The sequence below is a fragment of the Tachypleus tridentatus genome, chromosome 12 (assembly GCF_004210375.1).
Source record: "Tachypleus tridentatus isolate NWPU-2018 chromosome 12, ASM421037v1, whole genome shotgun sequence".
Lineage (NCBI taxonomy): Eukaryota > Metazoa > Arthropoda > Merostomata > Xiphosura > Limulidae > Tachypleus > Tachypleus tridentatus.
In genome coordinates, this window is record NC_134836.1 from 109784558 (window position 1) to 110072915 (window position 288358).

The 288358-nt window shown below is 32.4% G+C and overlaps 4 protein-coding genes and 1 pseudogene across 22 annotated transcripts in view; 3 read left to right on the forward strand and 2 right to left on the reverse strand.

The window, feature by feature from the left end:
* Positions 1-16004: 16004 nt before the first annotated feature.
* LOC143235289 (wings apart-like protein homolog) lies at positions 16005-100558 on the reverse strand. Of its 16 annotated transcripts, none has more exons than XR_013019003.1 (20): positions 97488-97717; positions 93261-94554; positions 83174-83236; positions 78397-78543; positions 78122-78258; positions 76424-76535; positions 72965-73240; positions 72514-72625; positions 71713-71822; positions 70628-70704; positions 68594-68757; positions 68207-68322; positions 63728-63862; positions 59707-59890; positions 55438-55526; positions 54201-54296; positions 49456-49584; positions 29530-29701; positions 21095-23485; positions 16005-17428 (listed from the first exon to the last, which is right to left on the reverse strand). XR_013019003.1 is itself a non-coding variant. In XM_076473276.1 (18 exons), exons 3-18 carry the CDS (start codon positions 94542-94544, stop codon positions 52826-52828), a joined length of 3168 nt encoding a protein of 1055 aa, XP_076329391.1. In that variant the 5' UTR covers positions 94545-94554; positions 95470-95559; positions 100409-100558; the 3' UTR covers positions 50337-52825. The 16 variants fall into 16 exon arrangements, 12 of the variants coding, with proteins under 12 accessions (XP_076329388.1, XP_076329399.1, XP_076329391.1 ...); XR_013019002.1 differs by having other exon boundaries at positions 16005-17911; XR_013019004.1 differs by lacking the exons at positions 16005-17428; positions 21095-23485 and adding an exon at positions 26168-27071.
* Positions 100559-103869: 3311 nt separating this feature from the next.
* On the forward strand, positions 103870-197988 carry LOC143235287 (cadherin-23-like). Of its 3 annotated transcripts, none has more exons than XM_076473270.1 (34): positions 103870-104010; positions 104173-104255; positions 109463-109537; positions 110331-110479; positions 113739-113804; positions 121204-121290; positions 126186-126275; positions 128077-128205; positions 132608-132745; positions 137469-137541; positions 142050-142180; positions 146715-146909; positions 148017-148184; positions 152554-152724; positions 155251-155327; positions 156722-157080; positions 158333-158655; positions 160176-160292; positions 161488-161671; positions 162395-162603; positions 170705-170908; positions 171986-172120; positions 172462-172579; positions 173292-173581; positions 176547-176777; positions 178204-178295; positions 179021-179110; positions 182448-182516; positions 187527-187596; positions 189868-189995; positions 191448-191488; positions 191884-191956; positions 194460-194516; positions 195250-197988. In XM_076473270.1, the coding sequence occupies exons 2-34, from the start codon at positions 104186-104188 to the stop codon at positions 195608-195610; spliced, it is 4770 nt and encodes a 1589-aa protein (XP_076329385.1). In that variant the 5' UTR covers positions 103870-104010; positions 104173-104185; the 3' UTR covers positions 195611-197988. The 3 variants fall into 3 exon arrangements, with proteins under 3 accessions (XP_076329385.1, XP_076329386.1, XP_076329384.1); XM_076473271.1 differs by having other exon boundaries at positions 103880-104010; positions 104159-104255; XM_076473269.1 differs by lacking the exon at positions 103870-104010 and having other exon boundaries at positions 104017-104255.
* Positions 197989-206418: 8430 nt separating this feature from the next.
* Positions 206419-209571, reverse strand: LOC143235303 (uncharacterized). Its single transcript, XM_076473334.1, has 2 exons — positions 208929-209571; positions 206419-208473 (listed from the first exon to the last, which is right to left on the reverse strand). Exons 1-2 carry the CDS (start codon positions 209049-209051, stop codon positions 208177-208179), a joined length of 420 nt encoding a protein of 139 aa, XP_076329449.1. The 5' UTR covers positions 209052-209571; the 3' UTR covers positions 206419-208176.
* Positions 209572-211122: 1551 nt separating this feature from the next.
* Positions 211123-250944, forward strand: LOC143235718 (uncharacterized). Its single transcript, XM_076473929.1, has 10 exons — positions 211123-211380; positions 213248-213400; positions 217574-217683; positions 222426-222603; positions 223899-225639; positions 226003-226058; positions 231329-231463; positions 237104-237216; positions 245470-245647; positions 246524-250944. Exons 2-10 carry the CDS (start codon positions 213307-213309, stop codon positions 249217-249219), a joined length of 5301 nt encoding a protein of 1766 aa, XP_076330044.1. The 5' UTR covers positions 211123-211380; positions 213248-213306; the 3' UTR covers positions 249220-250944.
* Positions 250945-260399: 9455 nt separating this feature from the next.
* The window catches only part of LOC143235719 (uncharacterized), a 44592-nt pseudogene continuing 16633 nt past the window's right edge, over positions 260400-288358 (forward strand). The window contains exons 1-5 of the transcript XR_013019361.1: positions 260400-260580; positions 262878-263004; positions 266155-266267; positions 273857-274037; positions 275036-276877. The product of XR_013019361.1 is annotated as an uncharacterized LOC143235719 (transcript). The remainder of the gene's footprint in view (positions 260581-262877; positions 263005-266154; positions 266268-273856; positions 274038-275035; positions 276878-288358) is intronic.

The window sequence follows — 288358 nt, forward strand, 5'->3', positions numbered from 1 at the left end:
GCGGCCCGCGGCCCGGCATGGCCAGGTGGTTAAGACACTCGACTCGAAATTCCGAGAATCGCGAGTTCGAATCCCCGTCACACAAAACATGCTCGCCCTTTCAGCCGTGTGGGCGTTATAATGTTATGGTCAATCCCACTATTTGTTGGTAAACGAGTAGCCCAAGAAATGGCGGTGGGTGATGATGGCTAGCTGCCTTTCTTCTAGTCTTACACTGCTAAATTAGGGACGGCTAGCGCAGATAGCCCTTGTGTAGGTTTGCGCGAAATTCAAAACAAACAAAACCAGAACAACTGCACGTGGATAGCTGTTTACCACAGATTTTTCTAAGAACGAGTTCCACTCACATTGGATACCACTTTATGACACATATTCTGAGTGCGAGCTTCATATTAGAGACGTACGTATAAACTATAACAGATGCTGAGAGGTCGTCATAGTGATTTATGCTACAGTCATGTCAAAGTCAAAGATGAATTCATCATTTAATACGCGAGGTTTGTTTACGGAAGAAGGTAACTAGTGCGAGCCCTAATACCATCAATAGGTAGTTCAGTGAGGAAAGAAACATCCTCACGGAAAAGCCAACTCCATCTGACATTTGTTTTGAAGCAAAGAAAAGTAGGCAAATATTTCAGAAGATTTGTTTAGATTTGGAGCAGCCTTTGTATCTTTCGACGTGTAATGTTACACCAAGATAAGATTATTACGACCATCAACTGATTAGAAAGTCCATAAAATATGCGGAAAATAACGATCCACAAACCGCAAATGTCGATGAGTCTTTACAAATGGTCCAATGTTACTATGAAAAGTATAAAAAAAAGTGCTTCAGGTACGTCAATATTTTACTGTATCCTGAGCAGGGTGCAACTGTTAAGATGCCAGAAATTATTAATGAGATTGCTTCTGGAGTTCATACCGTAATTTCGAGTATTCGTGATGCTGTGTCAACTGACCACTCAGCATCGACTCAGTTCCTCAGACGAAAAAATATCTCCATCATGTTCTTCAAGATTGTGTCTACAGTGAATTTAACATTGGTGATTAAAAATGACTTATACTCCCCATAAACAATAATATGTTGTTTTCTTTTTTGTAAGTCATTAGTTTGGTTTTTGTCTTTTGTGATCTTTATCGGAATAGAGGTCTAGAAACTTGGGGGGGTCAGGTACATTTGACTTCTTCAATTTGGCTTGTTTTGAATTTCGTGCAAAGCTACATGAGGTATGTTTGCGCTGTCCGTCCCTAACTGAACAGTGTAAGACTAAAGGAGAAGCAGCTAATCATCTCCACCCACCGCCAACTCTTGGGTCACTCTTTTACCAATGAATAGTGGGACTGATCGTCACATTATAATGCCCCAATGGCTGAAAGAGCAAGCATGTTTGATAGGAAGGGAATTCGAATTTACGACCTTCAAATTGCTGGTCTAGCGCCCTAACCATCTGACCATGTCGAGCCCGTCATTGGTTTAAACAATATAAAATTTCATATGAAGATAATATATCACTTTGATTAAGGAATTTGTTTAATTATCAAGAACGCATAGAATGAGAAATTAATAAGTTAGTGTTTGTTTGCTAGTTACATGCCCATCTTTACAATTACCGATCAATAACTCATACTGTTATTAACAGTGACCACTGACTGACTCGACTATTATCTAGATGTCTTAAAACCCTGAAAAATTAGTTTAGTAAAAGTGCATTTGGATTAACGAGGCTTCACTTCTGTAAAATACGAGAAGGAAAATACTAAACATATATTAACCTTAAAAAATGCGAAGTTTGTGTGTTCAAGATTTTAATGTTTAAACACTATGACATTGAATTACGACAGTCACTACATTGGTCAGCTCACTATCTACTATAAATATCAACCCTTATATTGTGACTTCGCATGTTATCGTTTATATAGTGTCAGGCACAATCAACATGTCTTGACCTAACAACATCAAAAGACAACAGGAATTTAAAAAGGTAACCAATTAACTGTCGATGAATGGATATGAACTATAGTCATTTCGTATAGAAGATCTTATATCAGCCAAAGTTGTTTCAGCTATAACTTTTTCTCTATGTGTGGCTTAAGCAAAGCAACACCAGTACTGTCTGCACTAGCCGTCCTTAGTTCTGAACCGATGGCCTAGAGAGAAGGAAACTAATAAACAGCATTCATCATCAACTTTATCCTACTCTGATTGAATAGTTGAATATGGTTGCTACTCTTTTTAAAGAAGCCACGGCTCCCCAAGATCTTATCGTGATTCTGTGGCACTGGCCCGCGAAATGTGAACCTTCACGTTAACAGTTTCGATCGCTAACTACTAGGACATGTTCGGTCATGAATAGTGGAAGCTTAGTTTAAGTTTGTTTTTTAATTTCGTGCAAAGCTACACGAAGGCTATCTGCGTTAGCCGTCCCTAATTTAGCAGTGTAAGACTACAGGGAAGGCAGCTAGTCATCACCACTCATCGCCAACTCTTGGGCTACTTTTTTACGAAACGAATAGTGGGATTGATCGAAACATTATAACGCTCCCACGGCTGAAAGAGCAAGCATGTTTGGTGTGACGGGGATTCGAATCCGCTACCCTCAGATTACGATTCGAGCGCCTTAACCACCTGGCCATGCCAGGCCCTTAGTTCAAGTAAAACGTCAGTTTGTGACTAGAGAAAAATCACATTGGGATTATCTGCTGTGTCTGTCGCGGGGATTCGAACTCTAGATTTTAGCATTGTAAGTTTGTAGACTTGCCACTATCCCACCAGGGAACTAAGATTTTCAAATTAGGATAGAATATAAGTATTCTTTTGTGGAATTTAGTGATGACGAGAAACCCACTTGAAGTACAAATGTATTCTAAAGATGTCTTTCTGATAAGGAATAAGGTATTCTTACTGTTAAATCTGCAAGCAGATGCTGAAATTAATCCATTCTGATCTGTCAGAATCTTCATTTGATCTCTTTATAGACTTTTTTTTTGACGAGATTGCTAGATTTTCCGGTAATATTTTCATTACTGCACCGAATGTTATGTATCAGTATCTCATTAAACTATTGTTTGAAACACACAATTACCGGACGGAATGCAGTCAATGAAAAATTATATGATCAACATGATTTAATAAAGAACAACAAAAAAACGTGAGTTGAAAGAGCTTACTTGAATTCTTCCATTGATGCATATTAAGGATAAACAAATAAAAACATTACCTCAAACCCATCGAATAGTCCACAGAAGTCAAAATCCATTTAACTGAATTTTTATCAAAATGTTAGTTTCACTGAGTAATACAAAAGCATAAGATGAGTTTTGATCCAAGTGAAACTTCCTGAAATAAAACAACTTTTTTAAAAATAATTATCTGGTGTCTAAATATCGTTTTATTTCTAACATTTTTAATCACAATATCCATTCTCTTTTTTTAGGTGTTTAAACATGTCGTCACAATGAAAACTCATCTTGATATTTTTTGTTTTGCATTTCGCGCAAAACTTGTTTTGTTTTTGTTTTTATTTAATCTCGCGCAAAGCTACACGAGGGCTACCTGCGCTAGCCGTCCCTAATTTAGCAGTGTAAGACTAGAGAGAAAGTAGCTAGTCATCACCACCTACCACTAACTTTTGAGCTACTCCTTTACCAACAAATAGTGAGATTGACCTTCACATTATAACGCCCCCACTGCTGAAAGGGCGAGCATGTTTGGTGCGACGGGGATTCGAATCCGCGACCCTCAGATTACGAGTCGAACGCCTTAACCCATCTGGCCATGCCTAACTCAGCCTGAACACGGACAATATCTGAAGAACAATAAATCACAAATTATTCGGGAACAACCTAATTTAGGCCGGGCATATAAAACGCGGCGATCTCCACTTTATTATCATAACCCAGATTGACAAACAAAACTGCTTTCAGGTATTTGTCATTATAAATTAAATAAACAACTAAACTACCTATAGTACGCACAAAATGGTGTGAGACATAACCTTTTCGAAATCCAACTTAAAAACTTACGCATGCTCATTACATTTTAAGAGCATGGACCTTCGAAAACTCATTTATTCAAAGTGAGTATTAATTTCAGACACAGTCCTCCTGTGAAACAACAGTGCTTTTACGGAGTTACAACACTAGAATCCAGAGTTCGATTCTTCGCAGTAGACACACCAGATAGCCCAATGTAGCTTTGCTCCAAGAAAAATAAATTTCAAACATATATTCAAGAAGAAATGTTTTTTAGAAAATTCTGTTTGAAAATAAGAAACATTAAAATAATTTTCTGAATACATTTACTTATTAAAATTATTATTTATGTATTTAATAACAAGCAAATAACTTCACAAACTCAATTAATTCCAGTTTTTTTAGGTTATTGAAAAGCACGTTATCAGAATTGCCAGTTGAACCACACAGCAGACTAAAGGGTGGTACTGATAAATAAACCTGATAATCAAAGCTCAGATAAAGTCACAGTGTTTCCATAATAATTTTTGTAATGTAATGCCATCTAAAGGACGAAACAAAAGTTAACGATTAGCAAAAAAAGTTTTATTATTAAATGAGTAATAAGATCGAAAATGTAATTTCACGTTTTAAGTTTTCGTCATCGAATACTTAAATGATAACTATTATTATTCAACTGTGAAACAGGAAGAATAGGACGTGTTACTAATTTATTCATGACTTTTGACAAATATCTACTAACATACAGTTTTTTTTTGCACTAAATGTTTATTTTATTTACATTACGTAATTTTGACCGAAAAGAGTCACGCTGGAATTAAGTTAATGTTGATTAATCTCAGATTTGTTAAAAACTCTTACTGCTTTCGACAGATGGCCCTGTCTTCTTCTTTACCACTGAAAAAGGCAATTTCACCTAGCGTTAGGATTTTATTTTGTTTTTTAGTATTGTTTTCCAAAATATTTGGTTCGGCGTTTTTCTGTTTTGTTTCTTTCCTTGTCGTCTGATATTGTGAAAATTTTCTCTGCTTTGCATTCTTTAATATCTTTGACTGTTTGAAGTTAAGCACAAAGCTACACGATGGTCTATCTGTGCTCTACCCACCACGAGTATCGAAACTCGGTTTTTAGCGTTGTAAGTCCGTAAACACACTGCTGTGCCACTGGGAGCTGCATTTTTTAAACCGTAATTTATTATTGACAACACCTTAGCTCAATTTGCACTGATATAGAAAAGCAATGTTTCTTAAGCATAAAAACTTCTACAATGCTTTATGTATGAAGGAAATGAGACGGGACATAGCACAATGATTAGACAATCAGGTCGTGAGTAAAAAAATTCAAGAGGTTATTGTCCTGAATCACAGAGGTTTCTGACCTGATTATTTAGTTCTCATATCTATAAGGAGCGTTCCGGTTAAAAATTCCTAAAATCAGGGATGAACTTTCCAAAAATGAAAAGTAAAGGTAGTCAGCTGGATGAAGTGGACCTGTTCTGGAGAGGAGAAACATATTATGCTACTTACATTACGTGTTACGATTTCAAAAGCCGGAACTTTTAACTTAGCAGTTAATTGAATGCCAGTATGTATTAAATTTGTTACATTTTCCAACAAGATTGATACACACAATTTTCTTTCTTTATACAAATATATTTTAGTTTATAAACGGCAATACAATTTATAATAACAGTTATTACAAATAGTGATTTATATACAAGAGTTTTACAAACTATACTGAGTCTTCTATTTGGTCTAGAACTGAATATTTTTCCGACGGTCGAGGTCCACAACGAGCAAATTAATTCTGAGTTGTCATTGTTACATTTTGCTTAAGCTAGCTAGCTTGGTCGGCCGCACGAAGCTTATAAGCTGACATTTTACCGATGAAGATATTTAACGTCCTCGTAGTATTTCTACGAGGAAATTAAATATCTTAAGTTGAACTGCTCAAAATGTTCGAAATCTATTAACTTTCCTGGTGAAATAAGCATTTATCACAATATTAGCTTCCGAGGTTTATGGTATACTGATTGTTGCTTACCAACAATATTTTATTACTGTGTCTTGGCTAGCTTTTATATTACTTAGGCGAGATTCTCGAACGTTCAACAATATTCGAAGAAACACTAGTGTTTTCGTAAAACGTATATTGTTGATTCTTGCTCTCGAGAGTATCCTACAAACTTAGAGAACAGAACATCCAGCAATATACGTAAATGCATAAAACTGAAACAAATGCAGATTTTAAAGTAAATGTATAACGGTAAGTCCGTTACCATGTGTAAAAATAGAAAAAAATAACAAAACAACTGATATAAGTTCCGGTAGTACTACCACCTTAAAAATAATTTCTGTATTCAGTACCGGTGAGCACTAGCAGAATTTTACCCTTGCTGAAAATTAGCATTTGCAAAAGGGAAAACAAAAGAGACAGAGAACAAATTTTTAATTGACTAGTAGATTAATCGACATGCTTCTTGAACAAACAAGACGGCTTTAAAGGGCTGTATAAGTTCTAGAAATGTAACCTCTTTCTTTGGTTTGAAAAAGAGAACATTACAAGACGATAAGTCATGGTAAATTCCTAGGAACTAAAAGTTAGATAATTAAATTGTTTAGATTACTTCAAAAAACATAGTTTTTTCGCGACCACCTTGTTTCAGTAAGGTTACTTTTAAGGAGTGAATGAGAATTCTCGCTTTTACATTTTTTCTAATGGAGAGGGGGTATCGTTAGAAATAATCAATAATCAATTTGTAATCAGATTATGTTATGGTTAGCTATTAACTTTAAGTTAAGTAAATTTTTTGAAGGATGTTTACTGCATTGTATATGTGATATATTAGGCTTAGTTACTCATGAAGAACAACCTAGTTTGCTAGTCCTTCCAATTTTATTTCGTTTATTACCTCAATCGTCGGATGTAGACCGTGGTTATATTTCCACCTCTGCGTACGTATTTGTTGTGTGTATTTCTCAAAAAAAAAATTCTAATATGACTGAGTGGATTTGGACGAAAGTTGAAATACATTTGGACTATGATCCAACTTAGAAGTGGTTAGTTGTTGAGCATTAAGGTCACGAAAATAGATAAATTTCTATCTGTTAACATGGGGACCAATTTTTCACACTATTTTTACTCTATAGCTCAGTCAAAAATGATCAAAGTTCAATGTATCATGGTGGAAATATAGAGAATATTATTCCTCATGCTTCTGCTAAAAACGACGAGTGTCCGTTGATAACAATGGATATATCGTATTTTTTTCAAAGTCGAATACTGTTAACGTTTCATGGCTCTACTGAGTACCCCTACTAGTTGTTGTTTATTTTTTAATTTCGCGCAAAGCTACACGCGGGATATCTGCGCTAACCGTTCCTAATTTAGCAGTGTAAGGATAGAAGGAAGACAGCAAATCATCACTACTCACCGCCAACTCTTGGGCTACTCTTTTACCATCGTATAGTGAAATTGACTATTTCTAAACTGAGGTTGTACACCACTATTCTAATAGCATTCACAATCTAGTCTTACTTTCGCATATATTTATGATACATACTTTTCTTTGTGAAGTTTCTGTCTTTGGTATTGGTTTGAGTTGTAACCGATACGTTGAAGAGCCGTATATCAAAGGCACGAATTTTGTGAACCTGGGATACATGACCACGCTGAAGACGTCTATAGGATCTATCCATAAATGCCTATACGTTTGATGTTTCGTTTGTTTGGATTTCGCGCAAAGCTACATGAGGGATATTTCCGCTAGCCGTCTCTAATTTATCAGTCTAAGAATAGAGGGAAGGCAGCTAGTCATCACCACCCACCACCAACTCTTGGGCTACTCTTTTACCAACGAATAGTAGGATTGACTGATACATTATAATGCTCCCACGGCTGAAAGGGCGAGCATGTTTGGTGTGACGGGATTCGAACCCGCGACCCTCAGATTACGAATCGAGCACCCTAACCACCTGGCTGTGCTGGCCTGTTCGTAAGTTTGAATGTTATCCAAAAGGAAGGCGGATATCCAGCCATATGAATTTAGTGTGTTATTGTTTGACACAACAAGGGAAATAACTATTACTTTTATCACACACCCACAGCTAAAATTACAGAGTCTGTTTAGTGATATTATATTTAGCCACGATAAGCAGCCCGATACAAAGTGACAAAGAATATCAATCAGAATAAGTTCATTGACGACTAATGCACAGCAAGACCAGGTGGTTAGGACGTTTGATTCGTAAACTGATAGTCGCGGCTTCGAATCTCCGTCACAATAAACATGCTAGCCATTTCATCCGTGGAGGCGTGATAATGTTATGTTCAATCCCACTATTCGTTAGTAAGAGAGACGGCTAGCGTAGATAGACAGCTCTCGCGTAGCTTTGCGTGAAATTAAAAAAAAACAAACAGACGAGTAACATTCGTGTGGACTTTTTTCTTTTTTTTGTATCACACATTAACTGTGCATTTTTGTTCCTTTTAAGATTTAGCTAAATTAATGTTATTTTTGTGGAGGTTATTAATTGATAGGTGAGTAGTTTGGATTAAAACTATGACGCAGAAAGAGACATTTTCAATGACCAGTTACATAAGTCAAAAATGTTATTGTGTAAGTGAATTCCTTCTAGATTCAAATGTGAGCAGTGAAATAATAATTTGATGTCGTGTCGTTTATAGAAATCATGAAAACGAACCGGTTCAAAGCATTAAATTAAAAAGGAGAAGCAAATTTTATGAATTATTACGTAATTAAGGAGCAGACGAAGGGAAACGTAAACTCAATTATACAGAAAAATATTTATGTTTGAGTTATAATTTCAAATACGGTAAACAAGTTTAGAAAATTTGTTATTCAAAACTCATATCTTTATAATCATGAAATGGCAAAGAGATAAGAAATATATAAATTCGCATTTGTTTAATCCATGTCGAAGACAAAATAATGAACCTGGAATTTCTCTCCAGCTGCAATAGTTTAATGAGAGCCTGCAGGGCTTAAAAACGTCTGCTATCTTGATAACCTCGAGTAATGTTGAGAATATAAACATTAAACTATCTGAGCTGCGTTTTTCCTCGTTAATGTTGTCAACATATTCCAAAATGGACGGGAATGGTTGACATATCTGTGCAATTGGCTATTTATAATCTGTAATTTGCTATTTTATCGATCACGCGTTCTTTCTTAAGCAGTGTCACGTGGCCGTTAATAGCCAAGATTTTGAAATACCTGAAAAAATATATAATATATGACTTGCGTGCGTAACAAAGAGGCTACTTAATAAAAGGAACAGGTTTTCAGTCTAGTTATTAGCATATTTCAATGACAATTATTGCGTTTTGAAGTTTTAAGTTCAAGAAAATGTTACTGTAAATAAATCAAATTCTTAGCAGATGATGACAGATTATTTCTTCTTATTTTCCTTTGTCTTGTTTCAGACGACACATTAGTACGAACTTCTATGCTCGATAGATGGCTATTTCTTAGAAAAGGTTTAACTCTCATTGAAACTTGTTTTACGGACCCAGAAATGTTCCCTTCATAGAAGAAGGATAGATAAGAGCGAAACAGTTACCTTATATACATTACAACTGTTTATGTTCATTTTTAAACATAAAGTTACACAATAGATTATCAATGCTCTACCTACCGCATGTATCGAAACCTGATTTCTAGCGTTATTAGCCCTAAGACTTACGGCTGAGTAACCAGAAAGAAATTGTTTATCTAAAAACGGATACACTGCTTTTATGTATTTAAAAACCTATATATATGCTTTTATTTATTTAATGATCGATATATATATATATATTAGTTTTATTTATTTAAATTACAGATATATTTATTTGTTTAATAATTGTTTGTTTATCTGTTTAGAATTAAGAACAAAGCTATACAATGGGCTATCTGTCCTCTAAAAACAGGTCCTCGTATAGTTTTGCGTGAAATTTAATAACAGTTTTTTTTTGTTTTGTTTTTTTAATTTCACGCCAAGCTACACGAGGGCTACCTGCGTTTTCGTCCTTAACTTAGCATGGTAAGATTAGAGGAAAGGCAGCTCATCATCACCACCTCCTGCCGTCTTTTGGGATACTCTTTTACAAACGAATAGTGGGATTGACCGTCACTTTAAAACGCCCCCACAACTGAAAGGGCGAGCATGTTTTGTTTGGCGGGGTTTCGAACCTGCGACTCTCAGATTACGAATCGAGCGCCCTAACCACCTGGCCATGCCGGATCGTTTTAATAATAGATATATTGGTTTTGTTTAGTTAATAACAGGTATATTGTCCTTTTTTATTTAACAACAGATATATTGGTTTTGTTCATTTAATAGTTTCCAGTCTTATAATCTGTAATTTTTGCAATGGTTCGTCTTTTTTGTTAACGCAAGTTTGTATACAGTATTTCTCAATGATAATCAAATCTAGTAAAATATTTAACGCCCAGCAAATCATATTTTAAATATATTGAAAACGCGTACTTATAGAAGCGATGATCGAGTGATGGCGCTATCACTTGGTGTGACAAGGATCAGAGGCCGCGTCCATCAGATTACGAGTCGAGCGTCCTGATCACCTGGCCATGCCGGGCCGTATACTCAAAAAGTGAACTCATACAAACCACAGATGACTATTTCCCCTGCCAGGTTCAAATCACCTGTGGCTTCTAATATTTATCTATTTTTTGTTTGTTTTATAACAATATAAATCTTTTTTATTAAAGAGTGTCGCTAAATATATTTGATGAATAAAGTGCTATCCATACCTCATATTAGAAATTGGCAACAAATTGACTGCGGTACATGCGAACCCATACAAATAAGACATGTGCCTAAGGGTGTGATTTGCACCCAACTGATTCGGAATGAAGGCTCTAAGACACGATGTATTCATAAAAACAACAACAACTGTACATAGGAAGTACAAGATTGTCTTTGATTTAAGTGACTTGGCAACTACCATATAAGCAGAGAAATGGGATAGATATTAAACAGCTGACTTTAATCTGACCTGTTTTCCGAGAAAGCCGTTTACAGAATATAGTAAATTACTGAATATTATTGAACCCGATGACAAGAAGTCTACTTAGAGATAGTTACCCTCAACAATATTAATATGGTGAAATAAAACGGATTCGAAACACTATAGATATTACATATATTTCACCATTATAAGAAGCCTAATACCATTTCTTTGGTTTTCTGACCCAGTCTGGGCTGATCTGGGGTGAAACTGCAGTCCACAGGAGTGGGTACGGCCAATCAAAACATGTATTAAGGTCGCTAGGTAACTTTTTTTTATCAATTTCAACGCCGGCGTAAAAGAAATGTTTAACATATATATATATATATATACATACAATATCACAAGGCGTGTTAAAAATAGCCACGACAATATTCAAGAAATTCGATTAAAGAAAGCCATAACAATACCAAGAAATCTGTTTAAAGATAGTTATTGAAAACAATACCAAGAAATCTAATTAAACAAAGCATGCCAAGGTGGAAAGCAATTTGAAATATAATCATTAAACAGTTAGTCCACTGTATAATACCGAATAATAAATCAGGCGTATTGGCATAATACTATTCCTAAACTTAATCGTCTGTTTAAAGACGATTTAACACTATAAAAATATTTTTTAATGGAAAAATATATTTAAAAATACTTAAAATGATATCAAGGAATCCACTAAAGATGTCTACTATCGTTCTAAAGGATCTGATTAAAGATGTTTATATCAGTGTATAATATTCATTTGTTTGAAGATGGTTATAGCTATTTTAAAGAATCTGTTTGAAGACGACAACTTTTGTTCACAGCTGTCTCGCTAGTGTGCCCAGCTTAGAAATGCGAGGACTCATGGTTCGTGACCTCTTGCTGCAAAAAACGTGTTCTTCATTTTGGACTCACGGGCTAGTTATAAGAGTAACAGTCCATTCAATTATTCGATCTACAAGGTGTCCTAAAAGTTTTTTGTTGTTTATTAGCTGCTTTATATCTAGTCTATCACCTCAAAATTACGGACGACTGTGTGCAGACGTCCTCCGATGGGACAGTGTTAAGTTTATGGACTTACAACGCCAAAATCTGGAGTTCCATTTCCCGCGGTGGATACATCAGATAGGCCATTGTAACTTTGATCGAAATCAAACAAACAAATTGTGTGCAGATAACACTTGTGTAGCTCTGCGCGGAATTCTGAAACAAGCATAGACAAAATAAGATAAAACAACAATGAACATGGAACTGTCACCCTTGTTTTTGTACTTACGTCTTATTTCATTAAATGGGCAATAGAGTTATTACATAAAAACGTGAAACTGATAACCATAAGGCCTTTCTGTTTTCACGTAATTACTAAGGAACATCAATAACAAAATAAATTATCAATATTCTGAAGCCACATTAAAATTATTATATACACGTTCAAAAACTCATAAATAAGATTAGCAAATTAACTAAGTATTACGTTCCAGAACTGTTCGTTGTTAAGCGCAAATCTATAAATGAACCAGCTATCTCTGCTGCGTTTACTACGAATATGAAAACCCAGTTTTTTAGAGTTATAAGCTACCAGATGCTGCAGTGACGTACATAAGTTACTTACCAGTAAATAACGTTATTTACAGAAACTTCTGTGTTTTCGATATCAAGAAGAATGAGACGTTAAGGATTAAGAAATATAATAATAAAAAATAAAAAAGAATATTACGTTCAGATAGGCCTGAGTGTTTATGTTTTCTTATAGCAAAGCCACATCGGGCTATTTGCTGAGTCTACCATGAGACATCGAACTCCTGATTTTAGCGTTTCAAATCTGAGAAAAAAAAACATGCTAAATCAAAATTATGATAATATTATGCATACGTAATTTATAGAGAATTACATCCACCCTCGAAGATTGTTTTCAGTTAGAAATTAAAAACGTGACTTGGCGAGAGTGACTGCGGATAGAGAAATGTATTTATCGCAACTTGATTAAGGACCTACCCCTGCGAAATAGCGTGATTTCATGGAGGCCATTACGTGTACTCCTATCTATCTTTTGAATGGCTTAGAAACGTTCTTCAAAAAAGTGGGTAATAACATTGACAAGAAAAATGGGTTGTGTGGCCTTGGAAGATGGATATTTATTTTTACAGTGAGACATGTACGAGTTTTATGAGCGTTGTAACATGTCTTATACGTAAACATTTCTCTTGGCCTACTTTACTGAACAGAGCAAACATGTCTTTTACTACAAATTAAAATAAAGTTGAAAGATTTAATACATAAAAAATAACGGCATAGTTAAGTTTTTGTAGGTTATTTAGAAGCTGTTATTTGATGTTTAGTGAGTGAAACGTGAACGGACTATTTTCTTTCTTTGTTTCGGATACTTACGCAAAGCAACTCAAGGGCAATATCTACGTTGGTCGTCTCTAATTTTGGATTGATAAACTGGAGCGAGGGCAGCTAGCCAGTATCATTCACTGCAATTCTTGGTTCTTGTGTCATAGTTCCAACGTGCAAAAGACGAATTTTGTGTAATAACAGGACGCGAAACCTGGACTCTCGGATCCACAGTCCGATGTGCTGAACACCAGCTCACGCCTGTCCGTTTTACAAAATAGGTAGAAGAGACAAACTTATTTTAACAGAGTCACGTGATAAAAGTACAGTCTACTTACATATACATACAACTGAATAATAAATGAAGTTTATGCCTTACACATAACAATACATTTAAGTATTTCAGAGAAAATTTGGTACAGCGGTAAACTTGTAGAAAAGGCATTTCGAGGTTAACTTCTGCAACCTCTAATAGAACGTTGACACAGTTTACGACACGCTAACTTTCGTTAACTTAATTGCTAAGGTTTTATAGTGCCTAGCAAACCCAAACAAATTTTATTAGTCCAAATAAACAGTTTATAACGCTGAAATTTAAGGTTCGATTCTGATATTGGTACCGCACAGACAGCTTATCGTGCAACTTTGGGTTTAACAAACAAACAAATATTACAAACACTTATAAGTTTAATTCTGTCGTTTCTGAAGTAAACTGCCAATGGGGGGGGGGGGGGCAGAAGGATCGAATGGGAATATCTAAAGTCGCTCTTTATATATATTTTGTTCCCTAAAATAATAGTATTTTTTCTGAAAAGGAAGAAACTTTAACATTTAAAACAAAATATAAAAAACGTGTTTTTATCGCTCTTTTTTTTGACTGTAATAAATATTTTAAAATGATGATAAGTTTTGAATAAACAAGAGGGAAGCCGTAACTGAGACTATTAACCAAGTCTCATGCTGATTGATTACTCTCACACTTTATAAAAAAATAACAAAAAAACCCGTCGCCAATTTTACACAAGTGCCAACCATTTGTTGGTTCTGATGAATGACAGAACACTCTTGAGCTAAAGGGATCGTTTTTCTTACGCGATGTGTCACCTCTTTACTTGTTAACTAACCTCAAGATTATAGGCATGTTGTTAGATCTGTGTTATTTATTAGTCCAAACATAAGAAATACTTAAATATAGCTTATTTTCAGTTATCAAGTATCCACTTTGTTTCCTCAACGAGTAAAGCAAGGTTGTTTCATCACCGTCAATTACAAGTCGCATTTATCTTCATATTTTAACTAAGCCTTGTCCCTATACTTATCTCTTCTGTTGGGTCACCCGTCTGTCCTCGCAATGTCAATGATATGTTCATAATTTGCCCCCAGAAAGTGTTCGTTAAATAAACTAATAATTTAGGTCTGTTGATTTATTTAATCAACAGAGTTAAAACTTCACAATATGCTAAACAAAATCATTTAGTTATTTCCACAAAAAGTCATCGTTTGTACTAAATAATTTTAACACAAAAAACAAACTATAAAAAATGAAAATAAATTAGCTGTCTTTACAGTATTAATTCCTTACTTTATGAGAATGAGTACATTCACTATACTTGGTTAAGCGTGGCCTATTCGTTATTGTGTCAGGTTGCGAATCCGAGGATCTGGGGACTTGAGGCATGATTCCACTAAATTCCGGCCCTTATTCAATTTCCTTTAAACAATGGCCCGACATGGCCAAGTGGGTTAAGGTGCTCGACTCGTAATCCGAGGGTCGCGGGTTCGACTCCCGGTCGCACCAAACATGCACTATTCGTTGGTAAAAGAGTAGCCCAGGAGTTGGTGGTGGTGATGACTAGCTACCTTCCCTCTTGTCTTAAACTGCTAAATATGGACCCTTTCAACCTTTATGGTGGGGGCGTCAGTAGTTAAAAATTAGGGATGACGTTTGTTTCATATCCCAGGCCTGTCTGCGCTAGCCGTCCCTATTCGTCATGGCTACTCTTTACCAAAAGAGTAGCTGAAAATGTTTGGTGCAACTGGAATTCGAACTTGCGACCCTCAGCTTACAAGTTGAACGATTTAACCCACCTCGCGATGCCGGGCTCAGTATGACTGTAATCAGTGATCTAACTGTTAAACCCTCCCGTCCTGGTTAAAATTTCCAATATCATTTGCTATAAATCATGTAACGTTCATAACATGAATAGATTTAGTATTTCGTCAAATGTATTTAATTGTCTTAGTACTACCGTTGTTAAATTTATAGCTAAGTTAGGCTTATTTGGTAACTTGTATATAATTGAATTTCTTCCGTAAATTGAGAAGCTAACGTTTGGAACTTTTTCTGAATTAGAAATACATATTGTTTCTGAGGTCGTCCGTGGTGATATGAATTCTTCATAATATTTTCGTGTTCTGTTAGGATCTATTGCTTTTATGTCTGAGTTGATTATATCTGTCTATTACACTTGATTCGTTAATTTAACGAGATTGGTCAGAACGCCTTTCCCTTAGGGCACAATATAACTCATTACATTAAGTTCAGAAAACTTCATTTATTTCAATTAACTTTATTTTGAAGTACCGACAAGAACAGCAAAATATGCCTTTAACAAGCCCGCTAGGCGATGATAGATATTATGTATTTGAGGATAGTTGTTAGGCGTAAAAAAAGAAACACCGACATATTTAAGGAAAAATATGTCAGAATTTATTATAGCCTTATTATTATCTAGTTCACACTATAACATTTGTTTCAGTAAATACACAATGTCTCAACCATACTTTATCTGTTATATCATAGCCGAAGAGTCCTATTCTGAATAACAGGGATCGTCAAACCGGTTGGGATCCTTTATTTTCGCTCATAAATTATGAACATTTTGTAATACAACGGATTATTTTCTACGTTAACAATCTGTTATCATATTAAATAGTAATAAACTATATACCAATGTTATATTCATACGCTTCATTTTTCGAAACTCTATCGATTATTATTACATTTTTAGGGTCTAAAATATTTTTAAGCCAAAACAAGACACATTAAAAATATACAAAGTACACTCCATTTTTTTAAAAAAAATTATCCTAAGGCACAAGCTACAACGAGGGATTATATAATGTTTCATTGGATTTGGAGGTGACTTTGTTTTATTATGGTCACAGTTCTATCTTTATATGCAGTATATATTTAGGACAAAATAAAACATTAGATTTCAGGCTACTTTCGAAGAACAATGAAGGTAAACCACAGGTGAAACATTAACACTCTATTAATATTCATATTTAGTAAAACAGAGACTCAGTGGAGGTGACTGAGTTCAGAAAACAGTTAAGTGTGTCCCCATTTTACTTTAATAACTGCATTGTTGCAACATATTTAATCAATGTGTCATTTGGGATTTTACTCCAAATGTCTCTGATATGCTCCTATAATGTTTATTTAGAAGTAACGTTTGATTCGTCAAGTTTTTTGATCTATCAAATCTCAGATTTGCTCAACTGGGTTGATTCGGGGCTGTGAGGGCCATTACATCATTTTAATGACTCCTGCAACTTCTTTCTTAGCTAAGTAATTTCTGCATAGGTTAGAAAAGTGTTTGGGTCATTATCTTCTTGGCAGTAGAGTCCTTTACCAATAGTATGCAAATCACTGGTATACCAGGACGGATCAGTTTCTGATGGAACTCGCGCTGCTCCATTATTTTATCTATTTTACAAATAGCACCTGTCGTCGCATCAGCAGCAAAACACCTCCAAACCATCACATTGCCTTCCCCATGCTTCTTGGTAGGTAAGTATCTTTCACCTTTCTTTCACTGGATGTACAATCTACGCTTTGAACCAAATATTTCAGACTTGAATTCATCCATCCATAACATCTTTTTCAATCATCAACAGTCCAGTTTTTGTACATTTTAGTAAATTTCAGTCTATTGAAAAAATATGGATATCGAAATAAAGTTTTTAACTGCTACATGACCAAGTATTCCATTCTAGTTGAGTCATCTTGACACTGTAGATCTGGACGTTTTTCTGTCATTTAGCACATGGTTGTTCATCTCATGCTTGAGATCAGTGGCAGTCTTCCTTCTGTTCTGAAGGCTGCCTAAACAAAGATACTGAACATTAGCATTATTAAGTTTAGACCTTCTGCCTTTTCCTTTCCTATTTGCAATTTTTTTCTGTCTCGGTCTCACAATCTAGGTTGTACTTGAAAGTGTTTGAGGAGCACTTCTAGTCTGCAACAATTTGTCAGAGAGTCCAACCAGCGTCACGTAATGCGAACACTCTGCTCTACTGATAATTCTCTATACTGTTTTGGCCGTCACATGACAGCTAAACTTAATATATAGTTTTAAACGCGATTTTTATCAAGACTTATTACATGGAGTGCTAGTAAATTGATTTCTTTTAGCACATACCGGTACCATATGATAGTTCCTTCTTTACATATAGTTAAGACAGCATTGGGTACCACAACAGTTATTTCAGACCCAAAATGTCAACAGCAAGTATTCCCACGTGACCTGTCTCATTTAGTTATCAACAGGGATCAGTGAGGCATTACCACAGTGTCGACATCTACAATCTGTAACGAAATGAAAAAAATTAGCCCTATAAAATGGAAATAATGACAAACTCTTCTCTTGTTCTAACACTTTCTAGCACAGTACCATACACCAAAACGAAGTACGGAAACATAAACTACCCTCATTGCACCTTAGATTGTTTAAACCCACCAGTGGCAGAGCGGAATGTCTGTGGACTTTTACTGCTACAAACTGGATCTCGATACCAGTGGTGGGAAGAGCACAGATATCTCTTCTTGAGGTTTACCCCCCATTGGCATAACGGTATGTCTGCAGACTTACAACGCTAGAAACCGGGTTTGTTTGTTTTTGCCCGTGGTGAGCAGAGCACAGATAGCCCATTGTTAGATTTGTGCTTAACTTCAAAACAATCAAACAAAAACAAACAGATCGTTTAAACATAAAACCTTAAATTTGACTGAGGCGTTTAAAGACTTTAAAAATAAAGTGTTCTAAGATTTGTAATCTATATGGAGTCAGGTGTACGGGTTACGGATCGAAAAGCAATAGGTTTGATTATATGGTTCTGTAATTTCAATTATAAGAGTGTAAAAGTATTATAGTTAATTCTACTATTCGGTTACGAATATCGGTATGGATGTCTAGTACTGATAACTCTGCCTCATTTCTAGACAGTAATTCCAAATTAATGATGATTATACTTCAACGTTGGGTTCTCTAACCTGGTTGTGTAACAATTTAAAATATGATAAATAATAATTATGGGATATGACTGTGAATGTATATAGTGCAAACATCTCAGTTAATAAACACTTGGATACAATCTAGTTATTAAGCCGAACGCTGTAGTTATCTGTATTAAACGCTGGAACATATCTCTGATGTTCTGAACCCTAAAAGTAGCGTTTTTAAAATCTAAGTAATCGGTAATTGTATGTTGGTATTATGAAAGATCCATGATATATAAAGTTAGAGCCATTTTATGCAACTTTTACGTGGTGCTAAAATTTTAACAAAATTAAAGTTAATCAATCACTAGCAAGTGTTATGCATGTTCTGAAACACTGGTATGAGAGAGAAATAAATTAAATAATTCTCTCGCACCAGTTCAGTTCAGGTGAGCTTCACCCTGAAATAGGAGTAGACTAATCTAACGATTACAATAAAACAAATAACAATCGAAAAAAAATACTTCAAGTTCCAAGAACCTAAATACCTCAGTCTGAAATTAAAATAGCATCTTAAATCAAATCTAATTTCTCGATACAGGAAATATCCTGGATTCTATAATAGTCCCAACAAACGGAATCAAGTCGCTCAGGGCTCACACATATCACTCTAGTTGCACAAGACCTAAGGTAATTTACGCAACTCGCCGACAGAGAAGACAGCTGTCTATTTTTGGATGTAATAAGTTTAGTTATAGTTATATTACCTGCACGAAAACATGCTTAATGACCAATAAACGACCCTGGATCAGTATATTATTTGATTTCGCTTGATTCACTTTCTATGTCCAAACCAAAACCTGAAGCGAAAAGAAATTTCGAAAAAAATATCAGATTAGCTACGAGGACGAAAAACAACAACATATGGTACCTTTCTTTATCACATCTATTTTCTCCCATTTAAATTCAGGCTCACCAAGTCATCCATATTTTCAAAAAATTCAAAATCAATCAAATTTTAATTTTGCACTTGTCAGTAAGTTGAAATAAATAATCCTTGCCCCCAGGAAAAACACTTATTTAACAAAACAATTAAATAACACAGTGAAACACAACTTTAAAAAAATAAAAATAAAACAAAAGAAAATTAAATACGGAAAAAATAAATAAAACCTTCTAATAACAACAATCACCTACTCCCCCTTGTGAACGATATAGGTAACATCAATTCAATAGAACAACAGGTATTTTAACAAGGAAATACAAATAAAAGCAAACTATTTAGCAAGAAGCCCGGCATGGCTTAGCGCGTTAAGGCGTGCGCTTCGTAATCTGAGGGTCGCGGGTTCGCGCCCGAGTCGCGCCAAACATGCTCGACCTCCCAGCCGTGGGGGCGTTATAATGTGACAGTCAATCCCACTATTCGTTTGTAAAAGAGTAGCTCAAGAGTTGGCGGTGGGTGGTAATGATTAGCTGCCTTCCCTCTAGTCTTCCCGTCCCTACTAAATTAGGGACGGCACGGTGCAGTTAGGCTAATAACCTAATCACTCAAATAACTGTTCATGTAATCCCAAGTGATTGCGGCCCTGTGTTTCGTGACGGAATCGAGTGGTAAATGAATGATGAATGAATGAATTTAGCAAGAAACAAATGTGACTTGAAAAACTACCTGATACAATGAAATACACGAAATCAAAACGTATTATGAAACTAACTCCAATAAAATTAAAACATAAGATAAACAATTCATTTAAGCAGACATATTTAAACAATATACACTCTTTATGATAACATAACATTTCAATAAAGAGACAAAATATCCTTCAAGGAAAAGCAACAAAAATAACAATGGTCCTTCCTACTAACCCAGAAAGTGCTCAAAATTTGACAAAAATAAACATAGATTTTATTCACTAAAAACCCCTTAAACACGAACAACGATAAAAATAGGGATATTCTGCACACAAGACGGCTCGGCCTGGCCAAGCGTGTTAAGATGTTCGACTCGTAATCCGAGGGTTGCGGGTTCGAGTGCCGGTCGCACCAAACATGCTCGCCTTTCAGCCGTGGGGGCGTTATAATGTGACGGTAATATTCGTTGGTAAAAGAGTATCCCAAGAGTTGGCGGTGGGTGGTGATGACTAGCTGCCTTCCCTCTAGTCTGACACTGGTAAATTAGGGACGGCTCGAGTAGCTTTGCGCGAAATTCAAAACAAACAAACGAACTGTACACAAGACAAGACTCTTTATATCAATAAAGAATACAATTTATGAATAAACACAAAAACCTATTCGACCCAGACACTTGTATATTTCTAGTTTTCCACAAGCTTTTACACATATGTATTACAAATTACAAACCCACATATCGATCATACAAAATATCGGCACATAACAAGGAAATACCATTTAACTAATTGCAAAAACATAAACACTATATTAAAATAGATATAGCTACTCATTAAATGAGCTATATAAACAAAATAATTAACTGAATGAATATAGATTATAACACATATTTCGTAAAATTGCAATGAAGTTGGAACTACTTACCTATAAGTGCTCTAACAGCAGGTCCTCCAGTGAATCTCTGAGTTCATGGGAAATCCTCCCAAAATGGCACACATCTTTTTCCATCTGTTTTGGAAGCTCTTGATGCTTTTGCATACAGTCTTATGTGGTGGCCAGGCTTCCATCCAGCTGGTTCCTTACTAATTTGGCGATGGTTGTTAGAGCCATTGTAGCGGCGGTACTTGGTTGATATCTTTTATTTATTTTTGTACACTTCAATGGGGGAAAAGTTTAGTTCGTTCTATAAATGTGGTGTTACCATCAGAGGTTTTATGTTTATTGGATTTCTTTGGCACTTGTCAACGAAGCACCTTTCGACAGTAACACGCAAAGCTTTTCACTCAGTGCTTTGATTTCAAATTGGTCTTTGATTTGGACTTTAGCTTTGAGACTCAGGTGTTGGGATCACTGGTTGGATGGCTGGTATACTGGGTCTAGTCTGGCTCCTTGGTTCCCTCGAAGTTGATAATATTATTGCTAACTTTAGTGGCTCTGGGTTCTTGAGACAAAGGTCATTGGCAACCATGTTTTATCCTGAGTCTAGCAGCACATCCTCATACATAAGCTTTACCAAGGTGAAGTCAAGGCTGGAACATCACTAAAATCTCAAGTATGAAATTCAATAATATTGTTTTCCATTATCTCACAGGTAAGTTTTTTTCAGTTTTTTGCAGCATAGAGAATAACAGATTACAACTGAATTATTAACTGCACATGTAGCTAGAATAGTCCAAGATTTGATCTTAAATAAAATGGGCAAAGGCTGAAAATGTAGAGTTAAACAAACTCAAATTCATAAAAAAACTTGACCAAAAATATTGTCTAAAGTTTTAATAGGCCAATTACAGAAGCTCATTTCACTACAATGTATTTTAAAACCAGAATTACTAGTTACTACTGATGCTGCTTTCAGTTTCTAACTTCCTTTTATGTGAGGCCCGGCATGGCCTGGGGGTTAGAGCGCTTGAATGTGAGAGTCACGGGTTCGAATACCTGCTCGCCTTTTCAGTTGTGGGGGCGTTATAATGTGATGGCCAATCCCACTATTTGTTGGTAAAAGAATAGCTCAATAGTGGGCGGTGGGTGGTAATGACTAACTGCCTTCCCTCTATCCTTACACTGCTACGTTAGAGACGGCTAGCACATATAACCCTCGTGTAGCTTTGCACATTATTCAAAACAAACAAACCCTTTACGTGTTTCAAGTTAACATTTTGGACCTCGTTGATACGTATACTGCCTCTGCCTCACTAATTATGTGTCACTTATGTTAGTGAGAATACGTTTGTGTTAAAACATTTCAATGTATTTTCAGAGTTTTCTATTGTTTTTAATAATGTGTTGTTTTATACGATTAGATAAGTACTCCTTGGTATAGTCAGGATACGTTTGCAGAAGGCAAACACCACTTATTCGTAAGGATGATACTTTAACATAAGATAAATTATTAAATCTTAAAATCCATAGGCTTTGCTCAATACAGAAACCAAATTTTTTCTTGCGGTCGTGCATACGAGAAAAACTAATATAACTGATATTTTAAAGATTTTTTCAACGTAAGGACCTCCCAGGTGATTAGTTTATTCCGCATTTGTTTCATATTACTGCCACTAAAACAACACCGTTCAATGCATTAAGTTTTAAACATTTATTTTTAAACGACTTATTTCTTCATGCAACAGAAGACAACTATTTGTAATCTTGTAAACATGATTCACCTAAGCTTTCAATAAGTGGACATTAAATGCTCTGTAAACAAAACTAAGAGAATGAGGATATAGTTCGGCTTATTACATTCACCAGTTTCAAAACATCTTTCTGTTTTCATGCTCAACTACAGATCTTATACTCTAGTATATTTACTTTTGAAACACAGAAGAAATTCATTAATATCATGGACGGATCCAGGGTGTGAGGTCCTGGGGTTCCCGACACCCCATCTCATCAGAATTTCAAAATTCAAATACTTGTTTCGATTCCAATTGTAGTAGAAATTATGGGAAAATAACTGTTGGTTTTTAATACACCTGTGATAGTGGACCCCCCTTCTTAAATTCCTGGATTCCCACCTGGATATTTACTAGAGATTTCAATATCTTGCCAAAAATGGAGACACTCAGAGACTGTTTTTTCTGCTAAATAACGTTTGTGACACTCCTTTGCAGTAAGCTTATTGTGTTCTTAGGGCACTTGACTCGCAATCCCAAAACCGAACACCGTGAAAATGTTATAACATGGAGAACAGTCATACTGTTCGGTTAGAGTAACCCAAGAGTTGGCAGCGGATGTTGTTAATTAACTTCCTTCCCTCTGGTCTACCACTTCGAAATTAGGGACGACTAGCACAGGTAGTCCTGGAGAAGCTTTGCGTGACTGTAACGAAAAAAACCCAAACAAAACAGCTACAATATTTACCACTGAATGAAGAAATGTATATTGAATATGGAACTGTTTTTCAACTTTATACATTTTTAAAAATCAAAATCTAATTAAATTAATCATTAATTAGAAACAATTGCCCCTTGAACTCGCTATGATTCTGTCTGTAATTAAAAATGATACATGCACAACCGAAAAAACCATTGCCTTAGCCTGAGTAAAACATGGAAATTTTATGCATGTCTGTATTGCTTTCATTAATACTATCGCTAGAAAACCACCTTAACCCCACGCACACACGTGATTATAGTCCTACTAATACATTGTTGCTTCCTGTCGTATAATCCCTTGGAGGAGCAGGGGTACGTTTACCCACTTTACATGCAAAAAATCCGGGATTCGATTTCCCTAATGGATACAGCAGAGAGTACAATGTGTCTCCACTCTAAAACAAACAAACCTGTTTTATAAAAATAAACAAAAACAACAATAAAACGAAAAATTATTTCAAAAACTAATAAAGAACAATTCGTTTTACGTAGCTTCAGTTACAAAATAAAATGTGCTTAATTTATCATTATTAATTTATAACGTTATTTCAATGAATGTTTTAACTTGATTGTGTATGTCGTGTTTAGATTCATATGAACGAAAACTGAGGTTTCAATTAACCATAAATTAAGAGCAAGTCAAGTTCTAAACAATATGAGTTAATGTCTACTTTAGAGTAAGTATTCCTTGTGTCACTTTTGTACCATAGTAAGTATTCCTTGTGTCACTTTGGTACCATAGTAAGTATTCCTTGTATCACCTTTGTACCATAGTAAGTATTCTTGTGTCACTTTGGTACCATAGTAAGTATTCCTTGTATCACCTTTGTACTATAGTAAGTATTCCTTGTATCACCATTGTACTATAGTAAGTATTCCTTGTATCACCTTTGTACTATAGTAAGTATTCCTTGTATCACTTTTGTACCATAGTAAGTATTCCTTGTGTCACTTTTGTACTATAGTAAGTATTCCTTGTGTCACTTTGGTACCATAGTAAGTATTCCTTGTATCACCTTTGTACTATAGTAAGTATTCCTTGTATCACCTTTGTACCATAGTAAGTATTCCTTGTGTCACTTTGGTACTATAGTAAGTATTTCTTGTGTCACTTTGGTACTATAGTAAGTATTCCTTGTGTCACTTTGGTACTATAGTAAGTATTCCTTGTGTCACTTTGGTACTATAGTAAGTATTCCTTGTGTCACTTTGGTACTATAAATTTTTAAAACTGATTTTTACATACTGTTTCATTTAATATTTTTGGGAATCAAAGGTCAGTATTGCCTCACTTTGATTGAATAATTTAATCTAATAACAAAGATTGTATCTGAATATTATTTGTAATCAGTAGTGAGATAATTCTTCAAATGTATAATACTGAAATACTACATTGTTTTTGTTTTGTGTTAATCACTTTAAGAACAGAAGTGTAGAAGATAAAATAATTTCAACTTCACTCGGAATATGAACCATGAATTCTAGAAATTGTCCAAGTTCTCGGATTAAGTAGCATGTAACTAGAAACGTTTTTTAATGAAAATCATCAAGAGCACGTTCCAGTGTATACATGTTAAACATTTCGTTTCAGCTTTCTACCAATGCACTTTAGGCTCTCTGACTTGTTTGTGAACACTAAAGAAAGCGCATGTATAGGTTAAAAACGCCTACTGCGCCCTGGAAAGAAGCCGCGAGAACTAACGTTTTTATAGTGTTATAATTCAAATGGATTATAAAATAAATCACATTAATGTGTCGCGAATGGCATTACTACATATTAGACGCGTTCAACGCGGCATGATAATGCGGTTTTTGTGTGTTATAATTTACCTTTCGCAGTCTGTTCTCATCAAAATTTAATGGCCAGTCACTGGCAATTTACTGGCACCATTCTTTACTAGATCTGGCTCCAACTGAAGAGGCTTGTCACGCTGTTCGGCAAATTATCCACGTGACTCTTCGGTCAGCACTCGGCAAGCCATATAGCAACACAAATACACCGACCAATCACGGTGTAATACAGGGGGTGGAGTAAGCTATTTTAAAGCAATTTGGAAATCTCGCCACGTCGTTACCTTTCATGTCAAAATGTCCGGTCGTGCTATGTTTGACGACTGTGTATTTTAACAATAGCCCTGCAGTTCAATTTCCATTATGAAAGACCTCGTTGTAAGTCTGTCATGTTCAAAGCACACCACCCTTTCCTGCTGGATTTCATAAATATGTTTAGTGTACGAGGATGAAGGTTTACTAGCACATATTTCAACAGAGAAATCCAAAGGCAAGGGCGTTATAACGTAACGGTCAATCGTATTATTCGTTGGTAAAACAGTAACCCAAAAGTTCAAGAAGGACGGTGATAACTAGCTGTATTCTATTTAATCCTTTACTCCAAAAGTAGGGACGATTAATTATGATTGTCCTCGTTTAGATTTGCACGAAATTTAAAACAAACAAAAAGGAGGTATGACTAGAAGCCTTATCTTGGTGGACCCATATCTGTTTGTAGATTGAAATCCTTCTTGATTATGTTGTATACCGTTGTCCGGGGTACGTGGACTAATTTTGCACTGAACTTTGTGTTCGTAGATTTTCATTTGTTACAACACTCCGACTTTTTTTTTTTTTTTACCATGGCTAGAATACGACTTATTGTGAGTATTTTTTTTTTATGTTCCTGGTACCCTAAATAGATTCATATTCTTTTCTTTTCCATCAGTGGCAGATTTAAGGTAGTGTGAGCCCTACATCACCCGTAATTTTACATACAATAAAATTATCAATGGCCCCCATTAAGACCATGGGCCCTGGAGCTGAACCCTCTCTATCTCCTACCTGAGTACGCCACTGTTTTACATTACTATTAAGTACAAGTAATGTAATCGCTTTGGAAGTTCTTAATCCATGGGCTGAATAAATCTTATTTTGTTAGTGTAAGAGTATTTGGTGTCGGAAAGGATTGCTATGTAATTATCCCAAAAATAAATAATTTTAGGTAGCATAACGTTACCTACAAAACATCAAACAAAGTCAAATTATAGTAATGATACATTATGTTCTACCGCGATTTTATATTAGCTGTGTTTATCATATGATTTGTTGATTTGCATGCTCAAAATTCTTTTAAAAACACGTACGCAACCCTGTTTATGTGCCACAAAACTATATAAAAACAGACAACGAAATGCAACGGTCAGGGTATTTTATTCAGCGTCCTGACCATGAAAGTAATTTATCTCGAGATACACTCTCCTCACCCCTAAAAACACATACAGCAAAATTGGGTCCTGTAATCCATACCATGAAAAGATGCCTTCACGCCTAAAACCATTTAAAATTAAAACACAGTTAGAATCATGTTAACACCAATGTCTAAGCAATTCTTAATTAATCCAGGGAGTCGTTACTTCATCACATCCTTTGTCTTCGTCGTCTTCCAAAGACCAACTAGCCGTCCTCACAACTACCACCACCTTCGATCAGCCAGTTATCCTGCTCTACTTTCCAGTTTCACAGCTTTCCTCCATCCGCTTTAAATGTTAATTTAGACCCATTTTAAGTAATTCAGTATTTATCATACCCTCCAAGTTATACCACTATTCTTTCCAATAGAACCTAACCTTACTTTCGCGAGCCGGGGCTGAAAAGAAACGAACGTTTCTGAGCGCAAGCCACTTCGGGGGTGACTTGTGAGATATAAAACCAAATGCACTGACAAGCTATATTGACTGACTGCAACAGTTTTTCGGTTAACGTTGTGTACAACGTGTGTGAAATTAGATGATGTTATATTTTTGACACAGCTAGTTAATTTAACTAGCATAAATAATTCCGAACAAATTAAATGTTTTGTACCCAATAATCATGTTATAGACTCAGCTTCAAATTATGATTCTGTCAAATCTAAAGGTTCTTTATTTAGGGATTAAAACTCGATGTCATAGCAAAACAATACAACAGTTATTCATTTCTCACTTTAGGCATTTTAATCTTACGACCAGTGCTGGATGTCAAGAAAAATAAATTACTCAAACATATTAAACTCAACTTGTAATGTATTTCTTTAAGGTAAACATGTTTTTTTTTTCTTCTCGAGCAACAAAACATTCTTATAATATTAAATTTAAATTGTAATGCATTTCGTTAAGCTAAACCTATTATTTGTATTCAGGCAACAAAGCATTCTTAATGACTAAACCTATCGGTAAGTAATAATTTTTTCTCTTTTACTTCTATGGTAAAGATCGTGTTTGAATTACAAATGTTAGAAAAAATGTATAAATAAATGTCAGAAGAAATAGTTTGGTTTGTTTTGAATTTCGCGCAAAGCTGCACGAGGGCTGTCTGCGCTACTCGTGCGCAAAGCTGCACACAGGGCTGTCTGCGCTACCCGTCCATAATTTAGTAGTGGAAAACTATAGGGAAAGCAGCTAGTCATCACCACTCATCGCCAACTCTTGAGCTACACTTTTACCAACGAATAGTAGGATTGATCGTCACATTATAATGACCCCACGGCTGAAAGGGCGAGCATGTCTGGTGTAATAGAGATACGAACCCACGACCCTTGGATTACGAGTCGAATGCCTTAATCACCTGGCCATGCCGGGCCGCTTCCTGCTTTATCTAGTTGTTGTTGCTGTTTTTAAAAGTTACATTTAGTTGTTGGTTGGGAATTTAGTTTTATATAAAATTAATATATTGTATAAGATTATCCCACAAGATATGTCGTTTTCTGGGATGCATTTTTCTTGACTAAATGAAGTTATTCTGAAAGTCATGTACGTTATATGGGATGACTTGGTAGCATTAAGTGTAAGCCAGTTCGTTTCTTTACTAGTTTTTGTTTTATTTATTTTAGAAACCTCAATTATCATGAAGGTGTCAGAGGAGCACATAAGACATATAATGTTTTACGAGTCCAGAAAAGGGAAAAGTGAAGCATTCAAGAGTATACAGCAATGACATTCTGAATGTGAGGAAGTGTCAAAGATGGTTCAATACGTTTAGAATTAGTGACTGCAGTTTGACAGATGCAGCTCACACTGGGTACCCTGTTGAGTTTGATAATGACCTGCTTCTAGCAACACTTGAGGAGGATTGTAACTGTTGAATAATTAGCCCAGAAGCTTAATGTATTTCTTTCCACTGTCCATCGACATTTGCAACAACTTGGTAGAGTTTCAAATTTCGGAAAATAGGTGCCACATGAGTTGTCAGCTGATAATACTATGTAACAAAATTTTTACTTTTTCTTGTTTCTGGGCAGAAAGTGTTATTTCCCAATTGCTTATGCCTAAAGTAAATGGAAAAGACCTATTTTTCTCTTCAAACTTATAACGGAAACAAGATGGGAAACTATATTTGGGGACTGATACGTGAAAGTGATTTACATTACAGTCGCAATTCTCGAAACACTACTCACTTCCAAACATTTTTGTTTATACTTATGTAACTTTAGTATAAATACATGTAAATCTTGATTTATATGTTGGTTTATTCAGACTTTATGTAAATGAAAATGTTCAAATTTGCTCGTTTTAACAAAAAAAGAGGTTAATTTCTAAATTTCATTATCCAGGTCACAAAAGCAAAGTTTGAAAGGAATAATGGTCATTTTGTGTTCTTTTACAACATCCAGGAATAAAATTTGTGTTACATAGTGTAATCTAAGAGAATGAGTAGACGTCTACACATCTCTTCACTCTCGTGAACTTCAAGCTTCGTTTTTGAACCGCCTAGTGACTGGAGATAAAATTTGGATACTCTGTCAAAGTGTTAAAAGCCGCCAACAGTGGGATAGTGCATGAGAACCAGCTACATCGTAACCAAAAGCGAACATTCTAGGATGGTTTTGCTTAGTGTTTGGTGGTATAAAAGTGGTGTAATACAGTTTGAGTTATTATAGCCAAATCAAACAACTACTACTGAGAGATACTGTCAGCAACTTGATCGACCGAACACTGCACTAAAGAAAAAGAGACCTACTTTGGTGAATAGGAAAGGAGTTGTTTTCCACCATGACAATGCACGTCCTCACACTGCTAAGATCACTTTCAGAAAAACTGAAGAGCTTGATTAGAAGAAACTTCCCCATCCCCCTTAATCTCGTGATCTTGCTCCTTCAAATTATCATCCTTCCAGAAGCTTGCAACATCATCTGAATAAAAAACAATTTACTTCTATGGATGAATTAAAAACACCACTCAAAACCACCCGATTTTTTATCAGCCTGGTTTAAAAATCTTTTGAGACGTTGATAGACTGTTATTAAAAATGATAGAAAATACATAATTGATTAAAATTGTTATTTGAGTTGTTATTTTTTCATTTTAAATATTAGTGTTACAAACGACATTTCTTACGGGATGACCTGATAGTTTTCTAACACTAAATTTGGATAATATTAACTTTTAATTACAGAATGTAATTAAATTAATGTTGGTTAATTAATAGTTTCAGTTAGTTTTTATTAGTACAGATATTACTCAGCATAACGACCATGACTGGGCAATAAGCACAGTCGTAAGGCTGAAAAGTCGTTAAAACGAATTATAACCTAAAATTACACCATTTGCATCAGCCCTTCCAACACCGATATTCATAGGAAGTAATTCAACTATTAAATCTACAATTATTTCAACATTAATACACACTTGTATTAGGAAAACCATAATATAATAATATGCCTGAAAAATGTGAACAGAGAGGACCGACTTCTTAAAACAGTGAAATATTTTAGTACAACGTCGGCGCATTTGTTTCGGCGATGTTAACCGACCTAATAATTTTTATTATGATTTTTAACAACAATAAATCTTTGTCAGTTTAAATGCTGATATTTATTTGTATTTTACGTTTAAGATGTGGGCAGAGAATTAGAGCCGAATCGCCCAGCGAATGAAAAAGTGAAAAACTTGTTTACAGTAACCAGGCAACCTTAATAAGCTTAATGTTTACAGTAACCAGGCAATCTTAATAAGCTTAATGTTTACAGTAACCAGGCAACCTTAATAAGCTTAATGTTTACAGTAACCAGGCAACCTTAATAAGCTTAATGTTTACAGTAACCAGGTAACCTTAATAAGCTTAATATTTACAGTAACCAGGTAACCTTAATAAGCTTAAATTATTTTTCTATTGATATTTTATGCTGTTGTTGCTTTCTTATAGCAAAGCCACATTGGACTATCTTCTGAGTCCACCGAGGGAAAGCTGTTTTGTGAAAGTTTATGTGTGAATATATATGATTTATTGTTCTTGAGACAACATAGACTAATACGTTTTAGTGAATTTGTTCCAGAAGTGTCCCTGCTGGTACAGTGATAAGTCCACTGATTTACAACGTTAAAATCAGGCGTTCGATTTCCCTATCTGGACTCACCAAATAGCCCAGTGTGGTTTGCTGTAACAGAAACACTTGTTCCAGAATGTCAGACTAGTGATTGATGTACTTGTGTAGATATACATTTCCCAGCAGTTTTTTGTTAATAAGTACACAAACGTGATTTTTATCAACCTAAAGCAGCGACTTCTGAATTATATTCCACTTCAACTTGGTTTTACAGATGCCTGTTGAACGAAACACCAAAATTTGAATGGAGTGAAGGCCTACCAAAGAGGGCAGAATAGAGATATTGAACTTAGAGTGGAATGTCATTCAACGAATGAATGAAGATTTTACTTCTTTTTCTTATCATCAAGAGTGGTTCAACCTAATCTTTGTGTTATGGAATGGAAGAAGTGGGAATTCATCTCTTGTCATTCCCAGTTACAACTGAGAATTATTTTTCGTCATCAAATATAATTCTTTATTTTGAATGAAGTCGTCTGCTGCCTGTTGATGTGAATGAACTGATGAGGAAATAAGTTGAAGGACTGGAAGTGCCGTACACGGGAGCGGCCACAAAATGTTAACTTACTGCATTCGGGAAGTTCATTTACACAGTTGTATAAAATTACAAGATTAAAACGTGAAGCTCTAGATGTAGTGCTTCATAAAAGGCTTGAGTAGCCAACTTTAACACGTGTGATGGATTTTTAAAAGAATGAATTAAATCTAATAAAATAGTCGGGAAACATTTCTCAGTTCATACTAGGATGGCATATAGTCAATATTTACATTACGATCTAGTCTCTTGGTCCTCAAATTTGGACATAACTCACTAATTTCAGTTTCTGTGTGTGTAGCATATTCTAATTTACTTTTTCCCTTGGTTTATAGAGACACTTATTTAGTTCAATTTACGTTGTTTGTTTCGCATGGATTTTTTCTTGTAATACCAGATGAATTATAGTTGCTCACGGAATGATGAAAGAGACAATTACGACAACGACAATAGTACTAGCAGTGAAAGGGCATGAAGGACAGATATTTCACTTGTTCTTACACCTGTATTCCGTGATGTTTCACATTAGTGATAATAATAGACTGGCAGTCATTCTGCTTAACTACCACATGAAAGAATAGGCTGGTTGCTGCAGTCATTAAGCATCATCAGCTGTCCTAACTTCCGTAAAATTGAAGATGTTTTGAGGCTCTAGTTCTGTGTTTAATTACAACATCTAGAGTCAAAAGTGCCCAATGGCTTGAACACAGTTAGGGTGAAAATGGTAGAAAGATATGAGTATTGCAGAATTGGTCCTCTCATATATACGTCTATATAAGTAAAACACTACTGTCTGTTGTATGTCCATGCAACTATTTCGAGGGTATGGATGGATCTTCACTAAATTTAGAATGCAAGATCATTGGGTTAATGCAGGGGTACATACAAATTTTCAGTTTTGTATTTTGGTTTGGTTTGTTTGGACTTTCGCGCAAAGATACACAAGAGCTATCTGCTCTAGACAGCCCAATTTACCAGTGTAAGTCTAGAGGGAAGGCAGCTAGTCATCACCATCCACTGCGAACTATTGAACTACTCTTACACCAACGAATAGTGGTTGGCCATCATATTATAACGCCCCCACACTGCTGAAAGAATGTTTGGTGTGATGGAGATTTGAACTCGCGACCCTCAGATTGTGTCGAGCGCCCTAACCACTTGGCCATGTCGATCGTAAGAGCAAAGTAAAGACCAAATTTACCTGTAGTGTTTGAAGTTAATACTTGGAACAGGAAGAAACAATTCGACTGCAACTGTACACACGTGTTTCCATTGAGGCTTACTTACGCACTACCTACACGTAGGTTTGGTTTGTTTTGAATTTCGCGCAAAGATACAAGAGGGTTATCTGCGCTAGCCGTCCCTAATTTATCAGTGTAAGACTAGAGGGAAGGTGCCTAGTCATCATCACTCATCGTCAACTCTTGGGCTACTCTTTTAGCAAGGTATAGTGGGATTGACCACAACATTATAACGCTCCCACACTGCTGAAAGGGAAAGCATATTTGGTGTGACGGGGATTCGAACCCGCGACTTTCGGATTACGAATCGATTGCCTTAACCACCTGGCCATGCTGGGCCCCTACAGGTAGGAAATACCACCTTTAAGATGTGTAAATCAGACAAGTTCAAAGGTCACAGTATTTAATTATAGAGACGCTGTGCTTCTTTTTCTAGTACTAAAGCTATAAGTTTACGTGTCTCACTTTCTCTTATATTAGTGTCAGGATCTAATTAATGAAGTATAATAGAATGTTCTAATTACATAAGTACGTTAAACTTGAAGAACATAACTTTTTGAATAAAGAAATGAGCTTACTATATTAGAATAGTAACCTAAACCAAATAACGTCTTTCCATTAAATCTTGTGTAATTGTTTGTTGCAAAGTAATATTTTCTATGAATAAGCATTACTGCTGACTTCGTCAATATTTAATAACTTTTTGTTTGTTTGTTGTTAAGAGCTGAGCTACACAATGGTCTATCTGTCTTCTGCCCGCCACGAGTATTGAAACCCCACTTTTAATATTGTATTCTCTGCATTACGAGTCAGCAGGGGACTATTTAATCACACGTAGGTATTTTGTGTATATATATATATATGTGTGTGTGTGTGTGTGTATGTTTTCTTTTATGTTAATAACTGAATTATAATTTTCGATTAGTGGTAAGCAACCAATTATGCCTTTACCTGGCTCCGCTAGCTTTTATAAACCTCACTATTACTACTCAGCTGTATAAACAAAACTATAAACAAAAGAAGGAAATGGGGTATTAATTTATACCTTTAAAACCCTATTTTTCAAGGACAACAAAATATACATATAGAAGATTTATAATGCTTAGATCAAGTTGTGCATATATTTTTAGTTAAGTAGCAACATCATTATATGTAGCTATCAAAGCGTTAAAAAAAAAGACATGTATGTATGTTTGTGAGTCCGATCTGGCCAAGCGTTGCAAGGTCTGTTGTTTGTGTTCACATACTTGTTTATTCCGGCAGTGTATAAAGAGCATTAATTTTGTGTATGTACTTATCTACTAGATTGCATGATTAAACATTTTGTTTATTTAATATGAGTATATCTCAAAAAGAAGACGCAGTAGAATTATACTCACTAAAAGATTCTGATTTGCAAAACAGCTGCTGACAGTTTTATTTCAAAGAAACATCTAATATTTTCTTGTAAAAAATTCCAAATTCTCAAAATATAGACAGACTACACATATTCAAAGCCGCCGTGCGATTTTCTTTATAAAATGTATATTCAATACGTTATCATTGTACAAGTGTCGGGATGATGGTTTCAACCCATAGCGACATGTTCTCACTTTTAAACTTCGTGTTGTACGTGATGAAACAAGGGCCCATAACGAGGCCTAACCACTGAACTCACCAATAAAAATAAGAGTATAAACCTAGGTTAACGATACTAGCGTATTCGTTCTTCAATTACATTAAGAAACCTGTGATTAGGTAACAAGATATACAAGAGTTATAAATTATATCACCTACTGTGCGGTTGTCTGCGTAAGTTGATATATGGTATCATTATATACTCTATAAATAAGTATACAGAAGGAAATCGTGTTAAATTTCGGGTCACCCCTTGAAAAAGCATGGTCATAAATCTCTATGTTTAAACTGAGCTTGACAGTTGAAACGAACCGCCACTGAACGAACAGAGATAAAACGTGGTAATGTGAGACAAAAAAATTATTTCAATTGCTTCACCGAGAGGTAAGGAGTTCACCTTACTTAAGCTAATGTCGCACATATCCAGATTTTCTTAGAATTCCGTAGTCGTGTAGCGCAAAATGAACTTGTTATTATTTTAAGATAAAGATCTATCTATTCAAGCTTAAAGACTTGCTGGAAATCGACTCAGATCGAAACAACAATTCTAAGAACCCAAGAGTTGGAAAGTAAAAAAGAATGTATACTACCAATCACCAAATTCAGTTTATTACTACAGATCTATGACACTGATTGGGAGATATACGTTTCAACATCCACGAATCAAAGCCAGAAAACAAAGAATGAAACGAGTCCAAATATACATTGGATTTGCATTTCATTAAAAAACATTTAATGGAAGTTTTACAATTCTTTTAGAAAGTAGAAGGCCTGGCATGGCCAGGTGGGTTAAGACGTTCGACTCGTAATGTGAGGGTCGTGGATTCGAATCCTCGTCGCATCAAACATGCTCGCCCTTTCAGCTGTGGGAGCGTTATAATGTGATGGTCAATCTCACTATTCCTTGGTAAAAGAGTAGCCCAAGAGTTGGCGGCGGGTGGCGATGACGAGCTGCCTTCTCTCTAGTTTTACACTGTTAAATTATAGACGGATAGCGCAGATAGCCCTTGAGTAGCGAAATTCAAAACAAACCAAGAAAGCAGAAAAAAAAGAGAGTATATCGTACACAAATCATACCGATGTAAGTGAAAGAAGTGATTATTAAATCTTTTTTTATATATAATCAAATTCACAAATATTTTCAACAGTAACACAATGTTTATTACAAAGTTTCACTCGTACAGGTTATATTGTTTTGAGAAAACATTCTACTTCGATTTCTATTACTTCCCCTGAAATATCTTGGTGGGACAGCGATAAATTTATGGTTATAACGCTGAAATACGGAGGTTAATTCCCTACGGTGCGGTAGGCACAACGGATAATCCAATGTGGCTTTGCTCTAGAATAAACAGTTTCCCTGACACAAATGCCAAAGGAAGGAAGATGTTGCGAAAACATAAGGTTTACGGAAATGGTTTGTTTGTTTGTTTTTTAATTTCGCGCAAAGCTACTTGAGGGCTATCTGTGCTAGCCGTCCCTAATTTAGCAGTGTAAGACTAGAATGAAGGCAGCTAGTCATCACCACCCACCACCAACTCTTGGGCTACTCTTTTACCAACAAATAGTGGGATTGACCGTACCATTATAACGCTCCCACACTGCTGAAAGAGCGAGCATGTTTGGTGCAACAGGAATTCGAACCCTCAGATTGTGAGTCGAATGCCTTAATCACCTGGTCATGTTGGGTCTGTTTTCGGAAATAAGGTCGAAAGTGGCTCAATGGTTATCGTATTGGGCAATGGGCCTGCAGATCCGTCATTTGCATCTCGCTGCTACAAATTATAATTATAAGGCTAACGTTTAACTAACACATACAGTCACACAAGCTTAGCCTTCGAGATGGTGATGAGTGGGTTATAATTATCTATCTCTCTTCCCTCTTTAGCACATCAGTTTATAATTATGGACAACTAGCGCATATAACGTTCGAGTAATTTTGAACAGATATTCGAATACAAGCAAAACAATTTACAGACATATGCATATGAAGTGTAACCATCTCTTCATTTATTATTAATTTATCACCCATGTTATCTGCCAACATATTTTTTTCGTTACGATTCTTCAGAGGGATCATCCATTTTTTTAATTTTTGAAAGCCCCTCAAATAAAAGTTTGATATTCTTAAGAATTTTTATATCCAAAGGTCTTTCATTTTAAGTGGTAAATGTCTGTAAGAAATGTAGCCAAAACATAGTATCCAACTCTTTAATAATATATTTACGAAACGTGTTTTTTGTTGTTTTTTTTTTTTGGGGGGGAAAGAGTAATAGAAGTTAAGGTTGTGATATTTGGAGTTTTACCTTAGATGAGTTCAGTCGACGTTTTTCGTGTATAAAACAAATTTTTATTGTAAATACCGAGCTAAAATACGAACCAAGGAATCTATGAATTAATAGCTTAATTTTTGTTTGAAGAACTCAGACAAAACAACCTTTCTTTTAAAGACTGTGGAAACTGCCTTCAACAAATTTAAAGTTAGTAAAAGGAAATATTTTTATTACTCTCATTTGCGATCAGTTTCGAGAAATATTGGATATGATTACAAAAACATCGATATAAAATATAGGCCCTTGTAACTGAATCTGTGTAACTATAAATTATGTTTTGACGAAATAACAACAACCAGATTCTGAAGTTTTATATACTGCAGAATTAGAATTAGTCTTTTTTTATCCAAGGTTTTAAATCATTATTTTTGTATGTTACTGAGTAAAGTTATAGCGATAAAAACCCACCAGGAAGCACTATCTCAATAAACTAAATTATGGCTGATTTATATTTGTGACGCAATAAATATTCATTATATGGTTAAAAATCGAGTTTTGTAGATTTATTTTAGACAATAAGTAGCGGTTAGATGAAGAGAACGGAAACTTGTCATGCTGTTGATTCATATTTTAAACCCCACAACAACAACAAAAAACACGCACAAAAACCGAGACGACGTGATGTATAAACATGGTCGTTTCATACCAGTGTCTGACAGTCATTTCTTTTGTCTTGTCTATATTGTGTCTTAGCTTGTTTGAAGATATTCGTTCAGCAGCAACAGATTACCTGTGATTATTGGTACAATATTCAAAAGATAAAAACGCTATTGTGTTTTAACACGTCACGAAAAGCAATTATTATAACAAATCTTTTTCTAATCAAGATAAATGTTCACCGAACCCTGGATAACATTTGGTGTAATTCTTCTTCACGATACCAGACGTACTCTTGTAAGGCCATATTATTAACTTTATCACAAGCCTGACAGGAAAAATACTATAATTACAGCATTTATAACAGCCAATCGCCTCTCATTTCTCCCCTTTATTTCCCAGTTAATCCAACCGTACATAATAACTTTATTGTGTCTTTACATTTCTTGACAATATTCTATTTCTGACTCTGGACGTTGAATAGAAAATGTGATTATTTGAACCTCGAAGCACGACATCCTCTATACCGTATCTGTGAATAAGTTTGCTGATAAATAAATTGTCAAGACTGAGGGCTTACAACGTTAAATATTACGGCTCAATCTCTGCTTTGCGTTTAGCAACAACGACCAGAGCCGAGGTTGGGGGGTAGTGGATCTGGCTTCCTTGAACAAAATTCTATGATATTGTTTGTTTGAAATTAAGCACAAAACTATACGTTGGGTTTAGCTACCACGGGTATCAAAACTCGGTTTCTCGCAGTGTGAAATTTCCACTGCTCTGCCACTGGTTCACCTAGAGATATTGCGCACAATTTTCAGTTTTCATTTGTAACAAACTCGTTTTGTATCATTTAATTAAAAAATAAAACTTCTATAAACACTATTATATTTGATTTATTTTAATGACCATTTTATTAAATTTTAGATCAATTTTCAGTTTTTCAATATATTAGATCCCCAATAAACAACCAAAAGAGTAAAACGATGTTAGAATAACCATTAGCCGTTGTCAAGCCTTAGTAAGTTTAATGTATTAAGTATTTTTTTATTTCTTGTATTGTGCACCGTGCTTGTTGTTGTATCTCATGAGGACGGTTGGTATGAGTATTAACATTTTTTACTAATAAAGCAGAAAACAACGTTTCGACCTTCTTAAGTCATTTTCAGGTTAACTTGAACACCTTTGTTAAGCTAAACACGACCTAAGAAGGTCCAAACGTTATTCTCTGCTTTATAAGTAAAAATGTTAATACCCACACCAGCCGTCCTGAGATACATTTTTTATTTCAAATGTTTCTCGTCACCACAAAACTCTTCCTGTTACTTCTTTACAAATAGAAGGGCAGATCTCTTCACATCCTTACACAGTGTACTTTTCATCTACATGAGAATACGAATTTCTTAAAAAGAAAGAAATATTCATTGAGTCTCAGCATAATCTTTGTTTTGTTTGTTTGTTTTGGAATTTCGCACAAATCTACTCGAGGGCTATCTGTGCTAGCCGTCCCTAATTTAGCAGTGTAAGACTAGAGGGAAGGCAGCTAGTCATCACCACCCACCACCAACTCTTGGGCTACTCTTTTACCAACGAATAGTGGGATTGACCGTCACATTATAACGCCCCCACGGCTGAAAGGGCGAGCATGTTTGGCGCGACGGGGATGCGAACCCGCGCCCCTCAAATTACTAGTTGCACGCCTTAACACGCTTGGCCATGCCGGGCCATCTCAGCATAATCTTGAACTTAAAAATATAAAAGCGATTTGCTATTGACTCATTACGATGCTTTTGAATATAAAATGATTAATGCGGAAAGCCCACTTCAAGTTTTTATTTTTACCATAAATCCTGTTTTACGACGTGACTTCTTTGTACACCCAAACAGTTACAACATACACTCTTAAACACTCCCCCCAACACGTTATTTTCTACCTCATTTATTTCACTCGACGTTCCAACCTAAAAGCAAAGGTACTGAGTTGAACTGATGATATATTTAACCAATTGACAACAACCAGGTGGGTTAAGGCTTTCGACTGGTAATCTGAGGGTCGCGGTTTCGAATTCCCGTCGTACCAAACAGCCATGGGGGCTTTATAAGGTGACGGTCAATCCCAGTATTTGTTGGTAAAAGAGTAGCTCAAGAGTTGGCGGTGGGTGGTGATGACTAGTTGCCCTCCCTCTAGTCTTACACTGCTAAATTAGGGATGGCTAGAGCAGATGGCCCTCGCGTGGCTTTGCGCGAAATTCCAAAACAAACAAACAATTGACAACAAAGAACTCTCAAAAAAAAATATTTACAATACTAAATTACAGAAATTGTGAAACTGAAGCTGTACCACCAGCCATTTCTGTGGTAGTTTTCAGACGTTGTTTGCTTCTGCTGATAATTCTTCAACGTGATAAACAAAGTTATTGATTTCTTCCACGTCAGCTACATATTTTCCTGAATTTCAAGTCATGTGGGACAGAATCAGATTTAATAGTGTGTATACTTGATTACTCAGTAAATTACGACAACTGAAGATACGTATTGGGTTATATGTAGTTATTCAAGCTACTTCCAAAATGTTCTTGAAATGTTCAGAATATTTTCAGTTTGGAGTTCTAGAATGTTCTGGATATTTCAAAATGTTCTAGAAAAGGAGTACCATAAGTTTCCTGCACGTGCCATGGATCTAATAAAAGATGAGGTGCAAACGTAACCTAAGTGATTTGGGCTATCTGTGCTCTGCCCACCACGGTATCGAAACCAGATTTTTAGCGTCGTAGCCCTGTAAACTTATCGGTGAGTCACTGAGGGGAGCGGAACCCCAGGTGATGTGAATAAGTAAACAAAGTAAACTCTCGTAACAGAAAATAAAGATTTACGGTTACTAAGAGTTATATTCATCGAAGGAATTCGTGTTTCACAGACTTTCTGCCTTAGCTTTTGCTGAGTAATATAGAGTTGAAGAGTGATGTATGTGAATCTAATCTATGTTCTACAACAGAGTTGAAACTCTGCACAAATACAGCATTGTAAAACGTTATGGACACGGCAAGTGAAAGTAATAAAAGACCAAATATTATCGGAATGCTACTCTTTCATCCGATTCAAAACGAGCTTTACCAGATTACAGGCACGAGCTAACAGTTAACACTATGATTATCTGTCATCCAACTAAACAGGAAAAACCACACCAGTACAAAGTTATAAAAGCGCAAAGAGTAACATCCAGTAATAACTATTGTGACTGAAGTGCTGTGTGAGAAAAGAACAAAGTTAATTGTGATCAAGGAAACTCGCCGTTTCAGTGGGATATGTAATACAATACGATTAGTTCGTGAATTTCGTTCAAAGCTATAAAAGGGCTATCTGCGCTTGCTGTCCGTGATTTGGCAGTGAAAGACAAGAGAAAAGACAACTAGTCATTACCACCCACTGCCAACATTTGAGCTATTCTTTTACCAATATTTAGAGGGACTGACAGTCAGGTTATAAATCCCACACACACACGAGCATGTTTGGTGGAAAGGGCATTCGAGCCCGCTACCCGCAGATTGCGAGTCAAGCGACCTAAACCACCTGGCCATGTCGGGCCGTCTGAAGAAGTAAGTGAAAGGGGTCGATGTAGAAACTCTTCAATAGCGATGTCAAATATATTGTGTTCTTCATGAGAAGAGAACAGTTTTGTTAACATCCTTGCTGTAATTACGAAAATGATTCAGATTCACTGAAAAGCTTGTAAAACGTATGTTCAAGGTTGTCAAACGAAGAATAATGCAAACATGAACGGTAAAAGACAAAACAACAACAACAACTAGTAAACACGAGGGCAGTTTATAACAAAAAAAGTATTTATTTTTGCACACAAAAAATGGTTTGTTACATAACTGATGGGGTTTATTTTTTTCTTTTCGTCTGGTTGCTGAGGTTGATAAGAGCAACCTGAAAGTTAGCATAACTTCTCCTAATTTAATACTGATAAGTACATAAATGGCAGCAATAAACAGCATTCGCCGCCAACATGGCTTTTCTTAACTGCATAATGGGACTGAATCTCACTTTTATGACGTGACTAAATGCGCAGTGTTGAAGAACAAATCGCGTGTCATGACTTGTAAATATCTTACAGCTCTACACGCTTGCTGTTAGGCTACGCCCAACCCAATATCTCAAATATAAAAATAGACTGTAAATTGTCGCTAAAATTTGTGGGCAACTACAAATTTTGTTCTTCCTGTATTTTCCACTGTGTATTTGTAATTATTACCACTTTTGGGTTAGTAAAGGTGCTCATTGTTTCAAAACTCCTTTCAACATGAATAAAGATATTGAATCTAAGTAAAATAAATTAGGATATACTAGATCATTACTCTCAACTTAGATTAGATCATGTAAGTAAAATATAACTGATAACTTCGTCGTCCCCTTAGGGCAGAATAAGGAGCGATCGTCTAATGTCCTTCTTGATACAGATTGTCTAATGTGTTGGCTTAGGTACAAGAAAGTGGTATATTCAAACCTGGGTAAGGAAGAATATTATGCTAATATGATAACAACCTGGAAAACATTGATTTGCAAGCACAATGAAGTGTATATTTAGAGAAACGACATATTACATGGCTCGAAAGAACAAAAAGACAAACCAATGTTCTGTCGAAACATACAGTATCTTCTCTCCAAAATAAATCACTTTATTATACTTGTAAATCGTTGTGTGCCACGTTATTAATGGTATATTAATTCTGTTGCTAAGTGTCGATCCAGGGTAAATAAACCTCCCATTTGATAGAATAATATCGTCTAATCTAGGGTCTGTTATCCAACCTTATCTGCCATTTCCAGCGTTTTCGGATTACTTGAGCTCTAAACCGGTGTTTTAAGGTATTAGATTAACCATAAGTAGCTGGGGCGCTATAACCTCGGTTGTTTTTTCGGCTCCCTACATTCTCTCTCTTACAGCTCGAGCGCGACCTAAGTTTGACCTCAGTTACCATGAGGTATACTGATACAGAGTTAGCCATTAAGTTACATGGTAGTTTTTCTTCACGTAGAAATATTTCTTTGGATATACGTTACTCACCTTAGGATATTTTGTGGAATATTTTGGAATATCCGGAACATTCTAGAACTCCAACGCGGAAGTATTTTGAAAATTTAAAGAACATCCAAAAAGAAATTTAAAAAACTATATTATGTATATATAATTATTACATAGCCAGATGGTTAAGGCACTCGACTCGTCATCAGAGAGTCAATCCCCGTCATACCAAATATGCTTGCCATTTTAGCCGGGCAGAGCGTTAAAATGTGACGATCAATTCTAATATTCGTTGGCAAAAGAGTAGCCCAAGAGTTGGTGGTGGGTGGTGATGACTAGCTGCCTTCCCTCTAGTCTTACACTGCTAAATTAGGGACGGCTAGCACAGATAGCCTTCTTGTAGCTTTGCGCAAAATTCAAAAACAAACAAAATATATATATAAGTTAATAACATTATACGTTGTTAGACATATCTTGCGACAGACTTCAGAAGAATAACATTACAAACACTTTTGTAATTTAACTAATACTGTAATATCAAACAATTATGTTTTCTAACCCTGAAGAAACTGCAAAAACAAAATGTTTGTTTAAAAAAAATGTATGCTTTTATATTTATCTGAAGTGTAATGGCCAACTTATTTTATCTTTTTTATCTTGAAACACATATAATTTTATATATCTTGATAGCACTATAGTTTCAGAACACCAGATTTAACAATAAAACGTGAAGTACAGCAAGTAACCCAAGCATACGATAATTTCTAGTAGCTCGGCATCTTATACGATAGGTACGACACAGTTACATACATCCCTAATTTAGACGGCCCGGCATGGCCAAGCGTGTTAAGGCGTGCGACTCGTAATCTGAGGGTCGCGGGTTTGCATCCCCTTCGCGTCAAACATGCTCGCCCTTTCAGCCGTGGGGGTGTTATAATGTGACAGTCAATCCCACTATTCGTTGGTAAAAGAGTAGCTCAAGAGTTGGCGGTGGGTGGTGATGACTAGCTGCCTTCCCTCTAGTCTTATACTGCTAAATTAGGGACGGCTAGCACAGATAGCTCTCGAGTAGCTTTGTGCGAAACAAAAAAAAACCCTAATTTAGAAATCTGTCAGCAACAACCGACGCCTACACGTAAACTGTTGACCAAACAGCAGGATTACCTAACTCTCATGATGGTATTTATGATGACACGAAACTATTTGAAGTAAAAATGTATTCTCAAGACGGCTGAAATGGGGATTAAAACTTTAATCAAAGTGAAGTATAGAATAACATTTCGACCTTTTTAGGTCATCTTCATCTTGACAGGTTTGTTTGTTGTTTATTTTGAGCTACACGAGGGTTATCTGTGCTAGCCGTCCCTAATTTAGCAGTGTAAGACCAAAGGGAAGGCAGCTAGTCATCACCATCCACCGCCAACTCTTGGGCCACTATTTTACCAACGAATAATGGGATTGACCGTAACATTATAACGCACCCACAGATAAAAGGGTGAGCATGTTTGGTGCAACATGGATTCGAACCCACAACCCTCGGATTACGAGTCGAGTGCCTAACCACCTGGACATGCCAGGCCGGTTTGTTTGTTTCGTTGTGAACTTGAAGATGACCTAAGAAGATCGAAACGTTTTTTCGTACTTTGTTTTGTTGTTGATTTTTGAATTAAACACAAAGCTACACAATGGGCTATCTGTGCTCTGCCCACCACGAGTATCGAAACCCGAATTTTAGCGTTGTAAGTCCGCAGATATACCGCTGAGCCACTGGGGAGCACTTTGTTTCGATTAAAGTTTTAATACCAATACCAGCCATCTTGAAAATACGTTCTCATAATAATAGCGCCTCTACAGTTGAATGTATGATGCGTGTTTAACACTAATCGCAGCTCGAAACTCGGATATTTCTAAGCAGGCGTTGGTATTCGTCCGAACCTTTTATTTTTATGATGTGAAGATAATTATGCTTATAAAGTATAGTGCAGCAGCTCATAACATTTAACGTTTTATATATAGTCTAACTTCTTCCGATGCAGCATTAGCTCATTTTTTTGGGTTTGAAATAGTCTCATGCAATGACATAGGTTGACACTTTGTGATCCCGATGTCGTATTGTTACTCTAATAAACCATACATATTTGTGCTACTTTAAGTCTAGCTCCCCACACTGTACTGTCACAAGAGAATTATGACTCTATGTAGCACGAATTTTGTTACTGGATAATATGTGTTATTTCTTAATTGCTTATGTTGTAAAAGTACAGAAAATGGCCATTATTCTTTTCAAGCTTTGCTTTTGTGACCTGGATAATGAAATTCAGAAATTAACCTATTTTCTATGTAAAAACGGGAAAATTTGCACATTTTCATTTACATAAGGTCTGAATAAAACAACATGCACTGCTGACCAAAATCTCAAGGCTAATGAACATGAAGAAATAAATATGCATTTTGCGTAGTTAGTTGCACGGCCGTCATTGCGAATAACTTCAAAAATTCGTTTTGTCATGGCCGATATAAGCGTTTGCAGAAGGCTGGCTGGAATGGTATTCCAAGTGGAGAAGATGGCTTCACGAAGATCATGCACTGTTTGGGATTGACGTACATTTCTATAGACTTCCCTTGCCATCCACTCCCAAATATTTTCAATGGGGTCAGTTCGGGCGAACACGCTGGATGGCCCAAAATAATCACGTTATTCGCCATGAAAGAGTTCTTTGTCCTGCGGGCATTGTGGATTGCAGCGTTCTCCTGTTGAAAGATCCAGTCATTTCCACACAAACGAGAGCCTTCAGTTAATAAGGATGCTCTCTCCAACATGCCAATGTAGCCAGCTGCTGCTTAACGCCCCTGTATAACCTGAAGTTCCATTGTTCCATGGAAGGATAAAGCAACCCAGATCATGATGGAACCTTCTCTACTGTGTCGCGTAGAAAATGTCTGCAGTGGGATATCCTGATCATGCCAGTAACGTTGAAAACCATCTGGATCATCGAGGTTAAATTTTTTTCTCATCAGAGAAGAAAGCCTTCTTCCACTTTTTTACATCCCGTGTTTGGTGCTTCTCAGCAAAGTTTAACCGAGCTGCTTCGTGGTGTGAAAGGAGGCGTGGTCTTTGAAGACGTTTACGGTCTTTACTGAGGCGTGGCCTTTGAAGACATTTCCGGTTTTTAAAGCCTTTCTCTCGTAGATGCCGTCTTATTATTCTTGAGCTGCATTCTGCGTCCGTAAGGGCCTTAATCTGGTTCGACGATCGGTTGATGTCTTGCCGGACAATCAGTCAAATCATCCTGCTCAACGACGGCGAAGTTTTCTAGGGCCGACCACTTGAAATTCTCGTTTCGTATCCCTCAGGGTCTTTTAAGAAATTTGCAACAGCAGTTTTACTACGCCCAATCTCACCAGCGATGGCACGTTGAGAGAGAGAGACCTTGCTTTTGCAGTTCGACAATTCTGCCACGTTCAAACTCTGTCAACCTTTTAGCCTTTGCCATGTTTTTACCCAATGTAATACAGGAGATGTCAGTGGGAAATGTTGACAACACTAATGCTTGAACACAAATGACTAAATTTCGTTACGTGTTTACTGATCAACGCTTCGTTTCAGTATGGTCTTAAACTTTTGACCAGCCAGTATTTAGGCTAATTTCATAGTGTTCACATTTTCCCTATTAAATGCTAAAAAAGTTATTTATTTTTATTTTCCCTTTTCTTATTTTCATCTTTCGAAGCTCTACTCAACTAACTACGCAAAATGCATATTTTGGCCAGCAGTGTATGAATAAAGATTTACGTGTATTTATACTAAAGTTATGTAAATATGAACAAAACTGTTTAGAAGTGAGTAGTGTTTCGAGAATTGCGACTGTAATGTAAATCACTTTCACGTATAAGCCCCAAATATTGTCTCCCATCATGTTTTTGTTATACGCTCCTTGGTATAGGTGTTCAAAGTCTAGTATATCTTGGTGGAAGCACTCGCCTTGCTCCTCTGAGTATGCTCCCATGTTCTCCTTGAATTTATCAAGATGAACGTCAAGGATATGGAGTTTCAAGGACATCGTGCAACCCATTTTTCCGTAGTTCTTCACCAGAGCCTCAACCAGTTCCACATAATTTTCGGGCTTGTGATTGCCCAAGAAGCCCCAAACCACTGCGACAAAGCTAACCAATATTTTTTTCTCTTTCTACTGAGTTTCTTGGGGATTTTTGTGCACTCCAGGATCTTCTTTATTTGTGGTCCAACAAAGTATCAGTTTTGAACTTTGCCTTAGACAGCTTAGGGAAGAAGTCTCGAAGGTACTTGAAGGCTGCGGACTCCTTATCAAGAGCTGTGACAGATTGTTTCATAAGACCCAATTTTATGTAAAATGGTAGGAACAACACCTACTGGAGGTTCACTACTGGCTCACGCATGACATTGTGCCTCCTCACAGAGAACTTGAACCGCTGTGACCAGTGTTTCCTGCTGTAGTGCGCTGAGGTATTCCTGCTGTCCTAAAGGCAAAGATAACAGGGAAACGTGGTAAAATCTGTGTGTTCACTTAGGCAGCTAGAAATGGTGAGTGGTGAGCCCTTGTATATATACTACTATGGAAAGTTCTAGAAAATTCTAAAAAGTTCTTGAAAATTCTCGTAAGTTCTACAACATTCTAGAAAATTCTTGTAAGTTCGAGAAAATTCTCTGTCAGCTATTCGGCACTGAATCTACCTGGAATGTTCTGGAAAATAGGTGAAGTTGAAAATTTCATTACCCAGGTCACAAAAGCAAAGCTTGAAGAGAAAAATAGGTCTTTTCCATTTACTTTAGGCATAAACAATTGGGAAATAGCAATTTCTGTCCAGGAACAAGAAAAAGTAAAGCTTTTGTTATATAGTGTGATTTTTCTTTGGATGTTTATGGTTTTTATGTGAGCAGCCATGCAATTGTTTAAGCTATATTTCAGCCTAATATGTGTTGGTTTTTTGTCTCATAAATTAGAACCTCTCTTTCAAACATTCTGTATATGGACCAAATAATGTAATCTTTTTATTCATGATACTTAAAGGATTTTTGATGAATATTTAATAAGATTTTTGCCCGTTTTGTTTGGAATATTAGCGCAGCCACTCAGTGGCTAACTTCCTGCTCGTTTATAATTTTATAATTGAATTAATATATTAAAAGTAGGGCAACTGCTAAATAACAACCACTATCAAATCTTGAATTAACTGCGCTATAATAGTAGAATTTTAATGTCACTCTTGTCAAGTATTCACTGCCACAAAGCGCAAATTGCGGGGTTTTTTTTTCTTTCGTAGCAGCAACTTGTAAAGGGTTTATTTTTTCGGTTTGCGATTAAAAAGTATCCTTCTACTTTAATACACTCATTTATTCATAGCTAAAGATTTTATCATAAAAATGTTAACACTTTATGTGTTGTAAATATCATGTGCCAAGGTTGTATTAAAACACGTTCATAATTTATCGAGATGTTTGGTTTTCATTTAACATCACCTTTCATTCCCTTTTAGGAACAGATTGTTGTTATTTTGCTGTGTCGAGTGGTAATCGTCCATGAGAAACAAGTGAACAGCTTGAAGTGAATGGGTCATTAATAAATTGTATAACTTATAATATCTTTTACGTGGCTGTGAATAAATAAAATTCCATAGCATTAAGCCTATTGTAAGTACAAAATAAACAGAAAATTGGGAATTTAAAAAAAAAACCTGCAAATGTGGATTGTAAAATAAAGTACGGGAACAAGGCTGGTGATAATGTAGACATTATTTTCTTAAACTACACATCCTTATTTTGACTCAAATGTAATTTTAAACAGCCATCTTAAATTTAGTAAGGAGTATGCATAGTCAATACCTTATTTACCTTAGCTACTGGCAGATGAAAAAGTATTAAATTACCTAACTGAGGAGGAAAAAGTTGTACGTAGCCCCATTTAAAAAAGTAGTGGAAAAACATGTAACAAAAATACAAGTTTTACATCCTTACGGAAAAGTAACGATATTACACTTAACTGAGAAGTATAAATTACGAAGTAAGTGAAAATAAGGCACTATACGTAACTCAAAGCCGAATAATATATATATATATATATATAGAAATTGTAGTGATCTTGGCGTTATTTGTATTACAGCAGACTTGGTAAGCCTTAATTAGACGAAAGGCCTCGTTAAAAATGGCGTGTTCAGGTAGGAGTTAAAAGGGGCTCAGCCCCAGGACCCATGATCTTAATTAATGGGTGACCATTGATAATTTTATTCTATTTAAAATTATATGGTATGTTGGACCCACAATAGTTATTAGCTCCTTGGCCCTCACAACTTTAAATCTGCCATATCCAGTACCAATGAGCAGTGGCGGAACTTATGAATAGACTATATTCTTCTAATTTTCTATTTCTTATCTTTAATATTTTGCATTTTTAGTTCCCAAGTCACTTTTGAAATTATCTTTTATTCATTAAGTTTATTTTTTAAAGTAATTTCCAAATTTTCCTTAACCAACCCTGTCGCATATTCTTCACACCAGAAATCACCGTCAGGTCAAAAACATTCCTTTTCGAAACCGGACGAAACATTTCTTGGTTGTCATGACAGGCTGACATAGACAAACTTGCCATCACTGAAAACGAGTACGCAAATGTTTCTGCTTCATACTCTGAGGTCATTATCAGCTCATCCATTTAAAAAGAATGCCTACCTTCCAAAATCTTTAATGCCCTAATATTGTGATTTTTTCTGCTGTTTTACTTAAGTGTGATAAATTGCTACAAATAAAACACCCAGTACACTTACATAAAATATTAAGTTATTACTCCAAGACATACTTTAGTTTCGTTTGATAGAAAGTCTACATGAATTTTAAACAAAAATTAGTTTTTAATCCGAAAGGCACCTCACTTATGCGTACATGTTGGCTTTGAGTTTTGTTTGTCTATTTGAAGGTAAGCAGAGATATACACGGTGTTTCTAACATTGTCAGTCCATAGACATGACGCTGTGCCAATGGAGGGGAGTGGGCTTAATGACTTTAAGGATTCAGGTATAGCCGGTCTTGATTATTGAAATAATGGCATCATTCCATTTTATCTGAAATCTCCGATAAAAAGGGCTTTTACAATAATTGATCCACTCATCATGGCCTTTGATCAGTATACCATTACGTGTGTTATATGGAAGTAGATAATCTTTTATATACTCCTTACCAAACTGCACAATACTCTGGTCTTCACTCATCTTGCTTCAAGAAGTCTATAAATTATATTATGGGTTCATACAGAAGTGAATAAGTTGGTGAAATGGCATCTTCCCTCCATCTAGATGTTACAGCCCACCTGGAAACCAAAATTTCAACTTATAAGAAGTGTAGAAACTAGTAATAAACAATATTATTCTAAAGTTGTTGGAATGTAGAGATGGAAAAAGATCAGAAATTAGAAATCGTTTGGGATAAAAAATTAAAATCTGCACTCCACCACTCAAAACACTGCATTCACACGGTGGATGTACACATACGTTAGGTAGTAAATATTTGTTTTGAATTTCGTGCAAAGCTACATGAGGACTACCTGCATTAGTCGTCCTAATTTAGCAGTGTAAGACTAGAGGGAAGGCAGCTAGTCATCACCACTCACCAACTCTTGGGATACTCTTTTACCAACGAATAGTAAGATTGATCATCACATTACAACGCCCCCACAAATAAAAGAGCGAGAATATTTGGTGTAACGGGGAGGTAGTGAATGTATAAATGGGTAATGTAGTTTTTCCTCCCATCCCAAAAGCTCATCTAGTTTCCGTTTCTATTCTATCCCTACATTCTAACAATAAATTACGTTACAAATGAAAAAATAAGGTAAAATGTCTTACCACCAGTGATGCATAAAAAAATCTTCTTTAATGTCATGAACCTCCTTCCTCATTACATCTCAATTCAATTTGCTGTCTATGGCAATTACAGACTTTTATGTAACTCGTATAAAATTCTATCCACATACCAATTTGGTGGGAAAGTGCCCATAAATAGCAGAGCAGATTAAATATACATATAATGAAATGGATTGAACAAGTAATAGCAGATCAAGGAATCTATAAACATTTTATTCAGTTCATCTTTTGCACAACTGAGTCTGTATATATATATATATATTTGGAATATGGAAAACAAGTAATTTCCTTTTATGAGTATGATTGACAGAACAATGATGTTATCTACAAAATGTATATTTTTTCCGTGATCAAGGAACCATATTTTCACAGTGTTGAAGAGAAATTCTCCACCCAATTTATCACACATTTTAAACAGTAAAAGGAAATTAAACCATTTTAAATATAGCTTGAGAAGTCACCACTACAAAGTACATGATCATTAAACTTAGTCAATTCCTTAAGATCAGATAATCTCATGTTAACAGATTCTTATATAAAAAGATATATTTCTTAAAACCTAAAATAAGAAAGATCACAATTTAGATATCTAGTAAATTAACGTGATTAAAAGTGTTTTTCAGAAAACACAGATTTTCAGTTCCGTGATATTAATTCTTAAAGGACAAGACAGAAAAGGCATTCTTTTTTAAGCTGATATTAAAAATGAGCATTGTACAACAGTATCAAATATTATATGTTTGACATCTTATTTATAAATACAATAAACTGAAGTTGAGCATATTTTCAGAAAGAAAAAACAAAGGTGTTGTTCTGCTAACCTTTGCCATGTTTTATCAACAAAATTCATTATTAATTGTATAATAAGATTTACTATGTACTAAATCAATTTCAAATTGTATTTACCCACAAAGAAACTTGTAGTGTATTTAATTAACTCGCTATTTCAAGTCTTCATCAACATATGGAAGCAAAATGCCATAGTTTTGTAATTTAAGTACAAAAATAATCAGTAGTTTAAATAAACACTAATTATTTAAAAAAAATGAACAGTGATAGTTCATAACACTGATTTTGATAAAGGTAAATAACAAGTTTTTAGTTTTCCCACCACACACAAGAAACAGCAAATGTTAAAAATAGAAACTCTTTAATAATACAGATGAAGACAATTAACAGACAAAACACTGTTTCTTACAGAAGCTTCGATGTTTTGGAATTCACTTACTATTTCATCTTCAGTGAACTCTGGAAATAAAATCATTTATCAACTAGTGCTATATGATTATATTATTATTCTCAGGTTTTACTGTAGATGGAAAAAGCACATTTTAAAACATTTTAAGCTTCTATAAACGAGAAATGTTTTACTCTTGTGAACTGTCTCCACTTTTAACAACAGACTTCATTTTCCCCATCATGAATCCAATACCAGGAATCCTTCAAACTAAGATTGGGAAATAAAGATATCACTAAACAAAGTTAACACTTTAACCTCCTTTTGATCTCAATGTACTTGCAACTAAAGATGGTAAAAAACAAAAATTACATAAATATTTTCCTTTAATCATGTTGTATATACCCAAGATGCACTAAAAATAAGGTCAACCAAAACAACAACATGAAAACAGAAATGGTGAGTGACAACACAATACCTATTCAAATAAAACTTCAGAGATTTAATTTTAAATTTTTGCAAATATATTTATACTGTTTTATTTGAAAATTAAGAATCTAAGTTGGTTTCTTGGGTATTACAGTTGCAATTCATTAGATTTCAAAACAACCAATTCTAAGTGTAATTCCTAAAGTGATATATACCAACTCTCATCAAGCTATTTCTTTAGACTATCAAATAAGCATTATTCATTAAAAGTGCACTATAAATACAGTGAAAGTCTCAAAGTTAAATATCTTAAATAAAAAAAATCACATTACTGAAATGAATATTCCAGCTACATTCTATACCTAACACAGCTTGTTTTAATGAACACTCACACCATTACCTTCATTTACACAGATGAAACTGTTCCCATATATCAAACATTGTAAAATGTTTCATAATATTAAACTTTAGTATTTAGAAAATTTACAATTTTTTCATGAGAGTGAATTCTGTAAAAACACTTAAGTCATCTGACAGTATACTAAATTAAAGTAATTATTCTGTTTAATAAATTTATTTGCAACATTGAAGAAAACAAAAATTCAAGTTGGATCTTATGAATTGAAATGAAAAAACTACAAATATTTTCTGAGTAGCAGAGAAATTACATTATACATAAAAGAACTACATACTAAAAGAGCTCATAAACCAAACAAAATCATCCTCAACAAGCAAATGAACAACTGCCAGAAATATGAGTACAGACAATCACTTGCTGATGTGTCCATGTCAGGATCTTAATTTCAGACAATATGAAATGTGAAAAATGTAAACAAATGACTGCTCAAACAGCATTGTTCCTTGTGGCTGTCTAACTCTGACAGAAGACAGGGATGAGGTATGGAAATGCAATAGTGAACAATTGTTTGAAGAAGAGGCACAACATTAAGCCATGCAATAAAAAAATGTATCAAGAATGTCTAAAGATAACAGCAAGGCTCTCTGGTAAATCATACACGATTTCATGATAGCACTCTGACAGATCTCCTATTCATCTTGTCAGTTTATTAAACTTTCACCAGTCAGCTTCTTTCTAGTACACTGATCACTCGTTGTATAGATTTGATACCTGTATTTCCAACCACCCCCTGGAAAAATAAGTAGCAAATTACAATATTAGCACTATTAAGAGTAACCATACATGACTGTTTACATTCTGACCTACTTGTGCCAATTAAACCATGTTTAACACCAGATGTTATGTACCACCTCATTATGGGAGTGATTTCACTTTTAACCTAAGCATTACTGTTTGAATAAGTGTTTTTTAACCTCTTTGTTGTTAAAAGCATATTATTACACAATTCAAAAGATAAATCTCTTTCAATTCCATAATTTTTTTTTAATACTTCATGATTTCACAACCCTTTAAAACTAAGTTTGCAGTGATACAGTAGAAGTTTCACTCTATAACATCTCATGTTATCAATCACTTCAGATCAACATCTATGAATTACATGCTATACCTTGTGAGGCACAGAAACACTAATATAACAGGTTGATCAGTTTAAAGTGAACCTTTAATACTGTTTTTAATTTCTGAATTCATTTCACAGACTAAACTTTCATTTTTATAAGAAATATCCAGTTTTAAGAATTGGAAGTCTCAGGTTGGCTGTCATTCATATTACTTTTAAATAATATTATAAATAACTTAAACTAAGTGGCAGTGTAGTTTATAAGTTTGTTAAATTTACTTATTGATAAAACTGTTTACTTCATTTTCCCAAGATAATTTATCATTCACAGAAGGCATCAATGGATAAAAACACAAAAACTCTCCCATGAGGTAAATACCGAATCACTGTGTAAAACACAAAGTCCTGAATCAGTATGAAACATGTAACAATAGAGTGAAGTCAATCATGTTAATACTGAATCACTGTGCAACATGTAACAATATACTAACCTCATTCACATTAACACTGAATCACCGTGCAATGTGGAACAAAATACTGACACAAGTAATGAAGTCAGTCTTATCATGATAATAGTGAAATATACTGTGACAGCATGTAATAAATTACTATCTCATTATGGTAATACTAAGATATATTGTCATAGAAAGTAATATAATACTGTCCCATTGCAGTAATACTGAATCATAGTGTCATAACAAGTAATAAATTACTGTTCCTTTATGATAACAGTGGAATACACTGTAACGTAAGCACAATTTAAAACACTGTGTGGTAAAGGAGAACTAAAATATATTGCCCAATATTGCAAACACTACTCAAACACATAGTTTTGTAAATACAAACAAAATATACCATTCTGATCTCTGTATTGTCCCAAATAACACATAAATAATTACATATTCTAATTTTGCTGCTTCTGTTGTAGATAACACAATCCCATCTCATAATTACTAAGAAAATCAACAAAAACACTTACAGTCAAGTTTACAAAATTATAGAATTTCTTGAGAACCTCTACCATAACAGTGAAGTTTTCTTGTGGCATGTGGCTTTTCAGAATACTGGTAAAGTCCTGAAACATGAAACAGATATTCAGAATAAGAAATAAATGTGATTAAAAAAAAAAAAGCAGTTTACAAACTGTTGTTAAACTAAGTATGAAGTTCAGGTAGCAGGGAAAGCTTTCATGTAATAAGATTAGTGACTGAAATTAAAAAAGTTATTAAAGTATCAGCATCTCGTTTAGCATGTTACAATAAAATGTGTATTATAATAGTAAGTGTTATTGTTCTATGGAAGGCTGATTTCATGCTTATGTGGATTCTTGTTGTTTTACTTAACTACAATACAAAAAACTTTAAGTTATGTAGAGATAATCATTTCTCCACAGTGGCAGTTATAATGGTTATTTAAATAGGATATAAGCAGATTTAGACAATATAAAAACTAATCATATCTCTATACTGCCAGTTATTTTGGTTGTTTAGAATATATATATAGAGAAAAACATATTTATGCAATGATCAGTCCTCCAGTTGTCATTGACTTCTCAGTAATCTAATAATGTTTTTGTGAAGTCACTTAAGGTTTTCAATTCTGATTTTGTGCATTATGATGGGCACTCTAAAGCAAACTAAGTACCTAAAATTAAAAACTTTAAAAACAGACTCATCTTACGTAAACTTTTATATTCATACGTAGTTTTATTCAAAAAAATGATGTATCTAATGATTTTCAAATGTAATACATTTGTATCATTATGCCTATTGCAATAATATACTTTTTTTGCTGAAGCAGTTATACACATATACACAAAGAATTGGAAAAAAAAAAGCTGTAGTTAATATGATTTTCGTCATAAATGTTTGACCACTTGGTAATAAATTTAAGTTAAATACTAAAAGCTTCCCAAATAGTAGGATTAAACATCACTTATAATACCCCCATGGACAAAAGGGTGAGACTGGAATTTGAGCATGCGACCCTCAGATTATGAGTCCAGTGCCCTAACCATCTGGTCATGCCAGGCAGCCCACAGACAATATTAATTATACGAACATTAAAATTCATTATTAAAAAAAGCAGCATTAATATACTGCTTTCTGACAATACCAAATATTTTTTGGAGACAGTTTTAGACCACAAGCTTACCAAAAGAATTCCACAAACTAATAAAGAAATGTCAGGACTTCTTATGATAAAACAAGACGTACCTCATTATTTTGGATGGTACAGCCAAGCAGAATGGCAATGTAGGCTCCAATGATACTGTGTTCCATGTTCTTTCCAGCTTTCTGAAGAGCTACAAGTATAAGTAAAATAGGCAAAAACTAAACCAATTGAAAAGTATTTTCTGTCATTTTCATCAGTTTCAAAAAGGAGTGAAACTTGAAAGCAGTTGCCTTAATTCCTGTAAACATAGTTCTTAATGTTATTTTTTTCTTCTGATCAAATGTTACTTCAAGTACTCTTGCTTTTCTATAATTCAGCCTATTTTGAAGGCTGAAGAATTGGCAAATAAGAAATACAACTGTTGTGTTAGGTAATTCAAATGCTTAAGTTTTTACTTTACCTTAGTACATATTTCTGCAATATGTTGAGGAATCTAACACCAAGAAGCACAACTTTTCATGCTAAAAATATCAATTTACTGGATAACCTCCAATACCAGTTACATGCAGAGTACACTCATAAAATAAACATTTTTCACAAGGCAAGATTCTTTTAAAATTTAATCTCTGAGGATGGGTGTTAGAGGAGACTATGGGAACAGTGGGTTGCCATGAAAGCAAACAAATATTTTTTCATACCTAATAAATTGGTCTTATCAACACTTGATAGCATATCACAATGATTTCTTTACTATAAAGACCTACAATATCCTGTGTATCATTTATTTTAATGCTGAATTTCTTTTTTTTTCTAATACCTCACAGCAACCAAAGTGTGGAATGAGATGTAGTTGTTAAGAGTGTTTATGATATGGGAAAGAAAGTCACTTTAGAGCATAAGAACAGGAACTTGAGTCCATCTGATAAGAAACTGAGTAAAAATGATATTTTGATGACCTCCAATTATGAGCAACAGAATCCATAATGTGAACATTAACCGGAACAATACAACTGTTCATGTAACATTAACCGGAACAATACAACTGTTCATGTAACAGTACAAGATTGTGTATTTAACTTTCATGGGAAAAGAATAAGTAAACCACTCAACTGAAAACATAAGAAACCAATATTAATAAATAGAAAAGAACACACAGCTAATAGAGAGAAGATTATGTAACTACATATAATAGTAAACAAGAATAGAAAGATATACATTTGTGTACAGGGTTAGTTCATTGGTCTGATTTTATACTGGAAAATTATTATGAACTACAGTTCAGAATCTACTACGTGAATCTTCATGAAATTTGACAAACCTTTAGTAAGATTACTATTCTGTCGCACACAAAAACCAGTTTTTTAGTAATGTGTTTTTACTAATGATTTGACACTGTACTTACAGTCAGTCTGAGCAGATGGTAAATCTCATGTTAAGAATATTTTTTTTATCTTAGTTTTCATAACCACTAAAACTTCCTAAATGTTTATCAAAAGTTTGCTCCAGCAAAACTCATACCTTATTTCTTGTTATTTTTTTCTAACTCAACATCTGTATATAAAACTTGAAAATATAAAATCGAAAGTACATTTTTTCAAGAATGATTGCACACCATAACAATTATAATTATTTATCTTAATAGCTTCAGACTTTTAACCTTTGCCCAAATGGTTTCATTTAATCTGTTACAGATTTATTATCCTATATCTAACACCAATGTTTAAGTTAAAATTATATTTAGAAATGTAAATACTTTTATTGTTAACTCTGTATTGTGAAATTCCTGCTTATTTACTATAAGCTGTAGAAGATTCTTGACTGCAGAAATAAACAACATATGTATGTAAACAATAGCATATTGTGTGTATTGTTGTACATCCCAGTACTTCTAAAAACTTTCCTCACACCAATAGATACAGCTAAAATAATGCACCACGAAACAGTATACTATTATTTGTTTGCTACATACAGGTGATATACCATAAATCTCTGAAGCTATAACTGTGATTAATGCTTATTAATCAGGAATTTAAGACACTTAACCAGGAACATTTGTACATTTCAAACATTACTGACCATTTAACTTCAGCAGATTGACACTGGATGTTTGTATTTTCACAAAGACATTATTTGACTTTAAGACAAAACAATTCATGCATGATAAGCAAAAAACAAAGAACACAGAGCTAGCTTGTACCCTGTTAAATTAATTATAGCCACATCAACTCAAAATTAACTTGCTCATCATGAGTCTTTGATATTGTTTTTAAAACTTTCATACACAGATCATTATTTGTAATAAATTTTATTGTAAATTGTATTATTGTTTATGCATTAAAATATGTTTGTATATAAATCTTATTGAAGTCATAAAATGGAAACAGACATTTATTTAGCTCCAAAATCTAGATTACATTTAACTAAGTTTAAGGCTATTTGATATTGTAATACATAACAAATCTTATTGTTTTAATGTTATTTGAACCCCGTCTAACTACTAAATTAGTATAACATTGGAAGCAAAAGCCTTGAGACATGCATAAATAAGTTATGAAGAAAGACAGCCATGTACATTCATTACATACAAAAATATTTCAATTAAGTTTCCTTATCTAACCTAGTCCATTTCTACTTTTCCTATTTTAGTTACTTTTATAACAATAAATAAATAAAATATTCATAAAAATAAGTAATTTAGTACTTATACCTAAAATAGTCTTTTATTCAAGTTTCTGTAACCTTAAATACAAAGTTCCCAAAGCACACTGAACTTTCTTTTTTGTTTGTAATTCTTTAAAATTCTAACATACAATTTAGAATACAAAAAAAAGTCAAACACAAAATTAAAAGCTTCTCTTCATACTGTTTATAAATAATCCAGCAGTAGATATCACAGAGAATTACTGAAATATTTTTTGAAAGAGAAAAAGTGAAGGGGGTGTGTGGCATGTCAGTTGCACTTTATTCTACATACCACAGTAAAGCAGTAAGTTAGAAATTTACATTTTATCATGGTGTTATCTACAATATGAGTATGTAATTTAGAGAAAACTTAAAAGATTATACTGAGATAGAGAGAAAACCTAAAATAGCAATTTGAAGAAATGAAGTATTACATGATGCAGAAAAAAGAAAACTGATAATATATTTCAACACTTCCTTCTGAAACAAAAAAAAACATAGCAACTGAATTATAAACAGCATTTGTATGTCAAATTTATTAACATTCATTATTAATAAAGTTGTTTAGTTAAAGTTTGAATGTAACTCTAAAATGCATACTTTGACATCACTCATGCATAAAGCATCCTGAATAAAAGTTTATCATAAGCTTGTTTAGCTAATACAGTTTAATCAAGAAATATCAGTAACATGATACTCTGAAAACAGTGAATGAAAAGAAAACTGCAGAAGAGTATTTCACTACAGTAATGAAGCACCCTTGGACAAAAGAGCACAAGACTCTGATGCAAAAACATGACAAAAAGAGATAAAAGAAACAGAAAGCTGATAAAGGTAAAAAAGATCAGTCAGTTAAATCAAGTTAAGTCCAGAGTAAAAAAACAGAGGATTCTGTCATACTAGCAGAATGCAGAGGAAGCCTTAGCCAACATGCAAACATGTCATGGTCCTATTGGTTAAAATTCCAACAGGAGGGAGCAGAAGACTTGTGGTATGTGTAAAGAAAAAAGTCTGAGTATAGAGTGAAGCACTGATAAGAATAGCTAATCTTGTAAGTGGAAGTATGAACTCACAATGGAAGCTAACTTCAGAGTGCTAGGTATCATATAGGCAACAGAATTGAATTTAAGATCCTAGTTTCAAACTTACATCTTTAAAATTTAATTTTTCCATGTTGCGATTTCCTCGTTTTGTACAGCTAACATATTTTTTTTTGTTTCCAAGTACCTCGTACATTTTGTCTATACAGATTATTGTAACCTTAAACAACTGATCATCCCTGTCAACATTAAGTATATGTAACTCTTACCAAAAGCAAATCTACTTGGTACAGCTTTTGAGCAACAAACACACAATTTTATTTGTTTAATTCAAACATTGTTATGTTATTTACTTCATCCTTATAACAGATTTAGTCTCTTTCATATGATAATCTTCTTACAAATCTCATACATCTTACATATTTCAATACTCTAAATGAATCAAATACTTTTTTTTTTCTGTGTAAAATAAGCATATATTGTCTTGTGTACATTCACTACCTTCTTCACATATCTCCTATATAATCTATCCTATGTTTATGGAGTAAAAAAATGTAGTCATGCATGCTTTGTTGCATTTTGTCTTTTGTTTTTGTTAAAGTGTACATACACTACACTGGTAAATTCAGAACCTAAGTTTTCACCTACCTTTCATCAGAGTGTCTTCGAGGTCATCTGTTTGCACTGACTGAGGTGTTGTAGTTCCCATGTCCTGATTTTTTTCCTGTGTATTTTGTTTCTCAGCTTGCTGCTGTTTCTCTTCAGGTGTGCTGAGTAGAGCATCTGCCTGTTCCTCAGATTGCCGTGCAGCTTCAACACGATCCATAAAAACCTGCAGGATAATCATTAATTTATGCTCTAAATTATGAAGGACTTTGAAAAGTAAATAATGACACTATGACTTTAAACCCATGCAAAGGTACAGAAAGAGAATATGAAAATATACAGGTGGAGGATGCTACCTACCAATTTTGAAGAATAAAGCTATAGGATGCTAAGAATTAATATGAAAATTAAAATACTTTTCAGAAATCATCCTCAGGGCAGAAAACAACAATATTATGTCAAATGCTTAACTCCTTAGACCTTTGACACTTTAGCAAATGAAGTGACCCTAACATCAAGTGAACACTCCACGCTTTCACAAACCAACTATAAATGAGGCCCTTGTTCAAGAGTTTTAGTGGCTATGACAAAACATTTTTTTTAGTTTAATGTCCTAAACTAGTCTTTATTAACTGGTCATAAAATCCACTAACAAGCATACAGTAAAAAAGTAAAAGTTCACAAGTATTAAATTCAGTATGTTTATGTAACTGCATTGCTGCTACAATACATTTTATTTGAGTGGACTGTTAACACAGCCAAATAAACGTTCATTATTGGTTCTGCTAGTAATAAATGCTCTTATCAAGACAACACAAACACAGCATTATACGTTCTATGTCTTGTTGGATTTTGGTGATTAAAAAAAAATTCTCTTACTGGATTAACTATTTTTCTGATTTTGCTCAACATAGGCTCAGCAACAAGCTACAACATTTGGTGGTCTGATTTATGAAAAAAGAAAGTATTCAAATGAGAAGATAATAAGATAATGAATATAAATGCATAAGTTACAAATCAGATTACTGTATTTACAAATATTTACAAGGTGTGAAACACTTGAAAATAAGATGTCCCTGAATTTGACCATGTGCACCTTGGAAAAATGCCAAGTTGGCTTAAACTTGAGTTTAACCCTTTCACAACAGGTCAGGGTTCAAAGGCTTATATACATGACCCCATTCAACTCTTTTCATTTTTGATATTGTCCCTTATACATACACTTACTTTAATATATGGCATATGAATAACAATCAACAGCTTAGAATGTCCCCAGAATGGTGTTCCCTGCCATTTTAATCTTTAAAAATTCTTCAATGTTCTTTCAGTCTAAGATTTCAATGAGGTAAGTGTTTTCTTTAGTCTGCTTGAAGTTTCATAGTTTTTGAAATCTAAATAAATCTTAGTTACTAACCTTAATAAATTACAGTGAAATTCTATTATATCAGGTGTAGTTATTTAGGATTTTTTTGGTTATTCAACTGCATATATAAAACCTAAAAAAATTGTTTTTAATATCCTCCACGTGCAAAATGTTAAAAGGCTTAGCAACCTAATACCAGCAGTAACAAAGTACAAAAGTTGTAGGGAGAAGAAATAATTGTTTGCTTTACTTCTTGATTTATTGTGCTATATTTTAAGAAAAATAAGTTTAATAATTTATTTCTAAATGATAATAATCTATATACATATATATGTATAATAACTGAAATGTGACTATATATACAAAATACTGGTTCACTAAAACACAGTCATGATAGAGAAGACTAAAGGTCAGTTTTATAATACTGGATACAGTAACATGAAAGCACATGCACAACATTAATGTAGGCTATGTAATGTTAGTTAGGTATGACTAGAAGGTCAATATAATGAAAAATAATAAACATATATGTTCATGTATAGCTTTATGAGACTTAAACTGCTTAGACTAAACATTTCCATTTTTATGATATAATATGTAGTCATTGCAACACAAAAAAAGCATAATTTAAATATATTTCTTATGATGGATAAAAGGGTTGTTCAAGTGACAAACACCACACAGATATAGAAAATAACATGAAATATAAAGTTTTACTGAAAACAAACATTTAAAATTTAGGAGGTTTTAGAATTTACACAAATATTATCTGAGATTTCTGGGAAGAATAGTTTTTTAATCATAACACAAAATCACTTTGCACTCACACTAGTAATAAAATACTCTATTTTCACAAATAAATGTTTTGTAAAATATTTCATTAAAAATCTAATTTTTTATATGCAAAACACTCATAATCTTTACTAAAAAATCTACCAAATTTTGTGAAGATACGCATGTTATATCAAAAGTTACAGTGCAAATACTTAACATGTATAAATGTGTTGACGAATTTGTGCTTATTATACCGACCCCATAGCAAAAGGGTTAAGTAAAAGATAAATTTTGTTCAAAGGTAAGGAAATAGATCTAAGTAAAATACAATGCACTATGCCAACCAAACTAGTTTTTTGGGGTTTTTTCCCTAATTATTGTTCACTGAAATGATGAACAAGTCCTTTATGTTTTCTTTTGGAACAACACTGGGGCTGCAAATAAGTACAGGTGAGTAATTCTTAAGTAAATTCAAGTAAAACCAATATATGTAATTTCTATGATCAAATATACATGTAAGAGCACAAATGATTGGGATGCTGTGAGAGAAAAACAGCAGGAGAAGGATAATATGCAAAATATTCTTTAAATAATGTATATTACAAGCAAAGCTTGGTATAAAACATATTTTCATTCAGCAAAAACAAGCAGTAGAATGCATGCAGGTGTTTTTTTAGGTTATATTGATTATAACCATAAATTTCTAAGCCATAAACAGAGCACATTAAAATTACATAACATATGCTGCATATTTTTAAAAAGGTCCTTGGGTACAAACTACCATGTGGAATTGTAAAATGTATCCTAGGTTTTGGAGGTGACTGAAAAGTAGGACCCACATTGCAGTGGGGATACACCATCTATCAGTCTTGACATCCAATCTGCTAGTCTCACATAAGAAGAGTAGAAATACAGAAATTAAGTGAGCAAGATGTGAGTGCTCAAGCCCACAATGTCCCATATCTATATTACCCTTCACTGCCTGCAGACAGTTGTGGGAAGATGACTGTTCTCCCAAGTTAAAATAAGAACAAGATAAACGTAAGATGAAAAATAAAATAAAAATAAGGAAAATAAGGTACTATCATTTTGGGTAAGAAAGATAAAACTTACCTCTTGAAGTTAGCACTCCTGCCCCCAATATAGTAGAGGCACTAATTAACATGGCATCAGTACAGTGATAGTTTACTATGACTGTTTTTTTGTTTTTTTTGTGTGTGTGTGTAAAAATTTTGAACGCAAGTCAACAAGTGTAGTATGATAAATTATATCAGTCTTGATATAAAATTTTTTAATGTACAAGATTAGAAAATATTCTATGTTAAAAACAGAAAAACAATTTGTTAAGCCATTAGTTAATTTAATATTACTTGTTTTTATGATGGCACAGTCACACTGAGTCACTTGTGAAGCTACTATTTATAATGTGCAAGATTGGCTTAGTTTTTGTTTGTGTACTATAACATGCAAATTATGAATAAATAATAAATTTATTCAACTGAACTGTGAACGTATTTCTTGTAAATACTACCTGTATGTGAAACTTAGAAATGTTTAGTGTAAAAAATATATGAATTATCTTTCAAGCTATACAAGATAAGGAACGTACTAACTAGCAGTTGGGACAAACTACAAGTATTGTTGGAGAACACACTAAATACATCTTTTGTAAATAAACTGAATTAATTTCAGTTAAAATAATACCAGTAATTAAATAATAACAAAGAATTACATCCAACTGAAACAATGGCTTCACATGAAACACTGAAAATTTTGATCTTGTTAATCTAGGTCTCAAAGAGGTTCCAACTGTTACTTTATTCATCACTACAGGAATAATAATGTATTCAAATATAATAAGAAACATTCTGCTCCTCTAGATTTAATTACTAATGGTTGTAAAAGTACCATAAACCTATGTCATACCTCAACAAACGCCTCAACTGCTGATACTTCTTCACAGTCATTCTGGGAATCAAATGATCTGACCGTTTGAGCAAAGATAAATTTTTCTCTGTTGTCCTTACAATTTTCCATCAGGTTGATCAATAAGCCTAGAGACTACAAAACAAAAACTTTCAATAAAGACCAGAGAAAGCATCCTTTACCATTCAAAAAGAGATGAAAAAAAATCATCTATTGGCTCTTTTCAATGGTCAGATCATGCATGCTCCTGTGTTTATCTCTACTGTTTAACACACATACACAAAGCCATCAAAAGTACAACCAGCACAAGAACATGAAACTTGTAAAATAAAATTATTCAAAATTTAATAGAATCAAATATTTATCAAAATAAACAAACTGATGATAATGGATGTATCAGACTTTTCAAGATATTAGAGTGGCAGTTTGACCTCCCTCTCTCAACTCCTCTTGGCTACATCCCTCTGGTAATAGTAAAACAAAATATTATCAAACAGTAAATTTATTTTTAAAATTGTAAAAAGTTGTCAGTGAATAATATGAGGTCAAAACATTGTAATATTTAATCCATTTCCTAATATCTTAAATCAATTTAAAGAATAATCGACTGCACAAGAGTTTGTTATAAGTAAAAATCCACTTTTACAAAATTACACATTATTTTGGGCAGACAAAGTATTAATTTCCAAATTTCTGGTAATATCTCTTACATTTTGTTCTTCTCATAGTAAAACTGTTAAACCAAGTTGCATACAATTTAATAAAACTTGCTAAATAGAATCTAGCTTTGGTTTCTCAAAAAAAATTATATTACTTTATTTAAATTTTCTATAATTTTTTTACTTTATAAAATTTCCAAAATTTTCATGAGACACTTGTTTGAAAAATATGAAAGTTCTTTCATTTTAAAATTTAACTGTCTGTGAGTGTGTGTGCTATTGTTGATCTGAAAGTTTCATTTTATACATCCAGTCTGTTTCAACTTCACTGATATTTGTTACTATATTTCCTTTAATAGACTGTTTTGCTGAATTCAGTAGTCACTACTGACAACGAATCATAAAAAATCATATAGCGACATCTGACAAATATTTATCAGTGACTAATGACCAGATCTTTCACAATGGCATCACCATAATTTCTGTGATAAAACAGTGAAATTGATGCTGCAGCAGCTCAAATAGGGTCTAATGATAGCAATGACAATTATCAGCCAGAGAAATATGTGGCATGCATATACGATCATGAATGGTATGTGGGACACATAAAAGATAAATCAGATGAACATTCCAATGTGTTGGTGTCATTTATGAAGATATCAAGAAATGAACTGTTCTCATGGCCTGCAAGGTCACGTAAAGATGAAAGCTGGATTCCTTTCCAACATATTCTTTGTCTGATAAGTGCACCGACTGTGCAAGGCAGTAGTGCTCGCCACTATGTTCTAAGTCAAAGTGATCTCAACATAATCAAACTCGAATTTCAGAAATTTATTCAAGCTGTCTGAACAAAGCAATGTTTATTTGATGTTGTTAAAGATAATTTATCACCAAAGCAGTTTTTGAAACATTTCATTGTCACAATTATTTCAGTTTGGTGTGACTATAATCTTTCTCAGTTATCCCCAGTTGTAGCACTGTGCTCTTTGTGTCTGATTTACCTTTGTATTTATTATATTATGAATCTTCAACTCAGCCATATCTGAATAACTGTAATACATACACAATATATATTTGCATTGCCATGTGATCTAACTAGTTATGCCAAGAACTTGTTCAGAAATGAATTAATTCTTTCTTGTTTCTTACAACTTCATTATTTAACATTGTGAAAGGATGGTTAGAATATTTCAGTGGGATTCATTAAATTCTGACAGGTATTTTTCAAAATTGTATGGATATATTTGCACACAGTAACACACCTGAACTGAATTTTTTAAAAATAAAAAAGTATGGTCACAGGATACTTTAAAAATTTATAACTCAAAAAGTAGGTTGAACACCATCCTGATTTTTTTGTCGATCATATTCAGAGATGTAAGAATATATGGTAAGTATCTGAAAAGGCTGAATAACTGGTGACATGGTCAGACTGTGGCCTGAAGTAGGGCTATTTTTAGCTAAATCATAAAAAGTTACATGCAACTAAAGTTTTTTACAGGAGATCTAATAGACTTTTAAATAAAACAATTGCTGATTTATCAACTCATATGTTATAGGAAATTGGAAAACAAAATTCAGCTTTATATCATTTTAAGTATTAGAGCTGTGGCTTATTAAATAAACCAGTTTTTTTTTGGGTTTTCAGGTGATTTTACTGCCTCATTATGCAAATCCTAAGAGTGATAAACTTGGTTTGAGACCATTTTTGAATTCTGTGAGATTAACTCAGTCAGTATAGCAAATTTCAGCCTTCTACCACCATTACTCTTGCAGCTTTAAGCAGCCAGTTGTCCGAAAATGAATTTACCAAAAATAGAAAAAAATTAATTAAATTTTACAGGGCTGTAAATCAGAAACTATTAGAGATATTGATCTCATCTTTAGCAATTTTCATTATATGGGTAGATGAGCACATGTGAATTTTTCAAGGCATTCTGTGGGGGTCACCTGGAAAATTTTCCAAAATCTAAATGATTTGACATGGAATGAACCAGCATTGTTCTGCAACTCAGTACTCTAACAAAACCAGGAAGAAAGCATAAAGAAGACTCCCAAAATTCACTGTCTTTACCATAACAATTAATAATTTGCAAGGTAATACAGTTGAACATGTAGTAATATGTCTTTAAGATCCATTTTTTGCATGTTTCAATCTATATGGAATTATCAAGAAGAAAAATTTGAATATAACTTAAAAACACACAGAAGTTAAAGTGTAATCAAGCAATAAAATAATGGAGATGATCATATATCTAAAAAAAATGTTTTTGTGAAATAGAACAGTCACTCTTCATATTATGTTGTTACTATATTAATTTTTTACAAAACATTTACTTAGATATAATTTTGAGAATAAAAATCAATCCTTTATTTCTGATCACACGACATAAATTCAGCTTGTCTTGAATAAATATAGATTTAATTTAGTTAAACATTCTAATATCATCTACTGTACTTGCTAAACCTAACTTAGCTTATATAATACCTTTACATGGAATAAAAGTTTCAAATGATACAATTTAAGATGAAAACATTTTCAGGAATGAAAATATTGTCTGATCAAACTGTGAAAATAGTCCCAGATCGGTGGTTCATTTCAAAATCTAAAAATTCCCATTAGATACTTTTGTTCACTTCTTCAGGAGATTCAACTTGTCACTTTCCTCTACAATGATAAATTACTGTTCATACCATTTTATTTACTCTACAACAAGATAAATAGCTTCAAACATGATCTATCTAACAGTACTTAGACATTGCCTACAGCTACTTTCAAAACTAAACTCTTCACTAATGAGTGTTCAAACCACAATCTTGAAAGTAGTAAAAGATGGTAACAAGGGCTATAATAATAAAAACTCAAACAGAAAAAAAAATATCATGTGAGAAACAAGACAATGATAACTGTATTCTCAAGAGATGATAGTTTCTTTATAAATATCATGTGAGAAACAAGACAATGATAACTGTATTCTCAAGAGATGATAGTTTCTTTATAAATATCATGTGAGAAACAAGACAATAACTGTATTCTCAAGAGATGATAGTTTCTTTATAAATATCATGTGAAAAACAAGACAATAACTGTATTCTCAAGAGACGATAGTTTCTTTATAAATATCATGTGAGAAACAAGACAATGATAACTGTATTCTCAAGAGACGATAGTTTCTTTATAAATACCATGTGAGAAACAAGACAATAACTGTATTATCAAGAGATTATAGTTTCTTTATAAATACCATGTGAGAAACAAGACAATAACTGTATTCTCAAGAGATTATAGTTTCTTTATAAATATCATGTGAGCAACAAGACAATGATAACTGTTCTCAAGAGATGATAATTTCTTTATAAATATTTACTTATACTCTTAGATGGGCTGAAAAATTGAAAAATAAAAAAAAAAGATTAATTTGTCATTTATAAGTGAGGCTCCTTGGAATTAGACAAAAAAGTTAGACTTTAATTTTTTTCAATTTTCTTTGCACATTACACTAAGTTAGTGTTACAAAATGACAAGTTATTAACTCCAAAGTGTTTTTGAGTTAAAATTGTTGTAGTAAAGTTAGAACTATCACTTCTATTTAAATTTTGTAATCTGACATGGAGACATCTAATCAACATTTGAAAAGGTATTCACTTGCCACAGTGAGGCTAGAAATTAAACAAACAAAAAACAAAATTTAGTAACAAATATTAATACAAGTTGTTCAAAGTCATGCCAAGGCACAGAAAATATCAGTATGAAAACAGACTTCTAAATATGAGATCCACAAATGAAAAAAAAGGTTTAAATCTAATAATTGTTTCCTACCAGCACTAGCAGATCAAATCTTTGTTCCAGGGGCATATACTGAGGCATCTGAAGAATGCACAGTAAAGCACAGTCCAACAAACCAGGGTGAGAACCTACTAGCTGACAACCTAAAGCTAAAAAAATAAAATAAAAGAGGGACAACACAATTACACTTTCATGTTCTAACTTCTACTCAATGTTTCTATAAATATGATACCATTTAGTAACATTAATAAGAGCTCTGGCCTAGTAGTAGTAGTAATAGTTCACACTTTACCATACTTAACTTTACATATTATTTTAAAATTCTGGACTGATAAAGCATGAAACCTGGTATAATCTAATACTCTTAATTAATTTCTTAACATAAGAATTTCCCAAGAAATAAACCTCGTACATACTTACAACTTTCATGAGTTAAATTTAGAAGAACTTTCAAAAGTGATAACAAACAAGACAAAAGAGCAGCTCCAACTCCTTCAAGGTTGCTAAGAGGGATTGCTTGATTCCTAGCTGGTGTACACAAGAGTGGATGGTGAGGAATGCTTACTCTGCATGCTCTTAGCATTCTAAAAAACACAAAAAAATTAAATTTACATAATATTCTCATTATCAATACAAACCATTATAAGATTGATGTAAGTGCATTTAAACAAAGAACTAATCATCATCTATTTTAATTTTATTAGCATTGTGGCTGCATCACTGATAAAATGGGATAATTTAACATTTGTTACTGAATGCTAACATAATTATAATCTGATTTAAAAGACTGCATTTTATACTTTTAAATGTTTGTGTAAAAAAGTTATACAAAACTATGCAAAGCCTATCTGCACTAGTCATCCTTAATTTTGAAATTACAGACTAGAAAGAAACCAACAGTAATGTCAACTTCTGAGTTACTCTAATCAGATGGCAGGATATGATGTCACTCTTTCATGAAATAAACTATGGTGCACAGAATTTGCAATGATGAGATTTAAACTGTGAACCTTGAATTCACAGGTTAGGTGCTAACTTCTAGGTCATGTTAGGCTCAACATTGTTATGTGTAATATTTCTTCAGATTAAAGAATATCCTTAAGTCCAAGACAATAAACACAACATGTTAAACCTGTGTTTTAACTGGTCTATTCTTTATTTTACATCTTTAGACTTATATGAAAACCTTAAAGCTTAATCAAAAATTTTAATCTTACTTCAAGAATTAATTATGAATCAATAATTTAGAAACTGTATAATTTTCATAATGTAACATCACAATGTGTTCATACCAATAAATGCATAAAGTACACATCTGCTTAGCTTCAGCAACAATTTGATTAAAATGCAGGCAAAGGTTCCTATGGTATTTGTAAACTACGACTAAATGAATTAGCATGTTTTAATGTGATGGACAAACTGTTGTCTGCAAACCTCTGCAGCTCCTCATCTGCAAGTAATTAAATCTTATGCAGTATAGCAAATTGTTTATAATTAACCCTAAACAAATCATCATCTTTTCACTATGCTGGAAAAAAAATATTGTTTTCAAAGTTCTGTTATAACATCATTTATACACTGCAAAACCCTTAACTGAGCAACATTGATACTATTTGTTGCCCAGTCTTAGAGGCAACATTGAAAAAATTATTCATACCATGCAATGAGCTTTCAGTCAAACATAGCAAAGAATTTTTGCTGCAGAGTACAATAACTGATATTACTTGCTCAATGAGTTTCAGCATTTATATCTTAGGTGAAGCTTGATAATTTTAATAAGAAGTGATAAACTTTTCCTTACTTTTAACTTTGTGCTAAATCAATTGAAGAAACTTGAAGTTTGGATAATATAAATAACAACAATTACTTAATGCTATAGTGCAAAAGTTTAAATTCACAAAATATATTTAAGGGTTTGTTTTAAAACATGACTGGTTATAATGGTACATTTGTTTAACCTCAAATATTTACAATTCATATAAAAAATGTATATATCATATCATATATTATATTATAAGCCACTTAACAATAGCATGCCTAACATATCTGACACATGATGATACCAAAGCGAATTAATGATAATAAAGTATGACTTAAAAACATGACCCAACCAGAGATAATTAGTGACAGTACAGCTTTATTAATCCGAGTGAAACAAGGCTCCCAGACCTAGTTAGCGACAGTACCGCTTTATTAATCCGAGTGATACAAGACTCAGAGTCCTGGTTAGTAAAAGTACTGTTTTATTAATCTGAGTGATACATGAGAATTAAAGAGGTAGTTAATTTCTATACCTTTTGGCTAACTAGCTCTTATGTGTCAAGTAAATGACCATACTGTTTGACCTAGTAGAAACATGACCCAACCAGAGCTGGTCAATGACAAAACTGTTTTACTATTTTGAGTTACACACGAGAACAACAAATCTGGTTATGATGATAATGTTTGCCTTACCTTACACATGATAAGACCAAAGTTGATTCCTTATAGCTAAGGAGATAAGCTTGGTTATCACCATTCATATACGTCACCTGATAAAATACAAGATCTCTAAAGTAAAGTGACCTATCTTTCAGTGCAAAAGTACAAGGATATCTATATATTTCCATAATCATAACAGATAAGCAGAAAAAATTACATTGAGAGAACTGGTGAATAGCCTAAACTATTTAACCAATTTATTACTTGTTATTAGTCACAAGTTTATTTTAAACTTGCTTCAAGGATGTTAATAGTAATTAAATAAATAATTTGGTAGATCAGTATTTAAGAAAGGTTGAAGTACCAAATAATTTTATAAGTGTAAGCTTTTCTTGACAAATTCTCTTGACACACAGAATGCAAATATATCACATAAAAACCTGTGAAATATACATTTTTCATAAGATAAATACAGTAAACGTATAAGATTAGAAACTGAGAAAAACAGGCATGCCAAGTTTCTCTGACAAAGTACAACATACCGAATGGTTGCCACTGTAAATAATCACTGTTGTAAAACACTGCTATTTTCTTTTTAAAACCAAAAAAATATATATATTAAAATAGATATTGTGTGCCAAACTTAATAACAAGGATTCTAGTTTTTAGCAAATAAAAGTTTTGAGGAGGTTGCTTGGGTTATGAAAAATATTAGTATAAACGTAGGACACGTTGAGAACAGTTTACACCTGAAAAAGTTATAAAATCTTGTTGAAACATTGTACATTTATAATATAAAGTTTTTTATTACCTAGTCAGACAGTCTTAAAATTTTTATATAAAGGTGTTGCATGACTCAAAATTATCATGAACACATAATACACCAGATTAAAAATCATCAATGCAATATTAGAATATTTTAAAGCAAATGAAAACATTTATTATTAAGAAGAATGTTAAGCCTTGTTTGCATTTTCTTTGGAATTATGTTAATTTGAAAGTGTTTAATTTTTAAAGATTCTGTCAAGATTAAATATCCGGTTATTTTTACATGAGCTTTATTTACAAAGAAAAAAATATAAAAAAATATTATCATTAGAATGATTTCAAGAACTTACATTCTCTAAAACTCGAAGACATTGATCTATCTTTCGTATCCTATCCAACTGAGCATCTTCTCTATGTTGCAATGGTTCTTGTGGATCAAAATACGTAACACACATTTTAACTGGAAATAAAAAAAGAAAATAAAGAAATGTTTATCAATTAACAATTATTTAAATATCCACATTCTAATACAAAAAATAATATATTCTGCTTTTTGTTTCTTCTCTTCTTCACATCAGTTTGAGTACGTATAAAGTGATTATGGTTAATATTTTGCTGTTCTACAATAACAAAAGAATCTCAAGAATCTTATTACAACTGAAAAATGCAATCATTTGTTGATGTTTTCTAGAACAGGTCATGAAATTACAAATTTATCAAAATAAAAAAGATGCTTCCAGTCCATAATTTTGAACTTGTATAAATTAGAATCAGGAATTCAACACTATCTTCAACCAGCTCTCAGATTACTCTTTAACAATGAAGAGTGGGATTGACCATCACATGATTATGCCCTTACAGATGAAAGAATAACTACACTTGGTGATAGCTTTCAATCTTACAACTATCAGACTGAGTCTACTGCCCTAACAACTAGGTAATACCAGGCAGCAGGATATAATGACTTATATATTTTAAATTAGTTGTAAGTACGTCTTGTTATCAGTTTAAATGTATATATAATTGACTACTTCCATTGAAATGGAACACTAACAATTTATGGAGCAATTGACCATCACTGTATTTTCACAACCACCCTTTCCACTTGTGAAAGAAAAAATATTTGCAGTGAACAATATCACTTATCACACCTGTGTCCACTATATGATCAAGGCCTCCAAGAGTTCGAATGTCCTCTTTAAACCATTCACCAGCTTTTCGAGAAGACAAACTCAAGAGTGTTTCCATAGCTAAATTACCAGTCTATAAAATGATAAGTCAAAAAACAAAACACTTAGCTGTTAAAAATCTTTAAAATATATTAACGTATGTTCAAGGAATTAAATTTAAATTTTGGTAAAACAATTAACTTTTTTTAAAATATTATCAAAGTAATTGTCAAACACACTACTATGCTAAATTGTACCCAATCAAACAGCTAAATTATATTTTTTTCTCATGAAATTTGTCATTATTTTTCTATATTTATTGAATAAAGTCTGTAAATGACTCTAGTAAAAAACACTATTTTTTCCACTTTTCACTGAAAGACAATTCCTCATTTAAAATATTTACTCTTTTCATTCAATAAAAATATCTTACATTAATTTTGTCTAAACTCAGATGTTTTGCATGTCCATTGAGCTTCATTTGTTCACAAAGCTGTATAACTTTCTCTCTGTTTTTAGACACTTGCACTCTGCTAGAAAGAGCATCTCCATCTTCAGAGGAGCTCTGTGACATTACTTCAAGATCAACATCTTCAGGGTCAGTTTCCAGAAGTTGTAGCATCAATGAAAGCGATCTAGCATCAAGATCTATGGTAAGTCGGTCTTGGCTGAGAATAAATAGGAGCAGGGCTGTGCAAAGTGCAAGGTTCTATGGGTAAAAATTATATAATACCTGCTTGAATAACTATTAATACATTTATTACAATTACAATCATCTATTTCATAGCAGAAACTAACAAATTATAATGATTACACAGTTTATCATAGCAAATAATGACATGGTCTTTTTGTACAAAATTCATTCATTACAATCCATACCCTAATTTTGTTAATCCCAGTTTGAATCACACAATATAATAAAGACCACTTACACCATCAAAAAAGTATATGTGAATTGTTTGTGTGTACACATTATGTTCCATAGCTCAATATAAGTTTTGTTTGATGTTACTGGTAATAAAAATAGAAATTAACTCACAAAATTAAGTACTCTTTAGAAATTATCCTAGATACCATCAAATATTATCAACCCAATTATACAACAAAAATATATGCAACTCACAACCAGAAGCAGATAAATCATAGAAATCAGTATCAACAAAAACTAGAATTCTGCAATAACTAGAGAATCAAGGGCTCAGTATATGGATTGACAGGTGTAGTCCACAAGTGGAATAAAATAGACGAGAAAACAGTAAAACAGTCAATTGTATGGATGAAAGACATTTGTTCAAGTAAAAGAGAAATAAACAATTGAACTCTATTCTAACAGATGGCTAGTATGGGTACTAAAACTTTAATTAAAATAAAATACAGAACAATGTTTTTAGGTCACTTTCAAGTTAACAAAGAGAGATTGCAACTGACCATTAATGGGCACAAGAAATTAGAATACTATTGGGATTCTCGTCATTATGAAACAAGTGAACTGTATTTAACGAACAAAAATTAAAATAAACTTTGCCTTGAAAGAGACTGAAATAGTTTGACTGACTAGATGGTCAAAAGAGATGCAATAAGATTTATAAAACAAGTTTCACAAAGGCAGTTAAAAACAGGAATGAGACATCACAGACAAGTCTTGGCTCTTACAAAGTCAGAAAATGTTTAACAGCATCAAAACTGCATTTACATTTAGCTGACCAAACAGAAGAGTGAATCATAAGAAACAAGATATATTTCTTCTTCATGTGACATGCAATGGAGACCTAATAACACAAGACAGAACAGGACATTGCAACAATGATTCCAATGTGTGTACAGCAAGTTCCCCCAGTATGAGGGTGCAAAACTGCTGAAAGGGGTGTGTGGTGTATCTTAAAACAGTCTTGAAATTCTACTGTGTTGAAATATGCAAACTGTTTTTATAAAATGTGATTCACCCAATTAAGTATGCTTTCATGTATATCAGAAAATTGCATTTATATTTATACAACAGAACTATACAAAATTAACATGTCAATATTTGCTATTGTAGTATAATGATTCCGTCTGTATTTTGCCATCTAAAGCAACAAAAACTGTTAAGAGACACAATTCTAAACAATCAGTTGTCCATGTATTGTTGAAACTTAGTAACCAATCTGGAGAACATACTATTTGTGTGTAACTAAAGTATGAAGCATGGTATCACCAATAACATAAAAAATAACAGAAATAACATTATCAGATGATGGTAAAAGAACAAAATATCTAAATCATGTATATGAAAAACAAATCAGAAATAAACACACAAAATGAGACGTCCATTTACAAGAAATAACTCTTTCTGTAATTTCTCGTACATTCAATAAAACTGGAAATATGTTCAACAACCTACATTTCATATTTAATTTTGAAATGCAGTTGTACTGGATTATATAACTGTACAGTAGTGTCAAAATACTTTTAAATCTTAAACCGATGCTTTAATAAAAAAAACAAAAAACTACAAATTCTCTGTTATGAAGTATATACCCCAGAAGCATAAAAAGCAAAAAATTGTTTGATAAAAAGAATTACTCAGATAAGGTGTTTATATAATACGTCACTCAGATAAGGTGTTTATATAATACATCACTCAGATAAGGTGTTTATATAATACGTTACTCAGATAAGGTGTTTATATAATACGTTACTCAGATAAGGTGTTTATATAATATGTTATATTACACACACAGATAAAAGTAAAGAAAAATAAGATGAACAACTTTCTTTTTGTTTCTAATAAACAAAAATTAAAGGCATCATTTTTAACAATATTGTTCTGTCATAGTATATTTTTAGGTTCAGTTCTGAAAAAACATAACTAGCTTCTTTATCTGCCGTTACAACGTAAATGAAAATATGAGTTTTATCAAACAGCATGAATAAGCTTTGCTCATGCTGAAACTAATGCTAACCATTTCATTATTTTTGTTAAAATTATAGTTGTAATATATTACTTGTTGTTAAACAAGAAACCACACGCTGAAGAATTGCAAATAGTTAGCATTATACAGGGTGTTCAGAAAGTCACTGTGCACTTATGTATTTATTAACAGACATGTTTCAATATAGAATACAGGAGGTAAATATTATGACAATTATAAACAATGTTGAAAGTGACCCCCGTTGACATCAATACAGGTCTGGATCCTTACACGTTCTTCAGTTGTTAAAACCATATTGGGATCAAAATTTGAAATATAATAAAATATGATTACAAAACTGCACAGTGACTTTTTGAACACCCTGTATAATGAATTATTCTGCAATTACTAATATGATCTTCAATATTCTTTGTTTCTGATCATACTGACGACTCAGTTGACAAGCCAAAAGCCTGAAAAAATACTGTTTTATACATGATTATCATGTAAAGCACAAATAATTATTTTATGTACCAAAAATTTAATTTGAAGATTAATTACAAACCAGCTAAATTTAAATATACCATTAACACATGCACAAATATTACATAAAAGTTAGGTAGATAGCTTTTCACTAAGCAGCTAATACTTGTTTTAAAGTTAAGGAGTACTCATAATCTGGTTTTGGCATGGTTATGAAATTACTCTTTATATAAAATAAAGTTATCTTTACAACCACAGTTATGAGTCCCTTCAACAAATATTCTATTGTCAAACACTAGGATAAAAATTAAATTTGAGGTGTATCTGTCATTTTTAGTTACCAATTTTGTATTACCTTACTATTACTTCCTCTTATGCTTTATGTACATTATGCATCTGGCTAACTCTCATGTATTATTATCATTATTTAGCATAGTGTTTCAGTTATGTATGCTCAAGTTATTTTTGAAACAGGATATCCTTATCTGACAGTTTTAAATGCACGCAGATGAACTTACTGGCTCTGTGGGAGCATCCATTAAGGCACTGAAGATCTTGGGAGCAGTTCCGTGGGCACGGATATAAATTCTAAAGGAGGGAGCCATACACTTAGTGGCAAGGCTGAGAACACTGAAATATAGAAGAAAAAAGTTTTAGTTGAAATTGTTGATCAGTAAAATAATTATATCAAAATTCCTTTTTCCCATATCATCTTTAAGAATTGTTTCCTAACTACACCCAATCTATTTGCTGACAAAAAATTCCTTTACAAAATATAGGCTATCATATACTGCTGTATACCATATATTCCCGACATCAGCAAACAAATAACCAACATTTGGCAAAAACTAGTAACAAAATATGACATTCCAGTTAATACCAAATTTATTCAAAAACCAGGCACAAAACTGAGGTCTATACTATGTAAAAATACACTGACAAATACCACACCAACATTATTTACAAAATACAATGTGATAACTGCCACGACTTCTATATTGGAGAAACAAGTAGAAAAATGGAAACCAGATTCAAAGAACATAAAAAGTCACGTTCACACGTTTTTGAACACTGCAAGTCAAATAAACACAACATAACACTCAAAATACTAAATAAAGAAACAAACATAAACAAACGCAAAATTAAAGAAGCCTTACTTATACAACAACTTAAACCCAAAATAAACCAATATAAAGGAACACCTTTATACCTATATTAATATAATAAAATAAATAAAATTATATATTCAAACATCTAATACTGCCCTCTACATTCCGACACTCAGTTACACAACCCCTTTCAAACATGTGGTCAGCTTCCGGTCAGTTACCTCTTTCTTTGTGAACCTAACAATGACTGAAGAAGGTCGAAACATTGTTCGTTCTTCTATGTAAAATATTTTCTCAACTCAAACGAGCCATTTTTGCATATAAAAAGGAAACCAAGTTCTTTTGCTACAGTATGCAGAAAAATAACTTTTCTTGGAAGTAGTTTTGTGGAAAAGTTTAACTACTTCACAGTATTTCATTAAGTATACTTGGGTATGTCACACAGGTATAACAAATAAGTATTTTTTGTTCATGTAAAAAGTATAAATAATATAATAAGAAAAGAGTTAATTTTTTGTCAGAGATATCTTCACATTTCCATTGCTATATGAACAGGAGAATAGTAAACTGCATATTTGTTTGTTATAGAAAGCAATTACTTTGTAATAATGAGTAAGTAAACTTTTATGTTTGTACAAGACTGATTTAGTTTTTAACACTTTGTCATCCAAAAAAATTATTTGTCAAATTATCATAATTTTCAGATTCGACAATTTCTAGATAATAGTACCAATTTACATCTTAAATGTCCTAATTTTTTAATGATAGTACATTACTGTAAGTTGTTGGAACATTTTCAAGCATCTAAAGACAACAAGCAAATCTCCACATTTCATTATCTCAGAAGTCCAGCCAAGTGCTCTCCTTACACTCCAATAAAGAGAAAACTGAGTTTGAGGCACTTGTTAAGCAATTGCCTAGTTTTCTAAAGCACCTAAATATCATGTCTGATTAAAGGTTTGAATGTTGCCCAGTTTCAAATTTCACTTCTGATATGTCCACTTTATCAATAGAGTTCATAATTGATATTTTTAAATTAAATAAATGTAGCTTGGTCATAATATTATTCTTACAAATTTAATAGTTTAACATAACTTTTAATTTTACCTTAAACATCTTGTTCCAGTTTTATTAACAAACTGAATACCCTCTAAGAGGTATTCTACATCATCACTGAATTCCTGGGTTTCACCAAATTCATGGCATTGATGGGCTTTCTTCACATTCTTGACTACAGTATATAGCTGAAAGAGTAATCAAGAACTATTTGTGTTAATGATTTTTTTTTTTAAATGTGTAAATTTAAGTGTTACCACATATTAAAATACACACAAAAGCTAACTAAGACATATTGATAGAATGTAACAACGGTTGAATCTTACCTCTTTAACTTTCCGTGGACATTTGTAAGAAGTGACAGGATCATGCCATGGTCTGGCTGGATGACGTATCAATTTTGTTAAGACTGTCTGTGTCTCTGGTACTTCCTCAAACTCTTCTGCTAGTTGTGATGTCTTCAAAGTTGCGTCCTAATGAATAAAAAGATTATTTTGTTAAAGAAGACATAAGAAGGAATGTTACCTAGGGATATGTGAAGTAGACTGACTTTTTAATTTTTAAATTTGAAAGAATCCAACAGTAAAACCTACAATAATTTGTTTATGTGCTTACCTACACAGAGAAAAATCAACACAATTTTAGTAATGCACTGTCAAATACAAAACTGCAAAATACCCTCAAGCCTTTTCTTTTAATTACCATTTAGAGTATAAAAAACACAAAAAGTAAAAGACAAAAATTAGAGAGTGCATGTTCTAATACAAACTTAAATATACCTTTATGTAATACTTCACTTTTACACAAAAGAAATAAATTCATGTACAATTTTGTTAAAATTATTGAATAAGTAAGTTAGATGTATATAGTTGAAATGTAAATCACTTTTACATGCTAATTCAGTGACTGCTTCTCATATCTACTTATCAATGGGATAAAACATAGCCTTTAATTTTTATTCACATGAATGATATTTTTGTCTGTATGTGTTATTTTTTTCAGCAATACTTGAAACTATAACTACTGAATTTCATTAGAAAAATTACAGTGGCATGTATGTCAACTTACAATGTTGTTACATAATATATACAAATATAAACAGTTTCTGGTTTACTCTGTCTCATTTTATACACACACACACACACACACACACACACACACACACACACACACACACACACACACACTATTTTATTAATCATATATCAACCGAGACATTTAATTTTCAATGTTCTAATAAGCCTCGTTTAAACTTCAACTACTACTTTAAAATTTACAAAATATAAAAATTAGAAGCAAAATAAGATAGCATGTGAATTCTTTATTAGAATTATGTACTCAAACAGTAATTGTGCTGTACCCTGTTCAACATAATTTATTTCTCCACAGATTTTTCATTGCACTTTATTTAGGCACTGAAACAAATACCACAGAAGAAAATGTTCACCAGTCTATAAAAAACCCAACGTAAAAGAAAATGTGACTTTGATATTTTATGCAGGAGAAAGAACTAGAACTATATTTCTTTATTTGTTCAGTTTTTCTCCTCCTCTTTTTTTTTAAGTTCTCTTTCATTTCCTGCATTTGTTCATTGTTCAATAATCCTAAACATTTTCAGCTAGTTTTAAATTTTTGTTGTACATATTTGTCCTGGATATTTTAGATTTCTGGTTATGTGTTTTGTCATCCTGCCTCTACCCACTTGGCTTTTTTTTGTTTTAACTTTTAAGTTAGTTATTTTTAATTAATGTACACAAAACTTACTAAAACATTTTTACCAATGAAGAAACCGAAAGTACACCAACTAATCCACTCTTAAGTGCAAACCCAAATACAGTTGGCCTAAACATTTTGTCTTGGTTGATTATCCTCATATACCCTACCAATATGGTTTGGGCGAGATCTTCCCAGCTTTTAAACAAGAAAGTACTCACAAGAGTAATGATATTGTAAATTTCATTTATGTAAATGTATTGTTATAAAATTTATCCTATTAGTAAATGTTATATGACTTTTGTACACTAAATATCATTTGTTTTTACTAAGGTTTAGGATTCCTAAAGCAATGTTTTTATCATTTTTTTCTTTTTAAACTTTGACAATTCAAAATACAAAGTAATTTTGATTTTAAGATTAATAATACTTTTATACATTTGAAATTTTTGAAATTTCACATGTGAAATCTTTAAAACCTACAGATAATTATCAAACAATTTTTTTTATTAAACAATTTTTATTTTAGCTATTATTTTCACAACTATATCTCTGAAGTGGTTGGGTCAACTAAATTTAAATTATGCTTTTTTCGGTCTAGAATAACTACAAATTATATCAAAAACACTGAAATCACTGCACAACAAAGTTTTTGCTTCTTGAACACTGTTGGGTGTTCCTTATAGAATTTTGGCTGCTGATCATGAAAATCACATCCACATTTGCCCATCACATATTGTTTCATCGAAATCTTGGTTTCACCAGGACATTTCTACAATGGAAAAACAATATAAGGGCATCTGGAATCTGTCAATGCTTGCTGACTACTGTTGGACACTGCAACGTGAGGCACTGGAGATTGAATACAAATGAAAATCAGGAGCAATACACTATTAATTATATTAAACTTAGTAGCGTATTAGAAACATAAACGCAATTAAATACATTACTGCTGGTAAACAGTTAACTGTCTATTTGTCAGAGTTCCTACATGATGAAGCAAAACCAAAACTATATTTGTGCATACCCACCAGGTACCTGTCACAATCAGCAAAAACTTTTCAGGAAGCAAAACTTTTCAAAACAATTGTTGTGCAGTGTGTTTAGTCTAAACAGTTTAAATTTCATAACATTGTATATTTATCATTTTTATTTTTCTTACCTTCCAAACAGACCTAGATAATATTATACAAGTTACATTGATGCAGTGCATGTGCATCAAAAGTATAAAACTGACCTTTACCTGTTTTGATTGTGTTTTAGTGGACTAGTACTTTGTAAAATACAAAGATCTCAGTCACAATAAGTCATATATGTATATACATTATTACTATTCACAGATAAGTTCTTAAAACTTAATTTTCTCAAAACAGACCGTAAATAAAGCATAACAAACAATTATCTCTTCTAATTATGAACTTTGTACTCATTTAGGTTGCTAAGCCTTGTCAAATTTTGCATATGGAGGATGTGAAACAAAATACCATTCAAGTTTAGTAAGTAAGCTATATTTGGGTGTAAACTAACTATCAAGCTTACTAAAGTCTTACTGTACCACTCTGAATCTAGCATGAAAAGAAAGAGCTGACCACCTGGATACTTCAAAAATGCTGAGAAAGCCACTGGTCAGTAAGTACGACTCTCTTAAGATAACCAAATGCCTCATCATCTAATTAGTGACATGCATGAATGGATTATAGATATTCCCACTAACCCTATCTAGCAAAACCAAAGCCAATGGAATAGGCTTAGAGAAATCAGTGGGGAAAAAATCTAGGAAAATATTCTGTGCCTTTTGATTGGTTATTCACATTAAGACAGTACACAATGTTTCCAAAAAAATGGAAAGAGGTTGATGGGGCCACTGTTTGAGTCAATAATTGTAGTGATATACCAGCAAAGAGAAAATACAGAAGGTAATTTTTGTAATATGGAGTTCCTCATACATAAGCTGCAGACTTTGTATTTGGACATCACAAATATCTAATGCAACATTCAACATACCACTTGGCACACAAACATTGATATTTAGGACTTAATTTAAAATTAAATATTAAAATATTAGAAATCAACTAATAGATAATAATAAAATGTAAATCATACTTTAAGATCATACTTACTGACATACATTCATTAAATAGCAGTTCAATAAAATTTTGGATGTCAGTCAACAAATGCAATGGCATTGTCTGACACATGACCAATGTTGATAAGATTAAAGAGCTAACAACTTACACTTTGTATATGTAACTTACAAAACTTTACAACAAATCAATGAAAGTACTTCTGGACATCATCCACATTATAGTAGTAAAAGGTATGCTTCAGACACAAACAAAATAAAAATGGTACAAACAATTTATTACTTATCTCAAAAAAAAATTTCAGTTTCTCCTAAACTTTATCATGCATATGCTGTATCATACATTTAAGTGGAATTAAATGAATCTTCAAATGTTTTAAGTAGTATTACTTCAACACAAAAAAACATCATACTGATGGGTGTGATGTGACAAAATAAAAAACTGTTCTTTAATGAAAAGTGCAGTAGGAAAAATATAAATCTAGTGAAATTTGAGGCCTGTTACTCAATTAAGTATTTGGAGTTAAGTCTGCTGCTGTTTGTTGTGAAGTAATATTATTAATAATGTAAAAATAATTTATTGTATATTTGTAACAGATGTGAGATGTAGGAATAAATTATTTCAGTGTATAGTATAACAAAGCTTTTGCAACTAAATTTTAATGAATATACTAATGAAGAATTACAATTAATCATTTTCATTGAATGAAATCCATAAAAATTATCTGTTTTAAGAAGTTTTTTTATCATCAAAAAGCATTAAAACTTGGCATAGCTTTTTGAACAAATTTGACTATTTATGGGCCAGAATAATAGCTAAAATACACATCACTTATGTAATTGGTTTGTCTCCAAAATTATCATGCACAATAACACACTAGGAAATTAGGATACTTTGATATTTCTTTTATAAGTTAAGTCTGTATGCTATTGGAAACTAGATCTTTACATCATTAATGTTACTCGAGGCACCAGATTAAATAAGGTTGGTAACATGATAGCTCTTGTATGTATATGAAAGAGAGAGCATGCATATTTAACTTTAGCTGCTTCTGTTTTTAATTTAAAATCTAAAAAGAACAAACTTTGATGTATAAACTTGTGTATATGTAAATAAAACCTTTATGAAAAAAAAGAGAGAACAGAGAAATATAAAATTACTTTAATTAAAGAGAAAAGCACCCTAAATCATTCCAGTCTTGACAGTTTAGTTTCTAAAAGTTAATATAATTTTGCTTGTTTTCAGAAAGTATCATGCATCTACACCACTTTAAAACTTCAATTTACTGAACTTATCTTATGGTTACCTCTGTGATTTCCTGCATTTCCTTAGTTGACTGCCAATACCTATGGTTGTACACAGCTTTGTTCTAAAGATGAGATACACAAATGAGTATGTTTATGTACAAACACACATAACTGTAATGCATATTTCTGTATAAAAGACATTTCAATTCCAGTAATAAATGACATTGTAATATTAAATTTGATATTTATTCCTTAACCAGTGTTTTGCTCTACACCTTCTTCATTAATGTTCTACAAAAACATAAAGCACTAATTGATTTACATAATAAGCATACAGATTAAAAGTTAATGTTTTTAACCTCTACTGAAAATATATTTCCAATAATTCTTATCTCCACTCATACTATAGCTTTATCCTGATAAAAGTTTATGTTATCTGTTCATCTAAACACTGGTATGAATCTTACCTTGCTTGCATCAGCCTTTATACCCAAGCATAATGTCCAAAGAAAGTTAAACTTCATTATTATCTCCTCCTACAACAACAAGCCTCATATTCCAGATCTGTATATAAGCTCCCTATTATTACTTCCTCTACACTTTTCAAGAATGTACAAATTAGTAGGTCCAAAACTGGTCATTTCATGGGAGGAAACGTTTGAGAGGAGGTAAGAATTATCATGTTAACTTTAGAAACACACTCAGCTTCCTTTACACTATAGCTATAATACCACATTGGTAAGATGGAGGAGTTAGAAAAGGCAAAATCCCTACAGCAAATGTCTGCATAGAAAAAAGATGCGTGTGAAAATAAGATATAGTAAGAGCACACTAGTGGGGTCTCCACTACTTCCAGAATAGGTACAATCTTCTTGTGGACAACATAAAATCCAATTCCTGGGCAGGAAAGGCTTACCAGCTGTAAGGCAAAATCCTAACAATGTTAGAACAACAACTATTTGCCCAGGCTCAAACCAGGCAAACAGAGCCTCTCATCTTGTCATTGGAGTTATAGGGCTGTGGAACCAAATCTAGATCCAAGGCTTAGTGTCTAGGGCATGAGAGCTACTGTTGATTTTATTTTGTTTAGTAAAGTGGTACAATTAGAGCTCAACCTAAAAGTATATTGAGACACCACAATTACAAAAACAAAGCAAGCAAAACAAAAAGTGGACAAACCTTTGCTCCAACCTGAACAAACACATAATGCAACAAACCAAATTAATAATTTCAATATCTTTCATGCTTCACTCAAAGAAACATAGATGGTCTAGGATCGTGAACTGAAATCTTAATTCCCAAACCTGAGAGGCAAGGCAATATTTACTGTACCCATAAGTACAAGGAGAATGTTGAACAACCAATGGCTTACGAAGTGGCACTCTGTGTGCAGAATTATGACCTTCTTCCATGATCATTAAATAAAAAAACAATACAAAAAAGACCATATTCAACTCATCTGAATAGTGAAAAGTCATCTCTGAACCAGAATTATGAGGAGGCTCCCTTATATTTGGAAATACTATGCATTATTGGCAGGAGGATAGACAGCTTTGCCTCTTCTCTGCAAGTAGAATAATGAGTTCATGCATCATTTACGAGGAGTAAACATCTTTCTACCACTCCAGCAACTGGAACTAGGAGTGTTAGGGACTCTCATGATCCACTAGGGAAAAAGGGAGGGGGGATACTTGCATTGGAGAATCCCAAGGAATGATGCTCCAGAGACAGTGCAATAGGTGAACCAAATTCTCTATTTTGAAAATTAAACTAACCCCAATTTGTTCAATTTAGGGGCTAGATGAGATTGGGAAAATTCCCTTAAGTTCTACTTGTGATAGTCCACAAGTTGCTGTCCAGTAAAATATTTGTATTTATAATTATTTACCACTCAGAAAGCACACAAGGTGATCTTGTGGAATACATCACTTGAGTTTCTTGCTACCAGGAAATATTTTTAATTGATTGACTGGTAGCTAATATGGATTTATAAAAAATTACACCTGCCACTAAGTGGAATCCAAATGAAAATGATGGGAAGAGTAAAAATAAACACAAACACAGTTAAGACACTCATAGACATGGATTATAGACATGGGGGAAGTGAAAGACCTCCTGAGGAAGCAACCAGCAAATTATGTAAAGAAGATATAAGTATATGAAGCAATGTCCACATACAAGCCTGTACAACTGAGCCACTATGGACCCAAGGGATATGGTGAATCAGATAAAGGAAGGCCCAAAGAAGTCTCTGCTTTTCCAAGAAATCCCAGAATAAGCAATAAGGACAAAAATTAACCAACCCGTTAAAGTGACAGGAAATAAGTTACATGACACAGAATGTAGAAGCAACTTGAGACATGAGCCCCAAACCCCTTTAGAATGCACAACATAACATCAGACAGACCCAAACAGGCATAAAAGACAATATGGACCTAAGGAGTCATAAAATAGAGAAAAGGAGGAAAGATGAGTAGTAAAGAAAGCCATATCCCTTCTCCAGCCACTGAAGTTGTGTATAAAGGACCTATTGGGATACAACAGAACTTAAGATGAATGGTCAAAAGTCTTGAGAACACAAATCACAAACACATCTGAGTGTCAACATCTGCTAGCCAACAACAAAAGAAAATAAGGCTTTAGAGAAGCATGATGTCAGAGGCTAAAAAATGGTGGGCACAAGAAGGCATGAATAACCACTATGATATCCCAATTAGGAATCTGGAAAGGACATCAAGGCCAGATAACTGGAAAAATTTCAGAAGCAAAGACAAAACCAAGGAATCAAAAACAGTAACCTCCAAAAGAAACAAAAGTAACTGACAAAGTTGCCATATACAAAGAAATAAACAAAGGTGGCAAACCTTTATTGAAAAACCATATCACAAATAAAGAAAACATGCAGCACAGTAGAATGAAAAGATTAAAACCATATATGAAAGACCACATAAAATCCAGGCTCAAGACCAGAGAATGGTGATTGCTGGATAAAAAAGCTGACATAAAACAGGTGGTCAGAAGTTAAAGAACAAGTAGACACTCTTTAAAATGTTAAAGGAGTGGAAACCAAAGATAACCCACCCAGCTAATGCTTTGGAACCACCAGCAGAACTCAACAGAATGAGGAGTGAATAAGTACAAGAAATCTAGATAATACACAAAATAGAGGAAATGTGTCAATATAATCTAATCCTGACTGAGAATATCTATGCCCAAAGTCAGAGATTTAGATATAGGAGAAAAGAAAGACAGGAGCTGGGCATTCTATTGTGTGGTAAAATATTCAATCTAAGGCATCCAAAGATAAGAGCAGACTGACAAAAAAACAATGTGTGGATAAAGCATTCAATCTGTGGGAAGAACTTTGTTGGGACAAAATAACTGAGCATCCACTAAATTAATTTCATCCAAGACATGATAAGAAAGGAAAACAATCTGATGATTATGGGACCAAAAGAGAAGATTCAATGTCTGAAAACAAAGAGACCCAAAGTAAGTACTCCCCATGCTTAGAAATGTAGAAGACCACAGAGAAATTATTCAAGTAAAGCAACACAACCTTCCCTCACAACAATGCAACAAACAAGAAACAGTGAACTGCTAGAAGCTCTAAAAGATTTAAGTGGAAAAAAAAGAAAATATTCCTGACCTGTCCAGAGAACCTTAAATTCCATATTTTCTGTAAAAATCTACCATCCCTGGAGAGCAGTACCTATGAAATCAAGCATCTGGATACTGTGGCAGGAGAATGACACATACTGTCTTATTGTCTTTGTTTAACCACCAAATCAGGATTGAGCAGATTGGAAGCTGATAGGATCACCTAACAATTCAGTGCATCTGTGTAAATGTTCCATTGGTCTTGTAATAAACACTTAAGGGAATGCATGTGGAACCAACATGAAGGAATGAGTAATTCAAAGAATGCCCATGTCCTCAAAAGAGATAGAATTACACAAGCCGATAAAGAAGGAGACAACTGTATCTGATGAACAGCCTGTTCCATGGCCTGAAGATGTAGAGGAGATGGTTGGGCCAGACCAAGATGGGTATTGAGAAACACCACTAAAGGAAAAAAACATAATGTGTGGGAGTAACAACACACTACTCCTTTGTGGTGAAAAACTCAGGTCTCACAGGTTCGGATAAAAGGGCTCAAGTTGAGCTAAGTGGCATGAAGGAGAAATAAGAAACCAGTCATCATATAAAATTGAGTGTAAATGTTACAGGAGTGAAGACTGAATTGAAAAGGATCTACCTATCCATAAAAGATGAATGGGGCAGATGTGAGCCCAATGAGAGAATGCCAAAGTGAAAAATCTGTCTCTTGCACAAAATGGAGATAGCAATGTGAAGACTCTTCAATGAAATTATGATGATAGGCAATGGCATCCACAGACTGGTAGCAAAGTGGCAATGCCAGGAAAGAAATGACACCATAATAAACCAAGGAGACTGTAAGAAACAACTGTTACGACAAATGTCAATGACAGGTGCCAATTCCCAATCTGTTTTGACACAAAAAACAAACAGAAAATGCAGGAAGCTGTCCTGTAGAAAACCAGGAATATCAGGAGGCCAGTATCAAGGAGATTGAAAATGGGCCACATACATTTTAAATTCCATGTAATCTAGAATATCTGAGAAAAAAAGTTTCTATGAGAACTCTAAGTGTCAAATAAGGAAGTCAAACTTCCTCAAGCAAAAACATTTCTTACCAAAAATCTCAACAATAAATCAGCTAAGATACCAAGGAGAGAAGAAGGCAACAACCTTACCAAAACAGGAGTCAATAACTGACAAAAATCCTCTAAAAACTTAATGGAAGACTGTGATAAGCCTAAAGCACTTTAAAAAATGCAAAAACTATTGAAAGGGTAAGACAAATTTGGAAAACTCGAGTTTTATCAACATGAACATCAGCATTAGGCTTAAAACCCCCAAAAGGAAAAAGAGGATCTAACCTCTAAAAAGTGAAATATGTATTTTCCTAGCAATAGAAGACTAAACAATGCTGATTTAATAAAAGGGATGGACAAGGCATAGCAGCACGCTCTCAAAATAGATCAGCAAATTATCTAGGAAGAACAACAATGTCTAGTGAAGATGGAAAGATAAAATAATCAGTTGAATGACTGTCCACCCAAACGAAGGAGGAGGAGTCATAAGCTACAGATGAAAGGCTCAAAACATTACAAACTTGATGTAATAGTTGCAAAAATGATACAGGAAGTACAATGACCATCCTAGACGTGTAATTAGCTGACTGGGCTAAGAAAGAGCTGGAAAAAGGGTCCAAATTCTCACCAGTCCACCCTGACCCTCTGCAAGCTCAGTCTCTGAGTTAACAGAAAAAAAAAAGACTTCATGTAAAGTTCCACCTCTCTGTGAGTGAGGAGTTGGGTCATCTTCTGTAGAAAGAGGACCCACCCACAATGCCTAGGTAATGTTTAACCCCAGAGATGGCAGAGTAGGAACACTAGGTAACTCCTTCTAAGATATGTGAAATTTTGAATTCATATCTAAAAATGTTTCAAAGATTTTTTGAGGAAAAATGAAGAAAATAGACAACAAACCCAAGAAGACAGGTCTAAAGACAAATGGAATTATCTAAAACATAGGTATTAAACATTGAAGAGAGACTTTCAACAAGTATGTAAAACTACAATTGTCACATTCTGCTGTTGAGAAAAATGAATAAGAAGTAATAGGGAATTTATATACAAATTTTGAATAGGGGAGGCACAAAAGGTAGGTGAAGAGAATCACAAGATTTAACTTGCTTTGGAAAATATAATGGGGTACAAAGACTGAAGCAAATAAGATTTTTAAAGATGTATAGATATCAGAGAAGAAAAACTTTCATTGAGATAAAGTTATTGAGGAAGAAAAGGTGTGTTTCAGAAGAAGCAGAGCTGCACATAATTTCTCAACTAATAATGGACAAATAACACTGATGTGAATCCATTAATCTCTGTATAAATCATTACCAATGCCATCAAGTATACTGACAGATAATTTAAATAAACTCTTCTTATTGAAAAACTATGGCCACTAATGAATAGAAAACAAGGACAGAGCTTATAATTATTTCTTTTATTGTTTAAATCTGCAACTCAGAACTTTTGTTTACTATAGCTTGCAATTTATTATTTCAACAACAAGGTTTATTATTGAAGATTTAAATGCATGTTGTAAAAATACAGGTTGCAGATTTGAATATATGACTGAAGCCAACTGAAGCTCTTCAAAGTCAGTTACAGATTGCGATTTTATGGAACACTCCTAAAGAAGTGGTGGAGCAGAACATTGAATGTCCATTAAAAAACAAACATGTGATGTTAAAATACTTAACATTTTTATTCAGGTAACAATACATGTACTTTCTTATTTCTCATCACATTTTGAAAAGTATAAGCATTTCAAGTTAATATGCAATTAGCTTTTAAACTCATGAAACAGCTGAATTTATGGTATTGAATTGAATGTCTTAAACTTTTTCTTTTAACACTGTTACTAAGGGACATGAAATAAAATGATTAAGTTGAAATAGTTACAAACTGGATAAAACAATTACTGCATGTAGTTTTGACAAACAACATGAAATATTTAAACAGTTTTTGTATAAATTCAAATTATATTATCCAAGAGTCATAACATGCATCATAGTACCAATAAAATAAATTGCTACAAATCTGTTTAATAAGCTTGTAATTGCTATACTGGAGCTATATACAAAAAAAACTGAAAATGGTTGCAGTATAACAGACAGTATTGCAAATATAAAGTAAAATTAAAATAAAACTGACCTGTATATACTTATTTTGCTGATATAAAGAATCATATTTTCCTTTAAGTAGTTTCATGTTAGCCCTACTAATTTTACTAAACTGATTCTGCATTAACTCTTCCCAAATTGGAGTAAAACCAGCTTAACAGTTGGTGTTACAAGACTTGTAAAAGATTGTTTGTTTTGTTTGAATTTCATACAAAGCTACATGAGGACTATCTGCACTAGCTGTCTCTAATTAAGCAGTGTAAGACTAGAGGGGAGGCAGCTGGTCATCACTACCCACTGCCAACTCTTGGGCTACTATTTTACCAATGAATAGTGGGATTAACCATCACCTTACAATGCCCCCACAGCTAAAAGGGCAAGCATATTTAGTATGACAGAGATTCAAACCTGCGACCTTATATTACGAGTTGAGAGCCCTAACCACCTGACCATGGCAGGCAGACAATTAAGTAAAGTTATATTTTGAGAATTTTGTTGTACATACAAATTGTTACAGAAGAATTCTTTGTTTTGGATTTCTTACTAATCCACATGAGAGCTACCTGTGCTAGCCATCTCTAATTTAGCAGTGTAAGACCATAGAGATGGCAGCTAGTTATCACTACCCACTGCCAACTCTTGGGCTACTCTTTTACCAACAAATAGTGGGATTGACCATCACAATAGAATGCCCCCACAGCTGAAATGGCAAACATATTTGGTGCAATGGGGATTCAAATCTGCGACCCTCAGATGACAAATCAAATGCCTTAACCAACCTGCCCATGCTGGGCACTTTTAAAAAGATTTTCCTTCTTCTCATTCTGTTAATTATGACAAAATGTCTTATATTTGAAAGTAAAAAATACATCTTAAATTTTAGAAATCAGAAAAAAAATCTCCAAACTTCAAACCCAAGTAAAAACTTTCTTTCCAAAATGGCTGTGGGCTGTAAAATCCAAGTATGTATGGCATCATCTTTTCATACTTTGAATAACACTAATATTTTATTTTTAAAAGTATTATATAGGTAGATACTTTTTATTAAGTTTCTAAATGTACACATTTCTAACTGCAGTTTCATTGTAAATAATAGAGTAATATAGCTGTGCAAATAGCATCAAATACCAATAAACAGTAAAAGCATCAACCAGTAAAAATACAATATATAGTCATATACTAGGCTTACATTTATGCAGGCAATATTTTTCCAACATCTTTGGTCAAGCTCATATTCTCACTAATAATTATATAGGTTTTTATACTAATACAATGTTTTTCTATCATCTCAGTAATTTACTCTCACAAAGCTTCTGGCTTACTGTAGTCACTATCCCTAAGTATTATTATTCCTCCTTACAAAAGAATATTCCTACAAGTTTTAAAACAGACATAAGAAAATTATCAAGAATGAAATATTCTCAAAAGAAACTAAAAAACACCATAGGTGTAGGATGAGGATCATACTGTTGGTAAGTGAACAATAATCCAAGACCTAGCCACAAGGAACCATCATCAAAGAGTGGGTAGAGTGATGGATCACAACTGAAATAGTAAATTGCATTTGTCATTGGTCACTGCAATTAAAACATAGCAGAGGACATCTTGTTATCTAAATGTGCATAACACCACTGCCCCACTTTTAAATTAATGGTTTTACCATTAATTATTACATTCAGGAGAATACCTCCATGGCCCATCATCCTTGTGGCTTGGAATTGGAAAGTGAAAAAGGCTTCCATTCTACACTGGAAGAAAGGGGGAGAAGGAATTGCACTACAGAGTTCAGAGGAAAGCATCTGTGAAGATATGCAAATCTAGAGAAAGCAGAACACTCACTAACATGTGAGCCTTGTCCATCCACAACTACAGATTTTGTAAAGGATAAGAGGAAGGGAAATAAAAGCCTCCAATAAATCCTGTGCAAGATTCCACTGGTCTTGCAGAGTCCACTAAAGAGACTGCATATGTGCTTTACCCAAGGATACAAGAGCTTCCAATACTAAGGGTATGTTTACTAAAAAGGATACCACATAATCACTAGTAATGTAGGTGATACATCCACCTGCATCAATTAAAACAATGAAATGAAGAACCTCCAGAGGGAGGAACTAGTAAAGACTAAGGAGAAGCTTGACAAGAAACAATAATAGAGGCATGTCTACAAAAACATACTGCTGAAGAAAAGAGGCAATTACACAAGTCCCAGAGATATGGAGGCAGTGAAAACCTAAAATCCTAAACATGACTGCATCCCTTCCCAGGATGTGCAAGGAACAGAGAATCCACATGTACAGCTAGAGCTGAAGACAATAAATGTGACAACATAAAGGTTATGAGTGAAAGACAATCCCTCAAAAAAATTCTAAGGATCTCTGTGGATTGCCTCAAAAAGGAGAAGAGTAGATAAGAGTTAATAGTGTAAGATGAAAGTGAGAAAATTAGGTGCAAGATAAACAAACAGAATGATCAAGATTCACCCATACAAGCAAAAATTGATTCTAACTGTTCAGAGTTGAGAAAAACCATTCAGCCTGATGATAGGCCAAGGCAAACTGATTTGAAGCCCATGGAGAATGTGACATGCTGGCAACTTCAATTATGTTAGAAAGAAAATGCTCAGCATGAACCCTAATACACAAGGACGGAGGAAAAAAAACTAAGAGGAAGAGGTATCATGTAACAAAAAAGGATGGAAATCACATGAAATTGGGGCAATGGATATAACAGACCATGCCTGTGAAATCATGTTAAAAAAAAAAAAAAAGTCATTAACCCTAGTTGATTCCACAACATTAACATATGAAGAACAAACAGAGAAAGCCACAGATGTCAGGAAGGTATGTTACACTCTTAGCGGTGGAGGGTTGTCACATGATTATTTGCATGCAAGATGCATTTCAATCAGAAAATTAAGTACATAGAAGTTCAAGGCTTGTGCTATGTGAAAAATAAATTTGCATATAGATGGCAACACAGAATGAGAATAACTATTCATGAGTGGAGGTAATAGACCATGAGGAAAATAAAGAATTTTTGTACAGGGTAATGATTCATTACATTTCATAGTCTGCTCATGCTAAATACTAACTACATGTATTTCATCAATAAGGTTGATGTATTATTTTATTTTCATCCATCATATGCTGGAAATATTAAGAATGAAAAACAGACTTATGATAAATATAAAAACAACTGATAGACAAGTCACTTAATGCTTTTTTTTCTGGAATATTGTAAAAAAAATTACAAAAGAAACCTTTGTAAATGAACTATTAAAACTATACATATAGATTGAATTCAGAATTTTACAATATTATATAATAGCATTTTATGTATTTCTTAAAATTAAAAATATCTGTTAAGACCTTTTTTGAGTTGCTGAAAATTTTCTTCGAACACTTAGCTGGTTGATTAACTTTCAATTGCATAGATTCTTTTGAAATATTTTGGTCAAAACTGTGCAACTCAGATGTATCTTCTGAAACACTCTGGCCAAAGGTGTCTTGCACAGTAGTATCTTGAATATTATTGGAAACACCCTGACTAAAAGTTAAAAGCTTGGTTTTATCTCGAAAATTCTCAGAGGTATCTCTTACAAGAAATTCTTCTTGAGGTAAAGTACTTGCAACAGTTTCAGATTCATTGCTACTCTTGGTTATATCATTTCCACAGTAATCTGATGAAGACTTCAATTCAACAGAATGATGCGGTTCACAAGTTATTATTACTGGTTTTACATATTTGTGAGAATAAGTATGAATAACTGTGGGCACTTGTTTTGACTTTGAATTCACAGAAGGTTCATTACATGTAAACATAATCATCTGGTTCTCTTGAGAATCAAAAGTTAAAGGAGATGCATCACTCTTCTGGTCAAAAATATCACTCAAGTAATTTCTGCCCATTCTCACTGGTTTTCTCTTTATAACCAAATCCTCTTTAAGAAAGTTGTCAAAATTATCATTTTCAGAAATGTTTTCACACATATTAAAAGAAGCACTGTCACATGACATGCTCGTGGTGAGATCTGGCTGAATATTTTCTGCTGTTGCATTTTGATGCATTAATATATTGTTATCATCAAAGTTCTTAACAGAGATTATTGTTTTGGTAGCATTTCCATGGGAAAGTGCATCAAGTTCTAAATTTCCACCTTCTAAATTACACTGGGGTTTTAGGGTTAAAAACTCATTTGTTTTCAATAAAGATCCATAGATTTTCAAACCATGATCACTACTCTTAAAAAATTTTTTTGGTCTTGTTTTATTACTTTCTAATTCAGTCACATTAGAATTTATACAAGATAAGTTACGTGTTGCTGAGTGTAATGCAATCTTGGAACTAAAAACAGATGATGAAAAATGTTGTTTATTACTGAAGCTAAAAGGATCAATTTTTCCACTTGTTCCAGTTGATTCTATTCTAGGTTTTTTTAGTATATTAAAATCTTCAATGGGACTATTAGAATGTCCATGTAATCGAGACTTCCTGAGCGAGGTAAATGATGTCATTCCCCAACGTCTTACTGATGTCATTGATACTTTTGCCATTGAAGGTTTATTACAACTATCAGATAAAAGTTGATCAAATTTTATGCTGGATTTACAGTCCTGTTTTTGGTTATATGTTTTAGTACCCAGTCTTGACATCTTTAAAAACCTGAAATTTATAAATCATCCTGTAAAACATTGTCAACAGTTCATTCTAATGCAATTAAATAAAGTGAGTTTAAAATAAAAAATACAACAATATATCAAAATTACAGACATAGCTTGGTCAGAAATCAAAGATTCTTTGTAATACAGTAACAGAGAGAAATTCTCTATGCTTAATGTAAACTAATTACACTTTTCAGTATAAGAACGTCACGGTACAAGAAAACATGGAGATTTCAAAACAAAACCTAAATTATCTATGATACATAAATAACTGTGCAATTACTGCATAATCATTAATATGCAGATATGCAGAAGTAAAAGGTAGAAGGCTAATGACAAATATTAAAAATTTCCACCTATTAGTACATTCAAGAAAAGCTACTTTGTGAGTAGAGGTAAGATATCAGAATTAGTTTAAGTGGTAAAATTATCATTTCATGAAAATATAGAAACTTTATTTAGAAAGTTTTTTTTTTAGATGATTAGAATTAAATGATTAAAGACTAAAGAGTAAAATAAAAACAATAATAAATTATCCATTATACTGATAAGCATAAACAGTTGCAGGTTACTCTTACAAGTTATACAATGTATTAAAATAAATATGCAGCAAAAATATTATTCATAGCATTTGTTAAAAAACTTTTACAATCAAGATTACACAAATAAATATGGAATCTATATAAACTGGTAAAAGATGAATTACTGCTAGGAACATTACATGTTGCAACAAATTTTATACTACGAAGGAAAAGACAAATTATTTAACCATAGCAATTTTCTAAGTACAATTCATGACTTTCATGAAAAAAAACAAAGTAATAATAAATTTAAAGTTAAATAAAAGGTTATCATAATAAATAAGTTTAATAAATTATATAAAAAATAATACACAGTATGGAATAAAAGTAGTTACCTTAATTAAGATGACAGTTCAAGTTTATTTAAGAACTACTGAGCAATATGAATGTCCAGATGTAGAAATGTTCCCAAACTGAAACCCAACCTATTAATAAAACATAAAAGAGAGTTAGAAATAACCAAACAAGCGAAAGTTTCCTGAATAAAATATATTTTATTTAGTAGAAAACTAACATTAATTCAACTATCCTATATAAATTATTAAAATTATGACAGGAGTTAGTGTCTCATTAGTTTCAACCTACTGAGTTATAAACATTTGAACATATTAATGTCACAATGATAATAATTTAGCAAATGCAGCATTACTTATAAAAAGTATGGTTGTTTATTTAACATTATCCATTTTATTTTCAGAATTGGATCCCATCAGCAATAGATACTTATTATTGTATGTATATTCTTCACATTACAACACGTAACAAAAATATCTGTCCTTTTAACATGACAAAGTACAGCAACTTTGTTTGTAGGGATAACCATTGAAATTCCAAAACTATCAGTAATTAAGCTACACATTTTAATGCAAAAACTTTCTGCAGTATCAGTCTATTAAATACTTTCCTGATAAAAGTAATAGTGTGGCTATGGCAATATATTAGGTGGTAATGTAGTAGAAAAATACTTAACTGAAATACCTGAATAATGAAGTACAGAATGGAATCATCCCAGACTTGCATCCTAACTATTTCAAATGGTCTTCTTTTAATATAAACTTGTACTGATAAGAACATGAACTCCTCACATTGCTCTCTTTGTGCTTGGTACTGGGGAAGTAAAGGCCCCACCAGTTACTATGTTAGATGAAAAAACAGGGAAATTCCCACCATACAGCAGAGTGCCAGAAAAGGTCTCAGACCAGAAAAAATCTCAGAAAAAATCATATGTACACAGGGTCCCTGAACTGAAACTATACAACAAGTTACTGGAAGAAAAACAATAGATGCTAACCAAGTATGAGGGCAGGTACACACCTGATGCTGTTGTTTTTTTAAACTCAAATAAGGCCTGGAAGAATATATAAAGTCTTCTGAAAAACCTTATCTCAATAATGGGCATGCAAGGAAAAAGCTCACAAGATATGATATACTGACAACCAAATGTGGTATTCATGAATTCAATAATGAAAATATAATATAAAGCAAAGAAAACAAGGGTCCTGTGATGATTATTTCCTTGTTGGTGGATGAAAGAAATAACAAAAAAAGTGTCTGATTGGAACAGAATAAGACCAGACAGATCAGTCAGAAGCTAGTTAAACAGTCCACACACAAAAAATATTGGTAAAAGAGACTTCCGAAATGAACAGGTATGAAATAAAAATTATAACGAGGCAATGATTTGAGCAGTTCAGAAAAATAAATTAATAAAAGAAACAGAATTTTCTAAGATGCCAACTGAGAATTAATTATTAATCTTACTAATCTTGATTGTATAATCTGCAATAAACTCTACTATTCACACTGACATACAAGTGTATTACAAAATTAAGACAGAAACTGAAGAGTATTTTTTTTTTACAAAAGATGTTTTTGTTTAAAAAATAAAAGTACAGTTTTATATTTCAAATCCAAAATAATGGCCATTTTCTACTCACATTCACAATGAGTCAACGAATTTCACTTATTCCATAATTATTACCAGCACAACATAATAATAGCATTAATTCTTCAACTTTTATTAACGTTAACAGTTAAGTGTACTTTGTAAGATTTCCAAATAACACAGTTACGGATGTACTTCTACATAATAGTGTTATAAAAACACCAGACACTTCTACTAATACTTAACCTTAACCTCGCTTAACCAGTATTACTATTAGCAGTATGTCAGTAGCTTTATTAACAGTACAACTATTAGTATGTAACACTGAAGAATAACAAATAATAAAATCTCCACTGTAGTAGTATAAGCGTACTCTAATATTAATAAAGTACGATACACTACAGGAATTACAAACTTAAAAAATATATAATAATATTAATTTTAGTATACTTAGAAGTTAGGACTTACCAAAGCAACCACACCGCAAACAGCATAACCAGTGAATCGTAAAATTTCATTATATATTCGGTAAATTAGTTACATTTAATCCCATATACAAAATCATTAACACAACAAAATTCTACACTTCTGCACGGCACCAACACACTATCAATTAAATTTTTAAAATAGTTATCCCATTCTTAGAGTACCATAGTAACCTTAACACCGTTGTCTAGATCATTAGTTAGTTATTTAAAATCAAGGTGGCAGGCATCACCATACATTGGACAAATATTTATTTTCGTATTTTAGAATTTATCTTTGTGAATAAAGAAAATTGTCTAAATATTAAAAAGGAAGTTAATTATTCTGTGCTTGAAACTATATTTTGAACGCAATAGTTTTATTAGTTTCTTGTTACCATGATTTGCGAAATATTAAGAAGAGAAAATCAAAAATGTAAGTCGTTATTGTTGTTTTGAAATAAGCACAAAGCTACACAATGGGCTATCTGTACTCTGCCCATCATGGGTATCGAAACCCGGTTTGTAGCGACATAAGTCCGCAGACATGTCGCTGAGCCACTGGGGAACCAAGTGTAAGTCACATGAAGTAAAATGATTATCTGTAAACACTATACTTAAAAACATATCAAACATAAAAATATTATTCTGTTTTGTGAAGCTCTGATAACATGTCATCACATCTGCCTAAAGAACAGCCACCATTTTTCGTTATCTTAAGTTTATTTAACTTTTGTTTAATCCATTCAGATTATATCCGAAAAATCAATATAAGTAATCAGACCCATACGCAAAATGTTTGAACGAGGGGTTATATTTTGCGAGACAAAAATCAACACTTATTTTGAAAAGTACAATCTGAAATTAAATATATTGCATACTAACTGTAGAATACATTTAGAATTAAATTTATAAATTTAATCATGGTTTAATTGATTAATTAAGTCAGACCCTTTCCACTTTTTGTACTATTTCTATGAAAGTCTGTTTGTCTGTTTTTTAAATTTCGCGCAAAGCTACACGAGGGATATCTGGGCTAGCCGTCCCTAATTTTACGGTGTAACACTACAGGAGAGGCAGCTAGTTATCACCACTCACCGCCAACTCTTGGGCGACTCTTTTACCAACGAATAGTGGAATTGACCGTAACATTATAACGCCCCCACGGCTGAAAGGGCTAGTATGTTTGGTGCGATAGGGATTCGAACCTGCGATCCTCGGATTACAAGCCGAACGCCTTAACCCACATGGCCATGCCAGGCCTAAAAGGTCGAACTTGTTTGGTGAGACGGGAATTCTAACCCGCAACCCTCAGATTATGAGTCGAACGCCTTAACCCATCTGGCCATGCCTGGCCCAATAATGAAAGTCATATCCGAAAAAAATTATGAAGCAGAATCTCTCAAAATATTCTTACTCGTAGTCACTTAAACATGCATTCATGATCAATTGGCTTGGCATGGCCAGGTGGGTTAAGGTGTTCGACTCGTAATTCGAGGGTCGCGTGTTCGAATCCCCGTCACACCAAACATGCTCACCCTTTCAGTCATGGCGGCGTTATAATGTTACGGTCAATCCCATTATTCGTTGGTAAAAGAGGAGCTCAAGAATTGGCGGTGATGACTAGCTGCCTTCCCTTTAGTCTCACACTGCTAAATTAGGGATGGCTAGCGCAGATAGCCCTCAAGTAGCTTTGCGCGAAATTCAAAAAACAAAAAACAAACATGATAAATTAGTGTTTGTATTTTTCAAAATACAAACCACCATGTAATCCACCAAGGAATTCAATAGGAAAACAAATATAAATGAAGTAAGGTTGTTTCCAAGACAGTACAAATACAGTAGAAAAAATAATTCTAGGTCTCGGGCTTAAGAGTAATGACATGTAAATATTTATAAACTTGTCTGCTAGATAACCCTAACAGAACTTAAAACTAACATTTAAAGGACTTCTATTGATTTGGGATTTCTATTACAAATATTAAGCCTATCTTATAAGTACGCTCAGTAACAAGCGAATAATATACAATATAATGTACAGACAACAAGAAATTATTTGGTTCTTCAATGACGTCGGTACATACCCAACTTTGGGGAAAGTAAAATATTTTCGTTTTGTGGAAATATCAATGTTGGACAAGTTACATTAAAAAAAAGCCAAAAAACAAAACAAACTCATTGCTCATTTATTTTTCGTACCTTGTCATCCATAACAACTGTTGTGCCTATTAGTTACTTTTTATTACACGTCTGAAAATTAATAATCCTATGGCTTTTTATTCGTTACGCGCTGTGGGATCGTTGACCGTAACATCATTTACTGGCCAAATTAATTAGATATGTATATCATAACCAAACAATGCTATGAAAGAAAGAGCAAACATTATAAGAAGACGCTGTCGACTAGGCAACGAAACTGGGCTTATCTCTTGAATTCAATTGAGCTTCCTTGATTCAGATCTTCTAGTGAAATTGACGTAGAAAAAAACCAAAATCATCCTGTTTTGAAGCTGAGAAGAGCAGTTCTGAGAGAATAAAAATTGTGAGACTAAAAATCATATAGTAGATAACAGACTATGATTCTATCTGTGCAAATACGCATTTGGAATTTTGTTTCACAATAAATATTGTTTTTGTTCCATTAGTTCACAAACAAAAACTCAGTCAGGTTTTCAAATACAGACTATTCGGCATATTGTGTAGTCGACCCTCTGTTATTAGAAGCTCTGTCTATCTCATACTTGTGTGAAAATTAGTTCACATTTGAACCACATTCAAGTAAAACTAACTTACTCTTAGAGTAATGAATAGTTCCACTTAACAACAGGAGATCTAGTCAAGATACCTCTTAAAAGATAATGTTATATCCCTAAGTAAATGAACTGTGATAATTAATGAAATAAATAAAGGACTAAATTAAAATACCTGGCACAAGCACAATGTCTGTTTGTTTGGTTACATGTGACAACAACTTTAACTGAACCTTCTAGCTTCATCCGACAAGGTTGAATCCATTTACCATACTATCAAAATCCAGCAATCCTTACTTTATAAGAAACTCTGCATTTACCCAGAGTACTAAGCCCTACCCAAGTGCATAGTCACTTTCATTCAAACACAACTGAAGATACTTCCTCGAGATATCACCTGAATAACAACTAAGAACTCTGTTGAAAACGTTCTTGCACAATTTTCAGCATTACAGTACAATCACGGACAGAACAAATATTATCTACATAAAAATAACAAAGGAACAATTCAATGAGGATATCCTTGTGGTTTCGTAAAACCATTGTAAGGTATTAAACGTATATTAACACGAAAGGAATATTCGGAAACTGTCAAGAGTAAATAAGTCTTAGCGTCCTAATAAATTTCAATTCAGCAAAACAAAACACGAAATAATTTCTTTCTATAATTATATGAAAGGTATTATTACATGCCATAAAGAAGATTTGTACAAGATATCTCGTCTCTCTTACACGTCGTCTGTCTTAACTCGCATTCTAAGAAATATGGATTTGAATGCCTGTCCTTTCAGTTGCGAGGGCATTATAAGAACGTATTTGAAGGGTTTCATCAGTTTCGTTAGAACTCAAAAGTGTTTCGTGGCCATTAAGTTTGGACAGCTGTGATTTAGAGTTTCGAAACTATTATTCATGGAGCAAAATAAGCAAAAAATAATTCGCTATACGTAAAACCACAATTCAAGTGAACCAGTATCTGATTAGGTTATTAGGGAGCTCGATTCTCAATCTGAGGATCGCAGATTCAAAAACCCATTCCACTAAATATGCTCATCCATTCAACCGAGCTAGCGTTATTATATGACGGTCAATCCCACTATTCGTTGGTAAAAAGAGTAGCTAAAGAGCTGGCCGCAGGTGGTGATAACTAGCTGCCTTTCCTCTTGTCTTTCACTAGTAAATTAGTGAAAGCAGGTAGCTTTGGGGACCTATTTTCTTCTTTTTTGTTCTGGCTACTCCTCTGCTAACATCTGTCTTCAATTAAAATTTGAAATCTATTGTCACAGTAAGGTCTATCTACAATTTACACTTACAGTTTATTCTGACATTAAGATCTACCTAAAAATTTAAATGCTTTTCTGTCATTAAGGCCTATCTAAACGTTTAAATTATCATAGTTTAACTTCAACGCTTACTTCACCTTTTATATTTTATTCTCCTCACAGAAGATATACCGGAAATGCTTGGTTAATTCTGGTATGACTGCACACTAAGATCTAAAGATAAAGATAAATGAAAAAAGTTCCAAGGTTTGCTTACATTATTGAAAAAATTCTGGCTCTTCGAGGTTATGTTATACCAAACTTTAATATACTATTTGCAAAAATTACGAAGGCCCTACATGGTCATGTGGTTAAGACGCTTAACTCATAATCCAGGGTTAGGGCTTCGAACCCCCCCCCCGGCATGGCCAAGCGTGTTAAGGCGTGCGACTCGTAATCTGAGGGTCGCAGGTTCGCATCCCGGTCGCGCCAAACATGCTCGCCCTTTCAGCCGTGGGGGCGTTATTAAGTTACGATCAATCCCACTATTTGTTGATAAAATAGTAGCCTAAAAACTGTCTGTTGACGGTGACGATTAACCTCCTTCCATCTAATCTTACACTGTTAAATTAGGGACGGCTAGCGCAGATAGTTCTCGTGTAGCTTTGCGCGAAATTCAGAAAAGGAACAAACAATTGTTTGTTTTGGAATTTCGCACAAAGCTACTCGAGGGCTATCTGTGCTAGCCGTCCCTAATTTAGCAGTGTAAGACTAAAGGAAAGAGTCATCACCACCCACCGCCAACTCTTGGGCTACTCTTTTACCAACGAATAGTGGGATTGACCGTAATATTATAACGCCGCCATGGCTGAAAGGGCGAGCATGTTTGGCGCGACCGGGATGCGAACCTGCGACCCTCAGATTACGAGTCGCACGCCTTAACACGCTTGGCCATGCCGGGCCCAGGAACAAACAAGAATTACGGATATCGTTGCATTATTACAAACGGATTAGAGCCTATCTTGAGTAAAAATTATTTGTAGCACGAATGATAACATAACATACGTTTGAGGTAACAAATAATTATTCAGTCTCCGAAGTTATTTTCGTAACAATTTTAATTTCTATTTGTCATGACGTTTGTGTCAGAGTTTTCTATTATTTTTATGTTTTTGGTTATGATAATAACTATTTTTTTAAAAGCGTTTAAAACGAGCTAAGCTATGTTAGGTGTGTTGTTGTCATGTGAAGTGTGTTCATGACACTTTTTCACTAATTTTAATAATTCAACTGCCACTTGCTTCTCTCCCAAACTCATGCATAGTTGTTTGACATTCACGGTATCTACAATACGAATAACTCACTAAGCAGTTCTGCGTTTCACAGAATATAAACAAAAATTGAGAAACAACTTCGTATTAATAAACAACTTATAGAAGCTAAAAGAACAGATCTGAGTATCTTTGTCTGACTTTTTATTTCAACTCTTAGATCAAAGCTACGTCATATTTTGAACTTTTGAGATGTAATTAGAGTTTTGGTCTAAGGAAGTCAAATCATTTCGTTTGATCTATATGATTATGCCCAAAGTTTCATAGATTAATTTACTCTAATCCTCACCAAAGCATTTTCTAGTGTTGCGGCTATTGCGAATTCCCTCTTGTTTAAATGTGACATGTAGGATTGTGTTGGGTTTATACAACGACTTATGTCAATCTAAAACGTGAATCTACTACTACAGAAAATCTCCCTACTTCTAAGACAGTTAAAGTTTTCTGATTTAATGATCTTCATAAAATTTTAAAATTAATTTGATATCTTACGGGCATTGAAAATGAGCTATATCATTTTTGCATTGTCTTCGCTTTCCATGAACCAACGAGCTCCCACGTGACAGTAGATTATAATAATATCACTTCCATGAGACACAGCAGGTGCTCTTATTTCTTAACATAGTTTATAATTTTGTTCATGGCCAACTTATATTTGATATAATTTATCTAACTTTGCTCCTCCTTAAAAAAAAAAAAAAAAAAATTACTAGTACCCCGCTAGTACAGCGGTATGTCTCCGGATTAAAACGCTAAAATCACGGGTTCGATTCCCATCGTTGGGCTGAGCAGATAGCCTTTGTGGCTTTGCTAAAAGAAAAACAAACCAACCTTAAAAAATCACCCTGCTAATCAGCAACGTTTATCGAAATGTAATTTTTTATAACGAGCAAGTGCATTTAGTAACAAAGCTTGTGACAATTTATCATACACAATTTTATCTGTATTTATTTATCCGTTAATTTAACTAACCCTCTGTATCACTATGGTTTATAAGTGTTTACTTTCAGTACGTAATACACATTCGTTGCTTGGTGACAATATCTAACATATTTTCTCTGAACGCTTTCCTTATCACAAAAACATCTACTGAAAGGAGTGTCGCGCAGCTCGTTCTCTCGTAAACGTTTTCAGTTAGCTCTGACTACGTAACTTTCTTGTTTGTGAAACCTTAATAAATATACTAGGTTAGTTTGAAATTATGGATATTTTTTTTTCTCGGTTTAATGAGGTAGTATCTATTTGGTATAAAGTTGAATAGTGTGATTATTTCAATTAATCCAAACTTCTGGTTTACAACTTATTTCGTGATCGACGTTTATCAAGTATTTCTAGTTTGTTTTTTTCAGAGTTGTGTGGAACATGAAAACGATGATCTGGAAAAGGAAGTTTATGTTCTATATTTTCCTGGTCCTAATGCTTCAGTCACACAGTAAGTTGTTTTGTATGACTTCGGCATTCTCAGGCAAACTTTTCAAAATTAACCAAATAATATTGAGCTACTTTTTACCTTAAACTACCTCATATTTACACAGGCTTGAAAATATTAAGTTGCAAGAAAATCTAAAATGCGTTTCGTCATGTGTGCGTTACACAAGTGACTGTCAAATTCCACTATTCAATCAAACAAGAGTAATCCAAGGTATGGCGATGAATATTGTTAACCAAATTCAGTCTCCCTGTGAAACAGCTGTGAAACTACGGGTCTACAACGCTAAAAATAAACAAAAAGCCGGATGTCCTCCCTTTATTTTTTCAGTCAAATATTAGGGTTGATTTTTGTTATGTAGCTTTGTGTGTTTGTTTGTTTTTTAATTTCGCGCAAAGCTACACGAGGACTATCTGCGCTACCCGTCCCTAATTTATTAGTTAAAGTCTAGAGGGAAGGCGGCTAGTCATCACCACCAACCGCCAACTCTTAGGCTATTCGTTGGTAAAAGAGTAAAAGACGGGGATTCGAATCTGCGACCCTCAGATTACAAGTTGAACGGCTTAACCCACCTGGCCATGCTGGGCCCATTCTTTGTGTGAAACTGAATAAAACGAATGTCGTCCACTGGCAGTGCTTTAATAGTCGACTGTAATTGGTCATAATGACTAAGACGTGCAGTCTGAGGGTCGTGGGCTCGAATCTTAACATCTTCGCCCTTTTAGTCGTGGGGGCATAAAATATGACAATGAATCTCAGCATTCGCTGGTGAAAAGAGTAGCCCAAGAGTTGGCGGTGATGACTAGCTGCCTTTTCTCTAGTCTTTAACTGCTAAATTAGGGACAGCTAGCGCAGATAGCCCTCGTGTAGCTTTGCGCGAAATTCAAAACAAACTATAATACACATTTTGTTTATAACAATATTTCCAGACCTATTATCAGCTAGCTTGTTTAACCATACTTTACAAATTAACCACTTCATTCTGATGTACTTCTGAAATTCAAGTGTTCGCTTACACAACAATATACTTCAAAATTTGTTTTTCGTTTTCCTTGCGTGCATTTTAGGACAAATAATCAAATAAAAAATTATCCTTAACTCAGGGGCGTCGTTAGAAACTGGCACATGAGACCTGTATCACGAATTATAAGTTGGTGTCTTAAAAATCAGATTGGAAAACAGAGACCGTTAGCATACTGAAACAACGAAAGTTGCCGCGTCTATGGATCAAGTTTCCGAATCTATTAAGCACCAAGCGACGATAAAATTTATTTCTGAAAGTAATTTTAGATGAATCTCGTTCCAAAACTAAGGGAAATGCCATAATCTGGAACTGTTCTGAGTAATTACTTTATTTTGAAATGTCGACATTCACACAGACATCACTACATTTTAGCCAGAAGATATCACTATTCGTATTATTATTTTCATATATTTTTCTCTATTCTACAAAACTGAATTCAATTATTCAACTGAACAACTTTTGCTTGTTCTGAAAATGCGTGCACTTTATTTGAACAATTTTAAACAAAAGGCGAATACAAACATACTTTAGTATGCATTTTGTACAACAATAATAAAAGCTTCAGGTGTATGTGTTTTTCTGTTGTTTTTTTTTCTTTTAGATTTAACGTTAGATCTTGGAATAACATTATAAGTTTATTTATTGATAATAATACAGTAAAGTTTAGCCCTAACTAAACTAACAAAAAAAAACACGAAAAAGCGCATAAAACTCTTTGCTGATTTATCTCTTTATCTTTACAGTCTAAAAGCGCATAAAACTCTTTGCTGATTTATCTCTTTATCTTTACAGTCTAAATTAATGCTAGGTCTAAGAAAAGTAGAGAGATTTTAGTGGTTTGTTTGGAATTTAGCGCAGAGCTACACTAGAGCTATTTGCGTTACCCGTCCCTTATTTAGCATTGTAAGACTTGAGGGAAGGAAACTAGTCATCACTACCCACCGCTAACTCTTGGGCTACTCTTTTACCAACGAATAGTGAGATTGACCGTCACATTATACGCCCCAACAACTAAAAGGGCGAGCATGTTTGGTCTGACTGGAATTCGAACGCGCGACCGTCAGATGACGAATCGAGTGCCTTTACCACCTGGCCATGCTGGGCCAGACATTTCAATGTCTGCAATTAAAACTATTTTGTATCATTGTAGAACTTCGTGTTTAAAGACTAACTACTACAATAAAAATATTAATTTGACCATAAATATTTCGTAGATTTCTGCTAGTATTATAATACTTCCGCCACGCTGTATCTGCTATATTCGATGTCGACGAGGCCTTTCGTTTTACTATGGTTCATCTTCCTGGCCAGGATACGACAAACATAATAGGGGTATAGGCTGCTACGCACTATATTTATCATTAATTTTCATGAAAAACTGCTGTAAGATATATTTATAGTTGTTTATTTACAAAATATTGTCGAAAATTGTAAACAACAAATCAGCGGCTATGTTATCTGCTGAACAAATGTCTTTCATTTTTACATAAGTATTGGTATCACTATAAACATAAATCACGTCTTAAGTAAACGAATTAATTTCTTTTTTCAAAGTGAAATATGGTAAAGCAAAAAAAGAGATAACGTATCATAAATGTGCTGCTGCATATCTTGGTACTAAACTTAAAAAATAGACGGTAATAGCTTATCATTAGGCAAATACTGGTTACATAACTTATATATTAGTATTACATGACTTTCTACTTTGAGAACGTTAATTTTACATAGCTTGTCAGCTCCCCCCACCCTGACCCAAGTGGTAAGTCTGAAGATTCACAGCGCTAAGATCCAGGTTTTGGTTATTTGTGGAGGATACAACGCAGATAGCTCATAAAATGTAGCTTTGTGCCTGACAACAAACAAACATTTCTTTGAAAAAAATAGTCGTTTTTACTGGGTTTGTTATCCCCGCAAAACACAATGTTATTAATCAGGTTACAATTACTATAATACATTTTTCAACTGAACGGTGTCAGTAACACAATGTTATATTTGTGGACTTAGAACGCTAGAAATCGGGTTTCGATACCCGTGATAGGGAAGCACAGATAGCCCATTATGTAGTTTTATGCTTACCTACAAATAAACAAATTCTCTTAAAAGGCACCTAATGTATAAAAATAGTCCAAGTGAACATAATAGAACTGCTATGGTTCATATAGCCGCTTTTAATTTTTAATTGTGGACCAGAGAGAAGGCAATCAGTAATTATTAACCTTCACCCAAGACTAAAAAGAACAGTGGCATTTACTGTTACTATTATAAAGCATCCACAGAAGAAACTGTGAGGCGTGTTTTATAACACCATGCTTCGAACCTCAGATTCTCGTGCTCCTAGCATGATAAGCCAACCATCTCGATATGCTCCAGATATTATCATAGATAACTGAATTACTCATTTGATAATAATTTGTTGTTGTGTTTTTAGTTTCACGTAAAGTTACACGGTGCCGTGAATGAGTTATAAGAGTAATGATTTAAATCTCACTATTCAGTCATACAGAAGTAGCTCCTCATCTATTCTAATAATTCAAAATTATGGGTAGGCATTCCCTGAATAATTTCTTGTAAATATCCGAAAATAAATAATTCATTTAAAAAAAATATTTTCTGAATTTCAACCATCAGGATTTTATGATTGTGTTATTTATTTATAAAAAAATGATATTGATTTTAAAAGCTTAGTTTTGAGGCCCATGTCAAATATCATAATTTTTATTTAGAACGATTTAATGACAGTTTCCAAAAGATGATTTTCTGTCCAGCTGCAGACGTCATTAAAGTATAACATGCATTTTACATACTAGTAGACGGACTTACAACGCTAAAATCAGGGGTTTGATTCCCATTCGGTAGACTCAGCAGACAGCCCAGTGTGGCTTTTCTATTAAAAAACACATACACCCTCATACTTTTCATATTTAAATAGTTACAAGTTTATATTTCGCTTATTTTAATGTGGCTTTCTGTGTTTTTGTTCAAGTGTGTTCATTTCATTTTTCTGTGGGCTTATATTTCATTATCTGACAATGAATTTTAAAAATACAAAAATAAAATTTGATTTCAATAAATCTTAAAACAGTTTTAGTTGCCATAAATTAGATCTTTCGATTAAGTATCAGTAAGGAATTATTTTCCTACAACAAGCTACTGTAGTATAAATAGCTCTTAAAATTACATACTTCATGTTATCCAATGACAACAATAATATTGCATAAACACATTTGTTTTGACAGTAACAACATTACTTTTACGTTGTTTTTTTGTTGTTATTTTGACTTGGCGTTCTTGGTGTTCAGGACTCAAGTTTCATCACCGTAAATAGCATCACCCTTCTTTTAGGACCATGAGTGCATATAAATAATGATCTGTTTCTATTTTACTCTTAGAATATTCTGAGTTAGCGGAAAGTTCTATTAAATAACTATCTTCCTTCTCGTCTATTAGTTCAAAATTATGAATAGCAAGCGCAAGTTATTCCTATGTAACTTTATACGAATATCAGAAAGAAATTAACAATACATTACAGTAACTTACAAAGTAGAAACTTTAATATCAATTTTTCGCATCGATCCGGCATGACTGGGTAGTTAGAACGCTCATCTTTCCCAATCTGAGAGTTATGGATTTGAATCCTTGTGACACCAAACATACTCGTCCTTTTAAGCCGTGAGAGCGTTATAACGTGTCAGTCAATCTCACTATTTGTTGGCAAAAGAATAACCTAAATGTTGGCGATGGGTTGTGATGACCAGCTGTCTTCCCTCTTGTCTTACATTACTAAATTAGGGATGGCTAGAGCTGATATCCTCGTGTAGTTTTGCGTGAAATTCAAATCAAATCTTTCGTAACAAGATTAATTAATAATTTATCTGTGGTCACATCATTGTTTAAAATTGTTTCTCCGATAACAATATTCCTTTATCTAACAAGAATAATAATAAAAACACTTTATTCAAATATCATGACAAAAAACATCTTTCTGCTAAAAATATAATTTAAAAACCCTGTAATTGTTTTTCTTTTCTTCGTGAAAAATGAATAGTAATCTATATGTATTTATCGTGGGAAATCGTAAAGTTCGTAAACTTACTTCTGACCCACCACATGACGCAAAAGTGAAGAAAAACACACCATAAATATCAAATACGTTTCATTTGAAGTGTCATTATTTTTATTATCATAGGTACAAGACAAGAATGTTTAGACTGGTGTTCAGAAAGAAAAGTGGGTATAAAGATATGGGATGATCACAAACTTGGTAAGCCTGCCTAAATTAATTGAGATAAGTTTACTTTCTGCAAATTTAATGAAATTGCATAATTATTTAGGACAACCATAGTCTCTCTAATTGTATCGACATAAATCTCAAATTTTGAATAGTAAAAAAGTTACTGACTTTAATGATAAAATTCTTTCATTCATCATTTGGAACACGCAATTTTTTAAAGCTCTCATAACTTAAACGCAGTAAAGTAATAAAAATAATATTCAATTGCAGTGATGACAACCACATTCGTTACTTTTACTGACAACAACTTAACTTGAGATTAATATCAGTAACTTTACTAAAATTAAAATTAATTTTTAAGATATTCTTGGTATGACAGGTTTACTGAAGGTGAATGCACATTTAAAATTATAAAAATCCCAGTAAGTTAACTAAATTCAATTGCATATCTTTTATAACTAGAATCTTAATGATTTAATTACGTAATTACATGTCAAATGTATTCCTTCTGCAAAATAAACATCGGGTTGGTGACTTCATTTAAGTTAGTTCATTATTCATGGCGACAATAATTTTTTGTTAGAATAAGTATAACTTTAAAAATTTATATATCTATTTACACGTGGGGTACATAGAACCTACAAATAATACTGAAATAATATGTTTGTTTGAAAATACAATACGTTTCAAAGCTTACTGAAATCACATTGCAAATTGAAGTGATCGTGAGTTCAGTTTGCTTAAATGAACGTTTTTTATGGTCAAATTTTATTTTATTTATTTTTTTCATTTATTAATTTGTATATTTAAATGTAAAACACAGACATACCTGTTGAAACAATAACAATCCCAGAAACAGTAGAGATCAGTAATGTGGATGTGGAAATAAGAGAGGGCAAATCGATACTGGAAAGCAACATAGAAAATAAAAAAGTAATGCTTATGCTGATTGACAACGAACTTCACAAAAAGGTAGGTTACTTTTATTTACTCCCCTATTGATAATTTCAAGCAGTAAACAAATCTTATTGTATGCATTAATATGTAAAGCCCTAATAAGGTACTCTACAAATATTATATAATATCTTAGTTACTTTTTACTATTTACAAAGAAATGAGTGAAATCGCTAAAATTTACTCTGTTTTATTATGAATTTCTCTCAAAGATACACGAGGGCTATCTACACTAGTTATCCCTAACTTTGGAGTGATAAATTAGGATTAATGTTTTACCGTCAAACTATACGCCCTCAGGGTTAAAAAGGCGGTGCAATTTCGGTGATAAAGATTCAAACCTGTGGCCCTTTGACTGCAAGTTGAACGTCCTAGCCGCTAGGCTGTGTTCAGCAAACAAATCACTTGAAGATCAATACAGTGTTTGGGGTTTCACAGAAGTTTGATGGACACGACAATTTTTTGTTCTGAGATTGAAAAATATCTCTCTAAAAAAATTATACTTCTATGATTTGTGCTGAGTTTTTTTATACATATAAGTCTTATTCGTTGAAAACTGTTTGGGAAAATGCAGTTATCTAAGTGTATTTGCTCCTCTTCTAAAGACCGGGAAAGAGCTATCTTTAATAACGATTTACCACTTCTTCCAGTACTAGGAAGGAAATATCCATATTTTAAAGATAACATTTCTTTTTTCAGGAGATAGGGGAGAATCAGACTGTTACTGACACTTTATTCAGTTGTACTGAAAATCAAAATAAACTATTTTTGGTGATTTTGTTTCAACTTCATGAAGAACGAAATATAAAATGGATTGTTAATTATTGAACAAATAGTTATGAAATCAATAATTTTTCATTAGTTTGTTAGGCCCGGCATGGCCTAGCGCGTAAAGGCGTGCGCTTCGTAATCTGAGGGTCGCGGGTTCGCGCCCGAGTAGCGCCAAACATGCTCGCCCCTCCCAGCCGTGGGGGCGTTATAATATGACGGTCAACCCCATTATTCGTTGGTAAAAGAGTAGTCCAAAAGTTGGCGGTGGGTGGTGATGACTAGCTGCCTTCCCTCTAGTCTTACACTAGTAAATTAGGGACGGCTAGCACACATAGCCCTCGAGTAGCTTTGTGCGAAATTCCAAAACAACAACATCATTAGTTTGTTAAAAATTAGTGCAAAATAACCGTTTCCTGTCTTTTTGTTTCAACTTCTTTCAGAAACAAGTATGAAATAAACAATCTTTTCTGGTTTGTTCTAACTTCTTGAGAATACAAGTGGTAAATTGGCTATTTTTGGTGAATGGTTATATCCTTTGAAAAAAAGCAATGGGAAATAGACTGCTTTTCTTATTTTGTTTCATCTATTTTAGGAATGAATAGGCTTAGGAAACGATGGCTTATTAATTTTTAAAGAAAAGTGCATTTCAATTTGTTTTTGTTCTTTGTTCCATTTCTTGAATAGCGAGAAATAAACTGCTTTAGGTGATTTTATCCAACTAGTCAAAATGTCCTATTTTTTATGAAGTGTTCTAATTTCTTGGAGAATGTGTGTGTGATTTTCTTATCAGTAAAGCCACATCGGGCTATCTGCTGAGCCCACTGAGGGGATCGAACCCCTGAGTTTAGCGTTGTAAATCCACAGACATACCGCTGTATTAGCGGGGCGGTGTTCTTGGAGAAATAACAAAAAAATACACCGTATATAAAACACACGAAAAACAATAGTCGGGTAATTATTACATAAATTCGTATTTGATGGACGTCTTTTCTCGCCCCCCGCTAGTATAGCGATATGTCTCCGGATTTACAACGCTACAATCAGGCGTTCGATTCCCCCCCGTGGACTCACCAGATAGCCCGATTTGGCTTTGTTATAAGAAAAAAACATACACACGTCTTCTGTTGTTATTACTCTTAAAGGTGCAAATTTAAATTCTTTTTTTTTAGTTTTCTAACTGTATTATTTCGTTGAGGATCTATGATCCATCATGTTTTGAGACTACTGTTAGCTTCTGACAGGATCTCTATGATCATTGCTTTAGCCTGCTTATATAGGAATGAAGTTAAACTTAAAGATTTTCTTACTTTTCTCTGGGTGTTTATTGAGTTAATAATAATATTGTTTGTGTGTCATGCGGAATGCTTTTATTATTGTAATAGCTTCACATTAGAAACACAGAAAAACTATACAATAATTATGAAAAGCTTTGTGAGATGAGAGGCTCCCTAAAACTTGAGCGTAAATGTATTCTGCATTAAATATTTCGAAAGTATATATATATATTAAACGCGTTAGTATTAGCATTACAAAACGTATCATGTACCAATAAGTTAAAATTTGTAGATATCATTTTTTGTTATGTGATTAAGCAGAAAATGCTAGCATCAGAAGTTAGATATCGTTTCTGAAGAAACTTCACCTTTGAATTGCCATACAATTGTATGTCGTTCTGCTTATAGAGACTAATATTTCCCTTCAATGTAAAATCAATTATCAACAAAATTTAACGCCTGCTGTCATTCTTACCACGATTATGCATGTCTCTGTGCTGTTTCGTACAATGACGAAAAAACATATTGCATTATTTATAGAACTTGCGTGTGTTTGTGCCATTTGTTGCAATGTCGACAGAAAAAAAAAAGTCAATTGTACTTCTGGTCGTACGTGTCTGTGTGTTTCTGACTGTCCTAATTAATTCTGTAATTTCGACAGGCCCACGTTTTTCATTCCGGCGGTTGTATTTCTATCTTTCTGTGTAAAATAACCAAAGAAGTTTTGTCCTAATTTTGCAAAATTGTTGACTGCCCCCAAGGAGTAACTGATTAACCTTTGATAATTGTACATCAAAGGTCAAATTCACATTGAAGGTCAACAACTTTCGTTACGGGAACAAATTGAGATACGAAAAATCTTAGCGCTTCTTAAAGTGAATAACTTCTTAGCGTGTGTTTTGCGTTCATTACTATAAATCACCAATTTTTTTATGAGCGTTGGCAATACTGATTTAGTGTATGTCTTTTTGGCTTGTGTTTAATCGTAATACAATAACGCAACTACTGTTTGATCTATTTTATCGTTAGTGTTAAATATTATTCTTTAAAACTTCTAAACACTGAATTTAATTCAGTACGTTTGAGTTACATTTTTTGTATTTTGTATTTATATATTCGTTGAATGTTTTCATGGCAAATTTTAATTATGGATTGTTTAATTTACACTATTCGATAAAGGTAATAAAATTTATATAAGTTGTACAAGCTCAATTTTGCTTTTTTTTTTTCAGGATATAAAACTCTACTTACATTCCGTAACAATTACTGGAATGAAGTCCAACAACAATTGTAAACAGGTAAACTTATTGATATTCCGTTGTTACGTTTTGTCATTTATTTCGGACGACTCTCCGATTTATTATGTTACATATGTTACGTATTATTATTTCAAATAACCGGAAATTTTAATTTTAATTTGGAAAGAAATTAAATGTTAATATATATTTAATTTATTATATTTGCCAACAAGATTGGTACACATTTTTTTTATTAAGGCAAATATATTTTAATATACAAAAATAAAAATACAATTTATAATAATGGTTATTAATTATAGATATTACAACTAGTGGTTTATATATAAGAGTTTTACAAACTTATGAACCATACTGAGTCTTCTATCTGGTCTAGAACTAAATATTTTATCGATGGTCCAGGTCCACGACGAGTAAATTAATTCTCAGTTGATTTTATTACACCCCGTCTGAACTAAGGCTGTTTTTTCTTAACTGGCCTAACACCGGTTACAAGCTCACTTCTTATCGACCAGTAGATTCAATGTTTTCGTATGTCTCGTATAAATAATAAAGTTCGAAGTAATCCGTTGAAATTGAACGGTTTGCAATGTTTGAAATCTATATACGTTCCCAGGCAAATTATGTAGTTTTCCGATTAATAGGCGTTATTTACAATTATAGCTACCGAGGCCTGTAACACAATGACTGTAGCTGACAAATAATAATCTTCTAACTCTTAAAGCGTCGATTTATATACCTTTTTTTAGAAGACGTTCTCGAAAGTTCACTTGGCAACAATACTGCCAATCATGAGTATTACATACACACCCAGTACAGGTTGATTCTTACGCTCGAGAATCTTTTGTAAATTTAAAAAACAGGTTGAACTTGCACAATGCACAGCAACAATGTACATCACACGCAAAAAAGAAACCTATATTGAAACAAGCATGAATGTTAAAATAAACGTATAACGGTAAATCCGTTGCAATGTTTAGTTTGAAATTTTAAGTTTAGTTTCTTGTTACTATTAAGTATGTGTGCTCGAAATGTGCTATGTTTAGGAATAGAAAGAACTGTCAATTTGCTCAAAGTTAAAACTTTCGAGGAACAAGCTAATATTCGTAGATTTCAAATTTTTATAGGAAAATTCCTTTTATTTTTATTTTTGACCTTAATATAAATAATAATGCATTTATGGCACAAAATTGTTTATGGGTTCATAATTGTTTGTTACAATGTCTCTAGTAGCACGTGTACAAACTACAAACAAAACTTTCGAAAATAACAATAAAAAGGCACTTTTATCTTGTAATTAATCCTACTAACTACTTATGTGGGTCTCCTCTGCATATTACATGTAAATACTAATTTCGTTCATTGTTTCTGATATATATAAAAAACAAACAGCATAGAATTAGTAAACATGACACAAGTCGTGAACCCTTATGTTTATGAACAGTATAGAAAGATGGTAATTTGAAGATTAATTAATCATTTAACACTAATGTGAGTAGCTCCGATATGAATTTTAACAGATAGCATATTATCATCATTCTAAAGAGTTCAATTCATAATTCAACCGAATAGTTCATGAATCCTGTTTTAATTGTGCCCGATATTGTTTAATAATAAGCATGCCAGATCGAGTATCTAAAGATCCATGGGTTAGATCCCTTTTGCCACAAATTTGTGATTTGCTCTTTGAGGATATCTGTATAAAAATGATGGATCAATCTCAATTTTCAAGTAAAGTCGTTCAAGAATTACAAATTGACAATGGGTGGTGTCTATTAGTTGTCTTCTCTTTGGCTACTATTCCACATTAGTCATGCCAAACAAAAGCAGCTTTTGGGTAGTTTATGTGAACATCCAAAACAAATTGGTTCAAGCTATTTAACACATAAATAATATAGACAAATATGCTTGAACATTCAATGGGTTTCATATGAATATCGTTAATAATTAAAGGGTTAAACTCAAGGTAGCCATTAAATTTGAGAAGAACTTATTTTATGATGGCAGTATTCTATCAATAAAAGCTGAGGGTAATTAATATTTTAATGGCAATACATCTGTTTATGAAAGTTGATTAGGAGTCGTATCATGGTGATAATACACCGATTATTCAAGATTAGTAAGAATCACGTTGTGATGGAAACATACTCTCTGTTAAATATAAGATAAGTTGGAGTGAGGTCAATTTTGAGCAACCTTTACACACATTCCATTAAAGTTATGGTTAGATCTATCCAGAGATAGTGATGCAACTTCCGTTTAAAGTTGGATTAGGGCTCATTTAGAGCATCCTTGATGCATAGTCCATGAAAGATATAGCTGGATCCATTTAGAGATGATGATGCAACTTCTGTTAAAGTTGGAATAGGGGTCATTATGAACGTTTATACATAGTCTACTAATGCTATGTTATCTGTGTTATATCGTATACTGAATCTGAGGTAGAATCCTTTCAGCATGATAATGCTTTATCTACTCATGTAAACTTTTTTTAACAAAAGCAATACATTGTTTAATAAAGTTGGGTAGCAATAATACACTCTTTATTAAGGTTTGGGTATGGTTGATTCAAGAACGTCATTAAACCACTGATAAATTTGAAATTAAAAGTTTTCACTGACCCCAAATGTATTGTGATACTTTCAGGTAAATCCGAGTTAACTTCAATGGGACAAATTCGCATAATAACATGAACTAATGAAATATTCATTGTGGAGTAATTCTGACATTGACTGAGTTTAAGAAGAAAAAAAGAGTATATACAAATTCAGTAAATCAGAAGGAAATAATCTTTATTTAAATTAACAAACACAATCAAAATAACGTGTGTGCTCAGGATATCAGTCAACACCTTTTCTTTATAGTTATCTATCCAATACTCTTACAAATTAAACTTAGGAGAGTACTACGATTTATAAATAAAGAATTTAAGTTTCATATTCTTGAGCTTGAAAGTGAGAAATAACTGGCTAATATATTACAATACTGTATACTAAAAATCTGTAACACTGTATGGCATGCACATCTATGTCACTGTTGGACAATCCCATTGAAATATAAGGGAAAATTTAACCTCGATATATTATTTGATCTACCATTGGAGGAAACTGTTTTAAATATTCCTGTACAAGATATAGCATTACAAACATAAACATCATGGACAGAGCAGGTGTTAACTCTAGAAAAAGAAAGACAGATAGAACGAAATTAATTTAACGTCTTTCTTGACCACGTGTTGTGTGAAAACGTCAACAATCAGAAATAACTAAGACATTTTAACTATATATCATATTAACAGGAGAAGGTAAAAAACATGTAGCACATTTATGTATCGCAATACTATATATCAAAGTTGAGATAGAATCTATTAAGAGGTAGATATAGAGAGTTTATTATTGAAAGTCGAGATAAGTTAAACATTAAGTAACAGTGATAAAGTGTTTACCTTTCTTAGTATAATGATTCACAAACTTACCATAGAACTGTCTGTGATAGCTATTTTTAATTGGTTTGTTGAGTTACACACAAAGCTCCTCAACGACTATCCACACTAACCATCCTCATGATGTTAGGCAAACACGCGGAGTTAATGAATCAACTTAACTCTAAAAATACGATAGCCTGTAATTACATAAACCAGTGCTTTCGAAAGGTGACTTTTCTTCTTCAAAGGCAAACTAGGAATCACCATGTACACTATCCATCCCTAAGTTTTACATTATAAACAAGAGGGAAAGCAGACAGTCAAAAACACCTGCTTATAACTACTGGGCTTCTCTTCACAAATGAATAATAAACTGTCACATTATAATACTCCCACATATTTGGTAACAGGATTTGACTCTGCAGCCTCCAAACTGTGAGTCGACTGTCTTTACAAATTGGCCATGTGCTAACCCTGCACTTTTTGTTAATTCAAGGTAGGACCTATTTAAAGGTATCAATGCTGTATAATAAGGTTGAGGTAAAGTTATCAGTGACATGCCCTCTATTAAAGATTAGATATATTTAGATTTAATCAAACGTTGCCTATCAAACATGAAGTAGAACTTGTTCAGTAACGGTAATATAATATCTAATAAAACTGAAATGCTTTTGTTTTTAGTGATTTCGATAAATCATATGTTGAAAATTGTTGATTACCGTACGGTATCTGTTGATTAGAGTGAGGGCCTTTCTAAAATTTCGATATATCTTTTAATACAGATGAGGAAAACTGCATTCAAAAATATTGATACAATATATGCTTAATTTGTCATAGGGACCAATTCAACAACAGCTAACTACTATTTACTAAAGTTGAGGCTCAACCCATTAAGTTGAACTGATACAAGCCATATAAGTTTGAGGAATGAAAAATTTAATTAATTTGATAATGTTGAGTAGGACTCACTCAACAGTGATGATATATCTTCCACTGAGGTTCTTTCAGATTAATATGCAATAAATAAGTTTGTTCATTTCATTAATAAAAAAAAAAAAGAACATGAGTGAAAGGGTAATTTTATGTAGTATCCTGTGGTTCAAGAATGTACTCCAGAGCAGGTAGTTAGGCCCACCAACAGGAATTACTAAGATACCAAGTATTGAAGGCTGTTTTGTCCCATTCTTCAATCAGGTATATTACACAAAGAAAATATTAAAGTGTTTGTTTTAAATTTCGCGTCTGCTGTCCCTGGTTTAGCAGTGTAAAACTGGGCCAGAGTAAAAGTATAACAGCAGCTCAGGTCATCAGTGCCCACCGCAAAGTCTTAAGCTTTTATTTTCATATATAACAAACAGTGGGAATTCTCCTTTTCTCGATTGAGAGAAGTACATTATAACACAAACTTCACACAGTTGAAAGAGTGAATATGTTAGATGTGACGCAGATTCAAACCCGCAATCTTCAGATTACAAGACTAGCCCTAACCTGGCCTAGTAACAAACAGAGATACGATACACATCTCGGACCTTAAATAATAAACAGAGGTACAATACACATGCTGGGCTTAATAACTAACAGAGATACAATGCACATGCCAGACCAAATAACAAACGGAGATACAATGTACAGAATTTTGTATACATGCTGGGCCTAATAACAAACACTGATGCAACACACAAATGTCTAATTGACAAACAAAATACATTCAGTGCTGAAAGAATACAAATGTCAAACTGTCGTTTCTTTGAAAATCTAGATTGGTAGCTCTAATTCAACATAAGTAGTCCCACACTGGGACAGAAGTAGCAGTCTATGGATTGACAACATTAAAACCAGGAGTTTTGGTGGATCTTTTTCAGCTTATTCAGTCTGCTGAATACTATGACTTGGGTTTTGGAATATTAACTTTGATTCTGTATTTCTGGCAGTATTCTTCGATGTTATTTAGGACTGGTTGTAGGTTCGTTGCTGCTATTGACGGAGTGGGGCACTTTTCCAGACTGCTACATCGTCAGCGAACTGTGATGCATAACCTAAATTTAGGTCCGACAGAGGCATATTACTCACGTACATGATAAATAATATAGGGCTAACAACCCCTCCTGCGGGACTCCTGCTTCGGGTGAAAGGACCTGAGTGGGCCCCATTTACATTTACTTTACACATTCTGTTATCCAGGAAGTTGGACAGCCAGCGAATAATTTCCTGGGGTAATGCCATTTCAAGCAATCTATGTCTTAAGCCGTTATGCCACACTGTGTCAAATGCTTTCTCAATGTCGAGAAAGCAAGCTACAGTGCATTCTTTTTTGTTGAAGCTGTCGGTAATTGATTCTGTAAGTCGAATCAGGTGGTCTGTAGTTTGGCGGTTTTTTCGAAATCCGTTTTGAATTTCTGGTAATTTTGAATTTTCTTCTAAGTAAACTGACAGACGATTACTAATTATCCTCTCTAATACTTTGCCAATACAACTGGTTAAGCTAATCAAAGAAAATATTAAAGTGTTTGTTTTAAATTTCGCGCCAGCTGTCCCTGGTTTAGCAGTGTAAAACTCGAGAGAAAGCAGCTAGTCATCAGTGCCCACCGCAAAGTCTTGAGCTTCTCTTTTACTAACAAACAGTGGGAATTATCAGTACATTATAACGGCTTCACAGTTGAAAGAGTGAATATGTTAGATGTGACGCAGATTCAAACCCGCAATCTTCAGATTACAAGACTAGCCCTAACCTGGCCTAGTAACAAACAGAGATACGATACACATCTCGGACCTAATAAACAGAGGTACAATACACATGCTGGGCTTAATAACTAACAGAGATACAATGCACATGCCAGACCAAATAACAAACGGAGATACAATGCACATGCTGGGCCTAATAACAAACACTGATGCAACACACAAATGTCTAATTGACAAACAAAATACATTCAGTGCAAAAGAATACAAATGTCAAACTGTCGTTTCTTTGAAAATCCAGATTACTCTCTAATTCAACATAAAGTAGTCCCACACTGGGACAGCGGTAAGTCTATGGATTGACAACATTAAAACCAGGGGTTCGACTCCCATCGGTATATACAGCAGATAGGCCGACGTGGCGTTGCTATAAGTAAAACACACACACACAGAGGTCCAGCGTGGCCAGGTGTTTAAGGCACTCAACTCGTAATCTGAGGGTCGCGGATTTGAATCCCCGTCACACCAAACATACTCGCCCTGTAAGTCGTGGGAGCGTTATAATATGATGATCAATTCACTATTCGTTGGTAAAAGAGTAACCCTGAGTTATCGATGGGTGATGATGACTAGTTGTCTTCCTTCTAGTCTTATACTACTAAATTAGGGACGGCTAGCGTAGATAGCCCTCGTGTAGCTTTGGGCGAAATTCAAACCAAACCAAACCTTTACTTTCAACACGGAGTTGAAGGCCTTAAAGTTCTCATACCTACTATTTCTAGTCTGCTTATAACTCCATTGAAACAATACTTGTTTTACCTTTCTACTGAAATACAAAGTCTCATATAATAATTTGTACTAATTCTGCCAAAAAGAATTTTAATTTATGGATAGATTAATAGAGATCCTGATGAGTAATAAAATCGAATCTGGTATATTCGCTCTTCATGCTTGGTGTTGGTGGCGTATAGGTTTATATTTATAAAATAAAGAAATTGAAAAAAAATCTTAAGTGAACTAATTTGGCCTAAACTAAAAAAAAATTGTAATACATGAGCATAAGTTAAATGACTTAGGAAATAGTTTGAACTAATTCTTCAAAAATCCTGTGTAAACTGGTGCTTACAATTTAACCTTTATAAGCCACCTGAACAAGAGCATCGGGATGCTTAATATTCATTGTGGACTTCAGTGATTTAAAAATGACATATTATTATTTTATTGCATCTTGCATAAATATAATGTTTTCGCTTTGTTAGAGTTATAAGTGTTCTGAACAAAAATTATCAACTATAGAACTTCTAACACTGAACGAAAACACTTGTTTTAAATTTTCAGAGTTGCTATGTGACCGTTAAAGTCGATCCAGCCAATCATTATCCACCATACTTTGTTTTTCACAAAAATAAATTTCTCGTGCCTGAGGTATGTATGTACATTACCTTGTTATTGTTTATGTGTTGTGCGTGAAACGTTTTATTCAACATGTAGTCTTTTTTTTTTCTTTGTAAAAAGAATGCAAAATTAAGAACTTTTACTTCATTTAAAGTGAAAGAAAAGTTTAGTGTAACATTGTATTTCAAAGTTAAAGAATATATTTTAGTTCCATTTGTGAGTCAATTTTAAGTAACAACTGGATGAAAAATTTAAAATGCTTTATCAATCATAAAGATAAAATTATAATTTTTAATCTTTCATTTTTCCAATTTAGCTTTTGTCTGTTTAATATATACATACAATATGAAATCTCATAGATGACACATATACAGGAGTCATAAATAGTAATAAGTTGCAAATGGTGAATTTATTATTACATGTATTATAATACCCTAGTATTTTGTATTGACTTTAAATAAAACAGTGCACCTTATTTTTTGGCAGCCATAAGTTTATCAGTGTTGTATGATTGTGAATGTTGTTTCAAATGACTGATATTACTCCATGTTTTTCAGCCAAGTTGTTTGATAGACATTTGAGTGTCAGTTTCAATATAAGCCTATATAAATTTAACAGTGTTAATATTGACACTAAAGATGTCTTGTTTTTGAGTGGATGACATGATACATTGTTTTGCAAACACTTTCCAGTGATGTTAAGGGCCTATCTCAACTTTTATGTCTTTTCTTGACATGGTTCCTCAAGTATCTTATGTTCTCTCACTGTCTCCTATTTCTTATGATTCTTCACTTTCTCTCCTCCCTCATTTGGTCTCTTCTTCAGGACATTGTTCTTCCTCCTTCTTCTGATATCCAGAGTCTATTCTGAAAATTTTTTGTCTGAATTCGCTCTGGTATCAGAATTCATCTTTGACTGATTGACACTTATCTTGACATATAATTGGATTGAAGTCTCTTTTTTTTTTGGACTACAAAACTTCTTTTGGAAGTAATCCATTGTTCTGCTGGGAGGTTTTTCAAAATATGCTCATTCCTGGAAGTGGGATTCCCTAATTGTCTGGTATCTTATTGGTGTAGGACCAGCCAGTGTAAATTCTCCCTCATTTGCAAGACAAATGTTACTTTCCTGTTCTGACTTACTGGGCTTGAATTGAAGATGATTGGGAACCTTCTTGTATCACAGTCTGGTAGTCATATTTCACTGTGTATGAGCTAACAAACTCTAGCCATAGTCAGCATATAAAGTTTCTGAACATGTATTATTGGTGCCAACAGTGCTTGTATCTTCTTTATGTTCTTGCAACAGTTCCCTTTCTTGCAAGTGAAGAGTGTAGCCTGGTGCAGATAAAGTGTCATTTCTCACAACCTTCTGTAGTGTTACAGTCCAGGAGTTTGTTTCAGGTGCTTCATGAAGGGGGATCATGTGGGTAAAGTTTTGCACCTATCTCTTCATGACTTCAGTGTGGGATAATAGCTAGATGCTAGAAGAGGTGATGCACCATATTGGAAGTTAACATTTTTCTGCCCTGAGACTTCCCATTCTTCCTTTTCACTTCTGTTGCATCTTACTAATCTCAAAGTGATGACTGAACAATCATTACAGAGGGAGTCAGCTGGATTGTTAATTGTAGATGATGGGCACATGCTCATTTGCATGTAACAATGCAGCATTATCAAATGAAAACATGTGAGACTAGGTGGAACCTCAAGACTAGTGGAGAGCAAAAACATTTACATATAGGGGGCAGAACTGATTCGGGAAAGCTTCATATAAGAAGAGGTGAGTGTCACAAGTACCTTTTCAGTGCAGAAAAATATTAACTTAAATATATTTTGAAGAGCTTTTATAAGTACTACATTTTACAGTTCTTAACAAGTCCAGGGAACATGCCTACTTACAGGTTATATTTTTGTTGTCTGTGACTTTCAAGTGTAGTAGTTTTCATTCTGGATTATCACTAACTATACAGAAACTCTGTATTTAATATCAAAATCTATGAACATTTCTAGTGTACTTTGACATTGGCATATTCATATTTTTCTTCTAGATGGGATCTTTATTGAACTTTCCTCTTGTTTAAAACTCCAAAATTCTGATTTATTTAATTTGTTGATTTATTCTACATTAGCACTGTAAGTTCTTAAGACTGAAGGTGCTTGAATGTAACTATATGTGTATTATCATACATTTACATTTTGGCTTGTTTAATACAGTGTTATAATGTTAGCACATTATTATAATAGCACATCTTATTTAGAAGCACGAAGATCTGTTCCAAAGTTTATACATTTCAGTGTCTAAATATTTTTCTCTTAATCAGAGTTCTGTGTGACCTGCTTTTTTCAAAAGCTTTTGTGGACCAGTTTCTGTGTCAGTATTTGTTCTTACTGTAATATAAGCCTGACCATTTTACAAAACAACCTATCAATATTATTGTATTGGGTTGAGGAATAATTCTTGAGTGTTTTTTCAAGTTAAAAAAATATATTCATAAATGAAACGCTTTCGCAAAATATTTCATGTCATTTGGTAGATAATTTTTTGCTCTAATAGATGGTGTGTTTGATTTTTATATGTCTTTAATTTTTGCTTTCATTTTCAGCTAATTAAATGGAATGTCAAGTGGACAAAATCGAGCATTTTCGACACCATCTGCTTTTCACATTTAATTTCTTGCAATTTCGTTTAAAACAATGCATACTATATACCTAGGTATTACATGAAATAAAGTATCATAATAAATGTTTTGGGTGTAATGTGTTCATGCATTGAAGTATTGTATCGTCTTGCATGTAATGCTTGAATAAAATTATTTAAAAACACTCACGAATTATTCCTCAACCTAATACATGTTTCTTTCAATTTATCCTATCAATTAATAAAAATATTAAAGAGTTTCTTGCAGAAATGCTGCTGTAACACTGTATTATATTTGATTGAAAGAATATTTTTTTCAAAATACAAAATTTAAACCAATTGCCATATTTTCGATCAGTGATGTTTTTATCAGGTCATTCCTCAAGTAATGTCTGATTTTAGGTTCAGAAAAAGAGAAAGGATTTCAAATGCTCTTAATGCTATTTAACCAATAATGTATGTTCCATTATTATCAATTGCTTCCTGTTGACAAATCACAAGCTTTGAGTGCCAGTTCTATAAAATTCTTGAGGTTTGAAGAAAAAGAATGTAGAGAAGGTAGTTTTGACATCTTCATGTGTTCTAAGCTCTTTTCCATCAAGATGCTTTTGCAAATTTCAGAATAGATGATAATCAGATGGGGCAAGGTCTGGAGAATAAGGAGGATGTGGAAGTTTTTCTTAGTCTAGCTCTTCAATCTTTGCAGATGTGATTTTTGCTGTATGGGGCTGTGCATTATCCTGATGTAACACAACACCTTGCTGTATGGGGCTGTGCATTATCCTGATGTAACACAACACCTTTATGATTGATCAAAGCAAGCCTATTTTCTTTCAGTGCAACAATCAAGTGTTCTAACTGTTGACAATAAAACTCTGATGTAATCATTACATTGAGTGGCAACAACTCAAAGTGGATCACATCAACAATATCCTACCAAACACTTAAGACTTTCCTAGGGTGGAGATTCATTTTGGGCTGTGCTTTAGCCTTTTTAACCTGCACTAAGCCATTGCCTGCAGCACTTAACATTTTTATAAAATATCCATTTTTCATCTCCAATCATTAACCTGTCCGAAAAAGGTGAGCTACATTCACGAGAATGCAGAGAAGTACAAAGGTCCCCTGTTGTTCTGAGGTTGGCTTCTGTTAAATCGTGGGGTCCCATTTTCCAAGTTTTGACACCTTTCCAAACTGTTGCAGGTGACAGTGAACTATTGAATGGATTAAATTAAGCTTCTGTGCTAGTTCTTCAACTCTTATGGCACAATCTTCATCAAGTGCAGCCAGCAACAAGTCATCATTAAACTCAGCAGGACAACCTGAACTTGGCACATTACTTAAGCTGTAGTCACCTGATCTGAACGTTTGAAACCACCTTCGACATTTTCTTTCATTGAATGTTTCATGTAGTTTCTGCTGCACTATTGTCTCTTTTTTAAACTCATAAAGCATTATATGCCTAATTTGCTCTTCAGACACATCCATCTTCATAAGGGTTTATTTGGTTGATGATCTGGAAAAGAAGAGTTGTGTTACTTTCTTTTATAAATACATAAAATCTGCTAGAAACTTGTGGAAATAATATGTTTCTGGTTAGAATTCTTTGTGAACACCTGTTCCTAATCATATTTACTTTGTAGGATTTTCTTCTGCAGTTAACATAAATCCTACCAAGATAAATTATCTTAAGGTTGTGAAGTTTTAATTTATTCAACAATACTTCAAATGCCAGAGTATTTAGCTGAAGCATTTGGAAATGTACTTTAGATCATTATCATTTATTATCTTTGCCACCAAAGTGAACAGAGGCTATATTTCAACAGTTTGTCAGCTAGAAATTGTTATACATTTGGAATATGACACAAGTAAATTTAAGGTTATGTGAAAATAATCTGTTTATGAGTATTGCATGTTTTTGCTCCAGTTTTGATTTTAATTTTTCTAATTTTTAAAATAACACTTTTAAAACATTAATTTAGAAATAAGATATAAAATGTATGCTGAGAGAACATATCAATTTATAAACCTGAGTGTGGCAGTTACGTTTTATGAAATAATTTTATTCATATTTTATTACAATAATAGTGGAATACATATATGTTACTTTCATTAACAATAACCCTAATCATTCACTAAAATGAAAAGTTGTTGAGAACTATAGTTTAAAAGTAGAATGCAATACTAAAATACAGAATTAAAAATACAGATATAAAACCAAATACTCTTTAACCATACATAAATGTTTTTATTTAAAAGTCATTATTCATACTATTTTATTGCAGAATGAAAACAATTTTGGTGAAATTGTGAAGTTAGAAGCAAAAGATGATGATAAAGAACCAATCAACAAGATTACAAATATCTATATAAAAGTAAGTAATTGTTGAAGAAAAAGGATGTTTAAAATTTACTTTAATTTCTTAGTGAGTCACTTCCCTTGGAGCTCCAGTCAGTAATATTTAGAATGCTAACTTCCCATTCACAATTACTTTATGAAAAGGATATTGGACACTCATTGTTTGGTTTAGGATTTGTCCAAAAGTTGGTGAGATTATGAAGAACCAGTAAGGGTTGAAAAATGGTGGAGGTTATGATTATTTATATTTCTTAGATTATAAACATAACAGTAATTGATTCATGACAGTAATATTATCCTCAGATAAACCTATTCTTATGTATTTACCCATTTTTCATGAAAGTTATCAAATTTATTTAAATATTCATACAAAATCTGTACATTATTTGTCAGAAAATTTTGAAATTACTTTTAAATTACATTTACTCTGCTATAACATTCACATGTAATTCCAAATAACAATATGAATATATTTTATTCAGATGTTTTTTTTTGGGAAATGTACATGTAGTAAAATTATAAAATCAATTAGGAATATTTTGCTAGACTTCCTTTGCTAAAAGTTGTCTCTGTTATGGATTTAGATCTGCAGCTTAAACTGACAAACAAGCAGATATGATAGCTAGTGATTAAATTATCCATTTATAGGAACCCAAAAGTATTTAGCATACATATATTATCATAAAATATTTTGTGCAACGTAAATGATAGACAAAGTTTTTCATACACTTTAATGTTATTATGTGGTATTTTGAATGTTATCTAAAAATCATTAGTGGTGATATTTATTTGCATTAACGTTTTTTATGATAGTTGGTTATTTTAAGTAATATATTACTTATATGGCAAAAGCAGACTACATTAATTGCTTTTTGATAATATTTTTTCTAGTAGTGAATTAAAATAGATGTGAAACTTGATATTAGATTATTATAACAAATTAGAATATTAAGAAATTTTATAATGGTCAGTTCTTTACACATTTTCTTCACCAGTTTCAAAGAAAACACTTGTCCTGACTAGCCCTTTCTATCTGAATTGGATCTTGCAGAAAGTTTTAGTTTGGATTTATGTTCCAAAATGACCAATCACAGTAATCAGAAAAAAAAAAAAAAGCATTTTTTTTTTTTTACCAAGACCTTTTCACAAATTTGTACTTTTCTTTGTTATACTACTTCATAAAACAGAGTTGATATTCCAAATAAACAACTGCTTACCTAATTCTTTGTAATGTAATACATTTTAAAGGAAACAGTTGCAAATGGAAAAAGCCATTATGGGGCAGAGGTGCAAAAATGGAATTTAAGAGTGCTGAAACACACAACAGAATTATGACTTACTAAGCACAGTAATGAATGCAACTTCTTCTGTAGGATTGAAAGGGGTAGTTCTGGTCCACTTCCAAATATAGAAACAATTGGGCCCAGCATATACTTATGTTACATGTGAATAAATAGTTTGCCTTTGAACAGCAATAAAAGAAATATACTTTTATCACCATTATTGCTAACTCAGAATAATATAAAACCGTTATCTGAAATGTCTTTCAATATAGAATTTTTATCAAGTTCAAAATCATCAATTTCAATTTACCATTGTTTGATATGCAAAATCTTTTAAGAATATATTCAAAATCATGTTGTGCTTTTATAATAAATAAATGTCTCAAGTAATAATGAGTGGGATAATTTTCACATAGTTCATAAAAAAATGTTGTCCATCATTGTTTGCTTTTTTTCTTTTTCGAATAAAGACTTCTTTGCCCATTTTTCCTTTCATTTTCAAAAAGTACTTATCAGAATCCCTATTATTTCCAGGATGATAATTCACTGGATGACAAGTTTAAACTTCAATGGGAAAAAGGCTCCAGTGTTGCATCATTGGTTCTTAATAATCCTCTGGATTATGAGACAAAACAGTTCTACCGAATTGAAGTTGTTGCAGAGGTGATGATATTTTGTGTTCAATTTTTTTCTTTTCTTTTGTATATTGTAGGTTTTAAATTAAATGTAATTTCTGTTTGTTACTTATAACATTTTTAATGTAAAATAGCTGAGTGATAAAATTATCAATGTTTAAAATCAAATCCCTCCTTTCTAATGATGTTAAAAGACAATTCTGATCATGCACTTACTTTTAGACTTTACTTAAAATATATTGAGTTTAAAAACTTTATTAGATTTTTCTAGGCATGGGTGTATCACACATTAACTTGCAATGTATTATTTGTGTGGATCAGGGTTGACTCTAGGCACACACCAGGATGGACATAGTAGTTTATTATCAGTTTTAAAAAGCGTATAATTTTACATCTTGTTAAGATAAGTCCAGAAAAGCTCCACAGCCCCTCCCTTCTCCAAGGAGAGGGTCTGGAGTTGAGCTTGGGGATGATTATGGTTAATTTATGCTACATATATTGAAAAGATGCTTTATTATAGATGTATGATCATCTAGAGCACAGTATACTTTGTTGTGTAATAACTAACAAAACTGTGATACCATTCAGAACATCACAGTACTGAAGCTATCTAGTAGTCTGTGAAAGTGTGATGTCTCAAGTATAACTGTACAGGAATCATGTGGTAGTACGTGGAAGTGTGCTACTATCTAAAGGGTTACCATACCTCACTTATATTGCAAGTCTGTAAAAGTATAGTATTATTTGAGGATTTATCATGCTTTAGTTATGTAGCAGTCTATAAATGTGTGGTATTATCTCAAATATGACCATACATGTAATAGTCTGTGGAAATGTGATATTATCTAGAGTTGCCATGTTTTAGTAATGTTGCAGTTCTGTGGAAGAATTTTCCTACTTTAGCAATGTGTGGTATTATTTAGAGTATTTCCATTCTGTGGAAGAGTGATACTGTATAGGGTATTATTAAAATGAAACAATGTAACAGTCTGTGGAATTATTTCCATACTGTTGTTCACAAACTTCCTCCAGTAGTCCAGTGAGAGGTTACTTAATTGTGGAAAGGAAGTGTTTATGTGTGCCATAGTAACTCTAATACTTGAAACCTTAAAACATTATGTGTTAAAGTATAAATTAAGATAAAATGTCTAAAAAACAACAATATAAAATTGTTAAAAATTGTTAATTTAAAAAGGGGGAATGGGGGTTTAAAAAACAACAACACAGAAACAAGATAGGTAGTTTAAAGCAAAAATGCTATCACCAAAATAGTAAACAAAAGCTTAAGGTTTCAGGCATAGTGCTAACATTATTTTCTAAAAATAACAAGTCCCTATTTTGACTCTGTCTGAAAGCTGTAATATTTAGGAGGGTCAAAACAAGGATCTGTAGCTTGAGGAAATAATGGCAACACTATGCCTCAAACTTTAAGCATGTCTGCTTACTATCTTAACAGTAGCATTTTTGCTTTAAGCTGCCTGTCCTGTTTCTATGTTGTTGTTGTTTTTAAATATCCTTATTTTGCTTTTCTAAGTTAGCAGTTTTTATTAATGTTTCTTTAGGTTTTTTATCTCCATTATGGGAATAAGTCTGTATAAAAGTAATACTGACCTGTTTGAAACAGTTTAGCTTAATGAAATACATAGTTGGCATACAATGCTTTCTTGGAAAACAGTGACAACCTTTGGATTGGTTTTATGAAGCCTGGATGGCTGTTGTTCCTGTTATCATTGTTATTATAACATTATGATCATTGTGATTATGCATGCATGGGGAATCAACATATGTTATTTATTTGGTTCTAAAATGTATATAGCCACTATATTTAAACTCTGTAGATATATAGGGAGTTTGTATATACTGGATTGAAGGAACTGCTGAGCTATACTGGAGTGGTCCACAGAATGGATTTTGTAATCATGCAAGTTTTATTTATACCTGCAATACATTTTGGTTAGTATTTATATCTATCTGTAGATATACATGTGCAAGCTTTATAGTTGTTTTTAAGTTGTAATGCTGCACTGATAGATAGACATGTAAATTTTTCAAGGTGTGTAGATGCATGCATGTATATTCAATGCACATATAAGACAATGTGCCACAATATAATACCATATGTATACAAAAAAACATGTTTAATATTTCTTATCTTTGTTACATTTCTCTCTTCTTCTTCTTCTCTGCTGGCCAAAGTAAAGTTGGTTAGAATTTTGTTGCATATAACAAAACTTCCTCTTTAACTGACACAGTAGACCCAACAATGCCAAACATGTTAATTAACAGTTATGAATTCATTATAGTAATATACCTCCCCCCATCCATTTATGATGGAGTTTGGGTTGTGTCACTTCTTTAACTATCTTCCACTGTGTTGGGTCATCACTGTTGCACACTTTATATGAAACTAAATAATTTATCATTAAAATATGCAACCACAAAATGTTTGCCTCATTTTTGTCTAGAATTTGCCAATAATTTTCACCATTTCCTGCTTTTGTGATTCTTGTCACACCTTATAAGCAGCCTCAATGATGGCTGCTAAACTGTAGTTTCTATAAAATCCTCAATCACAGTGTTGGTTCATAATAAATGCTGATCCAATGCTTGAAACTTAACTTGGAGATTTTTTTTAAACTACAGCATAAGGATTTTTCTTGTGAGAGACAGTATAGTATTTGGTGTAACATTTAAGATGTTTGTGTAAAATGGCTAAAATTGGTTATGCAGTGGTAAAACAACTGTTATCCTGTCTGCAGTGTCATATTCTAAAGGGTAGGAACCCAGTACATACACAAGTGATGTGCACCATTTAAATAGTTGTAACACTAAGGTAATAATCACTATGATACGTGGATCATGCTTGCCACTTAAACATTAAATTGAATCCATGGCCTATGGTGGCTGTATACGCATGCAACTCTGTATAAATTACAGACTAAATTAAAATGATTGGGTGTCAACACTTATAAAGATGTTATTTTCCAGATGGCCAAATAAACTTTAGAAAACTGTACTACACAATGTCCTATGATAGATTTTTTAATATTACCCAGGTTTTATTACAATCCTCAATATATTTTGTTATGAAGATTTGAGTATCAAAAAAATAATGACTTGTCTGCTGATTTCTCTATGAAAGAAGCATGCTTGTTGGAGCTATTTTGTATTCAATATTAAGAGCAGAGTTTAAAAATAATCCACTCCCAGACTTTTGCATTCAGTAGACTGGAAAATAACCAGAACTTGAGAGACAATGCAGTTAATTTTTGTGATACAATTTTGTTATTCATGTTTGTAGTAGAATTGATTCATATTAATATTATAGCAGGCTTTATGCATTTATTTTGAGGTGTTCAAGATTGTAAAGAGAGTTAATAGTGCCAAGGTATCATCTTTCATACTTAATGGTGAGAATGGTAGGTCTATAGGGCACCAGTATAAAGTTTACCAGAATAGAAGTGATCTTAAGCTAAGACAGTTTTATTTTTCTAACAAAATAGGTGGCCTTTGGAATAGGTTGCTTTTGGATGTCGTACAGGCAGTAAATTTAAGTGTGTTCAAGAAAAGGCTTGTTAAATATATAAATTATAAGGGCTGAGTTTGAGAGTTTTGTTTTCATGTAATTTTAGTTTGGTTTAATGGATGGGAAAGCCTAAATTGACTAGTAGGTTCCCTAAATGACACATTACCATAATGAAACCTGTATGGTATTGCCTACAGTACTACAATAATGGAGTCATATTGTAGTCAGTGCAAATCTTGTACTGTCTGTAAAGGAGTAGTAGTCTGAAGATGTAAAGCTTTGTCTGTAGTATTACAATACTACTGGAACATTGAAATTGTCTAAACCGTGATGAAACTGATGCCCTTTATGTCTCTAAGATATGAAACTTCTGGTTTCCAAACTTCTCATGTCTAAACTGTAATGAAACTGATGTCCACATACAACTTAAGGAAATGTGACATTTTATAAAGCATTGTGTATGTTCTAAAGGTATATTTAGGAATTTTTGATTTGCTGGTCATTGTACTAATTCTCTAAAAGTACTTACAAATGATTAAATATCCATGAAAGCATATGTATCAAGAACCATGTTTTTGCTTTGAAATCAAGATAATCCAAACTAATGTTCAAATATTGGTACTATGAGAGAGAGTACAAGTGTGAATAGGTTAATGGTAGGATATAGCTTTGTAAGCTAATATTGTATATTTCAAAGTACTGTTTATCCTATAGGTTATTACAGTATTACTTGACTGTAGTAAAAAAAGAAAGACTAAAATTGAATTGCAGTAATATATTTTTTACGTTTAAATGGATAATTATAATTGTATGAATAGTATTTTACTGGTATTAACCATGTTGCTTTATAATACTGAAAGTGACATTATTTGGGAAGTAATTTTAATTCTTTCAAATTCAATAGGATACTGGTAGAAATAGCAGTGAACCACCTAAAACTGGATCAACAATCATCTTCATAGATGTAGAGGACAAAGATGACAATGGTCCCATTTTTACCAAAGTTTGTTCTGTCACAAGTATCCCTGAAATGGAAGACATTGTGCGTAAATTTTAATTTTTAACTTCCTGTTGTAAACAGAATGTATCTTTTAATTGAGATTACATTTCTCACCTTTCCACAGAAGAAATAGGTAGCACCATGTTGCTGAAGTGAAACATTTTGCTTGTGCTTCAATATACTAAATAAAGTTTCACCCTGGACAAAACAACATGCATTGTGGTACTCTATGATGTCACCAGTATTAGACTGTACTCCACCACCAATAAGAAAGTAATGTGACCTACTTGAACAGTACTTCCCTTGAGCACTGTGTACATGTGTTGTTTTCTTAAGCCTTTAATTTCATTTAAATGTTCAGAAAATAATTATCTTTTTTACATTAATTTTATTTCTTTACATAACTAAATCATAAGGGCTAAATCAAGTGCTGGCAATCAATCTTAGTTCCCTAAAGAGCAAAAATATATACAAATAGATTATTTTCAATAATGTCGTTTCATGGCTCTTATTGAGCAAGAATTCTTGTATCCAAGTTTCTGAAGCCTCTCGAAGTCCAGACATTTCTCAACAGGAGGTGTATTATTCTGTTTTATTGGTAGTTGGAGGTATTTTGATGATAAGTGATGTAATTACCATTGCATAGAAATTGGTCAGCTCTAGCTAACACTCTTTGTTTTGGACCCATAAATTGTAGCTTCCTGCTTTTAGAGTTTAATTCTGTTGATTGTGTACTGTATTTTGATTATTTTGATCAGCTCGTCTTTTAGCCTTTGTTTTTGGTTCTTCTATTCCTGATGAAAATTAAGTAACTTCTATCACTTTTTTAACTCAGGCATGTGAAGTGTTTTTTTTTTTAATCCATTTATTTCTGATGGTTCACAAGAGAGCTTATTGTATATGCTTTACCACTGGAATATTTTTTTCTTATTTTTTCTTTCTCATTTCTAACTCAACTGATGTCAAAGATGGATTAAGACCTTTGTAGACATTAAGCACTGAAAATATTATGGTGCCCCATATATATGTAATTTGAAATAAAAAATACCTAACTGTGAAATAAATGATTATATTTCAAAATAAAACAAAAGTTAGATGTATGCTGAAATTAAAATAACTTCTTTCTGGATTTTCTGATTGCAATGATGACTACTTACATGCTTTCTTTGAAATATCAAATTTCAAATTCTTTCCAAAACATTTTTTTCTTCTTTTTTTTGTGCCCCAAACACATGTTTAGTCTGCCTATTGGGTAATCCAGGACTGTGTGAACTTAAGATTTCTCTGTGGCTTTTTGGCAGACTCTTGCCTGTTTCTTAGAGCTCCAGTCATTTCAAGCTCTTCTTGGTGGGACCTTCTCCTCTTGCCTTCACTCTGCCTGTCTTCATGTTTTGTTTGCTCAACTTCATAGCTATTTTGCATCATAATTACAATAACTTTACTGGAGAAGGTCACACTTTCCTTTTTCCAAACTCTTTCCTCCTCATCAATTTCCAACTTAAATTGGATTCTTTGTTTCTGGAATTTTCTGAATTGAGGTAATTTTTTTGTTGAACTTGTGATTTTTATCATTTATAACACTATTTATGCCTTTCCTTAAAGAAGTTGTTTCTTTATGGAGTTCTTTTCCTGCTCTTCATCCTGTCATCTCTTTTTGGAGGCCTCTACCTCTTTAGGATCCCTCATTTTTATGGATGTGGCAACTTGCATTCCTTTTAATAGACTGTAGCACATTGATGGAACATGTACAATGATCTACTGTTATCTTCAGTTACTTTCCTTGAGTATCTTTACTTCTTGTGGTCATGATTGGTTCAATTGATCCCACATTACTTACCTTGGGCAATCTTTTTTTTTCTGACACCATGCAAACTTAAATTTGTAAAATAATGTTTGTTTCCTTGGTTGTAGGTATGTGTTTGATCTCCAGAGGAGATTTCTTGTCATATCAACGTCCCACATGTTTTGGCAGTTCTATGTACCTCTCACCATCTTCTGTAATATGTCTGGATATTGTACCATAATGTTTTTTGATAACATTACTGTAATTTCTGTTATTACTTGATAAGGTGGTACTTGTACTTAGTTTTATATTTCCTCTTTTGTCATGCAAAATATGGTTATGTATTTACTTAGTTTCTGAGCTTTGAATTAATGACTGATCAGTTGTATTATCCAAGCCAGGTCCTACCAACAAAATAGTTCATTTATATTCTGGTATTTCAGTTAGCTTGTTCCAATTGTGAGAGTTTTCTTCTCAGTGCCTTTGAAACTCTCCTTCAGCCAAGTTTCTCACACTTTTGCTTGTGAATTCCAGACTACAACTCTAACAGTGGACTCTCATGAATCAGAACTGGTTGTCTCTTTCTGTATGCCTGCTTTTCTCTTCATGTTCTTCCTAAGGTGCTTCATAACTTGCAAAGCACCTTGTCAGGTTTTTCTCACTTTTGTAGTATTAGCCAGCTCAGTTGTAGTTTCTGTTTATACCTCATATAATTTTCTTTTGTGGTTTTTGCCTGGTTTCTCACATCACAAGCAGGTTTCTCATTCAGAGCTGCCTGCTTTCTTATCCTCACTCTTTTGTCATACATCTTTATAGTTTTTGAACAAAAATAATTTTTTTGACACTTGTTTACTTGTTACTTCCTTCTTTCAGGTCGTCTGACTTTTTCTCTTCTTATTTCTTTTTCATATCTTATTTTCAAGATCAAGCTATCAGTTTATATGGCTTTTATCAATGAACTTCCATGTTTTACCTCACCATTTTCCATACCTGCAGTTCTTACAAGGTTATTTGCAGCCTTTCTCATCTGTTGTTTTTCTCATCCAGTTAATCTTTCAGATTGTAATCTATGTTTCATTTTCAGGGGTTTCACAAATTCTATGTTCAAACTTTTGGTCATTTTTTTCCCTGTACCATTTTTTTTATCAAGATGTATTTTTTCTTCTGTCTTATAGGTGCTGCTCTGATATTTTTGCCATAGACTCCCTTTTACACATATTTTCACAGGCATGAAAACCATTTTATCTTACATTTTATTCTCACATCTCAAAATTTGAGCTGACCAATTGAAAGAATGTTTCATTCAATAGTCTTTCCTTTACTTTCTTCACTATATGATTGTTGAGAGTCTGATCATTTTTGTTCTGTGCAGGTTGCAAAGTGTTACCTTACTTACACAATTTCTTTTAGAGGCAGTCTAAGCTGTCTTTTCCTGCCTTGAGTTTACTATACTATACCTCTTGGGAGTTATCAACTACTTTTGACTTTGACTAATTGGATCAACCAACTCACTTGTCGTCTACTTTTGCATTAGAGAGGACAATTCATCTTTTCACTTTCCATTTAGCTCATCATCACATCTTTTTTCTTGAATCTTACTATCAGTGTTCCATGAAAGAAATTCTGCAGGTGGAGATTATATCAGACACATTTGTTTTGCACTAATTACATAACATTACAATCTCATTAGCCTTTAGATTTTATCTTTCTCTGGTTGTCATTTTCCAACCATCACAGAGGATCTAAGGTGGAGTAATACTTCTCTATCCAAGCTTGTATCATATAAATAATAACACACAATATTTTCTTATACTACGTTCCCACTGTAGAGATAGGATTTTCTGCAAAACTGCTTCAGTATTGTATACACAATTATCTTCAAAGCCAAAATTGATATAAAAAAAAAAAAGTGGCTGAACAGTCACTGAGTAAGAAAGTTTCTGCAAGCATATTTCACAGTAGCCTATTGCACAGTCTCTCAGTGATAAACATTGTGTGGATGAAATGATTTTTATTTAGTCCATTTTTCTCTCTGGTTTTCTACTGTATGTGAACTTCTCTCTGTTCTAGTAACTACTATCTGTCTTCCACTCTACTTCTCCTTGGTTAAGAATGGGCTTTTGGTTTACAAAACGTGCTTAAGGAGAGTACTGTATAAGGAAGTTGTGTGTTAATCTCCTATGTGCAGGAGAAAGGTCTTGTTCAACAACATGCAAAAACTATTTAGTTTTTATTTGGTAGAAGGTTAAATGTTTACCTAAAATATACTTCCAGGTAAGAAATATATTAATTTAAAAAAACAACAACTAATTAACCAGAAATATATTATAAATGAAATAAATTCAGAATAAATTGTTTGTAGTAAACTATTATATTTTCATTTGATGGATATGCATGAACAAAATATTTTCTTCCAAAAATATAACTTAGTAGCATTATAAATGAGCACAAACTGTATTTATTAATTTGTTGAAAACCCTCAATCAAGTAGTACAGTTGCTTTAATGTTTTAGTTCTTTTTTATATTTTAATTATAAATAGTAGAGGTAAGTTATTTTTTTATTTGTACAAGTTATATTTTGGCTCTGAAAACAAAAATATTAATATGCTGGCTACCAAGTTCATAAAGTATGAATTCCTAAGAAACATTAAAAGTTTAATCATTTTCATTGAACTTTTTATTCATTCAGCTTTTGAAAGGTTGTTGCACATAATGAGTTATTCTGATTAGCAGCACTATTAGCACTATTTATATAAAAACACTGAATAATACAACAAAGTGTGTGATTATTATCTGAACTCTGTTTGCAGAACTTCCAAGTTTAAATAGATAAATTAATTAATGACAGTTAATAGACAGTAATAGTTCTGAATTACAAAATTTTATTCTTATGATAAATAATCATAGAAAAATAAATAATTTTTTTAAAGTAAAATTTCCACAAAGAGAAATATAATATTCTGTCTGTTATGTTTATGTAGAATACACATGTATTTGATGTGAAAGCAGAAGATGGTGACTATGGAATTAGGAATACTATAAAATATTCTTTTGGTAAGTATAAAGAATTAAAAATATAACACTTCTTGTTTGAAATGAAAGATGTTCCTCTATCATTCGTTGTTTTATAAATTAAAGGTTTTGTCAATTCAGAGGAACCCATTGTATTGCAAAAACATATTTAGTATTTTGAAAATAATGTACTGTTTTTGTTTTTCCTATTCTAAGACATAAATGCATGGGTATGAATGAAATAATTAGTTTTCTTAAAGTTTACTTTGATTGTGAATTGTAAAATATGAGTTTGTTGGAAATGAGAAACAAAATTTGTCAGATAGTGACATAATTCATAAATTTCAAGGCAATACTATAAATTTATATTATTATTTTTTGTTGAGTGTATTTGATTTGTTTTTTATTTTATAAAACAACTTATTTATATATTTATAACAAAAAGACAAGAACAAGCAAGAGAATAGCTTAATATCTCAGCCAGCCATTTAATCACTGCAAAAAAAAATAAAAGTATAGTAACATCAAACTTGATTGTCTGTCATTCAATGTATTATATATTAATTTAAGGCAACAGCATATCAGTAAAAAACAATCCACCAATTAGTAGCTCTAGAATTTACCTTGTAAAATAAAATATTCAAATTGGCTTTTATAGTTTATGCTTATTACTAGGATATTTTTATTTTTCCCCAGATTATTTGAACAGATTTTTTAGTTTTTCATTTTATGAGTGAAATATAGAGAAAAAGGAAAATAGTGAAAAATTAATAAAAAAACTTAAGAGAAATATATGTTCAGATTCTAATTTTTGGTTATTTTATTTTCAGGGCTTTAAATAAGTGGTCTATATGCATGTATTTTCTAATGTAAGAACTTTTCCTGACTGTAGAATATAAATGAAAGCTTTGAAATTAGCAGTATGTTAGCATTTTTTACTTTTCTTCACTGCAACTGCACTGTTTTTCTTCAGATAAAATCCAAACATATTCAAAAATGATTTTGATTTGAAAGTAATTCTTTCCTTCAAATTGCTCAGTTTTAGTAAAACATCTTGTAAGTGATATTATTCCCTGTGACAACTTTAATTTATACACAATACTGGAATTCTTTTAAGGAATATTACTTATTTATTTTTGTTTGTTTTTTTGCTAAGCATGGATCATAATGATGGTATTCAATGAATTACTCTTTTTTTCTTTTTAATCTTCTGCTTGTCTTCCACCATGAAAATAGAATTTACATGGATATCTTATCAAAGAACTTAACAATTTTAAACACCTTAAATAAATAAACAAATTTAGGTCTTTATTACTTTCTTTATAACTTAATTATTTAAATTGTCCATCATCCTAGAAGCTTGTTTCTGCTTTCTTTCATGTATGTATATCTCATCAAAAAAATTCTTTGAATGAGACTGTTTAACTGAGTAGTGCAAAGCCTAACATTTCAAACAAACAAAGATTTCAAGCAGTTATCAGCAATTAAAACTAAGTCTTTAATTTCTTGAAAACTCAGTGCTTCTTTCACCCAAGAGTACATGTTAGACTGTTGCAAAGTTCCATCTATGAACCACATTACTGAAACTCATTATCAATGTTTTTATCTACTTGTTCAAATTTCCATTATCAAAAACAGCCCTTTGCCAGTGTTTTAACATCATTGGTAAATGTGGAAGTATTTTTGTATAATTACAAATTTTCACATTCTTGAAGTAAGCAATGAATAACAAATGTTCTAGAAAACAGACTTATGAAAATTATCTTTTTGTTGCTTTTGTCCATTCAGAAGAATGTCCATTTATAACTACTTTATGTTTTCTCTAAATAAAATAGTAATTAGTTCTTTTTTAACTTTTCCATTAATTTTGAATACATCTAACTTAACAAGAAACCTTCTTTTCTTTTGAGATTCTTGCTGAAACACAAAATATGTGGGTGGTTTCACCCCACCAGTACAAAAAAAAACTAAGTTAATACGACAGATAAGCAACCATCCTGAGTGTCAAACAGGTTTAAATTATTCAGGTATTTCTTCAGTCCCCAGTGTTTTGAAACTGTGGACCATATTTATAATCTACTAATGTGTCTCTCTAGTGTTAAGCAACTTTATAAGTATAATGATCAAAATGTTTACCATACCTTGGCTTTAAAATACTCTTGTTAGAAATACTAGTTTCACTCTCAAGTGGTTTCTGGAGTGTCTTTAAGCAATAGATTTTATGGAAAGCTCTTCTCCACTTTAAAACTGAGCATCTCCTTTTGTTTGTAATTTTTGACTAGTGAAAAACAAATGTTCAACAGTAAAATCATGATCTTTTGTTCATAATAAGAATCTTTTAATAAATAAATTAAGAACAGTTACCCAGTAACTTTGTACATTGTAATCATAGTTAGATTATTGCAAGTTGAAATCTGGCTCACATCATGTTATTCTCTTATGTCCACGAGTAAGATACTTTATCCCACGTGTTCCAGTTTAACCACCCATACAAGGTGTTAATTAGGGATTAACTTATAATGAACTGGCATCCTATTCAGAGGATTTACTAATCTTATAGTGTAATGGAATTTATAACTACAATATAAAAATTACACACTCGAATAACCTGAGCCACTAAGTAAATATGCATTTTAATAACTAAAGAGGTAATTTTAATGACTGTAATTAGTGAGCATTAATAAAAAATGAATACTAAATCAATGGCACAAAGTCAAAAAAAAATTCTTAGGTGGAGATTGTGACTATTTTTCAACTATAATCAAAGAGTGATAAGTACAGTATCTCCACAGAGATCATAAATGGCAAATCAACATTCATGCCTCACAGATAACTAACTTTTCATTGACTTAAAATAATCTGTGATGACAGGCAACATACATTTGTCTTTGACTTATTCATAAGTTATGAGCTTTACATGAAGGTGGTGTTTTGAAGTGTTAGTAAATAAAAGTTCAATTGTGCCTTTCACTGGAAATTAAAACCAATTAACTAAACTATTTTAAAAGATATACTTAAGAGTCAGCATCTTGTTTTTGGGTAGATAAATATGACTTTTCTTATTGTCATAACTTGTTTAATGATTGGTGAGAATAAGACATTACATCCTGACTCTTCTAACAGGTAATTTGAGATTTTGGTAATTATTTGAGACATTTTGATTAAATATTCATGTTTTTAATGTATTTTTCTGATCAGTAGATCAACGAAGAGATTTACTTTTTTTAATCTGAGATTGTAACAATAGAAGTCAGTAGCTGTGAAAGATCAGCCAACATCTCATGGGAAAATGAGTACTTCACATTCTCTTAAGAAGGCTAGAATTACTAATCTTCTGTAGATGTGTCTGTGATGGAGTTGTAACTGTTTTTTTAATTATTTTATATTTGTACTTAACAGCTGACATTTCAATCTAATTAGTTTCCAGTTACTGGAAGAGAATTACAATTTGTAATATTAGTATTTCTAAAATAATTTCTTTACTTTATTTAGATTTCAGAGTAGTTTGTATGGTATTAACTTGTATTGCTCAATCTTATGAGGCATCAACTACTAGGGCTTGTAATATACAAAAGAAAAAAGAAACTATACTGTGTAATTGACTTTGATCTCTAGTTGTTAATTCATTGTAAAGATTTACTTTTTATTATTAAATAACAAGTTGTGTTTATTCTGATACAGCTTAATCTTAGGTTTATGGTCCCATTTAATTAGGTGTTCCAGTGAGATAGCAGTAAAACAAACTACAAAACACACATATTCAGTTAGATTAGTAACAATACTCACCTCCTAAGTTTTGGAATTACTGGGATTTTATTCAGGTGTTGGTAAAAGTACAATCTATTGTTTATTTGATCATGCTATATCACTAAACAAATGTACATAAAACATTCCCTCTAATAATTTTTACAGTATTCATTAACCTTTTAACAATATTATTTTAATCAATAACTCAAATCTGTAAATATTCTAAATAATAGTTCTAGTTATTAAATAACATTAAGAAGAATGTATACTATAATAGAAATGCAAATCAGTAAGAATATAAGTAATCAATAACATATATCTACAAAGGAAGCCACGTGTTGTCACTTCACTCTCCAAGCTACTAGCTTATTGAAGTAATAGGAGTGCAGCATGAAGATTCAGCACAAGCTAAATGTAGGATTTACATTTCTTAACATTATGAATCAAAAAAGGAAGCCCTCCAAATCTGATATATAAAACCAATGCTGGATATCCAGGTTACAGCACAACTACATCTCAAACTATGATAAACTTATCGTGCCTGAGATGGACAAAGAATGAAAATTTTAAAGCCTTCATCAAACAATTAGATAGCTCTCTTAAATTACATGCATCAAATATTAAAAGATAATGCCCAATGAGCATTTAGAAATTCACTACATATTAGAAAGCTAGAGACTGGAAAGCAAAGTTGGATTTAGAGTAGATGGGTACATGAATAAGTTATGCTCAAAGAATTTTTCATTGTGTTCTACATTCTTATGATAAATTCTGCAAGTAAGAAAATTATCGTATCTGTTTAGGAAAGTCAAACACTGCCACAGAATTCTTTAAAATTGATGATAACGGAGATGTTTCTATTAAGAAGAAAATTGATCGTGAAGATCCAGAACTAGAATTGATGAGTAATCCAATGCTGGTTCTCTCAGTAAAGGTATGGTTTGTTTTCCATGTTTTAAGATGTATCCTATTATTCAGAAGTCACTTATGATGCTCACTTTACTGCATATAGAAAACCAATAGACTCAGTGTTTATGAGTCTCAACATGTAGATCAACATAGTCAAGAGGAAGATAATGTCATGACTATGTTACATGTTATCAATAGTTCACAAATAGGTTGTGTTTTATTAATATATGTGTTCACTATGGTTGCCCTCAGTAGTACTTATCTTAAAGGATTGTTTACGTTATCTTTCTCTATGTTCAAATTGTTCTACATGCAAAATGTCACAACAGTATAAAAATCAATTTCTGAAATGGTACTTGCCTCTCCTCACATGAATATGCAAATTTTTTCTTTATGCATGCCATAAGCCATGGCACTCCCCCTTCGTTGAAAATTAGCTATTCTCATTCAGTGCTTCCCTCTATATGCAAGTTTTTTCTTTATTCATGCTGCAAGCCTTGCTCCCCCCACCCACACACACATTGAAATTTATATATTTCAGCATGCTTCTCATGCAAATCATCATGTGTCATCCATCAGCCACTAAGAGCATAGCATGCTTACAGTACACGTGAATCCCTTTACACTCCTTTGCTAAATCTTCACTTCAAAGTTTGGCAGCATTCGTATTTGGGTGTGCTTTATTACTTGTTTGTTGTTGTGTGTTTGACTCTATTTTCCTCATGAAGTGGTTCATTTTAAATTCCATTTGATTTGTTCAACCAGATTCTTTTTTTTTTTTTTTTATATATATATATATATAGATATCAGTAAATTCATATCACCTTCTTCCTGCACTTGAGTTTTGTGAAATGTTCTTTGCAGTGCATTCTGAGATTTACCTTATCACTTCAGGGGTTACAACAGTGACTATCATTTTTCATTGGTCTCAGTTATGGGTGAACCAGTGACGAATTTCTCTGCTGTTGTGCCTCAAAAAGACAAATATTACAGGGTCCAACCTTTCTTACCAGAATTTTCCACAGCTCCTACTGAAACTGCTGAACCTTTGCTGGCTGATGAGGACTTTGTTCATCTTTTTGTGTAGAATTTGCCACTCATTTGGTTCCCAACCTGGGGATTCTCCTTGGCATAATTTGGTCTTCTTAAAATTTCTGTCTCAGATTTGTGTTGTTGTATTCCAACCTTCTATTTATTTTTCACCATATCCTTCATTTTATATGTCCTATTTACCCACATTTAGTTTTTCTCCCTCCCCTAATATTTGAGTTATTGTCATTCTGTACCCCTTGTTTTTCCTCAGAGAAATTTGCATGTCCCACCTTCAAGGAATTCTGGCCAGTTTGTCATTTTTATCATCTGGCAGACTACACGTTTCTGTACAGCAATTGTTAATTGTTTAGTTTTTACCTCTTTTTGGAGGTTCGATCCCAAATCTACTGTTAGTCTATGCATACCCTTCTCTGTTATCTTTTTTCCTTATATCAGCTCTCAGAGGATCTCCAAAGATTTCCTAAGGAAATTTGCTGATGCTCTTCACTTCCTCTCTTTCACTTCTGCTCATACTTTTTTCTTAACTCTTGACCTTGCATATATGTTTGTTTTATTGTCGTTGTTGTTGATAGGACCTTCTAGGCAGAGTCTCAGTGGTGTACTTGGGTCATTTTACCCTCCATCTATCCCAAGATCTTACATCTTTTTCTTTTTCTGATAATTAATGTACTTGCTCCAATGCTTGACAATATCAAACCATGAGTGATGTCAGCCTTACTGCATTTTACCCTTAAAAAGTATGTAGACTGTTTGTTTCAGTTGGAACCTTTATGTTACTTGTTCCTTCCAACTGTTCCTCATTTCTACAGTTCTGGGTGTATCTTTCTTATTGTTTTATTTAATGGAGTACCATCTTTTGCCACCAGTACTGGTAACTAGCCTAAAGGTTTAGGTCCTGTGAGGGCTTGACTGTTGGTATTTATACCTCCCTGGCTTTCCTTTGTCAATGATCACTGGGTGCTAAGGGTTCTTTTGAAAGATTTCATTATCCAGTTCCTTCTTCTTCCATCTCTCATTACTTATTTCCTTTTCTTCTCTTTGAGATCCTATGTCATGCCTGCATCTCTCACAGGCAGTTCAGGATTTACTTTGTATCAAGCAATTGAATCAGTTTACCAACCCTCCAGGGATTGTTCTTTTTCTTTTATTGTTGTTTCTGTGACAGTTGGTCATCAATTTCTCACCTTAACTGCTATGTCATAATCTCCAAGTTCACCATGGAGCCTTTTTTTACACTCAGATGAGCATTTTCCCTGGTAGTAGGGGCCACTAATGATATCTCCATTGCATACCTCCACATCCAATTAGCACTTCAGTTTCAACCTTCTCTTTGAATTTTCCATCTTGGGGTAGCTTACCAATTTTGGGCACTCCCTTCAAACTTGGCTTGGCTTCATAGGTGTTTTGTAATATTGTACGAGTTTTTCTTTGAAATCAACCCTCACACTTATTACATATCTTCTGTAGTAGCTCTCAGGACTGGTTGTTTACAATAGAGAGAACCCTACTTAGATCCACCTAATTTCTGTACATTTGTGAGTCTTCTTCATCACCGATATCAGTTAGACTCTACCTTCTTCTTTACATCTATGTTTTATGGACCTTTTAGTTTATCATTTACTCTCAGCTCAGTCACTTACTTTTTGCAGTCAAATCTTGCACAAGGTCCTCTTTCATCACCATTTACCTTCTCTTTCTCTGATGTGCAGTTGTGGCTAGATTGAACCCATAAGTCAGTGGGCATGCTACTTCCTCCTTTGTGGACTCTTGCCTTCAGGGTTGGAGAATTTGGGTCAATCATCCTTTCACTTCTCATCTTCATTGTCTTTTGGAGGAGATTCTCTTTGTTGGCATGTAGACCATGCCCAGTATATTTGTCTCCCACTATCTTCATGACATCAAGCTTTTGTTCACATAGGTGTTTTGTTTTCCATCTGTGGCCATGCTCTAGGCTTTGATGCAATTTTAACTTGTACATTTATTCTCTTTTCAGAGGCCTTTCTTTCTTTCCTTTTATCACTTGGATCCCAATCGATTTGTGAAGGGTTGTCTGCCCATGTATTATTTAACTTCAAATCCATGCCATAAACCACATTGACTTGTGCTCTGTAGCATCGCATAATCTCCATAGATATCAGGCATTTCACAAGATCATTGGAAGATTATATATCTCATGATAATTGCTTCATAAACATGTCCATTCCAACTCATATCACTTGCAGCTGCCCATCTTTTCCATGTCTTGAGTGAATAACTTTGTGTGGCCTGCTTTTCAAAATAGGGTTTCATGCTCAATCATTTCACTGTCTCCAGTAATAATGTTCTTATAGACTCACAACACATTCTTCTTCTTCAAATAAAGTATAGGAGTCCTTATCAATTTCCAGTGTTCTCATTTATATGTTTTATAGACGTTGTACGTCAATTTCTTACAAGAACTATATTGCATTATCAGAAACCTTGTATTCAGTTCACGTATCTTTTGCAAGTAAATTTTTTATTCCTTTCAGACTTCACAACCTTACTTCCCTGAAGCAGTCTTACAGACAAGCCTGTATATTTTCTTCCACAAATAGTTTTTATCACACGGTAACACACTTATTTCATAACAGTAGTGCTTTTGAATTAAGCTTCATCATAAACACATGTATTTCAGTGGGTAATCCTTTTTATTTTACAACATATGGTTTTATATATTTTTAAAGTAAAACTAAGCAATAGCTCACTTTTAAGTGTTTAATAAAAACACACTTTGATGCCTAGCATAGCCAAATGGTTAGGATGCTTGACTTGTAATCTGTGAGTCACAAGTTCAAATCCCTGACACATCAAACATGCTTTCCATTTCAGCTGTGAGGGTGTTATAATGTAATAGCCAATCCCACTTTTCATTAGTAAAGGAGTCGCCCAGGAGTTGGTGTTAGGTGGTGATGACTAGCTGCCTTATCTCTAATGTTACTCTGCTAAATTAGAAAGTTAGCACCTCTCATGTAGCTTTGCATGAAATAAAAACAGTTGATACTGTTTATTGTTTCCTGCAGAGTAATCTAACTTATAACTGCTGCAACAGTTGTGAAGATTATGACCATTGTTCAGTTTATAGCTATTAAATCATCCACAGCAGGTTTTTTGGTTTTTGTTTCTTATTTTAATATTAGAAGGGCTTTTAAGGGTATCTGCCTTCCTAGAACTAGCCGCAGACAGTGAAAATCAGTAGAAGTTGAGACGTTGTGGGTGTAAGCACTCAACTTGCATCCTTATTTTATTTTCCACAACTACTGCCTAGTTTTGCATCTGCATTTAGCTTTTGTCTGATAGGTTGGATATCCTGGACATTTATGTTCTATCACCACATCAATTTCAGTTGTGACTTTAAGGTTACAACTGAAGAAATGGCAGTAGAATTTTAAAATAAAAATAAGTTCAAAGCTTAATTTATGTATATGTATGTATCTATAGACACATATATAACTATTTGGTTAACTATCTGCTTGTAATTTTTAAAGGCATCAGAATGGAAAAATGAAAAGACAGTACCAAATAGATCAAAAGAAATACCCTGTACCATCATTGTTGAAGATATTAATGATAATGCTCCAATGTTTAATCACGAAAGCTATAATGCTGTTGTCCGAGAAAACACACAGAAAAATATTCCTGTTGAATTCCAAAGTGAGTCATTTGTAACAGACCTTGATATGGTAAGTCACATAACAATTTTATTTTCAAATGTTGTGTAATTGTGTTATGAAGTATTTAAAAAAAAACACAAATATTTTACTCTATAATTAAACCAATGAATAAGATAAATATTTGGTGATACTAAAGATGATGCAAAAGTAATGAAAGAAACTGGAATTTATAAAATTGAATGTAAATGCGAATATGTTTATATTGGACAGATAAAACATAGTTGAAAATATCGTGTATTGGAATATAAAGGATGTGTAAAAATTGAAAAAATTGAAAATTCAGCCATAAGAGAATGTGTAGAAAACAGAACATAAAAATATGGTGGAAAAAAATAGTAACATTGGCTCAATCTAAGGGTATTAGAGCAAATAATATCCATAAATCTTTAGAAATAATAGGGTTCAAAAAAGGTCAAAAGTTATTTCATGGAGATGAAAGTCTGGCAAATATCTGTGCAAGAAAGTGGCATGGCCTCCTGAGAATTGTGCAAAATGTAAACGTACAAACAGGTCACATAACCTATCTAAGAATGAATATGTATGACACTTGTCTTGCACTTTTACTCCTGATGATAACATGATGAGCATTAATACATGTAGAGTTCACATTTTAGAGGTCATTTACCAGTCTGAATTCAAAATGTTTTTAATCGTGTTTTGCTTTTAATGTAGCTGTTTATTTATTATTTTATAAGTTTTAGAAATATGGTATAAAGTATGTAACCAAAAAATAAATGATTGCAACATATTATGAATATAACTGTTTTTCAGATCACAAGTATGCAGTATACTGATAAATAATAGTCATATTACACTATTACAATTGGTATTTTGAATCATCTACAGATTTAACATAGAACATAAAATTTTTCCACATGAATATACATTGAGAACATGGCAAACCAACAGGAGCATTATGTATTTTTTATTACATTAGTCTTTTAAAACAAAATGTTTGTGATACAGTGCTGAAAGATTCACATTTACATGGCTTTGCTGATTAAAATATGTTGAAGTACATTATGAAAACTTGTAAGTAATTTTTTAAAACAATGAATTTTAAATATATGATACTATCTGATATCTATTGTTTTTGCCTATTTCTGTCTCATTTAGGGTGATAATGCTGCATTTAGTCTTGAGTTGTTACAGGAAGATAACATATTTGAAGTTATGCCATCTTTGGGGATGAACAAACTTCCTTTTCTCATACGTGTAAACGATTCTTCTAAGCTTAAATATGATTGCTCAAAAGAATGTACAAAAAAAGTTTTTGAATTGCAAGTAAGTATTTATACAAATAAGCTGTTCTATATCTAAGAAAATAACTTTTGATAGCTAAGAATGTAACCAATTTTTCAGTCTTAAAAGCACTTACTGTGAAATAAAGTATAAATTTATATATTTTTAGTCATAACACAACTTGTATGTATTTGTGATAACATATGTTTTATATTAATATATGACTTTGCAAGATAAGTTTTAAACTAACAAGCACTACACACAGAGCTGAAAAAATTAATGTTTATATAACAAATGGTCGGAAGGGACTTGAAATGTTCCCTTCATTTTAGATGGGTTTGACTTTTTTATGGGGAGCACATTCTTGATTATTTTGCTGTATATTCCTGGGTAATGAGGAGAGAAGAACACGGATGGAGTGTTGGAGTTGCATGTACATTTCATAAAGGATGCCACTAGCCCTTTAATCCTACTTTTAAAAAGTATTATAATGTTCTTACATGATTATTAACCTACTCATACAGTTTAGCTATGTTTTTCATGTATTATGCTACTAGCTAATGTTATGTGCTTTCAAGTGAATCTTTGCTACCACATGATGTTAATATGCAGCTAGAGCTCTCTACCAGTAGAAGAGAAATGAATCTTTATGTATACTAACTTTTGCTGTACATTTGCACTCATAAATTTTCATTTGTTTTCATTGACAATGTATGGAAAAGATGTATTTAAATTTCCAATCTGTGTTCAATTTAATGAGCTTTGCATTATTAACTAAACTTTGATTTCCACTTTCTTTAGTTCTTGTTTCAAAAGTTTTAATATTGTGAATTTTCAAATGACAATTATCTACAATTAATCCTCAATGTGAAACATTATTCAATTTGGCCCTTATTTATGCTTTGGGTTTTGGAGGCCTGTCATCTTTCAAGGTCTTTGCAGCCACTTTTAAAGTGTTGTGAATTATCACGTACCTACTTGCACTCCTATACATGTCTTATTCCTGAATTTCCTGCTATTGAGGAATGATCTATTGGACTACATCCTTCATCTACTATGCTTCAGGTAATACTCTTCCATTTGTTAAACTACCTAAACCTTTCCATCTCCTACTAACTTTTATTCTCAGGTTTTTTCCTTTCCTTCACTCTTATTTTAAGGCCTGCATGGCCTATTGGTTAGGGTGCTTGACTCATATTCTGTGGATTATTGGTTCAAATTCTCACCCTTTCAGCTGTGGGGCATTATAATGGGATGATAAATTTCACTTCTTGTTGGTAAAAATGTAGCTCAATAATTGGTGGTTTTGACTAGCTGCTTTTCTTCTAATCTGTTGCTGCTAAATTAGAAACAGCTAGTATAAATAGCCCTCGAATAGCTTTGACACATTTTAAAACAAACCAAACCAATATTTTGCCTGTTTTCTCTGTTGTTTGATATTCTTTCTCTTTATGATCCACAATTCTTGGGATTATCTTTTTTTTTTGGATTTTTATTAGTATTTGTGCTGTTTCCTTTCCATAATACCTTTTTATTGTCCTTCCACTCTATTTGTTTGTGATCATCAATAGTGGGTCTTATATCATTAGTCTTTCTGACATCCCTTTTCTCCAGGCAATACTTTTTTTATTTATCTTGCTAGCCTGATCTTTGAATTCTTAGTCTTAGTAATTTCTGGTTGTCAGTTGGGTGTGTCTTACCCTTTCTTCTTCATACTCTTTCTTGATCCTGACCTTTTGTTAACTGGGACATTGTTGAGGTTTTGCTTGATCTAGGCATGTCACCTTCGAGCTATTGACTTCCTGACTTTTTTTCTACTTGTTTCTATAATAACTGTTGTTCTGATGTCTGTGCTCAAGATACTTCTTGCATCCTCATCCACTACATTTTTGCTTCCTCTTTATGTACAAATACTTTCTTCCTGATATTTTGAAAGCTGTTCTTTGCTTCTATCTCTGTTCCATCTCTGTACTATTAAACTAAGTTAAACCCACCTTAGCTCCTGTCCCTTATTATTCAAGTTCTTGTACCTTTTCATGGCCCTCTTACTAAGGGTTCCTGTCTTCTTTTGTCTCCACTCTGGGACTTCTATTTTCTACACACCTCATTACTTCTTCTTCTCCAAGGTGAGTTCATTGACTCAGGATGTTAATGCTTTCTTTCAACTAATCACCCTTTTCATTCTCTTCCTCCTTTTAAGCTTCCTACCCCTTTTCTAGGGAGACATGGGGAATCTCTTCACAAAAATACCTCCATCTCTGTAACTTCCAACTGTTTTATATCTTGATGATTTTCATTTTCCACAAGCCATCATTCTTCCATTGCCATTTTACTAGGATAGTAGTGTTTGCATCCCAGGTTACACTTACCAAAGATCCATATAAGTATAGACTCATACCATCTGCTCTGGCTGTATGTGTGTTGTCCACTGTGAGTTGGGTTGTTTTGAAAGACCCTTTAAGGCATCCTCTTTATATATTTATGTATGTGTGTGTAACATTACTTTTATTGTCTGATCCAGACTGTAATGTATTAAAACAAAAACCTATCCCTAGAACAATGCTTCTTCTCATTCTGGAGAAAAAATAATTACTCTTAAAATTGCTTTGCATTTCCCATTAAAGCCAATGATTTGCTGTGCACTGACTGTATAAATTAGGATGTTGAATAGAGAACAGGAGATCACTGCCACTTATAAGCTTATTACTGCTGAGATAAGGTGGTGGACCAGAGAGAATTCTCAACAATGGGGTAAGAACAAGAAGTACCATTACTATGAGAAGTGAGTTTATGGTGACATCAATAATGTAGCATGAGTTACCATATATGTAACTATGATGCATTGTACATCAAAAGCGATACACGTACCAATGATATATATTACACACCCCTCCTCCTATAGATCATTTATCCCATAATATACTTCCAGTTAAATAGAGGTTAGAACTCACTGTACCAAGCTATTCAGTACCAATATCTCATAAGTCCTTCTTGTGCAGCCAGTGTTTGTTCAGTAAAGTTTAGGTGAATACACTATTAATATTCCTTACTACAGCCTCCTTCCTGCAGCTGCATGGGAGCTCAAACAATCTGGTGGTAGTGTTGAAATGAGCATTCTCTTTAAAACAGTAATATAGATTTTGTAGCTGACATGGGTCCTGTAGATACTGATGGTCATGTAGAGGTGTGTGTATGTCCATACTACAACAATGTAATGTGGTTTCCTATCTTACAACTGGCATGGGGCCCATAGAGACTGATAGTAAATGAAATGAGCATAGTACTTATTGTAAATATGCTTTTCACACAGTTAATTTTGACCTATTGATTCTGATGACAGAAAAGGTAAGTACAGTCTGAACAACCCCCAATCTCACTACACATATTATACTAGCTGTCTGACATCTTGTATGAAGTGTTTATATGGTCATTTGCTGATTCTGCTCATCCAACTGGCTTATATGCCTGTCTTCTCTTGTGGGACCTGGCATGGTCTGATGGTTAGGGCTCTCAACAAGCAATCTGAGGGGTGCAGGCTCAAATCCCTGTCATACCGATTATGCTAATCTTTTCAACCTTGTGGGCAGTATAAAGTGATAGTAAATCCCACCATTTGTTGTTAAAAAAAGTAGCTCAAGATATGGCAGAGAATGCTGTTGACTAGCTGCCTTTCCTCTAGCACATCAATGCTAAATTAGAAATGGCTATTGTAGGAGACTCTCATTGGTTTTGCAGTCTGTTTATGAAGTGGGCTCATCTATGTAGCTTTTGCACTGGTTCCCATACAACTTCAATGTGGAATTCTAACTAAACTGTGTAAGGAGGTGAGCAGTAGTTTTAGAAGTTTACATTTTCCCTACCTGGAAACGTATTTCTTGTAGATATTCACCTCTTCACATAAGCCCTGTGGCACACATTTCCCTACTTACCTCATCAAAGAATGAAGATTTATTGTAAATGCATGGAATTATATCACCCTCTTATTAATGGAGAGCATCTATTGCATGATAACACCATCATGCAAAGATGCAAAATCACATAAAATTAGGTAGGAGTTTTCACAAGGCGAGTGGCATGCAAATCTGTTTGGCAGGATGTGCAAGTAAGATAGTTAAATTGTGAGTAGAGGTGAGTATTAATCAGAAATATATTTTCAGGTAAGAAAAAAATTAACTTTTGTTTTGAGTAGATGTCATGTTTCAGTCCAAGTCTTTATAAAACTGAACTTTTGTGTTTGATCATGTGCTTAATGTGCATTACAGTCTCATAAGTTTTGTTTCACTTAATCATATCTTTCAACATGCCCATGTGAAACTAAAGATAGAAGCAGTGTTTCTTTCTCATTCTGTTTTGACAGGTACTGTATCAATTAATTTAGACTTACAACTGATTATACATTCTTACAACCCAGCTTACAGCTACTGAAACAAAACAAAATATCAATGGTGATTATGGGAGTGATGTGGCTGTAATAAAAATATCCATGCAAGATGAGAATGACCATTTTCCTGAGTTTGGGGATATAGAAGAAGCTAGTATCAGTGAAAATGCTTCAGCTGGAGATGTTGTTACACAGATTAATGTAAGTTCTAATTCGAGTATTTTTTGCTTATTTTACTTAACATTTGTGTAAATAAGCCCATAGAATTAATACTACAGTTTATATAGTTTGAGCTTATATATAAATAAAATCTGTTGTTAAACAGGTTATGCATTCTTGATAACGTTAAACTTTGTAATATCAGTAAAGAGCATAAAAATGTTCAATCAACTCTTAAGTTAGTTGCATGCACAGCATGTGTAGGAAACCATTAAATTTCTGCCATATTGATTTCACAAAAGAAGTGTAAATTGTGATTTTTCCACAATTATTCATCTGTAACTAGTGAATATAGAATAACAATGTTTAGTTTTTCTATCATTTTTGGACTTGATGTAGGAGTAAGATGCCATGATATTCTTATAAAACTTAATTTTGGAGAGTCATCAAAGACCAATAAAACTTATCACAGTGATTCCGTGACGGAGTTGGGTCATTCCACGCCAACCCATCTAGAGTTTCTTAGTTTATGTCTTAGATTTCCTTGAAAAAATTTAAGCAAAAACTTCATTTTGATTTATTCAGCAAAATCCTAAAGCTGTACTGGATGGCTGGACATGAACTGGGAAGCTTTAAGTGAGTTGGCATTGAATGACCTCGTTGTCAATACTCTTCTTGGTGTGAGACTACACTTTTTGCACTTGTTATAAATAGATGTAAAGATTACCTATTTCCAAGAATATCTGTTTATTGCTTTTTGGCTGAGCTTCAGTGAATTGTCACTCAGGCAGAAGTTTCCTGAACTTTAAACCTCACTTTGTTGAACAACAAAGGTTTTTTGAAAAGATATGCATAAATTCTATGATTGATCAGCCATAGAGCATTTTATAAGTTTTTCCTGTTTTATTTTCATTTAGTTGCTTGGAATTAACCTCTCTCTTTTTTTCTTTTTTTTTTCATTAATTTCAGTGCAATAGTTTAACAGCTCTTTCTTTTTAGTTTTTGTTTTATATTATATTGGGTTTAATATGCAATTTTAATCTGTCATGCAATTTTTCTTTATTGCAATCTGATTAGATGGAAGGTACAAATAAATTTGGTAAATAAAAATAATTTTGTGTTTATCTGACTTGTGGGTATTATCTTTCATTCTTAGATAATGCCTATCTAATCCATCCAACTTATTACAGTGGGGTATTGAGATTTTGACTATTACCTAACTCAAAATACCACAAGACCATAAATAATTGTGAGAAATTTCAAAACAAGCTGTTAGTAAATTCGTACTTCTAAAACAAAGTTTAATTAACCTAGTTAAGACACCTGATAAAATGGGAAACATATACATTTATTTCCAACATTTTTCAGTTAGAGACAATTTTTGTGCAGAAGAGTAAATATCGTATAAATTATACATTAATACTGAAGAAACAACTGTCGATATGCATTTCACATGTTGTATGAATGTGCTGACCATGTGATGAATAAGAGGTTTCTGGTTTTTTTCCACATGAACATAACCTTGCATTCTGAGTCAGTCTGATATTGGCAATTGAATGATATATATATATATATAAGAATACAAGTATGTTTATAGCATGCCATTTTTTTTTTTTTACTAAATGTGTACATATATATAGCAAATTATAAATTAAGGTGACATTCCTCCTCCAATGGACTAACCATTTGTTCATTTCATTAATTTGTTTGTAATTTAGGTCATAATGCATTCTTATTACACTATATCATTTTATATTATTCAGTACATGTTTTTCAGTTTAAAAGTTTTTTTTCAAAATCTTTGCTCAAGCATTTCAGGAGGTATTGCAGTTCTGTTTATATCTATATATGCGTGCACACACACACATACAATACATTTAGTAATCCAAGTTTTGCAAAATGCCTGTAAACAAAGATCAAATTGGAGACCTCTCTTAATCCAAATAACTGTTTTACTAAAAAAAATGGATGTCATGTAGAAACAACTAACAATCTAAAATATATTCTTTTTTTACTTTTATGCTGTTCATTTCTATTAATTATGGAAACCTCTGAATTTTTATTTATTTTTTTAAGTATTTGCAGTATTTGGTCTAGCATTGTTATGTATGAAAACATATTTTGGAAGCATTGGATTCCAAATTCTTTCTGTGTGTATTTAAAATTATTGAAGTGTAAAATGAAGTACTCAGAGTCTCAAAAATTACAGAAAACTATTTTATAGTAATGTTCATAAAGCTTCATTGATGAGAAGAAATACATGTAGTAAGTTCTCAAGAAGTATACATTGTTGTTTTACATATCAACTTTGCACATGTGAAAATATTTTGTGAATTATAATAATCATTATATAATTATGATTTACTTTACTATACAGTTGATGCATTTGGCATTATATTTTTGCTGTTAAAAAATGTGAACACAATTAATGCCAATTTATTATTTTTTCATTCATAGTAAGATGTTTGAAATTAAACTGTGTTCTGTATGGTTACTTTTGCCCCACATTGTACACCATTTGATAATTTATTTATTAACAATTCTTGATATGCAAAATTTTTTTTGTAGGCCACAGATAAAGATATGGGGGCATATGGTACAGAAGGTATCAGATATTCACTTGTGAGTGGAAGTTTTTTGGAAGAGTAAGAGTTTTGTCTTTTATTCCATTGGAATTTTAACAAAAATATTGCTAATTTGTATAAGACTTAAGTTAATGTAAGGCAATAAATTAAAAAAACTGTTTTTTGTGTGGCTTTAACTAAGATTGATTTAAAAAATGTAAACTAAATCATTTTATGAAACTGAAATCAACAGAAAATGTGTATAATATGATTGCTCTTTCATTTGTGAGTTATTAGCATGTGATGCTCAATCTTACTAGTTATTGGTAAAAGAATTACCCCAGAACTGGTAGTAGGTGGCCTGGCATGGCCTGGTGGTTAGGGCACTCGACTTGTAATCTGAGAGTCGCTGGTTCAAATCTCCATCACACCAAACATGATCACTCTTTCACCCTTGGGAGTGTTATAATGTGATTGTTAATTCCACTATTTGTTGGTAAAAGTGTATCCCAAGAGTTGGTAGTGGGTGGTGATGACTAACTGCTATCCCTCTAATCTTACACTGCTAAATTAGGGACAGCTAGCGCAGATAGCCCTCATATAGCTTTGTGCAAAATTCAAAACAAACAAACTAGTGGTAGGTAGTTTTGACTGACTGAATTTCTTGTAGTCTGTCACTGCTATGTTAGGGACAGATAGTGCATATAGCCTTCATGTAACTTCGGGTGAGAATCAAACAAATCAGTTTCTTCCAATAAATAAAATTTATATCTGAAATAATCTTACACAATTACTGATATCTTTGTATATGAGCCAAGTATTAAAAAAAGAGTAAAACTTCGTAGTTGGAAAAAAAGATTGAGAAGGAATATATAATTTCTTGAAGTGACCACTGTATGATGACACATGCTATGCATGTGACCCAATACTTGATAGAACTGATTTTATCTTTCTACATCCACTGCTGTGAAAGTGTTGTTGAATATAGATCATAAATAACTTTTATTTAAACTTGCTAATTATGTATTTAATTACATCTTATTAGAAAGAAATACACAAAAAAGAATAATTAAAAGGCTACCCGAGTATCAGTCATTAATATTAGTGACAGTGTGTGAAGTTTGGTGGAAAGCTGCATCAATTCATGAATGTCCTTCACCAACAACAATCTGAAGGACCTTTTAATAAATATTAGTCACAAAGGTACTCTCACTAAAATGTTTATATTGAGCTTGTATTTCTTTATTCCATCTGTAAATAAGTACAAAAATTCATTACAATCAAATGAACTCAAAATAAATTTTAATGCTTAAAATTTTAGTCCCAGACCTCCAGCTGCAGTAGATATGTTGTTTTAATGAACAAATGTATTTTATTATGTAAATTTAGGTTGAAGGCCATACACAATTTCAACTGAATGAAGTTTGAAGAAAAAATGGTTTTGATTTATGTAAATCACACTTTCTGCATTTCAGCTTTTCTATTGACTATGAGAGTGGAATTCTTACTGTAAAAACTGATGATCATAAACTTGATAGAGAAAAGGTTCCTGACTTTTACATTACCATTAAAGCTCAAGACGATAATGGTAGAGGCAACAGCAACAATTTACGACTGAAAATTATTCTGATAGATGCAAATGACAATGACCCGTATTTTGTGAACAATGATACCATATATGGCTACAAAGCTTTTGTATGGGAAGGGAGTGCAAAAAACTCATTTCTGAAAAATATACTTGCCAAAGATGATGATGAGTATAATGATATAACATACAGTCTGAAAGAAAATTGTGATAAATATCTGGAAGTATTTTCCTTGGGAGAAACATCTGGTAAGTTAAAAAAAAAAATGTATTTTCTTAGTTGTTTTGGTAGGATGCAAGGGAGAAAAACTTGTGCAGTTGAAAGCATAGTTGATCATAATTTTGTTTTTAAGATTATACATGACAAAACAGCTGTATAAGTAAGACAGTGAATACCTAAATTTATTACAAATATTCTGTGTAAGTAAATATTTGTTCTGAAGATGTGAACTAGTCACAAATTTTGTCATATACATAAGATGACAAAAAACTTGGAACTATGTTTGAGCTCTAAACAACAGATTTGTGACAGGTGTAAGCTAGAGTATGTGACTGAAATATCAGTTTAATTGCTGATTAAATGCATTTACAACAAATTCTTTATGCAAAAGATTATCATAGATATATTTTTAACACTATATAGTTATCTTTTTCTTGTCAAAAGTCCAGTTAGGCCAATTCAGTTGCTTTAGAATATCAGAACTATTGTTCTGTATTACTATCACCAAACTATCCAAACATAGCTCACTTACATTTTTCCAAGTTTACCATAGTTGTATCCTATACTTTTAAAATCATTTGCTCCTTTTTTGTATTTCAGACCTACTTCCAATAAATGTCTACTTTTGTCAAAGTCTACCAGAGAGGTTCAATTACTTTAGAACTCTCTTTGACAAAATGAACTATTCTTTTGATCTCCTTCAACAGTGTTAATATCAACTGTAAGGCCTTTATTTATCATTAGGATTTACTTCTCACTTCATATGTCTGCTATGAGTCTTTACTTTGTTTCTCATCTGCTTTGTCTTTGTCTGTCTGTCTACTTTTACTTCTCATTTCACACTTTTTTAGATTTGTTACCTAATTGGCTACTTGCTCTGTATTCTTGATGTCAGTGAATTTCATGTGATGTTCTATACTCTCCATATCAATGAGTTATGTAACATACTACTCTTATCAATTTATTACTAAATTTGTCATATTATTTACATTAAAATAATTGCTTATATTTCTCTTGTTATGAACAAAACTAAAAAAAAACAAAATATTTACTCAGAAAGTAAATAAATTAATAATGTCTACATATCATGACAGTGTCAAACAAAATCATATGATGAGAATGCTGTTTTTGCTGCAAATAGCTATATATGTGAATTCTCATCACTGTCGTTCTTATGGGAAAATTAGTAGTTTTGATAAGGAATACAATGTTAAACACATAATAGGCCTAATACTAATGTCTGATGACAAGTGCATTAATTAGCTGATCTTTATTTATCAGGGGAACTGAAAGTTATTGAAGAAATTGATTATGAAAAGAATCAGACAATGAACTTCACCGTGACAGCAACAGACAGTGGTACTCCTAGCCGTTCTACTAGTACATGGGTCTTTCTTGAAATAGGTGATGTAAATGATAATGATCCAAAGTTTACTGATACCACCTATACCTTAGAGGTTGATGAAGAGGTAAACATTACTGGTAGGCTTACAGTTACAGCTACTGATGAAGATTCAAATGTTTATGGCAACTTTGGCTTGGTAAACTACAGGATACCAGGAGGAACTAAAGACTCTGAGTATTTTTCTGTTCATTCTGAAACTGTAAGTCAACATTTTCATTCACAAGGTATTCTCAATTTTTTAGTTAAATATGTGATTAGATGTGTATTTTCAAGAGAAATAACAGTTTCTCAATTTATCAAATTTTACTCTTAATAGAAGAAGACATCCACACTAACAGAGTAGTTAGTTTTGAATAAACAATGAACAGTTTTTTATCTAAAACATTTTACAACTCACCCAATTTAAAATTGTAAATGAGATTTTTAGAATACTAATCTTATCAGGTTTGGAATTTAAACCTTTATAAGTATTTCATGGGAATAAAGTACTCAAATTGTATTCAGCATAATTGTTAAATAGGGAAGTTGTAATATGCTATCTTATCATCCCTCACATAATAGCTTATCTTGTTTGGTGCTGTCCTCTATAGATGCACAATTCTTTGCTTGCCAATGGCTTTGAAATTTCCAAACATTCAACATGGTTTTGCTACATCTTTGGACACAAAAAATATACATGGCAACCCTCTACTAAAAGGAGCACCAAATATTCTTTTGATGCAATTACACCCTTTGTACTAATTAATGTAAACTTCACTGGTTAGGTTTTAAAAGACTCAATTTTCTGGGATTTGGCCGACTCGTACCTTTATGTTTTAGGTACTTTTTTCATCATGCACCTCTTCTCTGAGTCTATCTTCTGTTCACATATGATGTTTACAGAGGGGCCTTGCATTCTTATTTTCTTTATAGAGGCATGTTCATCTTTTCCTTTAAATGTAATTCCTCTGCTGCTAAGATCCTGTAGGTAAGGATGTCCTGTTATTTCAGTTTTACCCACACATGACCTGTCTACATTTTCTTGAGATCGCTCAATTATTCCAGAGGATAAATCATTGAAATCATGGGTATTCTGTGTAATGAGGTGAGATATTGTTTCAAAAGTTCAATTTTCTTCTTATCATGGCTAAGGATGAAATTCTTTCAAATGAAACTGGTGAAGGTAAATTATTGTGCAAGGACATTGTGATACCCTTTTATTGGTGGAGAGCTATTGTTGCATGATGATATGATTATACACTAGCACAGTGCACATTAACCATGTGAATTTTAAAGGGAATTTGTGCAAAACTGTTGACTTGCAAGTATTATAGGTAAATACTCAAGAGATCAAACTAGCTATTCTATGAGAAGAGGTGGGTGTCTTTGGGAAATACTTTTTTTGAGTAAGGAAAATGTTAACTTTAATGCATTTATATTGCTAAACCCATTTCTTTGTATTGATTTTGTTGAATGGTCAACAAGTAAATCATTTACAAGTACAAGGAAACAGACTTTACTTGTGTTTTTAAAAAAAGTCATCTATTTGTCTAAATATTTAAAATTAACATTTTTCGTACATTAAAGTTTAGGTTACTAAATACGTTTCAAGTTTTAAAAATATTCTTAAAATATTGTCTAAGTTTTTTCAACAAAAATACAAACTGTATACCTTTGACATTACAAATGTTTTTAGTTAACTGTATAATAAATCTGTGGTTTATTGTTGTTCTTTTTCAGGGAGCCATTACTAACAGGGATCGTTTGGATAGGGAAAACCAAGAAAAGTATCAATTTATAGTTGAGGCATTTGATAATCCACAAAATCCTAATGATCGCAGGAAGAGTACAGCCCAGGTCTGTTAACATTATAATAAGCACTATGATTACTAGCATAAATAGTTAAGGTAATGAAACAAAGTAGTGAAAGTACATTAGTATCATAAACTTAGGTTACAATATTATAAAAAGAATAAAGGAAATTTTCATGTTTTTTTCATTTTTCCAAAAATAGCAAACTAAGGTCACTATAGATATAACTGATGAAGAAAAAGTTTTTTTTAATTTAGTAGGAACGTTAAAGAAGTTTACAAGATAGTTAAATATATCAAGAATGCTAATAGCTGAAAGCCAATAAAATTACAAAAATAATTTAGGAACAACTTTACAAGTATGTGAACCAGGAAAGTTGTAATTTAGTGTTACACATTTGGCCTTCACCATAATTCTTTTGACCAAATTGATTACTCAAATATTTATTGCAAAGCCAACCCTTGGTTTCATGGGTATCACTTAGAATGTTTTTTTTTGTAGGGGAGCTGTTCATGGTGTATCTTAGATACAAGTTCATGTGTGTGTGTGTGTGTGTCTGTGTGTGTATAAAAACATCTAAAGCTGCATGTATTATAGTGAGAATTCATTGATAAACAATTTAAATTTAAAAAATATTTTCAAAGTTTTAAAAATAAACTGGATACTACCTGTTCATCACTTATTTGATGTTTGTGAGCATGTCACAATTATATATACATGTATATCAAAATCAATTTTTAACAAATATTTTAGCACATAACATTGAATGGACATATTGTCATTTGAATTATTCAGTTAAAGTACCATATTGTATTGTGTTGAAATAGTTAGTGTTATGTAGGTGTGAATAAACAGTCAGTTTTTTCTGAAACATATTTACTTACCTCAACATAAATGACAATCTAAAAGATATGTCGTGATCAGAACATCATTTTAAAGGTTTACCTTTTTACATGTTTGACTGGTCAGTATAATATGTTATTTGCTCATTCACTTTGTAGGAAAAGATGGACCACTAACCATTCAGTATGTTTGAATATATTGTGGCTGTGCTAAATAGATTGCTTTTACATTCTTCACCTTAAGATTTATTTATTTATTCTCAACATTCACCAGTTATAAAATACCCTGTTTAAATTAATCCACATTATGAATAAACTGAATAATTTTCGTAAGTAAAGCTAAAAGTTGTTAAGAAAGAAGGTTTAATGTTGTTTTTACTTACGGCAATTATTTTCAGGTGTTTGTGACCCTCAGGGACATTAACGATAATAAACCAGAGTTTGAGAAATGGGATGCTTGTGTTGAAGTACCTGAAACTACCACTGCAGGATTTCAAGTTAAAACAGTAAAAGCAACAGACAAGGATAAGGGAGATAATGGTTATGTGCAATATACCATTAATAGCAATGGAGAAATAGAAAGTATGTTTATCATTTTAATAAATTAGTGATTTTTTAAAAAGCTTATAGCTTGAAATGTATGTAAAAAATATCTTTATCCATTAAAAGAAAGAAGAATTGAACATAATGTACCTTGTACTCAATCATCTCATTTTACTGTTCACCAAATTTTGTTCAATAAATAGTCTGGGCCTACAGAACCTTCAAACATATATAAGTTTATCCATTACTTGTGACAGGGTAGTAGCTGGTATAACACTTTTTTATTTCATTCCACCAGGTTGTACTTGAGAAATAGTTTTTTTAACTTGGATTTTGACAATATACTGACATAACTTAATGCCACTATGAATTAATTTTTGAATATTCATTTGGGATATTAATGTATTTAATTCTGTGATAATGTGTTTTTGTTTTTATGAAAACAGAAAAATTGTCTCACATTTCTCATACATATATGCAGAAACAAATTTCATTATATTTTACAAATGATTCTGGAACTATTAATCTAAAGGTGAAGGAAATTTACATTTTAACAAGTTATTAGCATAGTATATTTTCTTTAATTGAAACACACTTATTCACTGTATTTTTGTTTTGGATGACAGTGTAAAGAAGACTGTTTGAATATATATACATTAATAATTCTTTCTACTTTCATTAATTTTTGTTTATTTAAACATGTTTTACTGGTGTTAAAGCAAAATGTTACTTAAAAGTTAACAGCTATTCTTTTCAATTTAGACCTCTTTGAAATTGACAGTGAAACAGGAATGATTACTGTTCGTGGTAGTTTACTAAACCTTCACCGAAAATTCAACATATCTGTATTAGCAGAAGACAAGGGAAAACCACCCCTAAGTTCTGTTGAAACTTTTTGTATATTTGTTCAAGATGTGAACTTGAATACTCCTAAGTTTGTAAAGTCTCAGGAAAAAATTTATATTCAAGAGGTGAGATTTTTTATCTTTTGTTACCTCATAGTGGATTAAGTTGTGTCTCAATGTTTATTCCAATATGGTACATTATCTCTACTCGCATAAATAGCTATTCTCATTCAGTGTTGCTCTCTATATGCAAAAATAAAGTTTCATGTATGACACAAGCCTTCTATCTCCTCTCTATTGGAATTGACTGATTCCAATGAGTAATTCATGTAAATCACCATGCATGAACTCTCCACCTGTAGGAGTGTGACATACTTTAATTACCCATGTGACTCACTTTATTCCATTGTACCAAACTATCACTTTTCGTTTGGCAATACTAATATTTATTTATTTATTTATTTTTTACCTTTTAGTGCTTTTAGTGTGAATTGTGATTTTAATGGTTTAATTTTTGAAGTGGGATTTCTTCATTACTATTATTTTTTCTTTACATTGAAGAAATCTTTTAATTTCACTTAATATTCCAGTCAAATTTTATCTAATTTCCTGTTTTTCTAGGATTTCTTAATACTTCCATGTTATCTTGTTTGTCATCTTCAGCTCTCACTTCAGGTTTTGTTGCAGTTAGGGTTTTCTGGATCACAAAGTGATCTTGTCCCAGATAAGTTTGCTACTTCTTTCATTTTGGATTTTTTTTCATACGTTTTCATTTATATTTTAGAGACTTTGGTATCTCTGTGTAATTTGTGCATCAACACTCAACCTTTTCCTATTTGGTTGCTCTTTTGAGGAAGTTGCAGTCATGACATACCTATTCCTTTCCCATCCAGGTCTTTATCTGTTCTTCCCTGTCCCTTTTCTGGGAGTTTCTCATCTCATTATTTCAGTTAATGTTGTTTGACATGTTACCTATAATATCAGAGATTAACCATATGGTTTCAGTTCAGTGGGAGTTTGACTATATTATATTGTTACCCATTGGCAATATTTTGCTACAGTTCCATACGTTCCTTGGGTTTTAACAGAAGGACCAGTCCTACTATTTCCTTCCTGTCTCCTTTGTCCCTGGTACCCTTTCCCATGTCTTGGAATCCTGCAACCAGCCTGTGTCTTTCATAGAAGGCATCAGATTTTCTGCCTCTACAAACTGTTGGATTTGTTCATCATTTTTTCCAAGCTGTTTGTTGTCCTAGCATCAGACCAGAGCCTGTCAACCTGTGCTAGGTTTATCCCACCTCATTTTTATTTCAGTCAGTCCTATTTTGCCTGGGACTCATTTTTCACTCTTAGGTGATCTTTTTCTCTGTCTTTATTGATGTCACAGCAGAATGTTGCGAGTGATTATTCACATATTCTGATATTTCATTTCTAACAACCTTTGTTTTGGTTTCATCTCCTTGGGGTGGTCTCTCTGTTTCACCCACTGCTCTTCAAACTTGCTTCAGCTTTGTATGTTTTGTTGGGTGTTTAGAGCATTTGTTTGTCACTTCTGTGTTCTTGTGTGGTCTTTTCCTGTTTCTTTGGTTAACTGAATATTTTCTAGATGGTTATAATGGGATGTTAATTTATTTGGAGAGGTCTATACTGCAACCTATCCAGTATTTTGTTCATTAGTTGTTTTTCTTTTTCTTTACATGTCTCAGTCAGGCTTGCCCTTCTCTTCTTTGACCACATTCAATGGGTTTTCAGTTTGATTACAGCTTATAGAGTTCTGTCACGTTTAGGATCTGATCTTCAATGGTAGCCTTTATACCCTTAGGTATGGCTTATATGAGAGTTCTTTCATGAACTTTTCACACCCAATGAAATTTCACAGGGTCTCTTTATCACCTCTTATTACCCATTTTCATATCCTTCTCATTGATTGGTGATTAGATATGACTTGCACATCATTGAGTTTCCAACTTCCTCCTCTGGTTTTCCATGCTTCCTAGATGCATCCCTTCAGGGATGGGGAGAATGTGGGTTGATCGACTAGAAGGTTCAAGGTTTCTTGTCAGTGACTAAGAGGTTTTATCCTATCATTGTCCTGGAACTTATCACTGTAGTGTGTTTTGGTTTATTTTCTCTGTCTGGCTGGAAATTGTCTGGTAATCGTCCATTTAAACTTTTCTTCAATTATTGCTTATTTCATTCACTAGGATTGCACCCATTTTCCATTCCTCTTTATTCATACACTGGATCTTCTTTTTGGCCTCACGTGTTTTATATTTCTGTCATTGCATGTCATGTTCTGAGTACTTTTATTGTTTTTGTGGATCAGTTTCCTATTGTTTCCAGTAGTTTTGATATCAGTGTAATAATTCTCATGTTGAAGCTTTTGCTGCTTCCCTTAACCAGAAATTGCCTTGGTTTTGGACTCCAATTCCTTGTTTTCTTGCTTGGGCTATCAATGTTTTCAGCCAGAATTGGATTTACACATTTGTCTATTACAGTAGTTCCCAACCTTTTTTATGCCCCGCACCCCTAAAAAATTTTAATATGTTCTTGCACCCCTCACAGTAATTATTTATTTAAGAATAAAGGTGAAGGTGGCCAAAACAAATGTTATCTTGCACCCCTGGCTGGGAACCACTGGTCTATTCTCTTTCTTTTCTGGGAGTTTTCTTGCTTTCTTGATACAGTGGGTTCATTCTTTATAATGTTTCTTTCCTGACCATCTCTGCTGTCGTTTTAACATCTTCTCCACCCTTAACTTCTTACTGTGTTTCTAACTCTTCTTTGACACTCTTAGTCACTTTATTTCATCCAGACCTTCTTGGTCTCTTAATTTATGTCTAGTTTTTCCTCAGATTATTGGAGAAGTGATCCTGCTTCTCTCAATGGTTACATCTTTTTTTGCTTATTTAGTTTGTTCTTACTTGAAAGTTTCTCAATGTAAATAGATTTTTCCATTTTTTGTTTCTGGGTTCAAGGTTTTCCCTTGATTAGTTCATCATTTTTAGTTATGCAAATTTTCTCTCTTGACATTTGGATCAGAGATCTGTTTCCTTGGTCTCAGATTTTCAAGTAATCCCATTCTGTATTTATTTCCCTCTCTTACACATTACGTGTATATGTGTTACTTTCAGATCTTCTCTACTGTAGTGGAATGATCTTCTGAATTGGGATCCATATGTGATCCTGCACTGCATCACTTTGCCTTAATTTGGACCATTTTATCAAGACTCCATGTTTTTCCTTTTTCTCATATATGCCTGTGGATACACTGGTCTGTTTCTTTGCCATCAATGTTTTATGTTATTTTTATCCTTTTCATGTCTTTTTCTTTTTCTCCAATTCGTTTTTTGCTCGTTCACATTTCAGTAGTTTGAGGGTAATTTCTCCATTTAATTTAACTGTTTTAGCTTCCATTTCACACCTCTGTCCTATTCCCAATTCATATAGATTTCTATGTTCTGTAATTGCTGTTTTCTGTTATATTTCCTGCACATCTTCCTTCAGTGGTGTCTGCTTCTACCTCTTTTTCCTTCACCAATTGGATTAAACTTTTTTTCAATTGATTCACTTCCTCTTATACTTTGTCCTGAGTAATTTTTCACCCACTTTGTTGACACTATCATTGATATTTCATTACATTTTAATTTAAAATATGTCTTCAGTCAGGCATGTGGATTGTGATATGTTCATATCTCACTTTTTGCACTGGATTGCAATTTCTTCCTCTTTGGGTTATCTTTTGCCTGTACCCTTCTAAAATATCAAAATTCAGTGAGACTTTGACTGAGTAAGTTATTTTTTTCTTACTTCTTCCTTTTCAGAGGTCATTTTTCCCATTTTCTTAAAGCTAATTATTTGGATCCTGCTCTGTGGCAAGTAGTGTCTGACCAGGTATTCTTTAACTGTTCAGATTTGCATTGTCAAGCCATCTCAACTTGCATGTTATAATTCTGTGACCCCCCCCCCCAGCACACACTGCAGAGATAAGGTGCTCCACAAATCACTTGTAGGTTTATCTTTGTAATAGAATTGCTTCATAATTTTGTCCTTCTTGGACCTTACATACTCATGTAGTACATGAATGGAATAGAGAGAATTGCATGTATCATTAGAGTATATTGACTGCTGTTGGTGGAAAGTTGGTGCATGACAATTTACATGAGAAATGCATTAGAATCAGTCAATTCCAATGGAGGGCAGAAAGAAAGCTTGTGATATATGTAAAAATTTGTTTTCCATATAGAGAGCAGCACTGAACAAGAATAGCTATTTATGTCAGGTAGGTAAGTACCCATCAGAAATACATTTTCAGTGCTGGAAACTTATAGCTTTAATAACTCTATATTTATACACATTTGAATTACTTTCTACTGAAAATACTTGTTTCTAAGGTTAATGTTTGAACAGAGTGTTTCAGTCCACATGATTTGAATTGACTTCAGTAGGGCAAACTGAATTTCGCATTTTGGGAATTATTCACTTATTTTTATGCCGGGCCATTTATCTCAACTCAATGATATTTGATTTGATTTTTAGTATCTAATAAAATATTTCACTGCTTTTTACAACAGACTTTCTCCCAATTTTTGAAGGCCAGATCATAGTGAGCCTTGCCCCTTGTATGCATAGGCTATGGAAACCAGCAAGATGCCTTAAGGCAAACCATTTGACCCCACACAGAGAGATGCATGAGAGGGCTAGGATTTGTTTTAGTTTTCTATTGATCTCATGGGTAAGGAGTAACACGTGGAACAAGAGGTCTGATTAGAAGATCTGAGTAGCATGCAGATCCATCATGGACAGGGAATATACTTCACTCTTGAATTGATGTAACACTAGCACTGCATACTTCTGGACTGAAGCAGCTGAGAAACTGTATGTAACCCAATTCTGTACAGCAGTTCTGTCTAACTATTTAGGCTCCTGCAATTCACATCACTTCACCAAATGACTATACAGTACAGTAGCTTAGGCTATAACACTATGTACCACAAATTTTGTTCCTGGACAGTATGTGTTATTCCTTAATTGCTTTTGTTGTAAAAGTATAGAAAATGGCTATTATTTCTTTCAAACGTTCCTTTTGTGACCTGGATAATGAAATTTAGAATTATCAGCCCCCAAATATAGTCTCCTATCATGTTTTTATTATATGCTCCCAGGTCACAAAAGCAAAGTTTGAAAAGAAAAATGGGTCTTTTCCATTTACTTTAGGCATAAACAATTGAGAAATAACACTTTCTGCCCAGGAACAAGAAAAAGTAAAAATTTTGTTACATAGTGTAATCACAACTTACACAAATTTCCATCCTGGTTAAAATTTCATATTGAACTTCATTAACATTGTCGTTATTGATGTTAAGACAGTTTTCCCTTGGTATTTTGTGAAGCACAGTATAACAGATAAATGCTTTTCAGGTTCAAGGTACACTTTGTATTTTGTTTTACCTACTATCTGGAAATTCAGCCATCCATTTTGAATATGTTTATACACATAACTTTCAGTATATTAATTTTCAGAAAAAATCCTTCAAATCAAAAATATATTTGTTAAAGCTATTAAAGTATTTAGCATTCTGAAATTAAATGACATACAAGTCTGAATGGAATAAGTTGTGTATATACAAAGATGTAATGCCACAACATGTGTAACCTTTAACTCCATTCCACTGTAAAATTACCACTATTATTGCACGATGACAGTCTTCTTTTAATTATGACTGCCTTTTCATCATTTTTAAACTCACTTCAGCAGTCATTATATTTAATCTCATAGCATTTATTTTTACAAATATTGTGGGGGATGTGCCCCTAGACCCTTATAGCATTATGCTTTGCATGGTGGTTTTTCTTTGCACAATATATATTGGATTTTGATCTAGCAAATTAGGACCCATCTCTTTGCACATTCTGGGTATAGGCTTGAGAAATAACTGATTCTAGAAGCTAGTTGTTATTTCATGGGACAGTTGTATCATTCTACCTTTACTTCTTGTACAGAGGATAGTTTTACAACTGTAACACAGAGCAGAAATATTTCTGGATTCTTATAACAATACCTATATAAAGGATATGTTTCAAATATATTTATGGAGGGAAAATCCCAAATTTCTTCTCCTTTACTCTCCAAAGCCATCTAATGCAGAAAAATATCTTCTGAACAACATGTACTAGATTGAAAGTGAGACCAGTTGTGATGGAAGATGGAAAAGTTATGATTTAACAATTTCATTATATGTGTTTTCTATTAGTTCAAAGGAAAATAACTTTTTATATCCACTTTAATTTAAAAGTTTGTCATTTTTCGTTTTTAAATTACCTGTGCTAAGTGAACTTACTGATGTTATGAATAGTCATTTCTTAATGATAATTTATACATGGTAATATTCAGTGATGTCGAGAAAACCCACTTGTAGAGAAATATATATGTAAAAACAGCTCATTTGGGTTGTGAAAATTTTTTACGTAGAGGAGTGAACAACATTTCGACCTTCTTCGGTCATTGTTAGGTTCACAAAGAAAGAGAGAGGTAGCTGATCGGAAGCTGACCACATGTTTGAAAGGGGTTGTGTAACTGAGCGTCAGAATGTAGAGGGTGTGCTTAGATGTTTGAATATATAATTTTATATTATTTATTTTATTATTATTATTTATTATATTATTTTTTAATATAGGTATAAAGGTGTTCCTTTGTATTGGTTTATTTTGGGATTAAGTTGTTGTATAAGTAAGGCTTCTTTAATTTTGCATTTGTTTATGTTTGTTTCTTTATTTAGTATTTGAATGTTTTCTATGGTTATGTTGTGTTTATTTGATGTGCAGTTTTCGAAAACATGTGAATGTGACATTTTATGTTCTTTAAATCTGGTTTCCATTTTTCTACTTGTTTCTCCAATATAGAAGTCGTGGCAGTTATCACATTGTATTTTATAAATAATGTTGGTGTGATGTTTGTCAGTGTAGTTTTTACATAGTATAGACCTCAGTTTTGTGCCTAGTTTTTGAATAAATTTGGTATTAACTGGAATGTCATATTTTGTTACTAGTTTTTGCGAAATGTTAGTTATTTTTCTGCTGATGTCTGGAATATATGGTATGCAGCAGTATATGGTTTCTTGATTTTTGATTCGTGAGATATATTTTCTTTTGTTGGTTGATTTTGCTTTGTGTCTAGGTGTGTGCATATAATGTTTTCTACGGTTTGTGGAGGAAACTTATTGATGTTGATGAAGTATTGTTTTATTTTGTCTAATTCATCGTTAATTTTATCTGGTGAGCATAGTTTTATGGTTGTGTTTATTTGGTTTCTTAGTATGTTGAGTTTTTGTTTTGTTTCATGTGCTGAGTCCCAAGGAATGTATAGTCCAGTATGGGTGATTTTTCGGTGGATTTCTGTTTGAAATTGTGTATCAGTTCTTGTAATTTTGAGGTTAAGAAATGATATTTGTTTGTTTTCTTCCTGTTCACATGTGAAGTTGATGTTGGGATGTATAGAGTTAATGTGATTGAAAAAAATTAAGTATGTGTTCTGTAGATTTGAATCCCGCAACCGTGTCATCTACATATCTGTACCAGTATAATGGTGGATGTAATTCTGTGTTAATTGCTTGTGTTTCAACTTGTGTCATAAAAATATTGGCTAGAACTGGTGATACTGGGTTGCCCATGCTTAAGCCATTTGATTGTATATAGTTGTGGTTGTTGAACATGAAGTTTGTCTTCATCGTGGTGAATTCTATGAGGGTTGCTAATTGGTTGCTGGGAATGTCTATAGATGGGTTAAAAAATAAAATAATAAATAATAATAAAATAAATAATATAAAGTTATATATTCAAACACATAAGCCTGCCCTCTACATTCCGACGCTCAGTTACACAACCCATTTCAAACATGTGGTCAGCTTTCAGTCAGTTACCTCTCTCTTTCTTTGTGAACCTGACGATGACCGAAGAAGGTCGAAATGTTGTTCACTCCTCTATGTAAAAAAATTTTCTCAACCCAAATGAACCGTTTTTGCATATACATGGTAATATTGTAATTAGTACCTTTTGTAGAAGGAATTGTACAGGTACTTTTCATTGATATTCAAAGACACAAAGTAAAAGATGATTTACAGGTGTAGAAAAATATCCCAGTATTGTAAATAATACTCTGTAATATGATCTGTGTATAGTAAAGCTGATATATTTAAAAGATAAACTGAGAGTAATGGTGTGTTTGTAGGATGAACCAGAGGGATACTCTGTAACAAAAGTAACAGCTGAAGATAAAGACTCTCCACTCACAGATAACTCAAAAATTCGTTATGAGATCTGTTCTGATTGTGAAGAAGAAAAGAAAAATACTGAAACCTTTTCAATTGATGAAAATACTGGTGTAATCAGACTTAAAGGTTTGCTGAACAAAGCTAGAAAATCAAATTACACAGTAAGAAGCAACAGTTTTGTAGTGTGATTTCAATTTAACAGTTCAATTCCTTTTTGTTTAAAAAAGTGTCTTTAAAATAATGCTTTGTTAACTGCTGTAAGAGCTTTGAAGAAAATATTTTTTAAAGTAATTTCTATTTGTAAAAGGGAGAGTTGAAAATATGAATACGTTAGAGCTTTAAACCTTTTAATTTCATAACATTTAAGTTCTTATACTTAAAAATAAGAATTTTGTTATATCAGAAGTGCTTCATAAGCACTACCTTGAAGGTAGCTTATTCCAAAGTCCAAACATCCTGTTTGAACAGTTATGCTATCTAAATTGAAGATTACTTTTATGCTGTCAGAATTTGAACTTATGACTCTTTGTTCTATTGTTTTCACTGCTAAACACAAAAAGTTTGATGGATCAATATTCTTAATAATCTTAAATACCTCAATCAAATCCCTCTGATTTGTCTCCTTTCTACAGAAAACAAGTTTAGTAGGAACTGATGAATTACTGGAAAGCAAATAATTGTATATGTAAAATTAAAACTATCAGGAGCTGATTATTTCAGTTTAAAATAAATAATTGTATATATACTTTATTTAACAGGAATTAATGATTATTCATTGAAATGTTGATTACAGTGTATTGTAAAATTAATTGGAACTGATTAGTTCAGTTGAAAATTAATGTATAAAACAAACCAGTAAGATCTGAATATTTCAGTTTAATTTGAATAACTGTATATAAAAGCTGAAAATATTAAGAACTGATTAGTTTAATATAGTATGAATAATTGTAAAAGGAAATGAAATCACTGGAATGTGTAGTAGTTTAGTGAGAATTAATATTTGTATAATTCAGAGTACATATCCTTTTCTAAAAATAAACTGACATTAAGCCTATCATTATTGTGAAAGATAATTTATTATGTTATTATAACATGCATAGTTTATTGTTTTTTTGTTGTGTATGGTCAAAAATACAATGTTTTTGTTATGTAATGGGTTTATAATATACAGAATATTGTTAAAACAACCCTTTTGATGATTGCATTTATTTTTCCAAAGTCACATTTTATTATTTCAGCTCTTCATCAAGGCTTGTGATAAAGGAAACCCCCCTCTGTGTACTCACTATTTGGATTCCAATAATGGGCATGCAGAAATTCAGGTTTATGTTCGTAATAAACAAGACAAATTGCCTCAGTTCAGGCAGAGAACTGTGAGTAATAGAAGCTGGGATTTATTTATAGTGGATGTTCTTTTTATTTTTATCTTAAAAGGGATAACTTAATTTTCTGTACTAATTATTGCAAATACTTCTTGCTCAAAATATAAATCACTGTCTTCCTTTACATTTGTTTTGTTTGTTAGTTTGAGAAAATTCAAATAATTTGATTCTCTTTAGTTATTAAGTGGAATCATAAACAGTCAGAATACACACTGTATAAAAGAGAAAATAATTCCAAACAATATAACCTTTTAATTTTAGAGCTATATTGGATGCATTTTCACATGTGATCTTCATTTGTATCTTGTTATAATGAAAGTGTTATATTCCAGGGTGAAGTACACATTATAGAAGAAACTCTTGAAGGAAGGGACTATATTCCAGAAGCTATATATCAAGAAGAATTCAATGAAAATACTGAAAATCAGTTGATTTGTTATTTTATCATAGGTTAGTTGTGATAATGAGTAACTGAACTATTAAATCACATACCTGCACAAATGATATTTTTGAGAGCATGAATGGTTAGTCAGTAATGCAATCATGCAAAATTAATTGTTTTAATATATTTTTTATGAAAATAGTAAGTAACTGCTACAAATTAACTACAGTTTTTTAATGTGCATCTTAGTGTAATATTATATATATTTCATCACGTAAGTTCTACTACTCATTTAAAAAAAATGAGATGTATGTTTAAAAGAACATGTACATCTCATGGGGTGTGTGGATGATGAATGTTTGTGAAATGCTGGATTACAGAAATACTCCACATTGAAATTATTTTGTAACATCCATTGCTTTAGTTGTGTACTCAATTACTGTAAATTATTCCAGATACACTTCATAATTTGTAAAGTTATATGTGTGTAGTGTGCATTGACAAAATTTTGTTCTGTCATTTGTCAACTATATAGCATTTCTAACATGCAAATTTTTATTACTTAAATTGTGAAAATATGGACTTTTCCTGTTTACTCTAGACTGGAAATAGTGTGGAAAATGGTTTTGATTTGTTCTTTGTGTGTTATGTACTTCCTTCTCACTGTACTTCCACCAATATGAAATAAACTTTACTATAATTTTGTATATACTATTTGTTTGAAAAATGTTTAGAAATCCTTATCTATATATCTGAAAGCTTCAACAAATTATTGTATAGGTGGTGATGAAGAGTATTTTAAATTGGATAAAATGACAAGAGAATTAACACTGAAAAAGAAACTGGACAGAGAAAGCATACCTTTTCATGATGTGATTGTGAAAGCACAAGAAAACTGTGATCGTGAACCTGATAAAGTATTTGAGTTTAATTTATTGGATTTAACAACAATAAAAATAACAGTAAATGTCATTGACATCAATGACAATCCTCCAAAATTCACAGATCCAAGATTTACAGGTGGGGTCAAGGTTACAGACAAATATGAGAAGATGGTGGTTCAAGTGTCGGTATGTCATTTAATTTCTTTTTTATAATATTGCAAAAAAAAATCTTCAAATTAAATTATGGTGGATTTTTGAAAGTTATTATTATAAAACTTTTAATACTTTGGTTCTAAGTCCTTTAAAGAAAACCTAGTTTAATGCATGATTCTTCACTTCTTGCACTTATTAAAACTTCCATATGGTATCCAAATACCTGAAATAAAATATTTGAAATATGAAGAGTCAATTACGTGTAGTAATATATTTTGAAATCTAGATTCCAGTTTATATAGAAAGTCAAATTGTTCATTTCTTGTTGTAATGTATTTGAATAATTAAATTTTACTGCTAAGGTCTATTTTACCAGAATGATGATTTGTGATCTGTACTTGCCCATGGAACAACTACTACCTATCAGTCATGCTCATTTTAATAGTTATGGTCAGGACTAGTACCAATCTTTTGTGTTCATACCCTGAGTCTTATGACAAAGTCTATTTATTCTTAGTTCAGTTTTATAGGAAACATAAAAAAGGACAGTATATACATAAACAAATTAGATACAGGATTAGTCATAATTCAATAATGCACCTAAAATAAGAATATTGAAAGTTTTGAGGTGGGCTTCATGGTTCAAGGCCTTAGTATAGTGCATACCTGTCTCCAATTATGTCAAAAGCAATGGTTATGGACTATTCTGCAGTTTTCATTGTAAACAAACCTCTGCAGCAAAGGATAGCAGGAATAATTCTTATTCCCCATTACTTCAGTAAATATATTAGAGATCTCTTAGTGCACATGGAAATCGGACTCCAAAACAAAAGGCACAGAAAACATTGTAGTTGTATTGGTGACTTGTCACATAAGGAGTCTAAAGAAATTGTTATGAATAATGTTTTTTCACCTGTTCTTATGGAAACTGTCTTTGATATAGAGGTGTAGCTAGAATCTTATAAATTTTTAACTTCTGAACCTCCATCATTTTAAATCTTTATTATCTCTTCTTAGTGTTAACGGGAAATTTGTCTATTTTCACATTCACACCTTTTTGGTTGTTTTTTTTTAAGAATAGTCTTCTTTTTACAGGTGAAATTTGTTGCATATTGAAATGAAATATAATGCTTGAAGTCGTTCTTATCTTAAATGTATTATTGCACAGGTTTTCTCTCTTGATTGAAAAATATTGAAGGTGTCATTTTTCTGCAGAATATTACCTTTCCACTCTATATTATTTATTGTAATCCTTTTTTTTTTTCTCTTGGTGTAATAATGGTAAGTTTAAGGACTTAGAATGCCAGATCCAGGGTTTGATTTCCAATGGTGGAAAAAGCTAATAGCCCAGTGGATTTGCTCTGAAACAAACAAACAAACAAATATAATCTTCCTATGTGAATATTTTAATTTGGAAAAGACTATATATTTCTTCAGCTATATGTATATCTGTAGTGGGATTGTATTTTTCAATGCTCTGCAATTCACCATCAATGAAATACATATTTTTTTTGTTCCCACAGTGACATGTAAAAAGCTCAAATAGTTTGATTATTCTCATATAATTAGTGTACATTATGTAAAAACTAAATTCAAGAACTTTCTTGTAACTTGGTTTTTAAGGTACATTTCTGAATTCCATTACTTGTTATTATATTTTTGAGTCCTTAAAATATTTATTTGAAAATTAATGGGCCAACCACTAGCCCCCAGTGTCACAGCTGTAAGTCTCATGATTTGATAAGTCTCAAAATGTAAAAATGCATTTTGGAGATTCAAGAGATAATGAAAATTCAGTGTGCAAACTGTATGATAGACCAAAAACTTTTTTATTCTTTACTGCAACGTCACCTTGCATTTCAACTTTTCAACCAGACTGACATCATCAATTCACAAGAATACATTGTAAACAAAAAAAATTGTAAAATGTCATTTTTTTTTTATGAAATAGGCTTTTACATTTCACTAAAAGCTTCTCACATTTAGTAATTTCAGAATTACAATCAATGCTATTTCTTTGGTTCTGGCTCAGTCCAGTGGACCAGTTACATTTTCATTGTGTTATCAGAAATGTAAAATTCTAGCATCTCTTTTTAGTTATTCTAGTGGTTAAAATCTTGCACTTGCATTTAAACATTTTAACAGATTTATTATAATAAATTCTTAAATGTGTAATGAAATTGCTGCTGTTGTTTTTTATAATATTTTTAGCTATTTATATGGAAGGTTTATTTTATTTATTCTGTTTTAACCTAGTGTAATGTATTTTTTTATTTCTTTTTGAAAGTAAATATTACAGCATATCTTTTCTCACACTGCTTAATTTTCACAAAATAAAGATGGACAAGTTTTTTTTTAGGCAATAAAATTGTATCATAAGCAGCAGAGATCTACAGTTTCAGTGTCAGTGCTTATATAAGCCCAGTTACATTTGTCAGAGGGATTATTACTCACCAAAGCAGAATATGACTTTAATTGTGGAAAATAGTTTTAAACAGTAGTTTTTAGATTTTCAAACATCCTTTTAAAGTAATTATCCATGAATGGAGATTTAAAAAAATTTTTTGATATTTTATAATAACACCTAGATCCTTCATGTTGGTTTAGGTGATTATAAAATATTAAAATATAAAGATTTATATAATTAGCAGTTCTGTAACTATGTATAAGTGCAAAAAATAAATCTTAATTATGGCCTGATTTGTTACCTAAAATAAATATAATCATTAAGTTTAAAACATTTCTTATGGTATAAAGAAGGTTATTTGAAGAAAGATCATTGAACAGCCATCTTCATCAGGTGAATGTTGAAAATTTTCAGGAATTATTTTATCATATTCGTAATTCATACTGTAAAATAATTTATTTATTATGGCTAACAATGAAGTGAATATTGAAAAATATTTTTAGAATTTAATGTATAGTTTTTTGTTTTTTCTTCTTCTTCTTCTTCTAAAGACAGATGTATAAACAAAGAATTATGTTGAACTTTCCATAGGCTAATGATCCTGATGAAGGAGAAAACGCAGTGGTTTTTTACAAGCTAAATAGTGATTTCAAAATGAATAATGCTGAAAACATTGAAGAAATCAAGGCTCCATTTTATGTGAACAAGACTACAGGAGAAGTAATCCTTAACTTTCACCCCAAAAGTAACATGAAAGGACATTTTGATTTTGATGTAATGGCATATGATCATGATAATTTAAACAGCATTACTAAAGTATTGGTGAGTATTGAATTACTTAGTTCACTAAATAAAATCTAGTCTTAAAGAATATACACATTTTGGAGACACAAAAGTGGACAGATAATTGGTATTTGCATATTGTATAGACTAATATTTATGTGAGGATATATACTACATATTGTGAAAATTAATATTTAATTTTACTTGTTACATTTATAAACATTTATTGACAGTTATGGTGATTCTAACACAACATAGAAACAAATAATTGTGAAGTTTGGTAAATAGAAAAATACATAAGATTACTTCACCTTAGGTGGAATTTCAGTTAACCTCTCACATTAAATATCTTTTTGTCCCCCAGTGGCACAGTAATATGTCTGTGAAGTTAAAATGCTAGAAACAGAATTTCAATACACATAGTAAATGGAGCATAGATGGCCCACTGTGTAGCTTTGTGCTTAATTTCTAACAAAAAATAGACATATTTAAGATGCCCATCTGAGAAGTATATAATACCAAAAAAGTATTTGTAAAAACAAGTTGCATAACTTAACTTACAATGTAAAAGAAAGAATCTTAAATATATTGTGATTTTAAATATATTTTATATCAGAAATTTAATTATTTGATCTAACAGTAGGCCACCTATGTATTGCACTGGTCTACTTCCCTCTGTCACCATACATGTTTCATAAATTTGTTGTGTGTCTTATCATAAGGTGGAATGGAAAGACTTATTTTAAGTGGATTAACAGATAATATATTGTTTGAGTAGAAAGTGTAATTAATTTATTAATTATAAAACTGTTTCTTCCTTTTTGCATTTCTTAATTATAAAATTAAGAGTTATGAAAATGTAACCAAAATACATCTATGATATCTGTAAAAAAAAGTTGTTGTTTTTTTTTGTTTTTGCAAAATTTACCTCTTTCCAAATACTTTCTTGCTAAAACCAAATGTCTCTCTTCTTTTTTATTTTAAATTAGATGAGCATGAAATATATTTCTCCATGATGGAAATATTTTTCAGCAAGTTTTGAAATGTAGTTGTACATCACTGAAATCTTAAAATAACTTTCTTCTTTAATTATTATTAACTTTGAAAATATTCAATATTATGTATTTATACTGTAAGTTAGTATTGAAATGTTTTAAGAAAAGAATTAAGTACACATCATACTTTCATCTTTTTTGTTTTATAAAGATAATAATAACATTCCATATTGGGAGGAATACTGAGAAGTAAGTAATTAACAATGAAAATAAACTTCTGTTCTGCATAGCTAGCATACATGCAAGTTCTGTGTGAGTTCACTTTACCTACTTTTCACAGACAACAAAATATGTTAAACACATCTGCGGTGACTACTTGATTTATTTGTAGTATATATTAAGTTTAACATGATATATTTTAAAATTTCTCTCTCCTTCAGTAAGTACTAATATGCACGTTTTCATTTTAGATCTACCTGTTACGAGGGGATCAACAGTTACATATAATCCTCAAGATACCAGTTGATGGCTTGAAACAGGAGATGAGAATGAAGCTCAAGAGGTAAATATTAATATGAGAATACAGATTGTGATTTTACAAGGGAGATGGGAATGAAGCTCAAGAGGTAAGTGTCAACAAAAAAGACAGGTTGATATTTCAACAGAGATGAAAAGGAAACTTGCATGTCTGGTTTATGATTTAACAAAGAAGTTAAGAATGAGGCTTGAAATTTTAATGCTAATACACAGGATATAATTTGATAATTTAATGGAAATGAGAATTTAGCTCATGATGTGAATGCTGATAAAAAGATGAATCAATTAGAAAGTAAAACCTCAATTGTTTAATATGAATATATTTTATAAAAGCTGTATTTAAAATAGAATGCACTTCTAATTATTAGTTTTCATATTAAAGATTTATGATATACATATTTTCTTATTTCACATATCCATTATATCTATGAAATGTTATTAACTGTTTATTTAAGATTATTTTATGTAATATTATCTTTGTTTAACACATATTGCTATTTGATGGAGTCTCAACTGTTTAGTGGTTGTTGTTCTCTGTAATATAATCTTTACTTTCCACATCATCTTACTGTTTGAATGATCTCAACTGTTTATTATTATTGTACCTATGATGTATCATAATTATGTACAGGAGTGATTTGTCTAAAAACATTTTCTGTTTGTTATAACTGTATCCCAGTCTAACAGTTTATTTAGAGAGTATTTTCTGGAGAGACATATTTGTTTACCATGATGTTTAATTATTTCCAGATCATTGGAAGATATTATATCTGAGATAGTTATCATTGATGACTACAATGCTTATGCAGGTGATGATAACAGATACAACCCTGAAGAATAGTGAGTGCATCCTGTCCTCTTTATTTAGTCTTTTAATTTCTCTGCTCACTACTGAAAGTATTTCTTTCCTGATTATGGAATAATTTTTTAAAGAAAATTAGTTCCCAAAATTATTGATGCTCTATATATATTTATAAATTACAAAGTTTCATAAATTGTCAGTGGTGGATTTAAGATTGTATGGTCCCATGGGCTATAACTTTTGTGAGCTTTTCATCCCAAGTAATTTTACATAAAATTATCAATGGGCCCCCATTAAGGCCATGGGCCCTGGGGCTGAGCCCCCTCTAGCCCCTACCTAAATATGCCACTGTAAGTTGTATTTAAAAAGACTAGAAAGTGTAAGTTATTAAATGTGTTGAAATTTTGTGAAAAACTTTTCATTTATTGGTGCTTTGATCATAATTATGTTTTGTATGTAAACACTGTTTATACATAATATATTTTTGCAGTATAATATCCACTAAACACATTTCTCTGCACATAACTTGGCTTGCTTAGTGGTTAGTGCACTGGACTTGTAATATGTGGATTAAGTACAAGTATGAATTTTGCCTCAAATATACTTGCCCTTTCAGCTGTTTGGTCATTATAATGTGGTGATCAATATCACTACTTGTGGGTAGAGAGTAAACCAAGAGTTGGCAGTGAGTGGTGTTAACTAGTTGCCTTACATCTAGTATATCTATTCAAAATTAGGGATGGTTATTGCAGGTAGTTCTCTAGTAACTTTGCAAAACTTTAACAGAAAAACAAAATCTCTATTAGTCTTTCATCCATCTCACTTTAAAGAGACTTATATTACTACAAATTCTATATTTCTTGCAAATATTTCCTTGTAAAACATTCTTGCTTTTTAAGTAAGACTGTATGAAGAAAGGGAGTTATATGAAAATTATTTTGGCTAGAAAGTTGGAATGTTTCAGAAACTGGTTAAATAGTATTAGGCTTTTGGTGAAGACTGGATGTCATTTAAAAAATAAATATTATATAAACGACTTAGATGTTTTATGTAACTCATGCATTTATATTTTTGAAACTTATCCATGATTTTAAACTGTACATGCCTATACTCAGGTGAACTGAATATTCATTCAAATTGATGGAAACAAGATGATTGATTAATTCTGAGCTAGTTAAGAAAAAATTGGGAAGTTTAAAAAAAGATAAGGCCAGATAATATTTCCCCAAAGGTTTTGAAGAAGGTTAAAGATTGGACATACAAGCCACTTGCTACTATTTTTGTCAGTCCTTGAACAGTGAGCAGATACTGTAGTTACTAATGTAACTCCTCTTTTCAAGGGAGGTGATAAAATTGTCCCAGTAATTACAGGTCCATCAGTTTTACATTCAATTGTGGGAGAAGTGTTAGAAAGTCTGTTAAAAATGCTTCACAAAGTCATTTAACAAAGTTTAGAATTTTATTGGATAGCCAACATAGTTTCACTAAGGGAAAATCTTGTGTTACAAATATTTTGACATTCTTTGTAAAGGTTACTTCTTATGTAGATGAGGGTAAGGGTGTAGATTTGAATTATCTGGATTTTCAGAATGCATTTGATAAGGTGCCACATAAAAGGATTGTAACAACATCAAATAGGTGTGGAGGATAAATTAGCTAGTTCAACTGAAGAGTAAGTGGATGGAAGAAAACAGGGGGTTGTTATAAATGGAGTTCAATGAAACTGGATTAATGCCACAAGTGGGATACCTCAGGGCTTAGTCTTAGAATCTTTGCTCTTTGGGATTTATGTAAATGATATAGATGATGGAATGGTCAATAAATTACTTACATTTATAGGTGATATCAAGGTTTTGAGTGTTGCTGGCTACGAAGAGGATACTGCTATTTACAAAAAGATTTATATCATTTAGTGAGTTGGGCGAATAAATATCTGATGGATTTTAGTTATAATAAGTGCAAAATAATGTACCTAGTAATTATAAAGCCATTAGTCATACACTGGTTGTGGGAAAAATTTTGGAAAGTCTCATAAAAAATGAAGTTAATAAAATGAATGGGGGAGTTAAGGGAGACCAGTTTGAGGTGTTTAAGATTGTAAATTTAATTATTTTTTCATATTTTAACAGTGGGAATAGTAGGAATACAGGATACAGTAGGTGTCATTTTCAACTAATATTGTATCATTTTCTTAATGGAGTGGTTGGCCTTTAGAATAGGTTGCTTTTGGATGTTGTAGAGGCAGTAAATGTGAGTGAATTTAAGAGAAAGCTTAATAACTATATGAATGTTAAGGTCTGGCTTCAAGATTTTAAAAAAATATATATTTTATTTTAGTTCAGAGGATGTAACAGCCAAGATGGACAACTACATCCCATGTTTTCTCAGAACATTATGTTATGTTATTGGATAGGTCCTCTAAATGACAGAAGATTCAATCAAAGTATTGAATACAGAGTATAACTCAATTTCTTATTTAACTGAGTCATGTGAAATAAAACAAAATGACTGAACACAAAATCAAATACAAAGGAATAATATTTATTCTACAACAAATACAGCAGGTGCAGATACAATTTACTTATGTTGAACCAATGCTATCACTGGACTGGATACTAATACTAATGATTCTAACACAACATAGAAACAAATAACTGTGAAGTTTTGTAAATAGAAAAATACATAAGATTACTTCACCTTAGGTGGAATTTCAGTTACCCACTCACAATAAACATCTTTGCTATAACTGTCTCACACTCAACAATATATTTAGATTTGAATCTTCTAGAAAGGCATATGGTAGTTAGAATGGATTTCTTTGTGTTCTTACATTTACCCAGAACAACATGCATCCCCATATCACTGTTTATTCTCATTACAATATAGATCAGGTTATAATTCTTAGATTTCACCTTAACAACCACTGAAGGACACTGCTATCATCAATTTAGTACAATATTGTATTATCTAAAGTTCTTCCTGGGTAGTAACAGGTATCAAATACTTTAAGAACAATAAAAGAACAGAGGTAAAAACTTGAAACAAAATCAACTTTATTTTTTTAATATGTCATGTATGATGTGCACATATTCAGAGTAAATATTATAATGCTACAAGAAGATAGAAACAAGTAGTATGTTCATATACCATGTGTATTTTTTACCTGTTTCTCATACAAGTAAATTCTTTCATAGCTTTTACTGTTTAGTTTCATATAAGAACATATTTTTGCTCAAATAAAATTGTTTAACTTTGGTAGGATAAATTTTACAGTATGTTTTATGATTGCACATTTTACTGTATATGAATATCTGTGTTTTTTTTTTGTCAAGATGACCTGTTTTGACTAAATATATTTTTCTTATTTTTTTATAGCACTGATGTCTATATTCATGTTGTTCGGAGGGAAGACAATTCTGTTATGGAAGTAGTTGAAGCATTGAAGTATGAAATTTAATGATAAAGCCATAAATTAATCGATTTAAACACACACATTGAAGGAATTTATTATTTTGCTTGTAATTTTTACTTAAGTCAGGGATCCCCAAAATGGCAGGGTATGATATGGTTTAATGGGATTACAGCATATATATATATTTCTTCTCAAACGACCCTGGTATCTGTAAACAGAAGTGTCTATACTAATAGAAGGTATCATTACATTAGCAAACAAAATTATTACAAAGTACATAATTTGGAAAACAGGATATACAAGAATTTGGTAACTACGTTAATGAAAGATAGAACCTGAATAAAAACAAGCACATTTTATTCTTACAGAAGGACAGTATAAAAATAACTTAAAAATAGTCTGTGAACAAAAAGCAACAAACAAAGGCATGGCTCTATTATTAAAGCTGGGGCAACTCCCACAGAAAGTGCCAAAATTATTCCAACAATTCTAATTTTATAATTCTATGTATATAGCAACCCAGTATGGCCAAGTAGGTAAGGCAATCTATGGGTTGCAGTTCGGTTCATCTTCATCACAACAAACATGCTCGTCTTTTCAGCTGTTGTGGGTGTTATGGTGTGACAACCAATCCCAGCATTCATTGGTAAAAGAGTAGAAAAAGAGTTCATGGTGGGTGGTGATGACTCATTGTCTTCCCCATGTAGCTTCTTGCAACATTAAAAAACAAAACAAACAAACTATATATATTGTTAACCAGTGACAAACTGAAAATCAGCAATCTCTCTTTCATATGTCAGTTGTAAAGTAGCCTCACCCTCAGGTTTGTGTCATATACAATAAAACTATTGCATGAAAGAGCAGAACATTATATAAAGAATAGCATATTTACAAAGTTCAGAACTAAAACTCTTGGTGTCTTGTCACTGTATTATAGATGCTTGGTGCCATTTCAGTGGTAGATGGGGGAATTTACTTTGCAGGGGTTTTTTTCATCCTTAGAGTTTATCCTTTCTGAGAAACAAATGATCACTCCCTATAAAAAACATGTACAATATTTTTTTTGTGTTTTTTTCAATTCTTTATGTTATGCTGCATAACAGAGCAAGTACTTACATGAATGCTTTCTATGTTTTAATTAGCTGCTGTTTAGCATAAATGGTTTATGAAATTGACTTTTCAGTTTACATGAAACATATATATATATTTAGTAGTTTATTTAATATAAGTAAATAACTTATTGTGTAGTTGTTTAAACCATACAGTACAGATGTGTCATGGCCAGTTGACATGTCTTCATATTTGGGTATTTTATTCACCACCTTTACTTGAAACATGACAAACTGCATTCTGTAAATATGTGTTATGGGGCGTTACTACACATAAATGTTTTTTTCATTCTACCCTAATGGTGGGTGAAAAAGAAATATTTCATGAAATAACTCTAAAACTGAATTAGTAGATTTACTAGGATCAACACTAAAACTTTCTCTCTTTATTGACTTACCACCTTCTTCATTACCCAGTTTTAAATTGTAACTTTCTTACATTATGTACAAACATGGTCCTTTGGTGTGTACACAATGATTAAATTTTTATTTGTTCCTTTGGGGGAGGCTTTATATAAGACAGATTACAATATTTTTAATTACCAAAATATAATTCTACACATATACAATATTACAATGTAATAAGAGATAACAGCTCCCCTCTATTAGTGCATGTTTGTACATGTACATACACATACAAATACTAGAAACATGGCAAACAGCAAAAATAGAAAGACAACAATATCTATAAAAACTTTAATCAAAGTAATAATAATGATTATTTTAAAACTTATAATGAAAACAGAGATATTTATATGTGACACTTTAAGTAATATACCAACTTACAAGATGCACTTGCTGCAAACTAGTTGCCTAGCAAAAAGAACTGTGTGTGGGGATCATTAGAAGAAGGATTTTCTAATTACTAGACACTTCAAGCAGTGTAAGGCAATCCCTACAATTACAAAATGTATTGTGCTATTTTGTTACAAGCCATTAGTTACAATCAGACAGCTATGGCTTTAATAAAATAATTATTGCTCTCAACATGAGTTCAGTCAATTTGACCAACTACAAAACCTCTTTTTTTACTCATATAAAATCTTTATAGATTTAATACTTCTAACTTTCAATATAGCATGTACATCTTCACACAATTTGATGGTCTTTTGTTTAACATTAGAAGTCTTTCACCTACAAAAATCACATATTTTTAGTCAAGCATTTTTAATAAATTAAAATGAATATTTGTCCTTTAATTGTTGATTATTTGTTGTTTTGAACTGTTCCTGTGCAAAGTAATTTTCATGTTAAGATTTAAAATACCTTTTCTTATGTCAAAAATTACAAATTTCCTCAGTGTTATCTCTAAAACCTCCAAAATAGATTTCAAACTATTTTTTCAGTACAACATAATATTTTATCATTTACTTTCTCTTTCTTGAATTAGAGCAGGATCATTCAATTACACCAATCTTGTAGGAACCAAACAAAAAATCAAAATAAATCTACATTACCCTCTTTTTTTTTCCAGAATAATTTCAATTTGTAGCTCAAAACTATGTTCACCAATCCTAAGTAGCCTTAAGCTTGTAACAGTATACATTGATTTATAATTATTATTGTATTGCCCTTTTGCTTGCCATGTGAACCATATCTAACTACTATCTGTATCTTTATAAATTGAAATTCACTTCAGACCCATACAGCTCATGTTATACCATCAAATAACATTACCCCCATGCTGTTTATATTATTATTATTTATTTTACCTAATTTTTACTAACCTAAATAGGTTCCTATTTTTACATTTTAATTACTTTTATTGTAAAAAATAAATAAAAACACAAAATAAAGTACTTACCCAATCTTATTTTTCTTGCCATTGATTGTTGAGGACATTTAAGTCTACTTTTTTATACTAATGGTGTTAATGCACTTAATAATTTTATTTAATTAAATAATGCACCAAATATATAGACTAATAACATGCAAAAAGTAGACAATTTCCCCTACCTCTCGCAATGTTTCTGGCTTTCTAAGTATTCAACAACAGCTGTACTCCAAGTGAAATTAACTGTTATCTGTTCATAACACAGCATTATACAATACATCATTTGATAAATGAAAACCTTGACTTTCTATCCATTATATGTAATGTGTAATTAAACGTGAGAGGGAACTGTTAACCTATTCTGAAAGAGGGATTTGATAGGAAGGATCTGATTTTATATTGATAGCTCTATAACCAAAACAAATTGAAGACTTAAAAAGGTTATGTTTTGTCTGAACAATAATGTTTCTGTGGTGAGTAATTTACATTTAATTCCTTACTCTTTCAAGGGGTAGCAGAAAAAATAAAGACAAAGTGCCCAGAGGAAATGTCGTGTTATACTAGGGGAAATTTAGGATTTTTAAAAATATTTCTTTGTAGAATTAGGAACTTAAAAGTTATATATTGTTTAAAAATAGATTGTTAGCTAAGATTTTATGCTAATTGATGTAACATAAACAGAAAGTAATTTAACATTTTGAATGTAAAACGTTAAAACTCTGTTATGCATAGTAAAGGATGCCCAGAGCAAAATAGTTAAATATGCTAGTAAAACAGCCATTCTCTATCCTGGTCCTTTATGTCACATGCTAATCTTTATGTATTGTGTAATAAATTACAGTTTGTATGTGTTTTGCAGCACTTAGTCTTGAACCTCCTAAAGACTCTGTATTAGTCTCTATAGGAGATTGGAATGTGGTACACTGCATAAAATACTTTACAGGTTCTTAGTTAGAGTGCATTTTGTCATGAGAAAATTTGAATAAAGGAAGTTCAGGAATCTATCTTAGGACAGATAAGCATCATTTTTAGACTAAAGTATATTGTGTTTCAATTCCATGATATTTTTTTTGTCTGTGTATGCACAAGCATTTTATTTTTGTAATGATTTTTGTTATATCTGTATATTTGTTTTAAATAATTGAAAATGAGATGAGATTAAAGTTAACTAGAAAATTAAGGTTTTGTAAGTAATCAAAACTAAGGAAAAAAGGCGAAAATTTATTGTAAAAACATTTTTTCCATTTCTTGTGAAAAAGTCACTTCCAAGTTGTTTAGAAAAATTTCCATTTTCTCTTAAGAAATAAAAAAATTATTTCAAATGTTCAAACTCAGTGTAATATTGAAATATGACATATGAGCTCCAGTTTTCTTGAAACTATTATATTCTTTATTGCAAAACAATGGTATCTGTTAAGTGGAACTGTTAACAAGAAAATGAGCAATTTGTTAAAAGCCAGTAAAACAGTTGTTACAGCCAAAAAGCTTTAAATTGTTTTACCAATAGTTAGTGGTGCAACTGTTTAATTCGGTTTGTATAAGCTCTTTATTTTAATGGGTTTGCTAATAGTGTTACTAGTGATGACATTTCTCCATATATCAGAAATTTTAATTGAATTAAAGAACATAAAACCTGAGCAATATTCCAGGTAAGAACAAAAGTACACAACTCTAAATTACAGATGCAATGAAAGGTTCTACTTATGATAACCAGGTAGTCTAAGAGTTTTTACAGTTGACTCATTTACAGTATCTAATAGGTAAATATTTTTAGTTTAACTAGTAAAAGCTATTCTGATTTGATTTTGTAGGGGAAAGATATCACAGAAAAGAAAGTAAGACTGCTGAAATAAATAATGTTTATATAAATGGTGAATTATTCATAATAAATGTATTGAATAGGTAAACAGATTTGGTTGATGAGTTAGAGAAAATTGATGTATAATAATGTATTTAAACTCGCATCACAATTTCCAAACGAGTACTTAATACCTCTGAAAAAATGCTTCTGGGTTCAGGCCTTTTGCATAAATGAAAAAGGAGAAAAAAGTTGAAATAGTATGATAAATTTATCTTCCATTGCCAGTTTACTTAATTTCTTGGTTGAATATATGTTTGCATTGCATGCTGTTATTTTTATCTTTTTTTATTTTTTCTAGGTTATTTGACAAGTACTGGGGAAAAGTTCTTGAATTAAGGAAAGAAGATTTTTATATTGTTTTGATAGATGTAAGTCTAACACAGTATGGAAATATTTCTTTTTACATTTGTCACAAATAAATTCTTTAAAGATGTAAGTATTGTTTAGAATTATTAACTAATGTGGTGTATGTCTTTAATTAGGTCTAAATAATTAATAGTAAATAACAATAATATAGTGACTGAGGCAGAGTGGTTAAATTATCTTTTTGTAGATTGATTGTTACTGGTAATAAAGTCTATTTGTTAATATTGTGCAGTTTTAGCAGCTCTTCAGGTAAAAATTATATTTAAGGTCACACAATAACAAAAACTGGTAATTAACCAAAATATTTTTAAAAACGAAATTCCTGGTTGTTAGGTTGATGTCATTATAGTTGCTCAATAAACATGAACAGCTAACAATGTATGAATTTTTTTTTTTACTTTTTTGCAAAATGTAATAATTATTGTAATTTGAGGTATATCATGCAAATGTAGTGATTGAAAAACGCATGTCATATTAGTGATATAAAGTTATTTTATTACTAGCATCTTCCCTTTGCTTCATAAGTATATGTTTCTAAAGAACTGATAAATAAATAGATGAACAGATGGCCTGTACTTGAGAGGTAAAAATTATAAAACAGATAAGCAATTTTGTGGTATTAAACTCATATATGTTTCACTTTGTTTAAAGTTTATAGTAATTTGTTTGTAATTTGTAAATTACATTTATTCATAATTTTTATATGAAGTTGAAATTAAATATCTTTTTTAATGCTGTATAACAATAAAATATTAATTTCTTTGTTGATTTAACTTTTGTGTATTTTTTCACAACTTTATTTCTTGTATTTCTGTAGTTGTATTAGAATTTAATTTTAAAACTAATTTATTTTTGTTTTACAAAAATGTGTAACTTTGTATAGATATTGTGCAGAAAAATCTTATTAGCAAGTTAGTTGGTTAGTTTATCCTAACACTCTGCCCTTCTGGGGATGATACATAGAACTTTCTGCTAGTAACTAGAAGGCCTAGCATGGCCAGGTGGTTAAGTCACTTGACAAGGATCACATGTTTGAATCCGTGCCACACCAAACATGCTCATACTTTCAGCTATTGGGGTGTTATAATTTGATGATCAATCCAACTATTCATTGGTAAAAGAGTAGCCCAAGAGTTGGCATTGAGTAGTCTTGACTAGCTGCCTTCCCTCTAGTCTCATACTGCTAAATCAGGAATGGCTAGTGCAGATAGCCCTCAAGTAGCTTTGAGCAACATTCAAGACAAACCAAGTAACTAAATTGATCAGTTTTCTCAACCACAATAAAAATTCTCTCTTGAATTTTATTTACTCCCAAGACAGAGAAGGTCACTCTTTTAAAGCTCTATAGTATTCTAACAAAATATTTCACGGCATTTCTAATTCCCAACTGTGTTTGTAGTTCAGTATTACATTTGAAATAATCTAATATAATTTTTCTTGATAACCAGTTGCAACAGTGGCAACCATTGACAATTTTTTTCCTATAGAATGCAGTACTAAAGTAGAATAGATGTATATATATATATATATATATATACACACACACACATATGTGCATTTTTCACATAATTGTACACATCAATTTAAATATATGAATCAAAATGTGTTGATTTTTCAGAATTTGTCCATTATGGTTGTAATCTACATGAGTGATTCCAAACCATTTACCAGCCAGGGATCAACCATTTCTAATCCAATAATTTTATGAACTACTTCATACAGTGTTAGATTTTTAAACAACTTTTATGTTACTTCATAAAACAGCATACTCAGAAGCTAAATTTCAAACACGTCTTTTTTCAACTATTTTGGTGACTGGCTAAAGTCTTTCTTTTGACCAGTGGTTGGGAACCATTGATCAGTAAATCTATAATTGCCTCACCATTTCATACACTGTCAAATCATATATAGAGATCATTTTTTATTTTAACAGGAGTTAAAACTTTGGAATGGAAGAAATGTTTACAAAAAATATACCAGTCTGTAGTTTCATGATGTCCTAAAAACACATAGGTCCAAGAAGTCTTGATAAAAATGAAATAGAAACCCTATAACCTGAGCGCTTTCAATTGGTGGACCTTTCGAAAGCTCTCAGGTTATAGGGTTTCTATTTCGTTTTTATCCAGTCTGTGGTTAATATTCAAATAATTATCTTCAACAAAAACATTTTCTCTCTTTTTTTCTTCTTCTTCATCACATGAAAATATTGTGATTTTATTCATTGGTTTAATTTAAATATTGTGATTTTATTCATTGGTTTAATTTATCTTCAGAAAATTGGACAGGATGACGTGAGTGATTCCTGGGAAAAAAAGCTAAAATTCATCTTATTTGGAGTTTTGGCAGGCCTTGCATTAGCTTTCATTGTCTTGTTATTGGTTTCCTGCATGAAAATAAGTTCGTAAGTTTTACTAAAAATTAATTTCATAGATTTAACTCATTACTTATGTTCAATGAATCTTCCTATTTATTGTATTTTGCTTTAAAAAAAACTGCAAGTGTTGCTCAAATTCATTACCCATTTTCAATTGTTGTTGAAATCTCATTTAGTTTTTGTGATAATTGCTGTGCATGGAGGTGTATGTATCACATAACTTTTAAAAATTATGTTAAAAGCAAACTACTATAAGCTGTTACTGGAGAATTAAACTCAGCTATGTACAGGTGTTATAGCAAACTAAAGTTTCTTGTCAGAGATGTAAATTTTTTCAATTGACGAAGGTATGTTTATTTTCACAAATAAGGAGATACAAACGATAAAGTAGCTTCTCAATACAGTGTATTGGAACTGACAATCAAAAAATATTAGAATTAAGGTTTTCAGACTTCTCTCATTTTAAAAAATGCACTACTCATAACTTTTAACTCTAATACTGGAGCCTTCAATGGGCCATGAAATCAGTATCAATTTAAAAATTACATTTCAAACACGTAACTAATGAAACAGCAAACAAACATGTATTTTATTAGACAGATTAAATACCAAATATTTCTTGAAATTCATAACTAAGAATATTTTCACACGCTTCTCGTTATAACATGCAAAATAATATTTTTAATTATGAACTTCAAGACAAATTTAGTAGGCAAGTATTTCTTGTGCAATAAAATGCATGCTAGGTTATTATTTTTATGAAACATTTGTTTAAAATGCAACTTTTAATTTGGATTTGGATTTATAATTTCTACAATGTGAAGAACCCTCTTTCTTATTTCACAACTAATTGTAGTAAAAAGGTGAGAGAATAACAAAGTACTTTAAACATGTATATACCCCACACAAATACAGTTGAATATTGGTTTATTGAATTTGTATATCATTAATACATGGCTGATGAAAATGTTGTAATTTAGTCCTGTCTATTTCCTTTAACATTTATTCTTTCTGATATTCCACATTTATTGTGGGTCAAAACTAGGGTCAGTGTCCCACATTGTGTCTGATATTCAACTTTTAGTATGGATAAAAACTATGATCGAGGTTTTGCATTATATCTGATATTCTGCATTTACTATAAATCAGAACTAAAATCAAGGTTGTGTCAGTCCTTTGATATCTGAAATGACATCCTCAAATAAATTTATTAATATTCATGTGTATCACTCAACTTTTATTAAGACTTCTTTTCACAACAATAGGTTTGGAAATATGTAAACATTCTATGTGTTGACATAACTGTAATTTGATATAAAAAAAGCATGATATTAAGCTTATATGAAGTATTCTATATTATACAATAACAAATCAGTAGGAATAATTCAATTGGTTCATTATTTTCATGGATGTTTTGAACTAATTATGGGTTTTTATTTCTTGTTTTACTTCACATTTCCTTTTCTTTGATCTACGTAGCCTCTCAAGAAAACTTAGAGCTGCCAATGCAACCTCTTTTGGTAATGTATCTTTGATTTATATAGTATAATTTTACATCATTATACCTTAACATTAAACTTTTCTTATACGAGTCTTTTTGGTGTTACTTGAAGATAATTTTACAAAATTTAAATCAAGTAAGGCTTTCAGCAACCACACATGGAATTATTATAATTATACTTTTATGTGAATTTCATAAGTAACAAGTTTAATTTAAAGCAATGCCTATTTTTATAATTATATTTATGAAGTGATTCAGACTATTGCTGCAAGCTTCCACTTTCTATTTAAATTAATTTTTTTTTAAATGTCAATTTTTTTGTTAGACAACTTAAATTATAGCTTTATTAATAAATCATTTTGTCATCTATTTAAAATCCTAATGATAAATATTATATTATTTCTAAATCTCCAGGATCCCAGGATTCAGGTCTCAATCGAATTGGTATAAATGATCCTCCAAATACGAATAAACATGCTGTGGAAGGGTAAATAATTTATTCTTGAAATATTAATTTATCATCAGAGAGTTTGATACATGAATACAAAATAATGCTGATTAAATTATTTGTTATTAGTGTGGTTAGTTACACATTATGTGTAATGGAACAATTTTATATGGTTCTATATATTTTAACAGTTTTTTTACTTTAAAAATCACGTGATCTTCAAGTGTGTATTATTAACACTTGAACAAGACAAAATAATACAAAAACAAACATATTTTTACCATTGTGCAAAGACATGAATATTTTGACTGGTTCAACAAACACTTGAATGCTTTGACTGTTTAACAAAAACTTGAACATTTGGACTTTGCTAAATAAGTAGTTTAACAATGAAAGTTTCAAAGATAATGTTTTGAGTAGGTACAGTAAAGGTTTGAATATCTAAACCATTTTCAATAAACTCATGTAAGACTTCTGCAAATCCACAGTTGACAATCTGGAAAAGAAAATTGTTGCTACAAATTCCAAGAACACAATATGTTCCACTGAACAACAGAAACTTAATGCATTTATTAAAAAAAACAGTCAAGGCTTTTGAAAATAATGCAAAAATTAACAACAAAAAATACATCATGATTTTTCACATAAGGACAAATGTTTCTCCCATCAAAACCACAATTTCTGTTTACAACAAAATATTAACTTCATAAAACAAATTCATTCTAGTACCACATGTGAGCCACTGGTAAATAATTCCAACAGTGTAAACAAATACATTGAAGTCTCTCCTAAAATGGATCCTACTTCTGATTCCACTAACATAGTCACTTCTCCATCTGATCAACACAAATCCAAGAACACTTCCAATGTCGTCAGTCTGTCCTCTAAATCACTATCTGAAGCTCAACACAAATTTCTAAGTAAAGGTCTTAATTTTTCTCCTACCACTAAAAACATAGATATTTTTTAAAGTCATTTCCGACCTCCAAGAATTTGTATGCAGATTAAGACTTCAAGAATATTTTCACAACCAAACAACTGAAAGAACAAATTTTGGCTCACAATTTAAAGAAAAATCCTTCTGGTCACATGAACTAACAGGGAACCACATCTAGAGAGTTTTGTTACTGCAATTAAAAATAAAGTAATTCAAGCTCTCAACTCTGACTTAAAAGTATGAAACAATCTCTCCCATAGTGAACATTCTGCTCTAATTTCACTGAAACATGAAAATGAAATTATTATTAAACCAACTGATAAGGGTGATGTCATTGTTGTTCAAGATAAAACTGATTATATCAACAAAGCCTACCGACAACTTAATAACAAATCACTATAGAAAGGTAAATTTGGACCCCACACAACAGTTTGTTAAAACTATCAAAGATAAGCTACGTAGTTTACAGAAAAGCCAACACATCAGCTGTGAAACATTACAGTTCCTTTTACCTAAACACCCAGTTTCAAGTCGCTTTTAAATATTGCCAAAAATACACAAACCCAACAATGCTCCACATTTGATGTCTTACATTAAAGATACAAACATTTTCTAAACATGATTTCTGACATTAACAGCAACAGAAAACTTTCTCCAAACACTGTTTACCACGGATGTTTCTTCTTTATACACAAACATTCCCCACGATGAAAGCCTAAAAGTCCTAGAATCTTCTTTACAAAAACTAAACAAATCCAACACTCAAATTATTACACTTAGCTGAACTGGTACTCACACTTAATGGCTTTGAATTTAATAATGAATTCTGCATTCAAACAAAAGAGAGCTATGGGCAACAAGATGGTACCAAACTATGCTAACATTTTCATGGGAGACTTAGAGACAAAAGTTTTGGAAAAATACACAGACAAATCAACTACATCAGTGATATTTTTTTTCATTTGGGTAGAAGAAGATTCATTACTGTCCTCTTATAGACATGCTAACAACTTACACACTTCTATTACGTTTACTCTAAACTACTCCACTACCCAAATAAGTTTCTTGGGTGTAACCCTAACATTAAAAGATAGTGTTTTATATACTGATTTGTATTGAAAACCAATGGATTAACCACATTACTTGCATATTAAGAAAAGAAATGTTGTGTGTGTGTATGTGTGTGTGTATTTATTTAATTTAAATTTAACTGTTCACTGGATGGAAAAATTTGTTGAATTTATTTTTTTGTTTTAAATAACATAACTTTTACTGGGGTTGCACTTAGAACAAACACTTTTTGAGAATTTGCTAAATAAACTAGAGATTCATTTGCACATTTTCATTATTCATAATCCCATCTCTCTTTCTCCCAGCGGACAGCAGTATATCTATAGACTTAGAATGCAGACACACCCATATTGGGCAGAGCACAGATAATCCATTTTGTAGCTTTGTGCTAAACTACAAACAAACAAATAATATTCATACATTTGTAATTAGTAGTTTCAACAAATAGAGGTTTTATTTTCTAACTCTTTCTTCATTATATGACATTTACTTACAGTTGACTACATTTAATAAGTATAAATACATTTTTTTCAGATCTAATCCTATGTGGAATCAGCAGGAAGACCTCAACTACAAACCAGATGATGTAAGGTAAGTTTTATTAGCTGTGTAGTTAAATAGATGTATTATATGGTCATCAGCTTATCAGTTGGTACACTTGTATGTTTATTCTTCATCTAATAAAATGTATCAAATTATCATATTTAGACAGAAAAATAACATTACATTTGACTTGCATATTTCTTTGTTCTGGAAACAACATTCACTACTTAGTCTATTAGCTGGCTAGGTCTCTGGAGGAAACTGTGATTCAAAATGTTTCATCAACTTTAAATTCAACACTTGTATACTCTAAATATGATATAATTGTTGTCACTCAAGATGGCTGGTATGGGTATTAAAACTTTAATTAAAATAAAGTACAGAACAGTGTTTTGACAATAGTTGTATACTCTAAGTATGATAAAATTGTTGTCGCTCAAGACAGCTGAAATGGGAATTAAAACTTTAATTAAAATAAAGTACAGAACAACGTTTTGACCTTAAGTCTTCTTGAGGTTAACAGAGTTTTGCAACTGTTTCAAGATTTAGAAATACACCAATAAAATAAAACCTAGGTTATTTTTGTAGTTTCTTGCAGAGATTGATCAATACATTTATTAAATACTTTAAAATATTGTGAAAAACAGAAAAAAATGCCATTTATGTTTTCAAAAGAAAAAACTTGCAGATAATGCTTCATATCACTTTTTTTCCATTTGTTTTATTAATTTGCTTAAAATACATTGAATTTCTATTATTTATGCTATTTTTATTCCAACAGCATGGATGGCAGTGAGGACTCTTTTACCCTGCAGGACTTTGAGAACAAATCTGGAATAGGTGGAAAAGAAAACTTTGGTTTTATGAATTATCCAGCTGATCCTGTTCCTAACACCCTTCCTGTGCCACCTACAATATTACCAACCACTGGGAATAAAAGCATCAGTGAAAAGGAAATTGAGGCATTGGGTCTTAATAATCCACTGAATAATTCACAGAAGAATAAAATTAATGCTTTGAAAAGCACAGACAGCAAGTGGAGATACCATTTGAACCAAGAAACAGATCAAGTTCCTCCTCCCTATGATGCAAATAAGAGAAATAGTGTTTTTAATTCCAAGCAAACTTCCTTTGAGCTTTGATTTCATTCGGTCTTTATTTCTCAAGATAAACATAAATTACAAACCTATATACTAAATTGTTTTTAATCTCTTAAATATGTTAGAAATCAAGTGCATCTAGAAAGGCTCGATCTATTTTGTTCTTCATTTACAAAAATTCAAATTTCTGTAGAAATTTCATAGATAGGAAAAATATTTTTTTATAGTTGTGACAAAACAATCAATTTTTATATTGATATCTATGTAGACCATGCAATCAGTCATCTAAATTGTTAACCTAGAAAAGAATAAGTTGAAATTTTAACCTAAAAATTACAACTTTATGTATTTTATGGCTGTACTTAATTGTGTAATCATGAAAATGGGCATCAGTGAAATACCTAAATTCATAAATAAAGGTTTGCTTTTTCATAATACTGTTAAATTAACCATTTCTGAGAATGCTTTTCTGCAAGAAATAAAAGCATCATAATTAAAAGAAATAGTGGCTAAATATTCCTTTGAACTGCTAAAACTACATTTGAAGTGTTTAAGTTTTGTGACTAATTATAACTCTTTGTATTCTAGTTGTGATTTTTCATCTGTAATTCATTAGTTCAGTGGTTTAAAAATCTATTCCAGAACTTTTGCAATCAATTTTGATTTATAGTATTTCTTAAGTGTTTTTTTTTTCAAGATTAGGAAATCTACAAAAGCATCTTTGTTCAATATAGACATAATTAATTTAATAACTGGAAAGTTTATGGTGCAGATTATAAACAAAATAGTGTCCATACTGATAACACTTAGAAATTGTGATTAATCTTTTATACATTTTAATATCTAAAGACTTTTGTATTAGTGTAACTATGTTATTGGTTATTAAAAATATTTGCAATTATAAAAAATGTGAATAAATGTATGAGAGTGAATGTTGATTTCATTAAAATAACTTCTTTTCATAATTATTTTCCTTAAATAAAAGCACCTGAAAATTTACATAGGTTTTTTTTCTTTTTTTGCAACATTACGCAATAATTGATAAATTATTATGTAATGATTATTTGAAGATCTGATGAGCAGATTTATGTTAATAATTTATGAAGATTCTTAATTTTTCTCTTTACAAAACTGAGATGTTTGTTGTTAAGAAAGGTTTGTTATAATTCTGTACTATTTGTCTAGTTAAAATTCCTTTGGACTGGTTTTGTAAAACATTTTTTGCAATTTATTTTCATTGTGATTATTTGATCTATAGAAAGGCAGGATCTATTTGGTGAATTTTGTAGAAGTGACTGTAGTACCAACATGAATAGACTGAGATGAAACCAGCAGGTTGTGTACCACATGTACCAGCTATGGATCCAGTATTATATGGTTCATGACATGTTTTTGCAAAGAACAAAAAAAGAAAAAAAGATTACCCTCAGAAATTGGATCCATGGGTATGATGTGAAAGTGGTGTTGAAATCTTATTGTTTGGTCTGGTGAGGGTTGATGGGGAATGGTGATGACTACCTTCCTTCCCTTCACTCTCTCACTTCAAATTTAGAGGCAGCTAATGCAAGCAGCACTGATTAGTTTGTCAGGTCAAAGATAATTGGTCAGTAGTTTAATTGTTTGTTAACTTCCATTGGAAGATCTAACTTAGATAAATAATACCTTGTGATCAGCAAGTTTTTCCTTGAATTATGGTGTTGATTTTTAACGGGGTGGCCTACTTTAGACTAGGAATTAGTTTTTGCTACCAATACACCATGATGTTACCTTGATATAAGTTAATAATACATCATGTAATAATGTGAGGTTTAACTTGAATGAAACTAATGTCAACACAGTAGATCACTGAATCATCAACAATTACTTGCCATTTCAATCATCTGTATCTTCTTTTTAATTCTTAGAAATCAAGTTAGTTCTTAAGATCTTTATGTATTCTTGTACTTTGAATGATACACCTAAAACACATGCAACTAGCAACAATGTTTTTGATATCTGATGGCTATTTTTTCAGTTTGAAAACATTCTTTATGTATCATCTAAAAATTATTAAGTTTTTATATTTCTTCCAGTAGTCATGTTAGAAAAGTGCATGCAGTTCTGTCTTTTGTTTTTATTGATTCAGAACACAGAATGCTTTAATTGTTGTGATAAAATCACTTTATTTTTATAAAAGTTGTTAAAATGAAATGATGACTGTTTCGATAATGCTTGATTATATATGGTAGTCATCCGTAAGGTTCAAAATATTTTGTTCATAAAACTGTTATGAACTATATTCTACTTATGTATAATAAGCTTTGCTTATTAATTTTCAAACCTTTGATGTATTTATGAAGTAGATGTATGTAAGTATAACTTGCAAATTTTAGAGAAGAATTTAAAGACTTGAAATAATAAATTGATATGAGGATACATTACTGGCGAATTGAGTTATCAAGCTTATTAAGAAATTCCGACATTTCAATATCATTTATTTGTAATTAATAAGTCAGCTGCCATTTTTAAATCATACCAAAGTACTATAAAATAATAATTTAAAGCACAACTAGTAATTAATTATTTGAATAAACAATTAAAACTCATTATTTGTTAAGTATTGTAATGCACATTGGAAAATATAATGCAGTTTAAAAATGATGATATACGATTTGACTCAAGGACATGCATATATTTATTTCTAAAGTTTCATTTAAAACCATTTTCTTTCCTTTTTTCATCAATTTAATTTATGCAAACAAGTTCAAACATTTTTTTATGTAGTTAAGTTAAAAGCCCTGCTTTGAAAAGACATAACTTTGATTTTTTTAAATGATAATAGTTATTACTCGACAACTGATAGATCAGCTATAGTGCTTGGTCATTTGTATTAAGCTCAGCTTAAATGTGCATTAACCTTACAGTATCAAGTAGTTACTCCAAAGTATTACATAACTGAGAGAAAACAAAACAATTATACATTTCACAAATACATCATTTATTCATGATCATGGTTTCATCCCTAAAGGTATCATCATCAGTTTGTGAGTAAGTGAAGTATTTGTGAAACGTACAATTATTTTGTTTTTCCTCAATTTGTAATAGCGGAATTTCGCCAAATACCAACACTTTCAAGTATCAACTTAAAGATATTTTGGTCAATGTTTGGCTGTAAAAATAATAACGATGGAAGTATTTTTAGTGACCGTAATATCGTACAAGAATCTGGTGGTGTTGACACTGTCTCCATAGGAATCATCGAAAACCTTAACACATCACATTTTATAAGCATAAACATGTTATGTTGCACCACGTTAAAAACTTTTTTACCCATGTTCTGTGTTGTTATAAGTCAGATGAATCTGAACTGTTTTAGTTCTTGTTTCATTATGTTTAAATTGAAAGTAACGTTAAAACAGATTGTTTCTGAAGTTATGATGACTGATAGCCATATATTTAGCAAATGAAGGTTAATAGAATAAATAGTATCTCGATCATAGATCAAAACATTGATTAAAAACAAGTTTTATTGCATCTTGTATAACGTCTTGAAAATAGCTTTTTGGGGCATGAAACATGAACCTAGTTACAAATTAGTATGAATACACAAGTTAAAATACGTTTATTGATTGCTATGACGAATTAACGTAAACCTTGTGTTTAGTTTATTCTTCTGCCCTAATACAAAGAACGCATAAGATTTCTTTTGTTTTATGCTATGAAATATGTAAGATTGGCTTACAATTTCAGTCATGGAATGTACGTATTGACTATGTATATTCTAGTAATATTCCATATGAAGAAGAGATCAGTTAGCATCTTATATACAGTCACATAGAAATATTAGCTGCAAATTTAAAAAAATTATTTAAGAACATAATACCATTTGTGATACTTGAAGTTTTGCACTTGAAATCAATAAATATTGATATACCTTAATCATTCAGTTTCATTACCAACTGTTGTATTTAAACAAGTATCAAAATAATAAATATGTACACATAAATTCTATCACTATCGTAAAACGATAAGAAGCTTATTAAATGTCACATCATTACTATGACAAACTAATCGAAAGATAAACGAAATAGATGTGATATTATTAACACATAGAACGAGAGTTATACACCATTCATTTAGGATAGTTTTTTGTTCAGAATTTATCTGTACATCTACATTAATGGCTGGACTCTACTGTTTAAATATTATTCTTTTACTTCACTTTCCCAAGTCACAAAATTATTTTTCGATATTATAAGATGAAAGATAAAATATATCTATGATAGATTGACTTTCAAATTCTAATTGTATCGTTCTGACACGTACATTTCTAACGTAAACCTAAAAGCTATATCCAACTAAGTAGTGTTGTTTTTCTTCAACAAAGGAATTTCACATACATTCATAAAATAATTGTTAAATAAAATTATTAATCTAAGTGGCAACATGTCCTCTGACACGTATTTATTCGTATCGATTTGAAATATCTAAGTGAAAGAATAATCGCTTTCAAAATGTAAAATATGTGAAAATATTTAAACCAATTAATTGCTATTTTAAGTTTGTGCAAAGTTTGAATTTAAGTTCTAAACTACTGACCTAATATTGGATCATTTTCAAGCAATAGGAGAGGTATAAACAAGAGGGTCAAAAGATCTAATGACTAAATGGGATACTCAATTTGTGGATTTCAATTGCATAATATTTTGTCAAAGAAGCATTCTTTGCTCATATTAGATACCTTAATGTTCCTTATGTGGTTTTATGGTAAGTTATTTTCTTTAACTAATCACACGAAAGAACGTTTGCACATTATTAAATTGGACTGTTGGATAAATTGAAAATCAGCGTCACATTTTAGAAATGATGAATTACCCTAACAACATAAAAAGCTATGATTACAATTGTCACCACTTTTGATGAAAAAGATTTATCACTTCTAATACAATAAATGCCAACATCGACAAAATAATTATTATAACACAGCTGATGAATTATACTATATGCGTTATGTAAAAAAAAAAAAATCACGTACTATCTTAATTTGTAGGTGAATCCATAATTTATATGAGATAAGTATTATAGCGCTGTCAATAATGTACGTTCATACCTTTTATATTTATTTATAAAACATATTAGTTTCGCCAATTCATTTTTTCACTAGTTTAATATATATTTATTTATTTATTATAAGGTGAAATACTCTAAAACAGTTCTTAAAGAGCCATATTTTTTGCATTGTATGTGATTTGTTGGCGATATATTTCAACAATGAACGAACAGCGTATAATCCAGTTGTTTAAAACTAATAAATTAAAGATAAGTAAAACATATGTACAAAAATTCATCATACTCTTAATTATCTAGAGCTTTAAATGACTGTCTCTTTTTCGTTGAAGAGCATACGGTCCGGCTCAGTCACTTTATAACCTTATTAGATGAAACATATTATTACTCCTTATTCTATAATTACGATACATTCTGGGATAGTTTAACTTTAAAACCGCCATTATATATACTTTAGGACTAAACACGCCATCTAGAGTCATCTCTATCTCTCAATAATTTACATTACACACTTACAATTATATACAGTGGTACCTCGGTTCTCGAACGACTCCTTTCTCGAACATAAACTCAGTTCTCGAACCAAGCTGTCGTGGCTCGAACCCCCGAAAGAACCCGACTTATGACCCGAACGACCCTTCGACTATTTTCAGCCCACACCAAGCTTGCCCAAAACATTTTACCCGCACCTGTCGCTCAGTCCGCACCCCCGCTAAAATCTGCTGTGAACGTTCTCGTTTTTCATTTTGTTGTTTTTAAATATTATGATTAAATAAGCTACCATGGGGTCAAATAAGGATAATGAAAACAACAGACCAAAAAGAAAAGTTGTTAGAGCCACAATAGAAGTGAAAAAGATCTCACAGCGAAGTATGAGAGTGGGGTTCGCGTGTCTGACCTTGCTACACAGTTTGGTATGGCGAAGTCTACAGTCTGTACCATACTGAAAAAATAGAAGTCATCAAAGGAGCTGATGTTGCAAAAGGAGTGACAGTGCGTACGAAACAAAGATCACAAACAATGGAAGAGGTAGAAAAACTGTTTTTGATTTGGTTAAACGGAAAACAGTTAGCTGGTGATGGCATTTCTGAGACCATCATTTGTGAGAAAGCAAAGCAGTTGCATTCTGACCTCCTGAAAAACACCCCTGGAACGAGTGCTGATACAAATGATGCCGTTAAGACTAGTAGGGGTAGTTTGAAAAATTTAGAAAGAGAAGTGGCATACATAATGTGGTGAGACATGGGGAGGGTGCCAGTTCTAACAAAGACGCTGCTGATAAATTTGTGAGGGAATTTAAGAACTATGTAGAAGCTAAGGGTTTTATTCCCCAACAAGTGTTCAACTGTGACGAGACAGGCCTCTTTTGGAAGAAAATGCCAAAGAGGACCTACATCACTAAGAAGAAGAAGTCACTGCTTGGACACAAGCCAATGAAGGACAGGCTAACTCTATTGTTATGTAGTAATGCAAGTGGGGACTTAAAACTTAAGCCTTTGCTTGTGTACCATTTTGAAAACCCGAGGGTTTTTAAAAAAATAATGTCCTGAAAAGTAAACTAAATGTCTTGTGGAGGGCGAGTAGTAAAGCATGGGTAACCAGGCAATTTTTTATGGAGTAGGCCCATGAAGTGTTTGCCCCAAGTGTAAAGAATTACCTCACGGAAAAACAGTTGCCACTCAATGCCCTTCTTGTGATGGACAATGCACCTGCTCACCCACCAGACTTGGAGGATGGGTTGGTGGAGGAGTACAGTTTCATTACTGTGAAGCTCTTGCCCCCTAACACGACTCCTCTCATTCAGCCCATGGACCAGCAGGTCATATCGAACTTTAAGAAACTCTACACCAAAGCACTGTTTCAAAGGTGCTTTGAACTGACCTCTGACATAGAGTTAACCCTCAAAGAGTTCTGGAAAAATCACTTTAATATCCTCCATTGCTTGAGGATCATAAACAAAGCCTGGAGGAAAGTGTCTTTGAGGACCATGAACTCAGCCTGGAAGAAATTGTGGCCAAACTCAGTAGCACATAGAGACTTTGAAGGCTTTGAGGCTAAGGCTGTTGTCGAGGATATTGTCTCACTAGGCAAGTGTATGGGCTTGAATGGGAGTGATGATGATGTGGAGGAGTTGGTGGAACACCACAACACTGAGCTCACCACGGAAGAACCCCAAGACCTTCAGAAGGAGCAGCAACAGAAGGCAACTGAGGAAGTGTCTTCATATGAGGAGAAGGGAAGCGAGGATGTTCCAAGTTCACTAGTCAAGGAGATGTGTGGAAAATGGGGAGAGTTACAAAGTTTTGTGGAAATCGTTCACCCTGACAAAGCTGTAGCAAACCGCAGCATAAACCTTTTCAATAACAATGTCATGTCTTACTTCAGAAACATTTTAAAATGCAGGCAGAAACAAACCTCTTTAGACAAGTTTTTAGTGATAAATAGGTCCAGTGAGTCTCAAGCAGGTTGTAGCGGTGCAAAGAGACAGAAAAAAGAAGGAACTCCAGAAGGAGAGTTACCTGATGTTTTTTTATGGAAAATGACTCCCCTTCCAAACAATAATAAACTTTTTAGACAAGTTCAGTTACCACCTGTGAAGTTTCGTAAAGACCCGTGATTGCGTGACAAATAATTTCACACACATCAAATGGTCAAATACAAATTTCTGATTGAACACTTTTTAATACAGCAAGTTTTGTCAGAACTAGAGAAATACAATCGAATATCTATGAAAGGCTCAAACGCCTATTTGTTCTTGCCAGGACATCTACAACACAGTTTAGTACAATTTTAATATCACGGTGAATTTATAATGAGGCCAGGCCATTAAATCGATCTTCAGTGGTGGTATTTCTCGAATTCGTTTTGAGTCTTCTGAGAGTTGAAAACGAATGCTCCACTGAGCTCGTTGACACAGGCAGCGTGGCAAATACTTTCAACAGTCTAGAAATGACTGGGAACATTTCTGCATTGCACATTGCATTTGCATACATGACATTTGTTGATCTGTCCATATTTTGTCAGATTGGTTATGATAACATCAGCCAAGTTTCTGCTTGTCACATCATAAACAGGTATAAATTGCAAAAAAATCTTCTCTCATTGCAACAGAGTTGTCATTGGCATGCAACTATCTAACACACAGCGAAAACTGTTCAATGCCTGAAATATCTGTTGTTTCATCAGCTATTATTGAGAAACACTTTGCAGCATTATACCTGTTGACCAAAGCATTTGTTTTTTGTTTATTTGTTTTTGAATTTCGCACAAAGCTACTCGAGGGCTATCTGTGCTAGCCGTCCCTAATTTAGCAGTGTAAGACTAGAGGGAAGGCAGCTAGTCATCACCACCCACCGCCAACTCTTGGGCTACTCTTTTACCAACGAATAGTGGGATTGACCGTCACATTATACACCCCCACGGCTGGGAGGGCGAGCATGTTCAGCGCGACGCGGGCGCGAACCCGCGACCCTCAGATTACGAGTCGCACACCTTACGCGCTTGGCCCGAAGAGTATTGGAGTTTTATTGTTGTAGATATACACTACATGGTCAGATGTAGTGGGTTCGGCTATTTGAGCCACACCCATTGCTAACAGCTGCATAAAATCTAGCATATAACTATGCAGTCTCGATAGACAAACATTGGAAGTAGAATGGGTCATACTGAAGAGCTCAGTGACTTTCAACGTGCCACTGTCATAGGATGCTACCTTTCCAACAAGCTAGTTTGTCAAATTTTTACCCTGTTAGAGTTGCCCCAGTCAACTGTAAATGCTGTTGATATGAAGTAAAAACGCCTTGGAGCAACAACAGCTCAGATACGAAGCGGAAGGCCACACAAGCTCACAGAAAGGGACTGCCAGTTGTAACACTCATTACCGAGTTCCAAACTGCCTCTGAAAGCAACGTCAGCACAAGAACTGTTCGTCGGAAGTTTCATGAAACGGGTTTCCATAGCCAAGCAACTGCACACAAGCCTAAGATCACCATGCGCAATGCCATGTGTCAGCTGGAATGGTGTAAAGCACACTGCCATTGGACTCTGGAGCTGTAGAAACGCGTTCTCTGGAGTGATAAATCACGCTTCACTATCTGATAGTCTGACAGAAGAATCTGGTTTTGGTGGATGGCAGGAGAACGCTATCTGCCTGAATGCATAGTATCAACTGTAAAATTTGGGGAGGAGGAATTATGCCTGGGTTTGTTTTTCATGATTTGGGTTAGGCTTTTTAATTACAGTGAAGGAAAATCTTAATGCTACAGCATACAATGACATTCTAGAGAATTATGTGCTTCCAACTTTATGGCAATAATTTGGGGAAGGCCCTTTTTTGTTTCAGTATGACTATGCCCCCGTGCACAAAGCGAGGTCCATAAAGACATAGTTTGCTGAGGATAGTGTGGAAAAACTTGACTGGCCTGCACGGAGACCTGACATAAACCCCATCGAACACCTTTGGGATGAATTGGAACGCCGACAGCGAGCCAGGCCTTCTCACCCGACATCAGTGCCCGACCTCACTAATGCTCTTGTGACTGAAGAGGAACGAATATCTGCAGCCATGTTCCAAAATCTGGTGAAAAGCCTTCCCAGAAGAGTGGAGGCTGTTATAGCAGCAAAGGGAGGACCAACTCCATATTAATTCCCATGATTTTGGAATGAGATGTTCAACAAGCACATAAGGGTATGATGGTCGTGTGTCCACATACTTTTGGCCATGTAATGTATTTAATTCTGTGATTTTTATGAGTCGTCACAGTTGTGGGTGCGTTGACCTTGTGCTAAAAGCAAGAACTGGTTAATATATGGCAGAAAAAAAAGAAAAATATATGTGTCGCTATTTATTATTCTACATTGACAGGTATATGATAAGTTTATTTAAATATTTTATTATGAAATTAATTATTTTAAAGTAAAATGTCCAATTTCTAAATGAACTGAAATGTTATAATGTTTCAGACATTGATTTTTTTACATAACTTAACAAAACAGTGCATTAACCTCTTATGATAAATTAGACCACGTGCATTGATTATTCACACTGATCAATTGTGTTTAACCATCCACTTTTTCTGATGGAGTTTTTATATACAAATTCGCATTTCATCAAAACCCAATAAGTTGTAAGTACGTATCATTAATATACACAAGTAAAATCACAAATCCTACGTAAGTTTCATACATATTGAAACTGTTTCTCGCAAAACTTTATGTATGAAAGTTATGATCTTACGTCAATTGTCCAAATTTCTCGCTAACCATTAACAACAAACTTACAATTTAGAAGAGCATGTTCTAGATATCCTACTTATAACTTACATGTGCTAAGTTAATATTAATGCTAATTTTCATTATGATGCCAATGTATTACTGTTTATTTCATTCACTAAAATTAACTGTGTACTTGCTTTAATTCATAAATAATGCTGCTCCCGTCATTCAGATTAAACTGGCCAACGTACAATTAAAATGTCAGCTAACACTATTATTACGAAAAGAAATGTAGTTAGTCATGCAGTGTATAATTTTTGTCAACTCGCCATAATATTCTGAAATTTGTCTATCCGGTATCTTCAAAACTACCCACAGAATTATAAAAAATTCGTTTGATTTTAATACCTGAACATTTACAAATTGATTTTCTCCACTCAAATTAAAATAATCTGGGATGCTCAGAAACAGACATTTCTCTTAATATATTTCCTTTATTTTAGAGATTTAAGGAAAATTTTATGCAAAAAAAAAGAAAATAAATGGAAAATTACAATAATAATTAATTAGATGAAAATTTGCCTCTCAACCCATTTCAGTTAACTAAAAAAGATGTTGAAGTATTTATTTATAAGGAAATGGAAGAAGGTATAAATAATTAAAAAAAAACTCATATTATTGAATTTTGGACTCAACACAACTTGTGTATTAATTGTTATTTTAAACGAGTTTTATATATGTAAATAAAAAATAGTTTAAATAATAGTTTTATACACATACATCTGTAGTTTCACACATATATCGTCAACACAGTATCCATAATTTACATGAGTACTAAGCAAGAGATATAATCACCAATTTAAAACGATGTTGCCAAGTAAAACATTGGTGTACAATATTAGATACTATTTGATAGGCCCGGCATGGCCAAGCGTGTTAAGGCGTGTGACTCGTAATCTGAGGGTCGCGGATTCGCATCCCCATCGCGCCAAACATGCTCGCCCTTTCAGCCGTGGGGGCGTTGTAATGTTACAGTCAATCCCACTATTCGTTGGTAAAAGAGTAGCTCAAGAGTTGGTGGTGGGTGGTGATGACTAGCTGCCTTCCCTCTAGTCTTACACTGCTAAATTAGGGACGGCTAGCACAGATAGCCCTCGAGTAGCTTTGTTCGAAATTCAAAACAAACAAACAAATACTCTTTGATAAATGCTTCTGCTAATTCACGGTTAAGAATTCATCACAATTTGAGCATCGTAGGATAAAACAAACAGATACCAAAGTGAGTTAACTTTCGATCTGTCAGAGTGTGATGCAAGGCGTTGGATAATCAAGAAGTGTGACAAGCACGCAGATATTTCACGAGAAAAGCACCAGGTAATAATGCAGATAAGCAGATATTAACGTGTCTCAACCTTATATATTGTAAGTTTCGCGACAGTAACAGTAAAAACTGTATAAGTAATAGTTAATCTAATTTTCACATTGAACTTTTTATAATTATACTCATTTATCTTGCACAGTCATGAATAGAACGGGGTAACATTATAATATGTCTCACTAGATGTCATATTGCCAGAGGTAGAAAGTATTATTAATTTACTCTAGAGATTTTGCGTGAACCTATTAGTGTCACGTGACCACAACGAGGTTTGTAAACATACCGCCATATTGGGTGGCAAGTGTCCCGCATGACTGAACGAGTTAACAACTGCTGTATTCAGTACTATTCACATGTAAATGGCTGCCGCTGGCTTTTCATCATTTGTAGCACACCTGACAGGTGCTGAGAAGGCCAGGTATGAGAAAAAAGTGAAGGAAGTGGGTGTAGGAGACCCGTATATGCTCCCGCCACGTGTATTTACGCCAGTAATATCCAGCCAAGACAACGTTGCTCAGAGTCAGACTGTTGCCGGAGTAGATCTACCAAATATTACATATGGTGACATTTATATATATATTTGATAAACAGGACTTCTACCTATACAAATGAAAGTCTAAAAAGTTACAAAAGCCTTGATGCGTACAAGTACTTTGTGGCAGGATTTGTACAGAATGTCCAGATAACCAGGGCAACGTCGGATAAAGTCATAATTCAGCAAAGGTTTGTACATCATGTTATATTACATACATGTATCATGTACTCTGTATGATAGATTTAACTACATTTTAGACGAAGACTAGATACTGAAGTAATGTAGGGCCCCATTTTAATAAATGGTTCAATATTATTGTACTACATGTGTACTGACTGTTGTCAAAGCTCTAGCCTAGGAGCACTTCTATGCATGTTTGTATAATGATATTAAGCCACCTAATTGTCTAGACTGTTTCAAAACTTAATTTTTGATTTATGTCTCAGTTGTATATTGTGATGCACACAAGTCAAAATTATCACATGTAGCTTCAAGTTCATCAGCAGAATCAGTACAGCTGCTATCAGTGGCAGCAGATTCTATGAAAGCAAGGTCAAGCAGCCCAGCAGCAGCTTCATGTCTCTTTTGTTGTTCTTTTCTCCTTTTGTTCACTTCTTTCCTATTTTCATACTTACACAATTCAGCAGCTTTCCTTCTTTTCAGGGGGAGAACGTGTAAAATGAAATATGGAAGGTACATAGTCAGGTGATAGGGGATCATCACTCTTTGTCCCTGAAACAGAGTACAATAATTTAGTTAAGATATAGATCTACAGGCATCATTAGATAATATTTATATATATAACAGATACACTGTACACTTTTAACTGAATATATATATATATATAACTGAATATGCTTAACATTGTTTAACAACTGAATGTACAGCCAACAAAGTAATTATTTGCACACTTTTTAATCTTGTGCCAGTTGTGGTTTTCTGATGAATCACTTAAATTGGTCCTTTAAGAGATATTAACATTTTGTCTTAATGTACAAATGGCTATATAACCTATTCATCATGAATGATATTGTTCCTTCAGTAAATTTACTATTCAGTTATTTAAAAGCAAAAGAAAAGTGTGCAAAAAACTTTCTTTGACTGGTGCTGCAGTGTGTTCTGCTATACATATATCATGCATGTAAGTTTCAATTTATTCAGCCTGGCTATAGATGAATTATACATACCTGACACAAAATGTTTACTACAAAGTCTGGTGTGCTCTGTGGGTGTCCAGTTTTTCCTATTGACAGTTGCAATCCATCGTCTTCTTCGGTCTGGATCTTTAGGAAATCTGTAGTATGACACATTTTCCACCTGTCTATGTCGATTTGAACAGTTAAATGCACAACACGAGTGTGCCATCGCGCACTTTTTAACTATGAATCACCCTTGTGTTGGAATATAAACACGCCGAGCGTGCCACCCATCATGGCGGTCAGCAGTAACTAGGTCAAGAGTGACGTCACACGCAAAACCTCTATGAGCGGATCAAGGACAGTGTTTCTGAAGTTTCGTTGGTTGATGATGTTACCGAACTGCACACAGTTCCTCATATATGTTTACTTTTATCACGTTGTTGTTTCTACTTCTGTATTTGAAAATGAATCTTAAAAGGTTATTTATTACTTTACAACCACAAGTATCATTTGAACGAGGCAGTTAATATATCGATATATGTAAAAACAACTGGTAGGAGTAGAGAAAGCACTATGTAGAGGACAATGTTTCGACATTCTTCGGTCATCGTCAGGTTCATATGGAAAGAAAGAGGTAACTGACCAATAGCTGACCACATGTTTGAAGGCAGTTGTGTAATTGAGTGTAGAAATATAGAGGGCGTGCTTAGATGTTGGATTATATTTATTGATATAGGTATAAAGGTATGAAGGGCTTGAGTTGTTGTATAAGTAAGGTTTTTTTAATTTTGCGTTTGTTTATGTTTGTTTTTTATTTAGTATTTGGGTGTTTTCTGTGGTTATGTTGTGTTTATTTGACTTGCAGTGTTTGCCTTCAAACATTTGGTCAGCTATCAGTCAATTACCTCTTTCTTTCTTTGTGAACCTGACGATGACTGACGAAGGTGGAAACGTTGTTCGCTCCTCTATATAGTGCTTTCTATACCTATACCAGCCGTTTTTACACATATATTTTTCTCTACAAGTGGGTTTTCTCGTCATCACGAGTTAATATATCTGATTGTTTTTTCGTTCCGTAATAAACATTTGCGATAATATAAATCACACAAGTGGATTTATCTATTAAATTAACTGTGACAGTTACGAACCTATGTTGGTGAAGCTTATAAAAATCTAGATAACTTAAAGAACATTTAAAGAGAGGTCCGGTATGGCCAGGTGGTTAAGGTGCTCGACTCGTAATCTGAGGGTCGCGGTTCGAATTCCCGTCAGTTGTGAGGGTGTTATAATGTTATGGTCAATCCCACTATTCGTTGGTAAAAGAGTAGCGTAAGAGTTGGCGATAGGTGGTGATGACAAAATTAGGGACGCCTAACGCAGATAGCCCTCGTGTAGCTTTGCGCTACATTTCATAAACAACCAAATAAACGTTTCGTAATTAATCTGGATGTGCTATAAAAGTTTGAATTCTATCCAACTTATAAGTGAAGCCAATTTTCTTCCAAAAAGGGTACCCACTTAACATAGGAACAATTCATAGGTTTAAAATTAAACAAAATATTATAATAATAAAAAGTAAACGTAAACTAAAGTTGCAACGAAACCAGGATCTAACATTAAAGCCTCAGAAGCACAATGGTATGTCTGCAGACTTATACTGCAGTCAACCTCATTTCGATATCCATGGTGGGCAGAACACAGGTATTCCTTTGTATAGTTTTGTGCATAATAACAAACTAACTAACTAGCACTAAAAGTTGTATAACAACGAAAAGCATGGCACTGTATATAAAATAGAATGTTTAAGCCGAAAATTTTCTATATTGGAAAAGCAGGTAAGAAAATAACAACTGAATGTATATAACAAGAAAACTATAACAATTAAGTGTAAATATGTGATTGGAAAAGAAAAAAAATACAGTGCTCACAACAGAAAAAATATTACAAATCTTCGAGCAGTGACAGTCAGAGCAGGCCATAACATTTGTGATAAATTAATTATCTTTAAGACCAGAGGTCCCTGGTATCATAAATAAAATTATAGATTGGTTCTATTATAATTTTAATGTCTTTGTGTTAAATATTACCAATGGTTATCGTATTTCAATTTCACAATTTAATCATGTTGTTCATTTATAACTAAGTCGAGGCAGTGAGATCTCTCCTCCTCAAACCCTTGTAATGTTTTAAGCAAAAATAGATTACGTAGATGTTTAGGTGTTCCTAGTTTCTCATGGTAAATTTTAATCACTGCCACGTTAGGATAGATGCGTTACAATTAACGATGAAACGTTTTACTTTATTTAAATATATGCATATGTATAATTTTCTCCCACGAACAGTTGTCTCAAAATTACATAGGTAGAAGTGATAAAGATAAAATTTAGATAACTCTCTTTCTTCGGCCATTCTGATATGCATTACTGTCATGTCAACAATGAAGGGAATGGGATGGTATGAAACGGAATGTGGTAGCACAGTGGGAAACCAAACCGTAAACGTAACTTTATTACTGTTAAATACTGTTATAACATAGTTTACATTAATTGTTTTAAATACAGGGTGACCCGTAAATCCCTACCCATCCATATATCCATTGTATCTGTGTGCTGCCCCTCATTCTCGCTGCATAATATTATGCGACGCCATGTTCTGTGAGACATTTTCAAGTGTAAATGGGCTTAAATCGGTTATATTTCTCTGAAAAAATAAAAATATATAATACATGCATACTTAAATATAACAAGATAACATATGGTTGGGTAGGGACTTACGGGCCGCCCTGTAAATTAACAAACAAATTGTGAATAAGACTGTACAGAATAACAAAATAAAAAATTGTAATTGTGATATTTTTATCGTGAGCCACTGGAAATACATGCTGCAAGTTGTGTTGCGCTTGTGAATGTATAATGATATTTAGAAGTTACAATTTTACATTAGTTTTTGGTGAAGTATAGTATACGTGTTATTGCTATCAGAAGTTGTAACTTAGCTTTATGTATAAAGAGGGTTATGTAGATAAAATGAATAGAGTTGTGTTTTCTTATCTCTTGTCAAAAGTAATACTAATACCACTGTCACTGTCAGCTTCTAAAGCCTTCCAAAATCTTATGTTAACATAGGCTTGTATTGATAGTAAATTATAAGTTGTAAAAACTACAAGTAGAATTTAATTTTGACCTTCAGTATTGTGATAGTTGACAAAATATGAAGGTTTTTTTTAACTTTAACTAATGAGTAGTAAATATTTTTAATATTAGAGGCTACAACCAGTCTGAAAATCATAGAATTTTCAAATTTATTTTAACCTTCTCTAACCAAATAATCTATTTTTTTACCTGTAAAAGATTTTTTAAACAAACAGATGGTTTGATATATTAATATATTGGCATTCATTCCACCAAATGCAAAACTTTATTACTTTTAAAAATAAAATTAGATGTGGTTTTGTAGGCTATAATACACATACAATGTAAGTAGTATGAAACAATGCACAACTGTGTTTTAAGCTGTGGGAAGAATACACAGCTACAAACAACTTATTTTTAAAGTGTTGAACACTATATGGAACATAATCCTTGATGGTGTGGAAAATTCTTTTAATTATATCATTTCAGCTAGACTTTGTGAAACTTTTCCTTTCTGCTATTTCAGTTTGTAATAATGAGATATAACTTAATTATTCACCTTGAACCTGAAATGTTTCACTCCTTGTGTTAGAAGAAACACCAATATTCTAAATGTATGGTTGGTGAACTTTACTTTGCTTCTCTTCATGTAATTCTTACTAGTTTTAATGATTTAGTTACATTTTATGTTCTGTATTTGATCTGGTTATATAGCTTCTTTTATTTTTTCTCAAAATGTTAAAGAACAAAGTAAAGTTTGAGTGCTCTCTCACTGAATACTCATGATTTTGTTCTGAAGAATTACAGTGTTTTTCTCCTTAAATGATATTTGTAATAATATTACACAAGCAACAAGCTTGTCTATAGTTTTAATAAGTAATCTATTTGTTCAGCATAAAAATAATTTTTTGCTTGACATGTTTTGAAAAGTAGTTAAACATTGAATTAATTTTACCATGTGCGATTGCAAATTACTTAATCATTATTAATGTCTGTTTCTTTTATGTGTGGTTAGCAACTGGCATTCATTTGAATTCTAAAGGTCATGTAGATATTAAGTGTAAAATAATTATGATACACGTAATGTTCATGTTCATCATTAAAACAGTTAAACTTTTAATCTTATATGAAAGTTAGCAAGATAATGAGAATTTAGTGATTTGTAATTATTGAAAACGTTGTTACCTTTTTAAAGGATGTAATATTTAAATCTTAATATATTTCTCTGTTGTCCAGATACAAGTTCTGATGAGGATATGAAGTGAAGCTTCTGTATAATTGTGGAAGTATTAAATATGAAGGTTGAACCATTTTCTGAAGAGGAACAGGATGTTTTGTTGAATATCAAATTGGAAAAAAATGAACATAAAAGTTCCACAATAACTAATAGTAAGTAAATACAAGTAAAATTTAAATGTGTTCTTCACAATGTAAATAGTGCAAAATTTTACGTGTTTTAATTTTAATTATTCATTGATAATTCCAACTTATGCAATCAAAAGATTCAAATAACCAAGAAAATAAAACCTAATTTTATTGATATATGTACTTGGGACAGAAAAAAATAGCAGTTGGTATAAAAGATAAATCCACTATTTGCTGCTAATAAAAAGCTTATATATGATTTCATGTGTTAAAATACTTTTTATGTACTGGTAATTTGAAGACAGTCAGAATTATCCCCCAAATCACAGTTTGGCTTTTATTGGTATTTCATTGTCACATGCTTAAAAGTTCTGAACATCCTTGATGAAGTACAGTCTTATAGCATATTTTTTTCACAGTTATACACTTAATCATTTCCCATGTAAGACATTGAGTATCTTGGAAGTTTTTCCTTTAACAGAGATTGTGTATTTCAAACTGACTATGGAAATCCATATTTTTCTTTGTTGGAACTCACTTATCTACACATTTCCATTACACAATAAATTTAGAAGGGATCTATAACATAATTCACTGTTGTGTAAGGTAACAATTGCTAACAAACAAGAAATATTAAAACTGAATTTAAACAAAGAAACAGTAGATTAGGTAATATATAGAAATTAATAATTATTTAGCTTGATGTGATAGTCTTTAAACTTAAGAAAATCTGTTTAGGTAGTTTCGTTCTTATTTTGTTTACTTTTCATGTGCCTGAATGATTTTTTTTAAGTTGTCCACATTTATATATATATCTTTTGTAGGTTTTTTTGAAAGGCAAGTGAAATTGCACATATCATGACTTTCTGAATAATTACATTCAAAATTGAATTAAATTACATTATTGTTTATGAACAAACATGATATCAGAATGTAACTAATAATCAACTTTCTGACATAATACCTTGTCTCATATGATAACTTTTCTCACTTATTGCTGCTTTCTGTATGTACAAATTTTGCCCACTTCTACCTTTGATACCCCCACCTACCTTCACATGCTTGTACATAGTATAATTGCACAGTTGCATGCAATCATCTTCCATCAGTTGGTATGCAAAACACACTCTTGGTAAAACTTGTTCCCTCTATCCTGTAGAGCCCAATTTTTACTTTTCAATTTGTTTTTGTTTTTTTTTCACTTGATTAATATGACAACTAACTTACTTGTTGTTGAATTTTTACCTATTGTAATTTTTTTGTGGAATAATTTTGGTTAGGTACTTGAGGTTACCACAATATTGATTTATTACTAGAACTATCATGATTCCTGCTATTGTAGAACAACCTGTTACTTCTGTAGCACCAACCTCCACTGTTTCTTAAGAGGAAGTATTGGCCTTGTTAATAATCTTTCCATTACATAGTCCCATTCACATGTTGGATCACTCTGTGGTGAGTGTTGCCTGTTATGGTATCCACACTTCATGACGTTTGACACTAGATTTCTGTCCTGAAAGAACTGCTGTACTCATTAGAAGTCTGTTTTTAATGTTATTAAGTTAACCATTAGATGCTTTGAATTAAATGGTATAAAAAACTGCTGCAAAAAATACTTCAGAAAACAAAATTTTAGAGTACCTATAATGTTATGAGTAACACTAAAGTTATTCAATTAAATTTTGAAAATAACTTTAAAAGATTCTGACATGCACACTTTAACCCTCCTGTAGTTAAAGGGGTTAAGTGCCCATTTTATCAAAAGAACAAGACAAGACAAGACACTGCCCTTAATCTGAATAATTCAGGTACCCTTATTGCAATATTTATTTTGATTACCAACAGTAGAAAAAAAAAAAAAACAGGTCTGCTCTTAATGGCATTGTGCTCATTAATTGAGGTTCAACTGTACATTGCTTTTGTAAAGAGATTTGTACGTTTTGCTTTGAGTTCTGAGGTATTTTTGAAGAGCATCACACTGACAAACTTAACTGAATTTTTTAAAGCTTTCATCACACAGTTAGAAAGCCTGGAAAAATTATAATCATGGTAGAACATTGTCTGATTTATGCAATTTTATTATGTGTCCTTAGATGCATTAATTATTTAAATAAAACGTTAGTGTAGTAGTATCATTAGTATAAAAAATAGGTTTAAGTTTCATCAACAGTTGAGAGCAAAAAACGAGAGAATCCAGATGAGTACTGTATTTTTGTTTTCACACATATTTGTTACTTATTATTATAAGAGTAGCTACAATATAAGTATAATAAATTTACTAGGTTACAGTTAGGTAATAAAATGAAAAATTATAACAATAATAAAATTAAAAATTCTTCATGAAGCATGCTCTTATGTTTTATGACTCGAAAGAATAACACAAGGTACTTGTATACTGAATGATTTGGAATTTGTGCTGCTTGGATTATTAGTTACACACAGTTCAAGTAGCAATAAAACAATAAAAGATATAAACATGTATACTATTATGAGCTCTTAGCTGTTGGATTAATTTTGACTTTTGATACTTTTTGTGGTGGTTTCTGAGCTTTGTAAAACTGATCACATGGAAATAACTAGTGTAGAAAAGATAAAGGAAAAAATATCAAGTTTTAGTGAAAAAGTTTGATATTTATTTTTGAGAATCTAGGAACTTTGCAAGTGGAATTTCACAATTTTAAGGTAAAATGTTTTTAATCTTAGCATGCAATTACTTTGCACTCAGAGTAGGGAACACTTCAACAAATAATGTAAAAAAGTAAAACATAAAAATTTAAAAAATAGTATGGAAACACTGCAGATTAGTTTACAGTGACAAACTTGTCATCAATCAAGCCTATAGTGAGAGAGTTAAAAATAAAAGAAAAAGTTAGTGGTTGCTGCTATTAGCCACTTGCCTGCCTTTTCTTTAGTCAGCAGTTTAAAAATAGTAAAAGACAGCCTTTGTAGTCTTGCAATAACAAAGACAGGTTGAACTGGTTTTAAAGCAATTTTAATTTAAACCAAGAGCTTGAGATCGTGAGAGTTACTTTACCCCAGAAAATGAAATTTTATTTCTGAATTTCTTTCTTTCCAAAATATGAATTTCAATGAAGTGTTTTTTCATTACCTCTGCTGCAATAGATCAGGTTTTGTTGAATTCACACCTCATACACTTCTCTTCCGGAATCTAAAATAGATATTATTCTTACTTGCAATAGTTGTGAGAACTGAAAATGACTGCTTTCAGCTTTCTTGTGCTTCATATAAATTCCAAACAACAAACCTAATTTGCAGTTTAACACTTGATATTTACATTAATGTATTTAATGAATAAAACTAAGAATTTTATTTTTAATTTTATCTTGAAAGTTTTAAAAAGTGTTTGCTTTTATTTTTAGTGTGTGTGAATATATAAATTGGAGATAATTTTGGAATGTCTTGGTTCATGACCAATACCTTTATAACAAATTCAGTTATTTCTGTGATAAAGAATATTTTTTTAAAGCTCACAAACCTCTTCAGAGTGTACTTTGCAGTTATCAGTATTGTAGTGGTTTGCGGTGTTAGAGTGCTGCTATTTTTTAAAGAGTGAAGTGCTGTGTGAGGTAAATCTCAACAGTTGCCAAATTCAAATTTTTTATATTATTTTACATTATTTTTTCAAGCCAAGTGAAATTCTCAATAGTTTATATCACTTACAGTGCTTGAAAAACAAAACTTACATGATCTCTTGTGGCATGTGATTGTATGTTTAAGCAGTTTCATCCATCTATGAAGTAAACATTTACTTCAACAATTGTTTTAGATGCTATTCCATCAAAGAGTGATGCCTTCTAGGGGTGGATTTTGGCTGGTTTCCATCCATCAGTGTATATTTAGATACTTTAGAAGCATGACATCTATCCTGCAATGGTTGTCTCATAATCCCAGTGAGAAGGGGTACACCATAGTGCTTAATTTTGACATTTTTTATTTTCTCAGTCCCATTGCTTTGGTTTTGCATTCTAAGGACCATCTAGATTTTGTTTCTTTAATGTGAGCCTAAGAACCTGCCTTTTGCTGAATGTTGATACTTTTCTGTTGACCAATATATTATATTAGTAATTGTAGAAGAAATGTTCAGCTAAATATATTGTATATTTTTTCATTATGATTTAGTGATACATAAAGTATAAAGACTTGTTATCGAGAAATCTGCATTGTTTATATTTCTAGCTTCAGTAAAAGCTGATTACATGGAAGAAAAGTCTCTACAAACAGTTTTGAAGTTTGATATGATAAAAGAGGAGAAAGAAGATAACTTTGGATCAACAGTGAAAACTGAGGTAATTTGTAGATTGAAACTTTTATCATTCTGTTATTGAAGAGAATATTCAAATGTGATTATGTCTTTCTGGACTTTGTTGAGACTAACTGATCGTAACATGTTTGTAATCACAAGCTGAAGAAATTCACTATAAGTTTGCTACACCACTCTGAATAAACTCTTTTCAGCTCTTCTCGTAACAGTCATGTTGTTATTTCACTAGTGTTTCAATTGTAATGTTTGTTCAGATCTTACTCTAAATTTTCTACTAATTTTTTATGTTGTATAAAAAAGAACCTAAAGTTTTATGTTTTTCTTCTGATGGTAAAACTTATCGTATTCTGTATTTAATAATCCATATTATTTACAGTGGTTTGGTACTACATTAAACCTACTACTGAAGCCTTACCACTTAATTTCAGTCTATAGCTGGTGATGCTCTGTTTGATAAATTTGTTTCTTTATTACAGCCCTCCATCAGAGTTCCTTCTATAAAAGGCTCCATTGCAAGGCTGTAATGTTCTATCCTGTATTCCATAATTCATCTTGTATACAAGAGTGATTGTTTACTAGCGCTTTTCTAACATGTAGTTCCTCAGAACTGTGTAGGAAATATATCTTGTATCTTGACTGATGTGTCATGTAATGGAGTAATATGATTACTCATTTTGTTCTTCTGTTGCATGAGGTATATGAAAGTTGAATGAATATATCAGGAAAGCCACTTGTGTACATGTGAGATTTGTCATTTTTTTAGTGGGAATCCTTCTTGGTTTTACTGTGTACTGTTGTCTGGGATATACAGGTGGCTCTTGCCACTTAAATACACGTTTGTGGATCTTCTTTTGTTACAATATCTGGAGTTCAACTTGTTTTAGGTCTGTCTGAATGGTTCTGGCTATAGTTGGTTGGTTAGTGATGTTTGTAAATAAATTAGTCAGTGAGCTCCATAATGTTTGCTTCATAATTTCCTAAGCAACTGAATTATTTTAACATGATACTTCTCTTATAGTGTCCATTCACCTTGTTCTTGTCTTAAACCTTCTTGTAATGAGTTCCAATGATTTTACAACTATTAAGAGTTTCTGTTATGTAATGTTTAATATTTTTTATGTATCTTCAAAAGTTGTGGCAACCTTTTAGTAAATATTTAAATCTTTTGTAGGCAAAGAAAATAGCTAAACTTTTAATTAATTATTTTTCCTAAAATTTGTCTGTCAGTATGTATTATTGGCATCAGTGTGTTAACTGCTTTTAGTGCCAAGTAGTTTTCAATCTTAAGATGAAACTACTTTTTCATCTAAAAATTATTAAATTTCATTTGCATAATATCTAAAACTTCCTAAATAAATACCAGAGTTTTTCATTGAAATATTTTATTTATTTTCTTTACCCTATTCTATAATAGCTCAATTAATTTAACTGCTTTGTCACCATGAAAAGAAAGAACAAAATAAATTTAAATTACCATCTATTGTACCAGATTGACTGCATCTTGTAACAAGAAATAGTAATTTTTTATCCTGAATAGTTTAAAGTGTATAATTGCTTGCATCTTTATATTTTGATTCTATTGTTTTACTGACCTTTGAACCTTATTAAATAAGTAATTCCATCACACGAGTCACCAAACACTTTGTGGTTGTGCATCTCAAGTTACCATCTCGAATGACTTTATGTTAGTTACTTTTATGATATTAAGTAAATACTCTTAGATCACAACTTCCCTCTCTTCAGTATTAGTCCTCTACGTATTTTAATACCTCACATCTGTTTTTCACTGCCATTACTCTTTTCATTTGTTTCACTTCTCTCCCTGATGGTAACTAGCATGTTGACAGGTTTTACCCTCTCTTGAAGCATGAGTCATCTGTTGTTAACCTTTCATCTATTAACAACTGTATGAGAGTAGTAAGTGATTGTATTGTCCATGCAGTTATTAGTTTTATTCCTAAAGTCTTAACATGTTTACCATGGTATTCTTATCCATATTGGTATCCTGGCTCACAACAAATATAAAAGGTCCAAAAACAGCTGAAGAGCTGATATACCACTGTTTCTACACACTTTTCCTTTCAGAAAGTTTGTGTCCATGTCTGGCAGATCAGACATCAAGTTCAGAAGAAATTATGGATTAAGTTCACATCCTATATATTTACCACTGCTCAGTTCCACAGTTGCTTGGGATAAAATTCAAAATGTATGTGGATATTGTACCTTCCATCCATTTTTGATCTTGCTTTACAATGACCAAGTGGTTGTTGTTTTACAGGGTATTCCTGAATCATTGAAGAGCGTTCCTCTCACTGTTCAGTCACATGTATCATTTCCTCTGCCTACTTGGCCATTGAATCGTGAGCCAGGAAGGTTTGATTATAATCAACCATTTACTGTGGTGGATATTAAAGTTGCTCTTCATTGATTTGGCAATGCATCTGCATGGTTGGATAACTTTCATAATGAGATGCTTAGTCATTTTTCTCCTACATCTTTTATTCTCCTAGTTTTTAAACAGATTTTGCAGTTGAAGTACTTTACAGATACGTAGCACAGAGCAATTCTAATCAAATTTTATAAACATGGAAAGAATCTCAAGATTCCTTCTAAGCATTGACATATTTCTGTGATTGTCTTGATAAAGATTTGGAGATAATGATTAATATTCATCTTATATTCACTATGTTAGAAAAACATGTCAGTTCAAGAAGTATTAATAGAAATGAATAAAAACTCTGTAACCTGAGTGCCTTTGAAAAGTCCATCTTTCAAAAGCACTCAGGTTATAGGTTTTTATTCATTTCTTACCTTGTACAGTTTCCTTGAATTAAAGAATATTCTATTTTTCCACCTGGTGTGATTTCTACAGGTAGCATTTCATTGTGTTCAACGTGATTTGGCATTAAACCTTAATCAAAGGGCTTCTTCAAGTAGGAGAACCTTGTTTTGATATTTTTTTTTGTTTGTAGAAGGTTTATGACACTACATGGAGACTGGTATCTTACAGAACCAATATTCTCAGGTACTTAGAGTCCATAAGGGCTAAGTCTCAAGTGACACAATTTTAGGATTAAAAATCTGTGCTATCTTTGAACAAGTTCCTCCAACAATTTCAAACAGTCTCTATATCATTGACTTTTATGTTTATGTATGTTATCAGATACGAGGTGCTTGAGCAGCAGCTTTAAACTGCCCTCATTTTCTTGTCTGAATGGATCGCAGTAAAAAGTTTCATGTTTGTTCTTCTAAAACCATTTACATGCATTTTGGCAGCAGTAGTAATTACACTCTGATTCAGAGTTCTGCATGGAAGGTACTATTATTCATGTATTGGTTATGATAAATTTCTTAGGACTTCTCTTTATCAGTAATCTGTTTTTATTCCACATAATAAGGAGCTTAGTTTCAAATGTACAAGTTCCATGTCACCTGTTTTCCACTTCTTTGTAACCATATAGGTTTTTGATACTGCAGGTCTCATTCAGTCAAACCTGTTGTATATTTCAGCCAAATATTCTATCTTGAAGATTTTTGGTCCTGTATATAATCTGTCTTGATTACTGCATTGGGGATCTTTACTACTGTAGTCCAAAGTTTGTATACTAACTCAGAGTCTTGTTAAGTTTCACTTCATCTCAGACATTTACTGCTTTCTCTGCAGTATGGTGCTAAACTCAGGTTTTTATTACAGCATCTTATCTAGTTGTGTCTTTATATCTGTATTGCTACCTTTCTTCTTAATATGCAGACAAGGTTGACTGAACTGGTTTTGAAAAACAATGATATTGGTAAATCTGTTTATCAGTTCAATCCACCATGGCTTGTTAACATCCCATTTTTGTGACCTGCTCTAACATTGTTATCTGAAGAAATCAGTTAATCCTGAATATGAAAGTTCAGGTTGTTTTTTTTAACAACATTCAAACCATTCTTCTGTTCTTATTTTTATGGAAAGTTTAAAATCATGTAACTGTGGACTCTACTGTGGTTTAGTATGGCATGCAATTGCACAGATTTTGTGTTCACTTCTTTTAGTTATATCTCATTTAGTTGTTCTGAATTATGTTTTAGCTCATCTTGTGTTCTTGGATATTTAGGAAATAATTTTCATTATTGTCAGTTAATGATACTTAGATCAAACTTGTTCACATTCAGCTTTCATAACAACATTACAAACATGAAGGAAAACATATTTTATCTCAAGATCCGTCCTTATGTTGGACAGTCTGGCATTCTTTAGATTGATTGTTGTTTTAGGATATGTATAGGTCACAGTTGTGTATGTATATTTTCATTTCTGAGTTTTATATTATTTTGTTTTTCTTACTCTTCAGTACCCATCGTTTCCTGTACGTATCCATAATGCTTTACTCCATAAAGCTCCAAATCACCAAATAACACACTTTATTTTAATAGGATATTCATGTAAAGTTCTTTTTATAACCTATCAATCTGGTGTTTTCTATTAAATTATTTCTTAGCTTAACACATTTTACCTGAATCCATAATATAGAACAAGTAACAGAAAAGAAACTGCATTTCTCTCATTCTATTCTCTTTGTTTTGTTTGCTTAAAGAATGAAGCAAAAAATGTCCTATGTACTTAAGTAGTGTTAGTTGTATTTATATACATACATAAATTTGAAGCATTAGGTTTATTAATTACATTGTTGTGTTTTAAACTAATTAAGTGTGAAAACTGTGTGTAATGATGACATTTACTGTTATTTTTATTGACATTTTGAATATCTTGATTAATTTCAGAACATGTTTGTCCAAGAGAAAACAGAACAGTCTGGTGATCTGTTAGAAGATGATGTTATTTCAAAATTCAGTGAAAGCAATGATGATGATCTGAATAATTCAAATTATAATGATATGAATGTGAAAGTGAAAACTGAATTTCAAGAAAAAATTCAATCTCTGTTACAAGGTACATTTGGTAAGTACAAATATCTAAAACTTAAGTGCATTAACAATGGCTTAAAAGAATTGTTCAAACTATTGGTGTTTTTAAAAAGTCATTAAACCAAATGGAACAAGATTAATTTGAAGTGTGTAGATCTAAGTTTGATATATCTTTTACTTCTACCTTGGGATTTTTGTGTGAAAGGTTTTGAAGTGACAAAATGTCAAAAAAACATTAAAAAAATAAATATTTTGTTTGCCTGAAAATTAATAAGAACAATAATTGTTTGTATAAAATGAAGAAGAAAGAAACTCTAATTGTTTATCTTCTTGGTTCTTCATGTGTAAATTGTCTGATTAATGGTTGGAAGCCATTTCAACAGATTGAAATAACAACATGTACAGAGAATGTATTGTTCTCACTTTTATTTGTAATTGTGATTTACTAAAAACCACCCAATGTAGAATCAAAGACTTGAAGGAATGGTACTAAATCTTCACTCTTTTAATTTAACATGCTGAATACAGTGATCAGATAGCTTTTAATCAGAGGGATGGTACCTAAACTTTAAAAAAATAGTAAATAATATACAGGGTGTTCGGAAAGTCACTGTGCACTCATATATTTATCAACAGATATGTTTCAATATAGAATACAGAAGGTAAATACGAATGACAATTATAAACAATGTTGAAAGTGACTCCCGTTGGCATCAATACAGGCCTGGATCCTTCTTATTTTGTTTCTAAACACCGCTATCAGTTGCTGGCTTGAAATAGACTGAATAAAATATGATTACAAAACTGCACAGTGACTTTCCGAACACCCTGTATTTACAAACATTTTAGTTTTATGAAAACCTTGACATTTGTAAATATTAATTTATAATTTGCATATACCACATTTGAACAAAATTTATAAATTATTGATGTAAATTAACATGTTTCACACATATTATTTAAACATAAAATAAAACAAGTAAAAATTCAAAATGTTTCTAAAAGTTAATCCAGAGGCACCAGCTGTAAGTACATTAGTTGTTGTGACACTGACACTATACTATCATATTTCAATAAGTAAAGTTATATTTCTTATGTGAAGAATCTGTTAAACATGTAGAGTAACACATAATTTGTTTTAACGAGCTTCAGGTTTGGGTAGAAAAGTTTTTAAAATGTGAAACTGTGAAAACTACATAATAATTAGGTTTAGCTTTAATATTTTAATATTGGTATTTGTATTGATTGTATTAAAACGTTATGTGTATTTAGAAGTTTATTAAATTTATTATTAACTATGATATAACATCATTTATACATTTATTTCAGATACAAATACCAGTATGAGCATCTGTGATGTGAGTCAGTGTCCTGGTTATCATGTTATAAAACAAGAAGATTACTATACAGAAGTTATAAAATCCTCCAAACCAAACAATGAAATATGTGGAGAAACAACTTTAAGTGGAAATAACATAAAAGAATTTAATATACCTCAGTGTAATGGTAAAACATACAGTTCTGTAGACAGTAGAAAACGATTTAAAACAGTGGATAGCCTAATAAAAGAATACAGGATAGAATCTGGAGAGAAACCATATCATTGTGCAGTTGATGTGAAAAACTTGGAAATAAATAGTTCCTTAGAACAACATGAAAGAATACACACTGGAGAGAAACCTTGCAGTTGTGGAGTTTGTGAAAAACAGTTTACAAGAAACAGTGATTTAAAAGGACATCATAGAATACACACTGGAGAGAAACCTTATAGTTGTTCAGTGTGTGAAAAACAGTTTAGAACAAATGGTGAATTAAAAGGACATCAAAGAATACACACTGGGGAGAAACCATACAGTTGTACAGTTTGTGGTAAACAGTTTAGAAGAAACAGTGATTTAAAAGGACATCAAAGAACACACACAGAGGAGAAACCTTATAGTTGTTCAGTGTGTGAAAAAAAATTTAGAACAAATGGTGAATTGAAAGGACATCAAAGAATACACACTGGGGAGAAACCATATAGTTGTACAGTTTGTGAAAAACAATTTAGAACAAGGGGTAATTTAAAAATACATCAGAGAATACATACAGGCGAGAAACCATATAGTTGTTTAGTGTGTGGGAAACACTTTGGTACAAAAAGTATCTTAAAATCCCATCAAGGAATACACTTGAGTGAAAAACCTTACAGTTGTACAATGTGTGAAAAACAGTTTAGAATAAACAGTGAATTAAAAAGACACCAAAAAACACACACTGGTGAGAAACCTTACTGTTGTACAGTGTGTGGTAAACATTTTGTAGGAAGTACTATCTTAAAAAATCATCAAAGATTACACACTGGGGAGAAACCTTATAGTTGTGAAGTTTGTGGAAAACAGTTTATATCAAAAGGTGTATTGAGAAATCATCTAAGAATGCACACTGGGGAGAAACCTTACAGTTGTACAGTTTGTGAAAAACAGTATGGATCAAATTTTGTCTTGAAAAAACATCAAAACATACACACTGGGGAGAAAACATACAGTTGTTCAGTGTGTGGAAAATGCTTTATACGAAATAGTGTCTTAAAATTTCATATAAGGACACACACTGGGGAGAAACCTTACAGTTGTGCAATTTGTGAAAAGAGATTTGGGAGAAATTCAGAATTAAAAAGACATCATAGAACACACACCGGGGAAAAACCATACAGTTGTGAAATTTGTGGAAAACGATTTATATCGAAGGGTGAATTAAAAAGTCATTCAAAAAAACACACTGGAGAGAAACCTTACAGTTGTGCAGTATGTGGAAAACACTTTGGTACAAAAAGTAACTTAAAACATCATCAAAGAATACATACTGGAGAGAAACCATACAGTTGTGAAGTTTGTGGAAAACAATTTATATCAAATGGTGAATTAAAAAGTCATTTAAAAACGCACACTGGGGAGAAACCTTACAGTTGTATAATTTGTGAAAAAAAGTTTGGAAGAAATTCACAATTAAAAAGACATCAAAGAATACACACAAGAGGGAAACCGTACAGTTGTGAAGTGCCTGAAAACCATATTATCAAAAGAATTACTTGAAATTACATCAAATATCGTATGTGGAAAATATTTTGTAAGAAGTAAAAACTGAAGGAAACATCAAAGAATACATCCTCTTTTGTAAACCATATAGTTGTTCAGTTTCTGAAAAATGTTTTTCAAGAAACGTTTAATTAAAAGAACATCAAAGAATACACACTGGGGACAATTGTTACATTTTTAGTAGCTTCCACTTCTCAGCAGTTGTGTATGAGGGCATAAGAGTACTACAAATTGGATTTTGATACCTGTAGTAGGCACAGCACTTATAACCCATTGTGAATTTTGTAAAGATACTTTAACATAACATTAAAAGACAAAAATGGGATTTTTTTGTTTATTTTCTGTGTCCACTGCAGGGAATCAGACCATGTGGTCCAGCATTGTCAGGCTGAAATTGTCAATGTTCCACCAGGTAATTCTACTTCTTGTATGTACTTACCAGAAACTAAAAATCAAAATACTAAGTATTGTAGATAGAACCCTCAAGAAGTTCTAACTAACTAATAACATGTCTTTTCATAATCTACTTGAAGTACGGCTTTATCAAGAATTATAGGCAAGGTTTTAATTATAGTATATAGAACTGAACAGAAACTGTTACTTTGCATACATCCTTATCAGGAACTCAAATAAAGGTTCTGAATATGATAGATAAAACCATGTAGAAGGTGTTATTTATTAATAGATTCTCCCTACCTCATCTTTTCACTGAACATGGCAGGTTGAATTTACTTCTCACAGTTTCAAGTAGAGCCTTGATAAAATGAATACAAATTACTTAAACAATTTTAATCATAGTTACAATGTGAAACAAACCAGAGCTACAAAAATGTGACATCATTAGTGCCTATAGAAATTAACCTTAAGACTTCAGAAGTCAAAACATGAATTTAAAAGAATTTTAAGAACTGCTATGAACCCTGTTTTAATTCCAAGGAAAGTTATTTTAAAATTTGTATCATGTAAATAATGCTTAACACAATCTGTTAATATCAGAGCACTGGGAAAAACGCAGATACTTCGCAACGAACTTCATGGTCCACTGTAAATTCTTCCATAAATGCGAAGGAAGACCACATTTACAAGCTTACGTATGGATTTACAGTTACGACAGAAAGTGTTCGTACCCCTGCGTCCCGAGTAGTTTTTTGCTCGTAACTTAAAAAAGTATCACGATTAGGCTAATAGACGACGTATAATATATTATAAATATTATACTAACACACATCTACATACATTATTATGTAAATTTAACGACAAATAAACTTTATAAACAAATAACCAAAAATAGGAGGAGCAGAAAGTGTTCGTACATTTCAGAACGTGTGAAAACTGATATTCCAGTAAAAATTTTGTTTAGTTTGACGAATAAACTATATTATACCATTTCAGAACTAGATTCATAATTATTGGAATTTAGCCAGCAAAAAAATTTACTTCCGGCAATATAGCGCCGTCTCCGTCATTATCTGCTTGGTCATCATGGCGAACAGGAAACAACTGTCCAGTGATTAAAAAAAAACGAATTATTGTAAAATACAAGTCTCTTTCCGTTATTGCTATACAACTTAATGTGCCGAAATCTACTGTTTAAAGCATTATTGCCAAGGTTTAGCTTACAGGATCAACTGCTAACCTCCCTCGTTCCGAACACACACCCCAAAAAAATTCCAGAGAAAACCAAGAGGAAGGTTCTCAGAGAAGTTAGAAGGAACCCTCGTTTAACACGTAATGACATACAGAAACTGGGGTTGAAGTAAGCACTCCTACAGTTACGAACTTGTTACGCTCTTCTGGGATCAAAGCATGCCGTCCTCGTATAACTCCATATTTAAAGCCTGTTCATTTAGAAGCACGATTGAGGTATGCAAGAAAGTATGTAGATAAACCCTTTACCTATTGGAAGAGTATTCTCTAGTCAGACGAGATTAAAATCGAGCTTTTCGGCCACAGTGATGTTCGATATATTTTCCGTAAGAAGGGGGAACGAAATTTTCGAAAGAACACCATCCCTACACTTAAACACGGAGGTGGCTCGATCATGCTATGTGGTTCCTTCAGCTCTTCTGGTGTAGGCAGCCTTCATTGCGTCAACGGAATCATGAAAAAAAGAAGAGTACGTTGATATATTTGGCACTTATATCAAGAATGCTGCTCAGAACTTGCGGCTTGAGCGTCGTTGGATCTTCCAGCACGACTATGACCCTAAGCACACATCGAACTATGAGCAATCCTGATTGCAGAGGAACCATATAAGCGTTCTGGAGTGGCCATCGCAGTCACCCGATCTCAACCCAATTGAAAACGTTTGGCATGAGTTGAAGACCAGGGTTCATCAGCGTCATCCGAAAAACTTACAAGAGTTGGAGGCCTTCTGTAAAGAAGAATGGAAGAAAATACCAGTCGAGTACTGTCAAACGATCATGGAGGGCTATGAGGATAGATTGCGCCAAGTAATTCAACTGAAAGGCTACACAACTGACCATTAAATTAGACGCACGAACACTTTCTGCCCCTCCTATGTTTGGTCATTTATTTATAAACAGTTTATTTGTCGTTCAATTTACATAAAAAAATATGTAGATGTGTGTTAGTACAATATTTATAATATACTCTACTTTCATTATCCAAAACATGATACTTTTTAAGTTATGAGGAAAAAATTACTCACCACGCAGGGGTACGAACACTTTCTGTCGTAACTGTATCAAACTACCATTAAACATATCAGTTTAATGGTGGAAAAGTATTATCACACTTACTATATTAATTTGTAGTTTGTTTTCTGGAATTTTGCGCGAAGCTACTCGAGGACTATCTGCGCTAGCCGTCCCTAATTTAGCAGTTTAAGACTAGAGAGAAGGCAGCTAGTCATCACCACCCACCACCAACTCTTGAGCTACTTTTTTACCATTAGGATTGACCGTCACAGAAAATTCGGACTGTATGTAAAAAACATTAAAACTAAAAAATTAAACACCAGTTAATATATTAGAGAAAAACAACACGAAATAAAGTAATTTTTGTAGAGAAAATACCAAATTATATTAAATTATAGAATTACTGTGGATCGGAGAATTAAAATCATACATAAATAAAACATCAGCTATATTCTTATCAAGATAATAATCTCAAAGACCAGTATCACAAATAATGTTATTTCATTGGATGTATTATAATTTAAATATAACTGTATCATAAACCTTGTGGGTCAATATCGTGTCTCACGATTAGCGTATGAAAGAAGCTGTACAGAAATAAATCTTTTAATTTACTTTATGGAACATGTTTAAAAACTGTATAGCCAGAACTGATTAGTGTAGAATTTGGACGATGGTCTTTCTTACGTCATACGCATGTGTAATATCGCGAAGGTGATGCAAAAGAATACGGATGGTATGTGTATTGGTGGTACAGTGGGAAAGCAGAACGTAATCGTATTAAAATTGTTACTTGAAAATTTATATAGTAAAAGTATAATTTATACGAAATATCTTAACTTATTAACAGTGTAAGCCCACAATGAATTATGAAATTAAAAACTAGAAACACAAGTTGTATTGTAGAGATATAAATTACCGTCCAATAATTGGCATCTGAAGTTTACAAGTTACTACTTGTCATTAGACTTCGGCGAAAATGAAATTTGACAAACGTGTTTTATGAAGAATGTAAGTTAGCGTTTTATGTGTAAAGATGGGTATATTGATATACTGTAAGAGTACAGTTTTGGTTCCATATTTTGTCAAAAGTTATATTTGCCCTACTACCGTTGTAGTATCAGTATTTAAACTACACTAAAGGTTTATTGATTATCGTGTTAATATTGGTTGCTGTTAGCTGTAACTTGAAAGAACTAGAAGGTACGGTTGACGTCCAATATTGTTATACTGACAGTTGTCAAACTCAAAAGGTTTCGTGTTAACAATAATGAATAGTAAATGATCATACTGGGTCCAAAGCGTTCAAAAAATATTGTAATATTTCAATCCAATAGTAAATACTAAAGTAATGTACGTGGAATTCTCAAAATACTTTTTATGAAATGTAAATAAATGATGAACATTTTACCTTTAGTGTAAACAAGTGGTCATATTTAAATATTAATATTCATTCATCCCAGAAAATACAAAACTTTCTATTACTTTTAAAAATAAAATGTGGCAAGGTTTGTACCTTGTGTGTTTAGTACATGTGCATAATAAATATGTGGTGTGAAACAGTATACAACTGTGCTATGATCTGCAGTTGATAAATTGATTTTTGATTTTTTTCTTGTACTACATGTAATTTTAAACCTTTGTTACAGTATATGTTATTTTTAAAAACTATTGAAATTTAAATAAATTATTAAGATATAGTTTGATTGAGTACAGGTTTCTCAAATATTGTTTATAAGTTAGTAATCATTAATATATGTGTTAAACAACTTTCATTCATGATGACAAGAAAACCCACTTGCAGAGAAAATTATATATTTAAAAATGACTGGTATGGGTAGGGAAAGCACTAATAGAGGAGTGAACAACATTGTTCACTCCTCTATTACAACTTTCATTCATTTAAACCAAAGATGTCAAGTACATATTAAATAAAACACAGGTGTGATACATGTAATTTTTATATTGATCATTAAAACATTCAACAGCTTTCTCATTATTGTTCACTTACCTTTTCTATCCCTACGTTTTCAGATTCTTTTCATAAAGTGAGTGAATTTTTGTTAGTGTGGTATAATAGGTTTTGTTAAAATGTATTAAGCTTTTTTTATTCATTATCAGTAATCAGGATCCATTAAACCATTCAACAGCTTTCTCATTATTGTTCACTTACCTTTTCTATCCCTACGTTTTCAGATTCTTTTCATAAAGTGAGTGAATTTTTGATAGTGTGGTATAATAGGTTTTGTTAAAATGTATTAAGCTTTTTTTATTCATTATCAGTAATCAGGTTTACAAAAAAAGGTCTGTTTTTTTTCCATAACGTATTTTAACCTAATATTTTAATAAGCTCCTGATGTTGGGTTTGTACTTCTATAATAGAAATTTTGTTATGAATTGTGGAATGATAGAAGTGATCAACAGTTCAAGTACTAGATGGTTTAAAGGTGTTTTAGTAGTTCTAGTATTGTCATGTGTTAGTTTAGTTTTGTATATGTGGTTACTCAAAAGATTAAAGACCTGAATTAAATATCAGAAAGAACAGTATTTTAAAATTCACACATATTTGTATTGATTGTACAAAGTGAAACTTTTGTTTATTTTATTCAAAATGTTTTACCAGGTTTATCTGGTTCCTGAATATCATTTGATGATGCCAGGTAAACCTGGTAAAATCTTCTGAATAAAACAAAAGTTTCTACAATGTAAAACTAATAACAGTTTGTACAAAGAGTAAAAGCTACCTTCCAGTCATTACATACTAGTTTAAACTGAATGAAACTTTTGGTAAAAGTTGTCTTGACTGCTTATGAAAATTATTGTTTCAAAACTGTTGTCAAATTATGTCACCATTTTGGTAAAAACATGTAAAACTGATGAAACTTTTAATTTTATATAAAATTTAACAAGATAATGTGAATTTATGGAATTGTAATTGTTGGAAACTTTGTTACTGTTTTGAAGGATGTAACATCTAAATCTTAATCTATTTCTCTGTTGTCTAGATACAAGTTTTGATGAGGATATAAAGTGAAGCTTCTGTATAATTGTGGAATATTAAATATGAAGGTTGAACCATTTGCTGAAGAGGAACAGGATGTTTTGTTGAATATGAAACTGGAGAAAAATGAACATGAAACTTTCACAACAATGAATAGTAAGCAAATATATTTAGAATGTAAATGTGTTCTTCATAACATAAATAGTGTTAAACTTACTTGTTTTAATTTAACAGCATTCCTACATTTTTTATTATTGTTTAATAATTTTTGTGATGATATTTTGCATTTCTGACATGTATATCACTAAACATGTTTCATTCTTGTTGTTATGATTGTCCTTGATTCGATAAACCTGAATCTATTGTCACTTTCATAATCATATTCTATTGTGTCACCTGTGAGTGAGGTTAAGCTGCAAACTTTCAAATATTAACTGATATGAAGAATTAACCAACTATGTAATATTGGTAAAAGCTCATATGTGATTTTATCATTGTGAGATTTTTTGTTATCTATCTTTATTCATTTTTTCTGTGCTAGTAGTTTGTGGACAGCATTATACCATTCTACGTGTGTTGTTTTTTCAGTTTCAAATAACTAAGTTTTATACTTACAGAATCCATTTTTGGCCTTTTCTTACAAGGAGTCAGTTCAGTATTTAACCCTCTTTTCAACAGTAGGTCAAAATGCACGTCACTACTTTCTTTTGAGCTGCATTCAGAAATCAATAAAATTGTCTTTTTGTTTTATGAATAAATTTGACATCATATCATAGCTAATAAATCACATTTTTGATGCAATACTTTGCCTGTCTGACATAATAACTATTCTTATTCATTGCTTCTTCCTAGGAAACACTGTTTTTTGTCACCACTACCCTTACTTGTTTACACATGGTGAAGTTATACTATAGCATGCAAATAAACATGCAAGAACTGTCCACCTGTAAAAGTAAGATACAACCTCCAGGTGCAGCTGGTTTCCTGTGTCCTGTAGAGCTCAGTTTTCACTTTGGAATTTAGATTTCTAGCATGCAGATGTGTTTAGCTTTTCAATGTTTTTATTTATTTTTTTGCATGATTAACTTAACTAACTTAGTTCTTTTTTCCTGTTGTAATTTTTCTCAAATTTTGTAGAATATTTTCATTTAGCCTCTTGAGATTTCCATAATATTGTTATTATTAATTTCTGTTGTGATTCTCACCACTGTATAACAATATGTTGCTTTTATGTTCTTGGGTTCCTCTGTTCCTGAAGAAGATGTTTTGGTCTTAGATCTCTGTGAATTGGAATTAATCATGTGGCCTGTTGTTCTGCTTTACCTGAGGCCAGTTATAGCAATCCCTTGTGTATTGGTGTGTTAGTAGATGTTTTGGGCAGTCTTTTTTTTTTTCCATGCCCTTCCTTTGCCATGCATTCCTGGGCCAAGCATTCAGATGTTCCTTCTTTCTCGTAAATTCTGAGATAAGTTACTGTATTTCTGATTATTATGTTTCTTATATTTTCCAGATTTTCTGGTCCACACTGTTCAATTTGTGCTCTGGTAAAGTTCTGGGGTCAGCATAACTTGAACCATTAATTTGGTTTTGATTGCCTCTGCACTTAATACTCCAAGCTATTTATTCAAAATTCATCAATATCTCTTGCTGAATCAAAAATAAATATAAAGAATAGTCACACCTACAACAGTTCAAAGAATCTAAAGTGGCTCTTTGCAGCTGTTTCTTTGCTTCAACTGAATTTTTAACATTGCAATCTAGCTAAATTTTTAGAAGCTAAAAATATAGTCCACTGTAGTGATATTTAAACCAAAAACATCAGTTTAACATAAGGAGAGACAAATCCTAAAACAATACTTCATCAACATCAATAAGTTTCCTCCACAAACTGTATAAAACATTATATGCACACACCTGGACAGAAAGCAAAATCAACCAACGAAAGTAAATATGTCTCACGAATCAAAAATCATGAAACTATATACTGCTGCATACCATATATTCCCGACATCAGCAGAAACATAACCAACATTTGGCAAAACTAGTAACAAAATATGACATTTCAGTTAATACCAAATTTATTCAAAAACCAGACACAAGACTGAGGTCTGAACTATCTAAAAACTACACTGACAAACACTACACCAACATTATTTATAAAATACAATGTGATAACTGCCACAACTTCTATATTGAGATACAAGTAGAAAAATGGAAACCAGATTCAAAGAACGTAAGTCACCTTCACACGTTTTTGAACACTGCAAGTCAAATAAACACAACATAACCATAGAAAACACTCAAATACTAAATAAAGAAACAAACATAAAAACATGCAAAATTAAAGAAGCCTTACTTATACAACAGCTCAAGCCCAAAATAAACCAATACAAAGGAACACCTTTATACCTATATTAAAAATAATATAATAAATAATAATAATAAAATAAATAATATAAAATTATATATTCAAACATCTAAGTATGCCCTCTACATTCCGAGACTCGGTTACACAACCCCTTTCAAACATGTGGTCAGCTGCTGGTCAGTTACCTCTTCCTTTCTTTGTGAACCTGACAATGACCAAAGAAAGTCGAAACGTTGTTCCTTCCTCTACGTAAAACATTTACTCAACCCGAACGAGCCATTTTTACATAAATAAATCCTAAAACTTTTTAAAGATTTAGTTGAGGTTAGTTTGATACAATGTCTGGTACAACAGGATTACATAAGGAAAGAAAAAGATTCATATTAAGTTACTTAATGAGTAAAGCAAATAATTTTTTGCTAGTTGGATTATGAACTGTCAGTGTTTAGGAATCATGGAGTAAGCAGTGGAGTACTAAGGAGTTCCACATGCTGTCTCATCAACTTTGTTGAAAACTCATTTGCATTACCTAAAGGTTTACGTCTTATCTAAAACTTACTATGTTTTAGTGCATGATAAATGATTTCATAAGAAATTCACTTATTTTTATGGTTTGACATAGTTTCCTAAAAAACTGACAAGACTCTATTAAGTGTACTTTGTTAGTTGTAAATATTGGGGTTGTTTAATATGTTACAGTGTTATGTAATGAAAATATTAACATTAAGGTTAAATGAACAATTGTCCAAACCCAGTTTTTGTGTTATTTCTTCAAGACAAGTTATTCTCCTAACTGTGAAGATCACTCAATTTGCTTCAAAAACAAAATCAGCATGATCTGTCTTGAAGTGTGAGACTTTGTTTTTGGGTTGTTCCATGCTAACTCACATAGAGTTTCCCAGTTCATGTGATAGATTTCCTTGAAACAGTTTAAGCAAAAATTTCATTTTGATTTATTTAGCCATGCAAAATCCTAAAGCTGTACTTCAAATGTTTTTTAAATGTGATTTTTTAAAAACATTGACATTGTCAAGCAAAAATGTGGCTTTGTTCTTCATTTTATAGCTGTGCATTTTTAACCTTTATAAAACAATGACTGTCACCATCACATATATTAATACTGTTCTTTTGTAATATATTCCAAGAGTAGTGCCAGAAATTTGCTCTGTACCCATATCCCTGTAGCCAGTAGCTTTTAGTGAGTGCCCAAAAATGATTATGAAGCTGATTTCCCTGTTCTTTTTTTCTGAAATTGCATATTAAATTTTGACTTTAAGGTTGGCACACCCACTTCTCCACTTCAGTAATTCCTTTTCTTCTGATTTCAATTCTGCTAAACTCAAAAGAGCTACTTTCTCTTTGGTGTAGTTTGTCTTGTGTCAGTTATCTTCCTCTTGTAGAACTCTCCCAATGCAGCAGGGTTCCATAATGTGTAACACAGCAGGGTTCCATGATGTGACCTTCACATCAGAATGCTGAGTGATGTGATTAACAGAATCTTATTCTTATATACTGCATGGTATTTTGCAATCCCTGGAAATCTGTCAAAACCTGCCACAGACTAGGATTTGCCCAAACTTGCTTAGCATGATGTCATCTTTAAGCACAAAGCAATGGAGACAATGGTTGTTCATCTTGTCCAGACATGTTCAAAATGATTGCATCATGATGAATTAGTATGTGAGGAACCATCCTAAGATGAGCACTAAACTTGTTAAAATTATCTTGCAGATAAATCAAAATTCATCATAATGAACAAAAAATAAAGAAATTTCCAAAATTATAAAAAACCTCTGTTTTTGAAAAGTTGTTTTTCCAATCCAGTCAAAATATTACATAGTAGGAATATGTGCTACAGCCAGCAGAGGGTACCAGAATACCATATTTTCAAAAAATCATTAAATGATGGAGTCTTAGCACATCTGTAATTTTTTGGTATGTTGTAGAAAAGTGAATGTTCTTATTAAGGAAAAAGACTGGTGCAAATAGGATTTGTTCCTTTCAAGTTACTGTGAGGTGAATAACCCCTCTAAAACATAATTTTCCATTCTGAAGCCATTTTCAAGTCAGAGTGTAGCTTTGGATATTACATGGAGAAAAGTACAATTTGCAGGTTTGATACTGTTGTTGTAATACAATATACATCCAAAAGTTTGTTTGAAAATATCAAAAAGTGACCAAGATATTAAATTTTAAAAGTGAGTGATTTTGCACTCAGTTATGAAAAATGGATACCATCCATTGAATCAACTTGTAGTATGATTTTATTGGCAGGAATGCAGTTTGTTGCAAGTGAAATATTATTTATATGGTTTTATTTATAACTAGTAGAAATTTCAGCTCAATACATGCAGATTTCAGCATTCTGTGAGCTGTTAAAATTAAAATGTAATATGCAGTTTCAGAAAAAAAATGGATAATCAGTTTCATAGCCATTTTTAGTCACTCACTTCAATCTACTGACTGCAGGGATATGGGTGTGGAGCAAATTTCTGGCCTTACTCTTGGGATACATTACAAAAGAATAGTATTACTAAATTTGGTAACAGTCACTGTTTTATAAAGGCTTAAAAGGCACAGACTTGCAATAAAAAATTGAGAGTGGGGATTATTAAAAAATCACATTTAAAAAACTGTTTGGAGTACAGCTTTAGGATTTTCTGTGGCTGAATAAGTCAAAATGAAGTTTTTGCTTGAATTTTTTCAAGAAAATCTCTGACATGATCTGGGTATAAGTTCTTTTTTCTGGGTGAATTGGCATGGAATAACCCTTTTAAGCAGCTTTATTCATCTACTTCAGTTCTACAATTGTTATAGGTATTCCATGAGAGAGATGCCCTTTGGAGATGGACAGATAGTGGTTTGTTGTCCATTCACCACAGCAACATAACACATCAAAGATGTGACATCCACCCTTCAGTGGCTGTTTCATAGTTCTAATTAGGAAAGGATAATGCTTATATTTTACACTCTTTTACTTTTTTAATAAATATTTCCACTGAAACAACATGACATTTTGCAAAACCATTTTCTTCTTTGTGTAGGTGTGTTGACTCAGGAGCTTGTTTTCCTTAAGGGTGTTTTTATAGTGTGTGTTTCAACTCCAAAAGTATATGTACTGTGCTAAATAACTGTTCCTCTCCATTGAGATCTTTCTTACTTTATTTTTTAGAAAATACTTTTTTTACTGGTTATCTGCTTAGCAATCATTTGTGACTACAACTATGTACACAGCAGTTCAGAGTATATTTGAATAACCTGCTCTCTACTGAATTTTGACACTCTTTTATTGACCAGTATATTATGTAAGAAATTACTGAAGAGATTAGGTCAGTTAGTTATAATGTATAGATTTAGATTATGATTTACTGGTGCATATATTTTATAGTGTCTCATTGTAGAGAAATCTGTATTGTTTGTATTCCTAGCTACAGGAGAAAACAATTACTTAGAAGAAAGATCTATGCATACCAATTTCACATTGCATATGATGAAAGAGGAGACAGAAGATATCTGTGATGGAGATGTAGAGACAACTGAGGTAATTTGTAGACTAGAAGTTTTACACTTGTGTTATTGAAGAGAGTATATTGTTTTTACTGTGTCTTTTTGGACACTGACACTAATTCTTCGTTACACGACTAATTACAAGCTGAGGAAATTCATTACTGGTTTGTTACACTGTTACAAATAAATTCCTTTCAGATCTTTTTGTAATAGTGATATTGTCAGGTCACAAATGTTTAATTTTTTATGTTTCCATAGAACATACTGTAATCTTTATACTAATTACTTAAGCAAATCTAATTGCCTACATAGAAAAGAATGTAACATCTCAGATTCTTCTTCTGAGCATAAATTTCTATCATTCTGTGTTGAATCAGCCCTAATACTTGTTGTGGTTTAATATGTTGTATTAAATTAGATCTGGAACACCACCACATCATTTCAGCCCTTGTATGGTGGTCATCAGTCTGACTTTTTTCTTCATTATATAGTAATACAGCAGAGCTTCTACTGTGAAAGGATATGTTGTAAGACTGTGATGTCCCATCCTACACTCCTTGCATAATTTGTGTTGTATACTAGAGTGGTGAGTTACCAGTACCTTTTAACATTGCAGTTCCATAGAACTCTGTAGGCACTACATCTCGTGTCTTCACCAGTGTATCTTAGAATGAAATAGTTTGGTAACTCATTTCTTTCTTCTGCTGCATGAGGTATGTGAAAGCCCCTTGCATAATGTTTTGTAAGCCACTTGTATACATGTGATCTGTATTATGTTCAAGCAGAGATTTATTTTAATTATATTGTATATTGCTATCAGGGTAGATGAATGATTCTTGCCACTTACCTTTGTGTTTCTGGATTCTGTTTTGCTAGGATATTATGCATGTTGCTTACCACACTTGTTATATTACATGTGTTGCTTACCACACCTGTGGTTCAGATTGTGATTGTCTGTGTGGTTCTAGTTATAGTTGGTTGATTACCTTTTTCTTTTGTCTCTCTTGTGATAAGCTTGGTGGATCTCAGTGACATGTTGATCTCACAGTGACTATCAGAATTTCCATTTCATAATTTACATTTTTGGTGTACCTTCATAAAATATGGCAGTTTTTTATCAAATATTGCAAGACTTTTGTACACAAAAAAAAAAAATTTATAATCATTTGTCTGTCAATATATGTCCACATACATGGAATTAGAGTGTTGACTGCTCTTAATAAATGTGATTTTCATATAAAATTTGAAAATACTTATAATAAATAAATATCAGTAATCTTTTTTTATTAAAATATATTTCTTCTGTTATTTTTTTCTATCATAACTGTATAAGGGCTTGATCAATTCAAGTGATCTTGTCACCATCATAAGAACATAAAAAGTAAATTTAGACTACCTCTATTTCACACTAGATTGACTACATATTATGTATCCTAAATAGTTTGTAGCTTGTAATTGTTTATCTAATTCTGTTGTGTTATTGACTTTTGAACCAAGTTGCAAGAATAATTCCATCTTGTAAGTTATGAAGCATATGGAGGATGTTCATCTCAAGTTACCATCTTGAGTGGCCCAATTTTTAGAAACATCATACTTACTCATGTCTTGTTTTCTCTGTCAGTGAAGTATAAGATGATTTTTGTTTATGCTAATGGTACAAATATACTAAATATTTATTTAATCAAATAATGTACATAAGAACACAGAGTAATAACATGCAAAATGTAAACAATGTTCTATAACTATTATAATCTTTTTGACTTTCAAACTATTCTGATAAGAGCATTTAACAATTAAGCCTAGTTTCCTGACATGATTCCCTTTAAAAAATACTGAGAACTGAAATGACTGTATAGAACCCTATTTCAAATGAAACGTGATGTACATAACTTGAATCCATAAATTCTATTCCAAGTGAACTGTAATCTTGTTTATAATGTAATTGTGTAGAGTTGTGCATCAGATCATTTGTGAGGTATGGAATGCAATTGAGTGGAATTGTGTTTCAAGTCATATGTAATGATTTATGTAATGTGAGAATGCTATGTCAAATCACCTATAATTTTGTGAACAGTTTGGTATTTTAAAAATTTTACATAAAATTAGCTGTACTCATGGTCATAATTCAAATTTGCAATGATTTATTGAACCCTTCTCCACATGTAACTTGTATTGTTATTTAAACTGACTTTACCCTTTCACCACAGGTCAAAGGCCATGTCATCCTGTTTGTTGACTTGCATTCAAAATTCTATTGAACTACTATTTTATGAATATATATCAATAACTTTGGAATCAAATTATGTATTATAATTAAAACTTTAATATTGTATGTATGCTAGTTTCTTAAGTTAAAAGTAAACATTAAAATTACACATCTAAATAAAGATTTTAGTGAGTTACTTGGTATGTTGAATGCAACACTGTTTAAAATAAGGCATTTGTGATATCAAAATGCTAAGTCTGTTTGTATGAAAATATGAATTAGGAACTCAAATTATTAATATTGACAAGCTAGAATATAAAATAATCTCATATCTGTTGAGTTATGGCTTATATACTGAATCAAACGAGTTGGCCTTGTTCAACTCTTTCCATCTTTTGAGACAGAACCTTATATACTCTTACTACAGTATATGACACATCTCATCAATCAATGGCTTAGAATATCTACAGAGTGGATTTATTAACCATTTTAATTTGTAAAAAGGCAACCACATTCCTTGGATCCAAGTTTTCAAGGAGGTAGGCTGTGTCTTTAGTCTGCTCAAAATTTCATATTTTTTGAAATCTAAATACGTCTCAGTTACTAAACTTATTAAATTATAGTGGAGTTTTATGCTATAAGTGTAGTTATTTGCAATTTTTTGGTTATTCAGCTGTGCATACAAAACCTAAAAAAATTTTGTTTGATATCTGCCATGTGTGAATTTTAAAAGGCTTAATAACCTATGTTCAGCAGCAACTGGTTTCAAAGAACATAGGAAGAAGAGATAATTGTTTGCTTTACTTCTTGGTTTGTTGTTCTTTATTTTACAAAAGATAAGTTTAATAATTTATTTCTAAATAGCAATAATCTATATTCATATATATATAATGTATAATAATTGAAATTTGACTATGTTACAAAATACTAGTCCACTAAAACATAGCCAAGACAGAGAAGACTAAAGGGATGTTTTCATCTTATTGGATACATAAAATGAGTGTACATGCACTGCATCAGTACAAGTTATGTAATGTTAGGTAGGCATGACCTGAAGGTCAGTATAATCAAAAATAAATGTATACCATTATGAGACTTAAGCTGCTTAGACTAAACATTTGTATTTTTGTGTTATAATATACAATCATTCTAGCATGAAAAAAACATTATTTTTATTTCCTAATTTTTTATTATAGTTATGACATTGGTCAAGTGACAGACCTTTTGTAGTTAAGGTACAGAAAATAACATAAAATATGAAGTCTAACTGAAAACAAACAATTGAAATGTATTTAGAATGTTTTAGAGATTATGAAAATAATATTTGAGATTTTTAGAGGAAGAATTTTTTTTTAATTATAACATAATCAATTGCACTTGGACTAGTAAAAAAACAGACTATTTTCACAAACAAATCTTTGGTTAAAATATTTCATTACAAAATCTAATTTTCTGTGTACAATATACTTGTAATCTTTATTAAAATTCTATCAAAGTTTGTGAAGATACACATATGCTGTACCATATGTTATAATGCAAATACTTAACGTGTGTAAATGTGTAGATGAATTCATGTATATTATACCAAACCCATTGCGAAAGGATTAATAGATACATGTATTACCTAAAATATATATTTGCATTTAGTTTTATTAAAAATGTGAATATAATATTTTAACCCCATATTTTTAAATCTCATTTCATTGATTTTTTATCTAAGTATAACAAGTATATTATTCCATAGGTTTTGTGTGTATTTTCTTTTTCTTCACTAATAGACTAAATTACTTTTATACTTTAAGTAGTATGTTACAATCATAGTTTATTATTAATTGTTATATGAGGAACAGGCTTATACAAAAAATACATACTTTTTTGTTTTCCTTTGTAAGTAATTTAATACCTGTTTTTCTCCTAAATGAAAGTGTGCTTGAGAAACAAGTAGACAGATTTAACACAAACAAAAATATAGATGTTATTTACTGCATTAGTAGGGTTAATATAGAAGTAATGAATCTCATTAAATAAGAGGAAAAAATATATTGATTTATTACGTGCTTCAGTTAGTTAGTAAATTGGATTTTTTAAACTCTACATAGAACTTCCTTGTAACAAACCTTTATCTACATTTTAACCCCCAAGTTTGTGTGACAAGATGTGTGCTGGAAAGCAAGTTATTACAGAGTTTGACAGTGTGGTATGTCCCCTTGTAGGACTTCTTGTGACAAAGATCAGTAGATACTGAATTATTATGTTTGCTGTTGATATCATAAATACTATAAATTAAAATAATAAAAAAACACCAGCAGATCCATGGAATATTGTCTTCATTTTACAGATTTCCTTATACAGAGAAAAACAGGTTGTATGACAGGTGGGGTCATGGGGCTATGCTCTATAGATTGCTTTGTTTGCATCCACCATGACTTTGACACTTAGCATAACAGTGAAAGCTATTGACATTTGTGTTTCCATTGGTCATTTCATTTCACCTTGTTTTCTTTACCTGACACCAAGCTTGCACTTTGATTAGACAGACATTGTCATCTTTTTTCTTTATTCTGTGAATCTTTAACAAACACAGTCCTGACTGAGGTGATGTAGGTACTGACTGATGGAGAGATAAAGCACTAGAATGTGTACTGTCTGATCACAACCTCCCTTTCTTCAGTATTGCTCATGTACATATGTTAATGCCTCATTTCTGTCTTTCACTACCATCGCTCCAACCATTTGCTCCACTTTCTCCCCTAATGCTAGGTGGAGCATGTTGACAGGTATTTTCCTCTTTCAAAACTTCAGTCATCTGTTGTTAATTTTTTCTTTATTAACAACTGCAAGAGAGTTGTTAATGATTGTATTGTTTAGGCAGCTCTTAATTTGATTCCTAAAACTTCAGCATGTTTACCATGGTATCCTCATCCATGTTTGAATGATTAATACTTATCTTGTATGTTTCCCTTGAATTAAATGTTCTCTTTCCCACTGAGTGTGATTTCTATAGATAGCATTTCATTATTTACCTTTTGGTTTGACCTTATATCTCAATCAAAGAGGCTTTCCTTGAGTGGAAGTATTTTAGTTTAATTTTTTTGTTCTTTAGAAGGCTCATTTTTTGTGTGTATTTTGATTTCGGAGATTTACATTATTTTGTTTTTCTTATTCTTTAGTTCTTTTTGTTTTCTGTAGGTATCCCTTCTGATTTGTTCCATAAATCATCAAATGACCAACCAACAAACTATGTTTCAGTATGATATTGCTGCACAGTATTTTTTACTTTGAATTAATTGAAATAAGAATGTTTTATTGTTTCTTTTTAAATATTTTTGTTGTATATTAATTGAAAATATGGAAAATATATATATATATAACAGAAATAGCCCCACTATTCTTTAAACTTTTCCTCCTTGTTTTGTTTGCTTACAGAATAAAATATAAGAAATATATGTATTTAAATAGTTTATGTACATTTAATAAAAAATATCTTAGGTGTGAAAAAAAGGTGTAGCCAAGAAAAGATTGAGCTTGCAACCTAAAGAAATGAAATCAAAATGGGGGCCAAATTGTTTCAGCATTAGACATGATGTTGAGTAAAGTCAAAATATGTGGCCAAGTTAACCAATGAATGTATATCTACTGTAAAATTCTTAACAATGGTAAGAGTGTGGGTACAAATTTGGTTGCCAATTTTGATTTTATTACTTTTGTCTTACTTATCTTTCACTGTGCCTGTCACAAGGTTTTAGTGTCTCATGTTAAAAATTGTATTAAACTACTCTGTTTTTTTCATGTAATACCAATTAGTATAGCATAAGATATTTGTTAATAATCCATATTTTAATAATGTGTAAGTTTTAAGTTCTTCATTATGTGACGTAATATTTTTAAAAACTCTGAACTTTTCCTAGTGTGACACATTTTCTCTCTGTAGCACCTCTATGTTATTTTATCCACCACCACTCCAATAACTCTGAAATTAAACATAAACAATTCCCTGTAAAACTGTCATTGATCAGATAAACCATAATTTTTAAGGCCTTCAATTTTGTTTGGTTATAGAATTATCAAGTAGAAAATCAGATCCCTTTTGTCACAACTATTAGTCAAATTCTTTTTTTCAGGACTTACTTGTTCTCTCTTAAGTTTAATTTAATATTATCTTTATCCAGTAGAAGTCTGAAATTTTCATGTATCAATCGATGTATTATTTTGCATTGTGTTCTGAACAGAGAATTATCAGTTTGTCTTTTAGTAGCAGCTTTGTTCTCATGGGAAAGATAATAACTACCTGGGATGAATTTGTAATATCTCTTGTTGCATAGAAAAAACAAATACAGTTGTTATAATTAGAGGAAACTGTCTGCTTCTTACATGATATTGTCTTTAGAGCATTATTTAATTAACTAAAAATTATTTAGTGCACGATCACCTTTATTATAAAAAGTTAGGGTTAAATGTCATCAACAATTGACGGAAAAAAGAGAGAGGCATGATTAAGTTCTTTATTTCTAATTTTTCATGTTTATTCTGTATTTATTATTATAATTGTAATTATAAACGTTTTTATTATATTATTTATTTCATAATAATAAATAGATGTAACTATTTATTATTATAATATTTATTATATTATTTATTTCATAATAATAAATAGATGTAACTAAATTGTAAAAATGTGGATCTCATTAGGTCAGGTTAGATAAAATAAATAATATAATAAAAATGTTTCATGAGGCCTGCACATGAGCAACTTATGGATAAGATAATTTGATAGCATAACATGAGCCACATGTTCCACAAATGACTTACAACTTATAGTGGCAAGAATAGTATTTAAACATGTCTCAAGGGGCAGTAAAACAATAAAATGTAATTATAAATAGATGTTTATTGGTATGAATTTCAAACTACTTAAGATAAATGAGTAGTTTTATGTTACAATTTCAAGTCATTCTAGAAAGAGAAAAAGATAATTCAGATTTTTTTTTATGGTTATGAGATTGGTCAAATTGAACAACACTGTATGGATTTAGGGTAGGTAAAATAAAAATGTATTTAGAAAGTTTTAGAGATTACAAAAATGAAATTTGAGATGAAGAAAAGTATTTTTATTGCAACATGAAAATCACTTTACATGTAGACAATTCAAAACAATTCCTTGACATATTGATGAACAAGCATTTGTTGCTGTTTTTTTTAGTTCATTTAAAATACTTCTCTTGGAAATATGACACTTTGAATGTAAAAAAATTGTAATGTTTACTGAAAGATTGTCGAATTTTGTGAAGATATACATACTATATTAAAAGTTAGTAGTGTCAGATCTGTCAAGATTTAAACCAGTACGAAGAGGTCATGTGGTTTGTCAGACTGACTTGCTCTTGTTGAGGGAGTTAAATTACCCACTGAAAACCTTTCTATCTGCACTTGGTTTTACATTATAATTCTTCTGCTCCATATCATATGTCTTTAATGTGACTGATTGACTGAAAACTTAAAAACAGTCCTCCTTTACTCATAGGTGAAGCTGTTATAAAAACTGTAAAGTTATAGCTTATAAGATCTTTGGTCAAAATTTAAAGGTTTTTGTTGAATAATTGCAAATGAGGCTTATATTTAAACTAGATTTCACATCTGGTTTACAAAAAAAAAAAAAAAAATCATTCAAAGTTAAGTGTGTTTTTCTATCAAATAGCTCCATATTTTCTTTGGGAAAAAAAAGAAAAAGGAACCAGTACAACCAAAATTGAAAGTTTTACACCTCACATATTTCTTAAGGGATTGTCTTGAAATTGGATTTGTGTAAGGGTACAGTAAAGGACATCCACATGAAATATGTGATAGTTCATATTACCACAGTCCAAACAACAGGAGGTGGAAAATAATTAAGTGCCACTTCTGTTAATAACACACTGTTTCCCGCAGGATATTTTGGTCACATGACACTACTTTCTGTTTGGTTTCATGCATTAGGCTTATTAGGTTTATTGTCATGTTTTAAGTTGATTGACTATGAAAACTGTGTAATAGTAACACAAACCATTATTTTTATTTTGACCTTTTAAGCATGTTTGATTCCAGAACATATTTGTCCAAGAGAAAGCAGAGCAGCATGGTGATTTGTTAGAAGGTGATATTATTTCAAAGTCCAATGAGATTGGTGATGATGTTCAAGATAGTTCAGATTATAATAATATGAATGTGAAAACAAAAACTGAATTTGAAGAAGAAACTGAATCTGTGATAGAAAGTACATCTGGTAAGTACAAATATCTTAAATCTCCAAGTACATTGATACCGGGGTAAGCAAATGGTTAAATTATTGGTAATTTTTAAAAGTTATTAAACCAAATGAAACATGATTAGATTAAAGTTTATAGATCTATATTTTATGTCTTTATTTCATTCTAATTGGAAATCTTTTGTGTGACAGGTTTTGAAGTGATAAAATTCCAACAAAACATTTAATTTGAATAAAAAGGAGAGTAGTTGTTTCTGTAAAATGAAACTGAGAGGAACTATAATTGGCCAGTCTCTATCATCATGGTTCTTCTTTGTAGATTAGTTTCAGTATATACAGAAAGTATATTTCTATCATTTATTTACATAAACGTGACTTAGGGAACACTCCTATCCTTGTAAGTATTTTAGTATTGCCTACACCTGAGCATCTATTAATATTAATTTACAAATTGTGTATAGAACTTTTGAACAACATTTGTAAAGTATTAATATTAATTAATGTGTTTAAGTAGGCAAATCATTATTAGAAGGTTTGATAGTAATCAGTTACTACACATCAGAAAATATTTCTAAAAGTTAATATTTAAAGATGCTAGTTAAAAGTGCATTGACTGTTGTGACTCTGTTTATCATATTTCTACAGGTGAACTTACTTTATCTACTAAAAACATCTTTTAAAAGTGGATTGTTACCTACAGTTTGTTTCTAATGCTATTCTGATTCAAATGTAAAGGTTTCTATGAAGTATGAACCAATGAAAACTGAATAAAATCATAAGTTTTAGCTTTAATATTTTCATATTGATATCAGTCATATGAGAAAATTAAATACATTTTGAAGTCCATCACAGATGTTATTAATTATGATGAGTCATCATTTACATCTATTTCAGATATGAAGACCTATAATGTGAGTCAGAGTCCTGGTTATTGTGGTGTGAAACAAGAAGATCACATTACAGAAGTTATGAATTCCCCAAAACCAGACAGTATTGTATGTAGAGAAACAAATTTAAATGAGAATAACATAAACAAATTTAATATACCTAAATATAATGGTAAAACATACAGTTGTGTAAACATTGGAGAAGAATATGGAGCAACAGATAACCTAACACAAAAAGAGAGGATAGAATCTGGAGAGAAACCAGATCTTTGTGCAGTTAATGGAAACAATTTTGAGAGTAATAGTCCCTTAGAGCAACATGAAATAAATCACAATGGGAAGAAATTTTACAGTTGTGGAATTTGTAGAAAACAGTTTGGATCAAGCAGTAACTTAAAATCACATCAAACAATACACACTGGGGAGAAACCATACAGTTGCATAGTTTGTGAAAAACAATTTAGAACAAAAGGTGAAGTAAAACAGCATGAAACAATACATACTGGTGAGAAACCATACAGTTGTACAGTTTGTGAAAAACAATTCAGAAGAAGTGGTGATTTAAAAGAACACCAAAGAATACACACTGGGGAGAAACCATACAGTTGTTCAGTCTGTGGAAAACAGTTTAGAAGAAACAGTGATTTAAGAATGCATCATAGATCACATACTGTTGAGAAACCATACAGTTGTACAGTTTGTGAAAAACAATTTGGAACAAGGAGATATTTAAAAATGCATCATCAAAGAATGCATGTCGGTGAGAAACCATACAGTTGTACAGTTTGTAACAAACAATTTGGAATAAGGAGTTATTTAAAAATACATCAAAGAATGCACACAGAGGAGAAACCATACAGTTGTTTAGTGTGTGGAAAACACTTTGGTACAAATAGTATCTTAAAATTACATCAAGTAATACACATGAATGAAAAACCTTACAGTTGTGTAGTTTGTGAAAAACAGTTTAGAACAAAGGGTGAATTGAAACAACATCAAAGAATACATACTGGGGAGAAACCACATGTTTGCACAGTTTGTGGAAAAAAATTTAGAAGAAACAGTGACTTAAGAACACATCATAGATCACATACTGGGGAGAAACCATACAGTTGTAGAGTTTGTGAAAAACAGTTTCGAACAAGCAGTTGTTTAAAAATGCATCAAAGATTGCACACAGGAGACAAACCATACAGTTGTACAGTTTGTGAAAAACAATTTGGAACAAGGAGTTATTTAAAAATACATCAAAGAATCCACACAGGAGAGAAACCATACAGTTGTTTGGTGTGTGGAAAACACTTCAGTACAAAGAGTATTTTAACATTACATCAGAAAATACATATGGATGAAAAACCTTACAGTTGTATGGTTTGTGAAAAACAGTTTAGAGTAAACTGTGAACTAAAAATTCATTTACGAACACACACTGGTGAGAAACCTTACCATTGTACAGTGTGTGGTAAACATTTTGCAGGAAGTACTATCTTAAAAAATCATCAAAGAATACATACTGGAGAGAAACCTTATAGTTGTGCAGTGTGTGAAAAAAATTTTATATCAAAAGTTGTATTAAGAAATCATCTAAGAACACACACTGGGGAGAAACCTTATAGTTGTACAGTTTGTAATAAACAATATGGATCAAACTCTGCCTTGAGAAATCATAAAAAAAAACACACTGGGGAGAAACCATACTGTTGTACAATTTGTGAAAAAGATTTTGTAAGGAACTCTGATTTAAAAATGCATCAAAGAACCCACACTGGGGAAAAACCTTACAGTTGTGGAATTTGTGAAAAACATTTTGTGAGAAACTCTGATTTAAAAATGCATCAAACAACCCACACTGGAGAGAAACCTCACAGTTGTGGCATTTGTGGAAAACAGTTTGCTAGAGCCTCAGCTTTAAAAAGACATCATAGAACACACTCTGAGGGGGAACCTTGCAGCTGCGAAATTTGTGGAACACAATTTGTATCAAAGTTTGATTTAAAAAGTCATTTAAGAACACACAATGTGGAGAAACCTTACAGCTGTGAAGTATGTGGAAAACACTTTGGGGCAAAAAGTCACATAGAAAATCATCAAAGAATACATACTGGGGAGAAACCATACAGTTGCAAATTTTGTGGAAAACAGTATACTACAACCTCAGAATTAAAAAGACATCACAGAACACACACTGGGGAGAAACCATACAGTTGTGAAATTTGTGGAAAACAATTTGTATCAAAGGGAGGTTTGAAAAGTCATTCAAGAACACACACTGGGGAGAAACCTTACAGTTGTGCAGTGTGTGGAAAACACTTTGGTGCAACAAGTCATGTTGAAAATCATCAAAAAATACATACTGGAGAGAAACCATACTGTTGTGAATTTTGTGGTAAACAGTTTGCTAGAACATCAGAAATACAAAGACACCATAGAAGACACACTGGGGAGAAGCCATACAGTTGTGAAATTTGTGGGAAAAAATTTATATCAAGCAGTGAATTGAAAAGTCATCTCAGAACACACACTGGGGAGAAACCTTACATATGTGCAATTTGTGAAAAACAGTTTGGGAGAAATTCACACTTAAAAAAACATCAAAGAATACACACTGGAGAGAAGCCTTACAGTTGTACAGTGTGTGGCAAACATTTCAGTAAAAGTAATTACTTAAAATCACATAAAAAAACACATGTAGAAATAATTTAGAATTAAGTAATAATTTAAAGAAACATCATGTAATACATTTTCTTAAAACTGTACAGTTGTTCAATTTGTAAAAAATGTTTTGGAATAAACATTAAAAGAACATCAAAGAATACACACTTAGAAAGAAAGAGTTGTTATGATATATGAGTGTTTTTCAAATTCTGAATTTTATCCTGGCAAGCATTTGTAGTAGATAGTAATGACTAGCTCTTTTCAATTTAGTCTGTCACTTCAAAATGAAGGGCAGCTAAAGCACATAGTCCTTATGTACCTTTTTGCAAAATCCAACAAACATACACTAATATGATCAATTAATTCATAAGCTCAATAATAATTGGTTAGTGTAATTCTGTGACTGTGTTATCTACTTATGGATAAACTTAATTGAATAATAGCTTGTGATTAGTATTGGTTTTTCTTTGTTTTGTGATATTGCTAATTCTTAACTGGGTGGTTCATTTCAACTAGGATTTAATTCTTCCATTACCAGTGCACCAGAATTTTTTCTTAATATGAATGTGATAAAACATAATATGAAGTTTAACTGGAATGAAACTGTTTTCTTTGATCATGTTATTGTATTTCTTATAGCATTAATGTTAATATAGTGTATATAGCTGCTGATTGTCTTATGTTTATATTGACTTATAACATAGGATGCTGTAAATGTTGTGATAAAATCATTTAATTTTTAAACATTTTTTTAAGTGATGATTGTTTCAATAATACTTGACTGTATGCCATAGGCTTAGAAATATTTTGTCTGACAGCTATTATTAAATATATTTTACTTATGAAAGCTGTCACTGGTTAATTTTCAAATCTTTGTGATGTGATTTTGTGTGAGCATAAATTACAGATGTAAGAGTAGAATAAGAAAATTTGAAACAATGAATAATAAACTTTTATGAGGATATAACATGAAGGAATTGAGTTCTCAAACTTGTTGAGAAATATATCTGTTTCAATGACATTTACTTGTAATTAATGAACAGTTGCTTTTTTTTTTATCAAAACCTTTTATTTCACACCAAAATGGGCTTGGCATGGCCAGATGTGTAGAGGCGTGCGACTTATAATCCGAGAGTCGCAGGTTGCATCCCTGTCTCGCCAAACATGCTCGCTCTTTCAGCCGTGGGGGTGTCATAATGTGACGGTCAATCCAACTATTCGTTGGTAAAATAGTAGCCCAACAGTTGGCGGTGGGTAGTGCTGACTAGCTGCCTTCCCTCTAGTCTTACACTGCTAAATTAGGAACGGCTAGCACAGATAGCCCTTGAGTAGCTTTGTGCAAAATTAAAAAAAAACAATCATACCATAATTTAGCACAAATATGCTATAAATCATTTGATAATATTTGTGCCTATTTATAGTGTGAAATAATAGATATGATAAAAATATAAACAATTTGAGTCAAGCAAATAATTAAAACATATTAGTCTGTCAAAGAATGTAATGCTTAATAGAAAATAGAATTTATTTACATTTTAGTCATGAAGATATTTAATTTCAAAAGTTTCAAGTGTAATGTTTTTCTTTTGTTTGAAATAATTTGCTTTTCCTAAATTTTGAAGTGAAATATTTTATATGTAATAACGTTAAAATGCTATTTTGTAGTGATGTTATTGGTGGTGACATTCTGAGAAAAAAAAAAAAAAAAAACACTTGTGAATCTTTTCATGTTATGTATGTTTATTCTTTTAATGAATATTTTATTATTGTTTAGTTTGTTGTTTTTTATTGTAAGTGATATAAAAGCGCATGACGATTGCAGGTTTTGTTTGTAACGGTTCGATGTGGAATATATCGAGCAGACGATTTGATAATAAACATATAAATAGTATGAGATGACAGAGAAAAAGGAGACAGAAATAAACAGCAAAAGAGTATGAAGTTACGACCACGGAAAAGATAGGTGTGAACTTCGGTATAAATGATAAGCCTAACATTTAATATGTCAGAGTAAGACTAACAGTAGAAAAGGGAAAAACGAAGAATAATTTATTCCGTCAAAGCGTGGTTGTAAAGTAATTGAATCATCTTCGTGTGCTTTGACAAAAGGAACATATGGTATTTTGAAGAAATTAGAGAATATGATTTCTAGAAGAGCAGTATACGGGTGCGGTAAGTGTGTCATGATTGTAAGTGAATTATACACAAGGAACTTGTACAATAGAAACGGGTAAAGTAGTTTAGCTTGACAATTGAAATTCGAAAGTAACTTAAGAAAAGAGAACTGTATGGTTGTATGATATTCTTATTATCAGTATAGAGGAAAAAAAAATATGTACATACATTAAACTAGTTTCGAATGTATATATTTTGAAAACACGTGGAGTGCAAGCTGTTTCATTTATCGTGAAATCTACCGACAATGATAATATACAATCTAAGGTACTCTACATTTCTACTAAATATTTCTTCATTCAGACTTGCATATTTTTAAATAAGAGTTTTCATTCATCTTCTGACAGATCAGTCATCACTGATTGTTTATTTATGTTGCGTTGAGCTCATCTTTGAATGTACATTTATCTCGTATTGTACAGTAGCTATTCGCTGATGCATAGTGGACTAAGTTTGAATATCGAAATAATAATATACACTTAGCATTATATATCCAATAACATTGAATGTTTAACTATAAATTTAAACAAATGATCCAAAATCATAATATTATACCATAAGTTTGTTAGTAAATGGAGAACATCTCAGAATATATTTTAATAAGGGTTTCATTTAATCTATTCATTAGGTTTATTGTCATGATTTATTATAACATTTGATTAAGGATCAAAATTATAATTTGTTCGTACAAAATCTGTTGTTCTGAATGTGATATGACATTTGATAATGTTTTCATTGTTCTGTAATATCGCAGTACCGTATTTGCCGTGTAACAGCGTTTAAGGGAAGTAAACCAGTTTGGGAGGAATAAAAAAATAGTTTTTTCGGTCAGTGTAAAAATATTTGAATATCATCCATTATTGATACAAATATAAAATTACGGTGTTTGAAAAAGGCAGTGACACGAGATATAACCATCAATGACCGCAACGACTGTGCGAGTACTGATTATATATATCGTTTATGATAAATGCTAATTTGTTTGAAGTTGGTTATTTTTCATAACGATTTTCAATACATTTATATTTTGCGATTACTGTGATACAATTGTATATTTCGGTGCGATAAATCACAACCAACGGCCAGAATACACCACAACAGTACCATAATTATCAAATCAATTGGTAAGTAAAATAAGGGATATTACTAACTCTATTACTAAAGCATAGGTTATCTATCACGAAGTCGTTCATTTAGCAGAAAATATTGGCTTGTTGTGTAAGTTTTAGACCTGTGTTTAAAAAGAATATATCAAAAAGGCTACATCTGGAATTTTAAAGTCAATAAGCGATTATAAACAAAATATTTTTCATGCCATAATTAAGAAAAAACAAATGGCTCCATACTTTTGGCAAGTAAGAGTAAAACAATGTATAATACAATATTTGGAGTGAAAGAATAGTAATTTTGAAAATAAAAAAATACATCAATTTCTGATTTGTGAACAAAAACTATCTACTATTTTTCATTTATGTGAGGATTAGATTTACTTTCAAGACTTTTAATAAGCTAATTTTATGCAATAGGAAAGTTGTAGCGAGAGGTTCAAAAGATTTAATATCTGAATTTCATGGCCAGTTGGTGAGGTTACTGGATTCGGAATATGCGGGTCGCGGGTTCAAATCCCTGTTCTACCAAATATCGTCATCCATTTTAGCTATGGGGCATAATAATGTGAAGATAAATCTCACTCCTTGTTGGTAAAAGTGTAACCTAATTGTTGGTGATATTGATTAGTTGCCTTCTCTCCACTCTTTCACTTTTGACTTAGGGACCGATATTTCAGACGTAACTTTGCACTAAATCCAAGACAAACGAGTTATTTTACTTAGTGCTGATTTGTAGTTCTCTAAATGAAAGAACGTGGTGTGATAATTTTCGATACTATCACTTCTGGTAATATGCCTTTGGCAGTGGTATATTTTATTTGACAGATCATTTGATATTTAACACTTAGATATACCACAGATATTATTTCATTGAGGTAGAGATATATGGAGAAATAGGCATCAGAAATGAAAATGCATGTAGAACTCGAATAAAATTCTTATACTTATCACCTTTACTGATAGAAAAGTTTTCTACTTCTAATACTTAAAATAAACACCAGTATCAACAAGATAACTTTTATAACATAGTTGATAAGCTATGCCATATACGTGTAGTGTAAAGAAAAAAGTCATACAATATTAATTTGTAGGTAAGTCCATAATTTGAACGATATAAACGTTATAAGGTAGTCTCTAATGTACGTCACACCATCTTTTTCACATATTTCTGTATAAAACGCATTAATGTTGCCAATTCATTTTTCATATTTTTGACCTGTAAATAAAAAGTTGTGTCATATGAAATTATCTAAACGGAAAAATCTTTGATATTTATCACAGCTAATTGTCAGGTTTTCATAGGTCCATAATCGTTAAAGTATTTGTATGACTTGTTTAACAATAAACGAACATCCAATTGTTTCGTTACAATACTGGTTATTACGCTTGTATCCAGAGCTTTAAATAAGTCTTTTTCCGTCGGAGTATACACAATCTGTTTATTTAATTATGCATCCTAAGAGTAATATTTTACTTTACAAGTAAACCTGTTATTTGAACAAGAGAGTTAACATAACTGATTGTCGGTCGCGGGATACGGACAATGTCTCGCCCAACTATTTTTTATATTGTCTACCTATTCATTCATGTTTTACAACTTCTTTGTGAACATCTTGAAAGTTTGTTTGTTCTAAATTGAAAATTTAATTAAGTAGGTGATTTGGTAATATAGCTTGTATTTCTCAAGATGAAAAAATTACATATTGTTGCAAAACGTAGGCACATGGTTGCATAAAATTGGTGTCTCATGAGAAAGAAATGGTTCTTTTTCGATAAAACAATTTCCAAACACATTTTTCGGTAGAAAACGAGTTGCTAAAAAAAGTGACTGGAAAATACAAAAGACATACGAAAACACAGTTTTGTCTAAACGCAAAAATACGACGATTCGATTAACGTAAAGAAAAACTTAGAATAATTGTCCGCGATTAAAACATCGTTCAATAACTTCTTGAATATTTATAACACTTTGTAGAAAATTGTAACTATAAAACTTAGAGAAAGTTCGTTTGTCGATTTTATTTGATTACCACATTCCAGTTTTATAGTTACAATTTTCTTGAAAGTATGCATTTTATCCCTTATCAAAGTAACGGCATTTTTTTTTTTTTTGCAAAGCTCTGTATTTATGTGCAGGAATGCAACATCAAAAATTATTTTGTTTTAAAGCGAGAGTCTGAACATGGAGGTGAGACATTGTCCCGGATTCATTAGCTTCGCCACGATAAGGCGGCTCAAAGAATGGATTTGAGTTTGTTTATTGAAGTAGAACTTTTTAGCTCATAGCTCCTTCATTTTCCGACCGATTACAAATCTAATTACATATTTAAACTCTGTATGCCAAACTCTTTCACATAGTTTATTTGTTCACACCCGATGTATCATGTGTTAATTTAGTCTAAACCTTCCCAAAATAATTTGAATTTGAGGGTAGGCAAGTAGAGATCCTGATGGGTAATACAACTCCATTGGGACAGGTGCTCTGTACGTTTGATATTTTCGGCCCACGGAAAAATAGCTAATGAAAGGTCTCTTAGATTAATTTACACTAAGAAACACCCAAGAGAATTTAAAGCGCTGTGGAGATTGAGATATTGTATGTTAATACAATGATAAATTTGATGTGTTTTAAAGGTTTCAAATACATTATTTTATATATTATGAGGCATCGCCAGATATTTGGATGTCTCGTGTAAGTAATTGTAACAATAAACAGAAAATAGTGTAGTATAAGAATACATGTGCAAAGCAATGATGTTTAGAGAGTAACTACAGCTCAAGATGTGATTAAGTTATAGCGAGTTAAATGAGTAACTGACGCTATCAAGGACAACAGAGGGGTTATTTAAAACATATTCAAAGAATGATGCTGAAAAACATTTGCTGTTTGTTTAGCTACGAACAGATAGACACTATTGAGGTCAGAACGGATTATTCAAGCTATAAACTAAATATGAGAAACTGTCCATTGTGTGTTTGAGTTGAAGTGAATTGACGCTATCGATGTTAAGAGGGGTTAAGTAAACTTGGTCGTTGAAACTAACAACCCTGGACAACGTGACGGTATGGACTATGGTGATTGATTAACTAATGTTATAAACAAGAAGAAACTGTGACCGCTTGACGACGCGTTAGTATAAGTTATTACGAAATAAGCTTAAGAAATCACAAACAGGAAGTTAGCTGATGCTATGGTACAATGAATAAGCCGACAATTCACCCTCAGCTTCTACAAAAAGCCCGAAAATAGATGGCAGAATATTCAAAAATCTAGCAAGCAATCCGAAGTAATCTGATCATTCACATCTCGGCTCATTTCATAAAAGAAGGAGAGAAGGTGTCTCTTAGCATTAGTAGAAACGCCATTTCTCGCCCAAGCTCTTTGTAAGTATTTTTAATGCAATTCTTTCTTAAAAATCACTTATCATGTTAATAGAGTTAAAATGATTACCTATAATAAACATCAGTGAAGAGAAACTGTATGTATGTGTCTGTGCAAATGTTAAATGTTTGATGACTTAAATAAAAAGTGTTATTGGGAATCCTAGTCTCAAGTCTCTTCGCTTTGTTTAAACTATAAACCCTCAAGTTAGTGCCTGTGTGCTCCATTCGCCCACTGCATCCTCACTTCAAACAAATATTTCATGTAGCATCAGATAGTATTAGTTGTACTCCAACGGCAACTCTGAGAGAATCCGCTCAGTCAGCTCACAACCACGTTAAATTTAAGTAGCACCCACATTCTACATATTTGAAACAGCTATTTGTGGTGCAATAGAAGGAAAACATACAACTAAACCCGCGTCGCGTCAAACATGCTCGCCCTCCCAGCCGTGGGGGCGTTATAATGTGACTGTCAATCCCACTATTCGTTGGTAAAAGAGTAGCCCAAGAGTTGGCGGTGGGTGGTGATGACTAGCTGCCTTCCCTCTAGTCTTACACTGCTAAATTAGGGACGGCTAGCACAGATAGCCCTCGAGTAGCTTTGTGCGAAATTCCAAACACAAACAAACAGTACCATACAAACTTAATAATTTGATTGGATGTATTTAAAATTACAGTACAAATGTATCGTAAATGTTGTGGGTGAATATCATGTCTAACAATTAACATATGATAGAACATGGGTGGGCCAAGAGATTGCACAACTGTGGCTAACTCGAGTTTAGGAAGCAATTTTTTCCATTTATTTTTTTATCGCAAATTTGGTAATTAGCAATTGCACTTCCTCACGTCTCTCTACTGTCGCGCGCTTCATAACTGCCACAGACTCCGCCCATTTTGTAACGTCAGTTTGGTTGAAATGTTTGTTATGTAGTGTGCGTTGTTCTGCATGCGCATGCAAACATTGTTATGGTGCAAAATTCAAGTGTTCAAATATTTTGTTGTTTTGAATTAAGCACAAAGCTACACAATGGGCTATCTATGCTCTGCCCACCACGGGTATCGAAACCCGGTTTTTAGCGTTGTATGTCCGCTGACGTACCGCTGAGCCACGGGGGGATTTTTGTTTTAATCACATAATATGGATAAGTGGATAATTCGAAAACGAAATAATCCAGATGATGGTGAACACTCAAAAAATAAAGACAGTTTATATATGTAAAAACGGCTGGTATGAGTTGAGAAAATTTTTTTATGTAGAGAAGCGAACAACGTTTCGACCTTCTTCGGTCATCGTCAGGTTCACAAAGAAAGAAAGAGGCAACTGATCGATAGCTGACCACATGTTTGAAGGGAGTTGTGTAATTGAGTGCAGGAATGTAGAGAGCGTGCTTAGATGTTTGATTATATTTATTAATATAGGTATAAAGGTGTTCCTTTGTACTGATTTATTGTGGGCTTGAGTTGTTGTATAAGTAAGGCTTCTTTAATTTTGGATTCAAATAACACAAAAAGTCACCTTCACGCGTTTTCGAACACTACAAATCAAATAAACACAACATAGCCATAAAAACACCCAAATACTAAATAAAGAAACAAACATAAACAAACGCAAAAAAAAGACGCCTTACTTATACAACAACTCAAGCCCAAAATTAACCAATATAAAGGAACACCTTTATACCAAAATTAGTAAATATAATCTAACATCTAAGCACGCCCTCTACATTCCTACTCTCAATTACACAACTGCTTTCAAACATGTGGTCAGCTACCTCTTTCTTTCTTTGTGAACCAGACGATGAGCGAAGAAAGTCGAAACGTTGTTCGCACCTCTACATAAAAAAAATTTCTCAATCTATATCAGCTGTTTTTACATATATATTTTTCTCCACAAGTGCGTTTCTCGTCATCACAAAAGACAAGTTAATTAATTCTGTCATTACTGCCGTGAAGACAATGGCACATGACTGGAAAAACGTGAAACAAGAATTTAACGAAAGTTGGAAGTTGAAATTTGCAGTGATTGAAGCAAATAATAAGCCAGTGTGTCTTTTGTGTAACTAAGTTTTCAGGAATAATAAAGTATACAACCTTAATCAAAACTTTAACAAGTTTCAAAACGAATTTGATGTAAAATTTCCAGTTGATAACAAAAATTGTATGAATGAAATTAACCGTCCGTCTGAAAGAACAACTTCATGAACAAAAGGGAGGTCTGAAAATATTTTTTTTTATCATCGACAGATTTTTTTTTTTTTTGGTATTTCGCACAAAGGTTCTCGAGGGCTATCTGTGCTAGCCGTCCCTAATTTAGCAGTGTAAGACTAGAGGGAAGGCAGGTAGTCATCACCACCCACTGCCACCTCTTGGGCTACTCTTTTACCAACGAATAGTGGGATTGACCGTCACATTATAACGCCCCCACGGCTGGGAGGGCGAGCATGTTTGGCGCGAACCCGCGACCCTCAGATTACGAAGCGCACGCCTTAACGCGCTAGGCCATGCCGGGCCATCATCGACAGAACTAGTTACATTAGCTTGCTGTAAGGCATCATCGACAGAACTAGTTATATTAGCTAGCTGTAAGGTAGCTTGGATCCTGGTTAAAAAAAAAAAAAAAAATCATTTTCTGATGCTGAACTAGTAAAAGAAATATTGATTGTGGTTATTGAAACTACTGGAGAATTATGATTCAAAAATAAAAGATGATATTTATCAAAAGGTAAATAATTTGCAATTAAGTCGAAGAACAATTGTTCGCAGAATGGTAGAGCTAGCGAAAGACACAGAAAATTAGTTACTTGAACAACTAAAAGACTGTTTTTTTTTTCAGCACTGGATGAGTCAACAGATGTCAGTGACACTGCACAGTTGATATTTTGGGTTCGATATGTAACTTCAGATCTTCAACTGAGGGAAGAAATGTTTTGTCTTTGTGGATTACAAGATCGAACATTTGGGAAACATATTTTAAAAAATTTTGAAATCTCAACAAAATTTAATCTGGAATTTAAAAAACTGGTTTCTGTCACAACAGACGGTGACTCCGCCATGACTGGTGCGACCTGGATTTGTTTCTCTTTTGAAGCAGCATTTAATTGAAAATAATATAATGTCCACGCTGCCATCTTTCCATTGCATTTTGCATCAGGAAAAATTTATGTGCTCAGATGTCTAAAAGTGACGAATTGAAAAATTTGATGGACATCGTTGTAAAAATTGCGAATTATATTCGAAGTGGAAGCTCTCTCATCCATCGATAGTTTGTTGAGTCTCTGAAGAAAGGCAGTGACTGTGCTTTTGATGATCTTACTGATTTTAGAAGGCCCGGCATGGCCAAGCGCGTAAGGCGTGCGACTCGTAATCCGAGGGTCGCGGGTTCGCGCCCGCGTCGCGCTAAACATGCTCGCCTTCCCAGCCGTGGGGGCGTATAATGTGACGGCCAATCCCACTTTTTGTTAGTAAAAGAGAAGCCCAACAGTTGGCGGTGGGTGGTGATGACTAACTGCCTTCCCTCTAGTCTTACACTGCTAAATTAGGGACGGCTAGCACAGATAGCCCTCGAGTAGCTTTGTGCGAAATTAAAAAAAACAAAAAAAACAAACGATTTTAGAAATGTAAGATGGTTACGTAAAGAAAAGATCTTGGAACGATTTACTTCTTCACTTCCTTAAATAAAAGAATATCTTGTTGAAAAAAAGTAAGATTGAAAATTTTCCGAAATTGAAACTTTGTCATAGCAGTGTGATTCTCACTTTCTGTGCGACATGATGGCTCATTTGAACAATTTAAATGCGTCGATTCAGGGAAGAGGTAAAATAATAAGTGAGCAATCACAGTTTTTTCATGAATTTCAATTAAAGCTAAACCTCCTTGCGGAACAATTGCAAAAGAATGATTTGCTACATTTTGCAAAGTTGAACAGTTTTCCAGAAAATAATAATTTCTCTGATGCTAAAGATGATCTCTATGTAAATTGGATCAAAAATCTTAAAATTTTGAATCACATTTCTCCAAACTTAAAAATTGAAATTGATATTTAAGTTTTTGCATGAACCATTTCAATTTGACTTAGTAACTTTCAGGTGGGAAATTACATTTCTTTTGTCTTTGGATAGGCCTGGCATGGCCAAGCGCGTAAGGCGTGAGACTCGTAATTCGCGGGTTCGCGCCCGAGTCGCGCCAAACATGCTCGCCCTCCCAGCCGTGGGGGCGTTATAATGTGACTGTCAATCCCACTATTCGTTGGTAAAAGAGTAGCCCAAGAGTTGGCGGTGGGTGGTGATGACTAGCTGCCTTTCCTCTAGTCTTACACTGCTAAATTAGGGACTGCTAGCACAGATATCCCTCGTGTATTTTTGTGCGAAATTCCAAAACAAACAAACAAACAAACAAGTCTTTGGATAAGTGTGGATTTGAAGAAGATCTGCTTACTCTCCAAAGTGTAGATCACATAAAAGGTAAACAAAAATGTTCTGTTAGAGAGATGTGGCTCACTATTCTGATAAATTAGAGTTTTCAAAATTTAAAGACAGCAATTTCAAAATCATTTTCTATGTTTGGATCCACATGGGTGAGTGAGTCAACGTTTTCTTCGCTAGATTTTCTCAAGTCGAGATACAGATCTTGGGCTGATAACAAAATTTAGAGACTGAGCTAAGATGCTCATCGAGTATAGATACTAATCCAAATTTCACGAAACTTATTGATGAAATTCCCATCAATTTTCACATTGAAGGTTAGTTGAAATGCAATTATTTTGATTAAACTAACATCCTTTTTTAATATTTTTACTAGTGTGGCCAATGTTGTTTTCATTAGCCACAGTTGTGGCCACTACGAAAAGTACGTTGCCTACCCGTGTGTTAGTAGTTGTACAGAAATAAATTTATCCATTTTCCTTCACAAACATCTGGTTCAAAACAACTTAATCAGAGTTGATAAGGGCAGAAATTTGACGCTGGTATTTTTACGTCATACGCATCTGTATTACTACAAAGGAGATGTGAAATAATTCGATGAAATGTGGTAGTGGTGATACAGTGGTAAAACAAAATGTAATTTTATTACTGTTATTATCAGATAACTTACATTGGAAAAAATATGATTTATACGAAATATTTAAACATACTGACAGAGAACGAGTAAGCATACAATGAATCATGAAATAAAAACTTGAAACAAATTATAATATAGTGATATAAATTACTGTTAAATAACAGCTACGTATATGAAATTGGAAAGTCGTAACTTGTTATTAGTCTTTGGTGAAAATGAAATATGATAGACGTGTAATTTGAAATTGTGATTTAGCATTTAATGTGTAAAGAGAGATGTGTTGATAAACTATCGTAATAGAGTTTCCTTTCCATATTTTGTCAAAGCCATATTCGCCTACTATTGTCGTAGTATCAGCATTTAAACCATGCCATAGTAAAGGTTTAATGGTTATCATGTTGATATTGGTTGTTGTTGACTATAACTTATAAAAAGTAAAACTAGAAAATAATTTTTAAGTCCAACATTAATAGTTGTCAAAATAAGTTTTGCGTTAACCTTAAAGTTAATGAATAGTAAATGGCCATACAGGCTTCAAAGTGTCGAAACATCTAAGGGCTTTTGATACTTGTGAGCAGAGAACAAACAACCCATCGTCAACAAACTGTTCATGTAATAAAAAATTTTGTCCTTTTGAAAATACAAAGTTAATGTACATGAAGTTCTCAAAATGATTTTTATGAATTCTAACCAAATGATGAACATTTTAACTTTGTAGAAGATATTTGAACAAATAAGTGGTCATTCTGAAATATTGGTATTCATTTATTTCACTAAATATCAAATTTCATTACCTTTAAAATTAGAATTTGGTAAGATTTGCAAATAGTATGAAACAATATACAACTTTGTTATGATCTGCAGTTGATAAGTTGCTTTATGATGTATTTTTACAGTTTTTTTATGTATTCGTTCTAAAATTACTGAAATTTAGATAAATTATTAAGGTATAGTCCACACAAGTACAGATTTCTGAAAGATTGTTTACAAGTTAGTAATCAAGAATATGTGTGTCAAACAACTCTCATTCATTTGAAACAAAGAGGTCAAATACATGTTAAATATAAAAGAAGTTGTGATTGAATATAATGTTTATATTCATCATTAAAACATTTAACAACTTTCATATTGTTTACTTTCATGTTGTCTCTAAGTTGTTTAAGGTTGTTTCCATAGATGAAGTGAGTAGATTTTTGTTAGCAGGGTATAATGGCTTTTGTTAAAATGTATGAAGTGTTTTTAAATTTATTATGAACAGTCAGGTTTTCAAAAATGTCTGGTTTTCTTTCTGATATATTTTAATATTTTAAGAAGCTTCTGATGTTGGGTTTGTATTTGTGTAATCATCTTGTAATAGAAATTCAGTCATGAATTAAGGAATGATAGAAATGATCAACAGTTCAAGCACTACTTGGTTTCAAGATGTTTCAGTAGTTCTAGTATTGTCATGTCTTAGTGTAGTTTTGAATATATGTATATATTTACTCAATAGATTAAATACTTGAATTAAGTATCAGAAAGAACAGTATTTTTAAAATTCACAAAAGTTTGTATTTGTTGTACGTACTAAAACTGTTGTTTATATTATTCTCAGTGTTTCTTCTGGTGTACCTGGTTCTTGAATATCCTTCGATAATGCCAGGTAAACCTGGTGAAATATTCTGAATAAAAGAAAAGTTTTTACTACGTACATCTAATAGCAATTTGTATGAAGATTAAAAGCTACCTTCCAGTCATTACATACCAGTTTGAAGTATTTGAAATTGTTGATAAAAGTTGTCTTGGTCTCTAATGACAAACAGTTTCAAAACTGTTGTTAAATTATGTCACCATTTTGGCATAAAGATGTAGAACTCATGAAACTTAATTTTATATAAAATTTATCAAAATTATATAAAATTAGAGATGTGTAATTATTCAAAAATGTTTAATATGTTTAAGGATGAAACATCTAAATCTCAATTTGTTTTTTTGTAGTGAAGCCTCAATATAATTATGGAAGTATCAAATATGAAGGTTGAACTGTTTTCAGAAGAGGAACAGGATGCTTTGTTGCATGTGAAGTTGGAGAAAAATGAACATGAAACTTTCCCAACAACAGTTTGTAAGGAAATATGTTTAGAATTTAAATGTGTTCTTAACAGCAAAAATTGTGTAAAATTTATCTGTTTTAATTTAACGGCATTCCAAAATGTTTAATCATTTGTTAAAGGTGATATTATTTCATGTTCCAGAGGTGTATACCAATCAAATTCTTTCATTCTCATGGTTATTTTAGTCTTTGATTAGATAAATTTGAATATATTGACACTTTCCTAATATTATTCTGTGCACCTGTGAGTGAGGTTAACCTAAGGACTTTCAAAGTGTGAAGTAAATACTAGTGGGATAAAGGATTATCTGATTTCGCATTGTTAGTAGTGATTCCATGTGTGATTTCTTCAGTGTTAGATTCTTTTATCTATAATTTTTTATGTACAAGTTGTCTGTAGACAGAATTATACTGCTTTACTTTTTTTGTTCATTCATTGTGATATAACTTTAAATTGTAAATGTTCTTGGTGCAGTGTACTAGTAGTATCATACTTTTTCCAAGTTTTCCAGTTATCCACTTTATACAGAAGTTATTAGCTATATTGGAAGCTTCTCCTTTAATTGATATTGTATTCCTTGTCTGACGAAGGAAATCCAGAAATGCATTATTGTCACTCATTGATCCACATATTTTGATCAGACAGTTGATTTAAAAGGGATCTGTTACATGCATCATTGTTATGTAAAGCAACAATCAGTAAGAAATAAGAAACACTGGATGTAGATTTAAACACAAATATAGTAACTTAGTTAATGCATGTATTTTAATTAATTCCCTGTATTGTTTGTTGTGATGGTCCTTTAAGCAAACTTCAGAAGATCTACTTCATTTTTATCTTGTTTCCTTTTCTGGCACTTGGTTACTAAATTCCAAGTTTTCTACACATACATTCCACTATAGCCTTTTTGTTGCCAAGGGATCAGTTAGGTAGTAACCCTTTTTTTCACCATTATGTAAAATTGAACATGTTACAACTTTCTAAAGAATTACATTCAAAATGTAATTAACTTACATTATTGTTGTAAATGTATAAGCATTGGATCAAATCATAACTAATAAATGAAATTTTTGACACAATACCTGACTTCTCTCATATAATAGCTTTTCTTGTTCAGTGCTTCTTCCAATATACACAGATTATTTTCACCACTATCCTTCACATTCCAACGTATCCTTCCATGTTCACATACAGTGCAATTGAACTGTATCATGCAAATAAACATGCAATAACTGTTCACCAGTAAAAGTGAGATACACCCTCCAGGTGCAGTTGGTTCCCTCACACTTTTGAGCTCAAGTTTCACTTTGGCATTTAGTATTCTAGCATGAAAATGTGTTTAGTTTTTAATTGTTTTTATTTAATTTTTTGCATAATTAACTAAACAAATAACTTAGTTCTTTTCCTGTTGTTATTTTTTCAAATTTTATTGATTTTTTTTGTGAGTTTTTCGTTCAGCCACATGAAATTTCCACACTGTTACTTAATTATTATCACTTCTGTTGGTTCTATGGGCATGGGTTTTTCTGTTTTGAAGAAGAGGTTTATGACTTAGATCTCTGTGAATTGGAATTAATTATATGGTCTGTTCTTCTTCTTTGATGAATACCAGTTATACCAATCCACATTGTATGTAGATTACTTAGTTGACATTTTGGGCACTTTGTTTTTTTAACCTCTTTCTTTTGCCACACAGTCCTGGGCCAAATTTTTGGATATTCCCACAATTTTATCCACTTCTGTTTATCATAAATTCTGAAAGAACTTTATATTTTTTTCTAGTTATTATATTTATTTCTCTCTTCAGATTTACTGGTCCATAGTGTTCAATTTTTAGACCATTTAAGTTCTTGAATCAGCATAATATGAACCTTTTAATTTGTTTTTACCTGTCTCTACCTTTAATATTTCAAGCTATCTATTCACAAGTCATCAATGCATCTTCCTGAATCTAAAATAAATATAAATAATAGGCATACCTACAACAGTTCTAAGAATCCAAACTGTTGCATTCAGCTGTTTCTTTGCTTCAACTAAATTTCTAACAACACAACCTAGCAACATTTTTAGAATTTCAAAATACAGTCCACCCTGTTGATATTTAAACCAGGAACATCAGTTTGATATAAGAAATAAATCTTATAACATTTAAAAATTTAGTTGAGGTTACATTAATACAATGTCTAGTACAACAAAATTACATAAGGAAAGAAAAAGATTTATATTAATTCAGTTAATAAGTAAATCAAAGACATTTTTGAAAGTTATGTCTTGAAAATTATAAAAATAAAATGTTACCTATGCACTACTACTAACTTAAAGTGAAGTTTAACAAATGCTAAATCCCAATTTTCATGTTATTTGTTGAAGACAAGGTGATTCCCAAAGTGTGAAGGTAACTTAAGTTGTTTCAAAAACAATTGCTGGAAAATCTTTATTGTAGCATGAGGTCCTATGTTTAGGCAGCTTTATTTACATATGAAGTGAGCCAGTACCTCTACAGTCATTTTAGGTTTTATTCCACCATCTGTGATGGTGACCCATTAGAGAGTGAATGATCTTTGGAGTTGGATATATTGTGGTTCATTCTCCAAAACTTTTGAGATGTTAAAGATGTCACATCCATGCTTCTGTGGTTTTTTCATAATTCTGATTAGGAAGGGATAGTATCTACATCTTACATTCTTTTACTTTCTTATTAAATGTTTTCATTGAAATGAACTTACATTCTGAAAACCATCTAGTTCTTTTCACTTTTTTAATGTGGGTCTGTTGACTTAGGTGGTTGTTTTTTGCTTATCAGTTTAGGATTGTGTGTATTTCAACTCCAAAGGTATATGTACTGTACTAAACAACTACTCATCACTATTGAGATTTTGTTTCTAAAATATTTTGGAAAATGCTTTTGTCTCTGACCCTGAGTGTCTCTTTAGTCATGATTTGGGATTTCAACTAACTGTGTGCATGGCAGCCCAGGAATTTTTTAAGAACCTGCTCTTTACTGAAATTTAATACTCTTCTGTGGACCAGTATATTATGTAAGCAATTATTTAAGAGGCCAGATTAGTTCACTATATTGTATAGATTTCTGTTATAATTTATCAATGCATAAGTTATATTGTGTCTTGTTATAGAGAAGTCTGTATTGTTTGTATTTCTAGCTACAGGAAAAGCTAATTATTTAGAAGAAAGATCTGTACATACCAATTTGAAGTTTGATATGATAAAAGAGGAGAAAGAAGATAACTTTGATGGAAGAATAGAAACAACCAAGGTAAGTTGTAGATCTGAACATTTACCGTTCTGTTATTGAAGAGAATATATGTTGTAATGTGTCTTTTTGGACATTCTCTTGAGACTAATTCTTCATTACATGATTGTAGTTACAAGCTTAGGAACTTCACTACTGGTTTGTTACACTGTTATAAATAAATTCCTTACAGATTTTTTTGCAACACTGATATTGTCAGGTCACAAATATTTAATTGTTAATGCTTCCATGGAACGTTCTGTAACCTTTATACTAATTACTTAAGCAAATCTCATTGTGTGTGTAGAAAATAATATAAAATACTAGATTCTTCTTCTGAGTATAAATTTCTATTATCCTGTGTTGAATCAGCCCTGGTACTTGTAGTGATTTAGCATGTTGTATTAAATTAGATCCGGAACACCACCACATTAATTCAGTCCTTACATCGTGATGATCAGTCTGACTTTTCTTCATTATATAGTAATACAGCAGAGCTTCTTCTATAAAAGGATCTGTTGTAAGGTTGTGATGTTCCAACCTACATTCCTTGTTTATTCCATCTAGTGTAATAGAGTGATGATTTACCACCACTTTTTAAAAACAGTTCAGTTCCATAGAACTCTGCAGGCACTACATCTAGTGTCTTGATCACAATGTGTTGGAATGAAATAGTTTGGTTACCCATTTCTTCCTTCTGCTGCATGAGGTATGTGAAAGTTGAACAAATATTTTGTGGAAATCACAAGTACATGTGTGAGCTGTGTTGCTGTTCAAACAGCAATTTATTTTGATTATGTTGTGTACTGTTGTCTGGGGAAGATATATACTTCTTGGCACTTACGTTTGTGTTCATGCATTCTCTTTTACAAGGATATTACATATTTTGTTTACCACACCTATGATTCAACTTGTTGCAGGTCTGCTTATGGTTGGTTGATTATTTTTTTCTTTTGTCTCTCTTGTGATAAGCTTGGTCAATTCCAGTGACTTTTTGACCTCTTAGTGACCACCATAGTTTCCATTTTGTTACTTTCAATTTTAGTGTACCTTCATAAAATATGTCAGTCTTTTAGTAAATATTATAAGGCTTTTTTACACAAAAAAGTTCATATTTTTATTTAAGTACTTTCATGAAAATTTTTCTGTCATTATACAATTGCTGGCCTAAATCTTGAGGCCAATGCATATAAAGAAAAATAATGCATTTTGCATTGTTATACTCAACCACTCATTTGAGTAGAGCTTTGAAAGATGAAAATAAGAAAATGGAAAATAAAAATGAAAAACTTTTTTAGCATTTAATAGGGAAAATGTGAACACTATGAAATTAGCCTAAATACTAGCTGGTCAAAACAAAGCATTAATTGGTAAACACATAACGAAATTTAGTCATTTGTGTTCAAGCGTTAGCATTGTCAACATCTTCCACTGACATCTCCTGTGTTACATTGCATAAAAACATGGCAGAGGCTAAAAAGTTGACAGAGTTTGAACATGGCAGAATTGTTGAGCTGCAAATGCAAGGTATCTCTCAACGTGCCATCGCTGGTGAGATTGAGCATAATAAAACTTCTGTTGCAAATTTCTTAAAAGACCTTGAGGGATATGAAACAAGAATTTCAAGTGGTCAGCCCAAGAAAATTTTTCTGGCATTGAGCAGGAGGATTCTACGGGTTGTCCAGCAAGACATCAGCCGATCATCGAACCAGATTAAGGCCCTTACAGAAGTAGAATGCAGCTCAAGAACAATAAGATGGCATCTATGAGAGAAAGGCTTTAAAAACTGTAAACATCTTCAAATGCCACACCTCCTTCCACACCACAAAACAGCTCGGTTAAACTTTGCTGAGAAGCGCCAAACATGGGATGAAGAAAAGTGGAAGAAGGTTTGGTTCTCTGATGAGACACAGTTTAACCTGGATGGTCCAGATGGCTTCCAACGTTACTGGCATGATAAGGATAACCCACTGGAGACATTTTCTGCATGACACAGTGGAGGAGGTTCCATCATGGTTTGGGGTGCTTTCTTCTTCCATGGAATAATGGACCTTTAGGTTATACAGGGTCATCAAACAGCAACTGGCTACATTGGCATATTGGAAAGAGCATTCTTATTGACTGAAGGCCCTTGTTTGTGTGGAAATGACTGGATCTTTCAGCAGGACAATGCTGCAATCCACAATGCCTGCAGGACAAAGGACTTTTTCATAGCGAATAATGTGATTTTTTTGGACCATCTAGCATGTTTGCCCAAACTGAACCACATTGAAAATGTTTGAGAGTGGATGGCAAGGGAAGTCTATAGAAATGGACATCAATCCCAAACAGTGAATGATCTTCGTGAAGCTATCTTCATCACTTGGAATAACATTCCAGCCAGCCTTCTGCAAATGCTTATATTGACCATGCCAAAGCGAATTTTTGAAGTTATTCACAATGACGGCTGTGCAACTCACTACTGAGACCTCTTGTTGGGCATTTCTTATGCTGTTTAGGACTTCTGTTTTGTATGGTCTTAAATTTTTAACCAGCTACTATTTAGGCTAATTTCAAAATGTTCACATTTTTCCTATTAAATGCCAAAAAGGTTTTTTATTTTTATTTTCCCTTTTAATATTTTTATCTTTCAAAGCTCTATTCAAATAAGGGGTTGAGTATAACAATGTAAAATGCATATTTTTTCTTTATGTTCATTGGCCTTAAGATTTTGGCCAGCAGTGTATATCTATACATGGAATCAGAGTGTTTTACTGCTCTTAGTGGAATGTGATTTTCATAAGAAATTTGAAAATACTTCTTTCTTAAATAAATATCACTCTTTCTTTTTCTTTAATCAAAGTACTATATTTCATTTGTTATTTCTTTACCTTAACTTTATAAGGGATTGATCCATTTAAGTGACCTTGTTATCACCATGAAAAAGTATAAAATAAATTTAGATTACCTTTTCTCATATTCAGCTCTGATCGTGAAAGTGGGTTTTCTCGGGATACTCTCATTTTCTCCGACATCAAATTCTGAGGATTTTAGATCTACAGATCCCTATCCTCTTGTGGGTTTTTGTATTTTAAGAGTCAATAACGGACCTTTGCCTCCAGATTGCAGCATAATCTCATTAACTTTAAATCTTGTCGGTTCAGCCATTATTCACTAACTCAGTTAAAATTAACTTTGCAGTAGGGTGAAGAGAAGGTCTCTTCTGAGCCCTCGATTGCTTTGCATCTCTTTGTGAGATGCTAAATGTTATATCGGAATACCTGCCATGATTTTTATTATTATTTCTCATACTAGATTGGCAGCATTTTGCAACAGGAAAATTATTGATCCTACATAGTTTATAGTTTGGAATAATCATACAACAATGAAACTCTTATTTATATCAATGATACCAGAAAAAATGTTTTTATTATGCAATGTGCAACCCCCAACTTCCGAAATTTATTTTGTGTGTGCATGAAGAGTTGCAACAGGGGTCATGATTTTCCCTTTTTGCTCCAATTTCTTGTCATGAAGAACTTTATTTTTCTCTATTAGAATGTACAGAAAAATAATTGGACAGCTAAATTTGCTGTGTGTAATGGAGAAACATGAAGGTGAAGAGGTCACATGCAGATTTGATGTTCACAGAATATTTGGCATGTTTTTGTTTTAGGACTAGAAAAAAAAATTCAACACAGATTACTATAAAAGACTGCAACTCACTCATAGCCACTATGTATGTCATCCCTATCAATTGCAGGCACCCCAAGTGAGCACTGACGCCACAGGTAATTGGCTGGTCTACCTAATTTTCTTGTTTTATGACCTCTAAGCATTGTTAAATGAATAATTTCATCTTTCACGTTATCAAACACATAGAGGACATTCATTTCAAGTTACCATCGTGAATGGCTCAATTTTTGCTACTTTTAAAATCTTAAGTAGAGAATATACATGAAAAACAAGAAACATCATATTTTCTTGTGTCTTGTTTTTCTCTCTCAATGGAATTTCAAATTACTTTTTTTTACACTAATGATACAGATATACTAAATTTTTATTTAATCAAATATTGCATGTAAGGATACATAGTAATAACACACAATGCAAACATTGTTCTATAACTATTATAATTAATCTTTCTGGCTTTCAAACTGTGTGATAAGAACTCTTAACAATAGTTAAGATAGTTTATTGATGTGATTCTGTTTAAACAATTCTTAGAACTGAAGATGAATGTGTACAGTCCCATGTCAAATAAGCAATGATTATGTCATGTAAATCTGTAGAGTCATATCAGTTATAATATTGACTACACTATGAATATGTAGAACCATGTTTAAAATAAACCATAATGTGTACCTAATTTGAATCAATAGAATTCTGCATCAAATGAGCTTTTGTTTTATTTATGATGCAAATGTGTAGAATTTTGTGTCATGCCATTTATAAGGTAGAAAATGCATTTTCATAGAATTGTTTCTCAAATCAGCTATTATGATTTACATAATGATTGAAAGTTATGTGAAATCACCTATAATATTAAACAGTGTGAAATTTTAAGATTATATGTAAAATCAGCTATAATGTTGGTCATAATTTGAATGTCTGATTTTTGTAAATTTTATTGTTCAGGTTCAATATTTTTATTTGATCTGACTTATTTCATACATGGATTATCTAAAATTGTTTTTTATTTTTTGTGATTTTATCAGACTGTTTGACTTCAGGGTTTTGCATACTTAGAATAACTAATCAGATTATTATTGCTCACATTGAACTTGGCAACAATACCAATGTGAAGGACAGCACATTTTATCTCAGAATTTGCAGTTTTTGTTGAAAAGTGGCATAAGAGTTGAGAGAATTGTTTAGAATGATTGTTTTTATAGGATACTACAGTTTAAAGTTTGTTTACTTTCAATCTGTTTTTGTATAAATTTATTGAAATAATGTAGTTATTGTTTCTTTCAAATAATGATTGTTGTATGCTAGTGAGATATGGCACTATACACAACTTTTTTGTTTTGTTGGCTTGCACAATAAAAGATAAAAATATATGTACTTTAATAGTTTTTAGAATACATTTTTACATCAAGTGGGTTTCTTGTCATCATGTATAATTTTAGTACTGTTTATGTACATCTTATAAAAAGTGTCTTAAGTTTGAAAACAAAACAAAACATTGTGCATGCAACTGGTAGAAATAAAATTAAATTAGTGACCAAACTGTTTTAGCTTTAGGTATTATGGTGAGTAAAACAAAATATGTAGCCAAGCTAACCAATGAATAAATATTTACCCTAATATTCTTAACAATGCTTTAAGTATGGGCTGCCAATTTTATTCCCTTTACCCTCTGGCAGCTCTTATTTTTGACTGCATGTGTCACCAGGTTTCAATGTCTTACATTAAACATTTTAGTTATACTACAATTTCTATGTTATACCAATTAGTGTAGCATAAAATATTAGCTAATAATATATATTTTAATAGTAATTACATTAAAGTTCTTTATGTTGTAAGACAATATTTTTATAATATTCTGAATTTCTTCTAGTGTGACATATTTTTCTTTGTATATCCTATTCCTTATTTTATGTTTCACTCCTTCAATAACTATGAAGTTAAATGCAAAGTGTTCACTGTAAAATTGTTATTGTCCAAACAAACCATAATTTGTATAGCCTTCAATTTTGTTTGGTTACAGAGCTATCAGTTGAAAATTAGATACCATTTACCACACCCACCAGTTGCATCCTTTCTCTCAGGATTCAGTAGTTGTCTCAGAAGATTAATTCTGTATCATTATAACCAATAGAAAGCCAAGGATTTTCACCTATAATTTCACATATTATATGACATTGTGTACAGAACAGAGAACTGACAATTGTTCTTTTTGTAGAAGCTTCATTCCCATGACAATTTGTAATGGCTTTTGTTGCATACTAAAAAACAGAAACATTATCATAATTAGAGGAAATTACCTGCTTCCTACATGTTATTATTTTACTTTTTGGAGCATTATTTAATTAAATAATTATTTAGTGCACTACTACCATTCCATTAGTATAAAAAAATTATTTCGGGCACTACTACCATTAATACACAAAGTTAGGATTAAGCTTCATCAATGGTTGACTGAAAAAAACAAAAAACAAAACAACATGTGTACATATTTTATTTCTTGTTTTTCATGTTTATCTATTATTATATAATTAACTAAAATGAAAAGTAGGGATTTCTTTTGGCTGGTTAATGTCAGATTATGTAAAATAAATAAAATAATAAGAATGTTTCATGAAGCCTACACATGAGCAACTTGGGGATAAGATAATTTGATATAGTAACATGAGCTACATGTTCCACAAGTGACAACTTATTATGGCAGTAGTTTTAGTTTGACATGGTTCAGAGAGCAATAAAATGTAATTATAAATAGATGTATACTGTTATAAGCTTAAAACTACTTTAGATAATTAAATGAACATAAAATCTTCAAATGTATTTAGGAGGTTTAAGAGATTACAGAAATGAATTTGGGGATGTAGAAAAGATTTTTTATTGTAACACAAAAATCACTTTTCATATAGACAATTCAAAACTAGTACTCAGGATATTCACAAATAAGTGATTTTTGTTTTGTTTAGTTTATTTAAAATACTTCTGGAAAATATGACTTTTTTTATGTGAAAGTCATTTATTGTTTACTGAAATACTGGCAAATATTTTGAAGATATACATACTATAGTTTCATGTTATCATCAACATGTACTCAATGTAGCTGTATGATACAACATTGTCTTCATTAATTGCCAAAACTAATATAACATGATGTTTTTTTAATCAGGTAAGTTACATAAAGTTTAGGAAATCTTTGCTTAAAAGTTGACAATGAATAATAACAGTCCACTATATTATTCTTTTGAAAACCATAGCCTGAAACTGTTAATCTACATTGCTTGGCCTAACTAATACTTATGTTTCTACATATGGTTTTCCACTATATTTTTTCTGCTCTATATCAGGTGTTTTTAATCTGACAAACTAAAATGTAAAACAGTGCTCTTGTACTTTTAGTTGAAGCTGTTATAAAAACTATAAGCTGAAAACTCACAAAACATTTTGGTAAAAATTTAGTGGCTTTTGTTAAATAACTTTGTGAATGTGGCGTATATTTAAATCAAGTTTAACATCTGTCTGCAGACTGCAAATGTATGTCAATGTACCAAATTTGAAGAAAAAAAATCTAATAAAGCTAATTATGGTTTTCGATAAAATAATTTCTTTTATTTTAGAAGAAAAGGAAAAAATATTATCATTAATTTCTTAATGAATTCTCTTGGAATTGGATATGTTAAGTTAGGGTACAGTAAAGTACATCCACTGAAAATATGTTATAGTTTGATTTACCAATCTACAGGAGTTGGAAAATAGCTAATCCATCACTCCTGTCTATGACACACAGTGTTTCATCCAGATTGCTTTGGACACCTGACACACTGTTTCTTGTCTTAAGTTTGAAGCATAAGGTATATTAGTTTTATATATTCATGTTTTAAATTGATTGTCCAAAGACTATCATGATAACATTATCTGTGATTAACCTTTTACATGTTATTTGATTTCAGAACATATTTGTCAATGAGAAAACAGAACAGGCTGCTGACCTGTTAGAAGGTGATATTATTTCAAAGTTCAGTGACAGCAATGAGAATGATTTGAATAGTTCAAATTGTTATAATAATATGAACGTCAAAACAAAAACTGAATTTCAAGAAGAAATTGTATCTGTGTTAGACAGTACACCTGGTAAGTACAAATATCTAAATCTCCAAGTGCATTGATATTTCGGTAAACAAATGGTTAAGTTATTGGTAATTTTCAAAAGTTATTAAACCAAGTGAAACATGATTAATTTGAAGTGTATAGATTTAAATGTAATATCTTTTGTTCATTCTAACTGAATATTCTTTGTGTGACAGGTTTTGAAGTGATAAAATGCCAACAAAACATTTAATTTGAATAAGGAGTAAAGTAATTCTCTAAAATAAAAAAAAAAGAAACTACAATTGACCAGTCTCTATCGTCATGGTTCTTCATGTATAAAGTCTCTGACTGATGGTTAAAACCCATATTATAGATTAGTTTCAATGTATACAGAATGTATATTTCTATCATTTATTTACATAAATGTGACTTGGGAATACTGCTGTCCTTGAAGATTCTGAGATTTGAATTATGTGAAAGATGGTAATCAAATAGCTTTGCATCAAAGGGATTATAGCTCAACTTCATAAAAAAGAAATGTAATATGTTGATAAGTATTTTAGTGTTGCCTACAACTGAGCATCTATTAATATTAATTTATAAATTGTATATAGAACTTTTGAACGACATGTGTAAAGTATTAATATTAATGTGTTTAAGTAGACAAATCGTTATTAGAAGATTTGATAGTAATCAGTTGGTACATGTCAGAAAATATTTCTAAAAGTTAATATTTAAAGATGCTAGTTAAAAATGCATTGACTGTTGTGACTCTGTTTATCATATTTCTATAGGTGAACTTACTTTATCTACTAAAAACCTCTTGACAATGGATTATTACCTACAGTTTGTTTCTAATTCTATTCTGATTCAGGTATAAAGGTTTCTCTACAGTGTGAATGAATGCAAACTGTATCATAATCAGTTTTTTAGCTTTAATATTTTCAGATTGGTATCAATCATATGAGAACATTAAATATATATCTAGAAGTTCATCAAACATCCCAACTCTCATCAACCATCCTTTAAATCTATTTCAGATATGAAGAACTGCTGTGAAAGTTATCATGGTATTAAACAAGAAAATTACATTACAAAAGTTATGAACTTCCCAAAACCAAACAATGATTTATGTGAGGAAACAACTTTAAAAGGAAATCACTTAAACAAATTTAATATACCTCAATGTTATAGCAAAACATTCAGTTGTTTTATCAGTAAAACAGAAGTTGTAACATTGCATAACCTGACACAAAACGAGAAGATAGAATCTCATGAGAAACAATGCCATTGTGCATTTTATGGAAAACATTTTGAGAGAAGCGGTACCTTACAACAGTATGGTAGAAATCATGCTGGGAAGAAACTTTACAGTTGTGCAGTTTGTAGAAAACAATTTGGATCAAGCAGTAACTTAAAATCACATCAGAGAATACACACTGGGGAGAAACCATACAGTTGTATAGTTTGTGCTAAACAATTTAGAACAAAAGGTGAATTGAAAGAACATGAAATAATACATACAGGAGAAAAACCACACAATTGTACAGTTTGTGGAAAACAATTTAGAAGAAATAGAGATTTAAAAGAACATCACAGAATACACACTGGTGAGAAACCTTACAGTTGTTCATTATGTGAAAAGCAATTTAGAACAAATAGTGACTTAAGAGTGCATCAGAGATCACATACTGGGGAGAAACCATACAGCTGTACAGTTTGTGAAAAAAATTTTGTAACAAGGAGTTATTTAAAAATACATCAAAGAATGCACACAGGGGAAAAACCATACAGTTGTTTAGTGTGTGGAAAACACTTTAGTACAAAGAGTATCTTAAAATCACATCAAGTGATACACATGGATGAAAAACCTTACAGTTGTATAGTTTGTGGAAAACAATTTAGAATTAACTGTGAACTAAAAAAGTCATCTAAGAACACACACTGGTGAGAAACCTTACCATTGTACAGTGTGTGGTAAACATTTTTCAGGAAGTACTATCTTAAAAAATCATCAAAGAATACATACTGGAGAGAAACCTTATAGTTGTGCAGTATGTGAAAAAAATTTTATATCAAAGGACTCATTGAGAAATCATCTGAGGACACACACTGGGGAGAAACCTTATAGTTGTACAGTTTGTAAAAAACAATATGGATCAAACTCTGCCTTGAGAAATCATCAAAAAAAACATACTGGGGAGAAACCTTACAACTGTGTAATTTGTGAAAAGCATTTTGTAAGAAATTCAGATTTAAAAGTACATCAAAGAACCCACACTGGTGAGAAACCTTACAGTTGTGGAATTTGTGATAGACAATTTGCTAGAACCTCAGAATTAAAAAGACATCATAGAACACACACTGGAGAGAAACCATGCAGTTGTGAAATTTGTGGAAAACAGTTTGTATCAAATGGTGATTTGAAAAGTCATTTAAGAATGCACACTGGGGAAAAACCTTACAATTGTACAGTATGTGGAAAACACTTTGGTTCAAAGAGTCAAGTAGAAAATCATCAAAGAATACATACTGGAGAGAAACCATACAGTTGTGAATTTTGTGGAAAACAGTTTGCTAGAACATCAGAATTAAAAAAGACATCACAGAACACACACAGGAGAGAAACCATACAGTTGTGAACTTTGTGGAAAACTATTTATATCAAACAGTGAATTAAAGAGTCATATAAGAACACATACTGGGGAGAAACCTTACATATGTGCAATTTGTGATAAACAGTTTGGAAGAAATTCACATTTAAAAAAGCATCAAAGGTTACATGCTGATGAGAAACCATACAGTTGTGCTGTGTGTGGAAAACACTTTAGTAGAAATAATTATTTAAAATCACATCAAAAAACGCATGTGGAAATAATTTTGTATTAAGTAATTACTAGAAGAAATATTAAAGAATACATTCTCTTTTAAAACTGTACAGTTGTTCAGTTTAGTGAAAAATACTTTAGAAGAAACATTAAATTAAAAAAAAATTAAAGAATACACCCTGGGAACAAATGTTACATTTTTGTAGCCTACATATCTCAGCAGTTAAGCAGGAAGGCTTACAGTACTACAAATTGGGTTTTGATAACTGTTGTTGACACAGCATACACAAAACCTAATTTGTAACTTTATAATATATAATTTAACGTAACACTAAATGACAAAAGAAAGATTCTTTTATCCATTTGCTATGCCCACTACAGGTAATTTAACCCTGCAATCCAATTGATAGTTTTAATTGTTACTTTTTCACCAGGTTGCTTCATGTACTTATCAGGAACTAAATTCATGATAAAAAATAAAGTAGGTAGAACCCTCAAGAAGTTCTTACTAATAACTTATCCTTTCATCACCTACTTGAGGTGTATTCTAATCAAGAACAAAACTCAACATTTTAAATATGGTAGATAGAACCATGCACAAACGTTTAACTATTAATAGATTGTACCTTTCATCTACTTTACATAATATACTCAAATGTAGGCTGAAAAGATGGTAGATAGAACAGTGTAGGTGGTATTACTTATTAATAAATTCTACATTTCTCATCTACTTCACCTAACAAGTTTATTGTTTTAAAATGTTTAATCAGCACATGGAGATAACAGTTTCATCAAGGGAAAGCTCAGTTTCTACTGCATTATGGTAAAATCAAGTGAAGTGATTTTACAGGGTTCCTATCACTTTCAGCTCACTATCTTTAAGTCCTGAAAACATATGTGTATGATATTTATTTGACCACATAATACTACAAGATAAATATTAATGAAAATCACGTCACTGATATTTCACTTATTTAGTATGTTGAATTTTTCTTTAATTTTTCTACAAAGTTAGTAAAATTTCAAAAGTCATAAAACCAAGAAGAAAATGTGTTAAACACAAGTACATGCAGTGAAATACTGCACTCAAATTTTCCAAAATTTTATCACTCAAATGTTTCACAGTTTTAGTAGGTAAATCATTTTGCTTCCTGTACCATTGTCAGCTTTTCCAGTAAATTTTTCTCCATTCAATTGAAGAAATTTTGTTGCTACATAAAAGAGTTTTTCTGTTCTTCTCAACTGTAATAATTCACCTGTTTCATGTGTTATCCAGTAACAAATTTGAAAGTCGTTTGGATTTTCTAGTTTTCTCTAGAATTTTATTTAACATTAATGCAAAGTTGTGTGCTTGTTCCTATGAAATCAACTTATCCTGTATGTATGGTGCCACTATAAACCTTGTCAAATACCTTTTTCTGATTCTTCCACGTTTGCATGCTTTGAAGTGAACGTGGATAAGAACAGTGACTTAGCATTTTGATTAGATTTATGAGCTATGCCAAGTAACAGTTTCCAGAATACAAGGAATTTCTGTTTTCAGTATCTTCATACATGTAAAAGCCTCGCATACATTGGCATTCTCTAGATACATAGGCCTAGATCTAGTCTGCACATCTCCAGGCACATGTATTCCTGAACTGGCCCCAGTACTTGTTTTCGTATGCCTTGATCTGACTGTACTATTTGGCATGTAATTTGTAATTACATTTGAATGCATACATTGGAAAGTACATGAAGTAAATTTTACTTTTCTACTTTCACTTTGTAAGTGAATAATCATGATGCCCATTTTGCTAAGTTGAAATATCTTTGTGCAAACCTTTCAATAGGTTTTTTTTATGTGCTATGTTGGACCAACCAGTGGATGTATTGACTGTCTTATGGACATTTATCACTGAACACACACACTTTTCCATGAAAACTATAACATTTTAATAAGAACAGAGATTCACACTGTGTTTAAGTCTCATACGTAATATAAACAGACTGTAACCATAGTAGGCATAGTCTTGCCATTTATATTGGTAGTACTGTACATCTATGAAAACACATTTGAAATTCAATTTTATGCTCCCAGTCCAAGTAGCTGGCATAGACAGAACAAATATATATTAAAGTCAGTTCTCACAGAATCGAGCATGGCCGAGATAAAATGAATTCCATGTACCACAATTTTAATTATAGGTTCAGTATATAACATGAAAACATGAGAAACACAAAACTAATGTTCGTAATTAACTTCCAGTAAGAGGTATGACAACCTTAAACTTGTAAACATTCTTGACAATATGTTGAAATTGTCTCCAATGGCACCTGCAAAAATCTGACAACAAGGTGTAGTGTCATCTCAATACAGGTTTGCAGATAAGAAACTTCTTTCATCAAAAATTAGATCATCTTTGCAATCTTTCAGTGATGAAATTCCATAGTATTGCCAGCTGCATTCACTGTAGCACTACAATATATACACTTCTAAAAATACATTTGATGTAGTCTTGGAACACAATATTCCATTTGTTGTCAAGATTTGCTGCAGACTCCCAACTTTGGAAGGAAAATTGCATGGCAATAAATCTCATTCATGTTTGAAACCTGGTTATTTTGATGGCCCCTCCATTACCTCGATCCATTGTTGCTATAAGTAATCTATTGTTAATCTGGCATTATCATGCACAAATGTGAAATTGTCTCATATGGCACCTGCAAAAAGTCAACAAAAATTATGTAATTGTGACTTTTCAAGTAAATCTCCATCTAGACTACAGCAGAAACTTACCATAACAATCAAATTGTATAGTACTGCAAGCTGCATTTACTCTTGCACTAAAATATATAGACTTTTCTGTCACAAGTGAGAAGATAAAAACTTAATAGTGTCTATAAAAGAGTACAGATCTCAAATGATAAAGCTGTCAGTTTTGATGTAATCACAACTTGCAGCACAATGCTGCATATAAGAAAACTGGGCCTTTAGTGCATCGTCTGGCTCTTAATCAACATTCATGTGGTCTGTATGAACAGTTTAGTTAGATACTTGGGTGCAGATTGCTCAATGAAGGTAAGTTTGTAGACTTCAAGCAGCACTTTGACACATCTATAGTGCAATGCTCACCTAACAGAAGTCCTGTACTTGGCTTTTAGCACATGTTTTGCCCTGGACTTGTCTCCTGGTGTATTATTCAATGTACTTATAATGTCTCCAAAATCTTGTTGCTACACTGGGGGCCACATTAAATACTGTAGCAACAGAGCTATGTGTAGCTGAATCTTGCAGCTAACATTAGAGCTCTGAAAAAAAAAAAAACTGAAATGCTGTGTTGTTAAAATTATTTGTGACACTGCTTGTCTAATGAAATTCCTTTCACAACCCCTTGGTGTGGATTCCTGTACATGGTGAGGGACCTCCCAGGAAGGCTCTATTCTTTCAGTTTACCTCCTCTGGGATCTAAACATCCACCCACGTGTTTGTCATACATGGTGACCCATGAAGGGGAGGAGAGGATCCTGGTGGTAGAGGGGTCCAACCCTAACACACCACTTTTGCCTTGAATTCCTGTAGACAAGCAGTCATAGGGTGGTCCTGTTGGCATAATTGGTTGGTCCACTTTGGCTAGGGTCAACCAAGTACCATTGTTGGATGTTCTCAGCAGGTGTTTAGGACATTGTATCTGATGCTGGTGTTTGGGTATAGTGCTCACAAAACCCTGGCATTGCTGCACTTGGCATTGTAATGCATCCCGTCATAGGGTTTTATGGTGAGTGAGGTTAGTGTGCACTGAAATATTCCTTTTTATTATGGATCTTCCAGATAAAAACTTAAATAAAATAGTGAAAAAACAGTCCACAGGTAAACAACCATGTCTTGAAGATTCTGAGCAGTAGTCTTTAACATCTGTAACACCTGTTGTACCTCATTTTCTTACACTACATTTTCTTTCCGACAAACCTGTAGGGCAGATGTCTCCCTTTTTAATTCAGAAGAGACTAGAGGGACTTGCTGGCTCTCCCAAGTTGGTAAAGAAGCTCTGCTCTGGTGACATATTGGTTGAAACATCCACATCTCAACACAATGAACTCCTCTTGCATTCAATTGAAAATATACCTTTTCTGGTTACACCCCATGCTACTTTGAATTCAACACGAGGAGTTATTGTTGGGAGGGTTTCGAAGAACATCCATGAGAAAAAGATTCTCGCTGATTTCTCCACCCAAGGAGTTTCTGCAGTGAGGTGTATCTCCACTTGCAGAAATCGAATTATGGTGCTGACCAATGTCTTCATTCTGACATTTACATCACTGTCTTCACCTGGCACCATCAAGGCAGAGTATCTTAATTGCTGGGTACAGCCATACATTCTTAACCCTCTCAGATGTTTCCAGTGTCAGAGGTTCAGTTACTTGAAGACGTCATGTTGTGGTTCCTTGACGTGTCCTTTTTGTGTGACAAGGACTACGATACCTATGAGTGTGAAACAGACCCTCATTGCATCAATTTCAATGGCTCTCACCCATCCTACTTTTGTTCTTGCCCTAAATAGTTGGAAGAAAAAAAAGTGCAGCATTTGAAAAGGATTCAAAATATTACATACCCTGAGGATCAAAAGTTGCTGTTCACCACTTCATCTTGGACATATGCTGCTGCCCTTCATTCCACTACTACAGTGGGAGTGCAGACAGATCTCTCTGTGACTCCAAAAGAATCGATTTCAAACCAAATGAAAAGTCTTTTGACCTCCATGGTTAAAAAAAGTTGATAAATCAACTTCAACACCCATCTCTGTTCCTTACTACATTCCAGCAAATCCCAAGATCCACTTTGGTTCTGGTTATGGGCATTTCCTCGGGTACATCGTCTTCTCCCACTCCAAGATGCAAAACGATCATTCATTCACATCCTCAGTCACAGGAATCCTCTTACAACAGCAAAACTTGCCCAATCGACCCAAGACAGGATCCATGGAGGTCGATAGACCTTCCTCGAATAAAGATACTAAAGAAAAAAGACGTGGTCATAAACAGAAAGGTTCTTCACCCAGTTCGTTTACACATAAATAAAAATGGCTACCTTATACAATGGAACTGTCGATGTTTACGTTCTAATGTGGATAACGTCAAAACTGATTGCTTCCTACCATCCTGTATGTCTTTCCTTACAGGAAACATTTCTGAAACCTGCTGATACATTTACCTTTTGGTAGTTTTCTTTGTACAGAAATGACAGGATATGTGATAGATGAGTGCATGGAGGAGTGGCACTGTTAGTTAATCAGCATGTACCCACCTTGTCTTTTCCACTCGACACACCATTGGAGGCCGTATCCATCCGTGTTTCCTTGGATCATACCATCACTATTTGTTCTCTCTACCTGTTGCCTGGAGAGACCTATGATCAATCACACCTTGATCTCATTTAACAGTTGATGTCTCCCGTTTTAATCCTGGGGACTTTAATGGGCATCATCTCCTCTGGGAAGTGCTGGTATTAATAGGAATGGTTGCTTCATAGAGTGTATGCTCTCTGACTACAACCTTTCTCTTTCAACAGCAGTTATTATACTTATTTTCATGCATCTAGTCAGTCCTTTACTGCTATTGAACTCTCAATTTGATCCCCTTCACTATTTTTCCATTTTTCATGGAGAGTTGACAATAATCCACGAGACAATGATAATTTTCTGATAATTTTGAGAGAGACTGGTCGTGGTCGATGTTTCCCCACCCGTGTGCTCCAGTGGAAGCTGGATCAAGCAAACTGGCTCTCTTTCACTGCTCTTGCAGAACATGATCCTGCCATCAGTAGGCGACTGTGTGGCAGCAGTAACTGACTGTATTAGCTGCTAAATGTATTTCTAAAACCTCGACGCGTTTTCCACGATATTCCCATCCGTGGTGGGATCCTGCCTGCCACATGCCATGGAAGGCTCCAAAATGGGCCTGGAATACTTTTCGTAGGTATCCCACACTTCACATCGCATTGCTTTCCAGCAGGCCTGTGCACATGCTCGGTAGGTAAGACGTCAAAGCCAGAAGGAATCTTGAATTAAGTTCACAACCAACATATCTTCTACCACCAGTTCCAAAGTCATATGGGACAAGATTCAAAAGGTCAGTGGGCAATATATTTCTGTACCCTCTCGATCTTGATCTCTGATGGCCAGGAAGTAGCTGATATCCAGAGCATCACTGATACTCTTGGTGAAAGCTTTTGCCGGGTATCTAGCACTTCTGCTTCTTCCTCCACCTTTTAGTCATCAAGACTTGGGCAGAGTGATCACCTTTTCTCTTTCGAGATGATTATCTCTATGATTGTTATTTTCCTTTACACTGGTGGCACTCAAACTGGCGCTTCATCTGTCTGGCAGTATGTTGGTCAGACCTTAAGATGCACTCTATGAAATGCTGCGCCATCTATCTCCTGCTTCTCTTGCTTTTCTTCTGACTGTTTTAATTGTTTAAGCTAGCAGGAGAATGTTTTACCTGATGCCTGGTGCCAGGCGATTGCCCTACCTTTCTCTAAGCCTGGGAAGAATCCCAAGACTTCTTCAAACTACTGTCCAATTGCTTTGATAAGCTGTCTCTGTAAGACTTTAGAGAGGATGGTTAATGCTGGTTTGTTTGGTTTCTCGAATCAAACAACCTCTTCTCGCACACCCAGTGTGGGTTCCAATGACATTTCTCCACCATGGACCACCTGATTCGAAACGTCAATCAGAGAAGCCTTTCTGAAACTACAACATCTTATATCAATATTCTTTGACATTGAAAAGGCTTATGATACAACATAAAGGTATGGAATTTTGTGTGACCTTCATATATATGGGTTTACGTGGCCATTTGCCCATTTTTATTAATTTTTTTAATGGACATGCTATTCCAAGTTCATGTGGGTTCGACTCTTTCCCGTTCTTTTTCACAGGAACTTGGAGTCCCTCAGGGCTGTGTTCTGAGTGTCACACGTTTCAGTATAAAGATTAATGCCATCACTGAACAACTCCCTCTTACTGTTGCAAATGGGCTCCATGTCAACGACTTTCAAATCTCATGTCAGTTGTCGAATATGAGGTATACTGAGTGGCAGCTACAGACTGCCCTTAATCGTTTACTGAAGTGGACCACAGCAAACGGCTTTAACTTTTTTCAGTGTAAAACCGTTTGCATGCACTTTACCACAAATGGAGTATTCACCATCATCCTTAACTCTGTATCAGTAAAATTATGCTGCCTGTATTCCCTGAGACCATAAGCTGACCTTTATACCACACATCAAACAGCTACGGGTCAAATGTACAAGATTACTGAACATCGACCACGTCCTCTTTTCTACCACTTGGGGAGTGGATCAATGTGCTGTGCTAAAGATTTATCATGCACTTATTCAATCGAAACTAGACTATGGATCACTGGTCTATAGATCCACCAGGACCTCGACCTTAAAGATGCTGGTCCCCTTTCATAATCAGAGACTTTGGCTCTGCACCGGGGTTTTCCACACTTCCCCAGAGCTTACATACAGAGTCTCATGAACCTTCTTTGCACCTCTGTCATTCGCAACTGTCTTTACTCTATTCTTTGAAACTTCGTTCTTTACCAAAGCACCCCACCTGGGGTTGTATTTTCCTTTCTCCGTGGGCCATACTTTTCAGAACAGACGATCTGCCATTGCTCCTTTTGGCCTTCATATCGAAGCACAGTTGGAGTCTGTCCTTGGATAATGTTGTATCCACTGGTCAGCTCATCCCACCATTGCTTATTACAGTCCCAAAATGTGACCTATCTTTAAGTCATCTGAGAAAAGCAGACACTCCTGATTGGAAATACGGTCTGTTATTTGCTGAATAGTAAAAAAAAAAAAAAAAAAAAAAACACAACAACAACAACAACAACAGAGATCATACCGAACCATGGATAGGATATAAGTGCGTTGATCAGATACTGTATTTTGTCTTGACAATTGTTTCTAGTAGATGGGCATGACAAGCTGTTTTACATTTTGTCTGTCATCTCAAACTTAAGGACAGCTAATGCAAATAGTCCTTAGTTAGCTTTTTGCAAAATTCAACAAACATATACTAATATGATCAACTACTTCATAAGCTCAATTAATAATCCCTTGTTAGTGTAATTCTCTGAGCATATTATCCAGTATTGGATGATCTAACTTTATTGAATAATAGCTTGTAATTAGTAATGATATTTCTTTGCCTTGTCGTTTTTCTGGTTCTTAACTTGGTTGCCCTATTTAACTAGGGCCTGGCATGGCCTAGCACGTTAAGGCGTGCGCTTCGTAATCTCAGGGTTACGGGTTCGCGCCCGAGTCGCGCCAAACATGTTCGCCCTCCCAGCCGTGGAGGCGTTATAATGTGACGGTCAATCCCACTATTCGTTGGTAAAAGAGTAGCCCAAGAGTTGGCGGTGGGTGGTGATGACTAGCTGCCCTCCCTCTAGTCTTACACTGCTAAATAAGGGACGGCTAGCACAGATAGCCCTCGAGTAGCTTTGTGCGAAATTCCAAACAAAGAAACAAACCCTATTTAACTAACAATTAATTCTTCCATTTCTAGTGCACCAGAATATTACTTTGGTATAAATATGATAAAAGAAAATATAATAATATGAAACTTAACTGGAATGAAATGATTTTGTCAATGCAGATTATTAAATTACTGATAGTAGTTATTTTAACGTAGTGTTTGTTTGTTTTGAATTTCGCGCAAAGCTCCACGTGGGATATCTGCGCTTTAACGTAGTGTATCCACCTGCTTATTGTCTTATGTTTTAACGAACATTGAACGATTTAAATGTTGTGATAAAATCATTTATTGAAAAAAAAATGTTTTTATAGTAAAATGATTATTGTTTCAATAATCGTCAACTTTATTTCACAGTCATCCATAGGTTTAGAAATATTTTGTCTGATAGCTATTATTAAATATATTTTACCTATGAACTTATCACTAGTTAATTTTCATATTTTTGTATTATGGCCTTTATAATATAGGTTTGTATAAGCATGATTTGCAAATGTAATATTTGAATTTTTCTTTCTTTGTTTTTGAATTTCGCGCAAAGCCACACGAGGGCTATCTGCGCTAGCCATCCTTAATTTAGCAGTGTAAGACTAAAGGGAAACAAGTTAGTTTTTACCATCCACCGCCAACTCTTGGGCTACTCTTTTATCAACGAGTAGTGGGATTGATCGTAACATTATAACGCCCCCACGGCTGAAAGGGGTGACCGGGATTCGAACCCGCGACCCTCAGATTACGAGTCGAATGCTTTAACCCACCTGGCCATGCTGGGCCAAAATGAATAAATTAACGTAGTTGTGATTATTGAAAAATATGTCTATTACAGAAATATTTCTTTGTAATTAATGAACAATTGATATTTTTTGTCAAAATATCCCAATTGGCGAATACAACCTTAACATCTGATAGTGTGTAACTCATTATTTCATTTTGTGTAATGTAGAACCTTTTTACAAAGGATGTATAAAACCGAACAAAAAATATATTAAATGATTATATAAATTTGAAGCAAAACTATTTATAGTAGAAGGAATTTCCTTATTATTTTTTTTACCAAAGTAGGTGTTAATGTTTTCAGAAAATTTGACTCCTACAACAGAGTTTTATTTTAAAAGTAATTTTATTTTGTGTCACTCTTCAATTCTACTTCATATTTTCCACATGGACTTGATTAGTTCTACAAGATAAGAATTTTAATTACATACTGACAGATAATCCATGTTGTTCACTGATTGTTCCTTTATTATAGTGAACTCACCTTTTAATGTACATTTAACTCATATTGTACAGTAGCTATCTGAAGATGTACAATACTACGTTTTAATATCGAAGTAATAACGATGAATCTTTTTTATTATATTTATTTGGTACGAGAGATTAATTATATTAACTTTGTCGTCATAGGAATCATCAACGCATCATATTTTCGATCAACAAAACTACTAGAAATTGATATCTTTATAAAACAAATTAATGGTATTCTAACTTATTAAAAACGTTACAGATTGAACGTATTTAATGTATCGCTTAAAATGTTTCAATCTACATGAAAAATAAATTTCACAATTTTACCTGTGTTCTTAGATGTCAGTTTAAATCCGAAGTGTACAAATTTTTGTTTTCTTTATATTTTAATTAAAAGTAACGATAGAAGAGGTGGTTTCTCAAGTTAAAATGATTGATATCCATGTGATTAAAGAAAAAGTTCGAAACATTACATAGTAACAGAATTTTTATTTTATCTTGTATTACTTGAGAATATACAACCTATTATTCATGAAAGTATGAACCTAATTACAAATCAGTAACGCTACATATATAAACAAAGAACCAACTTGAACCTCGTGTTTAAATTTATTCTTTTGCCCAAACACAGAGAACACGTAGGATTTATTTTTTTTCAAGATTGCAGCATTACTCACGGATTGTGTGTTAGCAGTATCAGATCAATTAGCATTATATATCCAATTACACTGAACGACAAGCTATAAATTTAAACAACTGATTTAAAATCATAATTCTGACTTATACTTGAAGTTTGTTAATAAATAAAGTACATTTGTTCAGAGATGACGAGAAACTCACTTGAAGTATGTATTCTGAAGACTGTTGGTATCACTATTAAAACTTTAATTAGAGTATTAACACCCATACCAGCCGTCTGTACTTGTTCAATTATTATAATAAAGGTCAATTTAATCTAATCGTTGAGTTTATTTTTACAATGTATTATACACCCTTGTGCAAATTATTTGAGACAAGACGGAAAATTATGATTTTTTCAATTGTTTTGCGTTTTATTTCTGAGAATCCAAAAATTGCTCACAAATTAATACATGATATGACCGCCTTTATTTTTCAGATCATTAACCGCTTTGGCATCGAGTTCACGAGTTGACTGCAATCATTACTAATTTTTGGATCGCGGTACCACACCTCAACTATGGTCTCAATTAGCTTATCTTTCGTAGTACAGCGGTATGTCTACGGATATACAACGCTAAAATCAGAGGTTCGATTCCCCTCGGTGGGCTCAACAGATAGCCCGATGTGGCTTTGCTATAAGAAAAAAACACAAACACATCGTAGTACAGTCTTTCCCCGAACTCTTTCTTCACAAATCGCCCAAAGATTTTCAATAGGATTTAAGTCCGGAGAGTTTCCAGACCAGTCCAACACCTTCATTTGCGTTGTAGTCATAAAATTCTTCACAAGTTTCGATGTGTGGCACGGAGCCATATCTTGCTGAAAATGACGGATCCATCTGGAAATCTCTTTTCAATTATGGAACGGCTTTTCTCTGCAAAACTTCGATGTACTGTGGTCCTCGCATCATACAAGGGTGTAGTATTTAAATAAGTACTAAAATGACCATTTTCCAAAGAAATTATGTTGATCTGGATGTGAAAACGCAATGAAAAGATTATTAGATGTCATATTATTGCTACAGTCTCGTATTTGCCGTGTTATCGCGATTAAGGATGGTAAACTAGCGTTTGGAAAA

Coding starts and splice junctions, on each gene's coding strand:
- LOC143235289 (XM_076473272.1), bottom strand. CDS start 97,537: ATGAAATTTTACGATTCACTGGTTATGCTGTTTGCGGTGTGGTTGCTT. Junction 83,237..93,260: donor TTTTCAGCAACTCAAAAAAG/GTCTTAACAGAT, acceptor TCTCATCTTTAG/AACAAAGCTGTGTACAACCA. Junction 73,241..76,423: donor TGGATGCTCCCACAGAGCCA/GTAAGTTCATCT, acceptor TTTTACCCATAG/AACCTTGCACTTTGCACAGC.
- LOC143235287 (XM_076473270.1), top strand. CDS start 104,186: ATGAAAACGATGATCTGGAAAAGGAAGTTTATGTTCTATATTTTCCTG. Junction 113,805..121,203: donor CCAACAACAATTGTAAACAG/GTAAACTTATTG, acceptor TTAAATTTTCAG/AGTTGCTATGTGACCGTTAA. Junction 148,185..152,553: donor AAAAAGTTTTTGAATTGCAA/GTAAGTATTTAT, acceptor CTTACAACCCAG/CTTACAGCTACTGAAACAAA.
- LOC143235303 (XM_076473334.1), bottom strand. CDS start 209,051: ATGTGTCATACTACAGATTTCCTAAAGATCCAGACCGAAGAAGACGAT. Junction 208,474..208,928: donor TAGTAAACATTTTGTGTCAG/GTATGTATAATT, acceptor ACTCTGTTTCAG/GGACAAAGAGTGATGATCCC.
- LOC143235718 (XM_076473929.1), top strand. CDS start 213,307: ATGAAGGTTGAACCATTTTCTGAAGAGGAACAGGATGTTTTGTTGAAT. Junction 231,464..237,103: donor AACTTTCACAACAATGAATA/GTAAGCAAATAT, acceptor TTGTATTCCTAG/CTACAGGAGAAAACAATTAC. Junction 237,217..245,469: donor GAGATGTAGAGACAACTGAG/GTAATTTGTAGA, acceptor GTTTGATTCCAG/AACATATTTGTCCAAGAGAA.